This window comes from Carassius carassius, chromosome 16, assembly GCF_963082965.1.
Source record: "Carassius carassius chromosome 16, fCarCar2.1, whole genome shotgun sequence".
Classification (NCBI taxonomy): Eukaryota; Metazoa; Chordata; class Actinopteri; order Cypriniformes; family Cyprinidae; genus Carassius; species Carassius carassius.
This window is the reverse complement of record NC_081770.1, coordinates 3,881,944-4,170,301: the sequence shown is the minus strand read 5'-3', so window position 1 is coordinate 4,170,301 and position 288,358 is coordinate 3,881,944. Positions and strand designations below refer to the sequence as shown.

The window sequence follows — 288,358 nt, the reverse complement described above, 5'->3', positions numbered from 1 at the left end:
TCTTTGGAAAGGCTTGGAAAGAAAATGAGGAAAGGAGATTTGCAAACTGCGAAATATGACTAATATAGTGCCTGTTTATTAGCAAATATGAAACTGTGGTTTCCCAGGTTAAGTTACTCAGAATAAAACATATAGCCATGCTCATGATATAATATAGCAAATCAGAAAAGTTTTTACTGTAGCTACACAACACATTTCTAATAACTAAATTGAAGCTCTTTATAATAATCCCATAAAAGGGATTGGTTTGGGCCCTCCGGCTTCACTTTTTGACACACAGGATACACCTTTAGCATCATTTCTCAAAGTGCAGAGTCCTCCATTGCTTTAAATAAGAAACCCTTGGCGTCAGCGTGCAGAAGCAAAAGGGTCTGGGAATTTTAACATCATAATTAAATCAGATATTGGGTAATAATATTGCATACATGTTGGGGTGTCCCAACAGTTTTGTTTGTATTACATTATTTACACATTTATGAGCATGTAACCCAACCCCTGCCCCTAAACCTACCATTTGTCAATAAAACACAAGATATAACACCCAGATACAACCACAGTTATAATTTATAAGATTAAAATAAAAAAGGCTTGCGTCAGCCTTGGTTGTGAAATGCTTTTGGCTTTTGTGTGTCTCGTGAACGACGGAGTGGGATACTTTTCAGCATTTAAATCCTTATGTTTACTCTTTTCTTTGCATAAAGATATTGTATGGCTGTAGAAGACTTGGAATGCAAGAAGGCTTGTTTGTAATGCTTTTAAACTGCTTATTTGTTCTCAGTTTTTGCAATAAATACCTGGGACTCTACTTTTATTTGCCTGCTACAGTACGTGTTTTATATTGTTCAGAAGTGGATAGGGTAGGGGTGGGGTAAGGTGCTCTAATGAAAGTACACATTTATATAAAATTATATCTATTTTTTTACAAATGCATGAAAACCATTACGTTAAGACAGACAACTGAAAACAAAGGAGGGCTCTGCACATCGAAAATTTACACTAAAAGAATATCTCTGTTTGTCTGAAAATGATGCTATAGGGGTACCTTGAGCGTCAAAAAGCAACGCCAAGGGGTCCTGACCAAGCATCAATATGTGAGGAGTTAGGAGTGAGAACGTGTTGCTAGCAGTTTAACCCAACTGAAAATGTAGCATTAGCAGAATTTAGCTACAAAAAGGCACAACATGTCCTTACAATTAAATCAAAAGGAATCAAAAGAGTAATTTTTAACCAGTTAATTCTAAGGATTATACAAATGAAATGGCTAAAAAAGTTAATGAAAGCACTATTTGAATCCGAGATGTATTTATACCATTTTGTTGTGTGCTTGATAGCTAGTTGCGCAAAAGTTGTACTATTTTCAAATGTGATCCGCTATGCAAGTGAAAAATTTGAGTACTTTTAGAAAGTTTAACACAGGCCTGATTTAAACCTTGATATCTTACTTAGCATAGATGATTCTGTACCTGTAACAATCCAGAGACCTGAGTGGTGCATGCTTAGGTTTTGGAGCTAGCACACTTATTTTGCGTGACTAGCGAGGTCTAGCCAAGTAAATGGAGTGTTTTTGTTTTGAAGGTTGTTTGTGAGTGCGGTGGAGGAGACCCATGTTGGGGCGTGATGCTGGAGGTGGTGGGGGGGGCTGGCCTGTTTTGATAGATACAGAAAGCACGTTAGTCCCACAGCAATTAGCTGCTTTTCCGCTAGAGCCGAGCTGTCAGGCTGATGAAGTCTCTCTGGCCTCGGCTGTCAAGACGTCCTGAAGGAGTCCAAACAAATGCTTCCATCCATGTGTTTGCTTTGTGTTTGACCTGCTCTCTTGCTCCTCTTAGCTGGATTGTAACAAAATTGAATCGCACTCCTCATTAACGCTAACATCACCTGCACAACATTTACCTGCTGTTCTTTTGTAGAGACTTTTGTAGTGTTTTAATTTTCTTGAAGTCCCCTTCAAAATCAACCAGGTTCTCAAATATGTAAATTTAGGACTAAATAGTTTTTTAACTATTAGCTATAATTGTTTTTTAGGATTAGCTATAATGTTTAGGTAAGTTATCAGAAGAATAGTTATTATATATGTAATATATAATGTCAATCATAATATATTATTTAAATATCGATTTTGTGTTGAGGATATTTTCTTCGCTTTTGGGTAGTTAGTTATTTTGTGTGACTATTTTCATTACAATCTCCCCTAAATTCCCATTATCGTGCAAATAACAAGTTTATAAATATATTATTTTAAATGTAAAGTACATTACAGGAAAGTCAGTTGTATTGCTTTTAAATGTCTTTTGAAATAACTGTATTATAGTATTTTTTTATACACAAGAGTAAAATTAACATATATAATTTTTCAAATATTGAATTTTTTAACCTAATTAATCATGTATTTTTAATATAATGTGAATTTTATATACAAATATGATTTTATTGCGATAGAATCACATTAAATGATAAATTATGTGAGTAAAACATGTTCTTTCAGCCTCACCAGAACTAACTGTTCTTTTTTTCTCGCAGAAGCATCAGCTAAATCCAGCCTGCCATATTAACTGGCCGCGAGGACAAGAGAAGCACTTAATCTGCCATCCTGATCGCGTGCAGACGAGCGGATGGGTACCAGACTCCTGCCTGGAGCACAAGAGGGTGGAACGGGGCGGTCCTGGTGTCCAGCAGTGGTCGATACTCACGCCAGGAGGACTGAAGGGTGCACCGCAGGCCGGCCGGCCGGCGTTATGTGTGAATGTTTGCAGCTGACCGTAACAAACCGCTGTGGATCTTTGAGCTGTAGGTGTACTGATCTTATGTGAGGACATGGTGTTGAACAGGAGTGCAATGAAGCGTGACGACTGCCAAGAGATGTCTGGATCTCTGCTTTCTGTGCTTCAAGTATAAATGTGACTACATTTTATTCACATGTAATTCAAAATGAAAATAGAGAATAATAAATTATAATTTGCATAAAGAAAACAAAGCATGTTTTTGGCAGGAGCTTTTTTTTGTGACGTTATTTTCATGAACATTTCATGAATTACATTTTTTTCAACTTCATTAAAAAATAAAAACCGAATGAATACTATTTTTTTAAGACAAGAAATATAATGTTATGCATAAACTACAATTTTTTTTATTTTTTTTTAAAGGAAAATAAAAAAAATCTTCCATAAAAATCCTCCACCGTAACATTATTTGCATGTATTTTTCATTACAAAACAATTTAAATGTACTGTATTTATGCAAATAATATTGCATTGCAGGATATATTAATACAAAATATTTTTCTTTTTAAACTTAAAACAAATATTACAATACCATGTATATATATATATATATATACTGTATATATATATATATATTTTTTTTTTAAGTATTTTTATGTACTAATGGTAATGGTAATAATGCAGGAAATGTTTATGCAAAACATTAAATTTATGTCTTAAAAAAGCATTAATTTGTTTTTAAATAAAATACATTTTAAAGTATAAATATTTGAAATGTATAAATAATACATAAAGATCTCATAACAATTATTATTGCATGCTGTCATGTAAATGATATTTTTTCTCCACGTTTTTTTTTGTCAACATTGCCATTTCCTTGCAGTTTATTTGTCCTCTTCCTCACATCCGTTTTACCCCATCCTTCCACTATCCCGCCTTGATCTTTCTTATATTGTCATTTTTAGCCAGAGCTTAAGTTGACACATCTATTTATTGATGGGTTTAGTCGTGTAGAGTGCTGTGCAGTTGGAGCTGTTTAGGTATCGACCCGTCCGTTATGTGGCTCTCTGAAGCCTCTGCGCTCTTATCAGGGTAGTGGACACGCATTAGATAAGCGTTTATCTGATATATATCACATACCGTCCCAACAGCATATTCTGCGCTGTGCAAAATCGATGCCCGACACTGCTTTGAAGACACTCGTCATGTGAAGACAACCGTTTGCAAAACCGGTTGAGCTGAAAAATGACAGGAAGTTCTAAATGACAGCCATTTTGAAAGCTTTAAAAGTTATGCAAAGGTAATTGCATAATAACATTAATTGACATTTCGGCAAACTTCAAAACATTTTTTTTTTAATTTGTAGCTGGCATGCCATAACAAAAATGTTCTCACAATGTGACCGTTTTTCAAAAGAAATAAATAACAGTAATTGTGCACAGAAATTATTTTGTTCGGTATATTGATTTCAATTGCATTTGTTAGGATGTTGCTAAAACACTGACTCTCATAAAAATAAAAATACAGAACATAATATAGGTTTTGAGTCGATTTTTAATTATATTGTTATTATATTGTTGAAGTGCATAATGGGATTGCCTTTTTTATGAACAAGGGGTTAGTACTTTGTAATTACAATAATAGTCCCTTTGCTTCCGGAAGAAACCGTCTGTGGAGATTACGCAAAGTTCTAACAGAATTCCATTTCCTCAAAACGTTAAACCAACTTTGGCCGTATAGGCGTATGTTAATAAAATGCGATAATCAACTTTTGGCAAATTTTTCAACTTCGAAACATTTTGATTTGTTGTTGACACTTGTCATAATGCTCACAATGTGACAGTTTTTAATTAGTGGTTTTGCAAAGAAATTTTGTGCACATAATTTATGTTCTGTATTAATTTTGACTGTTTTTTTAGGGGGAAAAAATTGTTGTATTAGTTTATTAGTTTATGCACAGACTAATGCTTTTTTATTTATTTTTAGCATTGGATTTTACATTTACATTACATTTAATCATTTAACAGATGCTTTTATCCAAAGCGACTTACAAATGAGAACAATAGAAGCAGTCAGGTCAACAAGAGAACAACAACAGTATACAAGTGCCATGACAAGTCTCAGTTAGTCTAGCACAGAACACATAGCCAGGGATTTTTTTTTTTTTTAATGAAAGACAAGAAAAGAGGGAAAAGTGCTAGTGTTAGTTGGTTAAGTGCTGGCGAAAAAGATGAGTTTTTAGATGTTTCTTGAAAATGAGTAAAATGACTCAGCTGTACAAATTGAGATTGGGAGGTCATTCCACCAGCTGGGCAGTTTTTGGGCATTTTGCAGTTACAATAAGATTAAGCAAAGGAATAATAACATTCCAAAAGAAACCGTCTGTGAGAATTATGTGCAAACAAGATCGACGTTTTCTCTAAACATTAAATCACCAATGTTATGTATTTTTGATGCATAAAGGAAATGGTCTTCTTATAGACTTATGTCGAGCAATGCCTCGTTAACAGGTGTCTGTTAACCTTTTAACAACCTTTTCAACATCAAAGCAGACTTTCATTTTGTTGTCAATACATCTTAAAAATGCAGAGCTCACAATGTTAAATTTTTTTTTTTTCTCGTAAATGATATTGCAAAGAAATTTGCACAGAAAATGATTTCTGTTCTTTATTAATTTTTGATTGCTTGTTATCGACTCTCACGCAGAAAGAAGGTAAAATTTGTAATTATTTTAATCTTTTCTTTTAACTCTGTCTGCCATCTTGGATTTTTTTATTTTTTTTCAGTGCACTTGTTTTATGAGATTGCCTTCTCTGCAGAAGAAGAGTCCCCATTTTCATAGTTGGTACTTTGTGGTAGTTTATGTGCATTTAATTTTCAACTATTTTGCCATTACTATAACATTTGGATTGCTTCTGAAATTAAAATCATTTATAAATTTAAATGACTATATTTTAGATTTTATGCACGAAATGCAATTCTATTTTCTCAAATGTTAACGTTGAGTATTTAAGTATTAGTATATTTCGTCAGAAGTTCTTCTACCTACTTGTCGTACGGCATCCGTTGCGTGTCCCATAGTTGGGTGTTTCTGCCTTTGATGTTCACCTATTAGATATCTGGCTGATTGTGCGTCCCTACAATCTCATTATCACTCTTGCCAAGTTACCTTTGAAGTTGTTTTTACTTTTCTAAATTTATCCCCCCTGCCAAGGCAATTACAACAGCTCATTAAGCTACGAAAGCGCAGCATCCTGACTAAAACACTGCATAATTAAAAACAATCAAGCCGCACGTCTTTGCTTGTAGAGCTGTTTTCCTGTTGAGTTTTGACCAGACTGTGCTCGTTTTACCAATTTAACTATATTTAACCAGTCCTAATGTTCTTTTAATTCTTAGTTTTTCTCTGTACCAGTCAATTCATAAATATTTTTCCTTAAAAACTGGCTAAAATTAAGCTAAAACAAATCATTCAAACCCAAATATTGGCAGATATCAGCAGAAAGTCTGGTTATTTGTGGTGTGTGGAACTTTTAGAAGCTATTCATGCTAATCTACCGTTAGCGCGGGTGAGTGACCCAGTGCATTGTGGGCCACGGGTGGTAGTGCTGGTCTTTGCAAGCTGGTTTTATTCACTCGCTGTGAAGGAGGTCGAAACCTGAGGCCAGAGATCATCTTTTTGTTCCTGTGCCTTCTGATGAAACCCTGACCTCTTATTTCACAGCGGCATTTTAGAGCGCTTTCCTACAGAGCCAGTGCTTTTGTTGCCCTATTCACATGCATTTGATGGTTGTGTGTGTGTGTGTCTATTTCTGAAGAAAATACAGGAATGCCGGAGCTAGATGTGAGTAGTATGACCAAAATCTATATCACAGTATGAATATTTCATATCACAGCAGTGTATTTGATGAAACTGTTATTTTTGCTGGAAATTCAGTGTGGGGGGAAAAAATGGTCTTTTTCTTAGGTTATTTCTTTAATGGTGTAAATACTTCATTTTTTTTTTAAATAATAACGGTCTTTCCCAAATGTAATGAATGAAACAATGAATGCATCAAACAAGGCCGGCTTGAGACTGTCCCATGGACTGCCAAATAAAATACAGTGTCAAGGTCCAGAAAAGTATGAAAGACATCGTCAGAATACTTCATATGCCATCAGTGATTCAACTGTAACGTTATGAAGTGATGACTATACAGTTTGTACATGAATTAAACAAAAATAATGTTTTTATTCAACAATTTGTCTCCTACGGCAATGTGGAGAGACAAAGATGACACAAATTGTTAAATAAAGTTGTTATTTTTGTTTTATTAGTGTACAATATTTTTTTAATTAAGTCAAATTAATTATTTGTTTAATACAGTCAAATTAATAATAATAATAATAATAATAGTCATTATTATTATTGGTGTTGTTGTCATTTAATACTCCAATTACAGGCCTAGATATTTTGTTATAATATGTGAATATTTTATAAATAATAATAATAATTAATAAATTATTAAATAGATTAAAAATACATTATGAAAATAAATATAATATTAATATAAATATCTTTCTTTTATTCTTATTTAATGCTGTAGTTAAATATTAAAGTATTTTAATTATAATATTTTAATAATAAAATGTAAAAAATATATTTAAAAAATATATAATAATAATAAAAATATATGTCAATAAAAAATCTTTACCAGTTGGTCACATGAAGAGCTCAGGAGCTCCGTTTGCTGCTGCTCTCGTTCACAAAGGTCGAACCAGGAGCATTTGCATAATGGTCCGAAGGGAAACATTGATTTCTTTTTCTTTCAATCGCTGTAGACGTTTTGTGCCTTGGACTGGGTCTGAACACACAGACGCATGAACTAGATTAAATGCAGTCACTGATTCGATTGTGGTCAAACGTATTTCAGAGCTTCTACAGTTAAAAAAAAAATATATATATATATATATGTGACCTTGTTTCTTCAACATGCTTATGATGCATAGTGTCTGATTCAATGCTTTTGTCTGGCTGAGATTTTAAAGGCTGCTGGTTATAAATAGCATGAGACCAATCATCATTGTGAATGCAAAGACGCTTTAACATGTGCAGGAGTTGTTGAGCGCAGCCATCAAGATACTACATACAAAGTTTCATGAATGAATGAAGAGCAATTGCTCACCCAAATACACTGAACTACTTCATTATTTATATATATATATATATATATATATATATATATATATATATATATATATATATATATATATATATATATATCAATAAATAAAACATTTAAATTGTGTTAAAGGACAAAACAGACCACAATAATTGATGATTTGATACTTAAAATTGTTTGTTTGCATACAGGAGATGGTATTTAAGTTCATGTTTTTATGCAGTCTAATTAGCATGACTTAACTTATGACAATTTAATATATACATGTAATTATTAAATCATATATAAAATAGTAGTCCATTTCATATAATAAATGTAAATCAAAACATATTTATAAGATATGACCATAAACTATTATTAACTTAGAAATATATAAATCAGTATTTATTTAAAAATGTAAAATGTTTAAAGTAAAATATAAAATGTATCAATTTATGTTATAAAAATGTATATATATATATATATATGGAAAAAATTATAAATTGCAAAATTTATATTATATACATATATATATAGTTTATTTATATTTGTGTGTACACAACATTAAATGGGTTTCCATATATTATCATAAATTTGATTTTATATATATATATATAAATTTGATTACACGCACACACATATATATATATATATATATGTGTGTGTGTGTGTGTGTGTAAAAATGTGACAAATTGCTAAATTGTATATAAATTAAACGTATTAAAATATATTATACCGTGTATATATATATATATATATATATATATATATATATATATATATATTGTTTATTTATATTTGTGTGTACACAACATAATTTATTACATATAAGATACAATAATAGCTAATTAAATACACAATTAACAGTGCTGAAAGTGATAGATTCCCAAATAAAGAGCATTATGGTAAAACTTTTCTCTCTTCGTATATACCCCCATCACATGTTTGGCTGTAATGTTTAATAAGCCTGAAATTCACATTCTGTCGTTTCATTTTTTTTGAGGTGGTGTGTAATTACATTAATTTGAAATCTCTTGGCTCCTGAAGTCGACAGACTCTTTGACGACGCGCCTCTTAAAAACACTTAATTGAAGCAAAGACCGCGTGAAAGCAGCGCGCGCGCTGAGTCACCAGCATTAAGCAATTAGCCGCCTTTGAAAGACAAAACCTGCTGTAATCTCATTAGTCTTTAATAGACAAATGGCAGTGGTTTGAAAAGACTCGTAAAGTCTGCTTCTTGTACGGAGGCAGAGCGGGAAAATACAGCTCTCTAAATGAACTTTCTATGATTTATTTAGGCGTATTAGCATTATAGTGTAGGAACATGGGCCTCGGCGGCATATATGCTCCATTAATAGCGGCATAACACGGCATTAAGATGCTGAAATGTCCTGAAGCGCGGGATAATGTCAGCCTGTAGTTTGTCACATCAACACAAACCAAATAAGCAGCAGCCCCGGATCCTTGCTACAAAACATTATTGTTTTCCTCTCACCTCTAATAGGATTTCTCGGGTGTCTGCGGCGTGCTGAATTACTACCGAATAACGGCAATAAAGCAGAAACACACGGACAGGATCTCTCTCCAGCGGGCCGTCCGGTGTTATGAGCGGGCTCGTTTGAGATATTGGACCTTTCTATCATCCCGCCAGCGGAGAACGGCGGATCACGGATGAGGAGAAGAGGAGCGCCGCGTTCAGCCGTTACAGTCGTTACGTTTAAAAACTCGCGGGAAAACTGAGGTTATTAAAGCTGCATGTAGTTTTCATAATTAAAGTTTCACACTAGCACAAATAACAGTGTTTACTTAAAAGTGAAGTGTGTAATTTCTTATATGTGTGTAGTTATACATGTTTACTATCCTTTCATATTATATATACATGTTGTGTTATGAAAATATCAAATTATATTGTGTGTATCTATAGCACAGATTTCATGAAAAGACAAAATGTATCTATTCTAAAATGCATAAACTTATAATAAAAGTATTGTTTTTATTATATTAACATTAATTTAATGTTAGAATAATAAAAAATGTTATGTGTATACATTTTATTTTTATTAGTAGCTTTTTTTTTTTTATTATATACAAATTATAAAATGCATATAAACGTTATATAAATAGTTTAGAAATATAAATTATATTTTATTGATGTTTTATACATATGAAAATATAATAAAAGCATATGAAATTCCAAATTTGCCATTTTTAAGCAACAATAAAATGAAAAGAAATAAAAAAAAAACATCTTGTAAAATAATTTAAAACAGATTTTTTTAATCATTGATTAGCAATGTTTTTTTTAACATACTGTAGATTTTTGCACTTTTCTTTGAAGCACTTGTAATGTTTACATATATAAAATATACTTCGTAAGTTGTTTAATGTTTCATGCCAGGGATAATTGACTAATTTTGAGTTAGACTGAAGTTAAGTATTCCCTGCTAAAAGGTTTCGCTAGTTTTAGCTGGTTTTAGCTAGTTTACCTTAGTTGTTCTCGCAGTTTAACCAGCAGCTGAAATTTCCCATGAATGATGAAAACCGCTCAGCTAGCCCAGGCTAGGCCTGCCACTAACCACCTTTAGCTGTTTTTGTCAGCAGGGAGGTAATGCTAATGGGCGAGTGAGAGAGATTTTAATTAAAACTTTTATTCTCTTGCTTTTTTCCCACAGATATTCAAACAAGGAATAATTAACTTCACTGTGGGAGTCGTTCCAGTGAGCACAGAGTTTTATCGACACGGCCGCCGCACATCTGCGCTGTAGCACATCTGCCAATGCTAACGCTAAACTGAGCAGAATTATATTTGCACTGTAATTTTATCGTTATATATTTCAATAATGCAACTCTCTGGTGTAAAATCACGTCTGTTATGGAGACAAAATCTCGCCTGCGTTGTGTTATATTGTGAGCTGTTGAATTAAACAGTCAAATCTGGAGTGCCGCACTGCTTTCTGAGGCCCAAAGCAAAGAAAAACACAATTATGAGCGGCACAAAACACAGAAACAACAATAAAGCTCAGACAAAGAGAGCAATTTATTCTCAAATGCTCTTCTTTTTCATTTTGAGAGGTGTAAAGTGCACAAAAGTAGCTTCAGCTTTGATTTTTTTCCACTCAGAAGCATTAAAGGAGGAGAATCAAATTTAGTGCTGTACTGAACGTGACTTTGTGATGTTTTCTCTCAGGTCAGGTCAGGATTTTAATCCTCACGACTGGATCCTAATCGGTCAAATCAGGCGGGTAAAACACGCTGAATAATCACAAACCCAGTCACATGTAATTAAAATGATGTTGGATGGTCGTTCAGTCAAATTATTATCTCAAATGAGCCAAAAGGCAATGTTTAGGATTTTTCTGTTGTTCTGTTATCCAGTTCCGGTCTTACTCAGAGAATACAGTGTGATTAAATATCTTTTAAGTAGGCTGCATCCTGCTAGCACTAACAAAAAGTATATTGTTTCTCTATAATCACGAAATCTGTAACTTGTTAAGCCAGTGACAAACAGAAATCAGACCACATCAAACCTCTGACCAATGACAAATGCCCTGAATATCTTAGCAGTTTGTTGTGCCATACGCTCTTTTAAAATAACAGGGTCCCAGCTGCACAAGTGCACATCCTGTGTTCTGCAATAGAAAGAGGAACATTGGGGTTCTACCCCACTTCACTTACTGTTCTTGTGGAGGTGTGAAGTATTCGATGGACGATTTGCATATCTATGAAGGGTGCAACACCATCTGAGAAATATCTCTCACACAGGGCTGAAGGGAAATCAAAGACTGACCAGCTGCAACTGCAACAAGTCTGGACCAGAAGACTGAAGATGATTTGCACACACATGTTTGCATGGACTGTGTCACCTTTTGTCTGTTTAGGTGTGACCAGCGCTGCCAAGGGGGGAATTTGTATGGTCAAAAATAATCAAAGGCTTCTGTTTTCCTGTCCCAAACCTATCTTGAGTAACAAAAGGGCCATTTGGCATTCCTGAAGGTACAAAAGTTCTGATATCGATCAAGGCCTGTAGGCCAACATGGGTGTACACCGGGGGTCTTCTAACTGTCACACCTCTTGCACAGTGTGTGAAGCTGTAATCTGCTGATTGGTCAGTTTGAATGTCTCACATTTAGTTTTTAGTCACATGGTCAAGGAAGGGATTAAATAAGACTGTACCTATTGCTCTGTCTCTTTCTCTTTGCTGTCTCTTTTCTTTGTTGGTGCTCTCTTCTCGGGGCTCTGTCCTCTCTTCCTCTTTTTTTCTCCCTCTCTCCATCTCCCCCTTTCTCTTTCTCTCTCAGGTAATATTTTACATTCATTCTGGGTACAATTAATACTTGTTTAATATTTTTTGGAATTTTTTTGTGAATTGTGTACTTATTTTATTTATATTACTAATTTAATAAATACTTTTATAGTTGCAAAAAGCAAAAGGCATCATTTCAAAAATACAATTTAAAGTTATTAAAATTTATTATTTAACACACATACATATGCATATACATATTTAATACACATTTTTTTATTTTATGTGTGTGTTTCTTAATTAAGATTTCAAATTGCAGAGCAATGGTAAGTGAAACATTTTCTTTCTGCTAGCACAACATGATCTTATCAAACTTGGCATCAGCAGACCCACATCAATACATTTAATCTTTAATTACATGCCCAAATGCTCTATTAACGAGAAGAAAACACTGGTTTCTCTCCCTTTGTTTTGGTACTGCACTACAAACAAGCGCTAATGCTAATAACGCACGCAGAAGATTTCAAAGACGTCTTTGAACTGAAAAAAAACTGACCACTGACAAAGACACAAGCCTAGAATCCGATAACAGTCTTAATATAAAGTCTCAGACTCGTTCGACACGTGCAACATCAACATTTACCTCATAATCTGACGAATTTCCAAATGAAAAGGCCGTCAGCTTTCATACTTAATGTTAACGGATGAGTTTCTCTTGATGTTTTAGAGCTGCTTGAGTCAAGCGAATTACTTTAAAGACTAAAAAATACAACCAGACATGATGTAACCATCATTATGAGATGAAGGACGATCCTTTATTGGTTTTCAAAGCGCTTTTTTCTTGTTTCTTTTTTTTAATCAACCAGCTATCATTCTTTTTGTTAGTATCATCTTGACCTGCTTTGGTTTCTCTGAAATATCTGAGCACATCAGACGAAGTGGAGGGAAACCGTCCTTGAATTAAAACACATGATTAGGTGTGTTTTATCAAGATTTTAATGATTTGCTGGTGGATTGAAGCGGGTTTATTTCCGCTCCTCTGGGGTTCGCTGGTGTTAGCGATGTTATTTGGCCTCTGGCCCAAACAAGCTTCAGGAGCCCGAGAGACAGACCTGAACTCCACGTGAACCGTTTCCCTAATTGAGCCGTTTGATTTCACCAGCTAGAAGAAAAATGAACCATTTAAACTGATGGAGATTGTGACTGAGACTCTCCAGGACTTATTTCTGTAAACCACGCATTTGCTAATGCTGTTTGTGGTTCTTTAGTCTCACTGACGATGTGTTCAAGAGGAGCCTGAGACTGTTATCTAAACAATAAAAGCACAGCAGTGAGTAAAGAGTGTATTTATTTATTTATATAAATGAATTTGATTGGTGCAAGTCGTCACATGTTTAAATGTTATCAATTATATAGTTTGTTCATTATACTTTCACTACAACATTTTAAAAACTGCATAACAATATAAAAAAACCCTCAGAACACCTTAGCAACCACATATGTGGCCTGGCTCATTGACTTATCACTCTAATCACGTCTTCTCCGAAATGTGATTGGGGGCTGAATATTAACCTGTCTCTGATCTTGCTTCATCATATCCAGATGTTGACGAGAAGATTCATTCTTGTAATAGCAAATGTTCAGAAGTCTTGGCTCTTACTGCACCTCAAAAGCTTGTTCATCGTCGAAACAAGTCACAGCCCTGGGTCAATGATGATATCCGATCTTACTACAACAGCAATGTCGATGGCTTGAACGTAGATGGAATTTATTCAAACTATAGTCCCATCTCCAATTTGCCATTCCTATCCAAAATTCTTGAAAAAGCTGTTTTCATTCAGTTGCAAATTTATTCGCAAAGCAACTCAATCTCTGACATTTTTCCATCTGGTTTTAAAACACTGCACATAACTGAGTCTGCGCTCTTGAAAATTTTTAATGATGTTTTATTGACTGGTTATTGACTGATGATACAATGGCTTTACTGTTGTTAGACTTGAGTTCAGCCTTTGACTTTGTGGACCACAGGGTTCTTTTATCCCGACTTGAATGTTTGATCGGCTTATCTGGCACAGTTTTGAAATTGTTTCCATCCTTCCTGTCTAATAGAAGATTTTCCGTTACCCAATGTGCTTTTTCATCCTTGATGGCTCAACTTACTCGTGGTGTACCCCAGGGATCAATTTTAGCACCATTACTATTTTCGCTGTATATGCTACCTTTGGGATCTATTATTAGTAAATTTGGGGTATCGTACCACTGCTATGCAGATGATACACAACTTTACATACCCATAAAACGTAATGATAACTCAGCACTCAAAAGACTGGAAGCCTGTTTGCAAGAAATCACAGTGTGGCTCACTAATAATTTCATGTTACTTAACAATGATAAAACCCAAATCATTCACTTTGGGCAAAAAGAACATTCAGGTGGACACTACTTACACCTTGGTGCACTTACTCCATATCTTACTTCAGATGTCAAGGATCTTGGTTTCAACCTTGGTAATAGCCTCAAATTAGACAAACAAATTAAGACAATAGTACCAGTTTTTATCATCTTCGTTGGTTAGCCAAAGTCAAACCTCTCCTAACCAGGAAGGGTTTCAAAACCGCTATTCACAGTTTTATTTCTTCACGACTTGACTATTGTAACTCTTTGTATGTTGGGTTACCTCTCTCTTCCATCTCTCGTCTTCAAATGGTCCAAAAGGCTGCTGCCCACCTACTCACGGGTAGTCACAAACAAGACCATATCACACCAATTTTATGTAGATTGCACTGGCTACCAGTCCGGTATCAAATTGATTTCAGAATTCTGCTATTTGTCAACAAAGCTCTTAACAACTTAGCCCCTAGGTATCTCTCCGATGTACTCACCATTTACAATCTGGCTAGGTCACTCAGATCCCAAGATGGCCATCTTCTGCCATGGTCCCGCCTGCAACGCAGGGGAGACAGCCTTCGCAGTAGCTGGTCCTAAGCTATGGAATAGCCTGCTACTACTTGTCAGAACCACCTCCACGTTAGCCGAATTCAAATCCAGGTTAAAAACAATTTTTTCGAATGCTTTTAATTCTCCGTAATGTGTATGTGTTTACTTGCTTTTACCTTATTGTATTTTATTGTTCTACTTTGTACAGCACTTTGGCCAACAAAGCTTGAATTTAAATGTGCTTTAGAAATAAAATTGAATTGAATTGAATTGAATATGTAGGTTCAAAAACAATCTGAACACCTTGATGTTCTGTCCAAAACACCCTAGCAACCACAAAAACAACATGCAAAAACATACTCTGAATATCTAAGCCTCCATCCACTTTAGTGTCCACCCAAACAACTGCATGTCAACCATTCAGAACACCTTATCAACCAGGCAGCCTCTCAGAACACCATAGCACCCACCCAAAACACCTTAGCAACCACATAGCAACATGCAAAGTCTAACACCTTAGCAACCGTATAGCAACCAACAGGCAAAAGCCCAGAACAGTTTAGCAACCATATAGCAATACCCAGGCAACCACCCAGAATGTCGTAGCATCATAGCAACGTTTTTTTACACATAGAAGAATTATTTTCTTCAGAAAATGAAAGAAGTGTCCTGTTATTAATTATTATTCGCTCTGTTTTGTTTTTCAGAAATATGGCTGTGTCTCAGAAGCCGTCCAAAGCCTCTGATCACATGATGTGCTTTTGAATGTGAGTTCTCACCCTCTTTACCTCTGAAACGCTGCACCTGGCCCAGCTCGTTACCACCTCCTCAAATAGGTTGAAACACCTTAACAACCACATAACAAGTTAACAACTTAAAAAACACCACTCAGAATACCTTAACAACCACATATCTACTTTCCAAAAACACTCGGAACACCTTAACAACTGCATAAAAACACATAATTTTTTTAAAAACACTCGGAACGCCTTAATAACCGTATAACAACATAAGAAAAAACACTCAGAATACCTTAGCAACTGCATATCTACATCCAAAAACACTCAGAACACCCTAGCAACCGCAAAAAAAGCAACATATAAAAACACACTCAAGACACCTTAGCAAATGCATAGCAGCATACAAAAACACACTCGTGCATCTCAGCAACCACATAGCAACATGCAAAAACATACTTGTAACATCTTAGCCTCCATCCACTTTAGTGTCCACCCAAACAACTGCATGTCAACCATTCAGAACACCTTATCAACCAGGCAGCCACTCAGAACACCATAGCAACCACCCAAAACACCTTAGCAACCACATAGCAACATGCAAAGTCTTACACCTTAGCAACCGTATAGCAACCAACAGGCAAAAGCCCAGAACACTTTAGCAACCATATAGCAATACCCAGGCAACCACCCAGAATGTCCTAGCATCCTAATGCCTTTTTTTTTTTTTAGCACGTAGAAGAATAATTTTCTTCTGAAAATGAAAGAAGTGTTCTCTTATTAACATTATTATTGCTCTGTTTTGTTTTCCAGAAATGTGGCTGCATCACAGAAACCGTCCAAATGCCTGCGGATCCGAAGATGCTTCTGAATGTGAGTTCTCACCCTCTTTACCTTTGAAACACGGCACCTGGCCCAGCTCGTTACCACCTCCTCAATAATTCACACGCGCCTTTGCATCATGTATTATTAATGCGCTAAAGGAAAGCACGTTCTAATTTAGCAACAGAATCTCATCCCACCCCCCATGTCCCAAACTCCACAGCCGCTGGGCTGTGACGTCACTGCGATCCATCGTGCAGCTCAGGAAAGAGTGACAGGTGCTGACGAAAGTTTGCGATACCCCCCTGACGCATCTCAGCTCTTCACTGCTGCTTTAAAAACCATCCCATGGTTCATTTGTGTTCAGATACTGATAGATAACTAATTAGCCACTCCCGCAGGCTAACTCAGCAGCGCGTTATTATGAAAATTAATGAATGGACTCCTTGATGGATATCACTCAGTTGATTATGCACAGAGTTACTTATGACTTCTGAGTTCCAGTGCGTAGGCGTTGCGCTTTGGGTTTGTTGCTGATCTTTACATTATAAATTTAACAATCGATGACATTCAGAGCTTTGTTAGAAACGCTGCAGCAGCATTAGCCTCGCGCTCGCTGGAGTGATTCTCCTTACCCAGGCCTCTTATCTCCTCACATTTTGTGTCGCCCCACTGTTCATATTTGTTTATTTTTTAAATGACACAACCTGCTGCAACACCCAGAAAGCTGCAGCTCATTAGAGGGCCAGAAGTCGGCCAAGGGGCATCAATTACCACCGAGGGACATGGATCATATTTATAATTACACAGCATCATGAACCATGAAAATCGTAATGTGGTATAATCACCAGCTGTCTGTTCCCCAAGATCTCCACCTCTCCCTAACAAACGCCTGTTTTGATGACAAACCTATCAAAGGACGAAGTGATGGCGAGACAAACCTGAAAAGAAGGAAATAAAGAAATTTGCAGGTTAAATAAATGTTTACTGTTAAGTAGGGATGGGAATTGTGAGGAATAACGATTCTGTTTGCATTAACAGTCCTATTGGAAAGCAGAAATGTAGTTGTGTAGCCAAAAGCTGACATTTTAAACAAGAAGGAACACGAAAGACTTCATTGATTACTTTTTTCCAGAAAATATCTCTGTATCTTTAAATAACCATTATTCAATGAAGAAGTAATCATTAACTGGTGATTTATGAGTCTTATGTACAACAGATTTTGGTTCATTTGGTCTGACATGACAAAATTAATGTCTTGTGAGTCAGATTGATTGAGAAACTGCTCCATCTGATTTTTGTGATTCAGTGAAAAGAACCAGCTCATAAGTCATTCGCTCTAGAATCAGAGTTGATTTGCCTTGTCCGAATACCCACATTTGCTGTCTTTGCATTTGACTACTTCTATGACGTATTTCCTGTATTTGGCCCAAGATTGATTCACTAAAAAGAGCTAATATAATCATTAGTTTGAGAATCGGAGTAAACTGATAGCATTGTGTATTTGATTCACGAAAAAGAACTAGCTCATGTTAAGTTGTTCAAGAATCTGCTCCTGTTTACGTTTGATCTACTGACCGGATCAAATTGATTTGTTTGGAATCACAGTTCACTTTAATGCATTATGTTTTTATTCACTAAAAGAACATACGCATAGTAGTGATTCGCTTGGAAATCGGAGTTCACCTATCGTGCTTTATATTCACTAAAAAGAACCAACCCGTACAGTGATTTGTTTCTGGAATTGGATTTACCGATCGTCCTTTATAGGACTGTGTCCCAGATAGCACACGTGAGTCTGCAAGATTTTGCATCGATCTGGAAGCATCTGCTGTGTACAAACATCTGACAGACGTCTGTAAGATGTTAGTTCTACATACAATCGAAATCATAAAACATCTAAGATACATCATCTGATAGGAAATGTTCATAGACTTATCAGATGAGCAAAGACTAAAAAAAATATGTCTTTCAGAGGTCAAATAGATGTCTCTTTGATGTATGTGTGCAATCAGCCCTGTTGAAAAAAAACAGCATATGCTGGTTAGGTATATTTTGACTCTGGGATGCTGGTTTATGTTGGTCCTTTGCTGGTTTCAGATGGTCCTTTGCTGGTTTAAGATAGTCCTTTGCTGGTTTAAGATGGTCCTTTGCTGGTTTAAGCTAGTCCTTTGCTGGTATAAACTAGTTCTTTGCTGGTTTAAACTGGTCCTTTGCTGGTTTATGCTGGTTTAAGCTGGCCCTTTGCTGGTTTATGCTGGTCCGTTGCTGGTTTAAGCTGGTCCTTTGCTGGTTTAAGCTGGTCCTTTGCTGGTTTATGCTAGTTTAAGATGGCCTTTTGCTGGTTTATGCTGGTCCTTTGCTGGTTTAAGCTGGTCCTTTGGTCGTTTATGCTGGTTTAAGATGGCCCTTTGCTGGTTTAAGATGGCCCTTTGCTTGTTTAAGCTAGTCCTTTGCTGGTTTAAGATGGTCCTTTGCTGGTTTAAGCTGGTCCTTTGCCGGTTTAAGATGGTCCTTTGCTGTTTTTTGCTGGTCCTTTGGTGGTTTATGCTGGTTTAAGCTGGTCCTTTGCTGGTTTATGCTGGTTTAAGATGGCCCTTTGCTGGTTTATGCTGGTTTAAACTGGTCCTTTGCTGGTTTATGCTGGTCCATTGCTGGTTTATGCTGGTCCTTTGCTGGTTTATGCTGGTCCTTTGCTGGTTTATGCTGGTCCTTTGCTGGTTTATGCTGGTTTAAGATGGTCCTTTGCTGGTTTATGCTGGTTTAAACTGGTCCTTTGCTGGTTTATGCTGGTCCATTGCTGGTTTATGCTGGTCCTTTGCTGGTTTATGCTGGTCCTTTGCTGGTTTAAGCTGGTCCTTTGGTCGTTTATGCTGGTTTAAGATGGCCCTTTGCTTGTTTAAGCTAGTCCTTTGCTGGTTTAAGATGGTCCTTTGCTGGTTTAAGCTGGTCCTTTGCCGGTTTAAGATGGTCCTTTGCTGTTTTTTGCTGGTCCTTTGGTGGTTTATGCTGGTTTAAGCTGGTCCTTTGCTGGTTTATGCTGGTTTAAGATGGCCCTTTGCTGGTTTATGCTGGTTTAAACTGGTCCTTTGCTGGTTTATGCTGGTCCATTGCTGGTTTATGCTGGTCCTTTGCTGGTTTATGCTGGTCCTTTGCTGGTTTATGCTGGTCCTTTGCTGGTTTATGCTGGTTTAAGATGGTCCTTTGCTGGTTTATGCTGGTTTAAACTGGTCCTTTGCTGGTTTATGCTGGTCCATTGCTGGTTTATGCTGGTCCTTTGCTGGTTTATGCTGGTCCTTTGCTGGTTTATGCTGGTCCAAGCGTCAAATGGTCATTAGTTCGGGAATCGGATCAAGTTCAATGATCATGCTACGTGTGAAACACCTCATCATTAGTCCAGGATCAAAGTTCAGTTATCGTGTACGTTTGATACACTGAAACAGTACTGATCGTGCTGTATTTCATGCTAAAAAACGTTCTCATGATGCAATTCTTTTGATTGCAAATCAAACTTCATGTACAAGAATGCACGTGAGAGAACCGAGCGTCATTATTTCATAATTATTTCATGGAAGTAGTTTTGTTCCTAGTCTAACTATAAAGAAACCATTACATTGCAATACATATTAATACATATAATTTATATAACATATTTATTTTCTTTTGTGTCTTTATTTAATAGAGTGTAGGCGATTGTAATGTGATTATTAAAGGACTCATTTCTTCTGCATTCCACCCTCCAGGCCAGACTGTAAGTCCTCTTTCATTTATTCCTGTTTTTTCTTTTTTCTTTCTTTTTTTCTTTTTTTGCACAATGCCATGTGGAGTGCTACACAATAATTCCTCAGGTTATCTGCGGCACTAAGATTATCATTTTGCAAGGAGAAAGAAAAAATATCTCACGCACCTTATCTTTAATTAGATGAAATTACACTGCCAGGGGTTCAAGACGAAATGCACAGAATGGAAAAGATAATACACGTGTACATGAAAACATCCAGTCTTTAGATGGCATTAACCTGGAATAAAGACCTGAATGGAGATAAAGAACTCAGTTTATTCTCTCAAATAATTCATTATTATTGATTCATCGTAATTACGTCATTTAGGCAGCGTCTGCTGTGTGGCAAAAAGTCAATATACTCTACAAAGAATAACATACAGTCAACAATTTTTTTCAAGTGTAAATACTCGAATGACAAGTACTGTAGATGACAGTGTCATCTTCATATCCTACTGATAAAAGCTCCTCTTTATTTGTCTTTGACCGCTGCGCTTCCTTCTCATTTGGAGTTTAAACACCCTGAAATTTGAAAATTTGAACACCCCCATCAGCTTTAGAGGGGCTTTACAGACAGCCGGAGGGGCATAAATTGAACACTTCACATGGCGACTGACAGTGACATCTTCATCAAAGTGCATCCATCCGTTAACACAAGCACACTATTGAGCACTAGCGTCATGCTGAAGGAAGCTGAACTCACCAGGCTTGTCTGGGCCTGATACTCGGCCCGGTGCTAATGCTCCTCCGTGGCAGGGAACATTAGTTTTCGACTGGCGGTGCCAGACTCGCCTGGCGTCATTTCTTTGATCGTGATGTGCTTGTAAAGCTAGTAAGAGAGGAAGATGCTTTCTGAAGAAGCCACTGTTGAAAGTCGGTTCAATGTTACAGGCGACTGAAACTTGATACGTCTCAAATTTTTGTGAAAAATTTAAATTGGTTTCACTTAATATTAATTAGTCCTGTGCTTAAAAGATACATTAAGACTTAGCTACTTGGGAAAGGTCATTTAGACCGAGTGTGTGTTGAATATTTGGCTAGGGGAGATATGCAGTTTAATAGGCTATGATAGATAGATAGATAGATAGATAGATAGATAGATAGATAGATAGATAGATAGATAGATAGATGTGTAGTGGGCAGGTACGTGGCGTCAGGGACTCTGATCATGATGTTCTCTGTGTGGAAAGCTTGTCAGCGACTGAAGATCTCGCATGTGAGCTGCACAGGTGTTTGTCACCCGCTACGGTCTCCATCATGATGTAATGACTGCTGGCGGTCGGCACGTCACTGTGTTAACGTCCATGTTAACACACAGATGCTGTCTAATTCAATTAGCCGCAGGGATGAAAGGTCTGGGAGGTTTGATCCTACTGTTGTTTGACACTAGTTTGCTTCTGTAATGCAGTGCTGTCGTTGTTTCCCAGCTTTGAAGCATTTGGTAGTAACAGGGTGTTTTTTGCTTGGGTTGCAGTTTCTGGATTTGTTTATGTAAGATCACGGTAAAATTGATTAAGTTGCAACAACAATGTGTTTTAAGATCAATAAATGTCACCATCGGGCCCATTTCGATGATTACACTGATCAACTTGAGTCACAATCATCTTGATATGACTCAGAAACTCTCAATAGGTTTTTATCTTAAAGGGATAGTTCAGCCAAAAAAATAATAATTTGATGCTTATCTGCTTACCCCCAGGGCATCCAAGATGTAGGTGACTTTATTTCTTCAGTAGAACACAAATTATCAATTTTATCTTCAGTTGTTGTAGTCTCTCAGCCGTACAATGCATGGCAATTAGAAACAGTGCAGCAAACATATTGAGGCATTCTTCTTCTTCTTCTTGCATTATGGCAGATCGCAGACTTGACTACTCTATTAAAGTGCATTACCACCACCTATTATCAATCCACATGATATTTGGTAAAATTATTTTTAAAAAATCATAAAAATATTATCTATTTGTGAATATCTTGATTACATTTAAATGCTACCTGTTTAATTTTCTTTAGAGAATCAAGGCCATTTTATTCCATAAATGCTTTAATCGTCATTCCAACAGAATGAGAGGTCATTTCAGATGTTCAAATAATGCTGGTCTATAATAAATAAGAATGTAAAAAGTGCTGTTTAAGGGAGTTTAATTTTCCATCTTAAGTCCAAAAGTGCATCTTAAGCCCTTTCTGCATGCAGCAAAGCTGCGGTGGTAATGAGGGTGGCTTTTTGCCATCCAGCAGAACAAATAAAGCAAACAGGAAGAGGCCAGAGCCCCGTCCGCCAGCGAGCTCATTATGAATTCAAATATTTACACCACCGGGGACGGCGTCACTTTACATCACCTTTCCTGTATGCTAATAAGGCAGCTAGCAAAGCGCGCTGCAGCACAACCTCCATTTTTCAGCCGTGGCATTTGTCTGGAGGCTAGATTTCAACAGACACATGCACGCTTATATTTACAGCTCCGTCCAACATTAATGCATGGAGGATTACAAACCAAACATATGCTTTACACGCTCAAGATGTGCTGCCCTCTTGAAGCTTTAGGACAACTTGGTGGCAGAAAATGCCAAGTGACAGAACCTGACTGAATTCAAAACATGTCGGTCCCCTGATGTTATGCATTCGCATCAGATTCGCAGATACAAACTATAAAACTAGCATTAGCACATAAGTGTGAATTACGACAGCTATATGTGAATATAATATACGTGAATACAGGTGTTAGCTAGCATCTGTTTCGCTATGAAAGTAGGAATATTTGGTTAAAGCGTATGCTAAATTAATACATTTTATTAATGTCAATGTAAAATGTGAATGTTCAGGGATGTCAATGCTTATTTCTTGATAGGATTTTTTTTAGTTCCTTAGTATTTTTTTTATTAGTTTCTTAGAACTGATAGCATCTTGTCTTTTTGCAGTTATTTATTGATTATTTAAATGTTTATTTATTCCTTTAGCAAAATGTAGACCTAATGTAAAATGTTATTTAATAATATTTTATTAATATTCATTTCATTATTTTATTTAATAAATGTTGTAAAAAAAATTTTTACATTAAATATTCTTTTTAATGCATATTTTTATTAACTTTATGGAGTTTTTTGTTGTTGTTGTTGTTGTTGTTGTTTTTTTTTTTGCTGCAATATTGTATGTTTGATTGTTTGTCATTGAAGGAACACTTCAGATTTCAAAAATTCATGATTGTTCAAATTATTCTAGAAACCATGAGTTATTGTTTATGATTGTTCTCATTAGCATCCCCATTTCCTAATGAATTCCTCACAATGTCAGGATAATGAGTCTTGATTGGAGTGGATTCTGATTTGTTGAGATTGTTGAAAATACATTTTGAATGACAATCCCAAATCCCGCCCCCTAATTAACCTCTCATCTGAGAAGCTATGTAGCACCCTTAAAATGCTACATATGAAAACATAGAGCAACCCACCCCTCCACCCCCCATTCCTCTGTGACCTTGGGTCGCTGCTAACCAAAGAGAGGAACAAGAAATTAATGAACTCACACGGGGATATATGAATACATTAACAGGGCTCGCTGTTTTGCCCCTTTTTTTTGAGCGAATCAAAAAGCACTTTTAATTTCAGATTCAAACAGTTTAGGAGGAACCCGAAGGCCATCAAAAACAAACCAGCAACAATGATTCCAGCCATCAAGGCCTTCACAACTGGCAGAAAGTAGTTTGTTTCTTTTCTGTATTTTTATATTGAATTATAGCGTGAAACGCCACATCACTGAGAGCAGAGCCAAATTAATGCTTTGGGTTCATAACTCAAAAGTAACCACAAAAAATAAATGATGCACAGCTTGTAATGAATTTATTAAGTGATGGTTACTTGAGGATAGACTTGCATCAGTATCAACCTAGCAACCACATAACAAGACACTAAAACCACTCAAAACACCCCAGCATCTGCATAGCAATGCAGTAAACCATTAAGAAAAAACATCAACAGCATAAAACACATTAAAGCATTCAAAACAACTCAGCAACAGCATAGAAACACAAAAACCACTCAAAGCACCCCAGCAACAGCATACCAATGCACAAAAACGACTAAGAACGCCCCAGCAACAGTATAGCAACGCACTAAAACATTGTAAGAACACCAGAGCAACAGCTATGCGTCTTGAAGGTGAGTTTCTCTAAATATCTGAATGTAGTATTTTCAAGCTGTAGTATTTGCATGCTTTATGATTGGTGTCATATTATGTGATGTTTGGCCTGAGGTTGTTTTTCTTTCTCAGTCAGATACTCATTGATCAGAGATGGTGGGAAAGCAGTTTAATGTTAGCACTTCGGCCTTCCCTCTCACCAACAGCTACATCTGCAGTCCTGACACAAGTTGTGGAAATGAACTGTTCATTTTTTTTTCCCACTGTCGTGTGTGTGTGTGTGTGTGTGTGTGTGTGTGTGTGTGTGTGTGTGTGTGTGTGTGTTATACTCACAGCTACAATCGCAGGAAGACTTTTATGTTGAGTCGAATGAGTCAGGATTTGTTCTGATTTAAAAATGCTGACTATTATCAAGAGACTGGATATGCAGATGAGTATTTCATCCATGCTCACTGCTAATGAAGTTGAATGCACATTTGCATTTAGCTTCCCTTCTTGTTTAACCTAGATGCGTTTCAAAAACTGACTCACTTTACCCTCCTTTACTGCGTGCTATCTATTCAATTCACTTTTTTCAATTCAAGTTTATTTGTAAAGTACTTTTTACGATATAAACGTTTAAAGCAACTTTACAGAAAATTAAGTTTCTACAATATTTAGTAGTAGCTTATCAGTGGTAACTGATTTTTCTGTACATTTCTGCCATATGCACATAAACTGAAAATTAAAGACGTAATCAAATAGACGATGAACATTATTAATAGCAATTATTATATGATGCAGTCACACTTGTAGCAATATTTGTTAGTTGATTGACTGTTGTTGATTCAGGGTCAGCATCATCTGAGGTCCTCTGAGGGTCAGCATCATCTCTTCTCAGGTGTTCTGGATCCAGACTGGAGTTTGTGTAAATCCTCATTACCAAAACATAGAAACAGATAGAGACATCATTAGCATAGCTGCTGATCCAACAAAGTAAAATGAATTAGTTTAACCCAAGCTAAAGAATAAGAATGCACATTTGATCAGATATAACTGCAGTCCAAGATTATGAGATGCATTATTTGAATGCTTGTCCAAAGAGATGCGTTTTTAATCTAGATTTAAGCAGAGAGAGTGTGTCTGAACCCCGAACATTATCAGGAAGGCTATTCCAGAGTTTGGGAGCCAAATGTGAAAAAGCTCTACCTCCTTTAGTGGACTTTGCTATCCTAGGAACTACCAAAAGTCCAGCGTTTTGTGACCTTAGGGAGCGTGATGGGTTGTAGCGTGGTAGAAGGCTAGTTAGGTACGCAGGAGCTAAACCATTAAGGACCTTATAGGTAAGTAATAATATTTTGTGTTTGATACAGTACTTAATAGGTAGCCAGTGCAGAGACTGTAAAATTGGAGTAATATGATCATATTTTCTTGACCTCGTAAGGACTCTAGCTGCTGCATTTTGGACTACCTGTAGCTTGTTTATTGACGAAGCAGGACAACCACCTAGAAGTGCATTACAATAGTCCAGTCTAGAGGTCATGAATGCATGAACTAGCTTTTCTGCATCAGAAACAGGTAACATGTTTCGTAGCTTGGCAATGTTTCTAAGATGGAAGAATGCAGTTTTTGTAATATGGAAAATATGGTTTTCAAAAGACAAGTTGCTGTCTAATATCACTACGAGATTTTGTGTACAGTTTTTTGGTCCAATGAGTAATATCCCTGTCTTATCCGAATTAAACAGGAGAAAATGTTACACTCTGTTAGCTTAGATAATTCATCTGGTCTCGTTGAGATATACAGTTGAGTATCATCAGCATAACAGTGGAAACTAATCCCGTATTTTCTAATAATATTACCAAGGGGCAACATGTATACTGAAAATAGAAGGGGACCTAGGACGGATCCTTGTGGCACTCCATATTTTACTGGTGATAAATGAGATGACTCCCCATTTAAATAAACAAAATGGTAGCGATCGGACAGGTAGGATCTAAACCATCTTAGAGCCTGCCCTTGAATACCTGCATAGTTTTGTAATCGATCTGTGAGTATGTCATGATCTATGGTGTCGAATGCAGCACTAAGATCAAGTAAAACTGTCTGTCTGTCTTTATGTCTGTCTGTCTGTCTGTCGTTTGTGTATCAAATGAAGCCTCACCATCTGAATCTCATCATCTTCCACATATTGTCTCTCATCTGCGAGTACATACTGTGTACACAATGTGATTTGGTACATAAACACTATCAAGGGCAAAATGAAAGGCCTGTCACCGCGAGCGCACACTAGACATCTGGGCTTTGTTTCGCTCGAGTAAACAGTTGTTTGTATCTGCACTGGAGGAGGAACTCTTGACAGGCGACCGGATGTCAGTTCGAGAGAGAGAGAGATTGTAATGCTAAGGATGCTGTTTTAACCTCTCTGAGATGTGATATAAGCGGATGACAGGACCGGCCGGCTGTATACAGGAGGACAGCTGTGTCCTTGAAGATTTTCTCTCAGCCTTCAAAGCACGAGCTATAAATTTGGCTGGAGTGTTAAGCAGCAGTTATTTAATGTGAATTCTTCTCAGGTCGCTTGTAGCATTATGTTGGCATACTCAAAAAACCCAGCTATCTTTCATTCGTTGTCGGTCGTTCGCTCTGGTCGTTTATTAATTCATCTGTAGATCTATCAGTAGTGTTGGTGAACTCATCATGAGCTAGCGTCACCTTAGGCGATGTGATTTGGTCTCCGCTGGGCCTCATTTACACTTTTTCTTGGATTTCGATGCTCCCTTTCTTTCTCCTAGCCGTTTGAAATGATTTCTCAACACTTTTTTGAGAGTATTTCCTCTCGAATCCAAACCGTCATGTTTGGGGTTTATGCGAGTTACAGTCGGGAACGGCGTTCTTGCATCATTCCTGAGAAACACACCTGCCATGACAAAACTTCACATGCGAATGTATCCATCTTCTGAAAGCCACTACTTTTTCTGAGATCAGTGAACGGGTGAAGCTTTGTGTCAGGATGTCACATTCGTTCAACTATGAGGACAAAGTGCATTTTGAGTGCGAAGTGAATGCGAGAGCATTCAGGGACGTGAAAACAGATATGAATAGCTCTCACAAAACATCATGAATTATTGAGGGTCCTGTCGGAGTGTTAAACACAAGCATATTACCACAAATGAATAATTGTAGTGACTAGCAAGTGGAAACCTTATTCATTGGAGTCTTATTAAATTTCATGGAGACATTGAATAAGCTGAAGCATCTATTTAGATATGCATGTAAACATGGAGAAAATTAATGGAAAAAAGCAACCTTCTTATGTTTCTACACTAAAAAAGGTTAATGGAGTACAAGAAAATACCATATCAGTTTTACTACCTCAAATTTCCAGCTTAATTCAATGTGTTTTAGGGGAATTTGTTTTCCCAGTGTAGCATATTTAAATAATATAATATAATATAATTTATGTAATATATAATATAATAAAATATATTTACAATTAATTATAATTAGCAATTATTTATTAAATTGTTGACTTTGATGTTTTCGCGTTTACAGTCTAGCAAATCCAAATATTGTGCCTAAATATTGTGTTAGGCCTATATTTCAATAAGTAGGCATAATAAAAACAAGTGTTTGTTTTTTTATTATATTATTATTATTATATTATATTTTTTATTTTGTAATTATTATTTTTGTAGATTTTGGGTAGCACATCTTAATATGGTGCCTAGGTATTTTATTATTTTCAACTAGTAGGGAAAATAAAAACATGTTGTTGTGTTATTTTTAATTATTTTAATATTTTTTTAAATAAGAGATACACAACGAAAATAAAATAAAGTTAGCCAGACAGCTGGAATTGTTTTGATATATATGGACATTGCAAAGCATCTAAATCGCTCTTCCATTTGTGAAAACTAACTGTGACTGTTTGATTTGAAAGAGCAGTTGAGTTTCAGTTCCTCCGTGGTTTATTCGTGCCTGAATCTAATGTATTCCGCTTGTATCTGGTGACGCAACATCTCTGGAGCCTCGCGCAGGCGGACAGGGATCTCCTCGTGTTCAGAATGCAGACTGGTGAGTAGTTTCTCATTCGAGTCAGCCTCTATACGAGCAGACACAAACGCCCTTCATTTTAATGATCCTCGCTGCCTGCATTCAATTACACTCCATGAAATATTTAGCGCACTTCCGCTCGCTGCTTTGATTTATTTCACTAAATCCTCCACCATTGTTAATAGGATGAAAGCGGTGATATCCAGATATTTTGTTATGAAAGATTAATGAGTAATACCGTTAATACAAAAGACAGTGTGTGCTAATACATAAATCAAAGGAGTGAAATTAAACTTCTCATGATACAAAACCTGTGTTTTGCATTCAGAGACGGTTTCACATTTGTTTGCATGTAGGATGATTAGCTACATTAGTTGAGTAAAGATCAATCAAACGAAACTTTCTTTTCAAGGTCCGAGATAAACCTGTCATTAGAGTCGCGAAGTTCGATTCATCCTAGAGAATCGATTCGTCTCTAATGTAGCGTTGAATTCAAGTGACTCGGCTCATTCTAAACACACCTTTCTTCTCCCGTGTGTGAAACAGTTATTTTCTCATATGTAGAATCTCCGAATATTCTAGTGAATCGGTAATCGTTGCGGTACGATGCGTTCAAGTGAATCGGTTCCATATAAATGGACCTCTCAGGCATGTTGAAGAGTTCGATTCATTCTAGAGAGTCGACTCGTTTTGAATAGTTATTTCTCTCAGCGTTGAAAAGCTGATTGATACACGAAAATCTAGCTCTAAACCTCTCTTTTCTTAATTCATAGTTGATCTATAAACGAGTGGCCTATATGGAAAAAAAACATGGTTGAATGGTATCCACAATGTTTTTTCTACACTGTTAACCATGATATTTTTAGTAGCCTAAATATGTGGTTTCACACACACACACACACACACACACACACACACACAAAACAACTTAGTAACTACACTTTTACTAAATTAAAAACATTAACTAAAACTGGTTAATTTTCTTAAAGGGTGTATTTACGTATTCTTTCTTTTTTCTTTCTTTTTTAAATAACTGTATATTAATGGTGTGATTTTTGTACAGTTTAATAATAATAATAATAATAATAATAAAATAACAAAAAAAGATTTGCACTCCGAAGTTCCAATGTGAATCAAAAGTTTCACGAACCCATTTCAAAGTTCCAATATGAATCAAATGATTTGCAATACTCGCTCCGAAGCCCCAGTATGAATCAAAAGATTCAAGAAACCGCGCTCCTAAACTCTCATATAAATCAAATGGTGCTCCGATGTTCCGATCTAAATCTTATGATTAGAGCAATTTGTGAATCATTTTGCAGCAGTATGGTTTAACTGATTCTGATTGTCAAAAAGGTCTGTTTCACCAGTCACTATAAAATATTTGTAAACTCATAATAAGCGATGTCGAAATTGAAAAAAAAAAATCTGTAAACCAGTTTTTAATTTATTTATTTATTTTGCTAGTAAATCGATAGAACTAAACGATCAAAGTCAAGAGTTTGAATCAATCCTCTACTTTGCGCTTCTCAACCATTTTTACACGATACCGTCAGTACTACTAGCTTAGCTTGCTAATTATATGACATTAACTGAAAGAAGCGGGAAAAAAGTATATTTATAAATATGTTTCCATTACAAAGATAAAATCCAACACAAATGTACGAACATATTCAGATGAGCTAATCGGTTTACTGCTAACTTAAACACTCCAGTAACTAGATCACTTGACAAAATGTTCAAATTTTATTAGGGGTGTGCACGGATAGTCGAACATTCGAATATTCGTTCTGCTCTAATTATTCGATAAATAAAAATTATATTCGAATTTCGATAAAAATTCACAATAAAACCTAATTTGGTCACTTTCCATGATTCTCCACGGCATATTTGAAGATGTATGCAAGCAAAAAATAATTAATGCATGAATAAGGGGCCGTCACATTTCGCACCTAAAACGCGTGGAAAACGCTAGGCGCGCCGCTTTCTCCTTCTTTCCAAAGCGCTCGGGCAGAAGCGCTCCTGAGGCGTCTGCCGTTGCTAAGCAACAATGACGAGCTCTCTCCATGAAGACACGGAAATTTCAGCAAAGGATAAATGGATTTGCAGCACTTAAAATCGCTTGCAGTAGCTCTGCTACTAAATTTATTTCAAAATAACAATCCTACATCCTACAGCGCCTACATTGGAAATAACGAACTTGAGCGCCTAAAAGACGCGATATGTGAACGGCCCCTAAGAAGCGGTCTTCTACAGTACTTCAAATATACCGTGTAGAATCACAGAAAGTGACCGAATTCAAGAACATTGTTGTGGCATCTCTCAAGCAACGAATAAACAACTTGGAGAATGCAGGGAAAACTCCTCTTCTCGCGTCTGCCCTAGACCTTTGGCACAAACATCTCAGGTTTCTCGATGAAAACATGAGAGAAGAAAAAAAACTTTTAAAGCGGATGCAATGCCCACTCGTCGGAAAAGGCTGAGCCAGTTTTTCAGCGATGATTACAGAGAGTCCAGCCGAGACGAATGGGAACAGTTCTTGCTGGAGCCATGTATTGTGTGTATGCTTGTTCAAAATGACAGAAACAATAAATGTTGCTGAAAAATAACGTCGGTCTCATTAAACTGAATATTCGTTTTTTGTGAGCTCAAATATTCCAATGTGATATCTGCGGAAAACGCCCATCCCTAAATTTTATAATGTTACACTATGAGAAATATTCTGATTTAACTAATTTATATACAGGCTAATTATAGACCTTTATTATCATAAATTATATTCAGTTCTTTGTACACTAATAAAACTCTTCACAAACTGAAACACTGAGGGTTTTCAGACTGTATTACACATTTCTTAGCATTTCATAGCTCCAGACAGTTTCCTCTTCAGAACATGGAAGTGCTCTCCAGTCACAGCGTATTGTCTAATATTTTATTTAAGTGATGAGTTTACAGTGAATTTTAAACAGATTTTGTGAATCGCAAAGAGGCCTGACATGTCTTTATCTCGACGCTAGTGATCCCACGACGGAAACAATCTTCGTATTAAAGAAACATCACAATTCTCCAGCTCTAGTAAGATTTCTGCTCTTGTGTTTCTGAATGTTCTCATCTGAGCTGCGTTCCTTCGCAACACTTCATCATTTATCGCAGCGTTTGATGAAATCATGTGCCCGAGAGTTTTAACGATTTTAAATGAGATTTTAGATGAGAAACGCGCGGAAAGCAGAATTTAATTGGGATGTTTGTAAATGTTTATTCAGGTCAGATGTGTCAGATCCTGCTAATTTAACATACAGGCTATGCTGGGAATAACAGGTTAGCATACTGCTCTTGCTAGTCCTGCATTTCTAAATTATTAATATGCAGTATGCAACAATAATTCAGATTAATTCAGCAAGTGGTGTCCAGTATAATTTTTTATATCATATTTTACACATTGAATTGAAAGTGTAAAATAAAGGCTCATTAAAATTCATGTTAAAAGCCAGTAATTATTTTTTTTTAGAAGTCTATAAAAAGTAAACTGAAAATGGGAAAATTAAGCCATTATGATTATAAACAGTTAAATATATATTGATTCTAAGTTAATAGAGCAGCATACAGGTGCATCTCCATAAATTAGAATGTTGAGGAAAAGTTTATTTATTTCAGTAATTCAACTCAAATTGTGAAACTCGGGTATTCAATAAATTCAGTGCACACAGACTGAAGTATTTTAAGTCTTTGGTTCTTTTAATTGTGATCATCTTGGCTCACATTTAACAAAAACCCTCAAAAAATTAGAATAGGGTGACATGCCAATCAGCTAATCAACTAAAAACACCTGCAAAGGTTTCCTGAGCCTTCAAAATGGTCTCTCAGTGTAGTTCTGTAGGCTACACAATCATGGGGAAGACTGCTGATCTGACAACTGTCCAGAAGACAATCATTGACACCCTTCACAAGGAGGGTAAGACACAAACATTCATTGCCAAAGAAGCTGCCTGTTCACAGAGTACTGTATCCAAACATGTTAACAGAAAGTTGAGTGCAAGGAAAAGGATTGTCAAGCAAAATCGATTCAAGAATTTGAGTGAACTTCACAAGGAATGGACTGAGGCTGGAGTCAAGGCATCAAGAGCCACCACACACAGACGTGTCAAGGAATTTTGCTACAGTTATCGTATTCCTCTTGTTGAGCCACTCCTGAACCACAGACATCATCAGAGGTGTCTTACCTTGGCTAAGGAGAAGAAGAACTGGACTGTTGCTCAGTGGTCCAAAGTCCTCTTTTCAGATGAGAGCAAGTTTTGTATTTCATTTGGAAACCAAGATCCTAGAGTCTGGGGGAAGCTCATAGCCCAAGCTGCTTGAAGTCCAGTGTTAAGTTTCCAGAGTCTGTGATGATTTGGGGTGCAATGTCATCTGCTGGTGTTGGTCCATTGTGTTTTTTGAAAACCAAAGTCACTGCACCCATTTACCAAGAAATCTTGGAGCACTTCATGCTTCCTTCTGCTGACCAGCTTTTTGAAGATGCTGATTTCATTTTCCATCAGGATTTGGCACCTGCCCACACTGCTAAAAGCACCAAAAGTTGGTTAAATGACCATGGTGTTGGTGTGCTTGACTGGCCGGCAAACTCACCAGACCTGAACCCCAGAGAGAATCTATGGGTATTGTCAAGAGGAAGATGAGAAACAAGAGTCCAAACAATGCAGATGAGCTGAAAGCCACTGTCAAAGAAACCTGTGCTTCCAGACCACGTCAGCAGTGCCACAAACTGATCATCTCCATGCCACGGTGAATTGAGGCAGTAATTAAACCAAAAGCATTTAGTACATGTACAGCAAATTAACATTTTCTATAAGGCCAACAATTCACTAAAATGTTTTTTTTATTATTGGTCTTATGAAGTATTCTAATTTCCTGAGATATTGAATTAGTGGGTTTTTGTTAAATCATCCCATTTAAAAGAACCAAAGACTTAAAATACTTCGGTCTGTGTGCATTGAATTACATTTATAAACCATATTTTTATCCTCACTTTTACACATTTCATAATTAATAATAACCATAACTGTCATTTAAGATTATCGTTTAATCGTTTTATCAGCTGATTTATTTCTATTTCAATTTATTTATTTTTTTACATGAAACATTTGTTTTTTAACATGCAACATCTTTTAAACCTTCCTCCCAAATTAAATTAAATTAAACTGAATTAAATAAATATACAAAACAATTATACTATACAATCATAAAATACTATACTATACTATACAAATTAAAGTAAAAAAAACAAAACAATAAAAATAAATAATTAAATGCAATAAAAGTAAGCAAAATACCATATAAATTAAATATTTAATTATACAATATAAAATAATAGATATAGAGAGTAAACATAAAAAGTAAATGCAAAATAACCATATTTCCAAAATGTGTAAATAAATAAATACAAATGTATTTGTATAGGAGTTTTAATGTTTCACAATATGGAAGCACATGGGTAGCGATATTCAATTTGGAATGTAATATTTAAAATGCCAATGCATTTCTGTATTTACATTTTCATTTTCCAATACATTTGTGCAACGTTTGGTGCAAAATGAAAATGAAAATTAATTTACATAATTTTCATTTGCCATTTCATACACCAGTTTTAATATGTAAAATGAATACTAATTTTAACGCTTTATAAGTTGCAAAATTAAAATGAAAATGTATTACAGAAATGATTAGATGTGTATAACATGTTCAAGCAAAAACTGTGGCAAAATGATCATTTAAATGCTATTTTTCTTAAATGCATTAACACTCACAGTCAAGACACTTACGATTGCATTTTCATTCAGTGTCCCGCAATGAATGTAGCAAAATTCAATGTGCACATTGAAAATGCATTCCGAGCCGATCACGTCTCCGCCCCCTCCCGCCATGTCAATCACTGCGTGAACAAGGCGGAGCTTGCGGAAGGTCAAGAGACTCAAATCTCAAGAAGAGGATTCAAGTGAGAGAACATGGACAAGACCGTTGGTCCGTGTACATTTTGATAATTTCGGTTTATGGCTTCAATATTTCATTCGCACTTGTGGGCGGAGCTGAAACGCTGCTTTCATCAGATTGGTCGAATCGCTCCACCTTCAGCTCGGTCTCTTCATTCTTTCAGACAGAATAAGAGTCAGTGCGAGTGATGCACTGTAATGTCTGAAACCACCGCTCACTGTTAATTAGCATAATATTTTAATCAGATGATGCTGGCCACATAATTTGTGCTGCTGAGACCTGCAAATTATTTCTAGGTTGTAGTATTGTATGAATATTATCCCACTGATAAATACAGTGCAAAGATTTCTGTCTCTTTGGAAAAAAGTGAAGTGGAAATAAAAATCAATAATAGACTGAACAGTTCCATGTCTGTAACATTTACCACTCTCATCTTTTAAGTCATAAGGCACTAGGTATGTGTGTGTGATATTAATAAATAATTGTAAAAATTACTATTGTTACATTTCTGAAATAAAAATAGTAAAATTAGCTCTATGCTGCTCAGTGCTCCTGTAGCCTACCCCAAAGCGCCCTCTCGCGGCTGTAGACGGTAATGTTTTCTCTTGGTTCTGAATAAATGCGACTTATATATGTTTTTTTCCTCGTCATGACGTATTTTTGGACTGATGCAACTTATACCGAAAAATACGGGTAACATTATTATTATTATTTATTATGAGAGTTATTGACACAGACTAGAACTTTAATGTTTCACCAAATTCAGCTCAGATCATCAGACTCGTCTGACTCGTGTTGCTGTATAACTGGCCAGACTTACCTTGCCAAAAAATCCTATTTTATTTTATTTCATAAATTTAACTATATTTATTTCCACTTCACTGTTATCCAAGGAGACAGAACTATTTCCACTGTTTTTATCAGTGGGACAATATTTATACAATACTATAACCTAGAAATCATTTAACGGGGTCTCTTGCAGGTCGAAGCAGCACGAATTATGTGCCCAGCTACATCTGATTAAAATATTATGCTAATTAACAGTGAGCGGTGGTTTCAGACATTACAGTGCTTCACTCGCACTGACTCTTATTCTGTCTGAAAGAATGGAAAGACAGAGCTTAAGCTGGAGCGATTCGACCAATCAGATGAAAGCAGCGTTTCAGCTCCGCCTACAAGTGCAAATGAAATATTGAAGCCATAAACTGAAATGATCAAAACATACACGGACCAACGGTCTTGTCCATGTTCTCTCACTTGAATCCTCCTCTTAAGATTTGAGTCTGTGACAAGCCCCGCCTTGTTCACGCAGTGATTGACATGGTGGGAGGGGGCGGACACGTGATCGGCTCGGAATGCATTTTCAATGTGCACATTGAATTTTGCTACATTCATTGCGGGACACTGAATGAAAATGCAATCGTAAGTGTCTTGACTGTGAGTGTTAATGCATTTAAGAAAAATAGCATTTAAATGATCATTTTGCCACAGTTATTGCTTGAACATGTTATACATATCTAATCATTTCTGTAATACATTTTCATTTTAATTTTGCAACTTATAAAGCGTTAAAATTAGTATTCATTTTACATATTAAAACTGGTGTATGAAATGCCAAATGAAAATTATGTAATTTAATTTTCATTTTCATTTTGCACCAAACGTTGCACAAATGTATTGGAAAATGTAAATGTAAATACAGAAATGCATTGTCATTTTACATATTGCATTGTCATTTTGCATATTACATTCCAAATTGAATATCGCTACCCATGTGCTTCCATATCACAATATGAGACCAGTGTGGGTTATTTAGGTGTAAACAGTGTTTGTATGCTGTAAAGACTATACGTTAGTTTTTCTGTGAGTGTGAGAAAGAGAAATTCCCCCAAACAGCCGGAGATCAGTGATCTGTTCACCTGTTTATTGATCAGGCTTCACAGGCAGTAATGAGATTGCTCTCTCTCTCTCTCTGTCCGCCGGCCACTAATTAACACACAACAGTGCTATCGATTTCTCATTGGCCACAATTGCAGGTGCTGTTTATTGTGTCCGCTACACTTTTCCTCAGACAGACATCTCATTCCACCTCTGTTTCTGCTGATATCTACAGGAGCTCAGGACAGAGGAGTCCAGTCTTCACACACAACTGATCTGTGACCAGCTGAAGCGAACACACTCACAATGGAAGTATGCAGTCATCATTCAAATATATATATTTTTTTTCGAATTGTTATTTCAATATTTAGATTTCCAGTCTGACCAGTACACAGTTATTATCTTTTAACATTAGTTATTGACTTTTGAACATTGGTAACCTTTGTATGATACAAACAAGTTATCACAAAATAAATAATAATGTTATTTTTATATTTATAATTATTATTTTGTGATTACTATTACCTTTTTCATTTTATTATTAGCCTTGTTTTTTATACTTAAATTTTTTTTAACATGTATAATTATTCTTTTAATTATTATTCTTTCATATCTTATTATTATTTAATTTATTACTATTTTACTATTTTGCTATTTGTGTTAGCCTTACCAGTCTGATCTGTACAAAGTTAATTTCTGGCTTTTTAACACTGCTAACTTGATGATGCCAATGTTCAGATACCATCATGAAATCGCATGACTCATGCAAATTATATTTAAATTTTAATATTTATATTTCTACTGTCCACTCTTCCACTTTCCCAGTGCATCAGTTTCCACTGAAAGTGCGTTAGTGTTTCCGGCGGCGAGTCGCAGAAGTCACTGTAAGTTTGGCTGGAGCTGAATTCATCTGGAGGCGCTGCAGTAGGTGTTGAGCTCTGGCCGTCTGCCAGACGTTCTCATTCCTCCTGACAGCTTCAGGCGAGAGCTTGTAAAAATAGCCTTCAGCTGCAGCTCTGACGAGTCCCTGCTTCCTGTTCCTGTGCGCGGCACCCATGGGCTCCTCATAAATCAGTGGCAGCCAGCCGTCTCTGCAGTTATCGCTCACGTCATCCGTCAGGATTACCGCTAAAGAACCAGCTCTCGCTGATATTACCAAACTTACTATTTTTTTGTATAAAAGCAAAGTTTTAACTGGTTTTTCTCTCATGCAGTGGCTCAGCATTTTTTTTTTTTTCCTCTGGCTTCAAGTGCTTCACATCCGGTCAGTCGGTCCATTTCCATTCCACGGCCTTCTGGCATAATCGAACAGCAAATATTTGTTAACTGCTGTAAAACACATTAAGCGTGCGGGATAATCGCTCCTGCATTGTTTACAGTGTCCTGATGGTATCAAAAAGCATGCAGCACATGTAATGAAGCCTTTGAGTATTTATCCACAGGGATATGTTTGAATTCTCTATCGATGTCTCCCATTGTGTGTTTTTCCTTAATAGTGCATTAGACACGAAGACTAAGGGCTATTTTCATCATTCGCAGCAGCATAGAAAAGCAATTACGCTGGTAAAATCCATAGATGAATACTATCCACCCTTTCTGCCCTTAATAGTATTGAAAATTACTACTATCACATAGAATTTAGGATGGATAGTATGCACATTGGGACGCAGGCATTGTTGGCAATGAATTCTGGCAACCAAACAGGTGACGGTAGCCACTGACTTCCATTGTATTTTTCCCACATAATTATTTCCCGTATTAATTTAAAAAAACTATTAAATCAATTTTCCATATTATGGAAGTCAACGGCCGTTTGATTGCCAGATTCTTCAAAATATCTTATTTTAATGCTGATGACCAAACAGGTGACGGTAGCTATTGACTTCCATTGTATTTTTTTCCCCCTACTATGGAAGTCAATGGCTACCGTCAACTGTTTTATTACCAGCCTTGTTAAAAATATCTTATTTTTGTGTTGATAACTAAACAGTTGCGTAAGCCAATTATTTACATTGTATACTCTGTCTCTGCTATGAAAATTAATGGCTACAGTCATCTGTTTGGTTGCCAGATTCTTCAAAATATCTTATTTTAATGCTGATGACCAAACAGGTGACGGTAGCTATTGACTACCATTGTATTTTTTTCCCCCTACTATGGAAGTCAATGGCTACCGTCAACTGTTTGATTACAAACATTCTTAAAAATATCTTATTTTTGTGTTGATAACCAAACAGTTGCATAAGCCAATTATTTACATTGTATACTTTGTCTCTGCTATGAAAGTTAATGGCTACAGTCATCTGTTTTTGTTTGCCAGATTCTTCAAAATATCAAATTTTATGTTCAACAGAAGAAAGAAACTCCTACAGGTTTGGCACAACTTGAGGGTGAGTATTTAATGATAGGATTTCCATTTTTGGGTGTACTATCCCTTTAATGCCTATGAAAGGACAGTTTATCTAAGATTAGCTAACTTGTTTTACAAGCTTCTGTTTAAACTGTCACTTTGCTAATCTGAAAAGAAAAAAAAACTGTTGGCTTGACTAGAACCGTTTGTGGTCTCATACTTTTACTGCATACTAGCCACAACAATAGTTTTGCTAAATTAGCTTTTTAATGAGATTTCCTTCAAATTGTTGCTCTGCTAATCTGAAATTTGCTCTGCATTGTTACTGCAATTAGAACTGTTTGCATATAAGCTACAGCAACAGTTTAGCTAGCATGTATAGCTAAATTATCTTTAAACTTTTCCTGCGCTAGTCTGAAAAACAACTAGAAGATGGCCATTAGCATAACAAGAACTATTTGTGTTCACATGCTGTTTTGCACATTAACCACAACAACAGCTTAGCTAAGTTTTGCTATCTTTAATGAATTGCTCTGCTAAAATGACATAGAAAACTACAGAAGACGTTTTTCACTTTTTTCATCATATTAACCACAAAAACAGTTTAGCTAACTTGTGTAGTGAGATACAAACAATTGCTCTGCTAATCTGACAGAGAAAACTGAGTATAGAAGAATACCGGTAGCATAACTAGAGCAATTTGTATTCACGCACTTAGCATACAAACCACAACAACAGATTGTTGTTTTGTCGTCTTATGGTAGTTTGACTGAGTAAGATGACAGCTAAAATTATTGTGGTGCTAGCATAATATCAACCCTCGTTGCGCTATATGCTAATATGTTTACCGACGTGTCCCAATAGGCAGTTAGATCTGACGTCTACAAACATATCTATCTGTCAGTCAAGACAGAACACAGAGGGGGGAGACGAATAAACAGGATAAAAGATGTTTGACCGGTGCGGTGTTGTGTTTGTCATATCCAATGGCAGGAGAGACGATGACCTGCTGCTTGTCTCACGGTTTCCATAATGGACATTGGACACAAAGGAAATATTTAATATCCTCCAGACATCAAGCATTTGGCTGGTTTCACCTGAAGGCTCCCCGAGGACGGCCAGAAGCCGCGCTATACGTGCTGACGGATATTCAAACAGACGGGCTTCTTGCCAAACGCCTCCAATTCTTTAAACAAGGTAAACAGTGCTGATAGATTCTCCGCCCGTCAGAATCGGAGAAGTTCCACATATGGCTGACAGCCGGCTAAACGCGGGAACCGCTGAAGGTTGACAGGAAGTTGGTGCACAGAATTAGGCCGCGGCTGTGTTGAGAAAACAAAATGTCCTCATTTCTCTTCTGATTCACGTAGAATAATTCATTTTAGATAAATAAACAAATACTCATTGCTTATTAGTCTGCCTTGGGCATAACGTTTTAGTCAACAGCTGTTTTTATTGAAAAAATTTCACCAGAGTAGCACAGTTTGCACCATAATATCATTGCTAATGCAGTAATTTTTAGAATAACATTTATGCATTTAGCAGACACTTTTTATCAAAAGTGACTTACAGTGCATTCAGGCTAGCATTTCTTGACCTAACGTGTTCCCTGGGAATCAAACCCACAACCTTTTCCACTGCTAATGCAATGCTCTATCACTGAGCCATATTTCTTGCTTAATCTTTATTAATTTTAGTACTTTAGCCCAAACTAAACAAAAAAAATGAATGGAAATATTTACTAAAAGTGCTACTGAACATTTTTAGATTTCAATACTTTCAATTGTGTGTGTGTGTGATGTTCTATATGTTCAATATGTGATAGTGATACAATGAATGTGATGGTTTGTGTTTTTAGTTGTTAATTTACCAACTGATCCATGAATTTTAATTTTACAAGAATTTCTAAAAGAAGATTAAAAGTTCTTTTTAGCTAACTTCCTCTTGGAATGTTTCACACTTAAAGTTATTATTAAATTAGTACTGTTTTGATGCTGTTATTCAACCAGTGCTTGTCATTCTGAACGTTTGAAATAATGCTTTCTTGACAATCTCAGCTTTCCCAACCTCCCGCAGGCTGAAATCTGCTGACAAGAGTCAGATGTTGCTGATATTGACACATGTGCGCAGACGTTTCTCTGATTCCCCGGGGTAGCGGGAGAAAGCTAGAACCACAGCAAAAGACGTTTCTTTTCACTCTTCCATTGATTCTCAGCTCTGCTGCCACTTTTTTAACTTATTCCTCAGTCAACTTTAGGTGACCAAGGCTAACCTGACCCCATTCTATCAGTACGTCCACATGGGTTGTGCTTTTACTGTCAATGCGTTTGAAATGATGGATTGTGCATTCACACCACTCATGGCTTGTCTTTGCTTCTGAGGACCCCACATCAGAAGCCAACGCCCGCTGTCCTTGAAACTCTGGCTCGACTTCCACAAATCCTGTTATTGTCGAGTCACGATAGACTCGAACCGTGCCAAAACTTCAGCAAAGAGGCGTCGACGAGGATCTCGATACATTGTCTGTGAAAGCCGTGCTATGCTACATCTCTGGTTTTATGCTGGAGCCAAAAGAGTTTCCAGATTGAACTGGGATTTCTGGTCCCCGGGCAAATGAGCGCTGTCAAACAGCTGTTAAAAGTGTTCAATTCCTGGGAGCGAGACGGCGACAGACATGTCTATATGTTTGAATTAAATCCTGCGCCTGCCTGTTTATCTCGGCATGAAAGGGCTCGACGGGGACCTGGGGCCTGTGGATTTGAGGCTTCGGGTGGCTTTCACAAAGCCTGAACAGAAATGAAAGGCTAACAGAAGAGAAATGGAGAGAGAGTCTTCTCTAGTTGCGAGGAGCCAAAGTTGAGTCGTGCACAATGGATTCGGGTGGATTATTACTCCGGTATTGTGCTTCGATTCTGGTAGGATGGGAAGGTGAACTTCCCAGGAGGTGACTGAAAAAACTTCCCTCATTAATGCACCAACATGAATGGCGACACGTGATGCATGCTAATGATTTCTTTGTCTTCTGGATTTACTGGAAACGTGATGGTTTTCAGCTTGCAAGCACTTCCTGTATCTATAACCGACCACTTCTTAATGGACCCTTTTTTTTCAGGGTTCCCAGAAGTGGAAGTCGTCACAGTTGGGAACCTTCTATAGTGGTGTACAGTGTACAGTGCATGCTGAATTATTATGTTAGCTGATATTCTGATCATATTCTTTTCCAAGCACATTTGACCAATTCAAACCACATTAATCTTAATAACTTAACTACTTTTAATTTTATATTGAATCATTTATGAGTGATATAATTATCCATGAAGGCTGGAATTGACTCCTCCTGACTCATCCTGGGTCAGAAAAAAAGAAAAAAAGGTGACGAATTAGATGTAAAACCGTTAAGAAGAATTTGGTCTCCAGTGCCACCATTTTCCAAAACTGCAACCTGGAGTCTCCAGAAGTAGATGTTTTAGGTTTCAGGACTTGCTTGGGTAAAAAAAATTGACCTTTACTCTTTCCCTTAAAAGATCAAGAAAAAACTGTGTCACTTTCTTAAAGTTAATGCCAAGGTTAGCACTAAGAGTAATGTTATGGTATACACTAAAAAGAAGTAAAAAAATAAATGTACAATGTTAATAATTGTGGAAATGCATCATAATGGCTTTTACTAAGTCAGTTTTATAAATGGTATGTTTCCTTTGAGAAGGAAAACACGGATCTGCGGAATAACTAAAAATGATGTATAATGCATGCCTGACCAGTAGTTGGCGATGTACATGCCTGCCCACATAGCTATAAACTGAACACGTAATAAGTATGCGCATAACATCACTGCTTTCAGAAAATCATATTTTTGTAGTTAACATTTTCAAAAACCTGAACATGTCTAAAAAGTTTTTAGCTGAAAATGGTGGCTCCTTTGAAATATAATGTATGTAGCAACTGCAGTTTTGTATTTCTGAAGTGGTGTTTGCCCATGCAAAACTCAATAACATGCGTTATAAATGGTTGCTAAGGTGTTTTGAGCCATTTTTAACATGTTGTTAAAAATCCCAATCAAAAGGAGGTGTTTTAGGTGTTTTCCAAGACATGTAAGGGTGTTACTAAAATCTTCATTGTTTTTACATGTTGCTAGGGTGCTTCTTTATGGTTGCTAGGTAGCTGCTTACTCGTCCAAGTGAAAAAATCCCATTCTTCCAAACTCCCAATCAAAGGTGTTTCAGGTGGAACATGATATGTGTTACTATACTGTAGTCTTTTTTCATATATTTTTCCGAGCATGTTGCTATTTCTGTGGTGCTCTAGGTGGTTGCATACCAGTCCAAAGGAAAAATACCAATCTGTGATACTTCAGTTAACTCCTGTAAAGATATTGGATTTTTTTTTTTTTCAAATAAAGTTGTTGTCGCACAAACTACTCCATGGTTTTAATATGTTGCAAAATTAGTTTAGATGTTCCATTTCATTTGACAAAGTTGTCCAGTTGTCCATAAGATATCACAATCAACTAAAAGCTTTGATTTAAAAATCAATAAACCTTTGTGACCAGTATGATGTATAAAGAGCCAGATTAGCATCCGATTCCAAGTGAATGTAATAATCAATAGCATCCATTAAGTGACATTTCGGTTGGACATTCCCAACAGTTTCAGCCATTTGTTGTTTTAATATGCTCTTCCCTTGTACTGTAGGTTTGTCAAAGATGGACGGCAAAGGTCCAAGCAGACGAAGTGAAGATGAATTGTTTAATCTACCGTTGTACGCTACCTTCATCAGAGCGTGCGCTTGTAGTTTTGGCACCACACCTGTTCCTAGATCAGCAGTGGCCCACAAATTGATTATGGTCTGTATCACCGAGTCATTCAATCTGACCAGGGGCCAGAGAAATTGATCAGGGGCCAGGCTGTGATTGACTGCCCTCCCAGCATCCTCTGTCTCTTGGCCCGTCTCAGAAGGGCTTAATGGAACCATCACTCCAGCGATCCGCAGGCCGACTCAGCCCAGCGTGTAGCCAGCTGCGTCCTCCAGTCAAGGGCAGCTTGGACAACACTGCCCCCTCCCTCGCTGCAGGAGGGTTTAATGTACCTCACTGCCACATCATATCATATCCAGGTCATCCCTGATAAACGGCGACAGACATGAGCATTAGCTGCATGCAGAGCCTGGATATGATGTGCATGTGAGTTTGCATAGTCCAAAAAAGTTTGTTTGTGTTTTAATATAATATACTAAGTGATGAGATGTTCTTATTTCTCCAGGTGAGTGTTGAAATGGATGTGAAATGAAAAAGTTCCAAATTTGAAATGTGGGTCTCAAGTTATATCATGGCAAATGTATTTTATTTATTTATTTATTTATTTTTGCCTGTAAGCAACTACCTAACACTGGAACTGTAAATCTTAATATTATCCAACGCTTTGCAGTGCCCTAGCCACCACTCAAAACACCCTAGCAACTGTGCTAAAAAACGACTTAAAACATTAGCCAACCCAAGCTATATCTTGAGCCATATCTTTTGACGTTTGCTGGTAAGTGACCACCCAAAACACCTTAGCAGCTGCTGACACTTTGCAATGCCCAAGCAGCCACCCAAGACAACCTAACTGCTCACACTTCTCAATGCCCCAGAAACCACTCAAAACACCCTAGCAACTGCACTAAGAACTACTCAAAATAATAGCAAACCCAAACCATATCTAGAGACAGTTTTTGACTTTTGCTTGTGTCCACACAAAACACCCTAGTAACTGACAACACTTTGCAATAACCTAGCAAACACCCAAAACACCCTAGCAACTGACAACACTTTGCAATAACCTAGCAAACACCCAAAAACCCTAGCAACTGACAAAACTTTGCAATAACCTAGCAAACACTCAAGATACCCTAGCAACTGACAACACTTTGCAATAACCTAGCAAACACCCAAAAACCCTAGCAACTGACAACACTTTGCAATAACCTAGCAAACACCCAAAATACCCTAGCAACTGACAACACTTTGCAATAACCTAGCAAACACCCAAAAACCCTAGAAACTGACAAAACTTTGCAATAACCTAGCAAACACCCAAAAACCCTAGCAACTGACAAAACTTTGCAATAACCTAGCAAACACCCAAAAACCCTAGCAACTGACAAAACTTTGCAATAACCTAGCAAACACCCAAAATACCCTAGCAACTGACAACACTTTGCAATAACCTAGCAAACACCCAAAACCCCTAGCAACTGACAACACTTTGCAATAACCTAGCAAATACCCTAGCAACTGACAACACTTTGCAATAACCTAGCAAACACCCAAAAACCCTAGCAACTGACAACACTTTGCAATAACCTAGCAAACACCCAAAAACCCTAGCAACTGACAACACTTTGCAATAACCTAGCAAACACCCAAAATACCCTAACAACTGACAACACTTTGCAATAACCTAGCAAACACCCAAAAACCCTAGCAACTGACAAAACTTTGCAATAACCTAGCAAACACCCAAAATACCCTAGCAACTGACAACACTTTGCAATAACCTAGCAAACACCCAAAAACCCTAGCAACTGACAACACTTTGCAATAACCTAGCAAACACCCAAAAACCCTAGCAACTGACAAAACTTTGCAATAACCTAGCAAACACCCCAAAACCCTAGCAACTGACAAAAATTTGCAATAACCAAGCAAACACCCAAAATACCCTAGCAACTGACAACACTTTGCAATAACCTAGCAAACACCCAAAATACCCTAGCAACTGACAACACTTTGCAATAACCTAGCAAACACCCAAAAACCCTAGCAACTGACAACACTTTACAATAACCTAGCAAACACCCAAAAACCCTAGCAACTGACAACACTTTGCAATAACGGGGATTGCCGCCTCGACAGGCACCGGAAACCTTACGGCCACAGCTCCGAGCGGCGGCTTCGACAATGGAGGTGGAGAACATGGTCCACTCGGACTCAATATCTCCAGCCTCCCTCGGGATCCGGTCGAAGCTCTGCCGGAGGTGGGAGTTGAAGATCTCTCTGACAGGACACTCGGCCAAACGTTCCCAGCAGACCCTCACAGCACGTTTGGGTCTGCCGAGTCTGTCCAGCTTCCTCCCCCGCCATCGGATCCAACTCACCACCAGGTGGTGATCGGTTGACAGCTCCGCCCCTCTCTTCACAAGTCGATCATCGACCTACGGCCTAGGGTGTCCTGGTGCCACGTGTACTGATGGACACCCTTATGCTTGAACATGGTGTTCGTTATGGACAAGCTATAACTAGCACAGAAGTCCAATAACTGAACACCGCTCGGGTTCAGATCAGGGGGGCCGTTCCTCCCTATCACGCCCCTCCAGGTGTCACCCTAGCAACTGACAACACTTTGCAATAACCTAGCAAACACCCAAAATTGCTAATTGCTATGGCATTACAAACTTTGTAATGCCATAGCAAACACTCAAAACACCCAAGCAATTGCTAACACTTTGTAATGCCATAGAAACCACCCAAAACATGCTAGCAACTGTTAACACTTTGCTGTGCCCTAGCGACCACCCTAAACACCCTAGCAATTGACAAAACTTTGCAATTCCCTAGCAAACACCCAAAACACCATAGCAGCTGCTAATACTCAAAGACATAGATACCACCGAGAACAACCTTGCAATTACTAACACTTGGCAATGCCCTATAGCAACCACCTAAAACAACCTAGAAACTGCTAACAATACATACTGGTGAAAAAAAACAGCTAAAACCAGCCTATACTAGTTGGCTTATCTTAGCTGGTTTAAGATGGAAGTAGTTGATCAAGCTGGTTTTAGCTGGTTATTCCAACTGGTCTCCCAGCCTGATTAGCTAAGGAAGTGGCCAAAACCCCTCTAAAACAAGTCTGCTGACCAGCTAAGACCAGGCTGGATGACCAGCTTAGGCTGATTTAAGCAGTTTTTTTTTCTCATATACTCTGGTATCTACTCAAAACACCCTAGCAGCAGCAGAGAATGTGCTAAAAACTACTCAACGCTATAGCAACCCCTCAAAACACCTGTGCAATTGGTTAAAAATGTGTTTAAAAAATACTAAACACCATAGTGACAATCCAAAACACCTTAACAACAGAATAAAAAAGTACTTAGTAATTGGTTAAAATGTGTTTAAAAAAAAACTAAACCAAGATGACCATAGACACCACTAATAACCAATATAAATGTGCTTAAACCCACGCAGACCACCTTAGCTGATGCCTAGCAATGGCCTAGAAATCACTGACAACAGCTTAGATAATCAGCATAAAAACGGCTAGCTGTGTGCAAGTACGACCCAAGTTTTAAACTAGCAAATCCATTTGTGCAGCATTTATGTAAGATGAAAATCATAGGGGGAAAAATAAATTCAAATGTTTTCTTTTTAGCAATGTGCTAGGTTAGCAAAGAACCTGTGTCGTCGTTGACAAGCATTGAATAATCCCAAAAGTGTACTTTTTCACAAATTCAGATGCGATACAATTATCAATTAAAATATACAATATACAATATACAATTAAAATGAATGGCAATCTCTGTGCTAGTGTGGCATGAAAGATTTGATTTACCATATTTTTACCAAAGTAATACTGATTGCAGTAACTTTGCTAGTTTGTAAAATAAGAGTCAGTTTACCATATTAACATTAATTACAGAAAATATTTACTTTATAATGGTTTTACCATAGCAACTTTGATTGCAGTAACTGCCAGTTTTGCAGAAAATGCTAACTTTACAATAGTAACTATGCTAGTTTGGCGGAAAAGACTCAGTTTACCATGGTTTTACCATAGCAACACTGATTGTACAGTAGCACAGTTAAAGTAAGGTTACTAAGCAAGAACTATGGTAGAATGGCATTACAGTCAGCAATGTTGAATAAATGAGCCGACCCTGATGATGGATTGACGCGTCTCGGCTTCTGCCCCTCGTTTATATATTTGGTGCATGTAAAGGAAAGCCAAGGTCAAGTAAATTGACAATCCAAAACACCTTAACAACAGAATAAAAAAGTACTTAGTAATTGGTTAAAATGTGTTTAAAAAAAAACTAAACCAAGATGACCATAGACACCACTAATAACCAATATAAATGTGCTTAAACCCACGCAGACCACCTTAGCTGATGCCTAGCAATGGCCTAGCAATCACTGACAACAGCTTAGATAATCAGCATAAAAACGGCTAGCTGTGTGCAAGTACGACCCAAGTTTTAAACTAGCAAATCCATTTGTGCAGCATTTATGTAAGATGAAAATCATAGGGGGAAAAATAAATTCAAATGTTTTCTTTTTAGCAATGTGCTAGGTTAGCAAAGAACCTGTGTCGTCGTTGACAAGCATTGAATAATCCCAAAAGTGTACTTTTTCACAAATTCAGATGCGATACAATTATCTGCTAGTGCGTTCACACCTACATGAACATTGTTGTTGTTAGTAGGAAAGGATGTGTGTGTTTTTGTGCATGACGGAGCTCATTAGCAACAGCGACACAAACATGGACATCAGTGCTACACTGGAAGATGCAATAAACAGCTGCGGTCCATCGGTGAGAGAGGAGTTCACATCTGTCAGTCTTGCACAGCTGCTAGCATGCTACGGCCAGATCTAGTGCTCCCTCTTTCCTTGCACTCTTCAGTACACAATTCCTGACAAGCACAGAAAATGTACGAGGGAAGTCACAGGGGAGCACTAACCCCTGCTATACATTACAGCTCCAACATCTGCTGGGCCTCAGTGATTCACGTCAAGCAGCACCGCCGTCATGAACACCTCTTCCTCCGTGACTTATTTATAGAGCAGAGGTGGGCAAGCAATTAAGACTCTGAGGACCAATGAAAATAAAACTTACATTTGTCACAACACTGTACGTGCAGAAACGGCATATAAACGTAGAGAAAATGTCAGTCAGTGTTTTACAGAAAATTAATGTTCCCTTTACTGGGAACATAAAGTCTGGAACTTTAATTCTTCCGTAAATTGTTAAACTTTTTTTTTTTTTTACCATAGTACAATTAATGGCCATGTCTGTGCTAGTTTGGTATAACATAGTACCATACTACTGTGTGGTTTTTACCATATAGTAACATTTGTTGTACTAATTTGGAATAAACCATTTTTTTTACCAAATTATTACAACAGTAACACCAATAGTAATAACTGTGCTAAAAAAGATTCAGTTTACCATGTTTTACCATAGTTACGTTAATTGACGTATCAGTGCAAGTTTAGCAAAAAAGATTGTGTTTACTGTGGTTTTAAAATTAAAATGAATGGCAATCTCTGTGCTAGTGTGGCATGAAAGATTTGATTTACCATATTTTTACCAAAGTAATACTGATTGCAGTAACTTTGCTAGTTTGTAAGATAAGAGTCAGTTTACCATATTAACATTAATTACAGAAAATATTTACTTTATAATGGTTTTACCATAGCAACTTTGATTGCAGTAACTGCCAGTTTTGCAGAAAATGCTAACTTTACAATAGTAACTATGCTAGTTTGGCGGAAAAGACTCAGTTTACCATGGTTTTACCATAGCAAACCTGATTGTACAGTAGCACAGTTAAAGTAAGGTTACTAAGCAAGAACTATGGTAGAATGGCATTACAGTCAGCAATGTTGAATAAATGAGCCGACCCTGATGATGGATTGATGCGTCTCGGCTTCTGCCCCTCGTTTATATATTTGGTGCATGTAAAGGAAAGCCAAGGTCAAGTAAATTGAACCTGTCAGTCAGAAATGCACCTACACTCAAAAGACAAAAGATTGATTTATGGAGAGCATGTCCAGCGTCCTTACGCCATTTTGCATCCTGATGAGTCGATATGGAAATCGAAGGGGCCGTTCGCTCAGGACGTGTGTATTTTTGATGGTTCTCTTCTTCATTTCCGCCCGTTTTAGACAGTCTGTGTCACTGTGAATTCAATCGTTATTTTAAGGGTTATCCAGAGAGCCGCATAAATACAAATGAAACCGTCAGCCAGAGCATGGCGTTCGTGCATTTGTCAATGCCGAGCGGGAATCTCTTGGGAGCAGTGGGGGGAGAGCCGAAGTCAAACGGCTGTACAGCTGAATGTGGAGCACAGTCAGGGAGCTTTGCTGGGCAAAAGAGTCCGGTGGGAGATGCGGGTGCAGATGGAGGCCCACTGAACTCCATTCAATGTCAGCTGCACTTTTTTAAGCAACCACTGGGGACTGGAGCAGGGACGCATGGGGTCGACACAGCACATCTTCTTACAAAGAATAATTCCTGGCAAATGCAGCCTTCCTGAGGGGGATCAGATGGATGCGGAGGAGCCGCTGTTGTTTTACTGTCACTTTGGAGACTTTCGGGGTCCCTCTGTTGAATGCTGATGGTAGACGACAGATTCCCAAAGCCTGAGTCTTAAAGTTGTAGTATTTAACTTTTGCACCACTAGTGCTGATAAACAGAATTGCTAAAAGTTCTTCCGAAAGATTTCTTAGGTATTTCCCACTCCAAACTCACAAAGAGTAACATTTGTAAGAGTTTCTAGGAAATATCTGCCAGTACTACGAATCGTAGCATGCAACAGACAGCAATCGTAGCATGCAATTTAACTTCCCTAAACACCCCCCCAAAAAACCTATTAAGGCTAATTTCTTTTCATAGTAGAAAAGAAAACATCAGAAATGGTTGAGGATTGGTATGAGCTGATGTTGTTTTTTCGAGTCCGTCTGTTGAATTTTGATGGTAGACGACAGATTCCCAAAGACCAAATCTAGAGGGTGTAGTGTTTGACTTTTTAATTACTAGCACTTATAAGCAATTGCGACTAGCTCTTCCAAAAGTTTTCTTAAATCTTTCCCTAAAACTCCTACAAATGTCATTCTTCGAGAGTTTTGAGTGGGAAATAGCTGTTTACTAATAATAATCGTAGCATGCTAAACACAGTAAGCAGCTAATCTATGTAGCATACAATGAAGTACTTTACTTACTTTGTTGACAGAGTTACAATGCAATTCTCAGTGGAACAATCCAGTCTGCATCATATCATTAAAATAAATAGTGAAATACAATAAAATATAAAATGTATTAGAATAAAAATAACGCAATCCGCTATTTCTCAGTCTGTTTGTATGAGATTGTATTGTCCGATACCATCTCCCAGAATGAAGAAGGTCAAACAGAGGATATCCAGGGTGAGTAGCATCTCTCAAAATACTTATTGCTTTTTTCTCTATAGCCTGATGGTGTAGACTTGGGAGCTCACATCCAATCACTCGTTCACAACTGTTTGAGCAGAGGAATATGCCAATCATTGCAGCACATGTCTAAAAGAAAGAATTGCCATATAAATCCCTTTCATAAGTGGTTTAATACACCTTTGTGTTGAGGATTGTTGAGTCTAAACGTGGACGGCGTAGAGGATGGGTAAAGAACCGCTCAATTGCTCTCTTTCATCAGTCTGTAAATGATTGCCACCCTCTCCACTTTTCCTAATCCCAAGGTATTGTGCTCTTCCTTTATATGTTTGACTAGCACTTTATTTACCCTCTATTGGTGCGGTTAGGTGCGCTCTCAAGAAAGTCAAGCTCGCACACACGAGCGCTTCCATAATTGCCGCCGTTGTACAAAAAAAAAAAAAAAAAGCAGCCGTGTCTAAATTGTCTGAGAGAGCTGTAATTGTTTTGGAAATTATTTATTCATTTGATTGCGGGGCATTAGTATAACAGCTACGCTAACAGGATGAGAGATTCGCTTCTCTGCTGTTTTTCCCCCCTCGCAAACGTTGAATAGGAATTAAGGTTCATTGCGGTGTAAAAGATGACAGTCAAGTGCACGATAAGTACTAAAATATGATATCCATTAGAATCAAATGAGCACTAGTTTTTATTTGTTACATCCCCAGCATGTTTTGACTGAGTTTGTGGGTGTTGCTATGCTTGTTTGCCGTGTCAAACAACCACATTTGGTGCGGAAAACAACATAGTATTATTATTTATAGTGTTTATTAAATTGATTAAAAAAAAACTTTACGTAAATTATTTTTGTGTTTTATAGTGAAACGTTTTCATGTAATACTTTCAATAACAATAGAATTTTAGGGAGGAAGTGACCCAAAACCATGTTTGCGTACATTAAATACTTTATTAATATTTTGAATTAGCTTTTAATTTTTTTAGGTTTAGGTCCAGTTTTCATAATTTTATTATTCGCTTCCTCAATATTTTTATGTAACTTTATTTATATATTATATTGCTATATTATTTATTAACTTTTCAGTTTCAAATTACATTTCAGTTTTCTTTTTAGGTAAAGTGTGTGTGTATGTGTATGTATGTGTGTGTGTGTGTGTGTGTGTGTGAAATATATATATATACAGGACACACCTTCTCATTCAAAGAGTTTTCTTTATTTTCATGACTATGAAAATTGTAGATTCACACTGAAGGCATCAAAACTATGAATTAACACATGTGGAATTATATACATAACAAAAAAGTGTGAAACAACTGAAAATATGTCATATTCTAGGTTCTTCAAAGTAGCCACCTTTTGCTTTGATTACTGCTTTGCACACTCTTGGCATTCTCTTGATGAGCTTCAAGAGGTAGTCACCTGAAATGGTCTTCCAACAGTCTTGAAGGAGTTCCCCGAGAGATGCTTAGCACTTGTTGGCCCTTTTGCCTTCTGTCTGCGGTCCAGCTCACCCCTAAACCATCTCGATTGGGTTCAGGTCCGGTGATTGTGGAGGCCAGGTCATCTGGCGCAGCACCCCATCACTCTCCTTCTTGGTCAAATAGCCCTTGATGCCTTCAGTGTGACTCTACAATTTTCATAGTCATGACAATAAAGAAAACTCTTTGAATGAGAAGGTGTGTCCAAACTTTTGGTCTGTACTATATGTGTGTGTTTTATTTAGGTTTTTTATGATTATTTATATTATATATTACCATATTATTTTATTACTATTTAGATTTTTTTATAATTTTTAGAGTTTCATTTTAATTTTAGATTTCATTTTAATTGCAATTCCTTTATATCCCTTTTTTATTATTTTTATTATTATTATTTATATTTAGCCTTAATTACCTTTTCTTTCAAGTTTAGTTTTTGTCATTTTAGTTCTTATTTGCCAAGGCAACATTTATAATTCTCTTAAAAGTTTTTAGGAGTATTTGTGCACTTCAATAGCATTTATTAATATTTTGATAAATATTAATATTTAACAGTTTTAGTAATTTTCTCATTTATGTATTCAGGTTTGTTTTTGTAATTTTAGTGCTTCAATTTAAAATTAATTTACTTCAGTTAGTTTGCCATTTCTTTTTTTCATTTAAGATAGCATTTTTCACCTAATATTTTGTATTTTATTTCACCGTTGTAATAGTTTTAGATTAAGTTATTAACACCACTGGCATCAGGTGCATCGTGGTCATTGACCTTTCAGTACTTTTAGGGCTTGACCTTTCACTTCTGATCTACAGCCGAATCCAAAGACTCCAGGTTTGTCTGGTTAGATCCTCTCCTCAATGCTTTTACATCTTTAAATCAAGCATGCACAACACACTGATGAAGTAAGGTGCTTGAGTTAAGTCGTTCTGCTCTTTTATTGCTATAAAAGCATCTTTTTCCAATCTGAAAGGCGCTTTCTTTGGCCGGCGTGACTCGAGCGTCTTAACACTGTTCTAGTGAAACATCTCCAGCTCTTACAGAAAATGTAAATGTAATATGCTCATACCATATTAAGGCTAGATGTCTCTTTGATGGCTTCACCATAGCAACCGGGTAACTTTCACTTGCTGCAACATTATGCTAATGCAGAGGCACTTTCGTTCGGACGGAAAAAAGCATTATTAGGCTCTTGCAGTCGCCTTGCGAGTCTGTGAATGATGACACGCATGCCAAAGACAAGTTGTTTTATTTAGATTCACGGGTTTGGGAGAAAGTAAGCACTTAGGGCTTCAAAGCAGTCATGAAATAGTCATGAAATTTTGATTACAGTGCTTAAACTAGATTAAACATTAAACTTTTTTAAATTGAAATACACATTATAAAACATTCTGATGTTAAATTTGTAATAATAAGTTGTGATAACTAATCACAGCAATTATTTTTTAAGTGTATTATTACATTTTCACCCACTTTTCTGAATAATAGTACAGTTCTTTGTGCTATTCTAAACTATTTCAGCTCTTTTTTATTTATTTACCTATGTTTATTTGTTTTACCTTTCAAAATGTATTTAGTTTTGGAATTTGGAATTTTAGTTTGTTTTGTTTTGGAATTTGGAATTTTAGTTTGTTTTGTTTTGGGATCTAGTTTAAATGATTCGTTGAAAAGATCAAAAGAATCATTTGGTTGTTGTCTGATTTTCTGGTCAATTTCGTTTCACTCGCAACTTTGAAAGTTAATGATAACTTAACTTTATTTTTTGTCTTCGTGAGGGGAAGGTCAGTCAATACCATTTTGCGTTTTCAGTTCAAAGCACCATCAATAAAGTTCTCAACTAGCTGTAATTTCATAAACGAGAGATAAACGGCACTTGAGCACTGATATAAATAACCTCAGGCCTTTCAAGCCTTTCCTTCGTGGCTCTGGCTGAATAAGCATCATTTCTGGCCTCTTTTAATGTCGTGGAATTGGCAAAGTAAATTATAATCGAGTCCGGCGGAGCATGAACGCTTCACTCATGCGATCTGTTGACAATGTGTTATTTGTTCCTCTCCGCTCTTTGTCCTGCGTGGCACGTCGCTCCCTAAATAACCCCAAAAAGTGGCGGATGGAAGGGGAAAGTGATTATTAACTTAATGCAGCAGCTTCTGGGGTGGCGCGATCTTTACACGGTTCAGCGAGTAACGACTTCGGCCGCCGCGATGAAAACATTCGACTGCTTTCAGAGGCAATTACAGGAGCTCTCAATCACAGCCGGCGCTCTGAATGTCAAGCAAGGACCTCCGTCGCTTCAGCTGCACCAAACGGAGGCCTCTGGCCAATTTCAGCCCAATAACATCCTGGAGTGCTCTTGCCGCTCATTTTCTCCGTAGGGATTTCAAAAAGCCTTCGATCGGGAGTCGAGAACCGTGAAACGAAGCAACTGCAACATTTGATCTGAAGCAAAACTCATCTGGAGTTCAGAGAAAGGGATATGTTTATGAGGAAATGAGCTAAAGCAATGCTAATTGCACAATCAGATTTAATATCTCAAGTTTTCGAGAGCGTAAAGGCTGCAGTGAATGGGTGCCATCAAAATGAGAGTCCAAACAGTTGATAAAAACATCACATTATAACGCTTCCTCCAGTGAAAAAGTCCACATAACATCGACCCACATATGTGTTTAGAGCTGTTTTGGACTGGCGCTTGATCAGTGCAGATTTCTCTCCTGATTCAGACCAGGCCACTTTTGCACTGGACGAAGCTTTATTATGGACTCGTGATTTAGTTTAAAACATCTTTTCTCTTCTTAAGATGTTAACTGATGGAGTGGAGTGGTGTGGATTATCGTGAGGTTTCTATCAGCTGTTTGGACTCTCATTCTGACGGCACCCATTCACATCCATTGGAGAGCTAGTGATGCAATGCTACATTTTCTCCAAATTTGATGAAGAAACACACTCATCTACATTGCAGAATGCCTGAAAAAATCTGTTAAATCAGTATTGTAGTTTGTTTATTTTTCATAATTGTTCCTTGCATTTAAATAGATGTGAGCTGATGGAAAAGTGATAGACAGTGCCTGGTTTGTTTCTTTCACGTGAGGCAGGAACGGTGCACAATGTGCATTTGTTGACATGACCTCAAATGCAGCAAGTCAAGATGATCTGTTTTTGAAAGAGAGGTGGTTTTTCCTAAAAGCCTCTGAAAATGTCTGAAAACACACTACCGTGTTTCCAAATTGAACCGTTTGCCCCTTATATTTTTGAGATTGCTGCTAAGCAGACCAACACACAACCTGCAGAACCCTACAGAAGGTCAACTTTACGTCTATATATATATATATATTGGTTAATTTGATCATGATTTCAGCTAGCATACCAGAGAATCGCACTCTTAGCTTGATTTAACTCATTTTGGCAGACTCTGCAGTTTTCACTTTAGAAATGTATGATTAAAATGCTTGTGGTAACACAAAAAAATGTGAGCCATCTTAAATGAATATACTGTGTTTGAAAAAAACAAACATAATTGAAAGCATTTTTGGTTTGGTGACAGTTTGTGTGATTGAATAATTACAAAAATATATTTTTTTTTATTACAAAAATATACTATCAATTTTTTTTATAATAATTTTAAAATAATCCAATGTGTTCAATATTTTACAGTAATTTATACAATTTATAATCTACTTTTTTCCCAAATATATTTTTTGTGTGTCATATATTCTAGATATTAGTGATAATGTAAAATATGTATTACTATTACTTGTAATAGTTTATTTTTAGATTAATTAATATTGTTTATAATATTTCTATAATTAGAAACGTTTAGATAGATAGATAGATAGATAGACATAGTATTATTCTAATATATATATATATATATATATAATATATATATATATATATATATATTATTTACATTATTATTTTAAAATTATTTTGAGTTTTTTTTATTATTATTATCTTAAATTATTTTTAAACTGTAGGCCTATTTTAACATTGTGATAAATATATTTTAATAATAATTATGATTATTTATTATAACCTTTTATGAAACAAAGTGGGCTAAAATAAATAAATAATAAAACTAAATACAATTTTAATATATATCTTAATTGTGATTGAATGATGGTAACTAAGATTGAATGAGGCATATTTAACACATTTTATGATACTTTTAAGGGGGATTTGTGTGGAAAAGAGCAGCTTGGTGATTTCTCTAAACGTCCTTTTTTTCACAGATGAGGGAGCGTCAAGCAAGTTGGAAACGACATCTAATATGAAATATGGTAAATATAGTCCCTCAAGAGTCTGTTTTTATGTGAAATGCACGGTGTTTGATGGCACTTAGCTTTGTTCAGCAGCTCTTTTATTAGCAGGCAGGAGCTCAGAGATGTTTCTTTGCATCAGGAGTTGTCTGCTGGTGTTAAGAGTCGAACTGACTCACCGCTCTCCAGAACAAAAAAAGGACAGTCGAACCGCTTTGGCTCTGATTAACGGCACATTAAGAGTGGGCCGATGGGAAGTGGGCAAACACGTCTTCCCATGAGTCAGCGCTTCTCAAAACCGGAAGATTATTCCTATTCTACCTGTTCCTAATAGTTCCTGACAGTCTAGAAAAGTTATTATAAAGCCTAAAATTAATGAGAAAGAAAAGAGACGCTGATTAGAGCGCTGTGTTCTTCTCTGAGAATGGCCTTTTGTTGAGCTCCTGGGTGAGAATTAAGCCCGCTTTTAGACGAACAAGGCCTCAGAGTCGTGATTAATGGGCTTGAGATCAACCTGGTGTCACACTGAGATGCACAAATGCAGAACAAGCTTTAACGAACCTGTGAACTCGACGCTAATAAACGAGCTGCGCTCTGAAGGGGATCAAAAAAACACTTTATTATGTCGGGATTTTCCCGCTTCGTGTTACTGCTCAATGAAAATGAGATTTTCAGTGCTCTCAGATGCTAATATCTAGAGAGAAGGTTGGCTGATCGTTGATACAGTGCTGATATATATGCTATAATGCACAAAGAATTGCTAAAATGACATATTTTAAACATGGTATTTACTCAAAATGCACAAAAAATATCATATTAAATAAATAATAAATGCATTTATAATAAAATACAAATGTAATTCATATTTAACATAATTGTTTCTCATAATTCACAGAAATAAATGTATAATGTATAATAAATAAAATGAAGAAAAAATAATGTTTGGAAATGTAAACTGATATTTCCTACTGACACACTACAGCAAGAGATAGAAATATCGGACTTAAAACATTATCTTTTGTTGGTGAAAATACTAGTGGCCTAAGACTTTTGCACAGTACTGTATATAAAAAATAAAAAGTACATTTTGCATTAATTCACAAAACATTTGTCTTCTACGGAGAAATTTTACATTAATTTGGAAAACCTTTGCATTCATCTAAACTTTACATTTAATCGCAAAAAAAATGTTCTACTAAGAAACGTTATGTTCATTCACAAATCTTTTGCATTCTACAGAGAAACCTTACATTTAATCGCAAAACTTTTGCGTTCTACGAAAGAAACTTTTCATTCATTTGCAAAACTGTTGCATTCTACCGAGAAACTTTACGTTTAATGACAAAACATTATGCCTACTAATAAAAAACTTTGCGTTCATTCACAAAACCTTTGCCTTCTACTTTGAAACTTTATATTCAATAGCAAAATTTTTGCATTCTACTTTGAAACTTCACATTTAATCACATAACTTTTGCATTCGACTAAGAAACTGCGTTAATTCACAACATTTTGCACTCTACTAAGAAGCTTTGAGTTAATTTGCAAAACATTTGAATTCTACCGAGAAACTTCACATTTAATCGCAAAACATTTTATCTTCTAACAAGAAACTTTGCGTTCATTCACAAAATATTGTGTTCTACTGAAACCTTTACATTTAATCACAAAACTACTTTTAAATCACAAAACCTTTACTTTACATTCAGTAGCAAATGTTTGCACTTTAACAAGAAACTTCACATTTAATCACTAAAATTGAGTTCTACTAAAAACATTGCGTTCATTCACAACATTTTTTGCATTCTACAGAGAAACTTTACATTCGATAGCAAAACTTTTGCATTCTACCAAGAAACTTTACATTTAATCACTTTTGCATTATAGTAAAAAAAAAAACGTTGCGTTAATTTTACTAAGAAACTTTGTTTTCCTTAAAAAAAAGGTTGCATTCTACAGCGAAAGAGAAAATAACTAAATAATTGCATTCTACTAAAAAACATTGAGTTCATTCACAAAATGTTTGCGTTCTACCAAGAAAAACTTTTGTGATGGTGATAATTTTTCTCTCCCATGTCATATTTTTATGTCCCCTTGGCTGACATATCATACCTGACATATCCTTCTGTACGGATTTTGGATTTGGCTTATAGTAATGTAAACTGTAAATAAAAGAATCTAAGTGAACTCAGTTGAGATTTGAGCAAACATTTTCAGCAAATAACTTGTCTCAGTCTGTCCTGTAACAGAAATCGGCCAGTAATGACAACACTGATTGATGCACACATTCAAAACCTATATTCTGTTGCACACTTATTAACCAAGTGTTCACTGTGAAGTTCACATCTGGTGTCAGGTGGATTGGCCAGTACTGTATGTGTTTCCTGTGAAGGTCCAGCCGGGGGTAAAGCAATTATTTTTAGAAGGAGAGGTGAAAAAGTGTGTTGCGCTGTGACAGAGCAGCACATTTGTGTCGAGGAAGCAGGTTCATGAGCTCTGGATCGACTCACAGTTCCCCAGTGAAGACACTCCTCAGACAGACAGACAGACAGACGGAGTGGGAAGAGCTGGGAAAAGCTGCTCCGATAGTCATGACAGGAAACCTATGACTCACACTTCTCCGTACGTTCATCTTTCTACAGTTATTTATTTATTTGTTCTCCAGCACAATCACATTCAGCTCGGGAAAGTGAAAACCGGATCTCATTCAACTACAACTGCTTATATATGTGTATTTTATGCATTAAAATCTGGATCATTCTTAATGAGCATTGTTAGCATTCAATTAGCATAGTACATGCCCAAATCATCGCCCTATAAACAATTGCGCTCATGGATTTGACTTAAATAAGTCTTATGTATCTTAGATATTTGTATAGACTTATATGTATTATAATTTTATTAATTTATTGTTAATAGACTGTATTCAAATTAAAATGTGACTGCTATATACATGTTTATAGACTCACCGGCCGATTTATTAGGTACACCTGTTCAATTGCTTGGTAACACATATTGCTAATCAGCCAATCACATGGCAACAACTCAATGCATTTAGGCATCTAGATGTGGAGAAGACGATCTGCTGAAGTTCAAACCGAGCATCAGAATGGGGAAGAAAGAGGATTTAAGTGACTTTGAACGTGCAATGGTTGATGGTGCCAGACAGGCAACAGTAACTCAAATAACCACTCGTTACAACCAAGGTATGCAGGATACTATCTCTGAACACACACCATGTCGAACCCTGAAACAGATGAGCCACAGCAGCAGAAGACCACACCAGGTGAAGCTCCTGTCAGCTAAGAACAGGAAATGGAGGATACAATTCATACAGACTCACCAAAATTGGACAGTTGAAGACTGGAAAAACGTTGTCTGGTCTGATGAGTCTTGATTTCTGCTGCGACATACAGATAGTAGGGTCAGAATTTGGCGTAAAGCATGGATCCATTCTGCCTTGTCTCAACGGTTCAGACTGGTGGTGATGGTTTAATGGTGTGGGGGATGTTTTCTTGGCACACTTTGGGCTCCTTCGTACCAATTGGGCATTGTTTAAATGCAACAGCCTTCCTGAGTATTGTTTCTGACCATGTCCATCCCTACAGTGTACTCATCCTCTGATGACTACTTCCAGCAGGATAATGCACCATGTCACAAAGCTCAAATCATCTCAGACTGGTTTCTTGGACATGACAATGAGTTCACTGTACTCAAATGGCCCCCACAGTCACCAGATCTCAACCCAATAGAGCAGCTTTGGGATGTGGTGGAACAGAGATTCGACAAATCTGCAGCAATTCCGTGATGCTATCATGTAAATATGGACCAAAATCTCTGAGGAGTGTATCCAACACTTTGTTGATTCTATGCCACAAAGAATTAAGGCAGTTCTTACCCCTCCAACCCGGTACTAGCAAGGTGAACCTAATAAAGTGGCCAGTGAGTGTATATATAGGCTATATAAAACGGTGTGTAGTAAACCGTAAAACTGTTTGCGCTACAAACCAGTGTGTTTAATCCGTCAATACATTAAAATGATATGAAATGAAATGCCTGTTTGCAATATCAAGCGGCCTAGGGGCTTTTTTCTGGTTAAGACTAGAAGAAATACAGCAAAAACAACTGGGCATGCAAACATTAATATAGCATAATTCTTCTCACATTGTACAACATTACTGTTTTTGCATTATTGTAAGGGGTAGGTTTGGGATTGGGTTAGGTGTAGACATTAAAACACAATGTAACAGGTAAAAATCTATGAGCAGATGAGACCGGAAGCCTTGCACATTTACATTACAAAGGGCGTGCCCACTCTTACTGTATATTTAAAAAATGGCGGAAACGTAAAGTCTCGTAAATACATTAACGCAATGACTTGAAGGCAACTTGCATAATTAAACATAAATGCATATTTATAAATGCATTTTTATAAATCTGTCTTTACCTGATATCCACAGTGTGTTTGTATCAGAAACTGTCGGTTTTACTGTGCAAACATTTAACTCGAGACCCCGGAGACAGAATATTCAGGCAGAACATAATAAGGAGCGTTTACAGTCAGGGGAATGGATTAGACCAGATTATTACGGCTTGAAGGTTAGACGCGTATAAAACAAAGAAACTGAGGAGAGGCCGAGACAGGCAGCATTGGTGTGTGTACACATGAAACAGGCTTTTCTCTCATGTGAGCGTGACCTTTCCTTTCTCTAGGCGGGAGGAAGTGCACGCCACTGCGACACAAGCCTGTCTCTTCAAACAGTGTCATGCCGAAGAACAAAGATAGGTGACAAAGTCATGTAGAGGTTCACAGAGAGTCCATGTGTGAACATACAGTAGATTTATTGAGTCACTGCTGCAGAACCTGCAATTTTATTACTGTACATTTACTATATATATATATATATATATATATATATATATATTAATATAAATTTATGCATGTAAATATTTTTTAAATCTTTATTTAGTTAAGTCTTTATATATACATAATATATATACACAGTACATGCACATATATATAATATAATACAAAAACTTTTATTTTGGATGTGATTAATCGCGATTAATCGTTTGACAGCACTGATATATTAACATGATATGTATTATTTTTTTAATGCATAAGTGTGTGTCAACTGTTCTGTTGAACATCAGTCTTTGAAATATCACAAAATCATGTCTTTTTGAGATAGATGTGAAGATTTTTATGCATAATCCTGATTTTATTATTGCTCTGTTGCTCACCGCAGATATTAATGACAGGCGACTTATTTAAATGCCCTTAAAAACAATTTATCATTCACATTCATGCAAAACAAGAATTCATCAAAACCGAATTAGCATCCGATGTTAGACATTATCGTTTGACTGTGCCAGGCCATGACTAAAGAGAGCCCCCGAGACATGCTTTTAATGCGCGTGTTGAATAATAAAACACATTAGCCGTCTGTTTCGATGTCTACCACAAACATAATAACATCAGCTGTCAAGGTTGCCAGACTTTAAAGAATACAGACAAAAATGGCCAAACAGACTCACTATGTTGACAAAGATTTCACGTATCGATCACAACATACAAAAAACATCAATATTTTTCATAAAGAAGGTGTACCTGAGGAAATTACTCTCATGCCAACCGTCAGAATCTGGGGCTAATGACGTTTAGCGATCAATGCTGCGGAGAGAGACGTAGCGTAGCATGTGTACTGTATCCATGCTAGCTCTATGTTCAGATTTCTCCTTCATAACTCAACTAAAAACTCTGTAATTTAATTTAAAGTCAATTATTCTGCAGGTTTTTATACTGCAGTATCATATGCTATTGGCTAACTGGCTAGCAAAGTAGCGTCCAGTTACTGAACTTTTCAGTGCACAGGTGTGAATTAGCATAATTGGGAATTTAGTACAGACCTGCGATTATAAAATAAAAATTCAGTTTGATTGTAAATGTTCTGTTGAAATAGTAAGTTAGCCACAGTATTGTGTTAACATTATGCTAACTTTAAAGAATAGAAAGTCTTGGTTATTCAAGACCTGTTCAGTTTTTGATACATGTGTATATTGCATTAGCATTACCATTAAAAATATGAAAATAGCATTTTTAGAGCATTTTCAGGTCTGGCTCTGCGATAAAAACTAGTTTTTCTAAAATCTGTGCTAGGGCAAAATCTATAAATTTGTGTTGTTGCTAATTTGAAATGTGGAATTGAAACAATCTTGTCAAACTGCTTCAATAAATGGAATATAGTGATCCGGAAACTTCCAAGATGGCTGCCGAGTGTACTGACTTGTGGTGTTTAAAAAATACCATTATTTGAAACTGCCATAATTTGACGTTTGTATTGAAGAAATGTTTAGTTGAAATATAATCTTAATGCGTGTTTTTAAGATTTTGATATTATGAATGCTGTAATACTATCTAGAAAATAACTTTTAGATGGCGTTTTCTGAGATGGCTGCCAAGTGACCTGATAAAGGTCTTAAAGTCTTGGTTATTCAAAAGCTGTCCAGTAAAAACAACCAAATGCGTTAAGTGTTTATCAGCAGTGAGCATTGGCAAAATTTTTAAAATAGCATTTTTAGCTCAGTTTCAGATGGAGAATCAAAATGCATTGCTGATTTTAATTATGTAATTTAAACAATTTTGACAAACCATTTTTGCAGTATATTACTTTATACTACATAGAATTTAACGCCCAGTGGAAATTTCCAAGATGGCCGCAGAACAAACTGACTTGTAATTGTCTTAAAAATGTTATTTCAAAATGTCATAATTTGACCTTTTATTATTATTATTATTAAGGAAGTGTTGGTTATTCAAGAGTCGTTAAGTTAAAACAATCAACTTTGTTGTGTGTTTATATTAGCCATCAGCATTAGCACTGCAAAATAGCATTGTTAAAGGAATTTCAGGTGGATAATCAAAATGTATTGTTTATTTAAATCATTTTCATACTTCATGCTACATAGAAAGTGGCGTTCAGTGGGAATTTCCAAGATTGCTGCAGAACAAACTGACATGTGTCTTCAAAATATAATGTAAAAAATATTTTTTTAGTAGTGTTCTGATGATTGTAAAAATTTATGAAAGTTGTAATACTACATAGAAAATATCTTCCAGATGGCATTTTTCAAGATGACCACCAAGAGACTGGACTTGTGGTAAGTCTCTTAAAATATCATAAAGTCTTGTGTTATTCAGGAGTCGTCATGTGTGTATTTTAGCAGTTAGCATTAGCACCGCAAAATAACATCTGTAGTGTGATTTCAGGTGGAGAATCAAAATGTATTGTTGTTTCGAAATGTGTAATCAAATAATATTTGATTAAAAAAAAAAAAGAAGTCCCGTGGGCATTTCTAGGATGGCCGCTAAATGATCTAGCATGAGGTAAACAGCTAAAATTGTTGTTAAGTCTTGTCATTCATTTAAAACAACCAGTCATATTATGTGTGTGTTAGCAATTAGCATTAACACAGACAGAAAATTTCAAGTGGGAAATCAAAATACTCTATAACTTTTTTTTATTGTATTGCTAATTTTCTTTCAGTTTTTCACGTACTTGGAAAATAGCATTCAGTGGGCAAATTCCCCAAATGAATTTAGTTAAAAAAAAAAAAATGCATAAATGAGTGTCCGAAAATATCCCTGGACAAAAATATAACAATTTAACCTTTTCATAAAATTACGCTTGCTAGCATCCTAGCACAAAGTGTGTGGGTTAACTGATAAGTCACTGTTCACAGCTAGCCTATCGTTCACAAATGCTAATGACAAGGCAGTGAGTGAACGTAATGTTGTTGTTTCAAACTTTGCCAAAGTTATTTTGTCATTTCTCTGACAGCTCTCCGTTCCCACCGGCGTTTTCTCCTGACAGATCGGCCATGCTTCAAAAACACCTCAGTTTCTCCATAACTCACAGCCAACTGAAGTTAAAAAATAAGGCCAGCGCCGCGCTCGCACCCGCAGCTGCAACGTTTTAATAACAGCTAATGCTCTTTCACTCATTCGTCATGTCGCACCTTTTCCGAACACAAGAAAGCCCAAATGACCTGAGGCGAGATCGAAATGTAAGCACAGCATGAAAAATGAAATAATGGCTGAAGTGCCGGCGCTCCCGCTGGCTGACAGGTGTTTGTGGAAGTCACATCAGCATCAGACTTCACCTGAGCACCAGTGCCACCCGCCGAGGCACACGGGTGACGGGATTTCCCCAAAGAGCTCGTCTCGTTGAGTTCATATCTGTTTTTAATAACTAATGATGCGTTATTGCAGCTGGGAATGATTAAGGAAGCCTGGCGTAACGAGGAATGACAGGAGGGACATTATTAGTAACATCTGTTTGGAGGACAATGTTTGATTTGGTAAAAAATGATTAAGGGTTGGTGATTTTGCTTAGTCGTAGCCTATTCATGTTTCGTTTACGTTTTACATTTTCTGAATTAAAACCATATTTAGAAAGAGATCATACTTTAAACAGCTGACCTTTATTATTTCAATAATATATTTACTATAACGTAGCTTGACATTATCTTTTAATTGTTTTTAATAGTTGTTTTTTGAATTGTTTAAAAGTAGTAGTGAAGCATTTTTTTCAATATTTAGAATGTTAAAAACTTCTGAAATTGATTATATTTCTATTTATATAATTACTTTATTGTTTTGTTTTGTTTCATTTATTTGTTATTATAATTTAAAAGTAAAACAGTTTACTACCTTATTACCAACTTTTGTAATCATTATCATTAACACTTAATTATATATATATATATATATATATATATATATATATATATATATAGGTATACATGTATGTATGTATAGGTTTACTATTTAAAAAATACATTGCATTGATATATATGTATATAAACTTGTGTGTGTGATTTAATTGATTATTTTTAATTTATTCATTTATTAAAATATAAAAAAAGACTGATTATAGATCTATCTGTAGTTATATAAACACATAAAAATATATATTATTCTATGAACTTTTAGACTGGTGTGATATTCTATATATATATATATATATATATATATAATAAAAAAGAAAAAAACTTTCATGTTGTCTGTCTATCATCTTTTCTCAGGTGATGCGTGATGTAAGGCATACAGGATAAAGCAGCTTCCCTATTACTGTATTATTGTGTGTTTTTAAGCAGCTCTTGACGTGTAATCAGTGCTGATGTCGAGCGCTGATCCCTAAACTACAGGTGAACAGATAACACACCGTCAGCGCTGCTTCAGAGATTCGTGAAGCTCGTCTGAGTTTGCTGGATTCTCTTCAAATCTATTCCATCTGTCAGCGTCTCATCTGCACTGGAGTCCCTTTGGCACTGTAACAAAACAATGACTTCTGTAAAAAAATCCATTCCTGTTGCAACCTTAATTAAACATTGAATAGCTGTATGAAGCAGCAGACATGCTTTTATTCAAAACCACTCAAGCATGAAAGCCAGACTGAGAGTTTTTTTCTAGAAACATCTTCTCCAAAAAAAAAAATGGAAAAAGATGCCGCAAAGATGCCTTTTTCTTAGCTGAGGCCTTAATGTTGTTTGTTTAGGACGTGTAGTAGCACGCAGTGCGCTGACAGTCCTCAGGGAACAGCCGTCAGCGCGTGTGAACAAACTCCTCGCTGCTTTAGCTGTCATCATTTATACAGAGCGCTGTGAGCCGTTAGCTTAACAAGCACAGAGTCCAACTATTTTTAGCGCGCTTTCCCGTGCTAACTCATCACAGTGCTGTGTGTCGCTAGGGTGTCGGCGGTACTGAATAGTTGCTATGGAGTTGCTAAGGTGTTACGGTTTATTTTTTTATTTTATTTTTTAGCACAAAATGTGGTTGCTAAGATATTCAGGGTTTTTTTTACCACATTATGTGGTTGCTTAGGTGTTCAAGGTGGTTTATACCAGTTTATGTGGTTGCTAATGTGTTAAAACGTTGCTAAGGACTTATGAGTGGTTTTAACCTGGTGCTATGTGGTTGCTAAGGAGCTATAACTGTTTTTGAGATGTTGTTATGTCGTTTTTAATGAGTTATTAAAGGATTTAACCTGTTGCTATTTAGTTTTTAAGGAGTTATGAATGTTGTAACTTTTTGCTATGTTGTTGCTAAGGAGTTAGGAGTAGTTTTAACCTGTTGCTGTGTTGTTTCTAAGGTGTTAACCTGTTGCTATGTTGTTGCTAAGGAGTTATGAATGTTTTAACCTGTTGCTATGTGGTTTCTAATGATTTATGGATGGTTTAAACTTGTTGCTGTGTTGTTTCTAAGGTGTTAACCTGTTGTTGTGTAGTTGCTAAGTAATTATAAGCATGTTAACCTGTTGCTATGTAGTTGCTAAGGAGTTATGAATGTTGTAACTTGTTGCTATGTTGTTGCTAAGGGGTTATGAGTAGTTTTAACCCATTGCTGTGTTGTTTCTATGGGGTTAACCTGTTGCTATGTTGTTGCTAGGGAGTTATGAATGTTTTAACCTGTTGCTATGTGGTTTCTAATGATTTATGGATGGTTTAAACTTGTTGCTGTGTTGTTTCTAAGGTGTTAACCTGTTGCCATGTAGTTGCTAAGGAGATATTCCCACAGCTCTCGGCCCCACCCAACTCGTCACAATTGTACACATGCAGTGTTTTGAGGCTGTATTGTGACGTGGCGGATGATCAGCGTGGGCTCGTCTAATGGACTCCATGAAAGCATCTTTTATTCAGTGTGAAGATCACGCCTGTGTGCGTTTACCACACAACCGCATCTGAGAGAATAAAGGAGCTCATGAATTTATATAAGACGCTGTTAAAGTCTGGAGAGATCGGACAGAGCAGGACTGAGCTTACCAATTCATCCAGAGCTAGTGAGCTATAATGGACTTTCTGAATCCCCATTCTCCTCGTACATCCAGCTTCGCCCGCTTAGCTAGTGTGTCGTCCTGCAGTGTTTGTGACACGATTCCTCGGATCAAGTGTGTTTTATTAAGTGATCAGATGCATCATTTTCACCTGCTAAACCAGAAAATAAATGAAACTATATATATACAGTCGTGGCCAAAAGTTTTGAGAATTACATAAATATTAGTTTTCAAAAAGTTTGCTGCTAAACTGCTTTTATATCTTTGTTTCAGTTGTTTCTGTGATGTACTGAAATATAATTACAAGCACTTCATACGTTTCAAAGGCTTTTATCGACAATTACATGACATTTATGCAAAGAGTCAGTATTTGCAGTGTTGGCCCTTCTTTTTCAGGACCTCTGCAATTGGACTGGGCATGCTCTCAATCAACTTCTGGGCCAAATCCTGACTGATAGCAACCCATTCTTTCATAATCACTTCTTGGAGTTTGTCAGAATTAGTGGGTTTTTGTTTGTCCACCCGTCTCTTGAGGATTGACCACAAGTTCTCAATGGGATTAAGATCTGGGGAGTTTCCAGGCCATGGACCCAAAATTTCAACATTCTGGTCCCCGAGCCACTTAGTTATCACTTTTGCCTTATGACACGGTGCTCCATCGTGCTGGAAAATGCATTGTTCTTCACCAAACTGTTGTTGGATTGTTGGAAGAAGTTGCTGTTGGAGGGTGTTTTGGTACCATTCTTTATTCATGGCTGTGTTTTTGGGCAGAATTGTGAGTGAGCCCACTCCCTTGGATGAGAAGCAACCCCACACATGAATGGTGTCAGGATGCTTTACTGTTGGCATGACACAGGACTGATGGTAGCGCCTTTTTCCAGATGCCCCAAACAATCGGAAAGGGGCTTCATCGGAGAATATGACTTTGCCCCAGTCCTCAGCAGTCCATTCACTATACTTTCTACAGAAGATCAATCTGTCCCTGATGTTTTTTTTGGAGAGAAGTGGCTTCTTTGCTGCCCTTCTTGACACCAGGCCATCTTCCAGAAGTCTTGTCCTCACTGTGCGTGCAGATGCGCTCACACCTGCCTGATGCCATTCCTGAGCAAGCTCTCCGATCCCGCAGCTGAATCCTCTTTAGGAGACGATCCTGGCGCTTGCTGGACTTTCTTGGACGCCCTGAAGCCTTCTTTACAAGAATTGAACCTCTTTCCTTGACGTTCTTGATGATCCTATAAATTGTTGATTTAGGTGCAATCTTAGTAGCCACAATATCCTTGCCTGTGAAGCCATTTTTATGCAACGCAATGATGTCTGCACGCGTTTCTTTGCAGGTCACCATGGTTAACAATGGAAGAACAATGATTTCAAGCATCACCCTCCTTTTAACATGTCAAGTCTGCCATTCTAACCCAATCAGCCTGACATAATGATCTCCAGCCTTGTGCTCGTCAACATTCTCACCTGAGTTAACAAGACGATTACTGAAATGATCTTAGCAGATCCTTTAATGACAGCAATGAAATGCAGTGGAAAGGTTTTTTGGGATTAAGTTAATTTTCATGGCAAAGAAGGACTATGCAATTCATCTGATCAATCTTCATAACATTCTGGAGTATATGCAAATTGCTATTATAAAAACTTAAGTAGCAACTTTTCCAATTTCCAATATTTATGTAATTCTCAAAACCTTTGGCCACGACTGTATATATATATATATATATATATATATAAACCGTTTCTATTATGATAGTCCCCAGATGGCTTCATCTACGACCCGACGTCTCTAGAAATGCTGGCCTGTCAGATACTGTTCATCCAGCTCGCAGAGACTTTAGGATTTTAGCTTTGCAGTGATTTCAATAAATATAAGAAGTTGAGTTTTTCCTTCAAATTTCCACATTCATTTTTTTTATATAATTCTATTATTCGTAATTATAAATAGGCCATATAAATAGTTTACAATTATATTATTATTCATTATATAATATTTATTTTAATAAATAAACTGTTGATTTCAAACTATTATAGAATATTTATTCAGTCATTTGTACATTCATTGGTTAAACCAATATGCATATTATATTATTATAATATTTGTTATATTTATTATAGAACCCAGATGGCTTCATCCTTCACCTGATGTCTCCAGAAACAACTGTAAGTTATTTTAAAAAATATATAATTTATAATTATAAATATATAAATTTGTATTAATGTATTATTATTATTATATTATTGCTATTATTTATTTCATAATACACTCTAAAAATGCGGTCCCACTTTATATTAGGTGGCCTTAACTACTATGTACTAACATAAAAAAATAAGTACAATGTACTTATTGTGTTCATATTGTATTGTAAAACACTTTTGCTGCTATTGAGGTGGGATAGGGGTAAGGTTAGGGAGAGGGTTGGAGGTATGGGTAAGTTTAAGGGTGGGTTAAGGTGTAAAGTATGGGTCAACAGTGTAATTATAAATGTAATTACAGAAATTAAATACAGATGTAATTACCTGTAGTTTTTTTAAAAATATAAGTACAATGTAAAAACATGTATGTACACATGTACATTTGTACTAAATTATTAATTAAAATGTAAGTACATAGTAGTTAAGGCCACTTAATGTAAAGTGGGTCCAAAAATGCTGTGTTATTTCAGCCCAACTTTCATTTATTTTCATTTCCTTTATTCATTTAGCTGACGCTTTTATCCAAAGCTTAAGTGTTAACTGTCTTGCACAGGGACACATTGGTGTCTCACAGTGGATTCGAACCCAGGTCTCTCACACCAAATTTGGACTAACCCAACTTTTGGGTTAAAAATGTCATGTAAAAATGTAACCCAACGGTTGGGTTAGTCCACATTTGACCCAAAGTTGGGTTGAAATAACACAGCATTTTTAGAGTGTAGTTTAAATTTTTTAGATTTCAAAATACTATAGGTTATTTATTTATTATTTATGTATTTTATTAATTAAATAATTTGTTCGCTCATTGGTTAAACCAATATGCATAATATATTATTATAATATTTACTTTAATTTAACTTAAACTTTAATTTATTTAAAAATATAGAATTTTATAATTCATTTATATATATATATATATATATATATATATATATATATATATATATATATCATTTATATCATTATTTCATGATAGTTAAGCAGTTTTTGTAGATTTATAAATATAGGATATTTATTTTATTTCGTTGTAAACCTTTATTGCAGTTTCTTTGGCATTTAATTTCCACTACTATAACATCATTTAGTCATTTTGGACATGCATTATTCTAAACATCTTGCAATGAAGTCATGGGTTGAAATTAAAGTTCTAGTTGCAAGTGCAGTTCAATCAATATTGACCAATGGAGGATCATCATGTCTCTCTGATGAATCAGATCTCGTCGTTTGCCATCCATTAAGATGTTCAGATGAACGCGTGAACACTTCCTTGTGATCTTGGGCGATACTTTGCAGACTATTGATTGGTGTGACCTATTCCTCTGATGGAAATGCAGCACATGCGTCCGGTCGTCATTGATTTGCTGTTCAGGTCAGATGAAGTGTTGGTGTGTAGTCAGTAAAACTGTGCTTGAATCTTCATTACGCCCTTCTGTGTCTAGATTTCAGTGTTTCTCAGAATAAATAGGTTTATTGGCCTCGTGAGGATTTTTGGCTTTGCAGTGATTTCACACAATATAAACAGTTTAAGTGGATAAATATAGTTTGTGTGGACGAGTGTGAATGTGGCAGAAAAGAGACTGAAGAATTCAGGAAAGTCAGTTGCACAACACAGTTATATTAATAAGAAGTCATTTTTATACATTTTATTTAGTTAACAGCTAAGCATTTATCACAGATCCTTGACTATTTATGTCTTTTTTTAAATTCATTTTAAGCCTTTATTGCAGATTATGCACATATCCAGTTTTACTTTAATTTTAAAGAAATTAGTTGATTTATTTGTTTATTTAGGTTAAGCCTTTTTTTTGGAGATTCTGCAGATTTTAAGGAAATGCATTCATTCGTTCATTCAGGTTAATACTTTATTGCAGATTAGGATATTTATTTATTTATTTATTCAAGTTAAGCATTTATTGCAAGTTTGTTCAAAGAGATTTGCATGCCAGTTTTATTTAATTTTATTTTTGTACTTTATTTTATTCCTTGGAAGAGTTTTACCAAAACGAATGTCCAATTCCATAAAATAAATAAAAATGTGATTGATTGACTGATTGAAGAAAAAAAGTTACAATTAAATTAATTATATGTTTATTTTATTCTATTATAATTTTTGTTAAAATATGATTTATTTCTTTATTTCATGATGCTTTAAATATTTATTGCCAATTTATTTTTGGTCTATAATTGTTTTTGTTTATGCAGATATTTGTTTATATCTGCAAAATTGATCATATCGTTTTAGTAATATTTATAGTGCTTGTTCAAGTGTTTTTAATGAAATGCGTAACCATTGTAAGATGAATCGTGTGTTCTTCCGGGTGTCCGATCTCTTGGGAAGCCGTTTCCAGATGGGTGTTTTGGTCCAGATCTCCCCCACCGCGGTGGTGCAATCAGCTCTGTAATTATGGATTCAGCCCCGGCCTCCTCTGCCACTTTCAATTGGCGCCAACATGGCAGCCGAGGAGTAAATCAGGTCTGGTGGTTCAGCCCACAGACACAGACAGAAACCCAGCTATAGCTTGTCTGCTTGGGTGTAACCGCCATGATTTTGGCGGGAAGAGTTCCCGCTCCTTCATCTGATTGATTGAAAACTACTAATTGGCGCTAAATTAGCCTACTGAATCATAGAAACATCGATTCTGTGTACACTACCTGAGCACATGTGACACCAGCTATACTTACCATCATACATACATACTTAATCGCATACGTTGACAAGCGTCGACCCACAGTATCACGTTTTACTGCCAGGCGTGAATTAACAATTAACCAACGGTTGTTTCATAGCAACCGACAGTCATTAAGAAGTTCATCATTGGCTGCTATATTCAGCACACTACCCTTGAGGTGGGCGTTCATCCAGCGCAAACATCTCTGATGAAGAGATATGAAAAGATGAAGTAGAAACTAATGTTGGAAGACGTGACAACATCATAGAACAGCCAGTCCCAAAAGAGGCTCTCTCTCGTGCTTGGAGGCGGCAGGTTGAGTTTTGCATGTTTCGGAGCATCTATTATTTTTACATCCGGCCCAATTAGATGAAGTCAGCAGAGTTTCAAACCTGCAGATTATTACATGGCAAAAATATGATAATGCAGATCAGAAATACAAGGTTTGTGGTCCTTGCCAGTGTAAAACGTTCCTGAAACGTTGTCAAGTGGTTGCATAAGTGTTCTGAATAGTGGCTAAGATGGTCACCTATTGGCCCGAGTCTAAAGATGCCCTGTACCCTGTAATATTCTGTTCCGTAAATTTGGCTTGAATCCCTTCTTTGGTTGAAGCCATTGTTTGTTGTGTTTGTTTGATTTTCATCATAATTTGGACATTTTATTCTATAACTGACTTTTTATTTCATAGTTTCAAATTTTTCATAATTGTGGCTGAGTATGTCTTTTTATGTGATTTTGTCTTCATCTCATAATTATGTATTTTTTTCTCATAGTGTTGACTTTGTCATAATTGTGACTTCCAGGTGGTTATTTCGTAAGAAGTGATGTACTTGTATGTAGATATGGCTCAGATCCCTCGTGCTGTGTATGTTGTTTGTTATTTTGCGCATGATTTATGTTTTATCAAATTTTCTCAAAACCTACAAAATATCGCAGCGGCAAAACTATGAAAAATACAGAGTTCTGGGATGAAACTCTAGATGGCGCAGTCCAATAGGTCTAACTCAATCTGACCTCATGACATCATTATCACATGGCACAGTTGATTGGTTCTCTCCTGTATCAGTAGCCAATGAGTTCGCTGCTTAGCATTCAAATATAGGACTAGTGCTCTCCACTTCCCCAGCTCCACCTGTATAGGTCTCAGTGGTAGAGCATTGCGTTAATAGCGCAAAAGGTTGTGGGTTCAATTCCCAGGGAACACACATACTGCTAAAAAATAAATAAATTGTATAGCCTGAATGCAGTGTCAGTCGCTGTGGATAAAAGTGCCAAATGCATAAATGTAAAAGTAAATGCTACGAGGTGATTCATGGATGCGATATGGGGGTTATTTTATGTATGTTATATTTGCAGCAGAGGTTTCTGTGTGGTTTCTTATTGGCCTGAATCTAAAGAGGCTCTGTCATATCTTTAGATATGGCTCAAATTTCTCAAATTTTGTTGTTTGTTATTTTCGCCTGTTTAATTGTCCATGGGTGAAGAATTGTGTATGTTTGATCACTTAGAGTTTTTAAACTTGTAAAACCTATTGCATTGGCAAAACTTTTAAGATGCAAATACGAAATGCAAGATTTATGGTCTTTAGAAGTGCAAAAATCACAGCTGTGATGCCAGAGGTTTATCAAACGTTGTTAAATAAAATGTTCTCAATGGTTGCTAAGACGTTCCCGGGTGGTTTCTAGGTGGTTACTTATTGGCCTGAGTTTAACAAGGCTCTGTGATATACTTTTCTGTAGATATGGCTCAATTCCCTCGTTCTATTCACATCGTTTGTTATTTATCGTCCACCGTAAAGATTTGTGTTAGTTCGCTCCATTAAAGTTTTAAACCTACGAAATACTGAATAGGCAAAACTATTAAAACTGCAAATCAGAAATTCAAGATTTCTGTGTTTTGCAAGAGCAAAACTTGCTTCCATGATGCTAGTGGTTTATAAACCATTGTCAAATGGTTGAAAAAGAGTTGTGAATGGTTGTTAGTGTGATGCTATTTGTAGAGTAGTTTTTGTTTTTTTCTCAAACGTTTAAAGCCAAGAAAAAACAACAACAAGATACAACCCGAATTCCGGAAAAGTTGGGACGTTTTTTAAATTTTAATAAAATGAAAACTAAAGGAATTTCAAATCACATGAGCCAATATTTTATTCACAATAGAACATAGATAACGTAGCAAATGTTTAAACTGAGAAATTTTACACTTTTATCCACTTAATTAGCTCATTTAAAATTTAATGCCTGCTACAGGTCTCAAAAAAGTTGGCACGGGGGCAACAAATGGCTAAAAAAGCAAGCAGTTTTGAAAAGATTCAGCTGGGAGAACATCTAGTGATTAATTAAATTAATTGATATCAGGTCTGTAACATGATTAGCTATAAAAGCTTTGTCTTAGAGAAGCAGAGTCTCTCAGAAGTAAAGATGGGCAGAGGCTCTCCAATCTGTGAAAGACTGCGTTAAAAAGTTGTGGAAAACTTTAAAAACAATGTTCCTCAACGTCAAATTGCAAAGGCTTTGCAAATCTCATCATCTACAGTGCATAACATCATCAAAAGATTCAGAGAAACTGGAGAAATCTCTGTGCGTAAGGGACAAGGCCGGAGACCTTTATTGGATGCCCGTGGTCTTCGGGCTCTCAGACGACACAGCATCACTCATCGGCATGATTGTGTCAATGACATTACTAAATGGGCCCAGGAATACTTTCAGAAACCACTGTCGGTAAACACAATCCACCGTGCCGTCAGCAGATGCCAACTAAAGCTCTATCATGCAAAAAGGAAGCCATATGTGAACATGGTCCAGAAGCGCCGTCGTGTCCTGTGGGCCAAGGCTCATTTAAAATGGACTATTTCAAAGTGGAATAGTGTTTTATGGTCAGACGAGTCCAAATTTGACATTCTTGTTGGAAATCATGGACGCCGTGTCCTCCGGGCTAAAGAGGAGGGAGACCTTCCAGCATGTTATCAGCGTTCAGTTCAAAAGCCAGCATCTCTGATGGTATGGGGGTGCATAAGTGCATATGGTATGGGCAGCTTGCATGTTTTGGAAGGCTCTGTGAATGCTGAAAGGTATATAAAGGTTTTAGAGCAACATATGCTTCCCTCCAAACAACGTCTATTTCAGGGAAGGCCTTGTTTATTTCAGCAGGACAATGCAAAACCACATACTGCAGCTATAACAACAGCATGGCTTCGTCGTAGAAGAGTCCGGGTGCTAACCTGGCCTGCCTGCAGTCCAGATCTTTCACCTATAGAGAACATTTGGCGCATCATTAAACGAAAAATACGTCAAAGACGACCACGAACTCTTCAGCAGCTGGAAATCAATATAAGGCAAGAATGGGACCAAATTCCAACAGCAAAACTCCAGCAACTCATAGCCTCAATGCCCAGACGTCTTCAAACTGTTTTGAAAAGAAAAGCAGATGCTACACCATGGTAAACATGCCCCGTCCCAACTATTTTGAGACCTGTAGAAGAAATCAAAATTGAAATGAGCTCATTTTGTGCATAAAATTGTAAACTTTCTCAGTTTAAACATTTGCTATGTTATCTATGTTCTATTGTGAATAAAATATTGGCTCATGTGATTTGAAAGTCTTTTAGTTTTCATTTTATTAAAATTTAAAAAACGTCCCAACTTTTCCGGAATTCGGGTTGTAATAATGAACATTGGGTACTTAAATTTCACACTGTGCCTTTCTAAAAGAACATGTTTTGTGTGACAAAATATGCTCTGACCTTGCTGAAAACATGCAATTGGTAATTAAAACTCACATTTAGCACTTAAAATATTACAGGATGTTTGATGTGATAAGTTATACTTCAAAGTTAGTATTAGTGAACATCAAAAAATGTAGCTAGCAAGCTTAAAAAGTGTTTTAACCTTCATCTATTCTACTTCAGAGTTAATGGAGCTGATTATACATGGAGAAATATCTGCCGCATTGGGTGAGGTATTTATAGTATTTGTGTGGCTGTGGGGATGGAGTTTTTTTTTTTTTTTACTGTTGTGCATAAGATTGCAAGCCATCCGCCGACAGAAGGAAGTGCCTCCGTTTTCTGTCAGAGTTTAGCACCCTCGCCTACTTATGCCATCCGTTAGACAGTTGCCATAGATATCCCATAATGCCACAGGCGCAGCAATGCAGAGAAGTTAAGAGATGATAGGAAGCTTGGTCTGTCTATTAGCCCATAAATCTGCTGTTGTGTTAACAAACGGTTACTTTTATGGAAGCCCATTTCCGCTACATAAGAAAAGAAATCATAAGTTGGCAAGTCAAAGTTATAAAATGAAGGGTAGAAATTATATGACTTTAAAATTTGAAATTGGCATACCAAGTCAAAATTATGACGTAAAAAGTCATAATAACATTATCTAATCTAATAATCTAATAATAAGTTTTTTTGTGCTTTTTATCTCATAAAATCAATTAGTATATCATCATTTTGCCTATTAAAGTCAAATATTTATCATAATTGTGGCTTAGTATGTCATAATTTTGACTTTATCTCATAATTATGACTCACTGTGTCATAATTTAAATGTTTTATCTCATAATTATATCTTTTAATCTCAGGATGTTGATATTGTCATAATTATGATTTAGGATGTCATGATTTTGACTTTTTTATCTAAAGAATAAGACGTTTCATCTCATAATTTCGAATTTGTCATAATTGTGGCTATGTTATAATTTCGATTTATGTCAATTTTGATATATGTCATACTTAGTATGCCATAACTTCAAATTTTAACTTAAAATGACTTAATTATGAGATTTAAGCCAACTCTTTAAGTCAGAATTGTAAAGTTTTATCTCATAATTATGATTTTATTTTTTATCTTTGTCATAATTATGATTAGGCCTATATGTCATGATTTCAACTCGTCATTATTTTGACTTATGTCGTAATTTCGAATTTTTTCATACTTAGTAAGTGATAATTTCAACTTCATAATTATGACATTTAAGCCAACTCTTTACATAATAATTAAAATTTTTATCTCATAATTATATCTCATTATCTCACAATGTCAACTTCGTCATTTTTGGTGCTTAGTATGTCATAATTAAGACTCAACTTAAACAATATTTTTCTTACGTGGTGGAAGGATGCTTCCAACAAGGAACTGCTTGTTTTTATCTTTTATTCCTGTCACCTCAAACTCCCCGAACATTGACAGTTAAATCAGAGTGCCGACCCTACAAACCGTAGCGGCTTTGTGACAGATTAGTAAAAAGGAAGGACAAGAGATGAAGTTGTAAGGAGAAGGAAAAGCCTTCAGGGGATCCCTTTCAAAAGTCTAAATGAATCATGAAATCAGCCTAAAACGGAAGAGCGTGTTGTGTAACAGTTGGCAAAATGGCAGGTTTTTTTGTGACTGCTGTGGAGGATTCGAACTCCACGAAGATGTTTCTGGTTGCCAACGCATTCTGGTGCTGACTGGCCTCCGCTCAGGCTAAGTTTGGCTCTTACGCCAAAGACGATCAGCATGTGCGGCAGCCCACACGTGTGACATAGGTACACGGTATGTTTCAACCAGAAGAAGCAAAGGCTGAGAATATGCATGGAAGTTACTGAAAGTCAGGAGGACAAAAACTTTGTGACTCGTCCAGGCCCGTCTTCCTTTTGAATCCAGTCATGAAACAATGCGTCCTCGGACATCTGAAGCCCCTCAGCCATAAAAAAGTATATATATATACTATTAATTTGAAGTATTTAAATTAAAGTAGCATTTTTATATTCCTTTTATATTATAATCTGGATTTTTTTTTTGACTTAATTTATGTTTTTTTTATTATTATTCAAATAAATTGCATTGTTTATTGTTAAATAATTATATCATTATTTGAAATGATTTTTATTACTGCATTACAATTAATAATATGATTTACTGCAGCATTTTTAGCATTAAAAACAGCATTTGAAGTCCATTTACATTAAAATTCTATTTTTTCATTTCATTTTTTTCAAATTATTTTAAAATAACATTTTAAAAACTGCCTGTGCTGATTCTAATAATAAAAAAATAATGATTTAATTTGTGTATTATTATTACATTATTTATTTCATTAATGTATTATTTTACAGTACTTACATTAAATGTGCAGTTAAATCTATCATCATCAGTTTTGTTTACAGTAAATTTGTCAAATGTAATTAGTTGATATGATTTACTGTAGCATTACATTCCCTTTACATTATAATTCTGCTTTTATTACTTTAATCAAATCTCAGTCTCATTACTGTGATGTAAAAAAGTACATTTTAATTGTTTTTTATTATTAATATTATTTAAATGGTATATACTATTTACTATATTGTATTTACGCAGATTTTAATTAAAAATAATAAATTTCGTTACTGTACTTATAAACATTTAGTTTTATTTCATTGTATTAATGTATTAATAATTATCCAAAGACAATGCTTTTTGAGAATAATTAAATTTACAAACAAGCAAATAAAAAAAAAAATTGAGATTTCCAAATCCACGTTTCATCCCTTCAGGTGATTCTAAATAGAGGCGTGGCTTCAGCCAGCGCGTTACTGAATGGGGCGGATCCAACTCGGGGGCGGAGTCCGAGCGAGAGAGAGAGAGAAAGGGAGAGCAAGCGAGAGAGCGCGGTGGGTGGGCGTGTCCATGACGTCACCCTCGAGCTCTCCTCAGCGCGCACGGCTGTCTGTGGTTTCTCCGGAGCGGAGCTTGAAGTCAGACGCGCCGAGCGAGACGCAGCGCTATCCGGGGGATTTAAACCGCTACTCGCCGCCGTCCGTCCGCGCCCGGTGCTCTCTCTCTCTATCGCCTTGGATCTGCTCTCTCCTTGGATTATTACCGTTCTTTATTCCTCGGCGCGGCGCGCAGGAAGATGTAAGGAGGTTTTGCGCGTGCAGAATCACGGAGAACACAGAAACGCGCTCGTTTAAAACAAGGTAAGAGCAGTCAATCACTTTATTCTAATGTCCGGAACGGGTGGGGATAAAAGATGCACTCTGCGTCTGAAGACCTGCACGCGCTCTGGGAAGGTGGTGCCCTGCGCGCACTTTGCGCCCCACACGCGTTTTGCGCATTAGGAATTAACTCGTTTTTGACGCGTTTCAGTACTTTCCAGCCGGTTTTCGCGTTTTTATCCACCAGCTTCACCCGTGGGACAGTCATCCCGCCCAGAGCCCCGCTCGTGTAAAGTGAGAACTGATGCCACCGCGCGCCGTGCCAGCCTCGCATATCGGATTTCACGCGCATTTCTAATGAAAGTCTGCTTATGCATCTGATTCGTACTTGCAAACTGATGCCGGTCGGCTCTGTTTGAGCGATGCGATCTTCCGAGATCCAGTGCAGAAATATCCACCTGCTGGAAACAAGTGAGCAGTGCTCAATCACAGCAGACTCGCTTATTAAAATCAACATGTACTCTGGAGAGCTAGAGCTTTCATCCCGAAACTAAGAAAACTGCGCCTACGATTGATTGATCAACATCAGTTATTTTATAAATCAAATGCATGCTCCAAAACGGGTGCTCTCTCTAAATATGCATTTTTTTGTGTGCACTGATTTTGTAGTGGATTGGCATGTTAATGCATTGGGCTTTATTGTGAATGCACCGGATATTGGAACTGACAGATATTGATGGGAACATAGAATATGGGTTCTCATGAGCTGAACTTCTTGAATATGTGATATATGTGTATGAATCAGCGTGAGACGGGAGTTCAGGGTGTTTGTCGGGCGGCTGTTGGCTTTAATATTTCATGACGGGTGGCTTTATGTTTTTGCACAGTAATGGACATGCTGTGCTCTTCAGTGCATCCTGTGCTGGATTTGCATGAAGCGAGGCTTGACACTGGAGTAATTCAAAGCCACGCCCTCTTTATGGATTTACATCATAATCTCAAAACGGATTGGAATAAATTAGGATGATTGTTTCACGGTTTTGATCCATGAGTGTATGTCCTCAATGACTCCAAGAGGGTTTTTGACAGATTTTGCCCATTTCTATTGGCACATTTGTCCTCAAGCTACAAACTCACACGCACTGGTCAAAGATCGTCTTGTACGTGTATCAGAATTCTTCTAAAAGGAGGATTTTGTCAGATTTGATTGGCTCAGACTATGACAAATGTGCATCTTAATGTCCTCGATGTCTCCAAATGGAGGTTTTTGCTCATTTCTAGGCAAATGTGTCCTGTGTATGTGTACTAACTCACGCTAGTCAAAAATCATCAATTTTAATAAATGTACATCTGCATGGCGTCAATGGCCCAAAATGGAGTTTCTGACAGATTTTTATATTTTGGTAAATCTGACGTCATGCTCACACAAACTAGTCAAAAATCATCTCTGTTTTAATAAATATGTATTTAAACATCACAAAACCAATGTTTTTTTTCCTCCTGATTTTTTTTGGCTCAATCTAAAAGTCAAAAATCATCTTAATTTTCATAAATATATATTTGAATGTCCTCAAAGTCCCAAAAAGGAGGTTTGGTCAGATTACATTGACAAATTACCGATTACTAATGAGGAAACATTGTTTACTGTTTTGATAAATGTGTGTTTTCTTGTCTCAAAAGGTGGAGGTTTCTTTTGTTTTTATTTATTTTTTTTGCTCAAATTATTAAAAAATAATGTCTGTTTTAAGAAATGTATATCTAAATGTCTAATATCTCAAAAGTTTTTTTTTTTTTTAATTTTATTCTAATTTTTTTCAGTAAAATTTGCCTTAAAATATACATATTTGCTCACACACTAGACAAAAATCATCTTTATTTTAATATATGAATACATATATATTTTTTATATAAATAGAAATGTCTTTAAAGTCTAGAAATTGAGATTTTTGTCAGATTTTATTGGCTCAAACGATCAAAAAGTATATTTAAATGTCCTCACTGTCTCCACATGAAGTTTTTTTTGTTTGGATTACATTCAAATTACAAAATTATAAATGATTAAAAATCATCTCTATTTGAACAAACTCATATCCAAATGGCTTCTATTTTTCAAAATAGAGATTTCTTTAAGACTTCATTGGCTCAGATTATCCCAAATCATCTCTGTTTTTATAAATGCATTTCTAGATTATTGCAATCATTAGTGCTCCTGTGGCACAGAGCATTGTGCTCTAGGTCATGGGTTCAATTCCCAGGGAAAACACATACTGGGAAAATAATGTGTAGCCTTCATGCACTGTGAGTCGCTTTGGATAAAAGCCTCTACTAAATGTGTTAAAGTAAATGGCCTTGGTGTCTCCAAATGAAGGTTTTTTTGTCAGTTTTTGGTAAATTTGTCCTCAGAAATATGTATTTGCTCACAGACACTAGTCATAAACCTCTCTGTTTTAAGAAACGTGTTTCCAAATGGAGGATTTGTTGGCTCAGACTCTCTCTAAAGACGTCCCGCTGTAACTGGATTGGGCTGATGAAGCGAGCTCACCGCTCACCGCTCGCCTCCAGGACGTCTCAGTCCATCTCTAGGGTGCGGATGGGTGCCGATGGAGAATGAAGAAGTGGGATTTGTCTCTTGATCTGCGTCTCATTCTCCCGGCAGTGAAGTGGGATAAGTGCCTGTCATTCCTTATGTATGAAAGCGCTCGTGGTTGCTGCATGAATGGACATTGTGTTATTTACGCAGCGAGTCCCGCGGGCCGCGATCGCTCCAGTGCGCTGACGGATTGATCAGGCCACTTATATCTACAGCAGCCTCCGCTAGCACTGATATCTCACACTTACATCTTAACTACACTTGTTAGACATAGACTGTTGACGTAACCAGACTGACTGTAACAAGTTGTAACAGGCTGTAAATGGCATATTGTAGGCTACTCTTCTCATATTGTATTACATTTGTGTCTTTAAATTTTACTTTATTTTTTCATTTTTCCTTCAATATTTTTTTCATTTTACCTTTATATTTTTTGTAGTACGTAAAACAAGGCTGTAAATTCCACCCATAGATTTGACAGATTATACATTTCTTTGATTTTAAGAAAACTGATTAAAATGAAGATCAAAAATCTGAAAATTCAAGCATCCATCCATCCATCAATAAATAAATGTATTGTTTTTAATGTATTTGCCTTAACATTCATATTTTTTCTTTGACGTAACAAATCTGATGATTAATTTGATTTATTTAGAGTTATTTATTCAAAAAATCATTATCATTCCACAAATTAAAATGTAAACTGAAGTAGCGATTATTTATTCATTTATTCGGTCGGTCATTCATCCATCTATCCATGCTATTAAAGACAAATATTCAATATATTAATGTATATAATTAACTAGTTAGCTAGTTGTAGTTAAAGAGCAGAACCTTTACTTTATTGACAACCACAAGTCTACTTAAAGATATGTTAACTTAATTAATTAACTTATTTTTATTAATTGTTTAAAATAATTTTCAGTTAACTTCCGGGTAATTTATTTTCTAAAACTAATATTTAATTTAAAAAAATGTTAAAAAAAAAAAAAAAACATTTTATTTGTATTTTTTTAATTATAAAGTAATGATTTTTATTATCAATAAACATTTAATTTAATATTTGTATATGATTATTATTATTATTACATTAACTTATTAGGGCTATATTTATATTTACTTTTATATATTCTTATTTTCCCTTTCAACTTGTGTATCGATTTACCTAGTTAACGTTTTGCATAATTATGCTAGCATTTGCTAGCCTACCATATATTTAGCAAATAAACGCCTGACAATTAAAGTTTTGACTTTATGAGTGTATTTATGCCCATGTGTGATGATAAATGAGCCTGTTGTGTTTTCATTTACAATCTAAACTCCATGAATGATTAATTCCTCAACGAAACACTATAGTATTTATATTTATGATCTGTAAAGTAGCCGAAAATAAAAAACATATATTCAATTTAAACTGCATTCCAGTCAACAAAATCAAAGCTTTATTGGCATATCGAGCATTTACAAAAGGCTATTATTTACAAAAATGTTCAGAATGTTAAGTAAAGACATCGAAATGAAGGGAAAAATGAATAAACAAATATAAAAATATAAACAATAATAATAGGCGACTGGAAAAAGATGATCAGTTAATGGACTTATAAGACTGTAGGATGGATATCGTTTTTTTCTTGTTGGCCTATTTTATATTAAATTATGCACGTTATGTAACATTTATTCATGATAAACTTCATTTGAATGCTGACTATTGCACGTAATACAGTCTGGTAGCCAATTATTCAATTTTTAAATAATATATTACTGAATAAACATCTGATAATCCCATGTTGCTATGTTCATGCAGGTTTGTTTACACTTTAAACTGGTGGCATAAGAACATAAGAAGTTGTGGCCATGACATAATATGATGTTTCTACGAGTTATTATGTCGTGGTGACTACAAAACTAAGTGAAGCGACCATGTCCCCTCCCGGGCACCATACCACCTCTCTCTGGTATCCCAGCAGCCCTCGTTGTGTCGTGACGGATCGCGTGTCGCAGAGGAGCCCGAAGTGCTGGAGATGATGAGGATGAGCGCTTTTCACGAGCTCTTTAAGAGCCGCTCTTTCCCGCTCCAATCCCTGACAGAACCGGCTGTAAAATACACACTTAATGACCAGGCAGAGAGGATTATGGGCCGTGAAACAATACACACGCATCCACACGTGTGTGTGTTAACCCACACGCGGCTCGTTTTGTCAGGCGTAGCTATGCTAAATATTAGCATCAATGTGTTAGCACACAGCAGTATGTTTTTAAGTACTCTTCAGACCTCAAAACGTTGTATTTTCAATGTTTTACTTCCATTTAGCTAGTATTTGTACGCATTGTGTATTTTCACACATGTTAGCTTAGCATTGTGCGGAAACAGGACTCCATTGAAAGCAACTGATTTTAGTCATTTTTCTCAAACACTTCCACATCAGGTTGATTATTAATTATTATTATCAGGTTGATGGTTAGGTATATGATAACTAGTTTGCTAGTTTTAGTAAAAAAAAAAAAAAGGCAGAACTTGGACTGTATTGATGCTAACATTTTTATACTTTAGAAACATTTATTTTTATTATTGTTGTTTAACATTCGTTTGTATTTATATTTTTATACTTTAGGAACAAGAGATCAACATTTTATTTTAATTTATCTTTTATACAGTTAGAGGATCTTAAGAAATTTTATTTAATTTATATTTTTAATTTATCATGATATTATTCTATATTTATGTTCTTTAGAAACAAGTTATCTAAATTGTATCTTATTTTTGTACAGTCAGAGATTCTAAAACATTTTAAGTACATATTTTGTTGTTCATTTTATTATATTATCTTATATTTATATACTTTCGAAACAAAATATCTAGATTATTTTTAGTTTAGTTTTTATACAATTAGACAATATAAATCATTTTATTTTATTTATATTTTATTAGTTTGTTTATATTTATACCTTTTAGATTTTATTTGTTGTTTTATATTAATGTACTTTTGAAATAAGATGCAATAATTTTATTTTTATACAAGTAGAGGATCTAAATTATTATTATTATTATTCGTAGATTTATGTATTTTTTTAATGAGATTCTACATTTTATTTATTTTATTTAAAACTTTTTAGAATGCGATTAGACAATCTTAAATTATTTATATTTCGGTTTTATTTTATATTATTTTATATAGTTTGTTTTGTATTATTATTATATTATATTTTTATTTTATTTTCAGTGTTTCAGCTGCATATGTAGGCTGTGGACATCACTAGGTTTTGTAACACAGCTATTGTTCACTGTCCTAACAGCCTACAAGATGCAAATGCTTGCTTTGCTTGTTCGCTGTAAGTGTTTGAGAAGTTCTCTCATTGAAGTATACTGGCATAAGATCAGAGCGCGTTTATCAATTTTACAGCGGCCGCATTGTGTGACTATATATTTGCTTGCAGTCTATTTGCAGAGGGTGCTTTTACATTAGTAGACGCTGACAGTAGCCCACACTTGGACCTCCTGCTTGCTCGTAGCAGGATTGAGCATTTCCAGGAAAGCTTCAGCCTTTATGTGTTGGAGCTCGACACTTTAATGGGTTTGATGTGTACCTGCGCTCGCACGGCTGCGCATAAAAGAATGATGGGCCGCCGTGTCAGACGAGATGGAGAGAGAGTGTTGGGAATCTGGGAATAAAACAGCTTCAGGTGGATCCCGGTTCATCCGTAGTGTGAGGGTCAACGAGACGAGTAATCATTCTGGTGAAGTGCGCCAGCAGTTATTGAGCCAGTGTGTTGAGGGGGTGGGGCTTGTTTGGGAATCGAGAAAAGATTTTCATACTTTTAATTAGTATGTACTTCGCTGGTGGTGCTTTAAAAAGTGTATGTAAATATATGGCTTGGGGGCGGAGTCAATAATATGAGGACTTCATGATGTCATCAGAAACGGAAGGTCATTTAAGAGGCGGAGGAAGCCGCAATATTTTTTTTGTGTGTGTGTGTGGTATTTCAAATAGAATGTGGAATATGTGCTATTTATCAGAATACAACGATTTACGCACTAATGTTAAATTTGCATATTGTAACGGATGGATAGTATGTCGATTCAGATTCCCTAATGTTCACAACCTATTTTACTTTACAAAACAATATGGAGCGGGATTGGATTTAGTTTTTCTGCAGTTTTCGGATGGTGAAAAGTGTGTGTATAGTATATGGCAGGTGGTGTGTGGGGTGGAGTTAAATAAACGAGGACTTGATGATGTCATCAGAAAAGGAAATTTGTTTTAGAATGTTTTTTTGTGTTTTTTTTATGAATGGCAAACATTGTTTAAACCATTTAAAGAAGCATGTGGCACATGTACTATTTTACAATATACAATGATTAATGTACTTATATTAATTTTGCATACTGTAAAGTATGGGTAGTATGCAAATTCAGATTCCTGAATCAATGTTTGCAAACCCATCTTACTTTGTAAAATGTAATGTAAAATTATGTGTATTCATGCAACAGGATCTTCTAGATTTTACAGTTCATTGCATGGTGAAAAGTGTGTGCAAAGTGTACGTCAGATGGTTTGAGGGGCGGGGTTAAAACGAGGGCTTGATGATGTCATCAGAAATGGAATGTTGTTTTAGAGGTGGGAAAAGCTGCATTTCAAAGAAAGGCAAACATTTTGTTTTGTTTTGTACTGTTAAAAATAGTATGGTGGATACTTGCTATTTTACAGCATACAATCATTCATGCGCTAATATAAATACGTACGGATAAGTACTAAGTACTAAGTAAGATGTAATTAGTACGGATAGTATGTGAATTCAGATTCACTGATGTCCGCAACCCATTTTTCTTCGTAAAAGAGGATCTTCAGTGAGAAGAAGATTCTTAATTGTGTCTATTTGCATTTGGTTGGAGGGTGAAAAGCATATGTAAAATATATGGCAGGTGGCTTTAGGGGTGGAGTTAAAAATATATACTGGAAAGTATAGATAGTTTGTAGATTCCTTAATGTTCTAACTTTGTAAAATAGCAGGATATTTTTGTAAGAAATGATCTTCAGTGACAAAAATACTTGACTTTGTGTATCCACTGTTGATTGGATGGGGGGGGAAGTGTATGTAAAGTTTATGGCCGGTTGTTCGGAGGGCGGAGTTAAAAAAAGAGGTCTTGATGATGTCATCATAAAAGGAAACTCGTTTCAGAGGTGCATTTGGTATTATTTAATAAGGTCATATGTGTACTGTTTTACCATGTACAACGATTTATGAACTAATATTAATTTTGCATACTGAAAAGTTGGTGTAGTACGCAAATTCAGCTTCTTTAAAAAAACGTCGTTCGCTAAATATTTTACTTTTTAACATGATTTATTTTCATGAAACGGAACTTCAATGAAAAAAAGTACTTGATTTTGTTAAAAAAATACCAGGGCTTGATGATGTCATCAGAAAAGGAAAGTCGTTTTAGAGATGGAAATAGCTGCATTTTAATGAAAGGACTATAACGTACAGTAGGTGAAAGGCCGTGGGCAATAGCGATGCCAGCCAGGCATCTGCGTTTAATGAGTCTCAGTTGGACACTGGGTCAGTAGGAGACGGATAGACGGATGATACAGAGCGACCCGCGTTCGCTAAGTGCTCGGTGTAAACCTCAAAGGTCACCTCGACATTTCAGCGCTGAGATCATCCTCCCGTTGAGGTCTCCTGAGGTTAATGCATCTGGACAAACAGAGGAACACCGTGTTCATTTGTTCTCCACCGTTGTCGTCTGCAGTTTTCGTCTGCTGACATAATATCCATGAATGATTCATTGGCGCTCATATATAATTGAATGAAAGCAGACAGAATGGACTCCAGCAGATTCATGCACTCTTTACATCTTTATTGGTCTGCTGTGGGATAATCCGATCAGATGCCATATGGGATGCGGTGGGACAATGATGAAGGCTTAGGTGTCTCACTCCTTACAGGCACAAATCCCAAGTTTTTGTTGTGGGAGATATTAGATAAAGTATTATCTAACATAAGACTAACCTAGCGTGAGACGTAGCTTGTTTCTGGGCTGTCCCACCTCATAGGTTCCTTCTAATGAATTAATCTTCAACTCAGTGTATTAAAAATTGTATGTATATGATTATTTATATATAAAGTAAAACAATAACATTTTTATATTAATGTCTTATTTTATATTGTTTAAATTAAAACATGTTATATAAAATATGTATTCAATATTTAATATATTAATAAATATGTAATATATTTTAAAAATCATAGTTTTGATGAAAATAGAAAAAATGTTTTAATAAATAAAATTATATATATATATATATATATATATGTAACATTTTATATAGTTAAAATAAAAACATTAAAATAAATGTATCTATTAAATATTTAATACATTATTAAATATAATAAATATTTTATATATGTAGGAATTGCAAATACATTTTTAATTACAGTAAAAATATAAAAATTGTTTTATAACTCTATATAGAAAATTATATACATATTATAGATTTCATTTGAAAAATAATATATACATTGAATATAAATTAAACCATTTAAACATCTATGTCTAAAATATATGCAAATCTAAAACAATATTTATTAAATATTTAATATATTTATAAATAAATATAAGTAATATATAGTAAAATAATATAAGTAATATATTTATAGAATACATACAATTAAATCTTTATACATCTTAATGAAAAATATAAAAATACTTCTAGTTATTTATATACGTAAATTAATACCAATATTATTAATATTGTAGTCTTTTATATATATATAATTATGAATATCATATATAATTTTATATAATTTATTATACATTGTATAAAAGTACTAAAAACGCTATATTACTATTAACGCTATATTACTATTTAACATTTTTAGTTTCATGACAAACACGACAAATGACATGAATAATTGAGTATTAATATTATTTTAATTTGTGTTTATAATTCTTTTTATAGAAACGCTTGTATATATGTCTTTTATATATGTATGAATAAAATCCTAACAGTTGAAAGAGTTGACCTCTTTGACCTCCTGATGTTGTCCGTCATCATTTGTGAAGGTCAAGAGCTTCAGATGGGGTTTTTTGTGCTCATGTCAGGATGACAGGTGGGACGCACATTAGCTGTTATTGCTCAGGGAGATTCGTCTTCCCATAATGCTTTACACTGACGTCTCCGCTACCTAACAATCCCCGTCTGAGTCTGATCTCCAGACGTCTGTGTTCACAGACAGATGTTTAACTCAGGGTTTGACCGCCAGACTAAATTAAAATGTTAAGAGGATGAATTTCATGAAAACAGGTCCAAATCGTATCTATTTAATGTAGAAATATTACATTTATCTGTTGGTTTGTTTGTTTACTTATTTATACTTTTTCATTTTTTCTTTATTCACATATTTATTTATATTTATTATCATCTATTATTTTATTAATTTCTTTTATTTCATTTTATTGTTTAATTATTTTTGTAAAATGTCTTTTATTATTTAATTGATTTATTATTGTAACATTTTCCAAAAGAAATTTCTAAACTGTCATTGAAATTCAGAAGAAATGCATAGTGTAATAAATAAATAAATGATTAAAAAAGGCATTTGCTTAATATATTATTTAATAAACTAATTTAATATAGGTCTATATTAGTTTTTAATTCATTTTCATATTTTATTTCTCATTAATTTATATAATTTATTTGTATATTATGTATTAATATTATAGATTTATTATTTACTGTACTTACTGTTGATGCATAATATGATTAATTTGTAATATTTGATATTTATTTTTTATCTGATTTTGTGTGTGTGTGTGTGTGTGTAGACATTTTGAATTTGTATTTATTGAGTGATGATAAATAATTTTTGTATTCTTTTGTGTTTGTCATGAAATATGATCCGTACATGTTTTCACAGGTTTCTAGATTAACCCTTTGATCTACGCTTGATTCTTCCTCTGTTTCTGTTACTTCAGTTTCTGCTGTAACCGTGTTTTCTCCTTTAGCTCCTAATAAGTCAGCTCTGAGTCACAGATAAAGCACTAACAGAGACGCTTTCATTTCAACAGACATCATTGATTATGTGACTATATTGATTATCTTTCCTCTGGTTTCATTAACAAATGAATGCGAGTACAAAACCAACTCTGGATTCTCTTAAAAAACCCTAGACCAACTCGAAAGGTAAAAAGCAGTGATTTTCGTGAAGTGTGGAGGTTATCCGCAGGTTAATAGTGCTGGTTTCACTCGGGAATGTGTTTCGGGAGGAATGTGAGGAATTCGTCCGCTGGTTCAGGTTTCAGTGTTTGTGAGAGGGATTTGGGAAATGGCCAGATGAGAGTCAACGGCACACTCGTTCCTTCAGATCAGACTAAACCTCCCTGAAGAAATCACATATTTCACAACACTTACAGCTTCAAGGATATGCATTGTATATTTTTCATAAAGAAAATAAAACCTTTTTTATTTGTATTGCATCGTGTATTTTTCACCGATAGCATGTTTTTGGCAGTACAGTAATGATATGTATTATGTTAATGAGCTTTGAGTTTCAGGTCGATCGAGTGCAGAGTCATGTAAAATCTGGTTTTGCGTGACATGATCCCATTAATGAATGAGATTTGATGAATTACAGTGGGCTAAACAAAGCCTTCAGCAGCTCGTCTCACTCTGTTCTTCTGTTTAGTCGATGTGACTGTCTCAGGATGTTGAGATGATCAGATCCAGTCAAGCTAATGCGTTCGGTGGCAGAGAGGAAGTGACAAAGACACGCTGCTTGACTGCTAGCGGCTAAGTGCTGCGTGCTTCACTCCAGAGGAAACGCTGCTGTTTAATTCATGCGCTGATGCTACATTTTTGATTTTGTTAAGCAGAGCGTTCCACCAAACGTTCTTTCATCTTATTGTATGTGATTTAGCTGATTAAATTTAGCTCTACATGATGAACTTGGATGATTTTATTTTTATTCATTGTTTTTTTTTCTTTCTTAAATTTGTGCTGTAGGAGCCATATATTAACTCTGAAAACGAGGCTGTCAGTATGTCGTATTCTTCTCAACCTTAGTTTTACAAAGTTTGTTGGTGTATTTGCCTGTACGAACAACACCAAGTTACCTAAAAGTGTATCATATCAAATGTTTCGTTAACGTTTCTTTTCTGCCTAAAGTCTGTTATTGTCTTGATTTTTTTAGCATTATTTTCTCGCTGTCTTGCGCGACAGACGTCATGACTGACGCTGTAGATGTTTAATTACTGAGTGAATCCATTTCATCTGTTTTGTGCCACAGCTTCAGAGGGCAGATGTACAATTTGCACCTCCAGTCTTCTTTGGCGTATGGTTTCCTCTCATGACTTCCTCACTTCTTCTCCTTCACCTTTCATCTATTTGCAGATCTCTCTAGAGTTTGATTCTCTTTCAGGGCTCACTGGCTTGTCATCTCCCTCGCTGGAGTTCAGAAACCTTCTGGAACCTTCCTTTTTAACAAGTCCCCATCAAAAACCGGGGAAATTGGATGGTGCAACGAATCCGAAAGCGCTCTAGCAATTCCTCAGCTTCAGAAGCCTTGCAAATGCGAAATCTAAATTATGCAGTAGATGATCGCAGGTGTATTTCAGTCTGAAGTGTTTGTTTGACAGTCCCTGATTAAGAACCGGCCCGGTTTGTCTGTTCTGTTCTCCCGCTGAGCGTTCCTCTGTAAGCTAGATCTCATTCCTGCTCCCTGCTTTCACTGTTTTTATCCTCAGTTCTGGAGAGCAATTACCAACATCAGAAACCCTGCTGAATATTCATGAGGCCCCACTGTATTACACAAGAGTGACGAGAAATACGCAAAGTAGTTCTGTGGCTACTGCACAGATTCAAGTAAATCTCCAACCTCAAGTTTGTTACAGTTTTGGTGCTTTTGAGGGACTTTGGACTTGGGCTACCTAGCAACACCACAGTAACAACATAGCAACTCGTCAAACAACTAGCAACACCCTAGTAACAGTATAGAAACATTTCAAACACCTAGCAACACCGTAGTAACAGTATAGAAACACTTCAAACACCTAGCAACACCCTAGTAACAGCATAGAAGTGCTTCAAACAAACTAGTAACCACAGTAAAACTCTTAGCCACCACATACCAAGTCCCTAGTCACCACATTGTAACTCTTCAAACACCTAGCAACATCCTTGAAACTGGATTGCGACTCTCAATACACTTAAACAATTCAGCCACAGAGCAACTCTGCATAGTAATTCTTAGTACACCCTAGCAAATGCCTAGAAACTCCCTAGAAACCACATAGCAACTCTTCTAACAACTGTTACCAGAATATAAACTCATTAAGCACATAGCAACAGCATGGAAACTCTTCAAAACCTAGCAACACCCTAGTAACAGCCAGTGTTGGGAAGGTTACTTTGGAAATGTAATAGGTTACAGATTACAAGTTACCCTGTTTAAAATGTAATAGTAGTGTAACTTTTTCAATTACTTTATTAAAGTAATGTAACTAATTACTTTTGAGTACTTTTTGATTACTTTTCTAAATTTGTGAAAATTAAAGAATAATAAATAAAAGCATATACATAAACTTAAATACAGTTATCTAATAAGCATGTGACGTATTCTGTGTAATAAACTCCTGAAACATTGGTGTTTTTTGAACTGCTGTCTCTGTATATGATGATAGTTTTCTCAAAATAAGTAAAATGCACATGAAGTGACACAGAGCAGTTCTAGAAATTGTGTTTATGTGCTCGTGTACTCCTATATTGAGGCGGCAGGGGTTGAAAACACTGCGAGCTTCAGTAGGCCTATGTGTAGTAAATGAAACCATGTCTTTGGAAATAAAAACCATGGAAAAAAAACATGGAAAAAAATTCAGACTGGAAAATTCAAACTCATACAAACAAATTCATGGACCAAACTATTTTTTATTTTATCTATTTCGTCTATAATCGTTTATCTAACGATTTTTATCTATTTTAAATCTTTAATTTGGGGACATGCAAAATGCAAAATGCAAAATTTAAAGTTCTCTCCTGAACTGCACCTTCACTTCCATTTTTCTCTTAAGTTTCTTTATTTTGCCTTGTTATCCATCTCTCTCATGACTTTAATAATCAAGATTGAACACAACTATACTTTACAATACAATACTCTACAATACTACAATATCTTTATAGAAAAATCCTAATACTGTACACGAGTCATATTTTTCCCTTACAAAAATTAACCATGATTTTATTAGCCTATATAAAAGTAAAATAACCTTGTTTAATTTTTTTTTTTTTTTTTTTTTTTTTGCTAATGGATTTGTATTTATTTTTTAAATAAATGCATTTGTAAAATAATTTTAAATTTTTGGTTATCACAGTTAAACAATAGTAACCATTTTCTCTGGACTTATAGATAAATATTAAAATGTTAATTTTCGTAAGGGTTGTGTTGTTGTCTGTCGTAGCTCCCCCTAAACCTATAAAAAAATCTGATTGTTTTTCAGCTAAATTACCACTGTAACATTACAACAGATAATAATGATGTCCTTTATATAGTATTTTGAGTGATGACTGGTGAGCAACGTGCTGCTGCTTGATTAAAAAAAAAAAAAAACAAAGACAAAAAAGCATCTTTACAGATGAAACTGACCTGAAACCCTGAACAGGAGTTCTGCTTCTCTGCTCCAGCAGTCCTCTCTCTCTCTCTCTCTCCCTCTCTCTCTCTCTCTCTCTCTCTCTCTCTCTCTCTCGCGCATTGATTACTCTGAGTCTGATCCAAACCGTTTGGCGCAGGCGCGGAGAGCGCGCGAGTCATGCCTAACAATTCATGACTTATTAGAGATTTTATTATCAAATGGCGGATTCGCAAATGATCGCTTTAGTACATTCGGCAGGCAATTATACAATAATGATATTAAATAGCGGGCAAAATCGGCTGCCAGGCCACCGGGAATTGTCCCGGTTCTCCCGGTGTCCAGTCCGCGCCTGATTTCCACAGACACGGAGAATGTGCAGGAGTCATATATTGCATTTTTGTGGCTTAATATTCACAGACACTAGTCGATGTCATGTTTTGATTCAAGTGTACTGACCTACTTTTGATTTAGTCATCCAAAATGTGGCATATTCCGTCCGCGTTAGGCATTTCGTTTTTATGACTGGATTCTATGAACCAGACTGTATTTCCGCATCCCGGAAATTATTAGGGCGGTATGTCTCAGAATAGTCAGCGCAATTTGGGAAATAAATCAGTTAAATCTGTATGTGGATGTGTGTAAATATTCAAATGTAATCCCCTTTGTAATCGTTAAAAATTTCATAAGTAACTGTAATTTAATTACTCATTTTTTCGTAGTAACTGTAACTAATTACAGTTACAATAATTTTGTAATTAAATTACGTAACGCCGTTACATGTAACTAGTTACTCCCCAACACTGGTAACAGCACATAAACTCTTCAAACACCTAGCAACACCCTAGTAACAGCACATAAACTCTTCAAACCCTAGCAAAACCCTACCTAGCAACACCCTAGTAACAGCACAGAAACTCTTCCTTCACCTAGCAACACCTTGGTAAAATACAGAAACTCCTCAAAACCTAGCAACACCTTAGTAACAACACAGAAACTCTTCAAAAGTTAGCAACACTTTAGTAACAGCACAGAAACTCTTCCTTCACCTAGCAACACCTTGGTAAAATACAGAAACTCCTCAAAACCTAGCAACACTTTAGTAACAGCACAGAAACTCTTTCAACACCTAGCAACACCCTAGTAACAACACAGAAACTCTTCAAAACCTAGCAACACCCTACCTATCAACACCCAAGTGACAGCACAGAAACTCTTTAAAACCTAGCAACACCCTAGTAACAGCACAGATACTCTTAAATACCTAGCAACACCCTAGTAACAGCACATAAACTCTTCAAACCCTAGTAACACCCTACCTAGCAACACCCTAGTAACAGCACAGAAACTTTTCCTACACCTAGCAACACCCTAGTAACAGCACAGAAACTCTTCAACACCTAGCAACACCCTAGTAACAGCACATAAACTCTTCAAAACCTAGCAACACCCTAGTAACAGCACAGATACTCTTAAAAACCTAGCAACACCCTAGTAACAGCACATAAACTCTTCAAAACCTAGCAACATCCTAGTAACAACACATAAACTCTTCAAAACCAAGCAACACTCTAGTAACAGCACAGATACTCTTAAAAACCTAGCAACACCCTAGTGACCGCACATAAACTCTTCAAAACCTAGCAACACCCTAGTAACAGCACAGAAACTCTTCCTTCACCTAGCAACACCTTCGTAAAATACAGAAACTCCTCAAAACCTAGCAACACCTTAGTAACAACACAGAAACTCTTCAAAAGTTAGCAACACTTTAATAACAGCACAGAAACTCTTCCTTCACCTAGCAACACCTTGGTAAAATACAGAAACTCCTCAAAACCTAGCAACACTTCAGTAACAGCACAGAAACTCTTTCAACTCCTAGCAACACCCTAGTAACAACACAGAAACTCTTCAAAACCTAGCAACACCCTACCTATTAACACCCAAGTGACAGCACAGAAACTCTTTAAAACCTAGTAACACCCTAGTAACAGCACAGATACTCTTAAATACCTAGCAACACCCTAGTAACAGCACATAAACTCTTCAAACCCTAGTAACACCCTACCTAGCAACACCCTAGTAACAGCACAGAAACTTTTCCTACACCTAGCAACACCCTAGTAACAGCACAGAAACTCTTCAACACCTAGCAACACCCTAGTAACAGCACATAAACTCTTCAAAACCTAGCAACACCCTAGTAACAGCACAGATACTCTTAAAAACCTAGCAACACCCTAGTAACAGCACATAAACTCTTCAAAACCTAGCAACACCCTAGTAACAGCACATAAACTCTTCAAAACCTAGCAACACTCTAGTAACAGCACAGATACTCTTAAAAACCTAGCAACACCCTAGTGACCGCACATAAACTCTTCAAAACCTAGCAACACCCTAGCAACACCCCAGTAACAGCACAGAAACTCTTTAAACACCTAGCACCCACATAGTAACAAACACATAGCATAGCAACTCTTAGAGCATTTATGGAACCACTTAGCAACATAAATTCTTTAATCATATTACAATAATGAGCCACTAAACAGCTCAATGTCAACGTTACGAGGCAATTGTGACATTTCTGTCAAATCACAGAGGTTTCTCCGATGTGGAGATGTTGTTGTTTGTGTAAAGCAGGTGTTCGTCAGCAGCTCTGTAGTCACAGTAAATCAGCAGGCCTGTTATCGTCAGCCGTATATCTGCATATTGTCATGAGACGCCGCCCGTGGCGCTCGTCTGACAGCGTAATGGATGAGATGTTGTGATACGCTTTTATTTGTGCTGCTCCGAGCCTTGACTCCATACTCACTGTGTCTCTTCTCGTTTGACAAATTTGTCCTAATTTACGGTTGTTTATAAATGCCGCAAGGCAATCCATTCTGAGCTCCCCCCATCAAACGACCGGCTGTACATCAGACCCACTCTAGCGGCTTTAGCTGCTTTTAGTGTCTTCAAGCTGATCTGCCATCTCTCATGGCCCGGGAGCTTTCTAGAAGATTCCCTCAAGGTCAATGTGACCACCTGGAGGAACATTACCTTGCTCTTTCAAAGCACAGGACACTACGTTCTCATCAGGCGCCATGCAACAAGTAATTTGTCCGTTGCAAATTGTACAAATCAAAACCCATCAGAACATAATTGATGTTAGTTTCTAGCTCTTATTTCTTTTTTTAAATGTATTTATATAGTTTTAATAATTTATGTGGCTTTTACTCCTTGTTGCAAAGAAAAATCAGCATTAAATATTTTTTAAATGTTAAATGATTTAATTGATGAATTAATTTGAATATTAAATTTAAATACATTTTTATTTTACAATTTTTTTATTTTATTAAAATAGTATGTTTATCAGCAATTGCTTATTTTAAAAAATATATCTGTAAAACCCTTTAAAAAACATTGGAAATACAAAACGACACATTATGGAAGGAAATTTACTTGTGAGTGTTGACTTTAATACATTTGATATTTCTCAGTAGTTTTGTCTCAAACATTTCTCCGAAAACTCGTAGAGATAGAAATTAGTCAATTGAAATGTTTGAGTACTTTAGATTGCAGATTATTCATTGTATAGCTGAGCACTTTGTTGATGTCTCTTCTGAGATACTGATGAGATATGTGCGAGATTACTGGGGTCTTTTTTTTCTTAGGGGAGCCATCTAAGCAGGAGACATACATTTCAATTAGCTCTCCATTTAAATTTCTTAGCTGTATAGTAGAAACAATCTCATTTATGTGTTTTTAATTTTTTCTTTCCCATAGATGTGCAGCTTGCGTCTGTCCTTCAATTGACCGTTCATGTACTGTATGCAAGCGCTGCAGTTAGTAGAGTGTTGGGTTGGTCACTGTGTCGATGATCTTTGGTGTAGATCAATAATTCCATTCATGGGGCACAAGCACAAGTGCAGGGTAAAGTGCTTTTCTGATTGCTGCTGTATGACGCTCGTATCGATTCTGGGCCGGGATGTTTTAGCCACACTGATCAGAAAGAATTGCAGATTGTTCCATTTCCCTGCGAGTAATCCAAATATATTCAATTACGTCTGTGGCCTAAACATATTCTGCAGATATTGTTAAATAGACAGGAATAAATTACAAGACAAACGTCTTACCCTGATGTCAAAGCTCAGCTTGTCCATCTAACGCATGTTAAAACTGTATATTTTACAACAGAAATACATATTTTTTTACACTAATTCACTGTATCCAAGTGGCTTTTAACAATATTTGCATGTGAAAGTGGCAAACCATAGAAGAATTTTTAAATAAATGCATTCACATCATTACTTAACTTGTTATAAAAAATAAAATAAAAAAAATATTCCAAACTTGCACAAACTGGTTCAGCCTGGTCTAATTTTCTAGTTTTAGAGTGGTTTTGGGGGAGGTCAGGTTGGCAGACCAGTTGTCTGGCCAACTAAACAGCAGCTAACAAGACTTGGAGACCATTTAGAGCAGCATAAAATGGTTTACTGGTCCTTCACGCTGGTCTGGTTTGCTAGTCTTATGTGGCTTTTGGAGCAGTTTGAGTGCAAGAACATATAGACCAGTCTAAACTGGTTTGTTGACTGTTGATGCTGTTCTGATTTGCTAGTTTTAGAGGTATTTTGCAGCAATCAGGCAGAGAGACCATTTAGACCCACCTAAACTGGTTTGCTGGTCCTTCAGTCTGGTCTGTTTTGGTAATTTTATAGGTCTTTTCTAGTGATCAGGCAGAGAGACGATCTAGACCAGCCGAAACTGGTTTGATGGTCCATTTGCATGGTCTGATTTGTTAGTTTTAGCAGGAGCGACCAGGCTGGGGGACCATGTAGACTAGCCTAAATAGGTTTGCTGGTCCTTCAATTCTGGTCTGATTTTGTTAGAATGTTTTAGGAGTGATCAGGCTAGGAGACCATCTAGACGAACTGCTTTGCTGGTCCTTCAGCCTGGTTAAATTTGCTACTTTTAGAAGTGTAACAAGGCTTGGGGTCCATCTAGACCAACTTTAAATTGGCTAAGATCAGCTGACTAGTTTAGGCTGGCTTAAGACAATTATTTAGCAAGGATAAAAACTTTTTTTTCTGTAGAAGGCAAAGAATGAATTAAAAAAGGTGCTCCACCTTACAGTACTGTTGGTAGGGGACATTTTAAAAGTCATATGAATTGCCCCAGAGTCCACACATGCTTCAGGTTACACCCCCTCCCTTGTTTTAGACCAAGGTCATTGGGGGTTTAATGCTGCTGTGAAATATGCAGGTGGTGACATAGTTACCCTTGTTGTGACAGGTTTCAGGTGCACACAACGGCGCCATCCATCAGTCAGAGCGATGGATTGGACTCAATGGTGGAGTCTCTAGACGCCCACCAAACCCCCAGTAAGACGCCCCGAGCTAAGCCCAAACCTTCACAAGCAAAGCAAGCAGTGGTACGGTGCAATAAATCTTCCTCACCTTCCTCTTATCGAAGCTCGCTGTGGTCAGTGTAATTCCTGCGGTCTTAAAGGCCGATTGCACTTTTCTCTTCGTTGTGTTCCAAATGCAATGATGCCTCGAGGGGATTTTCTTAATTCAAGCCCCATTGATTTGCGGTCATAGATGTGCATTAGTGTGAAGGTGAAAGAAAACAGTTCCTGGTTCCTGAAGAGAAAAAAAACACCCTCTGACTTTGATCTGAACAGGGATAGGGTTTGCTCACTAAACTGAGCACCAGTGTTCTGAAAAGTAGCAAATTGCCTTGATTATAGTTACGAACAAGCACGGGTGCTAATGAAAGATCACACAGTACACTTTGGGATGCTTCCATATGTTGAAGTTCCTCATCAGTGGATTTCACAGCAACACAGCTGGAGCACAAGCTCAGGGATGGTGCAGTCGCATCTATTCCCCAAGTAAAAGCGGCGTGAAGTAATTACACTGTGGGTCATCCTCTAATTAACAAGCTCAAACAACATAATCAGTCATCGTGAAAAAAGAACAACCTCTTGAAATTAACAGGGAGTCGGAAGCATCGAGTTGATGCATTGTTTGTTTGAAATAACAGCTATTGGTAACTCCGTCTAGGTCTGTTGGCTCTTCCAATTGACGTTGTGTTTCCTGTTCTTGACCTCTTGTTGAGAACTTTATGGATTTGACTGACAAAACCACTGAGGTGTTTTTAGTCTATTAGGGGCTTGGTCCAGATTTTCTGGTGCGTAATGCGGGCACATTCGCTGCAACTACAAAACACTATACTGCTTTGACAGGGTGATGTTTGGTCTTTAAGAAGTGACCAGACACAGGGTCATACATCATGTTGCATTTTCGCTCGTTCTCTGTGTTGTACAATTGCAGGGTTTGATGGATAGCAGCCCTCCTGGCACTCTTAAGAGAGAGAGAGAGTGAGAAAGTCTCAGCTATTGACAATCTGTGCCTGTGAGGAAAAAGCTCATTCTTCTCTTTCGGTGTAGTTTGGAGCAGTACATCTTCTGGATGTCTTCAGGCTATATTCGAGTGTGTTTTTCACAGGGAGGTCTATAATACCTGGAGAAAGCTGTCTGTTAGCATTCCCACTCATTCAGTGGTGCAAGATGTACACAATTTGACTATCCGGGATGCAACAGACAGGATTCACTTTTAAGATCTGCCACTGGTGATTCATCTACTATAATATGATGAAGATTTATGTAGATGTTGCTTGCAAGAAATGTAATTATTTAGAATGCTCGGTTACTTTTGAACAGTTGTTGATGGAGAAAGATGCTTTATGGAACCGGGTGGTGTAGTTGGAGAATATTCCAGTATGGTCCTCGCTAACCAGTCCATATTACTTACCCTATTACGTTACTATAAGTAGGGCTGTGCAAAAAATTTAATATGATTTTCATCCCTATCTGGGTTGCGTTTCCCAAAAGCATAGTTGCTAACCTGTTAGCAACTTAGTTGGTTGGCAATGGGAAATTGTATGGCAACCAAAAAGTTGCTAACTTAGAAAATGCTCCCCTGGTCAGTAAAGCCGCTCCTGTGATAAATAGTAAATCTCCAAAATTTTCCAGATTTTCCTACTTTAACACTGTTGCCGCGGGTTGTTTTTCATGTCCACGGGTTGAAGCATCCCCAATAATGCAATATTTCCCCCCATGAACATTTAAAAAAAAAAAACTGTATGCCAACATTTAAACTGAGCATAATGCAATTTTTAGCTAAATTGGCTTCTAAATTATAACATTTCTATTTGTTGAAATTTATTTATTTAGACAATGGCTGTCATAGCTACATAACTGATTTATTTAAACATACATTACACAATTAAGACATCACTAACAGGTAAAGTAAAATATAATGTGTATGTAGTCTAATATTTCGCAAGTTTTCTACTCTACACTTAAATACACTGCTAACTAACGAGCTGTGGACACTTAATTTTTTAGCTTGTGGACTTGCCTGAAGGTAAATTAAATTCTATGTGCCATTTTGTTTTCAAGCTGTTTTATTGACATCTTTCCACAATTGAAACACAGATTGAGGGATTAAATGAGGCATGAGATGTTCCTACATGATAATTTCACGTTAAAACTACTAGTAAAGAGGAAGGAAGGATCACGTTGATGTTTAAAATGAGGCATTTATACAGCAATATGTCACAACATATCAAAGAGCATTAAAACGGCATTTATTGTTTGAATAGCCTGACAACTATTTTATTAAAATAAAAATATCAAACTGGAAGTTTCCAATGGATTTCCACTCGTGCAGTGGTTAAAACAATGCTTTATTGTATGTATAACAAACCTAAATACTATATCTATACGAATGTGTACTGTTATACCTCTTAATAGGACTAATTAGCTAAAATTAGCACAACAAAAAGGCAATTAACAAAATGTATCTACATTTTAAAGTAACATTAGTCACGTGTGGGTTTTCAAAACCATAAAATACACAGATATTAGCATTTTTTATATCTTCTATGTAGTTAGCAGATTTTTGCAGTAGCTTATAGTGTAGCTAATAACTTTTCTAAAAGGCTAGCCTGGGTTTAAATTATGAGTATGAAGAGTAGTCTCAGCAAGCTGCAGTTTCAAAGGAGCCTTCTGTTAGCTAATGGAAAGGGGTCGGGAGCATTATTTTCCCCTTTTTCTGCCATGTTTTGATGGATTTGAGGTGTTATGTTGGATGTGAGGGGCCAGAACATTCTGCCTAGCCTCACCTGATCTCAGCACTTCATCATGAGAGCGAGAAAGATGATTTGATAAAGATAAAGAAGGTGCTATGGCGAAGTGCCTAGCATTAGGTTATATTTTGCACTTAGCCTGTGGTGTATGGTTGAAGGAATCATGTTGAAGAGCCATAATTATGTTTTCAAAGTCTTTGTTTGACATTACTTCAGTGTTCGGTAGCAGGACTAGCTAAATAAAAAAAAGCTACGCAGCTAATATCGAGTTCACACTGCATGTTTTTCAAACCCGACAACTCTGTCTGGTCCGTAAACTACAGCCAAATGCACACGAGAAGTTTGCAGTTTGGGAAAATTGTATATACACAAATATGTTTATCTACTTTTTGTTAGCTCATTATACAGCTAACGACTTTTATGCGAACTGCTGTTGCTAACTTTTTTGTTACATTGTGTAACTACCTAGACAATAGCAATATTCATAATAGCTTGTTTAGCCTAATACTTCCCTTTTAGGTTGTTTCTCTTTTAATTTGCGTGATTTCTAATGACAAATAGCTGATTTTTGTAGTTTAACTTGTAGTTTAGCTAACAATTTCACCTTGTCAGGTGTTTTTCCCCTTAAATTGCATAATTGTGAATAGCATATAGCTAGCTTGATTTTAATTGGCTTAACTACTTCCCTTTTACATCTAATTTCCTCTTAAATAGCTAATAAAGAATGGTTAGCAGGTTAGCTTGTGAACCTAATTATTTCACATTTTAATTTTTTTTCTTTCTTAAATTACAGTTTCGGATTGCAAGTAGTTAGCTCTTTTGTTAGCTTGTAGTTAGCACCTTCTTGAATCTTTCTTTCTTGAAAAATGTTCTTTCTAATAGCGTATTTACCAGATTTTTGTTAGCATGTAGTTTAGGTATTTCACCTTTTCAGGTGGTTTTCCACTTGCATCGTTATATGTATGTTTTTAGCTTATAGCTAGCTGATTTTAATGCAGTTAACTACTTACCTTAGGTAGCTAATAGCAAATACTTAAATTGTTAATTAAGTTGTTAGCTTGTTGTTTAACTTACTCTTTTCCCCTTTCATTATTTTCCTCTTAAATAACGTTTTTTATGTACTTAGCTGCTTTTGTTAGCTTGTAGTTAAGCTAACAATTACACCTTTTTTCAGGTTGTTTTCCTCTTTGTAATAGCACAGTTAGCATTTATTTTAGCTTGTAGTTTATTTCCCCTTTTCAGTTTCGTTTCCTACATTTTTTCAAATAGCATATATTTAGCTGCTTTTGTTAGCTTGTGTAGCTAAACTACTTCTCCATTCCAAGCTGTTTCCCCCCTTAAATATCATTCTTTTCTAATAGCTACAAATAGCTAGTGTTTTTCTGTAAAAACAGAGTAGCTTAAGAGCAGTTTCAATCTTGGCAAGCGAGTCTCACTTCCCAAACACTGCATTAGTTCCACATCTTTGTAATCCACTGAATTCCCAGAGAAGGTTGAGCGGTTCGGATGCTTGCAGTTCGCTCTGTCAGAGAGTTCATTACATATTCCACAGAAAATCCAGTGGCTTTTGGGAGCGCTGGCTAAACATCTAAGATGTGCTGTTCATGAAGGAGGGATATTCCTCACGCTGGCGACCCGAGTCGAGAGAGAGAACACGAGACCCTGAGTCGACCTTTCCTCAGATAATCTCCACTCCTTGTTGTCTGCTAATTAATAATTCAGAGACAGCATCAATACAGTCCCTGTTCATAGTGCAAAACATTTCTTAAGATTTGGGCATCTTGGCCTCTGCCTTCCTGTCTGTCCCCTGTTTGTTTAAAAACACATTTTTGAGAAATCTGCCTAGTGTAGTGGAAATGTAGGGGACTGAATGTCTACAGTCTACATAGGCTGAACTTTTATATTACTATTCTATAATCTAACAAAAACTGTTCATTTACATATACAGTATATAAAGGATGACAGATATATCATATATATATATATATGTGTGTGTGTGTGTGTGTGTGTGTGTGTGTGTGTGTGTATAGATAGATAGATAGATAGATTTTCTGTCATCCAAAAAAATTATTTTATTGTAATTTTTATGAGGTTTTTGTAAAAAAAAAAAAAAGGAAGGGTTTTAATTTGTTATTTAATTAATTTTAAAAGTTTATTTTTACATTTTTCTTTTACAAAATGCATAAATATATATAAGCATAAAAGTACCACAACCTTCAAGTATTATTTATAAGTAAACTGTGATTTTTTTTTCTTAATTTTAAGTTGTATTTCACATTTACAATTTTTTGTTTTAATTAAATTTTTACTGTAGAAATTCCTGTTTACTGTTAATTTATATATATATATATATATATATATATATATATATATATATATATATATATATATAAAATACATTAAATTATTTTTTCTCTTGATAATCATATCTGTTCTTCACTCAAATCTTAAGTAAACACTTTTTTTTTTTTTCAATATTTTGATCAATTGCATCCGTTCTACATTCTACGTAACATTTTTACCAAAAAGAGCAGCTTAAACATTCTCCAAAATATCTTATTTGTGCTTTACAGAAGAAAGTAAACCATATGGGCTTAAAACAGTGTGGAGTGTGTAAATATGAACAGAAATGTTATTTTCAGGGCGATCGAAGTGTATTTGATGTTAATTTGGATAAAAAAAATCCACTAAATAACTGCTTTTTAATAAAAAACAAACAAAAAATGTGCTATAAAAATTATTTTTAAAAGATAATAGGAGTATTTATTTATTTTTTTACAAGAAAATGCTATTCAGGTCTTTCTACCTCAACATTTCATGTTTAATTCAAAACACTTAACATGTCTTTGTAAGCGTAGATGACATTTTATAGAGAAGCCTATTTACTAATTATTTTATTCCTGCGTTGACATTTTTGTGCTAAATTTAATGTTCCGTATTTTTTAAAAAGCACAGCTCTCATCAAGGTCACAATCTGTTTTTCTCTTGCCCTGAATGCCGTCTATATTAAACCATGAACCTTGGCGTTTTAAAGAGACTGACCTGACGATAACAAGCTAAAAGAGGCAGAGAAAAACCACAGCTAGCCGCTTAGGAAGGAGGTGAAGGATGAATGAAGAAGGACGGTGGTTTTCGACGCTCTCATTAAACGAGCGAGGGCGGGATGAGAGGTCATGACCTCTATTGTGTCTCCATATTGACAGAATGTAATTCAACGGCGTGAGCTGATACACATTCCTCCGTGTCACCAGAGCCGCTCCGAAGCCCAGCGCTGATGGCTTTCCTCGGAGAAAAACACACCAGATGGATGGTTTTTGTCAAGGGCTTGCTGTTAAAGGCCATTTTTTAAGAGGATCGACAGAGATGGAGCACAGTATTATGTTGACAAAAGACGTTTAAATGCCAAAACTGAGGTACACGGGATGTGTTTTTGATGTCTGCTGGTGTAAATCATGAATTAAACACAATTTTGAGGTAGAAACCCTTTGTTTTAAAGTGTATTTTTATTCCTTTAGCAGATTGGTAATGTTCAAATGAATGTAAATAACCCTGAAATTGATTATTTACACACTCCATACGGTTTTTGAAACCCATTTGAAACCCAACTTTCTTCTGTAAAGCACAAAACAAGATGTTTTGAAGAATGTTCAAGCTGCTCTTTTCCGTAAAATTAAGATATGATGTGTTGTTTTTTGGAAAAAAATATTAAAATTCAGAGAATTTTTGCTCAAAACAATAAAATATATCTTCTGATGGGGTCATAATACTGTTTGAATTTAAATGTATTTATCTGACCACTGGCAGATATTGTTCTTGTTTTGTATTTGTATTTGTTTGTTTTTGACCAAATTAACATCTAATACACTACAATCACCATGAAAATAACATTTATGTCATTATTTATATGCCATGTGGTTTTGAATGCTGTTTGACTGACATTTTTCTGTAAAATGCAAAATTAGATGTTTTGAAGAATGTTCCAGCTGCTTTTTTGTGTAAAATGAAGATATTTAAATTTATTCTCTGGAAAAATGTCCAAAAAATGTAGTTTATATATATATATATATATATATATATATATATATATATATATATATATATATATAAAGTAATAATGGTTACTAAAGTAATAATAAATAAAAAAATTTAATATCTGAATATGCAAGTAACGCATTTACATTTTGAAGTAAATAGACTATAAATGATATTTTATTGCTGTTTCTTGCCGCATGAAGTCTCTATTTTTTTTTTTTACCTTAAGTGCCCTGTGTTTGTCACAGGGCATCGTGGGATTCATAACCCTCAGTCGAGGGTTTATATAACTTACATTTTCATTGATTGTTTTATTGGTTTTTCTGTGGCATTGTGAATGAGATCGGCTGCTTTAGCTCATTTTCATTTGCTTGTTTCAGAAAGTGACTGTTAATCAATCAGCTGGGAATGAGGAAAGAGACCGATGCCCGGTTCTTACTCAAGAGCGTGTTACAAATATCTACATTTGAGCGTGTTTATCATGAAAAATAAGGTCTGGTATTCAGATTTCAGCTTGAGTAATGATAGTTTACATGATAGTTTTATCATAAAAATAAAATAGAATGTTATATTCGGATTCTATACAGTAAGAATTAGCTTTGTTCCAAATGGAATACTGCATGCTACAAAGTGTACACTAAATATTGCCTTCTAATTAAAAATCTGACTTTTATTAATGAACTCTTTTTCAAATATATATATTTTTGTGAGCTTTTAGCAGTCTGTTAAAATACATAAAATTTAGTTTCTAAGTAAAATTTTCTTGTTTGATGTTTATTTTTTATAACAAAAACATTATATGATGTATTGTACAATTATTATTAATTATGTACAATTATTATTGTAAATAATTTGTTAAATATTACTGTATAGTGACTAGCAATGCCTTATCTTTTTTTTTTTTTATAAATGACATTTAAATTTAATTTGTGGAAAATAAACATACTTATTTTATGATTTTTTTATTTCAGAATTGTTTAAGAAAATATATCTTGAACTAGGTCCTACCAAGTTTGTGACCTCATTTTTTTTTTAAGCATGAATCTTGAAGCAAGAGTCATTTCTTACCTAAAACGATAAAAATTGAATTTATTAATAGTAATCACAGTATACATACTTTGTGTGTATATCTGTTTAAATATTTAAGATTCTAATTAAATTTACATCGTTTAATACATTTTTTTTATTTTATTTTTTCTGGAAGAAAAATATATTAATATAAAATTCTTATATTAATTAATTCAATTATATATATATTTTTTAAGAAAATATTTTAAAACCCTTTAACCTTAATTTCACATGTCAACATATCTCGAATTAAGACTTTTTCTTGTTTTAAGTATAGATTTCCTTGTTTTTTTTTTACTAAACAATGCATACGTACTGCAAAAAATGGTAAAAGTAGAATATAATACCTAGATAATGCTTTTGCGTCGTCGGGAGATTGGCTGTTTAATTTGGTTAATTTGAGCGCCTCAGATGCTGTTTGTAGTTGTAATTTAGCCGTAAATGAGTTCACAGAACCTTCAAGGTCGGCTTGTTTGCATGCGTCGCTTCATCTCGTCTGATTTTTCTTTGTTGTAATGGCGTTATCCAAAGTTATTTACAGTTGTGTGTTTTAATGAACGAGGCGACCGGGAGCTTCTGCGTGAGATTGAGACAAATGTTTGTGTGTCGGCGCAAGCACTCGGCTGATTAACTCGCGCGGGACGCCGTTTTATCTGCCGCACCGTTTGATGTATGACATCTTTTTAAGACGCGGTCGAACGCAATCACAGGCTCTTTCATTGCCCGGGCCCTTCGTCTCAGCAGATTGCCTCCGCGTCCCCAGGGACCGGGTCTTGTGTGTGTGTGTGTGTGTGTGTGTGTTACAGGGTCAAGTATCCCCAAAAACACACGGTTTACAAAGAAAACATCACAAAAGGAAGGAAAAATCAATTTTGGCCACACAGGAGGCACTTTTGTTCGATCTTTATCTGAAATTCTGCGTCGTTTCTTGTCAATATGAATCACTTCAGCATCATTTATTTGTTAGATGTCGTGTTTCGGTTCATGTAAACTCGGTTTCAGCATCGCTCTTTGAGTTTTGTGTTGTGGTTTAAGTCATTTCTCGCTGGAGTTGTTCGTTTCACGTGTCCAGATTTCCTATGAAGCCCTGCATGTCTTTCCTTTAGCCACGTCACTGCTAGGATGCAATCAATTCTGATTTCCACATCAACCTCGTCATACACTAGATACAGTAATAAACCAATGGTTCTTATTTAAACTAAATTATTACATTTTCTTATATATCGCAATTTAGTGAACATAGAAATCTTTTTCATTTTTTTTCATTATTTTAAAATACTACAGTAGCTTGAGTGTTTTTGCTGTTGTTTTGTGTAATACATTGTATATATTTTCTATTATTTAAATATAATATATACAATTATTTTTGATTATCTCATTATTTAAAATCTTAAAAATGATTTATATACAGTATATTTATTGAAAAAAATTTTTATTGAAAAAAGTGATTATTAAATATTATTTTATTATATTTTATTGTATTATACAGTATAATAGTACATTATATTGTACATTTAAAAAATGTGTACTTTTTATATATTAATATTATAATATATTATAATTAATTAAAAGGAATATTAAGAAAAAGTATATATTTATGTGAATATTGTGTCACTTGTTTTCAGATATAAACAAGTTAAAACCAAGTGGGGGGGGAAACATGCAAAACATGCAATTTTCCTTCCGAGATTTTTATATATATTTTTAATAATTTTAACTGTTTCTTTAGATTGTCTTTTTTGCTGTCATAATGTTTCTCAAATGTACCCATTTTATTGTTTGTTTAAAAATAAATAAATAAACATAATATTAATAAAAATATAATAATACTTTTTACATAACTAAACGTTATTTTGAATCTTTTATTTTGAACCAGTCGGTGTTATAAGACCATCACAGGTTCCTCCTGGTGTGTTTTGTGATCTTTAGGCTAGTGTCCTGTAGCAGGACGTCTAGTACATACAGAGCATCACAGGGTGTTTTGTGTTGTAGATCACATCTGTGCGGCGACTCCATGCTCTCCTGCTTCCCTGATTGACAGTAATTATATGAGGAACGGCTGATTTCTCCATGAGAGACCCTCAGTGGTGTCCGTTACAGTCAGCGATCTGTTCCAGCGAAGCTCCTCATGTTCTTCTGAACGCTAATGTTCAGCCTTTGCTCTTCATTATGCTGCATTAGCTCAGGAAACGCTTCCTGTGCTCGTCAGGAAATAAAAAGCTAGAGAAATATGGCATTGTCAATCAGTGACTCACATTGTAGCATCATTTCTGGTTCGATTGCGTCATTCGCGGTGTTTATTGCTTCATTAAAGACTTCTTGTTAAAGTGTGGTTTTATGTCTTGATGCTTTATGCATTAAATCAGTGTTTGAGATGTTGTGATTCATGCAGATTCAAGGCTTATAATCATTTTGTTGAAGGATATAATTGAGAAAAAGCTATTATTGCCTGGATTCAGAGTTAAGCTGGTTAGCGTAGCATCGTTAGCTTTCGTTTTTCGTCATTTTCTGATCGACACCTACTACATTAATACCTGATCAAAAGTAGGTTTTTGTGATAGTGTGATATCTTGTTGTGGCTGATCAAAATTTCTTTAGCAGTTAGCGTTGCTATGCTAGGAGGCTAAGCTGTTAGCTCGGTAACTAAAGACTAAATGAAATAACAAAGATGAAATGTTTAATTTGATTGCTTTAGCTTCTGCAATGTAGTGTGTCATTAAAAACATACTAGTTAACATTTACTTGATTAAGAATAGATACAATCTTAGGTAATATATATATTTAAAGTTTATATTTTTAAATCAGGCATTGAATAAAGTACCTATAGAAAGCTGTTTTAGCCAATCGAATGGCTTTATTGAGGAAGAAGGATTAGATGTTAAATGGAATTGCATTGCACATCATGTTCTTGCAAGCATTTTTCTCCTCCGTTTATCTCCATTGTGTTTTATTAAAAACATCAAGCGAAGATGTCCTTGCCAATCCACATGCTAACAGGAGACGCCTTTTTAATATAGCTGTATATCATCAATATTTCGCCATATTATAGTAGTTGTTTATGGTAGTTCTGAAGTCTTTTTAAAGTATGAAATAGACTTTGAAATATTTATCATGTCTGCTGTGTTTGATGCCAAATTTAAGGAGGTTTTGGCACTTGTTATGTTATTGGTACATTAGCCAATTAGCATCATCAAGATGTCATTTATGTTAGCAGCGCTAGAGCTGCTAGTCACATGACATTTAGCGTCATCTAATTCACATCCACAACATTAGCTAAGCTAACATTAGCTAAGTCGCTGTTGATCCTCATTGAGTTTGCTTGTAAACTCCTGCGTGCTAACAGGAAATTACTTTTTGAATTAGCAGTATATCGCTAGTATTGCGCCATATTCTAGTAGATGTTTTCCCGGTGTCTGCTTTTGTTTTGAAAGCTCTCAAAGTGACTTTCATTTCTCCTGTCTGCTGTCTTAGACATCAAGGCACATGAGGGAAGTGGTTGGGACTTGCTAAATTAGCCAGGTAGCATTATCCGAACTTCGTTGATACTAGCAGCTCTAGAGTTGCTAGTCACAAGACATTTAGTTTTAGAAGATTGACATCCACAATGTTAGCTTTGTCCAGGCCCTGTTTTGTGGGTAGTCGTGGCCTAATGGTTAGAGAGTCGGACTCCCAATCGAAAGGTTGTGACTTCGAGTCCCGGGCCGGCAGGAATTGTGGGTGGGGGGAGTGCATGTACAGTGCTCTCTCCACTTTCAATACCACGACTTAGGTGCCCTTGAGAGCAAGGCATCGAACCCCCAACTGCTCCCCGGGCGCCGCAGCATAAATGGCTGCCCACTGCTCCGGGTGTGTGCTCACAGTGTGTGTGTGTGTGTTCACTGCTCTGTGTGTGTGCACTTTGGATGGGTTAAACGCAGAGCACAAATTCTGAGTATGGGTCACCATACTTGGCTGAATGTCACTTCACTCACTTCACTCACTTGATTTCCATTGCGTTTGTTTGCGTTGGTTCATATACGTCAAGTGAAGCTGCTCTCTCCGATCAGCGCGCTAACAGGAAATGACTTTAGATCTGGCCGTGGGAATTGAACTTGCCATTGAAAAAACACTATCACAGACAGACAGTACCGTCTCCTCCACATCCGCATCGCTTCTCGGAGAGAGGTGAACGAGTTAGCATGCTAGCAGCGGTTGGATGGCGGTTTTCCAAGGCTAAAGCGCATGTTCGTTTGACCCCGACCGGCCTGGTTTCCCGGCGGTGACTGCATCCATCCATTATGATGTTGTCGCTGAGGGCAAGGTCCTGCCCTGTTGAATGCTGGAGCAGGGGCTGCGCTAATGCCCTCCCGGGGCCGATAATAGGAGAATAATCCTCTTATTCATGCCTGAGGCCGTCTGTAGGAGCAGGACACCTCCTTCAGGGAGCGCCGAGACCCCACACTTGACGCCAAGCTGCCAAACCCCTATTTATTGTGTTAGCTGAGAGATGTGAAGCTGCTAGCATCCATTTAGCTATCTGAATTTCTGATGAGTGCTCTCAATGTATCAGAGCTGGTTTCTGTAAAAAGGGCTGATTGTGTTGTAATGAATGGGCTTGTGGTGATGCGAACAGCGTAGATGAAGTTCGCTGTGTGGGTTTTATGCTAATGGAGGCTTTTATACATGCTAGTTCACAGATTGGTGCTTATTCAGATCCAGATTCATTTAAAAACGCCACTGAGGAATGATTTTCAGGACATTCTGCTTGCATTAGCGGTCCTTAGATGTTGTGAGCTTGCTGATTGAATGAAATGTGATGAGAGAAAAAGACTGGGCGTTGTTAAGTGATGATTTGGACAAATTTGTCACGTCATGACACGTTGTAAATAAATTAACTTTTTTTTTTTATTAATCAAGTAAAAAGTTAATTTTATTGTTTAATAATTTTTATTTTTATTTTATAATAAAGTTTTATATTAAATATATTATTTTTAATATATTTCATTATATAATTTTTATATAATTTACGAGTGAATCAACTAAATAAAATAATAAAACTGCCTCAAATCAGTCTTGAATAGTCTTATTAAATACTAATATTTCATAACTGATTAATAGATAAATGTTAACATTAAAATAGACATTTTAATAAAAAGTGAGTATTTTTATTCAACATTTTTTAATTTTTATTAATAAAAAGTAAACATTTAATTGGTTTTTATATTATATATTTAAAGTTAATTATTAGTAATTAATCTTTTTTTAAAATATAAATGTACATAATATTATTAAAATGAACCTTTTGATAAAAAATACTTCTAATATAAAAACTAAATTGTAATATTTAATAATTATTTGTAATCTAAAATATTGTTTAAATTAAAATTTAATTAAACAATTGTTTATAATTAAACAATTACAATGTTTCATTACATTTTATTTTTTATGAATATTTTATAATTGTAAATATTACAATTTATTATTATACAAAAATAATCTTACATATTTTAATATGAAAGGGGTTTTTTTTGCTTATAAATTATGCTAAACAAGATTTTTTTGTTTACCATAGTATATGTATAATTATGCTGGAGTGCTATTTCAAAATGACTTCATTTCTGTAATCGTTTGTAATTCCCATCCTCATCCATAATACTATCATCAGACAGTTTTGTCTAGCAGAAAGTACAGCGTGTTTCAGAAGTGCAGGTCAGAAACAGAGACGGCTGGCGTCAGGAGAGTGAGGCTCTTAGCGGTGATGCTAGTCGCTACGCTAGAAAACAGGACACGGCAGGGAAAGTGAAGATCAATTCCCATAAAAGCCTGGTTTTACATGTTGGCTGTACTCGCTTTAAATCAGCCAGAAATTGAATTTGGATGAATTGCTTCCTGGTTCTGGTGATGTTTGCTGTTACCTCGCTCACACGTTTTAAGTGGTTTTTCCTTCCACTTTCTTTCGCGCCGTTTAAGTGCATGTTGAGAGTAAACAGTGATGGATACAAATCTTCAAATGGGATTTTGGGAAGGTGGAGGAAGCCGAAGCAGAAGTGAGAGAGAGTGCTTTGCTTTGATTTTTGACATTGAGAAAAAGTCGTAGGGATTGTTGACGAGCGGCAGGGTTTATCCACATCACATTATCAAGTCTTTAATTAATGCTAGATTATCACACAGCACATCCCCCTGGTTTTTTTTTTTGGTCCAGATTTACCTATCTACTGTACTTCACTGAAGAAACGGCCTTGAATATTGAAAAGGGTGTTATGTTTGCCTGCGTTCAGATTAACATTAGCATCAGAATGATGGTCTTTCTGAGACGAAACGCCACCACAGTGTCATCATTAGCAACGGGAGACTCATCATTTAAACAATCCTACTGGAAGATGTTTAGAAGACTAACTAACTAAATCTTGAAGATTGATTATGTAATGAAAGATAAGGACCAGATCAAATTATATTAAGAAATATATCAGGTATAGCCAATGTGTGTCCTCATGTTAAAACTCAAGAATAAGTTTAGACTCTTTTGCTATCAGTGTATGTGTACTCAAGGCTTATATATTAATATGCAACAATTTATTAATATTAAACATTAATATTATTAACTTTTTAATATAAAACTTTTCTATAGATTCAAAATTTCATTTGAACATTTATCATTTTAATTAAGACACATTTTTAATATTTAATTTTAATGTAATATTTTTTATATTCTTTAAACATTAAAATATTAAATGTTAAAAAAAAATATTTTTATTATAAGATGTTTTATATAGTTTTCACATTTTTGTATATAGTGAATTGAATTGAACTGAATTAAATTTTTATATTTAACAATGTTATCATTTGAAAAAAATGTTTTTAATGTAATGAAAAAATGTGCATAATTTTTCAATAAAATGTTATGTATAGATTTAAAATGTTGCATTTAATTTGAATTATATATTTAATCATATTAACATTAAAAAAAGTTAAAATAAAGTGAAAAATAAAAACAAATAATAATAATAATACAAAATATTAACTTTTAATGTTCTTTATATATATATATATATATATAGTAAACAAATTCCATTTTCCAAATTTGGTACAGTTATAGTTAAAATCCCATGAATATAATAATGATTTTCAAATGTTTTCATTCAATTTCAGTACGTATTTTCCATTATTACATTTCATTTCCATGTCAGCAATAAAATATGACAACAAATCGCTGAGAAATAGTCATCATATATGATTTGACTTTGTATAAACTGTATTTGTAATACTGTGAGATGGTTTTGCTGATTGCTGAAAGCTGATTGGCTGTCGTAACAGGTGGGCGTGGCTTCTCTCATTGGTTGGTCTGTGATTGTCTCAATGGATTGATGATGGTTTGTCTGTTTGTGCTGAACATTCCCTCACTTTTTAGGACTATTTATTTATGGTTACATTATTTTCATGACAATTAAAAAAAAATCTCATTCTTAGTTCCCATATGAAAAAATATCATATATGGTAAATGTAATTTGATGATGTTTTATTAACATATTTTTAATAATAATAATAATAAATGTTTTTTCATATTCAGTTATATTAATATATCCAATTTTGTAATGCTAATATTTTAAAAATTTGATTTTGATTTAAAAAAACATATTAATGCCATTTTTGAGGGGTTTTGTATTGTGTTGTTATTTTTATGACAACTAAGTACATTTTCTCTTCCTATTCTTACTGTAGAACTGTAATATGAACAGAATATTATTATGGCTGCTCATTAAAATAAAAAGTATTGTCCAAACGTAGTGAAATTGGTATTAAAAAAGGTTCATGGATACAACAATGAGAATGCAAAAGGATGCATTACAAACAATTGTCATGAAAGTAATCTTGCAATGGAAAAATGAAAAATGTTTGTCTTCATGCAAACAGTTCTGTTGTTGTTTTTTGTGTGTGAACGTGTTTCGGCTGTGTTTTGGTCTCTGTATCTGTGGGTTTTTTCACTCTTTCAGACTGGTTCTTTGTAGTTGGTCAAACACGATCAAAGAGAAAACGCTTGGCGTTCACATTTGGAACTGAAACGCAGTCCTCTTCAGGCCGTCCTACCTTGGGAGCAGCTCTTTCTAAATAAGTAATGGCTCTATTTGTTTGCTGTCGCAGCGGTGTATGTTCATAATAGAGGCTGAGAGGAATCTGGCAATAAAGCGGTGGTGTATAAATCAATTAGAGCTGAGGTAGATTCATATCTGGTGTCTGAGGCTGGAGTAACTCTCGCCATTACTCACAGCAGCTGATTGCATCCGGCCTTCAGAGCCACTTACTCTGGGCACCTTCCCTAAATGCCTCCAAGTTTCATTTCCACAAGAACAAAGATCACATCTGAGGAGGATCACGTGGCGCTAATTTATTTAAGGAGCTCGACGGGGTTTGCTGCTGGCCGGAAACGGGACGTCCTGAGTGATTGGGCGATTGAGCTGATCGAGATCTAGATCAGTGCTTCTCAACTGGTTTCACTTTAGGGGAAGTCGTGGCCTAATGGTCAGAGAGTTGGACTCGCAATCGAAAGGTTGTGAGTTTGAGTCCCGGGCCAGCAGGAATTGTGGGTGGGGGGAGTGCATGTACAGTTCTCTCTCCACCTTCAATACCACGACTTAGGTGCCCTTGAGCAAGGCATCGAACCCCCAACTGCTCCCTGGGCGCCGCAGCATAAATGGCTGCCCACTGCTCCAGGTGTGTGCTCACAGTGTGTGTGTGTGTGTGTGTGTGTGTGCACTTTGGATGGGTTAAATGCAGAGCACGAATTCTGAGTATGGGTCACCATACTTGGCCGTATTTCACGTCATGTCACTTTACGATACAGATTGGGTGCCAAGTGGTCCAACAGAACCAGAAAACCTCCATTTATTTATTTATATATTGTTTTAATTTGAGTAATTTAGTACACCAAGTTTTTTTAAATATTTTTAGTTTTAATTTAAATTTTAATCTTTTAGTACTTTTGTTGAGTTTTTGCCATTTTAATAAATTATTTATGTCTATTTTATTTTTACATTTTAGATATTTTAGTACAAGATTTTTTTATATTTCTTAATATTTATATATTTTTACAGATTTTAATTTAACAGTTTTTGCCATTTTAATGTACTTTTATTAACTTGTATTGTAGTTTCAATTATTGTATTACATTAAGTTTTTTTTTTTTTAGTTTACATCTTTATTTTACAATTAAATATTTAAAGACAAAAATTTTGTCCAAACTGATCCTCTCTAGAATGAGTTTTACATTTTTGAATCATATTTTTCTTCTTTCTTTCTTTTTTATTTGTTTGACATATTGACATTTCCATGACATTTTAACCACATTTTCTGTGCCTATTTTTTATTTTCAGATAGATTTCATTACTGCAATATAAAGAAAATATATATATATATTTATTTGCATAGGGAAGTACTTGCACTTTATGATATTATTAATTCTATAAAATACACTGTTAAAATACATTGTTACAAGAAGGAAAATGACACCTTTTTAAAAAATGTATGGAAAGCATTAACATTTGTGGTAATCAACAAACGATACAAGAAGGTTACTCCTTTCTTTGAACGCCATTTATATTATTTTATGATTTTATCAGTTAGCGACATATTCTCACAGCATTCGGCATAGTTTCCCCTCAGAAAGCAGCAGTGATTGAGCCCTGACCTGTTAGCTGAGATCAGCTGCTCTTGAATATCAATCTGTGAACTTCCTGACTCAATATATGTATTTCTGAAAACGGCAGGCGGGTTTATCTTCGCACCCCGCTCTCTTTCGCCGTGTTATTTGCCTCCACAATCTCCTCCGAATGATCTGAGATAGGTTCGCGCCCCGAGAGCGGGAAAAGAGCGCGCCAGAATGTCAACGGCTTCGCGCAGATTTAAACGACCGCGGGCTTTTCATTTGGATAAAAGCCTCCAGATCCCATTCAAACGGTCCCTCTTCTGCAGATAATGCAGATGTTGTCTCTGCAATCATCATTATCTCGCCGTGGCTCTCGCGGGCGGGTTATTTACAGGGCTTTTGATCCGCAGTAATGTTTTAAATTCGCCATCAAAGCCGCTATTTATCCACGGACGGCGGTATCATACGGCTCGTTTCTAATGAGGTTGGATTAGCGTGGATGATCCGGCTCTGGTCCGGCGTTCCCGAGGTCAAAGGCAGCCTGGAATTCCGCGCCACAAATCCGCCAGCGAGTAGATCGAGTCATAATAATAAACTAAATGACCCCCACCGCTCGAGCAGGATAAACACAGATTATGTGTGTCATGTATATTCATAAGAAACCTCTGATTAATTTAATGCTGGCTTGTTGATAATGCGGATTTATAATGTGTGTGTATATATATATATATATATATATATATATATATATATATATATATATATTTACATGCATCACCATTATTATTATTGTTAAAAATATCAATGATTTAAAATAATATTAAAATATCATTTAAAAGATTTAAAAATATTTATATCATTAACTGTTAAATTAAAATAATAATTATTTCAAAATGTAAAAAAAGAATAATTAAAATGTAGATTCTTCTTCTTCTTATAATTATTATTATTGTGATATTTTCCCTAACAAGCACATTTTACAGACAACATCTATTTAATAATAATAATTACAATAATATAAAAAAAAACTTTTAAACTGTTATTCAGTAATGATACATTATCCTGTTAAGACATAATGTTAAATGAAAAATTTTTCTAAAATGTACAAGATTTGTCATAATGTACTTTACAATTTTTTTTTTATTGTTCAGTTAGTTAAAAATTTGGGAGTAATTTTGACTGTATCTCGTTTTATGTAACATTTTTGAACGAAATGCTGAATTGCGTTTTTGTATCCTAAAAATTATATATGAGGTGGAAATGATATGAAAACCAAGAAAAATATAAGCAAATATTGCATTTTAAAGTCACAGTACATAAACATTTTATTTAATTGTGTGTATGAATTTAATAAATTTTTTACGTACTGTGACTTTAAAACGCGATATTTGCATATATTTTTCTTGGTTTTCTTAACATATTTCCATCTCATATCTCATTTTAAGCTCTTCGGAAGCAGTTGTTTCATTGGCAAACAAGAACAGTAACTTTTGATATATTTTTATTGGTGGCAAAATTGTTTGTTGTTGTCTAAATGACGTCACAACAGCGGGAAATATTACGTAAACATGACATAAATCCTTTTCACACCATAAATATTTACTTTTTACAATTAAATTTGTTACTTTTACAAAACAAAACGGAAAACCAATTCACAAAACAAACAAACACCTGTATGGTATTAGATTTTCCAGGTTTTCCAGGCTCTCCGGACATGAGCGATTAGGCGTTGGCCCGTAAACAGGTGTGGAGCGACTGGTTTATCGTTATTAATCCATCGTGTCCATTCCTCCGGCTGCGATGCATCTGCGGCCGAGAGCTCTTCCCAATGTCACCATGTCAGCCAAGGGCAATGAGATTACTCTGATTAAAAAACTCACAATAATTAATTTTTTTAGGGATTCCAGCTTTTGAGAGCTGGGTAATGAGGCGGATCATGAGGATGCGCTTAAGATCTGCTCATTTGGACTGCAGTCCTTGAGCTACAGCTGTCTGATTCAGCCGTCCAGATCAACAACAACAAGAACTGGCAGGCCGAGCTGTAATTATTATTTTGCAGTTATAGAAAAGCTGGCTGTTTTTAATGGAGAGCGGTGGCACTTATCTGGCCAGAACAGGCCCGCTAATAAAACTCAAGTCGAGATGGAGAGATTTATTCCTGGAGAAAACAAGAGTGCTTGAAATGAAGGAGTGAATCCGTCTAGTTGCTGTATTTACACGCTAAAGATCATCAGAATAAGTAATGTTATATTTTACTTATTTGTAGTATATTATTACATTTATATATATATATATATATATATATATATATATTTGAAGAGTTTATTTGCTAAAACAGATAACTCTTATCTAATTCGTTCTGTTTCATTTTCAAAAACTCTAGTTTTTTATTATGTAATCATGTTTTTATTGTGTTAGCTGTAATTTTTAGTTATTTTTTTAACTTAATCAAGATAACCCAACTGCAGTTGGCTGAGATTCATTGGAATACACAATGAAAAAACACAATGAATTTATCTGTTTTTGCAAATTCACTTTTCATATATATGTGTAATTGAGATTGTTTGAGGTCATATGAAGATCTGTGACATTTGACTGTAGATTTTGGTTTTTCTTGGCCAATATGAGCAAGTTGTGAGATGACTGTTGTATATGGAGGAACACAGACGTCTTCATGAATGCCGTTGCTGTATTTGAGGAGCAGTTTTTGAGGATTTCTCCTGTTCTTCAGCAGGAGCTCCAGTATCCGGATGACAGCGTCAGGCAAACGTTCCCAGGAGTGCCGATGAAAACACACGAGCCATAAGTTTTGCCTGACTTTGGAGCGAGGATCTATTTATCCGGTAACTGAATCAATTTGCTCTTCATTGTGCTGTGACCTCTGGGGCTTCGGCTCGATGCGGTCGCCACAACACTCCCAAAGTCACCCGCGCACTTACTGCAGATCTGCTTTCACATCCATCTGAGCCGCTTCACTGCCGAAAACACACATTTACACACTCTGACTTCTGTTAGCGTTATAAAAATGGATATTATATATATATATTTTTTTACAAATCAAATGAACAATTAACTGTTAATTAATATAACTATTAATATTAAATAAACTATTATTATTATTTATATTATTATTATTATTATGTATTGATATTACTATTGTTTTTAAACAATTAAGTACATTTTACACACAAATTCTCTTTTCCTTAATGCAAAAAAACAACAACAATTGTCTCATTCTTGTTACTGTAATACAATAATGAAAAATAATCACGTGTAGATACAACTTTAATTGAATTTACAAAATTCTATTTCCAAAAGATTCTAGTTACATTCTTTATTAAATAATATATATGTTTAAGAAATTAGAATTCAAGGGTAAAATGTGTTTAATTATAAATGAAAATGTGCGTTGAGATGCAAACTTTTATTATTTATTTTTATACAAAAATTTGTATATTATTTTAGGCTTGAAATCATTATTCAACAATTATTGCATTTATAATTAATAAATTGTTAATGTACATATTTCTTTATTTTTATTTTCTTGTATTAGCAAATAATCATTGTTTGTATTATGAATTATAGTCTTTATAATGCATTTTTTATTATTAAAATTTTTATTGTTAATTTGTAAAAAAAAAAAATTTGATTCATAAATTAATAAATGAAATATTTAGTGGAAAATTGACCTAATATAATAACATGAATTAATTATATTAATGTTGCTATATATATATATATATATATATATATATATATATAAAACAAAATTAATGTAATTTTAATTTTATTTTATTTTATTGTTAAATTGACCTGTGCATGTGTAGACTTTTCAGTTCAAATTTATTCTATTATTGTTGTTGTTGTTGTTATTATTAATAATAATAATAATTATTATTATTATTATTGTAATTAGGCTTATTATACTTTCATTAGCTTATAATAATTTGTTAAAACACAACCGTTTTTAGAGTTATATTTCATTTTATATATATATATATATATATATATATATATATATATATATATATATATATATATATATACATCTCCAAGCTTCAAGTTGAGTGCTGCTGACTATATACATATATATATATTTAATCCTCCTGAAGAAGAGTAAAATGGGTGCAGGATGTGTTCCTCCCTCTTTTCCCATCACGCATGTTCTTCTGAAAGCATGTGCCGTGCTCTTCCTGCGCTCCAAAGAAGCCTCTTGCACACTGTTTTTCATCACGCTTCCACCATCTCCCGATTTACCCTGCACCATGATGCTCGGCCATCTGTCGCGCAGTGACCATTTCCCATGCCAGAGTTTTAGTGGGGCCCTGAGAAAACCGGCTACATTTAGACTCTTATTAGCGCGCCCTCAAGTGCGCGACACATTGCGGTACATCACAGCCCCTCGTACGGCCCGCCGTCCTCTCCTTACACAGAGGCTAATGTACTGTCACGTCCCCCGGCAGGCTAGCGTTAGCGTTAGTTCACAGCTATGCTATATTCAGCCTGATTGATGAAGCGTCTGAGGGAGGGGGTGTCCGCTGCGAGGGAGCGCGTGTGCGCTAAATAAATCTCGTAAATTAAACAAATTCCCAGAATGGGGCACTGTCTTGTTTTGGCAGCCGAGGCTGAGAGGGTGCTGTGCGGCCCACCCTCCCTGCCCCGAGGCCTTGTGGGACATCTTGCGACACTCAGCGGTTATGATTGGGTAGTCTCGAATTAAAGCGTCCCGTCAGGACGAGGAATCATGTCCACCTGCTGGCTGGCTGGCTGCTTGTTGTGGAAACCACGTCCCGAAGGAGGCTGAGGCTCATCTATGGGCCGGGAGAGAGGGAGAATGAGCTGAGAGATAAAGGACAAAAAACTAGCTAGAGCTCGTTTCTGACAGCGCTACACGAGCGTGAAAGTCATGCATTTGCAATGAATTGAGGAGCTTAGAAGTTCATTGGACATTTTCGAAGTGAGGGCACTTGGTTTTGAGTATTTATGTAATGCTTCTGAAATCATAATATGACGAAGTTATGCATTGTAGCATGCAACAGGATTTTAGGTTTACTGTTAGTGTTGCTGTTTACTGTTGCGTATAAATTATAAGATATAAATTTGTTGGACATTTTGAAAGTGGGGACTTTTGTTGTGTTTTTGCATTTTAAAATGAGTCTACAATCCATGACATGACATATTATGACATAATATTCATAATTATACTGTAACAGGATCTCAAAGTTGCATAGCTGTCGCATTAGCGGTAAATTAGCAAAGGTAAAAAGTTAAAAAGCCACAATAGTTGACTTTGTGTGGCAAAATATGTGTAAAAATCATAATACAGAACAATTATGATTTGTAGCAAAACATAATTTCCTGTTCGTTGCTGTTAGCAGTACATTAGTGAAATTACAGATTCGTTTTAAAAGCAAGTACACTTGACTTTGTGTGTTTTTGTGTTTCAAAATATGTCTGCAATTCATAATGTTACAAGAAGTGTGCATTGTTTTGGAACAGGAGTGCAAAGCCTCATCACTGTTATACTTGCAACAGATTCTAGAAAGTGTCATTTTGATATTCATTTTAAGACACTGGAGATTCGATTTTGTGTTTGTGCTTTCTAAAATGAGTTTGCAATTCATAATATGACATTTTTGCATTGTAGCCCAACAGGAACTCAAAATTTTGTTACTGTTGTGTTTGCGATAAACTAGCAAAAACTGCATTTTGCTGAACTTTTTAAAACATTGGACACTTGATATTGTGTTCATTTGCATTCGAAAATGTGTTTGCAATTCATAACACAACACAAGTACAAATTGTAGCGCAGTAAGAGGTCAAGTTCCTGTTACTGATGTGTCTGCGGTAAACTAGTGACAATGGCAATCTGTTAAAATTTCAAAAACAAGGGCAATTGATTATGTGTTTTTGTGTGCTGAAAACAGTCTTCAATTTATATTACGATACAAGTATGCATTGTTTTACAACTGGACCTCAAAGTTTTGTTGATGATGTATTTGCGATAAGCTAGCGAAAAATGGCATTTCATTCAATGATGCTTAATTGTGTGTTTGTTTTGCGTTCAAAATGTGTCTACACAAGTATGCATTGTAGCCGCAACAGGAGCTCAAAGTCTAAATTAGCAAAATTAGCTAAATTATTCATTAACCTTTTTATTAAGTGGGGATGCTTGATTTTTTTGTGTGATTTTTGCCTGAAGTATGCGTTGAAAAGCAACCAGATCTGAGAGTTTCTTTACTGTTGTTAGCGATAAACTAGCAAAAAAATTTCATTGAATGTTTTAGAAGCAAGGAGGTGTGTATTTGTGTTACAATATGTGTCTGCAATTCATAATGTGTCACAAATATGCATTATCGCACAACAAAATTTCTAAACGTTTGAAGCTTGATTTTGTGTTGCATTATAAAAAAAGTGCATGGCACAAAATAATTATGAATTGCATGGTCAAAGTCTTGTTATTGTGTTTGCAATAAACCAGCAAAAGTGAAATTTCATTGCGCATTTTAAAACATTCAGTGATTCATTTTGTATTTTAATATGATGCTAGTATGTGTAGCACAACAGAAGTCCTTTCATTGTGGTGTTTTTGTGATAAAGTAGCGAAATTTTTTATTGAACATTTTAAAAGCAAGAACATTTGATTTGATGTTTTTTGTATTCCAGAAAGTGTTTGCAACACAACAGGGACTCAAAGTCCTGTTAACGTTGTGTTTGTGATAAATTGGCATATAATATGCCAATTTTGTTGAACATATAAAATAAGCAACAATTGGTTTTAATGTTTTTGCATTCTATAATGCGTCTGCAGCATAACAAAGTCATGTTAATGTTTATGATAACTAGTGATATTTCGATGATCTTCTTGTCCTCATTTCATGTGATCACAACTGAAAAAACTGCTGGAAATGGTGAAAGCAGTGTATCGATCTGCTCTTGTGTTGACTAGTAGATGGTCACTCTTGCACTCTTGCATCTTCAGAAAGCTGCAGTCTTTGCTCTGAACTCAGGAGGCAGAGGTTCATTTGACAGTCCTTTTCATAATCTTTCTTTCTTTCTCCTCTTTGCTCAAGGTCCTACCGAGGCAGCTGAAGAAAACGCCACTAAAAACAGCCGAAGAATGAAGCAGAAGGAATATTAAAAACAGCAGAGAGGTAAAAACCTTCATGAGATCAAACACTCTTTCAACTTATTTACTTTCTGTGAAAAAGTTTTAATTCATGGTCTAAGTATAATACATTTGTATAATATATATGTATAATATTTGTCAAATTTGTGTATGTGTGTGATTTAATATTTAACTTCATTTTAATGAATTGGCAAACATAATTTTGCTATTGTTTAATATTAATTGTCATTTTTTTTAAATAATAATTTAAACATGAAGAAAATAGGCCATTAAACAGATATTTAAAACATACCGTCTTTATGTTGTGTCTACTTTCATTTAAGGATTGAATGCAAATAATTGCAATAAAAAAAAGTATACAAATTTTAATGTTAGGTGGAATTAATCGTGATTAATCGCGATTAATTTAAGAAAATGTGCAATTAGTAAAAAATTGTAATCGATTGACAGCAATAATGTATGCATATATGTATATATATATATATATATATATATATATATATATATACTGTATATATGCTGTATATGTGTATATATATAATTACTCTGTGTAAAAAACTGACATCAGTACAGGCTTAATGTGTGTATTCATGTGCTTTTATGTGATATAATGCACTTTTATTCACTCTTTGAGGTCAATTGTTTTTGCAAGTGTTTTATTTGGATTGATTTGGTTCAGAAAGGCAGCTTTTGGCATCTGTGACACACATTAGAGGTGAAGTGTTAATTTTGAGTTGTTTCAGCTCTTCGGTGATCTGTTTTTAACAGCGGTACTCGAGTGTGTCCTTGCTGTCTGCTCTCATTGACTGGAGTTCAGCCTGGAGTCTGCGGCGTCTTACAGGCCAAACGGCCCGATTATTTGCGCTCGCCGCCGGTTTCTTTCCATCAAGCGGAGAGCAGAGCAGGTCGACGCATGCAGACTCGTATCCGCAGGCTGTTTGAGACGCTGAGAGGTGAGATACGGCAGTGAAGCTCATTTCTGCTCTCCCTCGCGCTGGGAAACAGTCTTTATCTGTACGTGTGAATCTGTACGGATGACACAGATCATTGAACTTGAAAAACGCTTCCTTTTGAGTCTCGTTTCTGTAATATGTTGTTCTCTTTCGGATGAAATTGCAGTTAAATAAAGCTATTAATCTTTGCACCGCTTTCGCATTACCTCTATGGCTTCGGCCTCGTCCTGCAACTTTAAACAACACTGCAGTAAATCAGCATGAAATAAATGTACCGTATTTTCCGGACTATAAGTCGCACTTTTTTCATAGTTTGGCTGGTCCTGCGACTTATAGTCAGGTGCGACTTATTTATCAAAATTAATTTGACATGAACTAAGAGAAATGAACTAACAGAAAACATTACCGTCTCCAGCCGCGAGAGGGCGCTCTATGCTGCTCACTGTGCTCATTGCTCCTGTAGTCTACACTAAGCAGTATAGAGCGCCCTCTCGCGGCTGTAGATGGTAATGTTTTCTCTTGGTTCTTGGTTCTAAATAAATGCGACTTATAGTCCAGTGCGACTTATATATGTTTTTTTCCTCATCATGGCGTATTTTTTGACTGATGCGACTTATACTCAGGTGCGACTTATAGTCCGAAGAATACGGTACATTTAATTATTGGATAAAAACATTTGTTACTAGTTTTTGAAAATAAAATATCAAATTATTTAATTTCAGCTAGTGGCCAAAGCTAGTTATTTTTCATTTTAATTTACTCGCTGTATTAAAATAACAAAAAATAAAAATGAAACTATGTAGATGAACTAATATTTCAATAAAAATAAATGTATTGTAAAAATAAATATCAAATGAAAACAAAAAAACAAAAAATACAAATTCAAAATATATTTTAAAATTCTAATAAAATATTTAAAAATTAAACAGAACATAAAAAGCAAACAATATAAAAATACATACTAAGAAAAACTAAGACATTTGAAAAAAACTAATATAATAATAATAATAAGCAGAAAATATAATACATGTAATAGATTGAAATAGAATCTCAGATAACGAATTATAACTAATAGTAAAATAACGGTTTATATAATTTCATGGTGTTTGCGAATCAAAGCCACATATCTTCTCACGTCTTCAGCTAATATCTTTCAGACAGAGCACCTGTCGTGTTCATGAAGAGGATCGTTTTGTATTCATGTGATGTCTATAATCAGTCTTTCTCGCCGTTATTATCACATACGCCTTTCTGTTTGTGCGTTTGCTTGTGTTCAAGCCCTTAATCAAATCTAAGCTATCAAATATCAAAATCAAATGATATATGTGATGTTGTGTAATCTAGAGACAATACTCTTTCTTCCCGTGGTCCTCTGGTTCTGCGTGCCGTTATCTGTGAGTGTGTCTGAAGTGAAGTTCTGATCATATCCGGACTGCAGGCTCTGATCCGGCTCTGAATGCTGCAGATCTGCTCTGTCAGACCGAGTTAGAGACGCTCGAGGGCCCAGTGCATTGTGGGCAAATCCTCTTGTGTCCAGGGCGGCTCTGTGCAGGCGTGGGATCCGCAGACACACGGGCCTGTTTGCTTTGACCCGCCATTGTGTTAGCCCACAGGACTTTAGTCCTAAACACACCGACACAGATTATTTGCTTAAAATGACATTATTTTATTTATTGTATATTGTGCAAAATATTCATTGATTATTTTTACTAGTTTTATATTTTACCTTTTAACTCTGTATGCAATACACATATATTTTTCTTGTATTATAAATAATAATAATAATAATAATAATAACAATAAACATTTGATACACATATGATATAATTGTACACTAATACATTTTTATATAATATTAATAATATTAACAATAATAACAATATTTATTATGATTATTGTTATAATAATATATAATAATAAATATAAGTTTTTTTAAGTATTATGATAAGTATGAAGATAAAATAATAATAATATTAGTAGTATTAATAATACAATAACAATAATAGTAATAATAATGAATATTATATTATATTGTTTTGATGTGGCTTTTGTGAATATATATGCTATTAATGAGTAAATATAAATATTAATATATTTTATAAAATAATAATAATAATATGTATTATTATTATTACTATTTTTAAATGTATCACTAACTTATAAATATCTGTATATATATATATATATATATATATATATATATATAATTTTTATGATCTGTTTTATTTTACATTCATGCATTGGCAGACACTTTTATATAAAAAAAACAACTTAAATTGCATTAATTTTATTTCCTTGTTTTTAACGATATATTTCTGCCTGTATTAAACATTACACATATATATCAAACATCAGTTGTATCGCCTAGCCTTATGTGTCTCTACGAGAGCGAGTTAGTAGCTGCCGCTCTTTATATGCTGAGTGTTTGTACGAGACGAATCTCGTGATATAGATGGTGAGTGTGCGTGTGTCAGGCTGGAGCAGATATGTGCTGATGCGTTCCTGGCGGTGTGTTTGCGCTGCAGTGCTGCGGTGTAGCAGCCCTCTGACCTGCTGGGTAAACAACCAGAGAGTCTCTGACTCCAAATAAGGCCAGCACATCCACGGCACAGAGCGGCGGCAGCCTGCCATCCTCCACACACACACACACACACACACACGTCTCCTGAGCTCCCCTTTCTTTCCGTTACTGTTTTTTTTCTGCAGCCCGCCTGCTCTCCTTGCATGGTTTATGAAATGAAAATCCTGTCATCATTCATTCACCCTCACGTCACTCCAAACCCTATGAATTCTTTCTTCTGTAAAACGCAAAATGAGATATTTGGCAGAATGTTCATGCTGCTCATTTCCAAAAAAATGTAAATAGAGACCAGTGCCGTCAAATTTCAGACAGGACCATAAAAATTTAACGTATGTGAGTTTGAAATGTAGTTCATATGAGTTATGCTCTACATTTCTGATGTCATATGAATTATATTTTAGCAATTTGCCATTTGTGCACATTCAAATCTTGAAACAGGAACATTTTACACCAACAGTGATATCAGTAATAGCTGATTACACCAAGGTCAGGGTAACAAATGTAAACTGAAACTAATTAACATTTATGTTAGTTGAAATAAAAGAAATTGTGATTATTAAATGAAAAACGTCAAAAGAGCAATTCAATTTTTTATTTCGTTTAATAAAATATAAAATAAAAATGAATGCAATCAAAATTTTTATATTTAAAACAAACAAAAACTAGTGAAATTTACAAAAGCACACACAATAACTAAAAAATATAGAAATAAAAGGCATTTAAATAATACAAAAATAACCATGAATTACACTAATTTGATTATGTAAGTGACATTTGAGAACTGATATATTCTTATAATAACTGATAGTATTTTAATGATAAGTCATTCAATATTCTAATAATAATTGATTTTGGTCTGTCCCCAAGCTTTTGTATAATGTTTGAAAGCTGGGAATATGGTTAAAATGATGTATATTTTCATTTAATATTTCATTTTTCCTTTCTTAAGATAAATACAGTTTAGTGCAGTCACTCGATGGTTGTTTTTGTGTGGAAAAGAGGGGGAAAAATCTGCTCTAAATCTTCTTTTGTGTTCCTTGGAAGATAGAAACCCGTCTGGCTTTGAAACGATGTGAGGGTGAGTGTATTTTTAGGTAAACTATTTCCAAATTCATTCTCCTCCTCTACCTGACATTCCTTTTCTTTCAGTCTCTTTGGCACCGTCTGAAACACATTGCCTTTGTGCTTCTGCACCTCATAAGATGCATGTTGTTTGGTTTTTTTGCTTTTAGTTCTGATAAATGCTTTTGCCTTTTAGTCCTTTAAGAGTCTTTCTGCTGTTATCCTGCAGAGAAACAGACCGCAGGCATCCCTGAGTGTCGTATTTCACATTGTAGACACGCCCACTTGTTCCACTGACCGTTTACTACAGAAAGCACAGTACATCTCTATCTATTTTAGCATTTGAACCTGCTTTCCCTCTGGTCCTGTGAGGGAGGAATGACCTCACCCTTGCATCTTTTGAAAAACAGTCATATTCTCTTTCATTCAAAAGCGACAAGACGGTCACGTTTAATATTTATGATAGCGAACACGAATGACCTCTCCTTTCACTGTGAATATATAGAACCCTTTGTGTGTGTGTGTGTGTGTGTGTGTGTGTGTGTGTGTGTGTGTGTGTGTGTGTGTGTGTGTGTGTGAGGACTGTCTGTAATGAATTCATAATCTCTGCAGTGGGTCTTTGTAGATTCCTATCAGGCAGCAGATAAGACAGCACAGTTGCACTCTAATAGCTGTCAGTCTGCTTTCCTTCCTTACTATGGATCAGTTCACTTTCAGTAGACAAATACACACATATACACACACACACATGAGATGGGCTGTGTATTCAGAGGCATGTTCTCCACATAGTGGATCTAAAGATAAAAGCTTCTGCATTTTCTGTCGATGGAGAGACTGCATTTCTGTAGCGTGTTGAAAGAAGGTCCCCCAAGGCTCTGTACGAGGCCCCTTAATATTGATGCGTTTTTCCCCCAAAACTCGACGAGCATCAGCCCCCATCGTTTTTCTCACTGTCAAACACGCCCAAAGTTTTGAAAGCACCTCAGAAAGGCAAAGTTTTTTTTGGTAAGTAGCTTCAAAGTTGCCTCAGAAAAACAAGCATTAAATACAGTGCAATCTTTTGTGCCCTGAAGCTACTCATGCTAGCTATTAAAAATGATTGTGACACTAAGCAGTGCTTTGTGAGTTAATGTTGTTTGTTTATTAGATCCACATATGCTTAACTGAATTAAGCTTTGTATAATGATTTGCTTATTATTTGAAAAGTTATCTTCTAAAGAAGTTCATATTATAGTTATAATAAAGCTATTTTTGCAGGTCCTTAGTTCTAATGCGCCACGTTTTGACCTAATTATATATCTGACCACATATTGGATTTAAAGAGAAATCAGCTCCATGATAACAACATAAACTTATTATATAGTTCTACATAGACATTTCTAAACCACACACTAAAAAAGTGCAGACGAACACACTTCCAGAATACAATGCTCATTATGGTCTTATGGATCGGGCTTGTCGAGTGGTAAGTAATCTTTATCATTTCCCCCAGCATCCTCAAATGGCTCTTTAGCCCGGCTGAAATTTACAATGCTAAGCTATCTGCCACCAGGAGAACGTGGGACACGCTATAGCGCTCAATTTATAAGCCTGATTAAACTAGGCAAGCGTGAGGAAGAAACATGAGGCAAATCAACATAAAAACACAGCGATGCTTTTCGCGGCGTTCCCGCTGATTGGGCCTCGGCCCTTTATGGTGGTAGAGATCACAGTAGCCCTTAAATAAAGAGAAAAATGCATGTAAACAATACTCCAGGGTGTCTGTGTAGAGTATGAGTTATTGCACTAGGCCTTTGTTCATTGTTAGGTGCTGTAATAGGTGTAGGCCTTTGAAATACAGTGTGTCAAGACAATATGTATTGTGATACTTAGTTTATTCGTTCATCATTTATTGTCATTAATAAAACCCAGGCTGACTCTGATAAACAAACATTTAATGATGTATTTTTCAGTAAGATTCAGTCAAATGCATTTAGGAGCTGTCAGTTGCATTTGACATTCATATGAATTTCAGTACACTGTACATACATAACAATACCCTTTGCTTTTTTTCGAATGCATATTACTGTTTGACATTTCTTTACTGTTTGGGTTTTCCTTAAATCATAAAATTATCTGTTCCTTACAGACTATGTAATTAATTTATTTATTCATTTTATTATTGTTATCAAGTAATAAGTAATAATGTAAAATCAGTCTGTCATTATCACAAAATAAATAATTAAATACATGGGCTAAAAAAATATTAAATATGTACGCTTGTAAAACACTTTGACTAAATGAATCTGTACAGGGGCAGTTTATTCCCTCTCGTGTCTTATTATTTTGGAGGTGGGATGGTTTTAGTGAGGGGGTTTCAAATGTCAGAGCAGCTTATCTGTGCGCGCTCATTCACTACGGATTGGTGACGTGAACGCGCAGAGGCCTCCCCCAGCCTGCTTCACTGTTTTTGGGGAGGGTGCGCGGGAGAAAAGGGGGGGCTAAAGAAAGCCCTACCAAACTGCCCCTACCCCCAGTCGAAGTCCGAGACCTGAAAGAAAAGAATCCGATCCAGCTCTGGGACGCGGTGGCTCGACCGACTTTTAAAGCACGTTTTGAAGCGCGTCCGTGGAGTCTCGTGCGCTCTTGGAGAGTTTACGCACGGACGCCGTCGACATGGCACGGAGAACTGTTTTCTCCCGTTGAAAACTTCGCGTATCCAAGGAGTTATTTGGATTTTTCCTTCTGTTTTACATGGATGCAACATAGGACGCTTTAAGAGGAACTATATGGTCGTACCGCATCTGCATCGATCCGAGATAAAGTTACTTGGACACTATTGTAAGCAAACGTTTTTTTTTATGGCCAATTTAAAACCTAAAATAATTAATGCAGACTTTTAACTTTTTTATACAATTTTTGTTCTTTAGCTATAATTATTTAGAGGTTTTATTGGTAGAAATTGTTGATTTCATTGTATCTATATAATCACATTGTGTCTATCGAGATGTTTTTGTGCGTTATGTGATTTTTTTGGCGACAGAAGTTGTAGTAATTAAGTCTAACGGTTTTGATACGGCTTTTTGGGCTTTGTATTCCTCATGTTCTACTTGGGGATTTTTGTGACAATTTCATTAGCGCAAAAACTTTTCGAGTTCATATGAGGAGTGATTATAAACAAAGTTGATGGCATAATTTTCATAGAGGACGTTTGAAATGTTGCATCTCTTCTGTTTGGGTTCCCTATGACCCACAGTTTAAAAATACGACGAAATCCGGTGAATGGACACAACGTGTCTGTTCACTTTTGGCAGTTTGGATTTGTTTTATTGTATTTTTGGGTGGGCTTGAAGCATGACCCCAATGAGTAGTTGAAGCATTTTTTGAAAAGTGTTATGCTTGCTTTGTGGTACAGTAGAGTCTTAATGCTTTATTAATATCTATATAATAATAATAAAAAATGGGATTTTGGTTGAGTTACTGGAATGCAGTGTGAGTTTCAAAAGAAAGCAAGGTTTATTTTGTAAAATGGTTACTGATGTTTTTCAAGGTTTCGAAGAAAAAGACAATAAAGTCAAAACCAGATAATGAGGAAAATTGGAAAGTAACTTTCTGGAGGTTTAAAATAATGGTCTCATTGACATTTGCTGCTAATGCTGAGTTTATAGAGTAGACAAAAAAAACACATTACACATTTTTGCATTATGGTTTTGAATAGAAAGCGTGAAAAAGTAATTACTCTAGAGAATATTGATTCTTTTCACCAAGTGTCTTTCTAGCAAAGTTTTTATATTAAGGATTTTCTCCCTTTGTTTCTGGCAGATACATGCTTGTCTATGACTTGTGCTTTCTTTCAGCTAAGTTGTGCCATGGCCTGCTGAATATAGCAGTTTACTTTCATTTGAAAGTATATGTGTTCATATAGTAAAGGTTTGAGCGAGACTGAAGCAGGAAAGCGTAATGCAGGTATTGTCTTGATTCGTTTAGTCACAGATCATGCAGGGGTCATTAATCACTTTAATGTGACTTCAGGGGCCCCGTATCAGAATGAATCCAGACTAAAGTGATCTGGTTCTACTTTTTTTTTAGAAAATGTTGGCTGAATAGTTCGCTTTGATCTCCAAGAAATTTAGATTTAGACTTTGTTGACATCTCATCTAATAAGTTTGATGGCAAAGAACTACTCTAGGAGCTATTTCGAAAAGGACAGCCATCATTAATCCTTTCATGAAATATGTAAAAGCTTTTTAAGCATTAATGGGTAAAAAGTTTTTTTTTTTCAGTCTTTATTCTGTGTTGCAACTTGCAAACTCACAAGTTTGCTTTAGTTTCTAAATGCCACTAATTGGACGATTTATCATAGCTGATCGCTGTCAGATCTTGAGAGATGCTAAGACAAATGCGTAGGAATGTAGCCAAACAGAAGCCGTTAGCCGTGACTGTGGTCTATAGACCTGTAGTTTCGCTCATTTTTCTTATGCAGGCTAAGCAATAACAAACAAGAAATCAATGAAGTCAGGTGGTGTCAGAATGAAGGAATTTTTCAACTTCGTTTGCTGAACTAACTTTGATTTCCCGTGTGCACTCCGTGTCACCTCTGGACGAAAAGTTAATTGGATTGAGCTGAGGATATGAGTTCTGGTGAAATGTCTTTTGTAAGGTGTCTTCCCCAAGGTTTTGAAATTTCATTTCTGCGAAGTTATTCCTTCTGGTGTCGTTTTTGTGTTTTCCGACACTTATCGCTGTAACCTTTTTTTCCCCCATTTTAAATAGGGATCAAAGGACAATACCTCAGAGAGATTCTGGCCACGCAATGCCAAAATAAATATTCTCCTGACATCAGCGAGAAGAGAAGGGCAGCGCTTTTGCAGTTGCTTGCGTTACAGATTTAGCCCTCTTATTTGTGTGAGCTAGAGTAGCTAATGATCACTCTAAATATAAAGTGTGCCATGCTTTAATGAGCAGTATCTCTCTTGGATTTAGTTTTCTTTCAACATTGGAGATCTTACAGCACTTGCTAAAGTACCATTTTATTGAATTATGTTCCGCACAGCCTTGTATTCAAAGGCGCCATGGATAGATTTAGTGCAGGAAATGCTAATGGAGTGGCAGAAATATCAAAACAACAATTATACAAAAAGCTCCCTCTCACGGTGGTTATTGTAACCCGTGTACACCAATGTGATCGTAGTCGCAGATAAAATTAGGCGAGTTTGTGTAACAGGGAGAGAAGTGCAATTATCAGCTTTGGTTTTGAATGGCAGATGCAGCAGTGGCGGTAATGGCAGCTGCGCTAGAGCTCCTCACATTATCAGCAGAAAAGGGAGGGGAAGAGAGATGTTCACCAGAGCCTAAGCTCTGCCAACTAATTGTGTTTATTCCTCTTAATTTGTCCCGAGTGCTAAATCGGTGCTCTTCAGCTCATGGTGGGTGCAATTTGTCTGGTGGTTATAAAAGAACGAGTGCACTGTCTTTGAAACGAACTCTTCTGGTCTTAATGTGAATGTCACATGCATCCACATGCACATCCATGCAGAAGGAGCCGAGGCCTTTCTGTTCAACCACAGTTGTTGCTTTACACCACGACCCAAGGGACAACCGGTCAGTCTGACAGAATTATCAAGCAATTGTTCGGACGAGTTCCTGAGTAAATCGCTACATTGTCCATGACAAGCCTTGTTGAAGATGAGGAATAGCCTCTGCTGGTAAATTTATATTAACTCTCCGGCCTATGTTGCCCATTCTGTCCAACAGGTTAGTGGCAAATCCAAGATAAGACGGCAAGCAAACCCACCCCTGCTGACGGGATTGATCCATCTCGTTCAAAGTTTAATTTCATCTCACGCTTGGCCAGTTGCCTACGTGACGCTGCAGGACTGATCATCCGGTCTCTGGGCTCTCAGTACTGTGGCGGTGCTGATAAAGCCAAAAGCTACTACCTTCTCCCCACGCTCCCTAAGCTTAAAGCCCTCGCTGCAAGACTGGATTTCAAACCAATGATATGCTCCGCTTGCTCTGATGCCACTGTGATAATGTGTTCATTACGGTAGGAGGGCATTATATCCACCATACACCCACCAACCAACCTCTAACCCCTCCCACTGGCCTCGATATGTTTGGCTGTTTTATTGGGGGCACACGTTGTTTACCCCCACCATGGTGATTTTTTGCTTTCTGCTTTTTAAGTATAATGACCAGCTGGCACTCCAGGTTGACGGGCGTACTGCCCAGCTTGGGACATTTAGACAATACAGATCTGTCATAAACACACCCCACCTTGGCTTCGATCTGAGTTATGACCCCTCTGAGAGTTGTGGAGACCCGTCCCCACCCTGTTCTCCATGGTTGGAGGTCAAGATGCCATCTGTGATTGGTCTACTTATTTGCCACTTTGGCTCGATAGTTAACAGACCCCAATGAACCAGATTAAAGGGTTGGATCTTTGTTTGATGGACTTGGAGTGGTTATGACCTTTCTCTGGGGCAACTCCAATTAGACTCTTTCAAAATACCTTCAAGTCATTAAGTGGAACCAAAACAATAAAGCCCATGAATCGAAGGGAGATTTATCTTGAATATCTTAGATATCCCACTTTCCAAAAGTCATGGTACTAGTTTAGTGATGTGTGCTGGTTTAAGATGGTTATCAGGGGTCTTGCTTGATGAAGCATAGGAATTTGTTGGGGCAAAGACAGGATGCTGGTTTGGTAGGTTTTGTTTGGAACCAAGTAGAGTTGAAGGGGTTTATAGTGACCCTATAGAAACCTCAGGGTCCAGTTAAGGGGACAGTTTTCAGGATTAGGGGCTTTTTCATGTGCTAAAAGCTGCTAATCTGCCGGCCTTTGTGTGGGAGCAGAAAGCTCGGGGCAAGATGGGAAAGCCATGGCTTTTTCAGAGCCCGGCCTTTTGTTGTCATTTCACCCAAATCAGGGGACATCTGTTAGGATCGGGGGTAGATTCCCAGCTGATGGTGGGGAATGAGGTTTGAGGAAGAGGCGGGGGAAGGACAAGATACGTTGGTGGGGGTGGGAATGCTTGAGGGCTGATGGATGTGTGTAATTGTTTGTAATGCAAGCATGAAAACATGGGCCTCTGGGAGCCAGAGCCATATTTGTGTGGACAGAGGGGCCTTGTAGTTCTGAAACAGTCAGTCAAGGGTATATTGGGTTAAACACGCATAAATACCTGCCTGTCAATGCAAACCATGCTCCCTTAATTAGGAATGACAAAATGGTTTGACAGCAGAGAAACGGGGAGCGCAATAGCCTCTAACTAGCACAAATGTCAACATGTGATTAAGCTCTGTTGGAAACTCATTACATTCCTGAAACGGGGATCTGTTTTTCAATAAAAATCACATCTCTTTTTGTTCTAGTCAGTGCTGAATTAGCGTGAGTGATCTCACACAAGTACGTTTTTTTTTTCGATTTGCATATGTGCATTATGAGTGCATCAAATTCAAACACTTCTAAAAGGTGAGCTTCACGAAGATGCATTGAATTTCACCCCCCCCCGCCCCCAAAAAAGAAAAATAAAGCAAAAGATTTTGCATAAAGAAATTGAAGTTTGATCATTTAAATGACAGTTATGCATATTGCCATCTGAATTCCTGTTACTATATAAGAAAATGTATTCATCTTGAGAGTGATTATTGTTGTTTCGATATTTCAGTTAATTTTTTTTTTTTATTAGAATTTTTTATTTATTTACCATGACGTATAATGTCATCTTGGCAACTAGATTAAATAAATGAATACATTTTATTTTAAATATTTTATTTGGTTTTAGTTCATGGTTATTTTAGTTAATGTTTATCAGTAATAAATTTTTTTTAATGATTTTAGATTCATTTAATATGAATAACCCTGATGAGAATTTAGGCAAATGTTCTTAACTGCCATAAAATATTGCAAATAAATAAATATTTCAGTAAATAAACAATATAAGCAAAATATGTCTACAGTATATAATGTTTTTGGACTGGTTTTGTGAGATTCATAAAATAAATATCCTTCTTCTCAAAGTGAAAGTCTGTGGTTATTAACTGTTTCAAGTAAGTATGATTTTAGATTTAGTTTAAAGCACAGAAGGTTAAAGGTGGAAAAACATTACATTCACTCCCGCGTGGCATTTCAGTTTCAAGCCTCTGTAATTATAGCTGTATTGTTTTCTTTGAGTGAACAAGGATGTGTTCAACACAACTGAGCCAGGGATGCTATGGATTCTGCGTCAATGGGGCGTAAAAGAGCGAGTGCGAGGGAGTTCACTCTCTCCGTCTCTTCAAGCGAGAGGGAAAGATGATTTGTTACACGCACAACATCCCCCAACCCTGACATTTTGATGTCTAAATGCTAGGCCTGCAGGATGCCAGCTGATAATATCATTAAATGCAGCACCTGACAATGTTTATTGTTTGTTTATGTTTTAATGATGTAAAATTTCTTATCACGATTATAGTGACAAATTTTTACAGTTATCAGTATTATCATGGTATTGTTAAAATATGCTGGAGATGTTAAAAAATACAGACGCATAAATCACTTCACCACGACAAATACAATGACTTTTTGTTTGCATAATCACTAAAACAATAACATTACCAATTTTAAATGACAACAGCTTAATAGCATGTTGAGATATGTAATGTAAATGTTCAAATAAAGCTTTCATAAAAAAGGTAAACCTCACATTTCAGCTTGCGATCTGCTTTTATTAGCTCCATTATGTCCTCCGTATGCGTCCTTGTTTCGTTTTATCTGGCCATTGGGGATGGGATGTGGCCGAATGAATGAATGAAGAGATAAATTGCGTGTTATCTTCCTCCTGTGTGACTGGGGAGGTGATAATGTGGTCAAACAGAGGGGTGTAGCCTCCGTGGTGGATTGCAGTCAACTAAACAAACCGGAGATGAATTCTGGATAAAATGTGCTAACTAGAAGCACGGCCCGTAACTGAATGGCTCTTCCACTTCTCTAGTGTCTCTCGCTTTGGGGAAATCGTGAGAGATTAAGTCCGTCTGGAGTTTCTGTGGAGGATGTTTTCACGGTGGTGGTTTGGGGACGTTTAAGATTCAGGAAGTTTTGGTTATTAAAGGCAACGAAGTTGACTTAATACATCTTCCTTCACTAATAAAAATAAAAGTTCAAAAGGAGCTTTCGTAGTGAAGCCGTAGAACAGATCTTAAGGGAAATAAATCTTTATGTGAAGAGTATTTATTAATCTAAACAATTGGTTTTTCAGTTATATGGACATTTACGGTTTCATGGACATTTACGGTTGTTCATTGAACCATTGATGATAATAAAGAAAAATAATAATTTTTGACATCACTTTACAGTAATATTTATTAACTACTTTAGTTAACATGAATTAACTATGCATAAGCGTTAATTAGTTATTAATTAATTAAATGTTGTATTTTTTAACATTAGTAATTTCAGTGTGACTTGGCATGAACAATGTACAAATGCATTATTTACTAACATTCACAAAGATTATTAATTGTGTATTAAATAATACATTAATATTAACAAATGAGATCTTATTGTAAAGTTTTATTGTACAATTATGTAATTTTTAAAAAAATATATTTTCAAAATAAAAAGAAGTAAAAATGTGTATATGTATATATACAATTTAAAATAAAATTGAAAAAATCATTTAGTGTGTTTATTAATCTGTAAAAACAATCTTTATATTTTTTTTAATTAAAAAATGTATATTCTAATTCAGCACATTTATCATATAATAAATGAGAATTTCTTATATTATCTAAATTTTTCTTATTTAAATTATTTTTTATTTGTTTTTATATATTAAGTGTCTTATATTTTAATAAATCACAGTTAATTAAGCCTTTTTTCCAATTGTTTTTTATTTGGACTTTTAGATTTTTTGGGGGGACTTTTAGTTTTTTTATTAAGCAGTTAAGCATTTGTTTTTTAAATAACTAAATAATCTTACAAACATTGTATTTAGTCTTTATAGTGTGTACATAATATCTTTTTTGTGTAAGTTTTGATTCAACTTGCTAATGTCACTTTACAAAAGTTGAAAATTAGCGTTACTAATGCCATTTTTGTGTCTTTCATCTGCCTCTTTACCTTGAGCATGAAATGCGTTCATTGCACAAACTCTATTAGCATCTAAGCATTAATATGCGGACGAGCTAATAAGCTAAGAGGCCTGTACGCTGTAAAATCACTGCACTCTTGTTCTCCAAATAGTCGGCAGAGAGACATGCTAGTCATTCGTAGCAGAGGCCAGTCTTGTTTGAGTTTAGCGCAACGGATTTTGAAAGTGATGGATGGCCGTCGTTCCCTTTGTTTATCTCTGCAGATATCTGAATCCTAAAACACATGAAGTATCTGAGAAATCGAGCTAAATGTATATACCTGAGACCCAAAGGTCAAGCTAACACATTCACGTGTGTGAGTTTGGTGCTGTGATTCAATTACTAGCTGTTTTCTGAAGGGATTTGTGTGGCTTAAATAGGCAGCCATATTGTGGAGTTAATTTCGCCTGATGAAGTGCAGAAGTATTGAGTCTTTTGATATAAATATTAATTTCATGGATCAACTAAATCACAGACTGTAGTTTTTGTAGCATTTATATCTATCAATGTAGATGGGAGCCTCATGCATCAGCTCATGCATCCATTGCTGTGGCTTTGTGTTTTGTAGCTCCGCCCACAGTGGAATCTGATTGGTCCAAAATCCTGCTACTTATAAAATATTAAAACAACACATTTTCTGATTGGTTGTGATCATGTCTCTAATCATAAATAATCTTTATTAGATTTATCAAATAATTTGTATATATATATATATATATATATAAAATGCATAATGTATAATAAATACAATTTTCTATACTGTGTATATGCTAAAAATAAGCAGTATTTTTAAATAAGTTTTTCCATTGTATTTAGTTTCTAAAATATATATTCTAAGCATATAATTTTTTCTTCATATCTTAAATAAATCAACATAGATTGATTAATACCTTAGATTTAGTTGTAGTATGTTTAAAAGTCCACTCAGTTCCAGTGTTTTGTTCCAGAAGCGGTTCTCGACTCCTGAACCCGGTGTTGTTTTGGGTGTGTTTTCCCGGTGAACCCGTTTAATGATGACTGCAATGCCTCCTGACAGGAGCTTTGAACACAAGACGAGCAAAATCAGCAAGGAATCAGAGAGCGTTTGTGTCCGAGGAGCATCCTTCGAAAAATAGCATATCGATTTCTGCACACGTGCCAAACATGCATCAGATCTAAACACACACACACTCACACACACACTCGACAGGACGCATGCGGCACCTCCAGATCACACAGACTCTTTCACTTCAGTAATAAGATGCTGGAGCTTAAGAACGCGCGGATGGGTGTTCAGAGACTCACTGTGAGCTCAATGTTGGAGGAGCGTGCTGCATTTCAGAGGTCAAGGCCTCGGGAAGGCCTATGTTTTCACTGTCTACACAGGCAGCTGCCTACTGAGATGAAAACTTTTATTAAGACTGAGCCGAAATGAACCTCTGATTTGGTACAACTTGTAGTCTTTTCAGTGCTCGTATTTATAATCAACTTATCTTCACTGTTGCTTAATAACACTTTAATAAAGCAACATTATTAATAGTACTTTATTGACTTAATGAATGTGTAAATATTTTTTAATCAATATCTAAAAGGAATACATTTATTATAAATATTTAAATATGATTTATTGTTTTAAAAGTTACATTTTGTTTAAATGTAATACTGCCAGGGTGGTTATCAGGAGTTTTGATAAATGTACACATCTCATAAATGAAATCAAAGACGTTTATTTGACCATTAGGCTATCTCCTGCAATAATTTGTTTAAAAGGTTGAAAGGTTGACAGATGCAAAAATATAGGGAAGTTTGCATGAAAATAACATTTACAATTAAAACTAGTTTAATTAAATCAATACATAAAATAATGCTATTAATCATATTATAATCATTTATTATACATATTTAAATATTATTAATCATTTAAAAATGCATTATGTTTAAATCTAATAACAATGAATACATTAGTTACGTATACAGTTGCTTTTTTATGAACTATTTGTAAAAAAAAAAAAAAAAAAACTATTTTTAAAAAAAATTTGTGTGCGATAATTGAAAGGTTGAGCTGGACAAATGCAATTTCTGCAAAGATTTGAATAAAATGATGCGTCCAAATGATGTCACAATTGCTTTTAATAGTTCCCACTGGATTTGTACCCTATTTGTGTGAAGAGCCAGCAATAATCTATGCGTCTCAATATTTAAGGGCTGTTTCAGGTGTATTAGGACGACGTGAAAGAGGGAGTGCAAATGGTCTTGCTCGACATGCTTTGCGCAGATTCTAAGATGATGAAATGATCTGTTTGCGTGTGTGCGTGTTGTTGTTCATGCGTGTGCATGTGTGTCGGCGTAGGCGACAGCGTGTGAGCTGGCGGGGAGTTCCGGTCTGTGTGGAATGAGGAGGCGAGCGTGTGACTGTATGTGATGCACTCATATCCGCTCAAAAGAACAAAAGCAAATGCAGAAAAACACATAACGAGTGAAAATAGAAATCACAGTGCATTAAGAATACAGGCAGCCACCGAATATGTGAAAATACATTTAAATAAAGGTGGAGCCAGGCACTAAATGGACGATGTCGTCTGGGTCTTGCTTGTGCCAGACAACTGAATTTGGCAGTTTAATTAATCCTAATACTCTGCTAGCTGTTACCTCAAAATGTGTGTCCCTACGTTTAGCGCCAATAAATGTATTCATTTAGGGTCGCACTGATCACCCTTATTCGTTTAACTAAAAATGTTAGCTCTACCAAAACAACAAGATCATGATGTCTTGTGACTCAAACACAGGGGCTTTGATAGCTCAGATGGTGGCATGATTGTAATTTGCTATAGCTAATATCATTAACATAAGTGTCTAGTAAACATCATCTCTGTTAGAAATGAGGACACCGCAAAGGTTCGTGGTGCTTTTTCAGACTCCGAATAAGGAAGTATCCCAAGTATGTTTCATGTTGTTCTGATGCTTTAATGTGGCTTCTTTCCATACAACCATCTGAGGCCAGCATTTGATGTCCGTTGCCATGTTGTGCGAGGCTCCATGTGGGATATCAGCAGCTTCATGCCAGAAAGTTTTAACATCTCGGGGAAGCAGCATGGTGACTTCCTAAACGTCTATGTGGGCGAAGTGAAAATTTGGGGATCATTGCACACAGCTGGTAAAGGTCAAACTAGCCAGAAAAACTAGCCAGTTTTTTTCTGGAAAAAAGTGAATTTTTTTGTTTATTATTTTTATTATTATTATTATTATTATTATTAATTATTATTATGGTTGAGAAAAGTGTGAGTTTTGGAGAGACCCAAGATCAATAGTAAAAAAAAACTATGATTAGCATAGGTGTGCCACAGGGTTCTGTCCTCTATCTTATTGTGTTTCACCTAAAATTATATTATAGTGTCTTCTACAAGTCAAGCACTTCTAGTGATATTTTATTTATCTTTGCTATGAAGTGAAATACTCTTCCAATATGTGTTCACTAAAAACATCCAGCATAACAATAATAATTGTTCATATGCTGGAGCTGCTCAAGAAGGGCTATTGATTTTCCTCCACACTCTTCGGCTTGTTTTTCTTTATTTTGCCTTTGGATTCCAGCTCAGTGCGGTTGGCTCTTGCACAACCCGTTGTGAGGTTTCCTCCTGCTTCTTGGATGCCGTTCAAGCTGGAAAATAGTAACACGAGTGAAATTCGATTACAGCGACAAATATGATGCTCATTTAAAAGGCATGAAAGTAGCTATCATCAATGCATTGCTTTGTCCTAAAAGGGGTTGCGCCTTTTAGAGATATGAGCCTCTATTGTTGAGAAGGGTGCTGCTGGCATAAACACACATACACACACGCTTGTCGCATCACGCATGGTTTCACGCTTGTATTTTCATTTATAACCAGTGCATTATTTTCCAGATTTTTTTTTTGTGAGATTAGAAATGAGCCATTTTTGCTTGTTTTTTTGTGCAGTTTGCAGTTAAATGCAATGACAAAATAAAGCATGTTAACACAGTTGCAGTAATGGTTCAATATAATCACGGAGAGCATTTCAACACAATACTAATTTGGTTTTAATTTCCCATTCGCTTTGTCATATCATAAATAGGAGATACTCAATTACTATAGAAACTTTAGCTGAGCTCCCACACTTTTTTTTTTTTTTTGAAAATTATGGGCCATTATTCGAATCATAAACCATAAGATATGTCCACCCTGTCATGGACATATATATTACTGTTGAATACATTTTTATTGCAAAATTAAGATGCAAATTATATTTTCTGAAAGGTATGATGTCCCTTTCCTAAATAGGGTTATTAAAAAAAATTATGTAATTATAATAAATAATATAATTACGTTCTCAATCGCACTGATAACAGCCACCCTCTTTCTTTTTAGTTTAGCAATATTAACTACAAATGAATGCTATGTCCACCTGACAGATCTGATATCACTAAAGGGGATGGCCTTTTCTTAAAGGGGCGGATTCTCCAATATGACATGGTGGAGAACCATTCAAAGGAATTTAAATTTTATGATTTGACAATATTCTACTATCATTCAATTGTGATGAGCAGTGCATGGAACAAAAAAAAATAGCCAAGTAATGCTTTTGTTATGAATGTAAAACTTAGCCTAATATAACATACCCTTTCATAGTCATTTTTATGTTATCATGGCAAATTAGTTATTTATGTACAGGACACCGAAAGGCACCCTATATTGACCCTAACATAACCCAATGTGTGAACAATCATTTTATTATTTTTATTATACAGCGCTTTTTGTTGTTTCATTTTTTATTTATTTTTATTTTATGTGTCTGAAATAATACTGGAAGATTGAACTCATTTTATTTTTTTAAGTCTTCTCCTACCTGGCATCAGAATTGCAGTTAGGAGCTTCATTCGGGTTTCTAGAAGATAAATATCAAAGACGGCTGACATTTGCCCTCTTAAATTCAGTTAGCAATGAGCAACAGCACGGATAAGCCCAGCAGCTGAATATTACTCTCTTTTCAGTGAATGTGATCCGAATCACTTTGCTTTTAAAATCATCAGAACATAGACACATTTTCTGGATTACTGCAAATTTAGAACTTATTATCAGAGGCATGCAAAGCAAATGTGAAATTGAAAAGTGCTAAATCCAACTATTATAGCAGGGTTTAAACCTTTGGTTAGTCCATGTATTCCTAGCATTTTGGTCTGTGGTGGTTCTGTGGAAAATATAGGTTCAGTTTAAGCCTGGTGCTTGTTTTGTTCCTCTTCCCTGGTGGATCTTTCCTGTAGTGTACTTTCACTAGTGGCAAAAGTTCAGAAATCTTTTGTCTTCTCAACAGACAAGTCAAGGTACATGGAAGTCAAGTGTGTCATGGAAATAGCTAAAGTGCCCCATGCACTCATCTAGATGGGTGTCTGAAATGCAGTTTGTGTGTGTGTGTAAGGGTTTGACCGGCTCCAGTATAGATTTCTGTCATGGTCTCCTCTGCGGATACTGTTTCTCTATAGACAGGCAAAGATTCACTGCAGCTCAGCTGACAGGAGGGGCTTAATGCTTACAGATGCATCCAGTTACCCACACAAATAACCACGTGAATTGATGCTAGTTCAAAAAGAGGCACATTTGTGGTTGTTAATCTGGATAATTTAGATGATAACTTACTCTAAAACCCCTCTTTAGTTGTCATCAACCCTTTCCCCATCACCATCTGCCTCTGTTAACAACGTTTTTCAAAATCTATTCCCAGCTGATAAAATCATGTCTGCCCTACATTTTCTTTGTTAAATGTCTAGTTCAGCTCAGAAACACATCCTGTCAAGTTGAAGGGGTTTCAAATATTGACAGTATCTTGGAGAGTTAGTACACCATTTTTTGGGTTCATTCAGATTGTATTGGAGATGCCGGGGTGTCTTAGCAAACTTGTTTACTAGCCTTCCATGTATTTGTCTCAAAACATAACCCTTTTCAGCTTCTTGTACCCCAACAAGACAATTCCCAGCTAATGTTTGTTGAGCCAGAGCCCAAGATCCAATGTTTACACAATGTTCAATTGTACCATGGAGTCATTAATCAGTTCGGGGCCTGGCTGCCTCAGAGTTATTTTTATCTCCCAGCAGGCTCTAGAGTTCTTTCAGGGCAACCCTGCTTTTTATTCTAGACGCCCCTCCAGCACTACTGCCAACTTTACCGCCAGCCCTGTCTATAAATACGTTCACCTCTTCTTGGAGGCTTTGAAGTCCCTACTCATGCTTCTTATGCACCCTTCAACTTCAGAGTCCAATGGCAGACAGGAAGTCATGTGGCCCCTTCTCTTTCCAGAGTTGTTCGGGTCACAGGGAATGTAAGGATTATTCCCATGATGGACAGTTAAAAAAGCAATTGCCAAGTTGGCGATGAGGGTAGGGTCATAAGCAGCCCTTCGGCATGGACTTTTTTCCTCCAGTTGCCATGGAGAGCGCCAACTCACCTGACCTTTGACCGAGCTCTTGACTGAAACCAGACTGCGAGTCTGAACATGTGGGTGGAGTTTCAGTGAGTTTCTAAATTATATTAGAAACATCATTCTAGTCTTAACTCTCCTATATGAAGGTGCTGCAAATTATAGAAAATATTACCCAGAATAGCTAAAACCACTCCACATCCCTGTATTCTTTTTCTACTTCCACCCCATCAGCTCAGTGTCAAACCAAGTTCTCAACAGTTACGGGGCTAAAAGTGAGTTTTCCCAGTCCCTCTATTTTTAGCCTTTCGCCTCGGGTGGAGATGAAACGGGAGCTGAAGGAATAGGAGGAATTTGGGTTTTTCAAGAGGCCATCATTTCATTTTTTTTCTCTCCCATAAACTGCCAATACATTTCTATTGTTTTCATTTTAGCCACTGCTAAAACGGCCAATTCCTTTGACCAGGGAATTCCCAGAATAAAACAACTGCTTTCTCCCTATGGCATGAACGGTCCAGCTGGAGTGTCTACCTTTTTTGGCTAAGCTGTTGTGAATTCCCATGGAGCCTTGGGGTCACATCAGGCTAGACAGTTCTGTCAAAGGTCATATCTTGTGTAGTTGAAAGTTAAACACTTGTGTGGCGTTCTTCAAAATACAAAGTTGCCCATTCTACATTGAAGTCTCTGTTCCTTGTAGCTGTTCATAAACAGCCATGTTTTGTATGTATTAATTTTGTTTTTATCAATCAATGTTGTCTCGAGTCCCGGGAGATCCTATCCACCACTCCTGTCTGCGCTGAATGCGAAGTGAGCTACTTGACTTGCAAATGGATGCAAACGTGAGTGGCATATCACGCTTGGGTAACTGAAGAAGGATCAGTGACTCTTCCCATAGGCAAAGATTTATCGGCGGCTCCCGGCTCTCCAGAGGACAAGCCAGCCTTTCCCCTCTCGTTCCTTCTGTGTGTGTAACCTGCAAACTCCCACCTCAGGATTTAATGGAACTTCCGGCAGACTTGCCATTCATGGTACAGCGACTGCTACACTGCTCTCAACAGCAGCCTTAATTGCTTTCAGCACGGTGGCCATTTAGTTAAAACAAGCTTGCTGTCAGGCAACATCCGAGTACATTCGACCCTGAAACATCTCATGCAGGCTAATCTCCGCCACCGCATTGCCACCTTCTCAAACCCACAGTAAAATCCCAAGCAAGGCGCCTTAGATTAACTTTTAGGCCCAGGGAGCCGATGATGAAATAACTGTGTTAAGCTAGCGTGAAACTTCCAAACCAAGACTCCCTGCCTCGGCAACCCGATCTAGCTTAAATGGACCCCTGCAGCTCGGACCGTCTGTTTGACATTGATACTTCTCAGTACATAATTGATATTCACCTGTCTCCTCGTAGATGAGGGTTAGATTAAGGTTAAAACTGGGGGGGTTACGAAATGTCGTCCTTAGGTTTATAGGCAGAAGGTTGAAATGGCAAATCAGCTGAGATTGTCGCCGTAATGAATTAATCGCTAGCCGTAAAACCTCTGCCCATACATTACCCTGCTCTTTAAAGGTTAGCGTACACCCTCGTTCCAAGGGTACAGAGCCACTGCAACTTAATGTTGCCACTGCTGTAGCATGCTCCAACTAGCCTGATTGTCCCCATCATATTGTGTTTATGAAACAATATTTCTCTCACAGTGGTGGCCGATTAGCTAACTAATTGTTAGCGGCGTAAAGGGAGGCCAGGCTCAGACGTTGGCATGCGGAGAGCTGCGCATAACAGTTCCACTCCCACACTCTCATTAAAATACCATTCAGAGACGGGTTATTTATTTTAGTTGTGGAATGCTGGGAAGGGGGCTGCCTAGCACTGGAAAGGTAGTTTATATTGTCCGAATGGACAGCTGACTGAGGTTATTCCACGTTGACAGGGAATGTGGGATTTGGTTTTTCGTGAAGCTTAAGATAATTATCCCCGCTGCAAGCTAATGAGAGTGGAGAGTAAACAAAAACATCATGCGTTGTCATTCACGTGAGGATGCTAATCTCTTTTCTTGTTTGTAATGGAAGCTGGTAGCCCTATGCAAATTATGAAGGTTTCAGGGGGTTCGAGTTTTCTAACACAGTGCAGTGTTTTTATCGCAAGATTTTTTAGCTAAATTTTGTGCAGATTTTCAGCTTAGTTTGAGGTTATTTTTCGTTTTTGTTTTTACCACAGATTAGCTCAGTTTGCCAATTATCTGAAATACTTAAATGTAGCTTGTTTGTGCTACATTTCCAACTTCATAATAGTGATAATGACATCACTTGTCACATTTTGTTAGTGTAAATGAAAACAGCTTGAGCTTTGTACTGTTGCCCCCCCCTCAGGAAAATATGATTTATTTTATGCTAGCTTTTATTTAGGAACAAATAAAACTGTTGTAGTTACTGAAATTGTAAAAAAAAAAATTGTGTATGTGTAGGATTATGTCGTTTTTAGACTGACATTTTGTTTTGATGTTTTTGCAGAGGGCTTACAGAAGATTCAATTCTTGGATGTTTTCCCTTGCTGTTTCTTTCTCTTTTTTTGACAGAAAATAGATTTTGTGAAACATGCACCTTTTTGTCGGTTTCCTTCAACAACCCATCAAGCTTCTTTTGTGTGGCCGCAAGCCTTCTGTTTGTTTATGTGTGCTTATAACATATTGTGTCTCTGCGACTGCCTTTCAATCGTGTGTGAGACTGAGAGCCCCCCAATTACCGAATGAAGATTGTTTTCTCTAGCCAAGTGGTGGCTGAGTGAGAAATCTAGAGAGAAAACGATGGATGAGGAATGAGAGGGAGAGTGAGTGGGAGAATGTCAGAAAGTCAGGGCAGATGGACAAAAGGCCCAGTGTTATCGGCCCCAGCACATCAACCCCCAGAATGCCACAGCTGGTTCACATTTCCACGGGGAGCAATGGCGACCGGCTGCACTCCTCTCTTACTGACCCCATCCTTTTCTCTCACACACATACTAAATCTGGCCCTTAGCACACACTTACTCAGCTACGCTGTACCACAGACCCTGACTGTGTTTTGGAATAAAATACTAGTTTACTCCTTACTACAAATTATGCAGTATGTTCAAAATTTAATTCCAGCTTATTACTTATTGAAAAAGTGCAGTATATACTGTATTCTGCACACTAGCTTTTAAAAATTGTAAGTTCAGAATGGAATACTAGCTTACTCCTTACTACAAAATACACATAATATACAGCATACTAGTTTTTAAAAACAACATATTCAAAATGGAATTCATGCTTATTCCTTACTGAAAATTATGCAGTATATACTGCATACTAGTTTTTACAAACAAAATGTTCAAAATGGAAGTCTAGCTTCATGCTTACTTATAATTGTGCAATAATATATAATGCATATTCATTTTTAAAACTGTTTGTTTGAAATCAAATTGTGAAACATATACTACATACTGCATACTAGTTTTTAAAAATTGCATGTTCGGAACGGAATACTAGCTCATTCTTTACTACAAACTTTACAGTATATACTGCATAATAGTCTTCAAAAACAAGTTCAGAATGCAATTATATCTTATTCCTTACTGATAATTTTACGAATTGGTAATTACTAGCTTAATCTTTACTGAAAAATGGTGCAGTATACACTGTATATTGCATGTAAGCGTTAAAAAAATTGCACGTTTGGAATGGAATACCTTACAAAATTATATTTTCAAGGATATATTGTATATATTGTTTAATTTTCCGTAAAATAAAATGCATAAGTGTTCTAGTATGCTACATTTTCTTCAGCAAGTGGGATCTAGAAATCATCCTGTACACACAAACCCCAAAAATATATCTAGAGATTCCTTCTGCAGTATGCATACTAAACAGTGCTGTGTTCTATTCTGTGTTCTAGTAGCTTCAAAGTTAAATTGAGCTTCAAATAGAACTTCATTTTTGAGATCTAACAGCATGCTGTGACAGTTTATTGGGCAAAATTAAAAGAAACGTTGAGTTTATTGGCTGTGCAATATGTGAATGTTGTTTTCTCCAGTGTTTTTGTTGTGGCGGTTCACATTCTTGTTTTTAAATTGACTTGAGCACACAGAAACTACCCTTAAAATGGCCCGTTCGGGCGTTACCTCTGTATTTCAAGTATATTTGTTCTAGTCCATCATTTTTATGTGACTCCAGACAGATCTGTTTTCATCCCGATCCACCATGTAGTCCCTGCATGTGTGTAAGCAACCCCCCATACGTGTGCTTCTGGGGAATATGTTGCTCTAGTAAACAGGGCTCCCTGCACAGTTTCTCTCATGTGTGTTCCATACATGAGTTTATTCAATCCCACTCTGTAATCCCTACTGCCTGGCTGTTTGGCCCCTCGGGCCTTGTTACCATTCACACTTGCTTAATCAAGCTCTTGCTCGCACAAGACTGCACAATTCTTATTGCCCCCGCTTGATCAGAAAGAGAGAGAGGGAATGTTTTCCATACAAGACTTGCGTGTCTTTTACGAGTGCATGTTTAAATATATATAGATATAGATTGCACATTTCGTAACTGACCCAAATTCAAATCCAGTGTGGGTAAATTTTGTCTTTTAATATGAATTGTCACAATTTTCACATTTTGTAAGCATAAACCTAACTTAATTTTAGATTTACTATTTTTAAACATCCATTGCCGCTGGATTTTTTAATTTTTTTCAGGTGTTGTTGCTGTTATAAAACATCAGACCTTTGTTAGATTTGGTCTGCTGAGCCTGTCTGGAACCCACATTTTCACCATGGGAATATGCTCAAGGTTGCTAGGCTTGGGAGAAAGCATCTCCCCTAGCAAGGTATGCGGTGGAAAGTTTCTCTTGGACTCGATATAATTTCTAAAGCACTCTGGAAACTCAACAATGCAGAGGTTTGCCAAGAAAATACATTTTGGGAAAGGCTTCTGCTTCTATTTTTGACAGAACTGGACAGCGGTAACAATACCCAGCTTGATATTCTGCATAAACATGAGCGTTTCAGAGTGAAACACAATCACACATTCTCTCGTTCTTCCCAAACAGGCAGGCAGGCAGCTCTTCCCTTGAGATGGCAGATCCGAGCAAGCCATATGGAGCAGGCTGTATCTTGCTGAGCATGCCTGACGACAGCCGAACAGCTTGGGCTGTACTGGAATGACAGCCTTCAGTTCCTTTACCAGGTTTTCCAAAACCTGCTTCTTTTGCTCTCTCCCACCCTCTTCGTTTTTCACTGTACTCTTCCCCCTCTTCATAATCAAACAGATGGAATGAGGGACTAGCATCACATGTTTAGCAAGCAAGCACACTTATCCGCTGACAGCTCCATCCTGGCTTAACAATCTGTCTCATTCAAGCACCTCCCTAAATGATGCCACATAACCACCCTTAGCTGTCATCCCAGAGTGCACTTGAGGGCCTAGAGCTCACACACCTCAGAGGAATAGATGATGGTAATAGTAATAACTCAAGGGTGTACCACTTGAACAGAAACTTCCCCTTTTGAGGGAGCCAAAATGATAACTATGGCAACGTAAGTTTTTTTTTTTTTCATTTCATTCCCTCCTAGCACAGTTGGTGGTTCACCACTTGATATGTTCAGCTCTTCTTTGGCACCTCCTCCTACCCGTTTCTTCGTAATCAGCAGACGTGCCCACCAGGTGGCTGGACCAGAGAGACTAGGAGAAAAGAGCGTCGTAGCTTCTTAATTTAAAGTATTCAAATTCCCCACGAGTGATTTTGATTAAGTCGGCCCACACATTCCCGTTCACGCTCAGCGGGTACTAACGAGACTTGGGCGGTGAGAAGGAGAAGGGGGTCTTCCTAGTCTGTAATGAACAGAACTGCTCTCTGCTTCCTTGTGCACACAAAGAAACTCCAGCCCAGAGTATCAATGTTAGGTTTGAAAATAAAGTAGCTGTATCTAAGATAAGAATTGTCAATTCCCTGAATTGTCTTCAGGGAAGTCGTGGTCTAATGGTTAGAGAGTCGGACTCCCAATCGAAAGGTTGTGAGTTCGAGTCCGGGGCCGGCAGGAATTGTGGGTGGGGGGAGTGCATGTACAGTTCTCTCTCCACCCTCAATATCACGACTTAGGTGCCCTTGAGCAAGGCATCGAACCCCCAACTGCTCCCCGGGCGCCGCAGCATAAATGGCTGCCCACTGCTCCGGGTGTGTGCTCACAGTGTGTGTGTGTGTGTTCACTGCTCTGTGTGTGTGCATTTCGGATGGGTTAAATGCAGAGCACAAATTCTGAGTATGGGTCACCGTACTTGGCTGAATGTCACTTCACTTCACTAAGAATTAGAGTCTATTTGTCTGCATCTGATTATGGATCTCATGAGAGCTTTGAGTGTTCCTTGGCTAATAGCAGGATCTCTAACAAGTCATTGAACCTATAGTATTGAATTAGCTTTTCCAGAATTTCACGTTGTGGGTCAGCGCTGCCAATTGTTACAGTAATGAAAAATTGATTGTTTTATAATCAGCCTGACTTGCTTGCGGGAAAATGTTCCTCTGTCAATTCCGTCTGCCCAGTCAACCAATCACCGAGATCGATTCATTGGATTGACCCAATTGTGCTCTCTCTCACTCTCTGTCCTTCCCTGAACAAGGAAAGATTTACTCATCTCATTTCCGCTCCCTTTTTTAGGCCCGTTGTTCCATGAATGCGAGTCAATTGAGCATTGTTGATGGAGAGATTCTGCGAAAGGACAGAGCGAGGCTTCTGGTGTAACGCTGTCGTCCTCTTACCTGTTCGTTCTGCCGACGTTTGTCATTTCTTTGACCGCTCGGACCCTCTGGACGAGCTGGAGGCCGTGGGGTGGCTGATGCGCCACAGCTAAGTCGAGGTACTGTCTCGCAGCTCAGAGGGCCTGTCAGATCTCTTTAGAGATAAAGAAACGAAGGCGCCTCTTGCTCTCACGCTGACTACACCTCACACCATGCAGCTCTGACTTAACGCCTGATACAGTGTTGAAAAGGGCCAGTTTCCTGACACGAATGAAGCCCTCACAGGGTTTTTAATGGCACGCAATGCTGGCATCTTTTTATGCTGCTGTTCATATTGTGTGCAAATGTAGGAGTTGAATGCAATTGTTTTTGATGATCTTGCAATACGATTGCCAACAAGTGTGGTTACAAACAGGGAGCACAAGAATGCTGCATGGTTAAAAAAGAGCTTTAACCAGCTGCTTGACCTCTCACCTTTGATCCCTCCTGCAAGTCTTCAGTTGTCTGAAGAGGTAATAAGAACTTATTTTGGGTGGCCAGGGAAGGATTTGTTTGGCATTGGTCAGGGCGTATTCTGATGCAACACAGCATCAGCGCTGAGCCTCAAAGAACACTGCATGTCCTTCATGAGGTCGAACTCTAACAATAACCTAGTGTTTCGGTGCCTGTTTATGAGTGGTACATTCATATGCGGACAGTGTAGTCTCTGTTTCCTCAGTGGCTTGTTCAGGGACACATCAGAATATCTAGCTGCCCAAATTGAGGCTAACAACCCCTCTACCCCATTCCTACAGAGCATGTGGGGTCACCTCACCTCGGATTCTACAATCTCTCCCTTATGCACCCCAGTCAGTGAGATTGGGAAAGCACAACTGTGGTAGAGCTCCCGGAACTCTATTTGCCTTACCTCCTTGCAGCTTTTATAATGGCCATAAAAAGTGGCCAGTTGTTATTTTCGAGCTGGGATGGAGGGAGGTGACAGACAGGAGACTCAAACCCAAACCTAGCCATCTGTTTTCTGTCTTCAACACGTCTCTCTCTCTCTCTCTCTGTCTCATTTTCTCGATTCAGCAGGCTGAGGGGAGGGAACTGCATCTACTCAGCCCAGTCATGAACCCGGGGACACTTACCTCACTCGCACACATTCACGTCTGCCTCAGTGTGCTTTCTCCTGAGGCTCCAGTCGCGGTCAGAATGAGATTATACACTCCTGCACCCACTCACCACAGCGCTGTCATGTAATTACAGTGGTGAAGAGTCAACATGCTTGAGCAAAATGGTTTTATTATGGTGAGTAAAGGGGCGAAAAAATCTGAATTCCCCATTTGTTGAAACAGCCACCATTACTGCAGCGCTCTTCACAAATTCGGTGCAGGTCCTGTCGAGTGGAGCATGTATAAACAAGGTGACGAATTGACCCTGAGGTTGTTAATTAGCACAATGAAGTTATTTCAGTTAATGGTACTAGGGGGGTGCTGGCGTCCTTGAGGAAAGAGCTCTTAATCTGAACAGCTCCACTTGTGTAGTTCAGGTGCAAACTGCCTCTCAGCACAGAGGAGGATATGCTAGTGCACTTAGGTTCAACAAAACTACCTGTGTTCCGTTTACTGCCCAAATACCAGAATGCATTGTATCCCACCGTCAGTAAAAGACAGGAGCTTGCATTCATGTTGGGATTCTTTGCTTCCTGCCATGAGACCAGGATGTTGTCTGCAGTGTAGAGCACTAACATCCTGCCTGCGGCAGTGTGGTTACACCTAGCCTAAATGGATGTGCAGTGCTGGAATGCTAATGCAGTCCATCCACCCCGCCTCAGGCTGCGCTGCCAATAAAAGTGAGTGGCAGCGTAATTGTCCTCCTTTGAAAGGAACCATCCCATCTTCCGGAGCAGCTGCCGAATCATAGGTTGCCAGCTTCCCAAATAACAATTTATTTACCTTGATTTGAATGATTCCATGCTGCAATCCCATAGCAACTATGTAGAGGTGCTACTTACCCAGCTAAGAAAACTATTCCAATTTCCAAGGGGCACCTATGCTTAATGTAATAGTATTCCTTGCTGGGGTCCGGAATATAAATGTGTGCTGATATTTCCGGCTCTAGGGTGGCCCTTGAAAAGCTCTTAGTTGGGTCTCTTAGTTGGGAAGGCATTGCATGTAGATGGCTTGGCGTCATTCTTCTTTTAAGGACTGCACAATCAGGAAACTTGAGGGCGAAGCTGATAGGCTAACCAACTCTTTTGGAAAATAAATGTCTTTACTAGTGCTGTTTTGACATTTATGCAGCTCAACTAGCAGAGCATTAGCAATACCAAGGTCATGGGTTTGATTCCCAATTTCCAATTTATACCTTAAAAGCAATGTAATGGAAATGTTGACACATTAGCAGTTGAAACACTCAGTTTGGGGTGTGATGCACTGAAGATGTAGAATATTAGCTCATCACAACTATTAAATATGATTTGTTGTTGCGATTTCTAGTCGGTTTAAGGTAGTAGTGGGGAATACGGACATTCTCATTATAGAGTATTTTATTGGATGAAAATGTAGGTAGGACTGTGACGTGAATATCTTCTAAAGGTTTTTCTCATCCCTGTTAAGGAGTGTGGTAGCACATAGATGTTAGCCTCAAAGCTAACAGATATGAACTAAAAGCCTCCAAGTTTTATGTGAGTGCCGTGTTTGACTGCATTGCAGCACGTCTGTTCCTCTCACAGAAGTGAAAGGACTCTTGGATTTATCTCCCTGAAAGCGCAAAGGTCAAACATGCCACCTGGTTTTCTCAGAATGACATATCAGCGTGAAGCAGCGCTCGCTTTGTTCTGACGCGTGCACACATACACTCCCTCCGTTCTGGTTGTACTCAAGACTCAGAATTATGTAACGGCTGTTTAGAGAGGATATAGGAGAAAGACGTTTTCTTGGCAAAAGCCCTCTGCCTGCTTCTCTTGCCTCTCTCTTCTCTGCCACTGTTCTGCATCTTAAGTGGAGACAGGGCGACTTGTTTTATTTTTCATCAAACATTTCATCTGGGCTCCACGGCACATCTGCAGCGCAGGGAAAGGCTGTAGATCATCTCACTGCCATTGTAAACAAACACGAAGGCAGGAGGCTTTGGTCACAGAAGACGTTGCTGTCTTCTCTCTGTGTCTCTGTGGATTGCAGCCATGATGGCGATGGCAGGTGTGTGCCTTGAAATGAGAAGCAATCACCTGATAATGCTGTGATTGTTATGCATCTGTGTGGCGCCTTAGAGGGAGAGGATAGAACTGGCAAAAAATATTTACATAGCGCTTCCACAAATGCATGCAAATGCATATGATTATTCAACATTGGCAGTATTTGTTGCTCTGTATTTAATGTTATAGTATTTAGTATATTTATAGTAATTTGATTGTTATATTTATTTTAATAATAATTTAACATAAAATAAGGGTTTTTTTTGTGACATTTACTTTGTACTAGTGATTCTTTAGGGCAGAAAGCATGGAAAGTAATTGGTAAAGTATCATTAAATGCTTCCAGTGAGGTAAGGAGGTAGGAAGTACCATCAGATCAGTATTGTTTTTGTGTCACAAGTAATGTGTGTCACTGGTGCGGCAACTCTCTGAGTTCTTGTTATTGTATTTCAGTGTTTTTTGTCTACTTGTTTTAAATGATACAAACTTGGATTTTACCATTGCCTTTAAATGTCAGCTGTACTGTCAGAACTGCAGTGGAAATGGTAGCTGAATTGTGAAAGCACCTCAGGCTGAATTTGCCGTAGGGACGAATGCTGACCTCTCTCTGTGCACTATTAAAAATGGCAGCTTGGACAGCAAAGAAAGACAAACACGCACTCTAACCACCTGGACTACACAGTCAAATCTGGTGCTGACATGAAATCCAGATGTGTGTGTGCTCGAGCTCTCTCAATTTACGGCCGTGGACAGACATAAAAGTGTGTGTGACCACAGGAGTAGTGTGTGTCCTTGATAATTGGACTGAATCAAGAGCCATTCACAAGGGCCTCTGTTGCCTGTAGCATACGGAGGGAATGGCGCCATTACGAGGGGCTCTTTAAGGGATATTACATTCGCTCGTAAATAGAAATGGCCGCGGCATTGTTTTATGATACCCCTCCGAGGTCCTTTCTCTTGAATCTGGTTTTAAACCATCTCATTATAGTGTGTGTATCTAATCAGAGGACCCAGCTAAAAATCTGGATCCCGTGTTCTTTCCCACTAAATTTTGGCGGCAGGATTGTGCATAATGAAACGCTACTCACTTCACAGCATGCATCATTTGTTTATCTAATTTAGAAGTCTAATTAGCATTCGTTAGCTTTGTGATACTGATACATCTTCTTTTTTAGCATTGGGATGTTAGCAGCCCTGCTAGCATGCTATCACCTACAATATCTTGAGTCAGAGGTGACTATAGGGGTTAAGAGAGCGTTGCAGACAAGTTGTAGCACGATGTCTTTGCGATCACGCCCGATTGCGCGGTTATCAGTGGTTTGATCTCTATGTTGAGGAACACTCTCTGGGGTGCTTAATTGGGAGTTTTAATTGGATGCTCGCCATGGTTTCTTCCCTCACACAGACTCACTGGGGACTCCGATCTGGCTTCCTCCTCTGATTATCCAGCTTTAAAAATCTCTCTCTCACACACACTATCGTCCTCCCAGTTGTTATGCAGCTGCATCTGTTTTTTTTAAGTATCTGCATGGTAGTTTCTTCATTGGCATGCGCTGCAACCAGATTTTTGCATTTCATGCATCAATCTGGTTGCACAAATTGGGACGGACTGCTTCATGTATGCACAAAACTCTTTCTGTTTTCGTCTCATAAAGTGCATTAAATGCATCATGCGCTTTCTGCAGCCACAGTATGTACTTGGCTGTTCCATATGTTTACAACTCTTCTTCAGCATTCATTTAGAAGAAGATTGTTATTTCTGTTCACGCACTACAATTCAGTTGTGTCTTGGCCCATTTTAACACTCCTATTATTTCTGCGACTGCAGGGCATGCATCTTTTCATGCGCCCCAGTTTGAAATGCCAGATCTTTCAATCTTTCACGCTCTTTTCTGTCTGTCATCATATCTCTCCATTTCAGTGGCGAATCTGACATGTTAGCCTTATTAATTCATGGAAACGTGCAGGATTAGGAAGCCAGCCAGCTCTGATTGCATCTGGCTGCTGGTGCTCTCCATTAAAAAGAAAAACACTCGTATGGCATATAGCCAGTGGCTGGAAGTAGCAAGAAAGATAGGAGATAGGAAGACCTGGAAAGATAAAAGACCTGGGCATGCATAAATGCACGTCTCGCGAGCCGCTCGACTGACTGTCAGAGGTTCAATGCTGGTATCCACAGGCATGGCGTATCCTTGGCTCATAATGGCTTGTTTAAAATAGCTTGGGTTATTTGGAGTTTTTGAGGTATGGGGTTTCGCACCAAAACTGTTTGTATGTACGGAGTGTGGCATGATTTTGCATCAGCATCAAATGCATGCAACACATTGTTAAGAATGGCATGCCGTGATGCATAAGTTGTTGTATAGTGGCTGTGCATGTAGTGTCGCTCCCGAACAAGTTCATAACATTCGCTTCTCTCTACAGCTCAATTATTTATTCACAAAGATTCTTGTGCATATTGCATGACAGTGCAGTTGAAATGTGCTTATTTACCCAGCCTTTTGGGGCTAGCCAAAGTGAGGAACATGAAGTGAAACATCTATATTCTGATGCCAGTTGGGTTCAGTAACTTTTGCACCAAAACTTTTTTGCATTCATGAAATTGAATCGTTTCACCCCAAGCGTGATTCAAATTTACTGCCTTTGATGAATTCATTGTTAGTTTGCGTTTCGTTGTAGCACACTGTTGCAGTGAAAACTTTAGGCCTTCATGTTCCAGACGTCATGAACAGGAGCTTCATTTGGAATCTGATTTGGACAGCCAGTGTAGGGGCGCGTCGTAAATCAGGGCGGACATATTCCTCCTCTTTGTCTGGGCATGCCGTGCCTGCTTTGGCCCTCTGTTTGTGGCTCTCCAGAGCCGAATCCCTCGACTGACGTTTTCAATTGTTTATGTGAGGCAGAATTTCAAGTGTCGCCATGCAGGTTGACAGGAATCCCCAAGCTGACAAGCCAGCTGTCGCTAGGTCCTCACTTGCGCATTATGACTTCCAGGCTCTCTGGAAACAGAACACACCACACTAGAGGAGCACAAACAGTGATGCAGACTGACACGCCGTGTGTGTATGTGATGGCTGTGTTAGTGTGTTGATTGCAGCAGAAGGACACTAGACGTATTATGAAAGTTTGAAGGGTTTCACGTGCCCTCCGAGGAGGAGAAGAATAGTGGACTGTTGCAGTGCATTATGTCGGCACCCACGATCATATAGATATCTTGGCTTCTTGGTGACATTTGATGGTTTAGTTTCAGCGTCGATGACTTCTCTTTATTTTTTGGTAGAATTTTTATTTTAAATTTGGGACAATATTATTGTAATATTTCATACAGTATTATTAATAGTATTTTATATATAATATTTAAAAATATTGTCAGAGTTTATTTTTTGGGAATACAATTTGGCGTTTTATTTAGACATTTATTTAGACATTTATCAAAAATAATGTTATTTATTTTTATTAAGAAGGTGTATACAGTGTGTCACTACCATGTCTTTTATTTTATTCATATTGGCTAAGGTTGTATGTTTCATTTTGCATGCTCATTTCTATTTTTCTATTTTCCAACATTTCATCTTTGACAATATATATATATATATATAAATAAATAAACAAATAAACATTTATATATATATATATATATATATATATATATATATATATATATATATATATAAATAAATAAATAAACATTTATATATATATTATATATATTTTTTTTTTTTCTAGGAAATGAAAAATATTGTTCCCCGGGGCATGACTGCAGCTTTTTTGAAGCCCCTTACTGAGTCACACAGGCCTGGAGGTTCATCAACAGATGCTGCAGTCACTCTTTACAGAGTCCCAGTGCTTCATGTCAACATCTCTTTCATTCTCGACGTGATCGAGCGCTTCCGAAAGCAGCTACACGTGTTTGCGCGTCTCTTGCCATCTTGCCATCTGATGTTCTTGCCATCTTTAATTAAATGGTGTACAAGCACGTTCACCGGGTTTCCGCCTCGCATGTGTGAGAAACACAGCAACCCGCGAGTCGACTCCCAAGGCAGAAAGCAGTGACGGGGGGATTAATAGCAATTTGGCTAAAACAAAGAGACGCGTCTAAAATATTGATGAGTGTCTTGGTAATTACAAGATGGGCGGATAAGTAAATAATGACAAGATCCAGTGATAAAGTCTGACTAATTATGAGTTGTGTGAAACTGTAATTGGCAGTCTGAGGGAATATGAACAGGCTCAAACTGAGCATTCTGCTAAAGCCTGTGAATGTACTTGATGGTTGACTGGTGCAACAATGTTAACATTTCTGTGTTTTTCTTGTCTGTGTCCGTGAGCGTCCTTACTCATCAGCATTCTCCTGTTTTCTCTTCTCCAGAGTACCAAACGTCAAGCGTGCCGACCCTTTGTCTCCAGCCTGTGGGGCCGTGGCTCTCTAGCCAGGTCAGAGGTCATCTGCGACATGATGCCAGCCAGCCACCTGCCTATCCTGCTCTCCCTGAGTGCCCTGCTGCTGTCTCCGCTGCTCACCGGCTCCTTGGCCTCATGTAAGAGCAAACCAAGATGAAACTTGAGTTTAAGTCTCAAGTGTTTTAGAACTCTAGAATAGAACTTTGTTTTCTTCTAGAATTAAGAGTTAGAGCCGTGCTAATGTTAAGACTTTTGACCTATTATTGGCTGATTCAGTGTTTAGGGTGTGGCCATTTTTGGGTCAACGCGATGTATTATCATTGCTGGCCCAATAATGGCCAAATCAGTGGTTAAAGGTGGCTGTTTTGGGTCAACACAACATATTATCATGGCAGACCCAATAATGGCCAAATCAGTGGCTAAAGGTGGCCGTTTTGGGTCAACACAACATATTATCATTGCAGACCCAATAATGGCCAAATCAGTGGTTAAAGGTGGCCGTTTTGGGTCAACACAACATATTATCATTGCAGACCAAATAATGGCCAAATCAGTGGTTAAAGGTTGGCGTTTTGGGTCAACACAACATATTATCATTGCAGACCCAATAATGGCCGAATCAGTGGTTAAAGGTGGCCGTTTTGGGTCAACACAACATATTATCATTGCAGACCAAATAATGGCCAAATCAGTGGTTAAAGGTGGCCGTTTTGGGTCAACACAACATATTATCATTGCAGACCCAATAATGGCCAAATCAGTGGTTAAAGGTGGCCGTTTTGGGTCAACACAACATATTATCATTGCAGACCCAATATTGGCCTTTGCATTTTGCATTGGTATATCTGTGTAAATTGTTTCAGAACTTTTGTTTGCAACAATTTTTAAATTAAGACTAAACTCAAGATTTACTTACCATGTAGTTGATAGGAAATTCAATGACAGTTTTTTAATGTATTGTTGTTGTGTTGATATTTTTATTGGTAATTGAATTAGTTGTATCTGTTAGAATGTTAACGATTAAATCCTCTCAAAAAATGTGTATTTTTAGGTCAATTGATCTGAAATTAAGCTATTTACACAAGATTTGTTTGAACAGATTGATCTGCTAGTCATCCAGACAAGCCACCAACTAGTAGGTTTCATAATCATCAAAACCAAATCTCTGTGGGTTTAAGGATCTCCCCGTACACGTTGAGACGTGAAGCGCGAGATCACGGTTTATCAGATTATTCCGTCTCTTTTCCGCGTGTATATCTCTTCATCAGACGGATCGGGGCCTGCGCTGTCTTTTAATTTCCAAGGCTCGAAGTCAGGATTTGTTCTGCACCATTTCTACCCTAAGATGGGTTTAGAGACGCATTAGGGAAACAAAACAAAGAGTCAAGTGAAGTAAAGAGAGGCGAGTGCGAGATGAAAGCGGAGGTAAAGCCTCCCCCTGCTGCTTCCAAGCCTAAAATAGGTGTAATTCAAGCGCTGCCCGAGAGATAACGTGAGAATGGGCCGCTGTCAGATATGCCACGTCTTTGTGTGCCCAACATTGTTCTGTCCTGCTTTATGTTGGTTTTGAAAGGTGGCCCAGAAGCAAATGCATTTCTGACGCAATGAGGGTGAAGAAAATTATAACTAGTCATGGGTTGCTTGAACGTCTACTGTATGACTTACGTTTTAAAAATGGCACGAAACTTTGTATTTATGTATTTTAGAATGCAACAAAACACAACCGAGCTATAAGCGATTGCCTTGTTTGTCAAATTCTTAAAAAAAAAAACGAGTTCGTTGATTGGGAAATTTAGGTATTTTTGTCTAAATTTCTGCTTTACTTAAGATTAGTGGTAGTTTACGATGGTCTACTAATTCACTAGCCGTTCAATAACCTGCTAGTCAATTAAGGAGTTTTTCAGTTTTCATATACTTGCATCCAACATTTTTGTGTTCATATACTTGTGTAAAATATGTTTCTAGCCTTTTGTTGGCAAATGTTAAGATTAAGACTAAACATTAGTGATGATTCACGATAGTTGACTAATTGACTATTCTTCCAATAACATCCCAGTCGATTAAGAAATTAGCAGACTTTTTCGCATTCATATACTTTCGTCCAGAATGTGGCTATTTTTTTGCGTTTGTATTCTTGCATCCCAAAAAAAAAAAGACTATTTCGTGAGTTCATATACTTCCATCCAAAATTTGGCGTTTTGTTGCTTTCGTATGCTCTGTCCCCAAAAAATCTGGTTATTTTTTGCATTCATTTACATAATTCAAAAATGTTGCTATTCTTTGCATTTGTATACTTGTTTCTCATCTAATTCTTTAAAAAGAAACCCCAAATAATCCATAAATATCATACATTTTTAATTAAAATTTTCCAAAAACAGCTATACAAATAAAGTGGATCGATATAGAAATATTTGAGTTCACATTGAGATCTCTGACAAATCTGAGCACGGTTTGAGACGACGTCGTTGTTGTTGTTGTATGTTTATGCTCAATGTAATCTAGGACAAACAATTGAGACAGTATCAAGATCACATTTTTGCTTTCTGTTTTTAATTTTTTTATGCACCACCTATGACTGTAGGATATATAATTTCTCACTATCAGTCCATCTCTGTTTTCATACTGTGACACCCTCAGAATTGCTCTGTGTGTTTGTGTCTTCAGATGTTTACTAGTCAGTGCACATCGTCCCAGAGCTCTAATCACTCCATCCCCCCAAACCCCTGGCCACCTAAACCCTCTGCACGGCGCCGTCTGATTGGCTGCGATGTCGTCCGCTGTACTCTCACAGGCTCAGCTCGCTAATTACTGTCTCGTCAGGTTGTCCTACAGCACAGCCAGCTGAACTGGGGACATTTCGTTGTTGTTCTTGTGTCATTTGAAAGTAATTTTGAAAGGTTTGCTGTGAATTATAAGACGTTATGCTCATATTTTGAGAAAATAAAGAGTTAACATTTAGATGTCAAATGATAAAAGCTAATGACAGTTACAAATAAAAGTAACAGATAAATTTAAATGAACTGTTATAGTTGTTGACTTTTAAAGCTTATGCTTTGTATGAGAGCTTGGAAACAGTCAAATAAATCTTGTTGGAAATGTGTTAGCAGTAAAAGCTAGCAGTTAGCAACAGCTGCACTTAAAGTTACCAATAAAAATAAGTTTATTTGGCTGTTTAAAATAAGTTTTAGCTAATAAATATTAGATTTTTCATATGAGTGTTTGGGATCAGTCGAGCTGCTTTTTTTGGGAAAGGAGTTAGCACTAGCATTTGGCTACAGTTGCACGTAAAACTAGAGATAAAAGTAGCTTATTTTAACAGATTTATTCAAATGAACAGTTTTAGCTATTCACTATTAGACCTCTCAATGCTTGTGAGTCTAGAAACAATCAAGCTACTTTTTTGGGAAAGAGGTTAACACTTGAATGCTAAGTGTTAGCACTAGCATCAAGTGACAGTTACACTTGAATTTACAAAACACTTTTTGTTCACTGATTTAAACTACGAAATCAGATTTCCTAATTACATTTTAGAATAGTACTATAATCATATCGGCTGGCTTGGTGTTAAAAGCTATGTGTGCAATACAACAGGACCTAAAAACTGCAAAGTAGCATGTTTTCATCAAAAAACACTGCTACTAATTGGAAACTGTTGCCTGTTTCTAGTAAAGCTAGTAGCATCACATGGATGAATCAATGATCACATTCAATTTTCTTTTCTCAGAAGTGTGCATCCAGTTGTGGATGTAAGTTGGGTTGTAATCTGTTTCTAGTGGACTTTAAATGTTTTTGTTCTTACCAACACCTGTTTTAAAGGCACTGTTTGGCCCACACAAGCCGCCCAGGTGGATTTGTGGTCGTTGTGTCGTACAGCTGCGCTGCACACGGGCCTTTACTTAGACACACACACACACACACACACACACACGAAGCGAGTGGATGTCACCTCTGTGAGAGGTTGCCAACCGCATGATGTCATCCTCACGCCCCCCTCCCTCTCGCTCACTCATGCTCTCATAAATCAACATGTGGAGGAGACGTTTTTAATCAAAAAGAAAAAAGGGCTGTGAATAAATCTGGCCTGTGGTAATAAAGCTGGGGGCTTGTTTGTGTGTGTGTGTGTGTGTGTGTGTGTGTGCGCAGAAAGTCCAGCAGCTTTATGATTAGCTTCTGAGTGTGCACACACACACAGTCTCCATCCTCACTTTAGGACTTGTTGGCGTCAGATGAATACATACTAGCATTAGATCTGGTTTAGCTTGGTGTGTGCTTATGAATGTTTACTAAATTTGTGTGTGTGTGTGTATGTGTGTGTAATATATATATATATATATATATATATATATATATATATATATATATATATATATATATATATATATATATATATATATATATATATAGTGTGTGTGCATATGTATGTTTAGATACTGTATGTGTTACTGTATGTTACTTCTTGTAATAAAAAAAAAAAACTAAACATACATTTGTGTGTTTTAGGGCTGGGACAACGCGTCGAGGTCATCGATGACGTCGACGCAAAAAATACGTCGACGCAAAATATGCGCATCGATTCGTCGACCTGTTTTTATTTCTCAAAAAAACGTTTGCAAAACGTTTACCTTATGTGCGCTGAATATACGCGATGGCCGGATCAACATTCTGTCCAACGTTATATAACCAATCCAGGGGTTTTTCTGCATTAATTTTTTTTTTTTGGCGGCTGTCAAAGCATTATTTGATCGGTGAGTGACAGTGACAGGGCGCGTCCGAGAGAGAGCCCCGGCTGCGCGCGCACTCACAGTCTTCAAACAACACAAGCGCTTCTTGCTCTCTCCCTCCCTTGTGCATATTAATCAAAATCATTAAACGAGATAGAAAAAGGGCGAAACACCAAAGTTTCACGCGCAGTTTCACTCACAGTCTTCAAACTACACGAGCGCTCTCTCTCTCTCTCTCTCTCTCTCTCTCTCTCTCTTTTCCCCCACCCCCCTCCCCTCGTGAATATTAACCAAAATCATTAGACACGATAGAAAAAGGGCGGAACGCCAAAGTTTCACGTAGAGCATTCGGAGATTTTTTTCTCTCCATGACAGGCTGCTGGCTCCCACTGTTAATATTTATTTTTTATTTTTATTTTGGAAAAGCACTCTCTGTATTAGCTTAAAGCCCTCAAGTTTACATTGGTTACTGTATTCTTTCAATTGCTCTAAACAAGTATTTTGGGTGACCTTTTTTTATTGAATGCTAGACATCAAGTTGTTGTTATTTTCATCTGAAAGAAGAACTTTTTTACAACTTTATTAACTTCTTTTTTCAGTAAGCTAGGTCCCTATGTGTTCAGTAAGCTTGTTTCAGTAAGCTATGTATTTTCAAGGCTTCAAGGTTTTATTGAATGCTATCTCTATACAAGTGCAAAGTAATGCATTCTTAGTCAGTCTTTTATTTTGTAATTTTAAGAGCAATAAACATATATTGCAATGTTAAGGAATTCATGTTTTTTTCATTCAGATATGTAAATCAACATGTATAAATTGTTAGTAGTCAATTAATGGGGAGATAATCGAAATCGAATCGGTCTGGAAAAATTAATCGTTAGATTAATCGATGCATCGAAAAAATAATCGCTAGATTAATCGTTTAAAAAATAATCGTTTATCCCAGCCCTAGTGTGTTTGTATGTATATATGGATATATATATATATATATATATATATATATATATATATATATATATATATATATATACATTTATAGATGTGTAAACATTACAATTAAATACATAAATACATTTTTGACTGAAAGACAAATGCATATAATTGTATAGTGACCAAAAAAAAAAAATACATATATTTGTTTTTATAGCTAAAATGGAAGCTTTTATAATAGCTTCCCAATATTTGTCTTTAAAATAACCGTTTATAACAATAAGCCTTTAGATTTGTCTTCAGTATAACAAGACTTTTGACCAGAAATGTTTTCTATGGTCATGCAAAAAAAGTAATTTCAGTCTAGTGTGTTTAAACTTTTGTATATATTAGCATTATTTCAACCAGACACTCTATAATTCATATCGTTCAATCTGGGATGAGGTGTTAGATGAGGGTCCATTTTCCCACAATCCTCCACACAAGCTCTAAAAAACAGTTCATTTATTAGCTTTGGTGTGCCTCTGTCTGGCCACAAAACACCCAATCAGTACCTCTCTAACCCCCTGTGAAAACCTCCAGACACCCTGTCCAGCGCCGCGCTGACCGGACCGAAATATCCTGTCGAAACTGTACACCACAACCTGCACAATGCCCACATAGCGCCATAAAACCACTTTTGTGTTTCTACAGCCTCAGAGTATTATTGCTCAATAACACATGCCTGTGTTATTTTCCATTTCGAAGCGGCGGGCCGTAGCATTTAGCAGTCTCCTTAAGTGTCCGCGTGCCGCCCGCGCCCTTGCCAGCTCCTCTCCGCTTTGACTCGGCCAGAAAGTGATACGAGCAATTTCAATAATTTATTTTTCCTTTGAAGCTTCCAAGTGAGAGATTTCAGGCCCCTAAGGGAGAGAAACCCCCACTTCGTCTTGTCTTTTTAAAGTTATCAGCTAAAAGGCCTGAATGTCCCTCATTACCTGCCTCGCTCAGTGCTGCAGTTTAACCTCCCTGACGCAGCTCGATTGCCAAAGTAAATCTCTGATGCTCTGATGTTCATGGCTCCGGCGTCATCCGTCTTCAGACCATGCACAGGCTTTTTGGGTTGCTTGTTAAAGGGCTAGTTTAAAGCCCTTCACGCTCATGATGTGTTTGTTGTTGAGCACCAAAAGAGATAGTTCGATAAATGTTCACGCTGCTCCTTTCCAAAGAACTGTGACTAGAGCATGTCAAGGTCAAGAAATGACAAAAAGCACCAGGAAAATGCACACATTTTCAAATTTGCTAAGTTTTACAACAAATAAAATCATAATTAAAAACACTGATCCGTCAAGTTTCTTAAGTACATATTAGAAAAAAAATTCAGCTTCTTCCAGTTTCTCACGCAAATATATCTTACAATTTTAGGAGACTTCGATTATAGACTTTTGTGTAGACATAAGACTTTTTCTTGTTCGTAGAGCATCAAAAGAGACATTTCTACAAATGTTCGTGTTGCTCCTTTCCAAGAATTGTGATCAGGGCAAGTCAAGGTCAAGAATCGACAAAAATACACCAGAAAAGTTGTCCGTATGATTCGAGCCATGTCTTTGCATGTAAGAAAATAATGTCGCAATTTCTTTCTTTATTATTGCAAACACCCCCGAAATTAAAAACATCTGTGATTTCAAGTTTCTTGCATCTCAAGTTAGAAATGTAAAAGTACAAATATATATTTATATGTAATAATATACAAGTTTGGGAGACTTGCAATCCTTGAATGGACTAAAGTCAGGGCACTTTTTGGGGAGCTTGACAGCCCCTGATCACTCTATGCTTTCATTATATGGATAAGAGCAGCCTATACATTCGTCAGAATATCTTCTTTTATGTTCTACAGAAGACAGTAAGTCAAACATTTTCAGAACAACACAAGTGTGAGCACATAACAGTATTTTCATCTCTTTGAAGTCCTCCAGTAGTTAATTTGACCAGCAGATGGCACCTCGGTGGGTCACCTCCACACACACACACACACAGATTAATCATGAAGCAGATTAGCAGGCTCGGATTTACTGAATGTCAAAAATGATTATTGCATGTCACCTTTATGATCCCAAATCACCGGCTGAGTCCTTTACTCAAGTCCCATCAGCCCTTGCATCGATAGATTAAAAAGACGCTTTCTTTTTTGACTCCACGATCAATTTGTGAGCAAATTCGAAACTGTATGAGAAGGAGCTAATAGTTCACAGATACCCGAGTGGGCTTTGATTACATGTATTACATGTGCCGAAGCGAATATCTGATGATTTTGTTTGTTTTTTTGATCTAGTGACGCTCGGTTTAGTTTGTTTATTGTTCTCATTTGCATAATTGATGTCACTGCTACAATTAAAAGCGGTCAGCCGTTGAATTCAAGCCTGACTGACATAATGATGTTGTTTGTGTTGTTTTTTTCTCAGCTAGCGACATGTTTCATCCGTAGTGAGATGTTTATTCACTGTCATTTGGGCTTTAGTGTATATCCAGCTTGGGTTTTTTCCTCTTCAAATCCATCTTGTACAGTTTTATCGTGATCTAATCTTTGTAAATGACTCTAAAGGCTCATTTGAGGTTCTCATGGCCCATGCCGTCCACTCTGAGGACGTTAACCCTAGAGCGATCGCAGGTGTGCGTTTTTAGGAGGCCTGTCAACAAGTACCAATCACCCGAGGACTCTGCAAATCACATGAGATTGTTGCAATTTCCTCCTCGTCTCAGAGGCCCGGCCGTTGCAAAATTGGCCTTATTGTTAAACTTAATTTCCTAAAACTCTCGGTTGACTATGACTTGCTCACCCCGCACCTGCTAAAGATTTTCTTATCCAGAAACAAGCGGCTCATTGGGGTCAGCTTGGAGTATTATAATCAGTGTAATTGTAGTAATGTTGCAGGAGGATTGTGGGAGAAATATAACCACAGTGGCTTCCTGTTGTGGATAGCTTGCACACATAAGAGTATATTTAGGAGCTTTTATCCTAAAATTCTAAATTATAAGTGGATAAGTAATTATTTTATTGTTGTAGTTTTATAAATAATTAACCAGTAGATTTTTTTGTTTTTGTTTTCTGAGACAGTTTTGATATTTGCTCTGCACGTAATCTCATTGCTGTTGCTGTCTATGAGAAATAGTTCAGATGTTAAAGAGAACTCAGTTTAAATTAACTCTATTGTAATAAATTATTACATTTAAATTTATTCATTTAGCAGATGCTTTAATCCAAAGTGACTTAAAATTGGGGTAATTTATAATTATAATATTACCACTACTACTACTTTACATTTTTATTTATTTTTATAAAAATCCATCCACTTAATTATCATTATTGTCTAGGAAAAATTTAGATGTTGAAGAGAGATTATTTTTATTCTGATAAACTGACAATAATATTAATAGTTTTTATAAATAAAAAAATCCCTCAAATATAAATGTAGTTAATATTAATCACATTCAAATATCTATTTGTTCTTTTTTTGCTGATTAAATTGTAATAAGTTAATGATAATAGTGATTTTTAACATATATGTGTGTGTGTTTGCTATATATATATATATATATATATAGATATAAAATTACATTTGCAAAACAAAACAAATGACCTCATTCAGCCTATGAGAAACAACTGAGATGTTACTTAAGCTTTATTTAATTAAATATTTATTTGATTACTTATTTTCAATCCTGAAAAATCATCATATCATAGACACTGGTGAGTTTTGCCCAGATGTGGTTGTCCTGCTCTGCAATATAAGATCTAAGTGACCCTCTTAGCGCTGATGATGACCTCACGAAAACATCTGCACAAAACCACATGTGACCTTTACCGCCATCTGTTCAGAAATCTCTTCTGAGTCGATTTAGTTGCTCACAGATGCTCCACAACTGTATTTTTGAGTTATGATTTGCATTACCCCATATAACTAGATATATAAATGTTTTTCTGTCCTTTTATCATTCCTGGATGATTGTTCACCCTTGAAGAAACCTCCAGTCCGTGTGTTTCCACAGCAATGTCCCAGTCTGAAGTCAGATCTGTTGACTGATAGGCATGTTGGTTTCATGTGGCCAGAGAGAGGGAAAAAGTCCAATTAGGAGGATGAAGAGCGGTCGGCCGAGGCCCGCTGAGACCATATGAGAACCAGTGGAGCACACGGCCACAAATCTCTGTGTTCAAGCAGCCGAAGCTAAACCCTGAGACTCAATCCTTTTCCTCTGGCCTCGGTCCCACACGCAGGACTTTCTCTTCTGCTTTTACTTGATTTGTCGTCACAAGTGTGCATCAATTAATTCTTAGGGTGCACTTATGGTGCGCACCTGGGTTCGATTGACGTCAGAGTTCAGTTCGTTTGGATGATGTGAAGCTGTTCATGTGAACGCAATCGTACCAAATCACAACGTTAACCGCTATTAATGACGTATTATTTGATAAAGCTTTCCTGACAAGCGTGACTGACCTGCTGCAGAGCTGTATATCTGATTTCTGTTCACCTTCAGTGTTCTTTAGATAATTTGCAGTACATTGGTAAGACAGACACAAGTGGCGTTATGTACCGAAGCTTTGAAAACAAAATGAACAGTTCAAAAATGTAAATATATAAAAGTGCAGAGAGCAATGTTATGCATTTGCTGCCTTCTCCTGTGCCGTCATTACTAAATAACAGGGTAAAAAGCTGCTGGCTTGATGACGCAAACGAACTGCGGTTCAGACCCAAATAAAATAATACGAATGCTGTCCAGTGGGGGCAATCAGACTCAGGTTCGGACCAGGCAAGTGTGAAAGCAACCTTAAATGCATGCTTTTTTCACCGATCATTGTTACATATTCGTGTCTTTAGCGACCCTGACATATATATCCAACACGGATGGATCTCTAACTGCTGCAATAGCAAAAAAAATAATCAATTTAGTTCACAATAAAGTTATGTTCAGTTTCTTGCACAGACTGATCGCTTCGCTTCATAAGACCTTAATATATCATCCGGAGCCATGGGATTTCATTTTGTGTTTTCTGTATACACTTTATTCACATTTCATTAAAAACAGGTAGCCATTGACTTGCATTATATGAATTACGGTATAATCACGGTATAATTGTATAATCACGGTTTCAACTAAAAATCTTCTTTACTGTTTCACAATCATCTTGTATGGTCTGAGGGTAAATGTACAGAAATGAACAGAAAATGTTGGGATTTTTGTGTAACCTATCCCTCAACATGTCCCTCTTTTGTCGTTTTGAAGTTGCTGTAAATATGAAGATGATGGTAAAGACCTCATTGGCGTATAACCTTGGTCTTGTTATCATAAGAGCAGGTGCTTGACTTGTATGTAGATATTGGTTTAGAGCATAAACGTTGCAGATTGTTTATCTGAACATGTTGCACACATTGATTTCTCCCATTACAGCCACTCAGGACATTATCCAGCACCGGGATCCCCCGTAATTGGCTCTTTCAGAGCTAAAGTGCGCGTGATACCGAAATATTCCTCTTTACCCTTTCAGATAAGCCTCAATCAGTGGTTGAAAGGTGGATATTTTAAAACAAGATGGGCGACAAGTGATGCTCTCTCCCCTTTCCTAAACGCCGCTGATGGGCTGCCATGTTTTGCCCCTGCATTTTTTCTAATTCCCATCATAATGGAGCTCTTTTTTTTAATATATATATAAGCCCCGAAAGGTTTTTTTTTCCTCCGTTGATTATGGTCTTAGTCATCTAACCGCGTCTGTCACCCCGAGCCTCCTATTATAGGAGTCTCTCCAAATGAAGGCGACAGAAACATGTTATTGGAAGCGTTTCGAAAGTCCTGCAGCTGTTAATGTGAGAAAAACTGTCTAAAAAAGAATAATGCATGTGGACAAAGACAAGGATGTTTTCCCTTCAGTTATTAAACATATCTGCCATAAGATGAATATGAATAATATATGTGTATGTATAGTATTAGTTTTGTTTATTTTTATGTTTTGTTAGATATTTAACATCGATACTCTTCTCCTAAAAATAAATCGATCAGTAAGTGGAAGTACAAAATGGAAGAAATAGTTAAAACGGCACACAATCTTGCTACTCAAGCTTGGTATGAACATATATATATTTGCTTATTTTCCATTTTCCCTAGTCATTTTCTGGTAAGATATCTGTACTTTTACGTATGACTTTCAGGTACTTTATATATTACTATTATTTAGTTTTTTTGATAGCCCTAAAATAAATAATTGCAGCTTTTAATCTGATTGTATGAGCTACTTTTGTAACCGGTCATCAGTTATTGCTTTATTGTACCATATGCATATACACACCGTTTGTTCTGTATCTGTATCCTTGTATCTGTGCATGTTTGTGCCGTCAAGAAGATGAAAAGCATGTTCATTTGGTTTTGTTTCTCCTTTATAGCGTGGTGTGTACTGTAAACACCTGCAGAAATGAGTGTCGGTGAGTGGAAAGGTTAATAGCGCGAGTGATCCTCTTTGTATCGTGAAGTAGCGCGGCTCGTCAGAGCTTTTCTATTACACTCGCGAGCTCTCGTCAGACGCGGCTGTCAGAAAATCCATATACAGGCGCACTGCAGGCCGTTGCGTGTGGCCGCTGACGGTCACGGGTGAAGCAAGATACGCTGCCGGCGGGGATGTGTGACCTCGGGATACGTACAGTACACAACAGAGGTTTAACTATAACCTTAGTCCATCACTCACAGTAGGTTTGTCTGTCCTTCGTCTTGAAGTCGATCTGTAACCCTTCACATTTTAGCTCTACTCAACTCTTCGATTCTTATTGAAATGATTGATTGAGGACTTTTGGCCTTTTGCTTGCTTTGGTCATTTAGTTCAGTGTTTACAGTGAAGATGCAAGGCCAGGGCCGAAAGAGGGAGCAATTTAGATCTATCTTTCATGCCAATAGTAGATTTGTGCATGCTGTCATACACACAGTATACTTTCTGATTCTATACAGTGAAGTTAAACTGAAAGATTAACCTCATGATTATTCATACAGACCTGCAAGAAGAAAATGCATGTCCTTAAGAACATGTTCTCGCCAAATCTATAATTAATTTGTCCTTGCACAACTACTATATACAAATAAATATATATATATACAAATAAATATATATATATATATATATATATATATATATATATATATATATATATATATATATTATTATTTTTTTTTTTTTTTTTAATTAGTAAGAAAAAAATTCATTTCAGTCACTTTTTATTATTTCTTTAATATCACACTATAGGAGTTTTGATTACCCCAATTTTTTTACATGAACAAAAAAAGTATCATAATTTTGCCAATTCCCCCCCCCCACCCTAGAAGAAAAAATCTTTATTCATGTACAGATGTTTTATTTCTGAGGATGTTTTTGTAAATATTGTATAGGCTAATTCTTAAAAGTGATTCTTCTTTCTTATGATACTGTAATGGTTGGGAAATGTCAGGAAAACAGTGTCACAATGCAGTAAATTCTTAAAATTTGAATAATAAAATGTATTAAAATAAAATTATGAAAAAAAAAAAGATATTTATATATATATATATATATATATATATATATATATATATATAATTATATATTTTTATTTTTTATTTTATTTTTTTTTTTCAATGTCAGTGTCCGTCTCCTACAGAAGGACTTGCTGAAAATCTCACCGGAGCTGTTCCACCGGGCTCACGGTTCAAAGAACCATGGTGTTTTTGATGTCTTGTTTTTGCTCTACCAAACAATTATGACTCATACTGACTAAAGTGGCGAACCTATGTGCGTCTGTGTTCAGAATGACTTCAGAATGAAGCAGAAAGTCCTCTGGCTTCATCTCCTCCACTCTCTGGAACTTCGCTTCAAGTGTGTTTATCCGCACCCGGAGATTCAGGGGCTCGCCTGCCTGCCTACGGGCAGTTAATAATTAATTTGCCGTGCTTGCCTGACCGTTTGATCATCTCCTCATATCTGTGCACTTTCTGGATTTTAGCGTGTTCCCCCTAGAGAGCCTCTTCTCATGTCTTGTTGTGTCAAGCTTGACCTACTGCCCCGCGGAGAGACAAAAGCGAGCACCAGTGGAGGCCCGCCGAGAAGAGTCGAGGTAGACAGCATGATAATTTGATGAGCCGAGAACAAACTGTGCTGGGTTCTGAGAGAAAAAAAAAGACTATTTCTTATTTTCCAAAACTAGCGTAATCCACCAAGAACAAGCAGTAACGGTAGAAAAAGATGACAGCTCCTGCTCTCCTGAAGCTGGAATAGCTTTGTCACGATCTTTCGTCAGCTACTGTCAGTCCTGCGTGTCATTAGCTTACAGCTGGCATGTCTTACGGGAAATGTTAGTAGGGTTTTGGATGCTTCACCTGACATGGGACTTTCAAATCAAGGCAGAGTAGCAGGTACTTTATTATTCATTGGCCAATACATTATGCAGGGTGGCGCCAGAGCGCACGTTGTCTGTGGTGTAATTACCGTCATGCTGAAAAACAGCCACTTTCCATTTGCGCCAACGCACGACGGCCCCTGTTTCTTGTCAACATCACTATTGTAGCAGAACGGGTCACTAGCCCACTCCAGTCGTAGTCCACTCACTCGCTATTTTATGGTTGAATGCGCTGCGAGTAACTGTTAAATTGTGTGTGTGTGTGGGTGTGTGTTCAATCACTTGGTAATTGAATTTAATTGATTTGCTGTTACAGTGGCCTTGTGATGAATTGGGTTAGCTTCACTTTACCTGCACTCACTGTTCACTATAGCTTGCTAGCAGCATGTTACTCAATTTCTGCAGTGTATATAGTGAACATTTTATGTCTAGGTTGAATGTATGATATGCTAAATTCACCAAAATGTGCAACAACAAAAAAAAAAAAAACACAGCAAGAGGCTATTTTCCCACAATGCAATGGATGTAACTTGACTTTGCATTTCCAGTCTTAACAGGAAGTGATATCAGCTGTCATTATCTCTTTCTTGACTCTTTTGTCCAGACTGTAAGAATGTAAGGCGTTTTGGTGCCAAAACAGCTAAATGCTAATCGTAATTGTTCTTTTTCTTTAGCTCCTCCCAGGTTCACAAAAGTACCTGTCGACATGATCGGCGTCTCCGGAGGTGTCGTATCCTTCGTATGCCAAGCCACAGGTGAACCCAAGCCAAGAGTAACCTGGAATAAGAAAGGAAAGAGGGTGAACTCTCAACGCATCGAGGTGAGACTTGGCAAGCTAGCATGTATTCAAAATATCAGTTGAATAATCAGCTGTTTCTGTGGTATTTCTAACAAAATGCCATCTAGAACTGTTTTTTGGTTCAATCTCAAGTGTTTACGTAGCATACATATCCTAGATTCTGTGGGTTTTAGCCCGTGTCTTATATTACTTTCTTGTTTGTTGTGTCCTTTTGTCATAACACAGCTGGCAGTTGTAGTTTTGATCAATGTTTAGTGTATCTTAATTAAGACTAGCTCCGCATTTAACCACGCTGTCACTATTCAACAAAGATGAAAAACTTCCCTCAAAAAAAAAAAAAATCAACACAAAAACACGTTGGTGGATCCGATTCATTCGTCGCGCGAACCCAAGAGTACGCTCAAATTAGCATCTTGGTTGCATTTAAAAGTCATTTCGTGAAGGGTTTGAATTAATTTGTTTCCCCTGAAGGCTTCTCTTTGATATTGATCTGCACACACTTAGGACAGTGTGCCGTCTTACTGGGCTGCTTCTCATTATCGTAGCCTTGAAAGCTCACCCCCTATAAAACGAAAGACAGTTTTGCCACTGGCTTACAAAGAGCCTCGTTCCTCTTTGTCATTCCCTATTGATTCTGTGACTGTTTCGCTACAATAACATCAAATGCGAAAGCACCGCAGGAGCCTAATTAACTCTCTTGCATAAATTGAGCTCACAGCAACATCTAGAAATTGCCTTAAAATAGGAGCACAAAATTTTTTTGCCCGAATTAATTGATGTAAACATGAGAAGGGTAAGGGTTAAGGGTCAAAAGTTGGGAATGCCAGTTGATCAATCAAAACTTTGCAGCAAGGAAGTTACAGGTCATTTACCAAAACCGTTCCCCCTTGAGCAACTAGGAATTAAGTGCCTTGTTCGAGACATTAGGGATAGGTAACTCTCAGTTCTAGGATTGAATTCACAGGCCAGATCTTTAACTACCAGGCAATTGTGTTAATGACATTTTACCATTTCAGTGTAATATACCGACTCTCTTTCCTCTTACACAGACAATAGAGTTTGACGAAGGTGCGGGGGCCGTGCTAAGGATCCAGCCTCTCCGGGCGCCTCGAGACGAGAACATCTATGAGTGTGTGGCAGAGAACACCGAAGGCGAAATCAGTGTCCAAGCTAAGCTGTCAATCATTAGAGGTAAGACTGAAGTCAAATGGGTCAACAATTTGGAACTAACCCTTAAAGTCAGTGGTTTCAAATCCTGCCCCTAGAGGGCCACTGTCCTGTAAAGTTCATCAGCCTAGAAGTTTCTACACTGCTACTACAGAGGTACCTTTTAACCAGGTACACCCTTTTACCTTACTCACCCCCCAAAAGGTGCATATTAGAACCTTAAACCTACATATTTGTATCTAAAAGCTACATACTAATACATTTTATTAGGGTACCATTCCAGTTTCAGCTTTTTAACCATTTATTCTGAGAGTTTAGTTATCCTGAATACCTTGAGCAATTGGTTTAGGTGTGTTTAATTGAATCCCATTGCTTTAAGTGTGTATCCTCCTCCAATCCTCGAGACAAACCTCCCAGAATGTTTTAGATATGTTCCCATTCAAACCGATGAGCTGAGTCAGATGTTTTAATTAGTGAGACATCTTAAAACATCCTGGGAGGTGGGTCCCCAAGACTGGAGTTGAGAATCACTGCCCTACAGGACCATTTCAGCAAACCCTTGAAGAAACTGTCCAGCGCTCTCTGGTTAACTTGAATGTGGCCCAATCTTACCGTCACAGAAACTCTAAATCTGTCCTAGCCAATTGTAGAACCTCTGTCATCCTCAGCATCAAGTTATCCATTTGTTCCCCCGTGCGCTGAGGTCTAGCCATCTGCCTTGTCAATGCCGAGCACTGGAGCAGTCAGCTTGCAGGCTTCTTCCTGGGCCCGAACCCAAGCTGAGGGTTTTTGTAGGCAGCCCAGTTTTACATGAAAATCCTGGCTTTGGCAAGACCCATGCGGCTCAGGAAGGAACACAGGCGGTAGCACTATGGGGGAAAAAAACGGCTGCTCCCCCCTCCGCTCTCTCATCCCCATCTGTTGTGGGCCCACATTTACATCGAACCTTATCAGAAGAGCAAGCCCAGCACACACACGTACAAAGAATTGCACATGTGTCTGCACGCTCCCAGAGGAGAGCGCCTTTGCTCCAGAACTTGTGCGTGGACATCAATCAAAATCAATTAAACTGTCCACCATTGCAGCTGCAATTTGTGGTCTCACTGGGCTCTTCTTTCATTTTGTCCCTGGCCAGCTTCTGAATCTGGTGACTTCATTAAGTACCCAGTCACCTTGCCGTCTTCAGGGTGTGTCTGCCCGCCGGAGGCAGTGAAAACACAGGAAGGCTTTGTTGTAAATCTCCCGGTGCTTTTTCCAGGGGCTTAGGTTTGTTTTTAGCTGCCTTCTGGCTGCCCACAAGAACAGTGAGCAGAATGCTTAAGATGTGCCATCTGCTTTTTCACCATGTCGCAGAGTCCTCTGAGAGTCCTTGGAGGAGTCTCGGAGAAAACCGAGGCGAAGACACCTGCAGCCATCGCTGCTGCTTCTCCTCTGTGCCACTACGGGCGCCCAACCCTCGCTTCCCCTCCTCCATCTTTCTTCTCTTGTAGCCTCGCTGTTTTTCTTTTCATTCTGACCCTGGCTTTCAGCCCTTCTTGGCAGTCTTGTCCACCAGCGACCCAGAGCTAGCACTTCACAGAATCCAACACCAACAACAGCCCAGGTTTCGCCATCTGCTCGCTCCCTGCAAGGTGTTAGACGCTCGCACGCTTCTTTACACATTCAGGTGTGTCTGGCCTTAGCTTGCCCCTGGACATGCTGTGAGAGCGCTGGGTTTAGAGTGCTGGCCAACAGAAGATCATAGCGGGAACGCTGGACCACACAGCCACGGGTTTGGCATCATGCAACCCGAAATCCGAAGGTGTCAGACCACCTTTCCAAAACATTAGCTCTTTTCCAATACCTTCTGTTTTTTAGACAACGTCATAGGCTAACTCCAGATGCTAAGGCTTTTGTAAAAGTTGCCTAGTTTTAGCTGTAGCACAGGCTATATTTTGTGGATAAGATGATCACAGAATGCATTGCAGCAGGCTCAGTGGAGGAAAAAAAAAGACAAGATTAATGGATCGATATAACTGAGAAAAATGCTAGGTTTAGATATACAAGTGCATTATTTTACCTAATATGTTTTTGTAGGGATTTTTAAGCTTATTACAATGTTGTGTTGTTAGCTTAGCAACATGTTGGTGAAAAACTTGTGTAATCTGTTGTGGATTGATAAAATTATTAAAAATATTTAGGTTTAAGGCTGCAAGTGCACTATTTAAGCTAATATTTGTGTGTTCTATGTATTTTGATGCTTGTTAGAGTTAGCTTAGCTTAGTTAGCCGAAAACTTGTGCCATTGTTTTGTGGATGGATAAAATTTATGCAAAGCATTAAGTTTTAGGGTAACGAGTGCAGCATTTTTGACATAATTGTGTATGCTATGTGTTTAGATGCTTATTAGAGTGTTGTGATGTTAGCTTAGCAACATGTTAGCAGGAAACTCTTTAGTCATCCTTTGTGGATAGAAAATTGATGCAAAGCAGTTAGGCCTATGGTTAGAAGTGCATTCTTGTACCTCATAATTATGTGTGCTATGTATTTTGATAATTATTAGTGTGTTGTGCTCATCTTAGTAGCATGCTGATAGAAACTCAATTGTAGTTTGGGGCTGGGAGCTGCATTTGAGTTGCTCCCTATGAAGAATGTCCTAAATCAATGTTTTATTAGAAGGTAGAAGCCTAAGTAGACAGTATTCTTATCTCTTCGTCAGTTTGCCTTGCTTTCTTCACCTCTTCTAATCTCATCCTTCGCTTCCAGAGTTGGCGCTGTGACCCTTCCTCCTTCAAACTCTGGGCGCAGGAACTCGTTAGCACTGCCGAGTGCCAGAGAGGATGATCTCACCGCAGCTCATGCCGTTTGATCAGACGCGTTTAATTGGCTGCTACCCTGCAGGACGAGCCGCGTTTGTTCAGCCGCTCCTCGCACGGTTTTAATTGGACTGTTCTGACCCCGGTGCTCGCCGCTGAACCCCTTTTATTAGCCATTTTTTTAATCACAGCTTTTGCTCTGCCATTTCTAAATTCATCCCTGTCTCGTTTATCCCACTCAAGCTCAGTTTGAGGAATCTTAATGTCACTTTTCTTTCTCTGCGTTGAAGTGTCGCTGCTTCTGATCAGATACACTCAGCACTTTGTGGATCCATACAGCCGAGTTGGATTCATGACTCATCTATTCTGAAGAAATCTCACCGTCTCGCATGTTTTTGTGGCTCACAGATTTGATACAGGCTGCTGTGCAGAAATCAGCTCAGTCTGTACCATCGTCTCTGATCCTCAGAGTAATCTTGCTGTCCATCTCTGTTCCTTTCCCTACAGCTCTTTCTTCCTTTCTGCAAGTCTCTCCCCCCCTTCGCCTTTTCCACTGACATTTAATATAACATTTTAATAATAATAATAATATAATTTAGAATAAGTGTAATTAATGTATTAAATAATGAACTAATGTATGTGTGTAGAGACAATTTAAAAATATTCTAAATATTCTAAAAAACATAATTTTTATGGTTATGGTTTTATGGTTAATAATAATGTACAATTATAAATGAATTTAATAGTAAATAATTCAACTTTCCCTTTTCCACAGACATTTAATAATAAAAATGATGATAATGATAATAATAATACTACTACATATAATGATGTAGTTTATAATTCATTAAATTCATGTATTAATTACATTTCAGTTTATTTAATTAATATAATAATCGTAATAATATAAACATATAAATCATTTATTAATAGTAATTAATATTATAATAATAGTTAATAAAAATGTAAGTAATGCATAGCAATAACAATAGTAGTAAAAAAAATATTTAATACATTAATTTTATTATGCTAAATTAAATTATTATAACAAATAAAGTACATTTATTTGCATGATTTTAATTTATATAATTTTATGTTAATACAATTATAATATTCAATTAAATTTATAGAAATAGAATTAATTAATAATTATTAATTTTAATTAATTACATAATTAATTACACTATACAATAAGCAACCCTCTATGGACACTTTGGCAAGTAAATTTTACTCGCCAGACTTAAATTAAATGTTTGATATATATATATATATATATACTCTAGATATATAGGATATCATAAAAAGTAAGCATTATATGATGATAGAACTGTAGTAATTAGAATAACCATGTATGAATGCATATTTGTCATTTTAACTGAAAAATAAAAATAATACTTATAAGATAGCAATACTACTACAAATTCTACTACTAATAACAATATAAAATGCGCTAACGATTAATGAGCCGCTGGAGTCATGAATATTAATCAAGTTGTCTGTGATTTGCTGAAATCGAAATGGATGAAGATAGGTGAGCGCCAGCCAATGAGATTGCCATTTGTGCATTAGCTCCGCCCACTCCCGGAAAACCCAACAGTTCTTAAAACCTGAAGAATTCCAAAGGAACTCTGTTATTTGATAAGAAAATAAAAATAATAAAATAATAATAAAAATTTATATATATATATATATATATATATATATATATTATTTTTCATTATTTTTTTATATACAGTTTAATTCAATGCAACTTCCGACTTGCAACTTGTCGTGTCAAAAGCAGCTTGAAATGGTATAAAGATGCAGAATCAATATACTTCAGAAATTAAATTATAGTTTTTAAACTCGTAAGACTCTTTACCATTGTATTTGTGGTCCGGTTATGAAAGGTTTCTCTCCACACACCTGATAAACCACAGCATTGGATGCCCGGCCCCAGGGGATTGTGGGTATTAGCTTCAGTGTGCTCTTAAAGCCCTGCCAAGAGTGATTTGGAGTAAAAGAGCACAGCTGATTAGCGTCCCCGCTGCTCTCCGGTAGAAACGCTGCGTCCAGCAGGGAAAGTGCGTTATAAAACATCAGTGCGCCGGAGGCCACAGCTTTCTTCAGTGTGTGTCTGCCATTGAGACGCCCAGAGTTTAAACCAGAGCTGAGCCTGCTGTTTTAGTGTCCGGTGTGTTGCGTCTTTAAGGTCCGGCGAACCCCGGCCGTCTATTGATCCTCCTCTCCGAATAATCTCTCTGTCTATGGCTGATCCGCGTTCGCTCAATATGAGCCGGTAATTAGCACTGACCCGTGTTAGCTGAGCACACAGAGTCCAGTTACACAAGTGACTGACCGCTAGCACTGTGGCACGACTGGGTTTGGAGCTGATTTTTTAACAGTATTTGTGTAATATGTATATTGTACTTTTATGTTGTAAATGAATGTTTTGTAAATACCGTATTATTAGGATGAATAGGACTAAAATAATGCATTAATGTACATTTTACTGTAAAAATGAATGTATATGACATTGAAATATTTACTTATATCAGTTTAATATTTGTCATATAAATTGTAATTGTAAATTGTACAATTATTTCCCTAAAATAAGTTGCCATTAAAAAAATATAAGGACAAAATATTGACATTTTATATGTAAAATTTTTATATTTTTTAAGTTGCATTTTTAAAAGGTTTTCATAATGTTGCACATTATTTTATCTAAACTGTAAAACTTCAGTTGTCTAAAAAAAATGTAGTCAAGGCAAAATGAGCTAAAATGTATGAATGTTTTCATGAAGATTACATTTAAGGGAAACTTTCCCGCATCTATTGGATTTTATCTGAAATTATTTTAAAAGTAGTATTCCAATGGGTGTTTACTGAATGACAGTGAGAAGCGCTTGGACTCGAGTCTTTTCTCTCTCAGTTGTGCTGTAATGAAGATCAGACGGATGACAGCGATTGGATTAGATGTGTGTTACTCGTGCACACACTGCATTATGACTCTCCTTCTCTCATAAACAAAAGCGCTTCCCATCCACGCGCTCAGCTGCGATCTGGCAAGATCTGGCAAAATGCATGGACTTTGTCGCCAGTTTATTCACGCGATCCATTATCAGTTTTCGGTGAAGACGCGTGACTGTCGTCTAGTATATGCCCTCTGTTTATAAAGCCTTCCTGCTTTGGCACTAGATCTTGCACCGTTCCTGTTATCCGCCGCTAATGATGACACACTGCGCACTTCCTGTTTAATGCTATTTAAATGCTATTTTAATTTAAATGCTATATAAAATTAAAAATGTCAAATGTTTGTTAATTTGTTTATTTAATCTCAAATTCTTTTAGAATACTGTACATGTATTTGAGAATTTTTATTTAATGAATTTTTTCATTATTTTCAGTTAAATAATGTTATTTATTCATTAATTTACTACTCATTCATTCACTAGTGATGTATGCATTTATTTATTGATGATGGACATGAAGATATATTGTAAATATGCTTTAATGTATATGTTTAAAAAATTAGAAAATACTTTATTTTGTATTCAAGCATATTTACTTTTAAGGAAGATATATCCATTTTAAAGGTACACACTTTTTACATATGCATGATAAACATGTAGGGTAAAAGCAAAAAAGTATAAACATTTATTAATTAATTAATGTATTATAAACATATAGGAAATATGTTTATAGGAAAATTATTTACAATTTACATATCTATCTAGCTATCTATTTGAAACCTCTATTATAAGAAAAATATTTATAAGTTACATATTTATTTATTTATACACATTTATAAAAACGTTTGAATTTCCCGTATATGTGTTTCTTATTTTTATTTTGGTATCTGGCATCTCTTTGTAAAGCCTCGCTGCTCTGGGACTCGATCTCGCTCTGTTCTCGTAGTCGTCTCCTGCTAATGATGACAAGCTGCTCACTTCCTGTTTGTTGCGCAGAGATAATTGACAGTGGTAGAAAAGCTTCTCCGTGCCGCTCTGAGATCACGCCGGCGTTTGATCCTCGGCGCGGCTGTCAGTCAGACGGTTGCGCGACTCGCGATTGTTTACGACGCTGATGAGGTCTCTTAAGGAGCACCTCGAGGAACCTCGTCGCTCCTCTGCTTCACCCGTGGCTTTCAGGAAGACTCCGAAAGAGGAAGCTGGAGTTTTTGCTGCTTTGATCCTGTGAACCTGTAGAGCCACAATCAGGTCTGATTGGCCACGGGGAGCAACGGGATGCAGAAGAGCACCAAACGCTCGTCTCTGGAGCACAAACGTTCAGTAATACCTCCTCGAGAACGACTCTTCGTCCTGAGAGAGATGATGGAGCGTCGCCGAGGTTGGTTTGTGTCCTTCAGGCCTTTTTCAGAGACGGAAATAATCATGTTCCTCTCAATTTCTACTTTAGGAGATCTAGTTGTTCTCCTGTTTTGTGTTTTGTTTGGCTGTAATGTGTCTATTTAGCCATTTTTATTCTATTTGATTTAAAATAAGAGTTTTTTTAAGCTGTACATTTAAAGGAATGAACTTAATTTATTTATTTTTAAGCACGTTTTTCTAAATATGTTAGAAGTGCATGTAGGAAGAAAAAATCATTTAGAATTTACGAATAAATTTACTTATTTAAAAATATATTTCATTTATTGTAATAAGACTGCATTTTTTGTTGAAAGTTAAATTTGTACATTGTACATTTGTAAATTAATGTACTATTTTTTTATTACAATTTTTTTTTTACTTAGATTTAAGGTACCTTTTAAAAATAGGCTTTATTGTGCATGTTGAAAAAACATTTCGAATTTAAAATATTTTTTAATAAAAGAGAGATTTGTATGTTAACTGCTTTTTAAAATATTAACTTTTTATAATTTAGTATTATAATATGAATAATAACCATGATTATTTATTTGCTAACTGCTCAAGAATAACATTAAACGCCCGTTTAATTGTAGAATATTAATTAGCTAAAAAGTTTTGCTTTTTTGTCTTTTATTAATAATATAATTATGCTTTTAGTCTTGATCAGCGAGTCCTAATCAGCAGTTGGTCTTCAGACCTCAGTATTTTGACTCGATTGCTGATCTACTCGAGCAGCAGCAGCTGTTAATATTTAAAGAAGAGCGCGTCTGAAAGGGCATCTCTCACCGTTCACCAAGCCAAACCAGCATCTGCTGCATCTTAAACTTCACGCCTCGCTCCGAAGCCGTCGGACGGACGGATGAGTCACAGAAATCGTCTTCTTCCTCTCTGGTGTCTGTCTGGCTCTTTGTTTGGAGTTTCACTTCCTCGAGTCCTGGCGTCTCCCGAGCTGCGTTTGCTATTAAGTGCAATAATAAAAATGGCTCCATTGAGGCGTTTTTTCATTTGCCCTCCACAAAAAAGCCTCCTGTCGAGCCTTTTAGTCTGTGGATGCTGTAATTAGATGCTCGGCTAAAAGCGCACAGAATACAAATGTTTGTGCAGAGCTTCTGTGATGCTACACTGGGTTGTCTCGTATTTACAATTATACAGCAAGTATTTCCCATATGGTTTGCTGTGGTGCATTTTCCTTTATCTGAGTTTGTTTCACAAATTCAGAGCCTAAAAACAATAGTTTGCTTTTAAGTTCAAAATTACATTCATTTATTTATTATTTACTAATCTATTTATTTGAAAAGATGAATATTTTTTTGTTAATGTTTAATTTACATGTAGAAAAAACATTTAGAATTCAAAAATAATTGTTACTTTTTAATTTATTAAGTACTTTTATTTAAATTTTAAATATGCTCGATGTGTGTTTATTTAGTGCAAATTCATAACTTAAAAACTATGGCTTGTTTTAAATTACGTTTATTTATTTAGGTATGTGCATACATATTTATTTATTTATTTATCTTTTTATTTATTTTAAAAGGTCAACACCTTTTTTGCAAATGATTAATTTAGAAAACCTTTTGAAATAAAAAATATATATATTTTTTTTAAATTAAAAATATTTTTTTTTTAATATAATTATATGTTTTTTAAATAAGTGTTTTTTTTTTAAATATGCTCAATGTACATTAATAAACATTTATAGTTATTTAAAAAAAATTATGCACTTTATAAAGTATTTTTAAATGTATTTATCTAACATACATATTTTTGTAAATGTGATTTATGTACATGTAGAAGAAAATCTAATGTAACAATAATGTTTATTTTCTTTACTTGCTGTTAAAAACTAATTTTTGTATATGTGATTAATGTACATATAATTTTTTATTTTATTTTGTGTGATGATATTTGAGGTTTTATTTAGTATTTTATGATTTTTTGGTTTTTTTGTATGAAACATGATGTTTGCCCTTATTTTTAGTATTATACATGATAATATACTTATATTTTATATTGTATATTATACTACATTATTATATTTTGTTTTGGGTTAATTTTTTAATATTATATGTGGTATATGGGTTCATATTTAGTATTTTTGGGGTTTGTGTTTTATATTATAAATAAGTGATTTGCTCTGCTTTTAGTATCATACATTATACTTCAGCTTAGATTTAGTATTGTGTGAGATATCTGGGCTTATTTAGTATTATGAATGCCATTTTGGTTTATTTTTAATATTATACATTATATGTGGCCTTATTTTCATATCTATAACATGATACATATTTTACTTATACATGCCATTTTATTTTAGTATTATTTTTTCATAATTTTAGTATTATTAATGACATTTGTATTAGTTTTTTAAATGATATGTAGTATTGTTTTCTTATTTAATATTATACATGATATTTAGACTTCTATTTGATTTTACAAGTGGTAAAGTCATGCGTTTGTGGTGTCAGGCTTTGTGTTTGATGCCTTTAGTAAAACACAAACACACCAGCAGTAGCTGTGAATCTGTTGGGTCCTATTAGAACAGAGGCGATAATTAAGACTGGGGTTGTGAATTACCATAATGTGGGTGAAATCTTGAGATTTACCAATGCTGATGGAAATCAACAGTCAACCCCACGTTTTAGGATTTGTAATGCTAATGTGAAATAGCTCTGCTCTTGAAGAGTCACTGCTGAGAGGCTTTGCCACTAAACCGTGACTTGGTCTGTTGTGGGAATATTTGTTATCATTGTATGAACACATACATTAAACGATGATATATATACATTTATTTTATATTCAATATGTCAGAATGATTTTCTCCAATGAAATGCCCAAGGCCTTACACTCATCATAGCTGCTCTAGTTTAAGAGACTTCTTGAAATTGGGATGGTCAGAGATGGCGTCCTTGATCCTGTAGCGAACTTAAGGCATACCAATTGGCGTGTAGCAGTAGGCACGGTGCCGAGCGCAGAAGCTGGGCTGTGATAGTGTATCTAGAGAGGCAGAAATGGGATTCACGCTCCTTAATGGAGCATTATGTGGTTCCACCTCCACCCTGCAGCCCTCGCTTTCTCTCTCCGCGCCCGGGCCATTATTAGTTTCCCTGCACTCGTGTCCCTGTCTCCTGTGCAGCAGCCCATGCTGACGGTGCAGTGGGTTTTTTTTTTGACGTGACAGGCCAGTCGAACCCAAAGCACCGTGACCAGTGACTCTCCCAGACTTAATCAAGTGCGTGCGCAAACTTCCATCCGCGCACTTCATGTTCTGCAAATTGGGCTGTTTTTGGAGCACAGGAAATTAAATTGAACGCCTCTCCAATCCAAACAGCTGGGGCGACAGATTAGTTAAATGTCATCTTAGTTCTGCGTTTGAAAAAGCGCGTCTTCCTCTTCCCGTTGTGTGGTTTGTAACCCATTTTGCTCTCTTTGGCTGCCCAGCCCTCGCCGAGTTCTGGGTAATATTATTGTGCTTCTAGAGCCATCTCCGGCTGTGACGAGAGCTAATCAGTTAACCTGATTAAGGAACTGATGAAATTAAATCATTTCTGTAAGTGAAAATAATAAAATAGCCAATACATGGGAGGATAGGTCTGCGGAATTTGATGCCGCCCCTGAGACCTTTATCAGCAGGAAAGTGTTTGCTGGAGAGCCGTTTTTAAAAAGGCATGCTTATCAAAGAATGCTTTATGTAATTATGAAATGTGTCTCTGGTTGATAAAGCTGTTAACAAGAATGCCACGGTCCCGGCAGAAGGCGGCAGTTGTGTGTATATTACCTATTTATTTTGATGTGCAAGCTTCAATAGCCATTTTACTTTTAATCTGTGATATGAAATATTTAACCTGCAAGGGTAATAAGCTTCAGAGATCATCATACAACTCGTTTGCTTATGGACACCCAGTGCTGAATGCTAGGTATCATACAAACCCAGTCTTAGGAGTATACATAGTAATCTGTCTTTTATTTGTCACAACGGTTGTATTCTAAGAGTAAATATATTGCCTGTATTTATTTTGGTTTAAAGGCAACGATAGTCATTTTACTTTTAATCTGCACAGATAATGAGCTTCAGAGATCATCATAAATCAGTCTAAACTCATTTGCTTATTACTACGGATGCCCATCTGCAAATCCAACTGACCGCTCAGGTTAAGAGGCTTTGCACCTGTCACTTGCGTAATGCCATTAAATCACAAGCTACAATTAAACACAATTATAGATAATAACAGAAAGCGTAAAAGCCCATGTCAAAGCTAACGGATTGAAGGTTTGGGGACGACTTCAGTGCCCTGTTGAATCGGTGAAAACGCAGCTGTTGGCTAAAGTGGCCGGCACACTCAGCCTGCTGCGCAGATCATCATAACAGCATCATTATCATTGTGCCTTAACAGCCTCTTAGTCAGGCCAGGGGCGGCCTTCAGAGCCTCCCAAATATAAACCCAGCACGAGGCCTATAATTGCATTCCAGTTCTTATTTTAATGCATTATGGGGTATAATTAGCCCTCTGCAAAGTGCAGAACAAAAAATACCTCAGCTACTATCCAGCACCTGAAATGCATGGGGGAAGCTGCATTTTTGTCTTATGGGCATCTATGTGAAAGCCTTTCAATTGTTGTTTGGGGTAAAGCATGCAAGGCTAGTGCTAGAGAGGTATAGCGAGAACCTCAGACCTCAAGCCTATTAGTGAATCGACTGGTTATGACGATATCAAAAAGATGTTGTGGAGAGAATAGCCATCTAATCATGTGATCAGATTGGTGGGGAATGCTGGAATTATAACTCCAGGGCTTTTTCACCATGAATGCAAGCCAGGCAGGACAGGGCTAAGGGCTCTTGGTGCGGATATGCCTGATTTCCTTCATATTTTACCAGAGCAACTGACCCTGAACCAATTTGTGTGTTGGAAGAGTACATCTGCAAGGCAAATTCTATTTCTAGCCCTTCTCCATTACTATTACCCGAAGAGGACATCTTTACTTTGGAGTGCTTGCGGTGAGCCTCTCCTAGTGGATGATTCTAGGTCAGTTGTTGCATCCCGGTGACAATATAGACACTGTGTCCATTTGCATTCATATGCCTGCAGTCGTTAATGCTATGTATATAAGCAGTGCTAGCACCATCACACTGGCTTTATTTCCAGCTGCTGTCTCGACCTCTTTCACTATAATGTAATTTGCATTGCTTTGACATTTCTCTCAGTGACACTGTTCACTGCTCTCACTCGCCCACCACCAGTCCAAACTCCCCAGCACTTGCTGCCTTTAATTAAGCTCAAATCAAATTACTCATCTTGTGTTAAAGGCTTAATTTGTGTGCTTTGCAGAAATCCTATTCTGGTGTCACGGCATGGATAATCCGGCCGTGGATCACAATTACAGTAAGCACAGAATGTTGCTCTCCAAAATGCTGATTTTGGAAGGACAAGTACCTGTGTGCTATCCTTTCCCCCAAGCTGGAACTTTTAAACATCCCATCTCGGCTGGTTTATAATCGATAGGCAGCTAAAATGCTTCCCCAGCCAACAATGAATAATTAAACATGGAAATGAAAGGTCACTGCACAAAACATTGGCTCAAATCCTTTCTTTTGGTGTCAAGGCCTGTGTAAAACAACAGTTTCCGGTACTAGGTGCACTACTTGGGTTTCTTGTAATGTCATGAGCCTTGGCACACCTTTGTGACACTCAGAGGGTTCGAACGATGTGACCTTCACACTTAGTGCCCAACCTGTGCCCATTGGCACAGTCTACGGTGTCTGATTTTCTCTGCCAGCATGTGAGTCACATCAGGTCAAAGAAGTGAGAGGTTTTCGCTCCGCCTTATCCATCATTGTCTTTACAGCAGATCCATTGAAGAGCGTGAAGGCTTATGTTGGCCTACAACAGCAGGCATCAGCCACACTGGATTCTGTTGAAGAGCAAGAGGGCTGAATTGTCAAAATCTATTGTGTGTTTGTGTGTCAGCTGTCTCTTCGAATTGACTCAGTGCCATAAACAACTATGGAGGAACCGGGGGTGAAATGTCACCACTGCTTGCCCCGATTAAACGGCTCTGTCGCTAGTAATGTAGACTCGGATCTGTAGGACTCGAATGATATGTATGACGATGTGAGCAACAGCTCAGTGTGCGCTTTGCTATGATAATGTTTGATTATCCCTCAGCAAGTCGCCTTGAGGGTCCATGAAGGGAAACAGGTCCTAGCCAAACCCGACATGGCTACTTACTCATTCCAGGCCAAGTTGGTTGGTTCAGAAACTTGCTTCTTAGCAACTTTTGAGTAGGTTATTAGCATCCGAATATCCAGTGCTCGTCTTTAGACTTCTATATGTACACCTCAACAGAGTACCTACTTGTTTATTCTAGGCCAAGTTAGTTCTTCCAGAAACTTGCTTCGTAGAAACTCCCGAGTAGTTTATTGCCATCTAAATATCCACTGCTTGTCTTCATATCAGGGGTCTCCAAACATGGTGCTTCAGAGTTTAGCGCCAGCCCTAATTAAACACACCCAAACCCGCTAATCAAGGTCTTACCTGGGCATGCTAGAACTCCTAAGCAGGTGTGTTGAGGCAAGTTGGAGCTAAACTCTGCTGGACACCAGCCCTCCAGGAAACACCTGTTCTATATGTTCACCCCAACAGGCCAAGTTGCTTATTCTAGGCCAAGTTGTTTCTTCCAGAATCTTGCTTGGTAGGAGTTTTCAAGTACATAACTGGTAGCTAATGGTCCACTGTTTGTCTCAAAACTCTATGTTTTCTCCCACAGAGGACCTACTTCCTGCTGGCTTCCCCAACATCGACATGGGCCCACAGCTGAAGGTAGTGGAGCGCACACGCACGGCTACCATGCTTTGCGCCGCGAGCGGTAACCCTGATCCGGAAATCACCTGGTTCAAAGACTTCCTTCCCATCGACCCCAGCACAAGTAACGGACGACTCAAACAGCTCAGATCGGGTAAGACGAACGAATGCGCTTTATGCCCTACTTCTAATGTCCTTCTGCTTCTGTATCAGTGATTGTAGGTACCCTGCGCTCTTCCAAAACAACCACCCACAGAGTTAGCGCTATAAGTTGCTATGGAAGCTGAAATGGAAAGATAATGACTTTTAATGAACTGTGTCAGAGGAGCTTAGTCCAGATTTCGTGGCAAGCGTATGATTAATGTCTGGTTTAGGCTAATGAAACTTTATCGAAAGACCCAGTAAAACAGTCTAATTATATATCTCATTAAGTCTAGCGCTCCAGTCGCCCCGAGGCCACCGTTGTGGGTCAGTGATTCGTCAGCAACAGAGAAAAGACAAATCTATCGGGTTGCATTTGTTTTGGAGCTGTTGATGTAAATCAGTATGGGCAGCAGATACTCTGCTGGCAACCCTTGACCTGAACTTGCTTACCCAGAGTTTCCCTGTTCCCATATTTTTTTCAAATAAAGTTTCAGATTCAATCAAAGTGGTTTGGTGGTGAGCGGCTACATCTGCTCTTGCTTATGCTAGACTTGAGTGCTTTGTTTTGCACCGTGTTAATGGACGACCCAGACTCGCCGAGGGGGTATCACAGGCCTCTGTGACGCCATTGGCAGTGGTACAGGAACACAAATGCCTTTGACTTCTCTAGTTGAGGACAAGAAGCCAGATTACTGTGCAGCGTGTTGGGCCTTGCCCAAACAGTCAATCCTTTTAGCTTCCATTAGCGATGTCACTTGCTGCAAGGTTAGCGTTCATAGCTCATTTAGCAAGCTTATTTCTCTGCGCTGCTGATAGACGTACAGATTAATCAGACAAATTGAAGAGACTTTGGGAATATGTATTTGTGAAAATGCTCATGTTAGCCTACAGTGTGACGAAGCAGCGCTAACAGTTTAGCGACCTGTACTCCCTCTGTCTGTGTTTTTGTCACTGTGTGAGTGGGTCATACATGTTGTTGCTGTGCCTCGCTCTCTGTTGTCTTGTTTGTGACGTCTCTGTCTCTGTTTCAACTAAAGCAGGGTTCTAGCGGCATTTCCGCATTCACATGCACATCATTGACTAGCCCTTGACGTAATTAACGTACTACTAATTAGACAAACTAAATTCAGTATGCACAGCATACAGCGTGTACAAATGAGCTTTAATCATGGTCTTAATTCAATTTGTGTGCTAGTGAGTTATCTAAATGCTTTTAGTAGTATTTGTTTGGTGAGTCTAATTGGTAATTAAATATGCCAACATTTTCTAAACCTCTCAAGATGTTAATGAATTTCTTAAGGCAGTATTTTATTTGTATTTTTTTTACCAAGGGCAATTAGTTTGACTTTTCCGACACTCTATATAAAACATAACCCTTATTCTAACTATACATAACATATTAGTATTAATCAATGTGATAAAACAAGTTTCCAAACTCTAATACTCACAAAACTTGTCAAGAACACGTTTAGGTAGTATTTCACTATAAAATAAGAGATATCTCCTAAATTATATTACTTATTACTTGTTTATAAATATTACATATTTATTTATGATGGAAGTATATATTTACTGTTCTTGCACTGATCTTTAATTTCCGCTTCTTTTAATTAAATGTTTTATTTTTAATTATTTCAATTATCTATCTTAAATTAATCAAATTGATCACTGTATTATTATGTGATTAACCATTGTAATATCATTATAAAATAAGTGTTTTTTGTTTTAAATTGAATTATAAATATTATTATTTTACGTTTAAAATATATATGTATTATGAATATATAAATACACATACATGTAAATATTTAACAAAGATTGTTTATATACTAATATATATATATATATATATATATATATATATATATATATGAAAATAAATATGTACATGTAAATGCATGTAAATTATACAAAAAATACACACACATAATAAATATACACAGTACATATGTAAACAAATATTTTATTTTGTATGCAATCAGTCACGATTAACCATTTGACAGCACTAATTAAATTATATATTTATTGTATAATTAAAATATTACTTCAAGATAAGTTTAGATTTATTGTACTTTTATTTAACTTCTTTTATTTGTGCGGGGACGGAGTGGTGCTAAATTCCCTCCTTATTCAGATGGTGTTTTAGATATTTGCTAATGTAGACACCTGGAAATGTTCTTGACCGGTTTTGTGAGATTCCCTCATAATCTAGTCTCTTAATATCATAAAACGTGCTCCTAAAACGGCTCAGAGTCTGTGTGTAACATGCCGTCCTCCAAAGGGGTCTCCGCACTAAACTCTCTTGATTTCAGGGTGCGCGACTGCTGTGAACCCCACCCTAAAGTGTGCTGTTCTGTTCTTCCTTTCTGCTTCTTTTTTCTGTGCGTTATCATTTCCAGAAGCGATTGGTAAGTGTCTCAGCGAGCGCGCAAGCTTCCTCGTGTCCCTGAAGCAGATGGCATTTTAACTTGGTTTTAAAATGCATGTCCTCCCATCTCCTTTCCCTTGAACGTCTGTCTGTACCCACCATATTTCTTTCTCTTCTCCTTGCCCACTAACATGAAACGATTCCCTGTTTCTCTCGAGCTTTAGAGGATGACACACTGCAGAAAGCGTGTGTGTGTGTGTGTGTGTGTGTGTGTGGATTTACTAGTGTTCTCTGTTCACATGCAGCTCTCGAGAGAATCCACTAGGATTCAGATGCTTATAAAACAAAAGAAGACCAGATTAGGGTTTCAGAAGCTCCAGCCAGGCGTTGGCGATTTCTCTCCATGTAATGGACTTCTGTGGTGCCCCCGAGATTGAACTCCACAGTGCAGCTTCAAACGCCTCTAAACGATCCCAGCCGAGGAAGAAGGGTCTTATCAAGACAAACCGAGCTGCAGTTCAATCTCGTGGCCACCATAGATGTCCATTAGATGGAGAAAATTCACTCAAAAAACATGATTTCTTTACATCTTGGATGAATACATAAGTATTTGAACACCGACAACAATAATAATAATTATTAAATATATTTAAATAATAGTTGTTTTATTTTATTAATAGATTTTAATAATATTAATATATTAATATTATATAAATATATTAATATTTTAAGTAAAGTATATGAGTCTATTTGGGAATATTTTTGCTAATTAATATTATTTTAATAATTGTTTAATAATTATTTATTATTTATAATCTCATCTTATTGTGCTAATTATTGTTAGAAAACGCATTGTAGAGGCTTTTACATGTTTAAGTGTAACATATATTTAATTACACATTTAAAGCAATCATTTGAATGATAATAATAGCAATATTATTATTATTATTATATTGTGTGTGTAATTCTATTTAGCACTATTAACCTATATTATTTTAAGTACATTTAAGTATATATGTGTGTGTTAGATATATTTGTCTAAATATTTCTGCTAAATAATATTATTTAAAATAGTTATATATGTTTTTGTTCATGGAGGAGGTCAAAGTGTTGACGGGATCTTTCTGGAGGGATTTACACTGATGATAAAAAGGCCTGTAGCTGAACCTCCTGGGTTCCTGTTTGTACCTCCGTCCCGAACAGAAACTGATCTCTTGAGTTTCCAAACCAGGGGCCCGGAGACATTTATCAAGATCTGACATTGTTTTGAATAAGACATTCGTCTCTGTTCTGACGCATTGATCTACTGCTGTAAGTAAAAAAATATATATAATAATAATAGTTCAGAGAGAGACTAATGCACAGCTTCAAATTATTTGATTTAAAAGACTAAATAATATTAGAATATTCATAGACAATTATAAACACACTTTATATACATTTATTTAATAAATGGGTTTGTTATATATTATATATCAGATATCAAATGGACTTTAAAATGAACTATTATAATTTTTATTGGATTTTATAAATATTAAATATTTGATTTCAATGTTATAATAAATGATCATTTTGATTTCTCATAAGCAAACATTATTGTTAAATTGTCAATATAAATGTTTTATCTATTCAAATATGGTTAATATTAATCATATTAATCAATAATTGTGTATTGTAATTGTGGATATAAAAATAAAATATTTTTAAAAAAAAATTTATATAAATGTAAATATTAAAATAATTGTGTATTATGAATATTTTAGTGCTATTATTAATTTATATTATTATTTTATATTTTTACATTATTATTATTATTATTATTATACGAATCATTAATTCTATATTTTAAATATAGGCATAAATTGGAATATTTAATTTACTAAAAGACACTTATAAAATTATATTATTGATATATTAATATTTTAAATCCAGTGTAGACGACGTGGATTTTTGACTTTGCTTCGGTTGTCGTTCACGCCTGTGTTATTTGTTCACACATTATTGAAATGATGATTACTAGTATTCTTGTTATTCCAAAGCTTTTTAATGCACATGTAGACAGTCGCATCTCATCTGTCAGTGACGGGACATCAGTGCCTCGTCAAGCCTTTTTTACTCGCTCCTTATAAACGACAACAGGCTGGGAGCTTCTTGAGGCAGTCTCCGCTTGATTTGTGACGTCTGTGTGTTTGTGAACCTTTAACCTTTAACCTCAGCTAACCAGTTCTTTCCGAAGCTAACCGTGACTTTGTCTCTAGCTGGAGCTAAACCAGCTAATTCTGCTGCCCTGATACTAACGCTCCCGATCCCTCCTCAACTCCTAAAATATACATAAACGACTCTAAACCAGGAATATTCTGCCTGCTTGTGGACGCCCCGTCGACTGTGAGCCTCAAAACACACGTGTCGCGTCAATTATTCAGCGCGATGAGGCTCGTCAGTATAAATACTAGATCAGTCCTCTTATTTACACTCGCTTTATTGTGATTTCTAAATCAAGGCACAGTGTTATTCCAAGAATTATTTTAATTCCATTTCAATTATTGTTTTTACAGCCTAGCCAAACGAAATAACATAAAAATAAAACACAAATAAATATTCGTAAATATTATTATAACAATTAATTATGTGCTAATGAATTAACTGATTCTAATTATTTTAAGTATCAGTTATATTAAATAATGAATGAAGTTATTAATAGTATATAATTTACGCAGTCAAATGAAGATAAGAAATAAAAATTACAACTAAAGAATATTGAAACGTATCATTATTTATTTAAAACGAAATATTCCGTTGTAGCATTTATGAAAAAAGTATTATTCGTATTATATAATGTTGATTTTATCGGATATAGTTGTTAGCGTGAAAACTCTTTTATTTTCACTGTTATTGTATTTCGTTCATCAAGGCACAGAATTATTGTCAAAGTGAGCGGTAAAACAGGAATACTGTGTAAACGTGCGCTTGAGGAGTTCATATGAAGCAGGCAAAATATCCTTGACGCTCAGAGATGACCTTCAAGCCGCTGCTGGACAAAGAGCTCAGCGCGAGAACGACTCCAGCGCCAGAGATAGTGAGGAAGTACAGTTTACTCAGGAAGAGATCTCTACTAGATTCACTGCGTCCAGTAGTTCAGGCTCACCTTTACTGGATATCTCAATGGGGTTTTTTCTGGTAAAATTAAATGTAAATTAAATGTAAAAATGTCATTAATAAAAATAAAACATTTTTTAAATTGTAATATATAAATTAATTTCTTTAAATTAAATTTTACAGATTATTTATATAATATAAAATGTTATCTTAAGTTATTATTATAAAGTAATTAATTGTTAAATTGTTATATTTTTATGTCATTTTTATATTAAACCATTTATATGATTGCTTATTATATTTACTTTGAATATTACGAATTTATAGATTTTTATATATAGTTTATGAAGGAACATGTATATTTATTATTACATCTTTTTCTTTGCTGTGCAGCCTCGACAATAAATGTAATATAATTTTTTGCATTTATTTATATTAATATTTATAATTTATTAACTTATTACATTTATAAATATAAATATATGAAATATATATTTATAAATAAATATATAAATGTATTTTCAATATTTATAAATACTTTTTAATATTTATAAATAAATGTATTATTATAAAATTATATTCTACTACCTAATTTAAAAAATATACTAATTTGATTTCTTTAGCTTAATATAACTACATATTATATTTTTTATCATTTTACATTTTTATATTATTTTTTACAATTATTTATAGTAATATTCATAACGTATCAATTTATTTTATTTATAAATAATGAACTGCCTTTAAATATTTATAAATAAATTATTATTTTTATTATAAAATTATAATTATTTTCAACTACCTCATTTAAAAAAAAACGAATTCGTTCATTCATTCATTAAAATTATTTTCTTTAGCATTATTTACCTTTACATTATCTTTTTTATCATTTTACATTTTTATAATTATATAATTTTTCAAAATTATTTATAGTAATATTCATAACGTATCAATTTATTTTATTCATAAACAATCAACTGCCTTTAAGTATTTATAAATAAATTATTATTATTATTAAATTAGAATTATCGTCAACTACTTCATGTTTTAAATAAATAAATAAAACTATTTTCTTTAGCGTTATTAACATTTTACAGCCTGATCGGGTTGTTTGTAAGCGTTTAGGGAATGTAAACAGGAGAAGAAAGATGAAGCTCACGTCCAGCACTGGAAGGTCTTTAACCTCTACTAAATCTGTGGTCATGATGATCTTAAACTAAACTAACCAGTACATCAGGAGACTCATAACCTGGCCTGAAATTAACCCTCAACTAAACTGATGTGTGTTTCGTTTTGTGTCTTTTTCCAGAGAGTACTCCCATCCGAGGTAAGACATCACTATAAACACAACTAACCTTAAGCTAACCGCTAACTCCAGAGCAGCTCAGACGGGACCGGCTCGTCTCGTCTCCTCTTCTTCCAGCCTTCGTTCTGTGTGTGTTTCTGTGTCTGTGTGTGTGTTTAATGTCAGTGTTGGGAGTTAGACAGGTGTCGGGTTGCTGTTTACCCTCGTGTTTGACTCAGCGCTCAGCTACACGGTTCACGCTAATGACGACGCTGCTTTCCTCTCAGTCCTGCTCTCATCTCCAATGCTAACGTTACACGGACGATAGCAGTAGCTAGTCAAATGCAGCTACTCTTTCTAGCTCAGATGTGTGGTTTGGAGGTGATATCAGGACTGATGTTCGGAGGAGCCGCTCCTGATCTAGATCCATGTTCATGTCATTATATCTGAAGACTATGTGATGTTTCTAACTTCAATAAAGTGCCTTTTTTCACAGCGAGCAGGTAGGTACACATCAAACATTTGATTTTACATTTATGTTGTGGGTGAACAAAGGGTTAACAGGTACACTTCAAATGTTAATTATCTTAATAACCATTTTTCACTACAGTCCTTTTCTTTGGTCAGATGTTGGTCAATTTTGTATGTTTACTGGTGCCTGCATTGATTGAGATTGTTCACATTCACCTAAATACGTTGATTTAGTTTGCGATATCATAAACATTGCGATAAGTGTCATGATTCAATATGTATTTCAGTATAAACATTGGATCACAAGTGAACCTAATTATGTATTTATATATAAACTTTTTTCATTATTCGTTTTGTATTTCATAAATATATATATATATATATATATATATATATATATATATATATATATATATATATATATATATATATATATATATATATATATATATATATACACACTATAATTTATTCATAATATATGCAATAATTTATTATATAATATTTATATATATACATATATATATGTGTGTGTCTATATGTTCAAATTTAATTTCTGATTTATATTGTAATTGATTTTATATGTAATATTATTTATCATTTCTATATTTTTTACATTTTCAATATGTTATATTATCAATCAGAGTAGTACTAGTACAGTAGCTAGAAAAGTTTCCAGCCTAAAAGCTGAGATTACGCACACCAACGGGAATATTTATAAAGCAAAAACGCAGCACATTAATCATATTGCTGCTCGCTAAACTGAACGTGACTTATAACGCAACATTTGCATAATGGGATTAGTGATCCAAGACCGGGCTCTCGCCCAGGGCGGCTTCTGCAAACTCAGGCCCAGTCTGGGCTAAACACTTACTCCGCGCTTTCGGGGCTAAATTACGGCATGCACGCTCTGACTGGTAAGCGACTCGGTCGCGTGTTTGCATGTGCTGCGTAAACATTATGTATTTAACTCATGCCGGTTTGGTCTACTTGAGTTTTGACCTGTGCACCACTAAATGACAGTCAGTGCGGCCCGTTCTATGTGTGCAAGCGTCAGTGACGCTACAAGCCAAACAGATGGAAACTGACAACAATTGCAATATGTATCGCTCCCGTGATGATGCTCTCGCAGTAAATGACCTTGGTGTGTGTCAGTACACAAACACACGAGTCCTGCAGTCATTGCAGACCACATTTTTTCACATTCCCTTTTTGCATATATGTAGAGGTTTGTTTGACATAGAATATGAATCAGAAATATGGGAGAAGAACCGTTTAGAATAAAAAATTTTTATTGAAAACTACACATTATACACAATATGCTTTAGTTTAAACAGTACAATATTAAGTAAAATTCTGCAGTAAAATTAAAAAGTCATTAGTCACACTGAAGAATAGAGGGTCAACTAAAAGTGCGGGATGCAGTATATCATCCGATTGTACTGTGCAAAACTAGCAGCTATCTTGATATTCTAAGCATGCAAAAAAAGTATGCATACTAAATTCTGCCAGAAGCCCAAGTCTTCACCTTTCTCTCCTAATCAGTTCTACCCATTCAAGAAAAAGAAAAGAAGAATATGGTTGATTCCACAAACAAATCAATCATGCCTTGGCATCGCCCACTAACTGAATCACCCAAATGAGACTGTAGGTGCTGGAAAACGTGTGTCTGTGTGTTGAAGATGGTCAGCTTCCTTTTGGTTGAGAGCTGTTACCGAGCCTAATCAAGTATGCTGAGAGCGGTCACGTGCACACGGCCTCTAATAGACAGCTGCATGGTAGCACTGGTCACGGTTCATGGCTCCCTACGCCTCCACACCTGGCTGCCACGCTCCACGCCCCAGCAGAGCTGCCTCCTGACACGGCCTCCACTTAACAGACAGCCCAACCTGTTTTCCCCCACGATCCGGGATCGGAGGGATGACGGGAGATGACAAGACTTCATCTCCCGAGGCCATCGCTAAAGCCCGAACCGGTCACAGGTCAGCGGTTACCCCGTGTCCGTCAGTCAAGAACACGCACCAACTCAGCTATTCGTGACAAAAACATTTAATAGCCAGTTTAAAAGACATGGGTCACATTGACACCAAAGCAGTGGAGAATTTCCGCAATCCTTGACTAGTTGGATTTGCCAGCAGAGGTCTTGGGGTCAGATTTAACTAAACAAGGCAAATAAACGCGAGAGCGCAATTCCAAAACAGCGCCGATGGGCATGGTATTTTCTGCGGGTGATTTATTAACAAAGCGCAAATTAAAGAACACAAACGCAAAATCTAATTTACATATCGACCAACGCAATCTGCCAATCACGGCACAAATTAGCATAGTCGCAATTGAAGAATAATGAAGTAAAGAAGCCACAGTATGTTGAAAATAACCAGAGGCCACAAAAATTAAGTTAAAATTAAAATATTTTTGATAGACCTGATATTGCCTGACTCCTAGATGAGGGTTCTAAGTCGTCTTTTACTTCCTGAAGAAAAAAAAAACATGGCTTAAAAATCAATATGTTCAGAAAGTGTTCTTCTGGCATTCAAAATAAATGAATACGTGTTGAAAAATCCTGAAAAAATCCTGAAAATCCTCTATCAATCTAACACTGCCTCTGTTCTCTGCGGTGCCTCCTCCAAGCAACAACAATTGCAGCCATTTCAAGCGCAAAATAGTTTAAGACATGCTTTTTGGCCATTAAAGGATTAGTTCACTTTCAAATTAAATTTTCCTGATAATTTACTCACCCTTGATGTCATCCCAGATGTTTATGTCTTTCTTTCTTCAGTCAAAAAGAAATTAAGGTTTTTGATGAAAACATTCCAGGATTATTCTCCTTATAGTGGACTCCATGTCTACCAAACAGTTGAAGGTCAAAATTACAGTTTACTATAAAGAGAATAATCCTGGAATGTTTTCATCAAAATCCTTATTTTCTTTTCAACTGAAGAAAGAAAGACATGAACATGTTGGATGACATGGGGGCGAGTAAATTATTAGGAAATTTTAATTCGAAAGTAAACAAATCCTTTAAATTATGGTGCGAATACAAGTAATTTATAACAATAACAATAAATCACGTTGCAAGATTCATAGGAATACTCTCCTCCCATACATTTTGTGTCTGAAAGGGAAACTCCTACAAATGCATATTCAATAAATGACCAGGCCTTTTCAGTGCTAATTCGTCACTGCACATCTTTAGTAAATCTTGACAGTACTATTTTAATGCCAAAAGACTGTTTGCACTAGTGCAAGCTGATAGTAAATTGGCCCTAGGTCATCAGAAATCTGTAGCTTGAGAGATTTCCATGAAAACAGAATGGCTGTCAGTCACCAGGACCTTACACATCCTTTTTTGATTATGCCAGGTTGGCTCCCCCAACAAACTCCACCAAATTGTGTAGATTTCCTCCCCCCTAAATTGGCTTACACATAGTACACTCAGAAGGCATTTGAATCCGCTATTGTTCAGCTTCAGATAATAGTTCATAGCTCAAGGGCTCATGTCAGCTAGCTGCTTGCGTCTTGGCACGGATATTCAGAAAATGATTTCTGCTTGCCTTTTATCATAAAGGGTATTGTTCGGCGTTATGGCTCTTTGAGCTTGACACTACAGGTTAAAGTAAGATAAAAGCTTGTTTTGTCGCTAGCGATGCCACTCACAAAAGGCTACACCAGCAGTCTCAAAGACGCAACGGGCAGGATGAATAATGGAAATTCAAAATGTAATTGTACATAATAGATAATAATTGAAAACCTTCTTTTTTTAGATTTGAGAGAAAAGTGAGAGAGATGTTTTCTGACAACATAGTCAGCGAATGATTTTGTTTATGCTGTTGTTGTTGCTGTTAAATGGCCTTCTTGCTTGGTGAGCTAGGGACTATTTGGGAGAAAAGCAAAAAAAACGGGATGCCAATATAGGCTAGGACAGTAAAGGTATGCTGAAACCTTAATAATGTTTATGCTAACTTTTCCTCTTTCTTCCAATGATCAGTAAAGACAAAGAGATTGATAGATTTGAGAAAGACTAGGAACACTGTAATTCCCTTCCCAGATTATAGATTCTCAGTGAGTTTATCCGAACCAAAGCGGAAATGGGGATGAGGGGGGGGAACACAGCTGGAAATATGTAATGAAGTCTGTGGGGAATCGTCAATCGGCTGAATAGCAAGCAGGAGTACCCAAATTAGTCCTGTTCAGGCAGGAAGGAGCTCTGAGAAAATTTGCTTGCTTTGGAGCCGCTGGGAATTAATTTGTATTTAATGAATTTGAATATGCTAGGTTCCTTGCTAAGATTTCCTCAATGACATTACTCAATCATTAGCTAACTGTTCATAGTAAAGGGCATCACAACCAAAGGCAAAGACAGGGAGAATTCAGAGCTCCCCGAGAGCTCGGTGCACCACTGTGGCATGGTTTATTTATCAGCCCCTGCTCCAATAACATTAAAATTCGTGCCTGTTTTCTGCAGTCAGAAGCTCAAGAATCGACTGGAGAAGGAGGCCGAATGCCTGGTGGAGATTTTCACCGGATTTTTTTGGCGTCACGTAGCACAATTTGTGCGCGAGCGGTTCCCGTTCAGCTGCGCACCTGAGGAGACTTTAGAATGCTCTCCAAGCCCACCTGCTGTCGCCTGGCCACCTGCTGCGCCAATGTGCACATCAAACGATCCGTGTACGAGTGCACACACTCTAGAAACCACCCTCCATTTCTGTCTCTCCCTGACACGCCTCTAAACTCCCTAAACCCATCATGATGTTGATCCGCCGCGAGCAGGTGTGAGTCATCGACCCAGAAGCCAGAATCTCGTTGGCACACAGAATGTTCCACAGGATGCAGACTGTGCGCTTAAACCGCAGCGTGAGTCCCTGCTGTTGATGTCCCGCCGCCGCATGTGGCGGTAGTCGAAGGTTGATGTCTTCGTTCAGCCAGAATGAATGTCTCTCCAGGAGAGAGGGCCGTATTGACGCTACCTGTCGAAATGCAGTGGTGGAGTACTGAAAGACAGATAAAGAAGAGTTGGGGTGGGGTGGCTTAGTGGATAAAGCCCCAGTGGTAATGGAATGGTTGTTGGATACAGAAACTTAGTATTCTTGGTCACCTCAGTTGAAGTTGTTCAGGTTGAACATTTAGGCCTCAATTCTGCTGCTTTTGCTTCAAGGGAACTTTATAGTCGCAATCCATCATGGAAACCATGGAAAAGTATGTATAATACTGCTAAGAGCCCTCAAAACAATTGATCACATGTAGTATAATATAATGAGAATGTTGCTTGCCTGAAATGTTTTCACAGGCAGTTAAAATACCTCTTATGAAGTTTGACCTACAAGGCTTGGGTTTAGTGATTTAGACTAGTCCCTGTTGGTAACTGTAGCTTTATAGTTTGCAAAAATCACACTTCCCCATCTGTGGCATTCAAAAGTACATCAACAAATGCAGTAGTGCCTAACTTACTAAAACTGCGATGAGCCCTCAAAACAAATGATCACATGTATTATAATGAAATGTTGCTTGCAAAAAATGTTTTAGAACTTGGGGGGTTAGTTTTGGTTATTTATCCTCAGAAATGTGCCACTGTTGGTAACTACAGCATTTTGGTGGCAATACTTGACAGTATTGAGTTTGAGACGGGGGTACCAGAACTGCAACTGATAAAATGTAGGCTGTAGCATGATACTATGATATTTCTTCAAAAGCAGATTGTGAAGACATTTTTATCATCCAAGATCAAAAATCGTCATATCGCACACCCCTACATTAAACCCAACCCCTTCTTCAAACCTTATGACCCTAACCCCTATATCCTTTATCCTTAGCCCTTACAATTTGAGTAAGACCTTTAGAAAGTTTTGAAAGATCTCAAACTTCTCAAACTGCATGTGTTTTGGAATACAGGGCAATGACCTTGGTTACGACCCAACCCTGGGGCATAATATGGAGGACTATCTAGTGTTTATCATGCACTGCAAATAGCCGATCTCAGTCCTGCGGTATGCACTGACATGAGTATTATTACTGCTCTTGGGGGACCTAAAGAAATAATTCATGGCATGCGATTTAAGTGTTGTGCTACGCTTCAGCCCTGTGCAGCACATTTCGACATGAACTAATGGATGTTCAGCTCACAGCTCACTCTTGACCCTCACCAACTTTCGCCCCTTTGAGACTGACAATGGTTTATCATATTCGACTCCTCTGATACTTCCCGGCATGCTGATTGATGCGATCCAGCACTCCTGCGAACACCATAACATTGCTGCTAGTTCTTTTCCATTTGCGTTTGACTGGATGTATTCAGACATATTTAGATCAGTTTAATTTTTCTTGCCTTGAGTGTGGAACTGCTCAATTCAACACAGTGAGTTAGTGTTAAAAGATAAAGTTGGCTTTCAAATGGGAAAGTCCTTTGAGCAATTTATGAGGAATACGATGCTGCACCAAACATACAAAAAATAAAATGGTTTCTGACAGTCTTGTTACTTTCGAACCACTAATAGTCTGCTGTCTTCTCCCCCTCTCTCTGTCTTTCATCCCTTTCTTTGGGGTGTTTTTTTTTCTCCCAGGTGCTCTGCAGATAGAAAACACTGAGGAAACCGACCAGGGGAAGTACGAGTGTGTGGCGTCTAACGTGGAAGGCGTCCGATACTCTTCCCCTGCCAACCTGTATGTGCGAGGTAGGGAGCAACCTGGCTTCGGAGACCATCGAAAACAACCAATTAGAGATGCGCGACTGGTCACATGACCTGTTGTATATTAACTAATAGAGTCTTTACACTAAAGCACATATTGCATATAATAAGATATGCTCATTTTCAATACTTAATGGGTAGTTTTTAGTCTTCTCTTTGGCGAGCAGAGCAATGGGTCGTTCAGGTATGTTGTATAATCAAGTTTTTTAGGTTGAAGAGGATAATGGTAAGTCTTGATTTTGATTGGCCAATGCTATAAACCAATCAAAATGCTAATCTTATTCCCTCCAAAAAGGTAAAAAGGTAAATTGTTGCAAGGTGAACAATATGCATGTAGCTTATTACAAGTGTATACATTCAAAATGTAACATGCTAACAAGTAATTGCTAAACCTGTCTTGGTTCAGTGATTATTATTATAATGGAACGACTGTTTTAAGGCATTGCATTAGCACAGGCGACTCTTTCTGCTAACCTTAAGAGGAGTTGAATCTCCAGGTTGACGATTTTAATAAATCTTGGCAGATGCATTTTGCACATGTATTATTTATTTAATGCATATTTTAAAAGACAGTGCATGGGATGGGTTTACCCGCTGTGTACCAAATAACTTTGTTCCGGATAAATTATTCACCGGCCATTATAAAATGGGTCAGAGAGTTGTCTTTTCATTATTATAGTTATTATTGTTCTCCAACTAGAAAAGATGCAGATGCTCCATTTAAAAATGACAGATACCGTTTTAATTAAACTTATGTCATTTACTCCCATTAATCCAAACCAGTCTGAATTTAGTTCTTCAGTAGAATGCAAATGATGAGATTTCAACCTTAGACTTTATTTACTTTCATTGAATGGACAAAAAATATCTTCTTTTGTGTTCTACAGAGGTACAAATAAGGTTGAGTAAATGACAGAGTGATTATATGAGGGAAATGATCCGTTTATTAATTAATTTACAAATTATAAATGCATAGTGATTATCATAAATGATTGACTGTTGGTGTGTTTTATCAGTTACCACCAGTTATTTAAAGAAATAAACCACAAGAGGCCTTACTTTTACAGTGACATTACCATGGTAAGGGTATTTAAGGCACATTATGCCTTATAGCACCTCATTACCGTGGTAAAGTCCGTGTAAAACTATGACCTCATTTGGATTATCTCTATTTTACTCAGTTCTGAAGTATTTTAGTCATACAACTTTAAGAGACGTTAGATGTTCAGTTGTATTTGATCTGATGTCTGGTGACATTTCAGTAATTGGCCGACTGGAGATTTCTGAAATCCATTCAAATTACCACAGCGATAGATAATTAATTCAACATAGGTATGCTAATGTCTCACTGATTATGCGCATACTGCATTAAGTATCCCGTGCCCTTTGGTTTTGTTTTCAAAGCTTAATCATTGGGTACAATCAAATGTTTTCTGTTCTAGAGTTAACTGCACTTGAAATTAGCAGCTACGATGGAGAAAACTGCTCAGCCGTTTATACAAGCAAAACTGCATTTACATGTCGCATAATAGCGCGACGCCTTTAGAATCGGTTGTCTTGATTGTAGCTGCTAACTTTAATGCTAATTATGTGGGGTTTTATTTGTATGGTCGGTTTGATTTGGTTTGCACTTTGGGTTGTTTCATTGATTTCTGTTTTTGTGTCTTTGTTTTGTTTCTGTAATTAAAGCCGCAGTGGCAGCTCTTCAGGCGGCTAAAGACCTTGTAATTTTGCATTGTTATAATATGCTTGAATAGACGCCAGTGGCTGAACGCAACCACTGGGGTGAATCAAACTGTTTGGGTCTAAGCAGGTTAACGTGGCAGACATGTCGCGTGTCACGCAATAAATAATCAGGCGACATCAGTCAGAGAAATGTAGCAGCTAAAAGCCTTGAGGTGGCCTTTTTTACTCTCTCTGTGTTTCCCCTATTTTTCTCTTCTCCTCATGTCATTGTGTTCTGCATCAACCCCTTTACATCCCTCAGAGCTTCGAGAAGGTTGGTGTGTTTTTTCTTTTTTCACTTTTTTTAACCCACATTAAAAACGCAAAATCAACATGTATTAAAACCTTAACCTTGACTGATCTATTGGAAGGATCATTGGCGATTCGGAGTTTAAAATTAAGCTGATAAATAACTTAAATTCTGAGAGATTTGATTTAATTGCATAAACTAGTACTAACTAACCCGCTAATTCGGGTTCGTTTTTCTTTTTATGTTTAAGTTTGCATTGTGGGGCCTTTTCTCTTTTGCATCCTTCAGTATTGCTTTTGCCCAAAGAAAATGCTTATGCTGTCATGGATATCTCGCATTTGAAAGTAAACCACAGCCTGATGCATGATGGGAGAATGTAACTGCGCTTGCATGCCTCGAGACGCAATTCCTTTGGCTGTCGTGTTTTGTTGCATTCCTGTGTTCTTGTGAGGTTTATTATTTTCTTTGTTTTTTCCAAAACGAGAATTCAAGCCTTTGTTGGCTACTTATTCAGTCCATTCCTTGTGTTGTGGTGTTCTTGTGATGTGCACCCTTAGTTTTGTTCATTTTCGACTCCCTTTGCGTTCTTGTTTCTGGTTTGTTAGATGTGGTTTGTGTTTCTGTGCTCTGTCGTCTCTTGTAAACTCTTTCTGCAGACAGTTTTCCCACCATCTTCTCAATTACAAAGCCGTTCTTCCACACGAAAGCTTGCAAATTCCCATTCTGCTAATTCGTTTTTTGTGCCATGTGGATCATTGGCAGATATAATGATCTCCGCACTTCATGTGGCCCCCCAGAAAATAGGCTTTATTCCAGAGCCGCAACAAGCTAGCGATATTTCCTTGTGATGACTGACTGCCTCTTGCTCTTTTGCAATCTGCAGGCTCAATCAAATTAGGATTTATCATCCGCTCGAGTCCTGGTTGCCAGTGTACATCTGAAGTGTTTTTTATATCACTGAGACATGCTTTATTAAAACCCCCAAATTGGACCAGAACAAGCAGGTGCTTTGTTTGTGAGTCTCTCTATGTTAATCCTTCGCTAATGCAACTCAGCGGAGTAATTGCACGCCTGTTTCTTATGCATATCGAAGTCCCATCGGCCTTTTGGCTTTAGGTAATTTAGCTTTACACGTTGGTTGCATGCAGAGCTGTAGGAACCACTACAATATTTACCCTTTTTATGCTCGTCCACACACTTTTGAGGAGATTTTCCAAATCTTTGTCTTTTTTTAGAAGCGAAAATATCTAAAAATACTTTTAAATTTTTTTTTTAATTTACTTGAGAGCCAAAAGTGTGTACATTAAAATTCTGTATTAGTTCAAATTGAAAAAAAAATCTTATTCATTTGGCATTTTTAAAGCAAAAAAACTTAGATTATTGGATTAATAATATCTTCAAGATTACATTCAACTCTTTTAATTTAAATTAAATGTACATTTTAAATGATATTGAAATATCTTAGTTTTTTTTCTTGAGCCTTTGCAAGAAATGTAAATCTTTCTTAAAGTTTAATTTAACTCATTAATGTTAAGTTTAAATTGCAACTACTTGTATTATAATAACAATAATATAATTATGATAATATAATATAACTTAATATTAACATCTATATTATCCATTCTTCGGTCGTTCCAATTCTTTTTTTTTTTTTTTTTTTTTTTTTTTTTTAGCTGTATAATGATAAATCAGCCGGAAAGCTTGCATTTAATCTGATAACTTTGTCTAATTGTGCGGATAGCTCATCGCTCTCCCCAGTGTAGTGATGGTTCAGATGGCCGTTTGTCTGTCTGTCAGGGATAATGACATAGAATAAGGCTCTACTTCTCTTTGCTAATGCTAACGTGTGCCGACTGTCTCGTGTTGTCTGAGACTAAATGGCTATCTGAATTATTCAGTTTTTACAGACACTGTGTTGTTGGGAGGGGGGCGACGCCACATGAATTGAGGCTATAAATAATGAACTGCGCTTTGCCGCTACTCTGTCTCTTAGGGTCTGGCATTTATTGACAGAGCTTTATTTTTCATATCCGGCTGTTCCCACTGTGATATCTGTGCCCCATTTACCCTGATAGCTTGTTACTGCTGCCTAGCATGTAGATGGTGTAACAGACTGAGCATATAAGCATATAGTATATATAGTATGTAACCTAGCTGCACACTAGCAATAACAAAAATACATTTTGAACATTAAAGAAATGCTAGTGGATAGCATACTGTAGCTTGAAAATGAGACCAGTAAAACATTTTCAGTGTAAATGTTTAATTTAAAGAGTGTGTTAGCCACTAGAATTGCATGTTTTCTAAAAAAAAAAAAAAAACTCAAATGCTGTTTTTGTGAGCTAATGTGCAGCAAAAAAAAAATATATATATAAACATTTCAATTCCATTTACAGCATTTAATGGCAAGCCACTCTTTTCAAATATTCTCAATATTTTTTGACTAGATCTTCTTGTTAGCCGTCTACCGTCTATCTGTAAGCTAGTTGCCTCCGTATGGCAAAATTCCCCCTCTGAGCCTCAACTTATCTAGTTCTCTTCTATTTCGCGTGAAAAATTAATAACAGAAATTATGATTCTTCTTGTTCCAATGAAGTCGATAATCTTTCATTGTTGCCGCCTGACAATGAAGCTCTTAACCGTTCCGCCATTTAACTCCACAAAATGCCAAAATGTTAAGGATACAAGATCCCAGAATATTTCCAGGGCATTATTAATAGCAATTAGCCCCCGAGATGAGGAAACAAGACCTAAAAGATCCACTCTGAGATGCTGGAAGACTGAGCTGTACCGAATGCCATGCTAAATGCGATGAGTATGTTCAGCGTATGCGCATGGAGATGCATGTGAACCCCACTGCCACCACTTTGGGATGTTTTGCATGTCCTTGCATGCTGTGTTGGTATTCAAATAGAAATGCAAGCTAGATCACACCCTCAACTTGTGGAAATGAAGGCTAACTTTGATCCGTAGTGTCAAAAAGTGACAGGTTTTGGTGCAAAATCTAAAATGCAGTTCAGTCTGAGGATTTAGATGAACACTTCTCATGCATTGACCAGACAATCAGGAGGTAGTGTTTTACAAATGCACCAATTTTCATTACTAGAACTGGTCCGAACCCCAACTGAGGCTGCTTTGCATTGCAGTGGCGGAGGTGTGTGTGTGTTAATACAGGGAATCCCGTATTTGCATGCAAATAGCCTCGCTACCTTCAAGTAAAATGTATTATTGTGGGTTTTGGACATCAAACAGGGTGTAATCTCAGCTTCAAGTTGACATTAAAGGCTGCGCACTATTTCAGCTTCCCTTCCTACCTTCATTTTGGGGCTGGACAGACTGTCTCACCAAAATGGCCGCTAATGTCCACCTTAGATTCTTCCTAGTCAGGAAGCACAAGGAGTGAGGCACTCTTTGGCCTTTTGATTTTGTCTTTCTCTGTGCGTTGTAAGACCTCATGAGTTGTTTTTTTTCTCCACATTGGGCTTGAAATGGGATTTCGTATCTGGACCTCAAAGAGATTGTTCTCGGCCTGCTTGATTCCTGGTCATAGTGAATGAGGAGCATGTCCATCCGATTGGACTGTTATATAATTCTCCAAATATCACAGCGGAGAGCAACATCAAACATCAGGATTTTAGCTATAGGACCATGTGTCAGGACTTAGATAAAGCACAGGATGGCTTCATGCGATGGCATTTCAAAGGCTGATACATCGATAGCAACAGCCATAAATGTCAACATGCATCTGAAAACATTAGACCTGATTATGATTCCCCCCTTTGCCACAGTTTATTTGAGTGTGATGCTTTGTTGCCTGTGACTCTGAAGTTTCCAGGCTCCTCGCGGTCTTTTCAAATGATTGTTCCATTTAGAAAATGACCCAATTACGTCTGACTTTTGATTAGAATCGGGAATGTTCAAGTGTAGATTGAGCATGTAACAATAGAATGAATAATTCACTGAATTTGATCCTAGGAAAACAAGCTGCAGTTTTTAGCCTCTTTATACTTGGTTTAATAATGGCCAAATGTTGCATCGCCCATTTTTAGGCCCACACACAATTTGTGTCAGCGCAACTCATATAGTATGTGTTTATTTAGCATTTTGGCTTATTTAAAATTTTTACCACATTTTACTATATTTATTTTCCTAAAATCAGTGCAGGAAATTCTTAAACATCAGCAAATTGCATCTGGGCCTCTCCATCATTAATTCACACTAGAAGAATCACGCTCGTCTTGTCACTATCACATTGCACTGTGTTCTGTCATTGTTAAAACAAACTTGCATTGCTATTATCTGTGTGTGCTGTGTCGAATTCACCAACTTCGACAGTTCAGTTGTGTTGATCCCTAAAATGTTGCACATGGGGAGGGTTGCATGCCTCAAATATGTGTTGACTAGCTGTAGGCCTGGTTGATAGTTTGGTGCCATTCCGTTGACGCCATTCCTGCAATCACTGTCATGCATGCACATTGTGATATGTGGGCTGCCCTTTCAACAACATTTGTTCAATATGCATTTATATGGGGGTGGGGGTCGTTTCAGTGTGTCATTGTTTATTTTAATGTTGTTTTTGTTTTCTAAACAAATAAAGAAGTATTTTTCCTGAATAAAAGGAGTGATCCAGGTTCAATGCAAATGTTGCTCTGTTGCATTTGTGGTGTGATGTTGATTACCAAAGAAAATAATTTAGGAAAAAGGATAACATTTCAGTTACGGGATTAAGGCGTGTTTTTAAAATAATAATAACAATTTTTATAGACGTTATCATCATGCCTCAAAATGCTATGGACAGAGCTTAACTACAATTGAACCTGGAAATTTCCTAGAAATAAATGACTATTTTAACTTAAAAAAAAATAACAAAAGAATCAGAAACAAAATGAATACATTTATTATAAAATGCCTTTAAAAAACTTTTAAATATTATTATAAATGAATGACAAAGTTAACTTGATCTTGTTTTACTTCATGATTATGAAATGGATTGAGTTATAATGTGTTTTTCACTCACTGGACAAGAACTGAGATTATTCGTCACACTGACTCTCTGAAACTGTGAATATATTCATGTTTAATTAGAGTAGAGCCTGTTAACTTGACTAACTATAACCATATTTCTAAATTTTAAAGTTCTTAGTAATGTTTATTTTCTAAATGTTCTAAACATTCAAACTAGATTTAAACCCACTGAACTTTAAATGGTGTTTACAAAATCAGGACTTTATGCTCTTTGGCTGCTGTTGTCCGAGGCGATGGTGAGAGTTTAATCATGTATTTCAAGCCCCATTGTGTGAGAAGTCAAACCAACATGCTTTTATATCAGTTGGCCCAGAGTTACAGTCTCCTCTTTGCCCCAGTTCCCACCTCTCACTCCCTGTGTTATTTCCCTTCTGTCTCTGTCCCAAATGTATGTCCACCATGTAGTCTTTCCCGTCTGTCTGGTTCCCGTCTGCTGTCTTGCAGCCTAGGTCTTGTTCTGCTTGTGCCCAATCTTTACCTGTTGTTCCTGTCCCCGTTGTGTCTTTGTGGGGTTGTAAATTTGGTTTAAAGTTTGGTTGTTGTTTTTTTTTAGCTAGCCCCAACACCCATTTCTGTCCCTCTGTCTTTCCTTTCTCCTCTTTCCAAATGTAAATGAGGCATGACCCCCTCACCACTCGCCATCTTAGTACACACCTAGCACCACCCTACTTCTTAATTCATTGTCATTTTACATCCACTGACATCAATAAGGCAGTTGCCTTGAAGATTCTTGGGGGACCAAACTACAAAGTTTGGTGCAATACTAAATTTTACATGTAACAGGTAGCACTTCTTTAACCTGAACGCTACTACTAGTAACATCTGTATTCTAATTATAAATGCGCTGTTCCAAAACCTTGCAAGATAACTACCTAGATGTATAAATGTACACCTAACACCCAGTGTTTCATAAACAACTTTATATTGCTTTCTAACATAGTAATATGCGAATGGCATGAATCCTTGAGGTAAAAAATCAATCCCAAAATCCACACAAAAAGTTTATGGAATCATTTCATTTAAGATATTTCAGTCTAACTAAAAAATTACCGCTTTACCCAATAAATGTGGCAGACTGAATCGGAAACAGTTGTGAGTTGGGTATTTAGAATATTTGTTGAAAGTTGCCTTAGAAGGTATCTACCTAGGCATCTTGCTAGGTTTTGGAACAGATTCTGTATTTTATAGTCTTATATGTTTCCATTTTTTCTTGACTTTGTAACGAGTCATGTCAAAATAGCAAGGTTACCAAGAATGAACATGCCAGACAGGCTATTAAAAAAGCCTGTTGTACAACCTGGCCAACTCCATATCTGCCATGACTCATATCGAACCCTTTCCCCCAACAGATCCTTCATCTTTTCTCTCGTGTGTAGGTTTGGCATCTCAGTAGTTGAGGTGCATAGCTGTCATCATTGTTGACTAGCATCTGTATAATTTTCTTTCTTTTTATTGTTTTATTGATGTGTGTGATAGTTAGTTTAGTTGAACCAACACCTAATTATTGACTGAATCCAGAACGTCCGCTGTAACTTTTGTGTTACGTCTAGCCAAGACCGTAATGTGACAATACGATCCTGTCACATTACGTCATATTGGCTGGAGACCATAAAAAAAAGCCTTTCTCTGCAATAAAGTGGGTTTCCCCCTTGTTCCTTTTCCCAACCCTTCCCTTTCTTCCTCTTTCTGGCTCTTTTGCGCATTCTTTTCTCTTATATTTCTCTTTTTTTTCCTCTCCAGTTGTCTTTTGTCCGGGCATGCTAGCGACCCTTCAGTTATATTCCTCTATGCATTTTATCTCAGATTCTTCTCTCTGGTTTTATTGTTCCCATTTACTCTTTGGTTGACCTCTACCTATTTCTGCATGATGTCTGTGAAAATGACAGCTGCATCTATCAATGGAAACGTGTCAGATCTTAAAAAGGCTTTGTCCAATTGATCTACTCTCAACCACAAAAATCTGATTAAGGTTTCTCATCTTTAGTCCCTCTTGGAGGGAATCACATTACTAGTGCATGTACGTACCAATGTGTACGTACAGTCATACATATGTAAGTTTTCCTTAGCATGGGCAGATAAAAAAAAAAATATATCAAAAAAAGTTTTGTTGTTCACACTATTTTATGCATATAGTTTTTTCAGTAAAAAAAAATCTGCTTCCTAACAGTAATTCATGCTTTTCATTTTCTTTACTGTAGTTATAAGCCACATAGAGATCTCATTTTAAAGATGAGAAACTCAATAGATTTTTGTGAAATTAATTGTGCTGTGATGGGTCAAATATTAGTCAATGGAACCTTGTTGCAATGACCTTGTTGCTTTAATGTCAATCTATATTGTTGGTGAAGCAGTTTTGTAAATTAAGTTTCTTTATCATTATTTTAATTTGTATAAACCTAAATGTTTGTGTAGTTTTAGTCTCATTTTTTTTTATAATATGTTGTAGGTTCTAAAGAAAGGCTCATTTTCATCGGCGTGTCATTACCTTTCTCTTTCTCTTTTTCTTTTTGCCATTCCTCCGCCCTTTGCAGTTCGTCGTGTGCCCCCGCGTTTCTCCATCACGCCCCCCACTACCCAAGAGATCATGCCGGGCGGTAGTGTCAACATCACTTGCGTCGCCGTCGGCTCACCCATGCCCTATGTCAAGTGGATGCTTAACTCTGAGGACCTGACACCTGAGGATGAGATGCCAGTTGGCAGGAACGTTCTAGAGTTAAACAGCATCCGTGAGTCGGCCAACTACACCTGCGTGGCCATGAGCAGCCTGGGCATCATCGAGGCTAATTCCCAGATCATTGTCAAGTGTAAGATTCCATTGAGTCCTACAAGGTCACTCGAAGGATCTCTGGTCAAAAGAAATTAAAACTAAGCCAAAGCAAGTATTTCAGATAGTGTTTAGTCCAAGTATTGAATGTTTAAGTCTATGGTATTTTCTTATCCCCCACTTGCAGCCTTGCCGAAACCTCCAGGTACTCCTGTCGTAACCGAAACTACCGCCACAAGTATCACCATCACCTGGGACAGTGGCAACCCTGAGCCTGTCTCCCATTACATCATCCAGTATCGCGCCAAATCTCCCGAAAGCAAGTTTGAGACCGTGGACTCCATCACCACCACCCGCTACAGCATCGGTGGACTTTCTCCAAACACTGATTATGAGATCCGCGTGTCAGCCTTCAACACCATTGGCCAGGGCCCACCCAGCGAACCAGTTGAGGCTAGGACTGGGGAGCAGGCTCCCGCCAGCCCACCGCGCAATATCCAGGCCCGTATCATCTCCCAGAACACCATGATGGTGCGCTGGGATGAACCCGAGGAGCCCAATGGACAGATCAAGGGTTATCGGGTCTACTACACAATGGATCCATCTCAGCCCATGAGCATGTGGCACATCCACAACGTACAGGACAGTGTGATCACCACCATTCAAAGTCTGGTGGCCTCAGAGACCTACACCATCAGAGTTCTTGCCTTCACGTCTGTAGGAGATGGACCCTTCTCGGATCCCATTCATGTAAAAGTGCTTCAAGGAGGTTAGTTTGTATTTTTTTTGTTTGTCTATCTCAAAAGGCCATTGCGCCAACAGTTTATCAATTTTAATAGTCTATTTTAAGTGCAGGGTGAGCGAAAGATGTAGAATGGCGGGTTTCGCAAATGAAGAATGTTTGTTGCAAATATTGGGTGAAGCAAATTGAATTTAGAGATTGATAAAGTTTGTTATTTTGTTTTTGGTGGCCTAACAATGTAGCAAGATGAGCTTAGTGATGGTAAAATGTCTGTTGTCACTGTTTTTTGAATGCTAAAGATGTAGCAAGCTAAGTTTCGCAATTGGAAATGTACATTGTTATTGGTTGAGCTAATGGCGTAGGAAGGAGAGTTTTCAAAATGTCTACTGCTATTATTTAGCAATTGACAAATGTCTGTTGTCAGTGTTTGGTGTGCTAACAATGTACAAAGGTGAGTTTTGCCATTGAAAATGTACATTGTATAGGTTGAGCTAATGGTGTAGAAAGATGAGTTTAACAGGTGAAAAATGTCTGTTGCCAAAATTGGGGAACTAATAGTGTTGAAAATTAAATTTTTGGTTGAGCTAATGGTGAATTTGAAACTGCAATGAAAGCAAAAAAATGTCTCTTGTCAGTTTTTGGAGGGCTAATGATATAGCAAGGTGAGTTTCACAATTGAAAATGTCCTTTGTGAACAGAGCCGATTCACCCTATACGCAAAATATGCAAGGTGCGTAGGGCCCCCAAAACACCCAGTAGTTGATTTAATTTTAGTTTAGTTTTTGAATTTGTCCAGTTCAGTTTAACAACTGAAAAATGTCTGTTGCTAAAATTTGAGGAAGCTAATAGCAAATTAAATTTAGTGAGTGCAAATATCTGTTGTCAGTGTGTGGTGGGCTAATTATGTAGCATGGTTTCGCAATCAGAAATGTCAATTTTTAGTATTAGGTCAGGTAGCAGTGTAGAAAAGATGTAGAAAAGTTACTTTAGCTTTGGAAATGTCCATTTTTATTGTTGTTGAGTCAAAAACACAGCAAGATGAGGTTAATTATTGGTTATGAGTTGGCAAGATCAAATGAGCAATTGTAAATTTCAGGGTTACAAAATTGTAAATACACTAACCTGGTAATGAGAGTATTTTTTTCAACCACATTCATTTTCAATCACATTCACTAATTTTACAGTTGTAAATCTTTTTATTTATAAAATTTCTTGTCTATTAAACTGACAACACTGGCTCCATTTGTAGTCCCTGGACAGCCGACTAACTTCCAGGTTGGTGAGGTGTCAGACACGAGCGTTGAGCTAACATGGGAACCGGCCTTTGAAAAAGAGGGAATCATCAGTTACGAACTACATTACAAAGAGGGCGGGCAAGAATCTCAGGTGCCTTCTTTACAAAAGACCTTCTCAAATACATTGTCAGGACCACTGTTGCACATGTCATTAGCAGTAACATTATTATTTTCCACCAAACAGGTAAAGAAAACATTCAGCCCAGCCTCTTCCTATGTGGTGGAGGGTCTGCGTGCAAATACAGAGTACTACTTCTCTCTGGCTGCTATCTCCAACAAAGGCATTGGGGCCTTCACCAACGAAATATCCCAAAGGACGTCCCAAGCCAGTATGTAGTCCATTTCCTTTCCTAAGGACCCGAATGTGAAGTGGTGGGGGGATCTAATATTGTATTTTCATTGAGAAAAGCCAAGACATAATGGCTATTTTGAGCTTTCAATGGGGTTGGGATACAACAACACTGTTTGAAAGGGCCACTGTAACCTTCACCCTCGCTTCCCAATCCAGGGATATTGTTTATCGACTCTGGAAATGTCAAGAGAAAATGATTGTCCGGTCCCTGGTTTATGACAGGTGCTCTGCTTTGGGATTTCTGGCAGTGGTTCTTTAAGTTGTGTTTGTTTATGCATCTAAATTGCACAAAACAGCATCACCTTCAAGCCAGAAGGGAGTTTTTCTACATGCAGGTAGCAAAGGTGATGTTGTTTTGATCAGAATTTTTTCCAAATGACTTAGCAAAGCTTTTGAAAAATTTCTTTCTGGACATGTGGAGAACTTGTTTTTAATAAGACGATAAAAACGAGCAGAACAAATTTGTGTAAATTGTTTGTGAAAACATTCTTATGTAAGTCACTGCAAACGCATCAAAGTTTATGTAAGAATGGTTGTACGTGCGATTTGCGTGCCCTCTTACTTTGATGTTTTAAACATAATTTTTTTAAAGCGTCTAAATGTTAGAGCCCAAACTTTTCAATGACCTGTGTTTAGTTTAATGGATTCCTCGCCCCTTGGATTGTGTCGCATGCACACACTTTTTCCTCTTTGTTTGGTTATTCTTTCATCTGGGTCTCTCTATGTCACAGTTATGTACTTCAGAGATTTCCTACATGTGAAACAAACAAATCAATGTGGGTTGATTGATCTGCAGCAAGCGTGCCATTCGGCTCCCCTGCGCGCTCCCTTCTTTCTTTCTGTGTTCGTATTTCTTTTTCATGTGTCAACAGCAAATGCACTTTTTTCCTCCCATGTGACTGAAGCGCACAAAATATTATTGACTCTGGGGTCTGCCATGGCTTTCCACCACATCTAGTCCCTCACTGTGTATTACTGAAAACAGCGCAGTCAGTGGCCACTGGAGCCTGCAGGTAGTCAGCATTTACACTGGGAGACTGGCTGAATTATTCAAGCCTCCGGCCCAAAAATACATCCTCGCTGAGTCGCATCATGATTCAGTGCATGAAATCATCAGTGCTTGTGGGGAACCTTGCAGCTGGCATGAGCCCTGTGCTAAAAAATTGCAGTTACTTGTCTTCAGCTTGTACAAACAAAAGGGTCCAGAAGTCTGAGAGCATGGGTGAATATGTGTCTTCTTTTTATTTTATTTTATAGTCTTTTATACCAAGCTAAGAGATATTTTAGATATTTCTCTGAGTGATTAAAATATAATTTTTTGGGGGCACAGAACACTTTCAGTTTCAGAGTAAATTAATTATGGGTAACAAATGCACTTGTGAATATGCCATTTCTACAATTCCACACGATGCTAGCTAGCTAGCTTCCAAGAAAAAATAAACAAAGACAAATGATGTGCACCTTCAAAATGATCACTATAATTGTGCTTAGATTAGTTTTTATGCTTTCATGTGTTTTAGTGTAAAGCTTAAAAAGTTAAAACTCAACATGAACTGCCATTCAGAAACGATTCTACTTCTGTAATCTGGCATGTTTCTTAGGGAAATGGGATATTGGAGGACAACTTTTTACAATCAGGAAGTGATTGGAAAATTGAAATTGAAAAATGAGACGTAAGTTGCCTTAGAGACAGTGTAACTTATTACATTTTGATGAAAGATTGCCTAGATAAACTTTTAATTCTGTGAAAAAATGTATGCATTTTCTTTTCATGATGCTCCTTTTGTTTAGAGGTTCCTTATATAAATTTGATTCTTCAGACTTGGATACACTTACAGTGAGAGGAAGATGCCAGAAAGCCATGGCAGCAGACGTGGACCATTTAAACTCATCTTCTGTTTCTACCTGTGCAGCTTGTTGGTGCAGAATGGGTGGGATGGGTTTGGTTGAGTGAGTGCTGAGATGCAGTGAACCTGCTGCATTGACACACAACGTTACACCTGGGCGTGAGAGAGCGAGCACTGAATGCATGTATTTCCTCCAATTCCCCTCGGGGGGCGCTCTGTTAATGCATCCTTTGACTTCTGGCATGTCTTACGCTGTGTGTGTCCCCTTCTGTTCCATCACTATATGTCTGTCCTGCTGTTGGTGTCTTCATATATATTATTCTGAAACAATGCAGTGCTCTTTCTACCTCCCTTTTGTTTTCTAGCTCTTCTGTTTCACTTTGTCTCCTGACATGAAACTAAAGCTCACCTGCTCCGGCTTGACGTCACCTGGTTTTAATTTATTTCCATTCAGTACACAGTTCAGTCAACTTTATTTCCTTTTGGTTTGGTTTTACTCAAACACACTTGAGGAGACAGCTCTCAGCATTTTTTTTTTTTTTTTTGCTCTTGCTATCAGGGTTAAATTTACTGTGACAAGCTCGACATGCAGCAGCAGTACTTAGCATTGCCAAAGCAAATCCATTAAACTAAAGGTGAGAGTAAGTATCCCGGTGGGATGGCCGTAGGCTTCTTGCTTGAGTTACGGGACTCCACTTTGTCCCGCAGGGTCTCACACAGATGGGAGACTTGTTTCACTACATCTGCCGACGTCTTCCCAAGAGCATAAACTAAAGTAGTGCAGATTTACCCATAACAAGGTCAGGGAGGCGACAACCTTGGACAGTTAGAAGCAATTTAGCACAAACGCCCCACAACCTAACAGATAAACAAACATTACAGTGTGGATTCCCGTGAGGTAAGTGACCGCCATTCAGTGGAAAGCCCAGTCTGCCACCTCACGTTTCAAAAGTCGGCCAACCTGACAGTCATATACTGTATGTAAGCGTATAGTGACCTTTAGATGCAGAACTGTCATATACACCAGCGAAATTGGTTCGCATCTCTTTACAACTATGCACAAGCTGGAAAGAGTACCGTGTCTTCACCAAGAGTTTCCAAGACACTAATTAGCCAGATTATACATGGATTACCTCTTCATAATATGTTTTGAACTACACCAAGTGGCAGACTGGACTTTCCCATGAAGGCGCAAAAGAAAAGTGTATCGTGTTTGTTTCTTTTTTGGTACAGTGCTGTTCATTTGATGCCCAGTCAGGTCACTGTTTGTGGGTCAGCCCACAGTTATGAGCCCCTGCAATGGTCCAGCAGAGAGTACTCACCTCACCCTCCATATCTCCCAACTCTTTGGAGGATATGTCCGAATTTCGAGGGTTAGTTGAGATAGACACTCCTGCTTCGACCAAGTGGGTGCCAGTGGGAAGTGCGCTTAAAGAGTCAATGGCTATTCAGTGATGATAAGGTTTCAAAACATGGTCATAGAGGGTCCACAAACTGGGGGCAAGGGTTTCTGCACCGATCTTCATCATGGGTTTAGTGCAAGAACATCTTTGAGGTCCACAAGTAGATTAAGTCCAGTAAGTTGCCAGCTTTTTAGCCAAGCAAATCTCTAATTACCATTATTTTTCACCTCTCATTTGGCTTATTTGAAGCAGAACAGCAATCTGGATAAAGTCAATAATTGTATAAGTAAAAATCAGTTGTTAACTCTTACTTTGAAGAGTGATTTCATTTGGAGGTCCACAGTCTTATCAATTGATGGTTACACTGATAGAAGCTAGGTAAACTAATTCCAACCTTTTTATCCAAACAAATCTGAGTTTTTCATCTCCCAATTGTCAGTGCTTCCATTTGGCATGGATCTGGATGATTAAGTCATAAATTATAAGTAAATGACTTTCAAATTTTGGTGTTGAGGCACAACTATGCGACGAGTGGGGCGGGGCAGAGAGACGTGGGAACAGGAGCGAGGCCGGTGGAGTGATTGGAGATGAGCGACACCTGCTCGACTCACCGGTCTCGAGTCCCACGGAGGAGATGGAAGGATATAAAACTGGAGCGACGACAGTGAAGGACGAGAGAGGACCAGGCCTGGGTTTTAGTTGGTGTTTGCTTTTTATTTGTGCGTGACAGTCGTCCGTGAGGGGCTGACGCGCTGTTTTGTCTTTATTTTGTAATTAAAGTTTTAGTTTGATTGTCCGCCGGTTCCCGCTTCCTCCTTCCCGAAGATTATGGAGTTTTTACTGTTACAAACTCTTTGTTTTTTTTTAATAGTCATTTCATTTTGAATGCTGACATTTGTTTGATGTATAATACACTCTCAGAATCATGAGTCTAAACCTTCAGGTAGTTCTGCAACTCTCAGATACCAAACTTTCTTGCCACACTCAAACCAGGTCAATTTATGAGCGCTAAATGCAAATACTCTACAAGAAAGGAAGTACATCTTCAGAATATATCTTCAAACGGAAGATGAAAGTCCAATAAAACTTTAATCTAATTAGTCCATTTGGTGAATAAACAAGGCTCTGAATAATGTCACTCACTGAACTCTCGGACACCTGCGATGAAAGCTGGTTGGTGACAGGACAAATCGGTAAATCATTTCTCAAACAAAAGCAGAAGTGGGCTGCTGATGTTTTGAATTGGGGAGGATTATATAACTTGGGTATGAATGTTGGGTGTCAGCGAGGTGCTAGCACCCTGATCTCAATCTTGTGGACCCTCAGGCTAGTGTAAAGAGTGAATAGTGCAGACTGATGAAAGCACTGGGAAAGCTCTCTCCATCCGACCAAAAAAAAAAAAAAAACATCCAGACATTTACATTATTGAACTAAACCAATGGAGTAGGCTAAATGAATGTGAATAGTTTGAATTTAGCTGTATTGGATGAGCTTGGCAGTAGAGGGAGAGGGCTGAACCCAACTGACTCTGGGGAAACGTAGCCTCCCTGGAATCAGGTGCTTGTGGTAAGAAAGTCTTTAAAAGTTAGTGTTTGAAGATGTCAGGTACGTATAATGTGCAGGAAAATGCTTTGTGTTTTTTGGTTTTGTTTCGTTTTTTGCCGTTTTTAATGGTCTTACTTTCTGTTCGAAGCTTGGTGGCTTTCCATGATTCTTCTGAGTTGACATTTCGGGTCCTAACATTTTCTTTCCAGCCATTATTTTGCAGAAAATTTTCCTCATTTTCCTGTAATCCGTTTTGAATGATTTTGTTTTGCTTTCCAACGATGGTGCTCATCCATTTGAATTTCAGTCACAAATATGTTTTATCCCTGTCTGTCTGTTTCCCACTCATTCATTTGTGTTACTTATGGCTTCAGGGATCAGCGAGACAGAGTAACTTTTAATGCTCGATTTTACAATGGAGATAAATGTTACGGCACTTTAAATAGCATAATGCATTCATATGCACAAGCATTTAGTGATCAGAGACCCTGTGCATTTCAAACAAGACTTTTATATTGATTTAGAACTGCACAGATGTTATTTCTGATATGTGCGAGGGAAAGTACCCAACAAAAGAAAAACTACGAAATACTGCAATGAATGGCCTTCATTCAAATGCAAATAATGTGATCTGTTTTTCCCTCATGGTGGAAATATATCCTGAGAGCCCAGGGTATTTACTGTGAAAGATGGGCTAAACCTTTGTCTTGTGTACAGCCGCTCATAGTTGGATAAACTGCTGTATCTTACGCCCAACATATGTGGTGTTACTTCTAGATCTGTGACACAGAAATCAAGCCAAAGTTAAACCTTCATGCTTCATATTTCTGCATGCATACCAAACACCCTGACCCCTTCAAAACCAAGCTCTTCTGTTTGCATTTGCCCTTTGTGTTTGTTTTCCTAGTTTGTTTTTTCTTATGTTTCAGTATGTCTCTGCTTGTTTTTTTCAGTTGGTTTTTCCCTTTTATCATTTTCTTTTTCTCTTTCCCATCTTTTCGTTCTTTGTTTTCCACCCCTCCCCCTCCCCTTTCCCAAACCTGAGCAGAGCCCTCCGCTCCCCCTCAAGACATTAAGTGCTCCAGCTACAGCTCCACCACCCTGATGGTAAGTTGGCTCCCTCCGCCAGCCGAGAGCCAGAACGGGGCACTAGCCGGGTACATAGTGCGCTACGCGGTGGTGGGGGCCGGGGCTGAGGTCAACACGGAGCCCGTGGAGGAGCCAGCGGTGTCCCCCAGCTCTAATCAGATCCAGCTGCAGCGGCTGGAGAAATGGACCTTGTACAGAGTCACCGTGGCGGCCTCCACCAGCGTAGGTCCGGGCCCCGAGAGCGAGCCGCTGATGTGCCGCACAGACGAGGATGGTAATTTTAAATTAGTCTTTTGACTTGTTTTCTAGCTGAAATAACTAAAGGTTTGCTAGAAGAGAAATTTAATTGACAAACAACACTGTATAAGATACAAATATTTGTTTTCATAGATTGAATTTGAAATCTACTCTGGAAAAAAATTAACAAAGAAATGGCTAAGTCACTAAGAAATGGCTAGTAAATTTTACAAATAAAGTAATTAACGTAATTACAAATAAATGGCCAGTAAGACATTGAATTAAACAACAAGCAATGAAAGATTGCATGCATCTTTAATCCGATGCATTTACATTGTGATTGTGCCTCAGATGCAGTCAAGAGAAACAGTCTGTAAAGGTGTGGACATAATGGTCCGTAACGTTAGAACAACAAAGGAACAGCACTCCTTAGGAACTTCTACAGAAGGTCCTATTGTTTGTCTCAAAGACAGAACTTTGGGAGAAGCTGAGATTCTTACAAGAGTTGAGATTTTTTTTTAAGACCAACAAGCTATCACCATTGTTACCTTTAATAAATTCTTCTCCTCACAAGAACTCTGGTCAAGCTTACTTATTTTATGTATTGGAGACATTGGCGAGTCACCCAAACCACTGCTAAGCCAAATTTAGATTTTAGTTGGTCAATTTACAACTTTGAAAAAACATTTTTTTTACAATATGTGAGTTCACCAAGACAAAATAAACTTTGTATTATCGTTCTCAAGTACATTGATCTTGTTTTAAATGTTTTAATTGTTTAACGTTTTATATTATTAGTTGTGTGGGTCTATTTCTTCACCTGATGTCAAGCTAAAAACAAACAAACAATTTTTCAGTTTGGTCTAATGCCATTGGCTCATTTCACTAAAAGACTGTACCTACTTTCCTACAGTCACCATATTTGATCTTATTATTTCCCCCATTCATTTTCCAGTGACCTTATTTGGTCTCTGACCAAGTTTAGTGAGAAAATAAATCCAAGATGGTGGATGAGGCGAAAGAAATGTTGATTATATGTCCATGTTGACAGCTTACTCTTTTCGGGACAAGATCTATTGACTAGCATTATGTGATAGAGGAAACATTGACTTAGCATCATTTTCATCCATCACTTCTCTCTGTAAAGCACTCGGACAGTTTATGAGCACTGAAATAAATCCAGCTAGAGTAAGAAATTGTGTCGGAAATTCCCCAGTGACAGCAGTCTTTCTCCATGACTGACAGCGCTATAGTTCAAGATACAAGCTAGTAATCAATACGGAGCACAGCCTTTCATTGGCGCTTTGGGCCGCCCTAGGATAGATGGTTTTGACAGGCCGGTCAACCACTGTTGGCGGGTCAGGAGTGAGGGAACGCTTCCCCAATACCTCTGCTGGGAAATCTTGTTTGACCAACCCACAACATGGAGATATTTGAGTAGCGATGCATTATGACAGTCACATCCTTGGAGACTTGTACTGTTATAGCATCTAATATGGAATAGTCAGGCCCCAATATACAGTGCATCCCCTTATGGCGTCTCTTATTGACCATCCAAGAAATCAGTCTCCACCTTACAGCAGTACTGAATGACCTGAGGTATTAAACATCAAGGCCTCGTATAAAAGGATTTTCATTAGCTTGCAGGTAAAAAACTCGCAAATTGATCAGTGCTCAGATAAGAAAGATAGTGAAATGGAAGGGGATGAAATGCTTGCTCGGGTATATGGGGGTGTGATATTACACTTGATTAAATGTCCCTGAAGATGGGCGCTTAATCAGCAGCCTGGTTTTCACATAATTGAATGTATGTACTAGCTGAGACGCAGGAGCTTAAGTTTCTTTTCAGCCATACAAAGTGGTGTATCGAACGTTCTTAAGGTGCTCAGTAAGGATTGGTACATTGCACTATTTTTAGATCACACAGAGAGTCTGTCCTTACCGAATCAGACGTAATTAAAGAACATTTTGTTTATATGGGACTGAAACTGAGGTCTGTAAAATATTTCATGTAGATCCTGGAATGTTGACGTTTTTAATAGCTAATAAATGTCAGGGAAGCCATGTTTACTAGTGGGTATTAGTGGATACTAGTTGAGGGTATGGTATCTCTGGAACCATGCTTGCTAGCTATGTATAAATTGGTGGATTGGTGAAAGTAATGTGCTTTCTTCAAGTCCGAGGGATTCATCAGTCTCATCAGGGTCGAAATATTTTTTTAAACTGACCTTTAATTTTGGTAAATAGTGAGTAAAAGAGTGGTAATCACAAAGTAAGTGACGAAGAAAATGGATGGACACGCACAGATATAAGCATTCATGTTGAAGTTCAAGTTTCAAGTTTAATTTTTATAATGAACTGAGGTGTGTAAAATGTTCAATGTAGTTTTTAACATTTTCATGCTTTTAAAGCCACAAAATATCTGGAAATTCATGTTTAGAGTATGAAATCTCAGGAACTATGATTTCTAGGTATGCATAAATTGGTAGATTGGTAGAAAAATTAGTTTTCTTCAAATTCATGTGGTTCAGAGTCTCATCAGGGTTGAAATATTTTTGTAACTGACCTTTAAATTTGATAAATAGTGAAAAAATTATAGACAATCGAGTGGTAATCACATAGTAAGTCATAAAGAAAATGGATGGACACGCATAGATATAAGCATTCATGTTGAAGTTCAAGTCTCATGTTAACACTTTTATTGTGTTGCAAGATTTTTATAATGAACCAAGGTGTGTAAAATATTTAATGCAAATTTGAACAATTTAGTTTTTTCAAAGCCTAAAAACATCTGGAAAGTCAGGTTTAGGTGTGATATATTAGGTGTGGTGATTGCTAGCTATTGGGGGTGGAACGGTACACAGATGTTTGGTACGTACCTCTCTTCGGGGGTACAATACAATCTCGATGCAACAAGAAAAAAATACCAATCTACTATGCTCAGTTTCTTTTCATTTATTTTGAACAGACAGTAATACAATTTACTATATTTTCCACCTAGATGTGAAGATACTAAATATTATTACATTGTTATATAAAATCTTCAGTAGGCCTACATATATACATACTCGGAATAAATTCTTGAAATATATTTGATTTAGTTCACAGGTAAACAAGGAGAAAAAACAGGGCAACACACAACGTAGCCTTTATATGCTGAGTTTCAGTTCATTTTTATGACAGGCTTAATTTGTTCACAGAAAGGAATCTCAAATGGCAGAAAGTGACATCCTATTTGTTTTCTTTTTTCACAAAAGCGCAATGTTTTGTTTTCAATGTGAGTGTACACAAATAAAAGCAGAGCTTTAAACAGTGATGCATTATTAATAAGACAATAAGTGTTTAAAGTTGATTCCGCTGGTATAAGAAAACAGTTGAAGTGATCGTGCCAGTGCACGTACAAACACACACAAAACACGTCAGTTCCAGCTTTGCTAACTTGACAGCACAGTTGGTACTTTATCAAAATAAAATACAGTGAACCAAACATAATCGCGCCCTCCTCTGTGTCACCGTTGGAACTGAAGTACACAGCCTATAATTTACATAATAAATAGTTTAGCATTCAGATATGTTACATCACAAATATGGAAATTTTATGGAATATTTGGATTTATGCCAAATGAGAGAAGTAGAATACACGGCGCAAAGCTCCATTTCACAAACAGTTGAGTGCACAACCCTTTAAAGTATACTCCATTGTCAGACTGTGAGAGACACATTCAGAGTCAGCACATGGTCACTGTCTAGTGGGCTTTGTTTTCAAGTGCGCAACTCACGGCATTCGCTGTTCTTCTGCTGGCGGTCTGTTGTCAAACAGCGTTGCATTACTGAGGGTGCCCCCTTCTGGATTGGGGCTGAATTGCCTGTATTCATTGAAAGGCCTCATGCACCGAACCGAGATGTCCGTACCATGACGGTTTGGTACAAATACATGTATCGTTCCACCCCTACTAGCTATGTATAAATTGGTGGATGGGTAGAAAAATGAATTCCCTTCAATTCCAACTGGTTCAGAGAATAAAGGTTCAGAAAAATATTTTTAAAAATTGGTAAAAAAAAAAGTGAAACATTTCTAGACGAGTGGGTTTTAATTTTGCTCATTAAAAACTAAAGATTATAATCAATGTGTTTTGATTGTAAAACATAAGCTTTAAATGACTTCTTATGTCACATTCATGATGAAAATGCTAATGCAGTCATCACTTCAACCATTACTCAAACTCATAGCATGTCATCTTTTCCCATGGCAGTTCCCGGGGCCCCTCCTCGACGCGTGGAGGTCGAGGTGCTGAACTCCACCGCCATCAAGGTAATGTGGCGCTCCCTATTGCCAGGGAAGCAGCACGGGCAAATCCGAGGATACCAGGTGCACTACGTCCGTGTCGAGAACGGTGAATCCCGTGGCCTGCCCCTCATAAAGGACGTCATGCTCGCCGATGCACAGGTATGTTAACGCAACGATGCCACTGTGCTGAAACAAAAAGGTTGTTGTTTATGATTTTTCTTGCCAATTTTCTTTTTAACTGACGTCATCAAGGGTGCGCAGACTATTGGTTAAGGTCTATTTTTAAGACACTGTTGCAGCAAATGCGAATTAACACACTCATGGCCACTGCAACAAATGTATGAAAATCCTTTCACAAATAATTTAATCTGTGAAGTTCTTTTATAGCCTCTAGAATGCTTTCCACAAGCAGTCCAAAACATCTTATCAGCCATTAGAATTGCACGGTTTTGTCAAACCTCTAATAAGTTTAACCTCTAAGGCTCTAATGTCACAGATAAAGTCAACAAAAGCTGATTATGTCTGCCGTATTGAGCGCCCCGAGAGCTCCACAGAAACATGAGGCACTTGAGCACTGCGGTCACAATTCAGACTTGATTTAAAAGCACAAGCAGCAAAAAAAAAGCAAAAGAAAGAAGAAAAAGCAAGCGAGAGCCTCTGGCTGCAACCTAAAATTATAATACAAGCTCCTGTCATGAAAACAGCAGTGAAATTACAGATAGAATGCGCCTTATTCTCCACATAGCTGCAAATATTACAGCTTTGAACAAACCGTGACGAAAGCTTTTGAATTTATCCCATTTATGTTTATGACAGAATCATTTACAGTTGTCATCTGCGTGGGAATTGGTTGATATTGTATCTATATTTGGGTCACGATACAATAATATCGATTCTGTTCTGTACAAAAGGTGTTTTTTTAATTATTTGTTTTAATCTGTTTAAATAACACAAACATGTATGTAATGATAAAACAATGAAATATTCATGTGAACATTTTTTATAAAAATAAATTTTTGCCGTTGAGGTGAGTTGTCCCAAAACTTTCGAAGACATCAAATTAATTTTGCTTCGCATAAGACTTGGAGCATTTCTTAGAAGAATAGCTGATGTGATCTGATATTAAATTCCAAAACAGCCTTTTTATACTCTTACTTAATGAAATGGTGAAGAAAAAACTGCAGGAATGACGTGCTCAGATAGTAGCGGCCACTCAATTTCCTGCCTCGTCTTCAATCTTCAACATTTTTTTCACTAATCCACACTGACCTACTTTAAAACACTCTGCCTTTCTTCCATTTCCTTGGCACTTTTACCTTGTTTCATCTTAAGCTTTCCTCTCTTTCTTTCTGTCTGTCTTTTTCATCTCTTTCAAACCGCCCTCCCTCTTTGTCCTCCTGGGTGGGGGATGTTAGTGGGAAATGGACGACACAGCTGAATACGTGAGTATGGCTGTCGGCGAGTGTTCGGTGTGATGTGAAAACCTGTGATGTTACATCAGACCCACTTTATATCTCAGTCATTGAACATGTTTATAGGCAGAAACTCAAATGCTGTTTTCTCTTTTTTTTATTGGCGAAATGTCATAAACGCTGTAGATCATATAGATTCTAGCATTTGTTTAATAGGCAAATATTTCTTCAAAAGCCATGTTCAGTGTATGATATCTCAGGAACTTGGATTGCTAGCTTTGTATAAATTGGTAGATTGGTAGAAAAATGTGTTCCCTTCAAGTCTTAGAGGTTCATAGAGTCATTGTGGTAGGAATATTTTCTAAACTGGCCTCTAAACTTGGTGAAAAAATTCTAGAAAACTGAGTGGATTCATACACCGATTTATGCATGGATGTTGAAGTCTCATGAAACCTTTTTTAACATTGCTTTACAAATTTTTTATAATGAAACTGAGGTGTGTAGATAATTCATGTAGATTTTCATTTTGTAAAGTTCAGATATTCAGAAAGCCAAGTTTAGGGCATGATATCTCAGGCTTTGCACAGTTTGGTTGATTGGAAGAAAAACATGAGCCTCATTAGGGAAGAAATATGTTTGTAACAGTCCTCTAACGTGGAGACAATCAAATAAACCCAGGTCATTAAAATAAGTCAGAAATAGTTTTGATGCATATAGATTGACACATTAGAGATAATGTGTCATGTATACCATTTTTTGTGTTGCAAGATTTTTATAATGAGCTGATTTTGGTCAGAGAGGAAACTGATGGAACCTCACGTCCAGTGTGTGTGTGTGTGTGTGTGTGTGTGTGTGTGAGATGGCGATAGAAAAATATTAATGGTGCACAGAGGGAATGATGTAACATCAGGGTTCCTTTATACCTGGCATGAAAGAGTGTGTTTTGTGCTGTGATGTTGTGCATTAAGTAAAGCAAAAGTACAAACAAAAACGAAGCTTATTTTTTGCAAAATTCAAGCAACCTTTTGAAGAAATGAGATATACATTGGTGTTATTTATTTTTATAAATAGATCATTTGTGTAACCCAGAAATTGCATGAATATCTTGAACTGGTTTGATGTGAAGCTCAATTCTCTGTAAGCCGCAGGACCCGCAGTTGATTTTTTTTCTCTACAAGCGCATGGCATTAATTTCCTCTCCGTCTTGCGCACTGATCAAAGCTCACTCGCTTTCACGTGAAATATTGGAAAATAGAAGGCCGTCAGAAGGGCGTGTGTGCTCACAGCTTACCGGCCGTCCCAAAGAGAAATTCATTATTCTGACCGTCTGTTTGCTCAGGCTCTCTGTTGAATTAATTCACAGACATGTGTCGTAGATGAGCAGGAATTGTAATCTATAACCTGGTCATGCTGGATGACATGCTAAATGCCAATAATAATGATCCACACTGCTGTAGAAATGAGGTGCACGTCTGAATATATATATATATATAGAGAGAGAGAGAGAGAGAGAACATTCTACATTAATTATTGATATACCTGTACAAATACATTTTATTTATATATATATAAACATATTGTTCTTAAATATATAAATGCATGTGTTTGTATTTAAATACATATAGTACACACACATATTTTATGTAAACAAAAACTTTTATTTTGGATGCGATTAATCGGGATTAATTGTGTGACAGCACTGATATATATTTTTTAATTTTATAATATTAGAGGTGTTGATATCAGTCATACATTCAGCATTAATGTGACAAGTTGCTAGGTTAATATACTAAAAAAAAATTTAAAAAAAAAGAGCAGAGAGCAGATTGCAGGGTGTGACATTGAAAAGATGGGAAAATGACGCGGGGTCTGTGCAGGTGACATGTAGTGAAGTCTTTAAAAAATTCAGTTCCCTAACATAGTGCTAACTTCCCTCTTTGTGTCCATTAACCACAGGAGATGGTCATCGGGGGCCTGCAGCCTGACACCACGTACTCCATCACTGTGGCAGCCTACACCACCAAAGGAGACGGAGCCCGCAGCAAACCCAAGCTGGTGGTGACTAAAGGAGCAGGTCGGTAATAATGTGGTTATCATTAGCCGAGCTCCAGAGCACCGCAGGCCAGGTGTTATGAGCTACAGGAACAAAATGAATCTTAAGGGACTTCAATCGAATAAGAAAAAACAAACATGGCCTATATAGCGTGTCTGGAGTACATAAAAGCTATAAAGGGGAACGTATAGCTGGGATCGTGCATTAGCGGTTAGTCACACATGGCCTGCTACTGCAACAAAGTTTAGTTTTCAAAAAACAAGAACTGATTTAGAGGGTTGAAGTTTGAGTTAGGCATTAGTGAGTCAGAATGATGGACTAGTTAAACACAGATTAGTAAATTAGCTTTCTAAAAATAAGCAAAACGGCATGCTAAAGTAGCATCTTTACATTTTTCCATTTTAAAGCACTGTCAAACTCAAAGTGTTCCTAGTTGTTGGTTTATGTAGATAGACTTTTTGGTTGCGTCCAAAATGTCCAAAATGTGTTGCCTTTTTAGGACTTTTAGAGTAGACTTTAGAAATGAGTCACAAAACATTAGCATTCTGTTATGCTATTTTAGCCTAATTGTACAGGGAAGTGAATTACTATTTCCATGCAAAGCTAATACCATTTTTATAAGTACCTTTTCTCTGTACACATGTAGACAAACATGTTTTAGCTGTTAGATTTTTTTTTCTTACCCATTTAGTTTGTTATGTGTCTGATGTGATGAGTGTTTTATTTTAAGGTTCAACATTAAGTAAAATGCCACTAATACTGTCTGATTATTTAATTCTACAAGCCAACTACCTGGTCTCTATTGAAAATCTGCGTTTTATACATCCCTAGTGTAAGAATGATCAGATTGGCCATACCTAAACCTACCAGAAAAGAGAAGAATACCATGCTAGTGAGTTTGGGACACTACCATCATGCTAATACCATGGTATTCTTATAAATCTCTGGACACATGTAGATGATCATGTTTTGGCTTTTACGTTCTTCTCATAGTTTTTCAAGGCGTTTGACGCCATGCGCTTTTTCTTTTAAAATACATTGTTAAGCTAAAATAGTGCTAATCCTTGCTGATGGTAAAATTTTCACCTCACAGCCTACTAACTGGTCCATTTGAAAGTATGCATTCAAAATATAAGAACAGTGGGAGTTTTGAGCAGTATAGTATATGAATAAAGCTAATAAGATATATTAGCTAGGCACATATGCATAGTCGGTTTTCCTCTGCAGTTAGCTCTTAAACTCCAGACGCTGACGAGACAGGTGTGCCAATCGCAGGTGTCAAGTGTGACACCGATGCCACATATACATGTCATTCCCGTCTCTCTTCCTCTCAGTCAAAGGAAGGATGTCCCTGTGCTTCCCGCCTCCGAAAGTGTGGCGAAACGCTTACAGCAGACAAAAGAAAGAAATAAATAAACAAGGGCAGACTCAGCCCTACTTAAAGAAGCGTCATCGCACTCTTTCATGTGCCAGAACAGAGGGGAAGCTTGACCAATGGGGCTCAGAGGAGCCACTCCGGGGCACTTTCATGCCTCATTTCTGCTACATAATGCTGTCAGACAACTTAAGCCCCTGCCTTATTGTATTGATAAGGGCCGACCCGCCCCTTTCCAACCCCGAACCTTCCACAAGGCCGCCTGTCATCTGAGAGAGCTGGCCGTCCCCGAGCTGCCATTCTGCATGTCCGAGATAAACTTCAGTGTGAAGCCCGTCAGTCAGGCTCTGCGGTCACGCCAAGACGTCATTCCAGTTACGCAACAAAATAATGTGCGCTGGAGTGAGCAGTAGTACTTTTAGTGGTAAAAATCAGGGTTGTTATCATTTAATAAAATATAAAATAAAACATATAATGAAAGGAAATAAAAAGCTAGGTGCCAAGGCAACATTTATCATTTTTAAGTACTAAAATAACGCAACTAAATTAAAAATGAATAAAAACGATAAATGTAAAAAATAAAAAATAAAAGCAAAAACGCAGGAAAATAACTAACGAATAAAAATACAATTTAATTGGAAAACCTAAACAAAATATTTTAAATATTCGGGGTTATTAGCATGAATTTAAATCATTAAAGAATATACTTATATTACTAAAATAACCATAATAAAATAAAAATGAATATAAACTATATATTTATTAGCATGAATAATAAAAAATACAGATTTATTAACTGTATGAAAATTTTTTTTTAAATTATCTAAAAATAGCACCCGTTCAAATGCATAAAAACGTAAATTTTCAACAGTTCTGGTGTTTTAAGCACACGTCAACCATATTGACAAGCATTATTAATGCTGCATTCAAAGAGCTGCGTTATCGCTTTGCTGAACCTTGATCTCAAAGCAGATGTCCTTGTATCGATCGAATTGATGCTGCCTGTTGTCCAGGAGGAATGACACAGGAATGATTGATTCTGTTCTCGTTTCAGAGACGATGGACTGGTTGATGTGCATGCTGTCAAATCCTTTGCTAATGCGCCTTATCATTCGCGATTCCACGTGCTTTAAACACAAACCATCACATCTTTAAGTTTAGGCGTCGGTAGGCCAGATTCCAATCAAGTGCGAGCCTTCCTTTTTTTAATTTCCTCCTGTCTCCTTTCATCCTTGTGGGAGATGAGCAGACTGCATGCTAATGCAGGGGCTGGAGGTGTGCTTCACGAGTGTCCGCTTGGACGGCCGCCACTGCTCAGGGAACAGAGAGTCCGGATGACTCACCGTCCTCCCAAGACTGTGGTTATTCTCTTCAATTAATTGGTCCACTTAGGGCCACATGCTCCAGTGCTGATTGTGAAGAGTGGAGCTCCTCTGTTGGTCTCTCTATCTAATGTTGTCTGATGCCAGGATACTGTAGCATTGAGTTGAACTTTCTGTAGATTGAGGTTTTTGGATTATGGGATTACAAACTGGCATTATAGGGCTCATAAATTGATTTAGTTTATTTTTATGAAACGTATAGTTCCATCTCTAGAATTAGATTTGATCAGCTGTCTTTGAAATCTTTATTGGTGAATCAAGTTTCCTGAAAAATGTAAACAAATAGCTTAGCTCTTGGTAGAATATTTAATTTAATTATATATTGAACATTTGTATCTGTTTTTACTGTTGCTCAAATTTTATAAAAGCAACAAATTTGCTTGATTCCCATTTGTCCTTTATCATGGTAAAATCATTACAAATATGTTCATTCATAAAATGTTACTTTGATTAATTTCTTCTGTATTGTAGAAAAATTAAAGACTGTTAATTACATTGATCTTTTTGTTATCCTGTGCTGAGGAAGTTTAGTAGGACAGTTACATTCAGACATATTTGGTTGGTTTTGCCCTTGTCTTCTGTATATTTGGTATCAGTTCAGCCCAGAATGCAGCGCTGCAGTTTTCTCAGGGCTAAGTCATGTCAGCTGGCAGTCGTGCTTTATACGCTTAATATAACTTACTGTAAGTCCTGTCGGCAGGTTAATTGCATGTTAGTTGAAGGTTATTTTATTTTGTTCCTCTATTCGTAGCTGCGTCTCCTCCACTGGAGATTAGAAGGACAGAGAGAGAAAGGGAAGTATGGAAGGAGGGAGGGTGTGAGTGTGAAATGCAATCCTATCTTAATCAGTGGCTGTGGGTCAACAGTGGCTGTTAATGCAAGGCCTAATGGGAAACGTGCCTGTGGTCCTGTGGCGAGGATTGTGTGTCGCCCAGTGGAGTGGACTGGAGAACCATTGGCGAGGGGAAGCGGACCACAATCACTGAGTCTCTGACCCTCGTTGTCCTCTCACTGCAGCAGATTGCGCCATTTCCCCGTCAACTTCATTTTTCTAGGAGTCATTTGTCCTCCTGTCTGTTCTCATGCTCTCCTTCTCTATCATACAGCTGTTAACCCACCATTTCTCATCCAGTGATCTGTTCAACAATCATCTAGTCACTTAAAAATTTATAGCTTTTTCAAAACAGGTTGTTCTGACTTGCAGCCTTTCTTGGTAACATTTGGAGTAAGGTGTATATGTGATGTTAGTGCCTTTATGATAGTTTGTACAAAATGTACATGCTTATATAAAAGTACTTTACAGGAACTGGGTTTGTAATAATTCCCTTTAAAGTCATTTTAGATGCTTTTTCTTTCGTAGGGAGTACCGGGATGAAAATACACCTAGTTGCGCTACAATAGACTTAAGTGAGATACAGTTCATTTGAATTGAATGTAATGTCCCTCTTTCTCTCTCTGCAGTGCCGGGGCCTCCCTTTCTCTCTGTCAACCAAAACTCAGAGACTACCGCATTAGTGCGCTGGCAACCCCCAGACTTCATCGCTCCGGGTCTCGAGGTCCAAGGTTATCGGCTACAGTTCGGCCGAAAGGATGTGAGCCCCCTGGCCACGCTGGAGTTCGGCCCTCAGGAGCTGGAATATTCCATTAGCAATATCCACCGAGGGGCAACATACGTCTTCAAAGTGTCTGCCAAGTCCAGATCAGGATTTGGTGAAGAGGCTACCCGAGAACTAAAAGTCCCCGAGGAGGTTCCTCGAGGGTATCCCCAAATAATGGAAGGGTCTAACATTACCTGCTGCTCGCTCCAATTTGCCTGGTTGCCTCCGGTGCTAGCAGAGCGCAACGGTGCTATAATAGAATACACACTGGCTTACCAAGAGGCCGGAACGGTCGGCGGACCCAAGGAACTGCGTTTGCCGGCAAGTGAGAACAGCTACACCCTCAACAGCCTAAGGCCCAACGCAGTGTACGATGTGAAAATTCGAGCGCACACCAGTGTAGGTCCAGGGCCCTACAGCCCACCGATCCAGTATCGAACAGTGGCCTACGAAGCAGGTACGGGTTGCTCATTTCCCCGCCTCAAGGGACAAACCTCTACAATGCAAGCACCTACACCCGATTATATAAAGTTCTCTGGGAGCTACATACCTCACTAACACCCTCCCCCACAACAAGGTAAAATAAGTCAGTAAGTTAAAGTCAGTCAGTTTTGAAAGGGAAGGAGCGTCAATTTTTGCGAGGTAAGTGCCGATTGGTCAGACACGCCCAGCACATTCACTCATCCAATCACAAAACTCCCCTAGTATTTATTCCAAGGTAGACGAGAGCCACGTCAAGGAGATCCCAGATCTGAAGTTGAATCAGGCACATTTGTTTACTTTGTTTGGTTTTTCTTCTGCAGTTTTCGTTGTTTGGTTTAACGGTTCCTCTTCTCTATACTCACCTTTCCCCCCTACTCCCACACTGGGATGGTTTGCAGCATGGCGTCCCATGATGCACTGCTAACAACTGTGGGCATGACAACTGTGTTTGGGGTTTGTCCTCATTTCTGTCGGGCTTTCTGCCATGGCAGTGCCTATCCAAATTTGAGAGCACGCAGCAGTGGGTTACTCAAACATAATGTGGGTTCAGCTATTCTGAAATCATTCAGGGGGGATTATGGTAGCTGCTTGCCAAATGTTCTTGTTGGAGTGGCACTGCCGGGCCAGGGCAGGCAGAGTACTGTGCAATCCTGTGGTTCTGTGTTCACCAGTCCAGTCTAGCGTGCTGTTTGTACCAACTGAGCGCCTCCCACCCCTCCCCTTCACAGCTAACGCCACACACCGCTCACTCAGAGGGACCAAAGCCCCTCTCCTTTGGGGGAAAACTGGTCGCAAGCATCGAACACTCTGTCAGCCTTCTTTCCCTTCAGTTGTTGTGCTTTTTCCATTTCTTAAGTGTCTTTCTCAATTTGTTTCCCCAATTCACCTCTGGACAGATGTTCCTAAGAACTTCACGGTGAAGCTGACCACCAAAACCACGGCACTGCTGACCTGGAAGTTTTCCGATAGCCGCTTCCCGTACCGCTGCATGGTATGCAAGCTATTGAATCCTGTTTTTTTCATTCAATATTAATCTTATTGACGGGATCTGTTATTGAACAATTTATCGATGCACATTGGTCCACAGTTGGAGTACAACCGGCAGAAGATTGATATTGATGCTAGGATGAACAAAGCTCTCATCACCAACTTGCGACCCAACAGCACCTACGAGGTCAGAATTACCTGCCAGGAGAGCAGTGATGGTGGACCCAAACACAAACTCATTGCACGAACGGCACCACATATTCTTGTCCGAAAGCCAGAGTTGGACCTGAAAAGAGAGCCAGACAGTACTCTCACCATTGTCTTACCACCGCTGGAATCCAAAGAGTTGATCAAGTAAGGAAAACCAAATTCCATTCTAGGCCCGCAACACATTATACCCAAGGATATGAATGCAGATGCAAGCAAATTGGAAATGTGGGGTCCTTTAAAAGTGGTGTCCCGATTTCAAGTTCCGAATCGTTGACCTTCCACCGCCCCCAACTTTGCTTCCTGTCAACTCACTATCCTATCAAAATAAAGGCATAGAACGGCAAAATAAAAGCACCACACCACAGTAGATGAAGTTTTTTGTTGTGTAGGAAATTTTTCATGTTTTGTTGAAAATCGTTTAGTTAGATGTTCCCAGTTTTATGGAACATGCAAATAATCACATTTAGTGGATAGGTAGTTATTTTTCTGTACAATTCTTTGACTAGCAATTTTTGTAATGGTTTTTTGCTCCATCTTTACCTCTTGCAGGGTGGTCTATGTTGTGGTGGTTCCTCTGAAGAAGGGAAGAGGACCGATCCGACACATCAAGAGCCCAGATGAATTGGACCTAGAAGAGGTGAACATACCCGCTTATTATCTTATTTTCTCAAGTTTGTCCTTGTGTCACCGACACGGTGGAGCCAAAGCCATGGAAAGTGTTCTAGCATGAGCATGGTGGGAACGTTCCCAAGGGGTTGTCAGGGAGAAGGGACAATCACACAGCTCTCATCCTTACCCACTGGATAACTGCTACGCTTGACCAAGTGACCTTGAACTGTGAATGGGTGCCTGTTTTCTTTTTATGTATTAGTTGACTTTAAAATAATAGTTTTTTGTTTTTTTAGTTAGTTTTTTGAGTAAATAACCCATTTTATTTAGCATCAGTTGCCATTTTTTTAATAGTTTTGTACCTAGAGGAATCAACCAGAATATGTTGTGTTTTAGATGCTGGTTTCAGTAGGGCTGGACGATTATGGCTTAAAATCAAAACCTTGATTAATTGAACATTTTACCTTGATTACGATTAATGAACGATTATTTTGTTTCTGTTTTTTTTTTTTTTATTCCCTCATAGTTCACTGACAAGGTTTGTACTGTAAGCAGGGCCGTAGCAGGGGTTAGCAGGGCCCCGGTACAGGTTGTACCAGTGGGCCCTGTTTGAAAGTGTTTAATTTGTATGTTCTTTCTGTTTATTTGTTTGTGCTATTTACACAGTGTTTAAGTTTTTTCAAGTTTGTAAGTGTCCAGGTACAGAAACCGAATAATTAAATGTAAAATAGCACTGTAAAAATTAAACATACAGTCAAACCAAAATTAATTCAGACACCTTCAACATTTCTCACATTATCAGTTTATTTGCTATAGTTTAGAAAATGGTAATTAAATATGACAAGAACTCAAGAGTTAAACAAATTAATCTTGATAATATCAGATAACTTTGATAGAAAGATGTGTAATGGATTACAATCAAACAAAACTTCAGACAACAGTCAATACTTTGTTGGCCAATTACCAATCAATGATTAATTGTGTTTAGTCTGTGGTGTGAAAATGTTGAATTAGCAATTCCTGAAGGAGAGCTCAGTTCAGTGTTACCGTGAGACGCACCTCTCTCTCCGCGTGCGCACCGAGCACCGCGCGCGAGTAACCAGCTGCTCAGTTCAGCTTTTCCGCGTCTTGTGTTTAAATGCTTTAAAGTTTTTTGAATGGTTAAATTGGCAAGTGGCAAGGCTTAATAACACGTGAAAATGATACGCTTTCATGACGACACGCAGCAGCTTTCTGTCAACTGTCTCAGCCAGACGGTTGAGATCGACTAGTAAAGGTGGGATATATTTTTCCTTTTGAAAGCGTGATCTGACATCATAGCTCACTATCAGCAGTTATTTTATCTATGTTCGTAACATTTCTTATAGATTATTGCTCGGTGTAAGAGATAAATAAAGATCAAATAAAGATAAATTAGCACAGTACCAGTACGAGTGATTGCGTGTGTGAATTAGTCATACTGTCTCTATATTATTGTGAAGCTGTGGGTTGTAAATAGCCTAGTTCCTTCAAAAGTAGAAAAATATGCTATAATAAGTTTTGAGATTCTAAGCTACTTTAATAATAAATCACAGGACAGCGCTGATAAATAGTTTTTGCGTTCCTCTGTGTGCGCAATCTTCAAAGCTACTGTTTATATGAGTGTTCGTGTTATCCGGCGTTCACCTCCGTGTTTTGCTTTCATGCCACTGACTGGAAAGCAGAGTCATGTGGCTACACACACGATAGTATGCTTTTAAGGGGGAAGTATTAGGATTAAAAACTGAAATAACCGACATTGGAAAATTAAGTCGGTTAGAGGTTCTGAATTTCGGTTTCGATTACTTTTCGATTAATCATCCAGCCCTAGGTTTCAGTTCTCCTCAAGCAGTCTTTTTCTCCCACAGCTGTTGGGCGACAGAAGACTCGGTCAACGTCACGCTCGAACCACCCGTCAGCTCAAGCAGGTGGACGGGAAGCGGCCCTACATTGCTGCCAGTTTCAAGCCCTCATCCATGCCGCCGTCCTTCACCCTGGGCAACCAGATGGTGTACAGCGGCTTTGAAAACAGGGCTCTGGATCCCGGGCAGGAATATGTGATCTTCATCCTTGCTGAGCTTAACACCACCGGAGGGGTGAGTGAAATTTAAGTTTTAAGACTCGTGCAAAGTGACAAATGCTATAACCTTTTTTTGCTTTTGTGCAGAAAACATTTGTGACCAGCCCCTACACGGATCCAGTCACAGCTCCAGACGTGGACCCTCAGCCCATGGAGACGGGAGGGGACGGACTCATCTGGGTGGTGGGGCCTGTTCTCGCTGTGGTCTTCATCATCTGTATTGTGATTGCTATTCTTCTCTACAAGAAGTGAGTGGACTTTTGACATGTTAATGAATATAAACTATTTCTATTTATACAATTTACAATACCAGTCAAAATGACAACTAATTTAAGCTTCTTATTATCATTAATCCTTTAATTATTATTTATTTTATATATATATATATATATATATATATATATATATATATATATATATATATATATATATATATATATATATATATATATATAACAAATCTTTACAAAACATTTTATTTAAAAACAATAATATTAAATGATTTTCTATATTATTATCTGTTGTTTTATGAAAATTTTTTTGTTAAAATAAATATATATTTTTTTAATTTATTAAAATTCTAATTAAATAATATAATAAATTACTACATTGAAAAGCTTTTAAGACATGTATAATTATAATGTATAGATTAGTTACAATTGACAAATAGTAGAATTTATTACTATATAAATTAAAATATTTTGTAAAGACATTTACAATGTTTATTAATATAATGTATTTATACATTTCAGTTTCTGACCCAATAAATTTTACTCTAATAAGACTGAAAATAAATGAATAAAAAAATATTCATCACATAGTTTTTTTTACAGGCATTTATGTATGTTTGTTTATTATACATTTCAGTTTCGCTCACAAATTTCAGTTGTTCACTTATTGAGTAGTTATAGCAGTCTTCAAACTAACCCAATGAAACTAATTTTGAGCTTCAGAAATGCTAAAAGACGTTTTTAAGCTTATTTTAGCCCTCAGCATTGGCATAGTTTGGAGAAGTTCAAAGCGGAGCTGAGGAGAGCAATCAATTCGATCGTATTAAAAATGAATAAGGTGATTGCTAAAAGCTGTTAGCTTCAGAGCACGGCCAAAGCAGACCGCTTTGACTTTTAGCATGCAAACGTGCTGAAACTCAAAGGGAAGCTATTCATCATTATCGCCCCAAGAGCCAGGTTAAAAGCGGATGACTCCTGGCTAGTATTTCCTCCCTCGGCAGGACCTTGAGTTTGACCTCTGGTGTCTGAAGATCGTATAGCCCCCCGGTGGGCGCAAACACAAATCTTTTACAGGTCTGTCCAAATGTAGATGAGCTAATCTGGCTCCGCTAGCCTGCCCTGTGAATTTAAATGCACTCTATTGATTTTTTTCCCTCTCCTCTCCCTTGTTCTCTTGTTGTGTTTTCTCCCTTTTATATATTTATTTCACTTCAATGCTTTCTTTGGAAGCAGCAAGCCTGACAGGTAAGGCTTAGCTGTACTTTATTGCTGTTTTCAAGGGGGCAAAAGAAAACAACCTGCCTCAGCATAAAAGCAACTTTTAATTAGATGGCAGAGGAAAACAGTGCAATGAAATGGCGGGTTCAACCAATGTGCCCCTCGGCTGTGGTGTTTGTGGACATAGCTTTGTGTGTGCTAGCATCTAGCTTCCTCGATTATAGACTATAAATAGTGTTTTCTGCACTGGTAAATACTGGCAAACAAAGTAGTGTGCAGACTTTTATTAATACTTGTTAAAAGTATAAGTGTAAGGCACTTATTGAATCAGTCAAACTGATTGATGAATCTATTCTAAACCATGAGTCATTGATCTGAACTGGTCAGGAAACAATGGGTGGTCATTTTGTGCACTTGTGATAAGGTGTACTTGTTTTTCAGATTTCATTGATTCCTTGCGTTTTCTTTATTTTCCTAAAGCAGCAAACGTAAAGAGTCAGAGCCACGGACGAAATGTTTGCTGAACAATGCCGATATCACCCCTCACCACCCCACAGACCCGGTGGAGATGAGACGAATCAACTTCCAGACCCCAGGTATATACACATGAACAAACCACCTTAAACACTTGAAACATGAACTTTCCTCTGAACTCATCTCGCAGATGTCAAATGTATTTCTAGTTCATATTTCACCTCAAAATCAAATCAAAAATCAAGAAGTATATATATTTAGCATGAAGAAAATAGAGCTTTCTTGCATTTCAACATTATTTTCGTATCATCTGTCAGATTCTCTTTTGCGAAAGAGTACTTTGAAGTGTGCCAGAGTGACATATATTGTCAATTAACTTTCATTTAACTGTCAATTTCAGGCGCACCTGTAGTTTTTTCTAATTAGTGTCTCTACTGATGCAGTTTATTAGCTAACATACGTGTACGGCCTGTCAGTCATGTTTATTTCATATTTGTTTCAAGGTTTGGAACGTCCAAATTAAATTGAACATCTATACAGTTTCACAGACATTTTGTCATCGCCTCCCTTGTCTCTAAACAAAATCATTCAGTTCAAAGAGCATCCTCATTTTTTCCCAGCTTTCTATGTTAAACCTGGTCTGAAATGAAAGAAAAATTGGTTTTATATTGACTTTTAAGATTTACATATATTTTGGGAGATAGAAAAGCCTAGCATTATTTTTTAAGAAAAACTCAACATGTGTACTGTATTATAAATGCTGTTTGTGCACGTATATATTATAAATAAAGTTATGCACAAATGTAGAAATTTTAAAATGTTAACGGATAACTGTCAACATTTATTTTATATTAATAACAATTTATTTTTCATTTTTTGATTGTCTTATATTTATTATAATTTTTTACTGCTGACTAACATAACAGTTTATATTAATGTTTAATATTATTATTTATCTTTGTAGACATGGATAACCGATAATGACACTTTTATAAAAAAAAAATATATATATATATATATATATATATATATATATATATTTTTTTTTTTTTTTTTTTATATATATATATATATATTTGCAAGTAATTTATTATGTGTTCTTATTTATTGTGCAAATTATAAAAATGTATTCTGAATTATAATGTTTATAATTATAGATAACTGATAAATGCAGATAACCGATAATTATCGCTATGCAGTTTATTATTTATTTATTTCATTATTTATTTATTTTAGCTTTTTATGGTCACCAGTATCTTGTGCATTCCTATTTACAATGTGTATTCTAATATTAATCCTGAATTATAATGCTTATAATATATAATATAATGCTTACATAATAATAAATGCAGATAACCGATAATTATCTCCATGCTGATTGATTGTTTATTTATTTATATAAGCTGTACATGATCGCCAATATATTGTGCATTCTAATTTAAAATGCTAATTAAAATATTAATCCTGAATTATAATTCTAATCATAATTACAGATAACCGATAATGAAAACAGAGACTGAGCATCCAGGCAGCTTCTGAAATATTTTCGTTCCAAAGCAAACGATCTTATGTCTCGTCAAAATACTCCATTTCAAAGAGCGCCCTCATTTTCTTTTTTGTGCACTAAACCTACCCCGACATTTCTCGGTGGCTCCTTGAAGTGGCACGGAGTGAATTTGTCGTCGGCGTCTCTCTCTGCTGTCCGTTGTCGGCATCTCCCCATCAAACAGCTCTCGTTTCAAAGGCGGTTATCTCAGTGCGGCCTCCCGAGGAGGTCATAACGCCGAGAGCTCTCCTTCAGCCCAGATAAAACGAGTGCCAGCTGAGAAATGGAGGTGGAGAATGTAAGAAAGCCACTATCGCCACCTCATTTCCCATAATCACCTGTCCATTGTGGGACATCTTGTCCAGCAGCCGCCTAATAACACATCAGAAATGAGCCTGGCACACTTTCATCTTATTTCTCGCCTCTTTCGTCCGCTTCAACACTATCAAGACGCTCGCCTCGTTAAAGCCATCCTCGTTGGACTTTATTAATTGAGAAGCGTTCAATTTGTGGCGCGACGTTGTTCTTTTTAAGCACGGGTGTCATTATCTCTTTGCTTGGTGTATTTTCATTTAAGTGGACATTTTAGCCCAATTAACTGGGACGGGGAAACATTTGCGACATTTCCATTAGCTAATAGGGGCCATTGTTCAAAGCAGCACACTTGAGTTCACATGGATGACTGGCACATATGGCGCACAACTTATCCTAATGAGACGAGATGCCAACATTAGGTTTGTTTCGTAACGCTTTTATGGTCAGGTTCTGCTCAGTTCCTCTGCATACCCTTCAGTCTGTTTGTATTGGTATTATGAATCATTTTTGAAAACAAACATATTTTTTTACTAGCAAACTGTTGCGACAAAACAAAATGAAACAAAATGCGACACGCTTGCAGACGCTCATGGTATTTCCAGGCCTGTGATCATCTGTGAGCATGTCTGTTAATAGAAGATTTGTAATCCTCATCCACACCCATTTTTTTAGGCAGCTTTCTAAAATCTTGCAACAATTCATTTTTATTTTGTTTTTATTTATTGATTTCTTCATTGTGTTTTACTCAGGAATATGTTATATTATGGCAGAAAATGGCTTTTATATTGTATTTTAATATTTACATAGATTTTGGAAGTAAAAAAGCCAAATCTATTTGGGAATTTTATATATCTTATAAATAAAGATATTCACCCATGCACTTTATTTTTAAATTGATAACAGATTGTTAAATTTTTAATATGTATTATAATAGTTATTTTAATCCTGTTTTTTATGTTTAATAACTTAATTTTTTTGTTGATCACTAACATAATGATTGATGTTTATGTTTAATAATATTATTTATTTTAGCAGATACAGATAACCTATTGGCTGTACATTATTATAATATTAATCCTGAATTGTAATGCTTACAATTACAAATAACCAATAATTATCTCTGTGCTATTTTCATTCATTCATTCATTCATTTTGGCTGTATATGGACACCATTATATTATGCATTCCTATTTATAATTATTCCTATAAAACATTTTTCCATTGGCTGTATATGGTCAATAGTACATTATGTACCTCTAAATATAATTAGGGCCCAAGCCCTCTCTTGTTCAAGTTTTTTTACAACTATCCGGGGCTTTTGGGGGGCCTTAACATGCTCAAAAACTCTTGAAAATTGGCACACATGTTGGAATCTGTGGTCATTATTCCCGCAGATGCTGGGACACAGGCGTGGCACAGGGGCCCTACGGCACCCCCTGGAACACAGTCAGAAAACTTGTATATCTCACACATACTTGCACGTATTGATATGCAACTCATACATCTCTTCGAGCAGAACAACTTTCGCACTCCATGTCATAGACTTCACCCAACAGGAAGTTTAATTTTTGTATACTCCTCCTAGGATTTCCAAACGATTGCCCCCAAACTAGGTCAGCATGACCTCAAGACAATAGGGATGCTAAATAGTGAAAGCATTTTTGAACGGTTTGGCCGCGGTGAGGCAACAAAATTATGGCAAGATATAAGAAAGAGGATTTGTGTAATAACTATTCCACACATTGTCTGATTTTGATGAAACGTCAGCAGTTTATTCGCTGTACGAGGCCGATCACATAGATGGGACTATTATGAGTGAAAGTTATAGCCCCACCTAGTTAATTCACACCAAACTTTGCCAACATGATTGCAAAATATTGAGGAACTTAAATAACGAATGGATTTAGAATATCTTGAACGTCGTGGCCAAAAACGGGAAATGCGTTTTGCCTGTTCGTTTACACGACAGCTGTATTTTTGAATACGGGTTTCAAAGTGCAGGTATGTAGACATGGTCAGTGAGTGTCGATTTTAAAGGCAAGCGTGAAACAAACATACACAACGATGACTGAGTACATGGTACTGTTGTTGCTGCTCACGAGTTTGCTAACGCTTCTTTCACCAATATTACTAACAACAGTTGAGACGCATCATATAAAACATATAACCCAATCATCACCCAAACACAGCACAGCAATTTTTCTACACTTCAAATGTCCTCAAAATTTTCCACCTTCTTCATAGATGGATAAAAATAAAACATAATGCCAACAAAATTATTTCACAAATGCTTATAGATCCTTAAAAATCGCTTAAACAATGCTTAAAGATAATTAAATGTTTTGGTAACACTTAAATAAGGTCTAACTTATTACCATTAGTTAATGCTTTAACTAATATGAACTAAAAATGAACTACAGTTACTAGCCATGCAGCCTTTCTCTCTGGTTTTATGGCAGCTGTACCTTTTATAGTTTGCAGAAAAGATAGCAGAACATTGGAACATTAAAATCTAGTAAAATTACTCTTTAAAGCATTAAAATAACTAATGACTAAAAATTTAAATCACTGAATTAAACATTTAAATACATATTAAAGGAAAATGACTGTTTTAACTGCTATAAGAAACAAACATTGACTCGTTTGAGCTTATAGTAATTAGTAGAGCACTATAGCTTACATTTGATTTACCCATTACAATAGTCCCTTTACAGTTACTGCTATCATAAAAATACACTTGTATGTAGGTTTAGAATTCTACAAAAGATACATTAAATGTCCAACAACAAATATTTTAGCAAAATGCATATATGACTTAGAATTATAGCGCTATTATTCTAATGCATTCCATCTGTTTAGCACACATGCGCACAGCAGCATGAATAAGCTTGCAAAAATTAGTGAGATTGTGTGAACTTATTTATGGAACCGCTTTAGCCCCGATTGATTTGTTAGGTTATTTCAAGCCAGCTTTTGGACTTTTGGACTTCCTTGGGTCGATTCGTCATATTTACGCAGCAGTGATGATGAGAGAACGTGCTTGAGAAAGAGTTTAGAGAGGAGAACTCAATCCAAATATAAAATATTGGTCACTTTCTCAATAATAAAAGCACAGTGCATCCACTAGTAATTATATATTAATAAATATTTTTTTACTGAAGCAAATATATTAGAAATTATGCATCGCGATATAAATGCCAACTTGTAGCTGATGCACACTTTTCGATGTTAACTGTATTGTTAACATTTTATGCTGATGCACCAATTGAATCAGGGAATCTTCCCATCCCTAATATATATATATATATATATATATGTGTATATGTTGACAACAGTTGTGCTGCCAAATATGATTTTGGAAACTGATACTTTTTTCAGGATTCTTTGATGAATAAAAAGTTAAAAAGAACAGCATTCATTCAAAATATCAGTCTTTTCGTACAGTATAAATCTTTGCAATCTCTTCTTATCAATGTAACACATCCTTGCTGAATAAAAGTTTTATTTTCTTTCAAAAAAAGAAAGAATAAAAATGTACTGTACCCAAACTTTTGAACTGTAGTTTATATTGTCTATATGTGTATAATATTGTGTATATTATTCTATTTTCAAATAAATGCTCTTCTTTTTAACTTTTTTTTAAACCTGAAAAAAAAGTATCACAAGTTCCAAAAAAATATTAAGCAACACAACTGTTTCCGGCACTGATAATAAATATCTAATTTATATATATATTTCAAACCTGATCTAATCTGCGCGTCTGCATAGGTGTTGTGTGCCTAAAGTCATCACAGATGGTTCAGACCTCGGCAACAGAAGCTAAAGACACTGCTCATGCACTAGCGCTCCAGACAGCTGGACAGACGTTGAGCTGCTAAACTCTGACCGTATGTCTTTTTACCGCTCGATCGACGCTGCCATCTGATGTTTTGAGGATTTATTCTTTAAAAAACTAGCGTGGAGTTTGCAGTGAAGACTCTTGGTATGAACAGTATCTGCAGCGGTTCATGTATGTCGACTGTGATGTTGGATGAAGGATGGCCAGTGTCCTACTTTCAGCGTCTGACAGACTGCTTGGCGTCAGATCCAACGGCGAGGACCCTCACGAGGATTACCGCCTTCATTCAAGGCAGGGGTGGTCCGTTCTCCTGCCTGGTTAAAAATGCACAATATAGTCTGAAAAATTAATTGGAAGGAGAAAATGCATAAAGGAGAAGTTCTGTTTCCTGCTTATTAATTTCCTTGCATTTATCTTGTTTTTCCCATTTCTTTCAGTCCATTTACAGATTTGGTTTTCAGCTAATTATCAGTACATTCAAAGAGGGATGCTTTTATTTTATTATTTGCTGTTTGCTGTTTTTCACAGATTCGGGTCTAAGCAGTCCTGTCAGTGAAGCCGGTTTTGACTATGAAAGTTAGTGCTTACATCTCGCGCTGAGCTTTAGTGGTTTCTTATCTTTTTTAATGTGTCTGCCCCACATCCGGAATAATGGGTTGTGTTTTCCGACTACATTTGCATATGACTTTTTTTTTTCTTTTTTTTTTCTCCCTCACAAACTGCTGGATTTGCACTGATTTTCACTCCCGTATCCCTGGGAAAGTTAAAAGGAGACGTAATTCAAATGAAACCTAAAATTACATCTCATTAGCAACTGCTTTTCCAATACGAGATGCATAATGTTGGATAAAATCAAGTGTATAATCTTAATTTTTTTTTTTTTTTTTTTTTTTTTTTTGCATAAAAAGGCATCATGTTAGCCAAAATATATTTATGTAAACTGACCATATTTAAATGAAACTGAAATAAAAGCATTTTATAATTACAATTAATGTATATATTAGCGCAAGTAAATCAATAATCTATTATCTAAAGTCTTATTATTAATATCTTTAATTTCTACAATATTTACCAAAGACATTACAAATTGAAGCAAACAATGCGACTGATTGTCCTAGAAATTTGTTCTTCATTATGCATCTGTGGGAAGTTAAAATGCAAATGCGGTCAACTGTTTCATCTTAATCATGACTGCTTTTAACTTTCATTCATAACACAGCTGTTAATTTTTCCTTTTAAATTAGTTTTTTCTTTATACTTCTGCTTGTCGATTGCTTTGTTCTCACAGGCTGTTGGCTGAACATTATTAAACCACAGTAAAAACCGCTGATCATATGGAGACCGCTCTGCTGTATGATTTTTACACAAGTCTCCACACATTGCAGCATCCTGTCTGTTCAGACCCCCATTCATCTCTCCACCGATGGGGTTGTTCTGCAGGCGGAGATAACGAGCCGAATTAATTAAACCCTCAGCAAACAATAGTCCAACATTTGATACATCCCTCCTGCCCCACAGTGAGCCAGAGAAAGAGAAACACGACTCCCTTTTTTCTTGTTTTTATGGGGAAATATACTAAGCACTTTTCATTTTATATGTAAATGAACAATTGCATAAAATCGTTTCGCGAACAGCGGCGGCGGATATCAAAAGGATTTGTTATTTGCATCACCTGTCAAGCACAAATAAGAGACTGAAAATATGTAATTAGACAGTTTGCATCTCTCGCGCTCACTGATCTTGGGCTTGATTGCATGGGATAAAAAGACTCTGCGGTGGAGAGAGAGAGAGACACACAGAAATCCTGGCAGAGAGAGCAGATAGGAAATGAACAGCAACAGGAATTTGTCCTTGAAAGAGTTTCCTCAACTATATTTAGTGTCTTTCGCATAAATACTTGAAATTGAATGTAGTTAATTATAAGAAACAGATAAGGTCATGCACGCAAAGCCACTTTTGTAACGTGTATTTAGTGCTTTCATCTCCTACAAAAACCTAATGTCTTCGAAAATCAGTAAATATCGGTGTCCAGTTTGAATTATTTGACAAAGTTGACTGTGAAAGTTTTAATAACCAAAAAAGTACAAGTCATCTGCAGAGGTAAATTTTTTTTATTTATTTTTTGCCCCCCGACCGGATTAAATGTAATTGTTTCTTACATCTTGTGAGGGAGATCATTCCTCAGAACAAACAAATAACAGCTTATTTATGAAATGGAAAAACAGGGCATGAGTAATTGTTGTTGACACGGAGCAAAGTTTAGGAATATGTTGACACTGGAAAGTGCTAATCTTCCAAGTTTGTTGGGTTTCGATTGGCTTTAGATGGCCTTTCTCATTGCATCAGGGAAGATGTTGGCGTTTAGCATGCAGGTCTGATCTCAGGTTGTTTGCAAAAGTTGCCCTTCGCATCTTCTTCGAGAGTGCTTTGGCATATATTACCTTGGATCCCCTTAAGGCGAGGACAGACTAAGAGCTTGGCCAGGCTGATGAGAATAACATAGAAAAGTGTTAGTGTCCAGTTAGTGGATGAGGAAAACCTGTTATTAGCATAGCTTTGTTTTGCATGAATGTCTGAAAATTAACAGCTAGAACTTTTTTTTTATAGCATCTTGATTGGCATTTGCTTCAGTTTTGTTTCTCATAATGTCCAATCAGCAAGTGACTTTCTCAATCAAACCCAAGCCATTTGCGATGTACAACATAAAAAAAACTAAAAAAACTGGAAGTGAAATTGAGGATGGCTAATGTGATTATGCAGATTATTCATGCCTAATTAAATCACAGTACTCTTCAAGGAAGATGTCAACGTTTATCCAACTTTTGACCTTGTGCTGAAGAAGTCCAACGCCTTCTTTAAAAACATTGGCGACCATTTTAGGAAAAGTTATGTCTGTTTTCTTCCATAATCCATTACTAATTCATAACTGTATTAACTTCACAGCGAGAGGCCTTGGAAGTATTCGGTCTGCGCAAACAGCAAAACTAGTGCTTGTTTGAGGAAAGGTCTTGTAGGTTGTTGCAGGGATAACATGGGAGACTGCTTCTGTGACACGCTTGCTTAGCTTTGGCTGGACTGAAGCAGAGAACATGACACTTCACTTTGCACCGGTACCATTGGGTCATCCTAACCCAGACCAGAACTCTCGAATAACCCCCTACTTTACCCTGATTACCCCCATCATCTCCCCTCCACTTCAAGAGCTTTATTTCTCATCGTAGCGAAAATGAAGGATTAAATAAGGAAATTATTGCAAGCTTCTGCCAAAAGGAAAGCTGTTAGAAATATTAAGGCTAGAGGTTTACTCCAGGGACAGGCAATATTGTGTTCTTCTACCTCTGGCTCACTCATATTTTTCGTGTTTAGTGTGGAAGCATTCCAGTTTTTCCCCCCTCAGAGCAGCAAGACAAAGAAAGCTAGAGCACTAAGTCCATATTTTGGTTACGTGCAAGACGACATGCAGATAAGTCTATTTATTAGGCCTAGCATAAAATACAGCACAGAAACTTGTGTCCTTTCATGCTCAAATCTACAGCAAACAGTCAGCGGACGGCAGAACAGGGCTACAGTTATGGCAGGAGTGTCGAGTTTAGAAGTGTCTAGTGATCCTAGAAGTTTCTAGTGGTCCTGAAGACCATGATTAGTTGGTTCAGATTAGTTAAATTTGGAATTAAGCTAGGTAGGTGGCCCTCCAGGAGCAGGGTTAGACACACTTGGTTTAGGATAACATAGGGTTAACCCTACAGGATACCAACATGGATACCATTTCCCCATTCCAGATGCAATGTACTTAGCTTCAGTCTTGTGAGCTTTTGGCCTTTTGTCTCGCCTTGGTAAAAAATAAGTTTTCAGATTTTGCATTTGATTAAATCTATTACATTTCAGCTCTGCAGACATGAAAATATTTCTCAAGGGCAGATCTTTGAGGTTGTTTCAATTTATTGTTCCTATGACTCAGTTTGAAAGGAGATTTGTTTGGTTTCACAAAGGCAATCAAGCGCATTTTTCCCCTTGTCTTAGCCTGCTGAGGACAGACGTATGGTTCAGTCTTACCAACCAAGTATGTGAAGTGTCCTCCTGCTTGTCATTTTAAGCCACAGCGTAGTGAAAAAGAAGACATTTCATACTACAAAGCTATTATGAATCATTTGACCCGCTATAATTTTTGTAATTGGTCTGGGGTTTTTGTAGCACCTTAGCAATCATCCTCAGGTCTTTTTCTTCATATTGTCTGTATAAATGCAGCAGTTTTTTCTGTATTAGGACAATCCTGATTGGCCCAATTGATGATGCAGAGCTCTGGCCTGGTCACACTGTGTCTCTAACATCACCCACTGTTCCTCACTCCAGTCGCCATCTCATTGTCTTACCTGCTTGTGTGTCTTCCCCTTCCCCAGTCCCGTTTTCTCCAACAACTTTTGGGGTTTGGCTTCTAACGGTCTTTCTTGGCCCCATTGGTCTTTCTGACCTTATCTTTCTTTCTCCTGATTGGTGCACAGGTATGATGAACCACCCTCCTATACCCATCTCTGAGCTAGCCGAGCACACGGAGCTACTGAAGGCCAACGACAACCTGAAGCTCTCCCAGGAGTACGAGGTACTGCATATTATACAATTCGGATTGTTACCCATTTCAAAAAACAGTTAATGGAGTGGGTTTTCTTGCTAAACAAATGACAGTGAATTGTTTTTTGCGTTTACATGGCAGTTACTCACGTGCCACAGGGTTTTGCAGAAGGCAGATGCCTTGGATTGAACTGCTGGGCTAGTAAATGTAGTGGTTGCTGATTAGCATTTGCTATTGCTGAATCAGCCTTCATTTGCATAGAGCAAATGTCTTCGTCCATCTTAAATTACAGCTTGCTACGGCAGCACTGCAATCAACACCCCCGGGGCTTAATGCTGTCTTAAATGGCTCCCAGCGTGAGCCAGACCTGATATCTCAGCAGGAACATGGGCACGCTTGAGTGGAGCCGACCCAACCCACTATCATTTTTGGGACATTGGTTTAGCATATAGATTAGCTTTAGCTGCATATGCTAACCAAATGACAAACGTCATTCATAAGCAACTAAGCCTGAGTAGTAGATTGTAGAATAGTTCGTTTCTGATCTCGTTGACCTGCAAAAAGGGAGTAAACAATATTATTATCGGGTAAAGTCAGCTTCTATCGGATATTAGTTGATTGTTTCAGTTACAAAAAGGAAAAGGAAAAGGAAAGTGTTTGGGAACTGCTGCTCTAGAAGAAAAAAATTTAACGAATGTATTCCTAGTGTGTTAGCATGCTAAAAGTAGGTGCTAAATCAATAGCTGCATTTCAGTTATTCTTCAAATTGTGGAAATTTAAATTGTAAGTTGAAAATACACCTAATGGAAACGCATCAATTTTGCAAAAACATTTGCCCATATATTGCAAAAAAAGTTTTTACGCTTACATGAGGTGGTTTAACTGCAATGTAAATGTTTTTCGCATGGAAAACTGGGCTAGAGAAGAGAAAAAAATGTTAGCGATTGGAAGCTGATTTGAATCAGTAAAAGATGCTTGGTGCAAAGCATTTTGTCAGATATGAGGATGTGGGTTGGTAGTTATGAAAAATATGCTGTGATTTACCAAATTCCAGATTAAGTTATCATATTTCTGTCCATACGTGATCTGTTAGATCACTGCACAGTGTGGCATTTGGCTTGGAGGAGAACCAAACCAATCCAAGCTGTGCATGTTGAAACCCACGGGCGGTTTGCTGGGTAGATGATAAGAGAGACAGGTTCGAGAGCACGGACAACCTGTGGAGGATCCATGCTCTGTTATTTGTGCCTGTAATCATCACAGGGTAAACAGCTACATCAAATCCCTCATTGTGGGTTATTTAGTCCCAGTTTCAGCATGCAGAGACGGTCTCCTAAATGAAAACATCCCTCAAGATAGAAGAGCTGGGACTGAGCCATTGCCCGAGAACAGGCTCTGAATCATAATGGAATACTAAATTACCCCGACAGGGAAATAGAATATTTATTCAGAAATTCTCATATTGGGAACGTTGCGGCATTTATCTTGCTGGCGTCAGATAATTTACCCCCTCACAGGAAGGAACAGACTCTTTTATCAGCGTTTCCTTTGCTATTATTCACTGTCCACGACAAAGCTACCTGGCCGAATGCTGGTGAATATTTAAACGATAGCAGACGGCTTTTAATTACACTTTAATGTGCGGCTGTGATTTCAGCAGGAGGACTTTTATCTTGTTGCTAATGTTTATCCAGGCTGCTTTGTGAAGGATCCTCATTTCTCTATTTTCCCTAAGTTTTAGTCCTCCCAGGCCTTGTGGCCTCACTCAACCCTGCCTTTCTGAGTGTTGAACTCTCTGTTTTTCCACCTTCTTCTGATGTTCTAGCAGATGCAAACTCGATCTCTTCTCTTATTAGTATTCATGCCAGGGATGCTGAGGGATTGGGAAAAGACCTAAGGGTTGCTTCACTCCGTTTTCTCTTTCCACAGTCCATCGATCCGGGTCAGCAGTTCACCTGGGAGCATTCCAACCTGGAGGTCAACAAACCCAAGAACCGCTACGCCAACGTCATCGCCTACGACCACTCCCGCGTAATCCTGGCACCCATCGAAGGTCGGGCAGAACTGCGCACACTCTGATTATTTGAAAGAAAAGCACTGCACCTGAATGTTCCAGAATGACTGAACTTTGTTGTTGTCCACAGAGGTGTTTGGCTATTTATTTGAGAAATGTATTTCAGTGCAAAGTCCTAAAATCATTCCAAAGAACCTGATAGGTCTAGGATGTGCATTTGGGAGATCCCCATCCATTTTAATGTCTTTATTATGTGTTTTTATAGTGTTTATCCTCAGAAATCAATTGGCTTTTTCCCTTCCCATGCAATTTTATCGTCTACACGCACAGGAAACAAGAGTTCGATAATTCACAAGCAAGCTGATATTAAACTCGAATGGTATAGTGCACCGCCATATCCCAGAGTGTCTTTGGTTGAGGTATAGAAGCTGTCAAGCTTTTGGAAGGAACAGTGGAAAATTGGCAGAGATTCTGCAGTAATGTTGGTAAAACGCCCATCTTTTTTTTTTTTTATCCGAAGCCGACTGTCAATCCTCAATGCTCCTTTGTGCTATTTACATTTATGCACCCCCACCCAGGTTTCCTTCCTCGTCATCGCTTCACCTTGATTTTCGCCACAGTTCACCACGACCCAATTTAGATGAGCAATAACGCGGCGTAACAGAATCATCACAAAGACAGCGCCCATAAATGCATAAATTAATCAAGTTCGAAATTTCCATTTTACAGTGCAGTGATTTCACCATTAGACACAGCAGTGGGACAATTCATGCAAGCAGCCGTGCTCTGTTGACTTAGCTATGACTAAAGCTAAACAATCCAGCGATCACTTTGTGAGACGGGGAAGAGGCTTTTAATGGCATTCTTTTTCCCCCTGATTGCTAATTTTGCCTTTTTCTCCAATGTAGCGGAGACTAGAAAATGAGCACGGCCAAGTGTTTAATTTTTCGTTGTTAAAGCACGTAAACAACAATTTAGCACCACGGGCCTGTGTCTGTGATTGAAGCTTTTGTGTTGGATAAACTGTACAATTAAATATGCCTCTCATAGGTTATTTGCCAAAGGTCTGAAGTGAGCGCGGACCCCGAGTGTAATTACAAGTGACTTGTTTCAGAGAATTAATGGCGCTTGCTCCTACTGGGGGGTTTGAACAAACCCCTAACCTTAAGTGTTGAACTTTGTGTCATAATTTGTCCCTCGCTGTTTGTGCTACATACACAAATGACACATGAAATTATGCAGGCATTTAGATGTGTGGTGGATGATGAAATTATATTAAATTTACTCTAGACTTATTTTGAAGGAGAATAACATGTAAAGCTATAATTTTCAGTATCATTACCTCCAGTCATCAGTGTCACATGATCCTTAAGAAATCATTCTAACATGTTGATTTATAAGCAATGTATAAGCAAAGTAATTTTTTTATTAATATTATTAATTTAAATCTTTAACAAAATTTATATTCAGTGTCTTGTAATTCATCTATACATTTCTTTTTCACTTCCTGTAACTGCCTTGTTAAATTACCTCTATTATTATGAGAATTGTGAGAATTGCATATTACCAAATTACCAAAACTAAATAGCTTTAAGGTCCAGATTCAGAACCAGTACTAACCCTAAAGACCCTAAAATTCCAATTTCAAGGGCCATGGCCATATTTATGTGGTCTTGAGAGGTCTCAAGACCTAGACCGCAAGATTATTATCTAGCAGTGGCACACAAGGGCTTTACTTCTGTTCCCGCTACCTCACCGATCCTGAGCTTAGGCAGGAGAATGTTTGGCTGCTTAATAGGAGATTTACTGCGGGCCGCCCAGAGCGATGGCAGAAAGAGAGCGAGACGGGGTCCGGCGTGGGTTCTGCTTGCTGATTTACTCCTAGTCCAGCCTAATTCCATCGTATAGCATCTGGTCCTAAATCAGCTGCAGTGGATGCTGTTGGCCGGCCCTCAGAGAGCTAGACAGGGCTGAAAAAGCTGGAAGGAAGTGAGAAAAAGCTGCGAAGGGGCTTGATGGCTTTTCTTTCATGGGGATTATTTTCTGTGATAGATATCTGTCACAAGCTCTGCAATAGCCTCTTACCAGACTGTGACTGTATATCACGTTATTGGAGCTGCAAGTTTTTCACAAGTTAAGAGACTCACACAACAACATCGTCAGCCATTTTGGAACTGTCTAGAAACAGGGGTATAAAACCACACTTTTGAAGTCGACAAGTAATGTTAGTCATGTTTTCTTGCACCAGAAACATCTGTAATGTATTTTACAAGAAGTTTGCATGTGCACTGAGGGCTGTTTTACACAATACATGTCAATTTATAAATATAAATGGTCATATGTTGATGATTTGCTGATAGTTCTGTATCATAAATGCTGCGTTAGCTTTGTGTTATGTAACATAGCATCAGTCAAAATCCTGCTTTTTCATGAAACTTCCCTTGAAAAGCAAACATGTCTGTCAATCCGGCTCTAACTTTCACAGTTATTAACCTTCTTACTTCGTTTCAAGGTATCACAGGCAGCGACTACATCAATGCTAACTACATTGATGGCTACAGGAAGCAGAACGCATACATAGCCACACAGGGACCGCTGCCAGAGACCTTCGGAGACTTTTGGAGAATGGTATGGGAGCAACGAGCCGCCACCGTGGTCATGATGACCAGACTGGAAGAGAAGTCAAGGGTGAGGCTAAACAAAAAAAATTTAGCTCTTAAATTGTACTCTTTTTAAAAGCTAATAAGCTGTATTGCTTCCTGTCTTCCAAGGTAGCAAACTATCAGATATGGGGCCTTATATTAGAATAATCTGGAATACAATACATGGGTGTCACAAACAAATCCTACATGAGAGAATGTTGAATTAGCATTTTGCTAAGCTAACAACATGATCCTCACAGGCACTCATCACAGGCTCTCACCGCCGCGGCCCGGATTTGATTCCCGGTCAGGGAACATTTGTGGGAAAGTCGTGGCCTAATGGTTAGAGAGTTGGACTTGCAATCGAAGGGTTGTGAGTTCTAGTCTTGGGCCGGCAGGAATTGTAGGTGGGGGGAGTGCATGTACAGTGCACTCTCCACCCTCAATACCACGACTTAGGTGCCCTTGAGCAAGGCATCGAACCCCCAACTGCTCCCCGGGCGCCGCAGCATAAATGGCTGCCCACTCCCCCGGGTGTGTGTTCACAGTGTGTGTGTGTGCACTGCTCTGTGTGTGTGCAGTTCGGATGGGTTAAATGCAGAGCATGAATTCTGAGTATGGGTCACCATACTTGGCTGAATGTCACGTCACTTTCACTAAAAAAAATGTGCAGTACAAAAAAATAATTGGTAAAATGGTCAATATTTAATTTTGTAACTATTGGTTTTCAGTGCATTCTGGGATTGTCTTCTCCACAGAAAAGCACATTCAGAAAAGCACATTCAAAAGAAGGTATCTTTCATTATGAAACAACCTTAACATCTGGAGCGTGCCGGTAATGTCTTAAAAAACTGTCTAGCTAGGCAGCTCACTAGGTTGTGGAAGGGACCTAATAGTCCCTAAGAAGATAATAGGCCGTCTCTTTTAGTCTTGTTAAAAAGACTGAGCTTCATACTGAACAAATTGACATTATTCCAGTTGAAATGCCATTGCCGGTTGAGTGGGTGAGCAGAAACAATGGAGAAAAATGGAGAGAAATAAGGAAAGGGCTCTCCGATAACAACCAGGAATCATCTCTCGGCTCTATCAGGGGGCAGTTCGGCCCATTTACCACAAAAAATGGAGTGTGAGACAGAAAGAGGAAGTCAAGAATCCCTCATCTTGAAGACTCCCTCATCCGTGACGTCTGGAAGTTCATCAAAGATGATTCCGTCACACCCTAGACTGTCAGGCTCAGCAAACTCCGTCAATATCTCAGGACACCCCCTCTCACTCTCTCTCACCATCTTAGCAGGCGCCACATGGCATATTAGAGCTCTGTCAGATGCGATCAGAGTGAGCAGTTCAATCTGCAGCATAAGTGCAAAAAAAGCATTAAACCTGCACATTTTTGAAGCAGGGAGCTGTCACATCACATCAGGGCACGGGGGGGCAGCCCGACAGCTCCCCATGCTCCATATTGAGTTCATCTTCACAGCAGGCCAGGGCAGGTCTGTCAATGTGCCAGGTGTCGAACGAGGGAAGAAAATTATGCCTGGGTAACTGATGTGACGTGGGTAGACGGGAAGGGTTTGAGATTCCAGGTGTGAACCCCCAGAACTGAGTCGTTATTTGTGAATCAGTTCGGAGACTGTTAGGAGTCTTTACTTCTCATGTCAAAAATCCAAGAAAATGTAATGTCTTTGTAAAAGGCTCCCAGACAATTATTTGATTCAATCTTGGTGGGATTTAGTTCAATAGCACCGTAATTCTTCAGCACACTGAAATTCAGAAGGTATTTGCATAGAGATATCCGAGTCAACGACCTCCAGAAAAGACCGCTAAACCCACAGGAGCATTGCCTTAGCAACACAAAAGGTTGTGGGTTTGATTCCCAGGGAACACATATTAGGTAAAAAAGCCTGAATGCACTGTAAGTCGCTTTGGAAAAAGCGTCTGCTAAATGCATAAATTCAATTCAATACATGAAAGATATAAGGTTTGTTAATGTTCACTCACCCTCTGCAGGTAAAGTGTGACCAGTACTGGCCGAGTAGAGGGACGGAGACCTATGGTATGATCCAAGTGACGCTCCTGGACACCATCGAACTCGCCACTTTCTGTGTGCGCACCTTCTCTCTACACAAGGTAAGACTTTTAGGTAACCTCAGTTTGAACCGTTTCAGCTACAGCAGGGGTGACTAATCCTGCTCTCAAAGGGGCCCAACATCCTACAGATTTTAGCTTCAACTACAATTAGGGATAGTTCACCCAAAAATGAAGATTACCCCATGATTTACAAGAACTTGTAGATAAAAATATTGTAGGATATAAGCCACTTTGTTCTTCTCGAGAATAACATATTCTCATCAGAGCTTGCGCTATATCTACGTCCTACGTCCTCTGCTGAATTCCCACTTTCTCATGAGCATGCATATGAAAGTTAGCGAAAACTGGAGATTACAGTTTATAAAGTTTTAAATATTGATATTTTTCTCACACAAATGCATCGATTCACTTCAGAAGGTCTTTATTAACCCCCTGAGTCATAAAGAGCATATTTTTTATAATGGATGGATGCACTTTTTTTGGGGCTTCAAAATATTGGCCCATTATTGATTTTGGATAGGCCAAATTCATATACACCTAGGATTGTTTGAAGGTGAGTAAATCATAGGTTTTTTTGTGGGGTGAATTGTTCGAAACTTCCAGGCAAATTCTACAAGACCTTGGCTTTTCAGGAGCAGGATTGGACACCCAAGTCCACAATGGGTGTTTCTGATCAAATGTACTAGTAACACTTTGCTTTAGATGTTCTCAAGAGTTTAACGTTGTGCATGGGCCTATTATTTCCCTGTGGACCCTATAGCAGACACATTACACAGTTTCGCTTTCAGACTCCGACAAACATATGCAAACCAGGATGATTGCAAACTGGAAAATTTTTCCAAAACCCTCCTAGTGTTCTCATCTCGACTGCGTACATCAACACACACGCATGTTTTTTATAATCTCCTCATTCCACATCCATCATCTTTTAATGCTACGCCTGCCAAAGAGAGCCACTTAGCTAAGTGGCCAAAGCAAAACGACTCCATGCAAAATTGGCATCCCAGACGGCGCAGCGGTCAAGTAAACATGAAGTGGTTGGGAGCGAGGGAGAAAAGTAGAGAAGGGTCAGCCAGTTGCACAGTCAGACCGTAACATGAATTAAAATGGATTGAGCTTTTACTGTAGTAAAGGGCACCCGTAAGACACAAACAGAAGCATTGATTAAAGGGAGGCTGTCGTACAGAGCATGAAAAGCATGCTTATGGTTACGGGATGAAGCTTTTGTTTAAATCCCCTGAAAAGAGAAATGAGATCTCTTCAACATCTCAATTGATTCTCCTAGACAGCACAGAGAGTTATTGGATCTTCTCAGTTTTGTCCCAGTAATCCACTAGTTTCAGAAGAGATCACCTGAGCTATGAACGAGCAATTAAATTGTCTTGCACTTCGATGATCTTCATATGACTCTTTTCTTTTTACTGGAGGGACATCTTCGAATACAGATGAGGTGTGTTTTTGTTGCACCACAGTTGTTGTATTGCATTGCTAGGCTTGAATAGTCAGAGTTTGCTTACAACCCTTACACACATACTTGCTGGAACAGCGAGGTGTATTTATGTGTGCGCATATCATGCAGTCTCGTACACACAGTCAACCCAGAGTCATGAATTCTTAAAGACAATCCTGCACAAGCCCATTCACTGCGGAGAAACAGCCTGCAGAAGACAGCCAGAGGAAAAAAAAGTATCTGGCAAAACTGGGCCAGTTTGCTCTCAATTACATTGTTTATTTATTCATTTATTCAAAAGGAGCCTCTGTTGGAACAGCAGCGACATTGAAATGCAAAACCTCCCTTTAAAGACGTCCAGGATGAGAAATAAAGGCTAGCAGCGAGAACTAGCAGGACACTGATGTCTCTCCCTCTTCTTAACGAAATCTCCTCTGTGGCAGACATTGTTCCTGGCTGCCTTGTTTTGTTGAAATACACTGTAGAAGACATTTTGGTGACACAAGGCGATTCCCGAACATAGCATATTTATGACACTGACATGTAAGGTCCTTGAACTAGTAGACAACTCCATGATCTCATGCTTACATGATTAAATCATGCATTGCTGGAACCAGGGCTAGATTTATCACCGGTAAGATTTATTACTGTGCATTCATGCAACTTCACGTCACAGCACTTGCTCTTGTTTCAGAATGGTTCCAGTGAAAAGCGAGAGGTTCGACAGTTCCAGTTCACCGCCTGGCCGGACCACGGCGTTCCCGAGTACCCCACTCCATTCCTGGCCTTCCTCAGGAGGGTGAAGACCTGCAATCCACCGGACGCTGGCCCCATCATCGCCCACTGCAGGTCTGAACCCAGCTCCTACTTGTCAAGAATCTCAAAGCCTTCTAATTTAAGAAAACTTAAAATAATCTTCAAATAAATGCATTATAATAAATGTCATATTTACCTGGCCCTTCAGCAAGTATGAAATTGAATACATTATCAAACAATAAATTCTAAATTAAATGTATTTTAATTATTAATTTCTTCTTTTTTTCTTTTGTACTTTGATGAAGAGACATCACAGCCACGGGGTTATTAGGTTATTTGGGTGCTGTTACTTTAAGAGCTGCCACTGCTGAAAGTGATGTGGATCTGGCATGCATGCTCTTAGTTTCATTTGCACATTTAATATAAGATAATATATGCTACAGCGTGCGCTGCAGTATTTGTGTGTGCAATTGAAGACCACGTGCTATATGCATAGTCTAACAGCTGACAGGACAGGATAATTCCTCTTTACTGATTTTTTTTCTCATCTGACTGTTGTTTTATTAAAGCTCCTCATCACCTGTACAGTTTCTGCTCTCATTTGACTCATGCCTGGTGCTGACGTGAAGCTGGAGCTTGCGTCTGAAGAGTCTCCCATTTGTGGTCAAAAGGCATTCTGTGTCTAAATAAATGCAGTTCTTGTCAAGAAAAAAAAATAGATAGAAGCAGCAGTTGTGAGTGAGGTGGCCAACCCTAGCTCCACCCCTGTATTAACTGGATTAAAAAATGTTAACGCTGTTAAACTGGAAAAATTAGCCATCCTAGCTCCACCCCTGTATTAACTGCAGTAAAAAAATGTAACACCATTAAACTGGAAAAATTCGGCACCTGAGAAACCAAGAAACCAAACTCTCCTGCAATTTTCATCTCTGACTTGTGTGTTTTCAGTGCTGGTGTGGGCCGCACAGGCTGCTTCATCGTGATTGACGCCATGCTAGAGCGCATCAAGCATGAGAAGACGGTGGACATCTACGGTCACGTGACCCTCATGCGCTCCCAGAGGAACTACATGGTGCAGACAGAAGACCAGTACAGCTTCATCCATGATGCCCTCCTGGAGGCCGTAGCCTGCGGGAATACAGAGGTGGCGGCACGAAGCCTCTTCTCCTACATCCAGAAGCTGGCACAGGTGGAGACCGGAGAGCACGTTAGTGGCATGGAGCTGGAGTTTAAGGTAACCGCAAGACACATGAAAAGTATGAGTATGTTTATTGTGTGCAACTAATCATCTTTAATTACATCTTGTCCGATAATCTTGAAAATGTGCCAGATAGAGCCTCTAGTAACAATCAACACCTCTTGGCAGCATGTTTTGTTACTGTAGACACAGATGTGAAAGTCTAGTTGTGACAGAGATGATGGAAAGTTGATGAGAGCCAGAGAGGGATTGTGGGAAGAGTAATTAACACCCGATGAAGGCGGATGTTGAGGAGAAGTGATGTGCTCACTAATGAGCAGAGAGGGACTCTGGTTTGTATTTGGCGACTGAAACACTCCTGCAGGTTTCTGGCCTCCAAGACCTTGTAAAGCTTTCCTTCTTTCCAGTTTTTTTGCTCTTTAGCCTGGAACAAAGTAATCCTCACCAACCCAGGGAGAAGCATTGGAAGCATTAGCAAGGTGGCAAACCAATTAGTTTAACGATGGGACCTGGCAGCATTTCTATTTTTAAAAATCGTATTAAAGTTCTTTTAGTGAGTAGCATTGTCAAACGTGCTATTTTAGAAATCGAGTTGTGCCAGAGATTGTCTTACTATAGGGAGATGAGAGGGTCTGTATTACTTAATATTGGAGAAACTGTAACTTGGATCATGTGTGCCTTTAATAACCAGTCGCATTACAGCATTGACGTCAATGAATATCAGCAACACTCAAACATCGTTTACAGATACTGTAGGAATGAATGATAATGCCATAAGCTGAATCCCATCTGTCGCAAAAAGTCAGTGACTTCTCTTATAAAACAGCTTTTTTTTTCTTGGTAAACTCTAAAAAAATAGTTCAATCCAAAACTATTGTTTAGTGTAAAACATGTTGAAGATTAGAAGATAGGCTGTCGATTCATTTAATGATAAGCCGTTTCCCCTAAAAAACTGTTTATTCGGCGTAGTGAAGCCTATCCTCCATTGACGTCCATTCTAAAAAAAAAAAAGCCATCTGGTCTCCTTTCTGTTACCATTAGCCGTTTCACTTTTTTGGCTAAAGATTGCAGGCTTACCTTTACCGTGGCTTTGGTTGTGCGTCTGGTGTTTCTAAAGCAAGGCTAGCAATGTCCAATTCATGAGTGAATTAGTACCTTCAAAAAGATCATCAAACAAGATAGCAAAGTGTTTAAATTGGTTTGCAAACTGCTCAGAAATGGTTCTTTGTGAAAAAATATGAAGTAGCATCAATATAGCAATAAAAGTTTAGCAAAGCATCAATTCTAGGCAGAAAATCAAATAGCAACGTGCTACGCTTTCGAACTAAGCAGCAAGAGGTATGATAAGATGGCAAACTAATCAATTAGTGGTGTGCTAGGTTTGTAAATTAGCAGTATGCAATAAAAGTTTTTAACTAGTTAGCTAAAGAGCTAACTGAAAAAAAAACAGAAAAGGTTGTTTTGACCATTTAGAGCTTTTGTTATCTAATCAGAAATTATAAACTAACACATAATTTATGACATTTATTTGTCACATTTACATGGTTAGCATGAGGGATAGAAACGTTCCCAACACAATGAGAGTGTAAGTGCTAATAAGGTACCCACAGGGCTAACCATGTCACAAAGCCCCGGCCTGCTAAACCAGCCAAAGTGTGTATGTGCGCATGCTTATGATTTCAACAGCTTGGTTCATTGCTGGGGCTTCCCACCGGAATGCCTCATGCCCTTCCAGGTCCCTCTTTGAAAGCTACTCAAAGGAAAGACAAACAGCCAGTGGCTGCTTCTGAAAGAAAGAGAAAAAAAAGACTAGGCCTGGAGCGGGAACTGAATGGATTTATAACCGGGCGAAGGCATTACCTGGCGAAACAGAAGAGAGAATGTGCGGCAGTTTCTAGATGTGCCAGGCTCGTCCAGTTAAAAGGAGAAAATGCTTCCAGACAACTGACCTAGAAAGCGGAGAAGAATTACGCATTCTGTGGCTCAGTTGATGTTAATTGATGGTTACAAGCTCTAATTTGGATCATGACACGAGAGTACGAGGTGTATGTGCGCGTACAAAACGGTGGTGTCCAGTCAGAATATGAATAAAAAGAGCCTTCCTAAAAGTGACAATGACCCATTACACCAAAGTTCTTTCCAATTGTTTCAGAGCAGGGTTTCATGGCACCCAATGGATGAAAAATGGGGGTTTTGGTAATTATAACAGCAACAAGCATTGACAGGTTTCCTGTGAGCACACGTAAACTGGGTCACCCAGTCTCGCCCATTTATAAACAGTCTGAGACTGAGAAAAAATGGAGGCATTACACCAAAAATAAAGGGTCAGAATGGTTAAATGACTGAGATTCCCATGCAGCAAGTAATGTCTTTCAAGCCTAAATATCCAAAGTAAACTCTATTTAAAAGATTCATTTTTCTCCATATAGTGGTTATGCGAGGCTAATTTGTCGACTTTGTACTTTGTTTCAAAAAGGTAAGGTAGGGAAAAAAACTCACTAGGTGCGTTTCCATTACAGATTTTTACAAAACCTTTGCAATATTTTATAATGCTGATTAAAAAAAACGTCAGAAATTATGGCATTTCCATTTGGTCTTTACTCCCGCCTACATCACACGTGCATGTTTGCATAATGCGTGAGGTCGAGCTAGTGCAAGACGAGCATTTGTGTTTAAAAAGTATATAAGACTAGGCTCAGCTGGGTTCATGTAGAGCCCTTTGAAGCTGCAATGAAACTGCAGTTTGGACCTTCAACCCGTTGGCCAACACTGAAGTCCACTATCTGGAGAAAAATCGTGGAATGTTTTTCTCAAAAATGTATTTTCAACTGAAGAAAGAAAGACATGAATATATTGGATGACATAGGGGTGAATAGATTATGAGGAAATGTTTATCCTTGAAGTGAACTAATCCTTTCAGCTGTAAATGTTTGGAGTTTGAGAGATTGGCTTGGATTTATCAATTGTCTTTCTCTTTCTCTTCCCACAGCGTTTGGCAAACTCCAAAGCCCATACATCCAGATTCATAAGTGCCAATCTACCATGCAACAAATTTAAAAACCGGCTAGTCAACATCATGCCCTATGAGACCACTCGAGTGTGCCTGCAGCCCATCAGAGGACTGGAGGGGTCCGACTATATCAACTCCAGCTTCATTGATGGATACAGGTACTACAACAGCAAGAAAGCGCCCCAAAGTTGTTAATTTTGTCCATTTAAGCACCTTAATTCACAGGGGACTCACTTTCTCTTTGCTGTAGACAACAGAGGGCTTATATAGCCACTCAAGGCCCATTAGCGGAGACCACTGAAGACTTCTGGAGGATGTTGTGGGAGAACAACTCCACCATTGTTGTGATGCTGACCAAACTGAGGGAGATGGGACGAGTGAGTGTCCCTCTTCTTTAAATCCAATGGCTTTCAGCCCCCATATCGTGTCATTTAATGATGTTTGTGTGTTTTCACAGGAAAAGTGTCACCAGTACTGGCCAGCGGAGCGCTCCGCTAGATATCAATACTTTGTGGTGGATCCCATGGCGGAGTACAACATGCCGCAGTATATCCTCAGAGAGTTCAAAGTGACAGATGCTCGGGTGAGTCCTGAAATACAACAAAAATATATTGGCTACTGAATGATTTCCATCTTCATTTACCTTTTGTAAGACTTTTGCATGGTACCTCGATGTGTTATTTTGGGGCGTTTCTTGGAAATACAATTGACTACCATAAAGTATTCCAGTTATTTCCAAGATTATCATGGTATTAGCATGGGATGTATCCAAAAACACAGTATTACCATGGTACCATGTATGAAATCATCAAAATACTGTAGTACTTTGATATTGTGGTATTAAACTTTACATACCCTGGTACTCCAAGGCAGAATACCACGTTTTCTTCAAAGTTTATCATGTTTTCTTGGCATCATAAGGGAAAAACATGGTAATGCCACAGTATTTTCCTGTATTTACTTGCATGTTTGCATTTATATTATTAGCATTATTACATTATATAATAGTTTTAATTTTATTATTATTTTTATTATATTTATGAGCGTCATTTTAATAGTATTTAGTAAATGTAATGATTTCTTATTAATAACAGAAAATTAATATTGATTATAAATATTGATGTATATTGTGCCATAAAAACAAGCTTATACCATGCCTCAAAAATATTTTTTTCGTAGCGTTTCAGAAGCACATCATTGCAGATTATATCATTTACAAAGTGTTTTTGGTAAAAATGATGCAATATTGTTCTTTATCTATTCTGAGCCAAAATACTGTTAGCTATCTTATAATCGTGTTTCCCATGAGTCTCAGCTGTAGGTCTTCCTCTAGACATGTCTGAATATCCCATTAAGAGAGCGAACACTAGCAGAACCGTTCACTTAACTACTTCACCCCTCATCAGTCGAGTTGCCTTTCCGGCAACACTCTGACAGTCGGCATACGAACACGAGAGGACGGGCCCAAGACAAAATGAGCATCCCGAGCGTCACTCATTCCAGCCGAGCACTTTAATTGTGATTGAATCATCCAGGCCGGCTCTCCAGTAATCAGACTGCAGCAAGAATCAAAGAGAGCTTTAATCAGAGCCGACTGGAGGAGGCGGGGCCTGGACTGAGGCATGATGGGATACCACCATGCTGGCTTTTGCAGGAAACAAGTCACGTATTTAATCACACAATTGGACACACATCACTCGGCCCTGTAGTGTGTGCGCAGAGTTCAGTCCTGGCATTTCTTTCACCCTTCTTATGTTGCAGCAAAAACGAACTGCTGTTTGCAGTTAATCAAATGCAGATGAATAAAGATTCAGCCCATGACTGCTTTCAAGTGCTGACAAGACAATATTTAATATATATATATATATATAGTATTAGTATTAATTAGTATTATGAGTTAATGATAATTATTAATTACTTTATACTTCAAAAAATTATAATAAAATATTTAATTCATTTATATTACTTATAAATTACTTATTTATTAAGTTTTTGTTTTCATAATATGTGCACGTGTACTATGTATATTTATTATGTATATATAAATGTATATATTTATAAATAACAAATTATATGAAAATACATATATGCATGTAATTTTATATATATATATATATATATATATATATATATATATATATATATAAACGCATTAATAATTACGTTTTTATTTGTATTAATTTAACTGTGTTTTGATCTCGTTCTTAACACATGCAAACAAAAACAAAAGACACCAGCATTAGGAGACAGAAATCTAGAGGAGTTTCTGTTTTTGGTCTGCTGTGTAACGGTTGTGATCCAGAAACCTCGTTGTTGGACTGTGGTTAAGTGTGTTTGATCTGCCGGACTCTGACTGTAGGGATGAGTGAATATCTCCAGCCCTTTCGGCTTTAATTGTGCCTGGTTCTGCCTGAGCTTCCCTTCGATCGCTTGTTTCTCTGTCCTGGCCGTCGCTCTCCACTTCATCCATCAGGGTTTCTCCAGCCCATCGATTAGCAGCAGAGTCACTCCGGCCTGTTAAATCCCGTATCGGCACGCCTCCGTCCAGATGAAGCCATCCATCCACTGCTGTTGTGTGCAGTGAAGGATTGTGTGAATGAAAGAGACTGACGTTTGGTGTTTGTGTTTATCTCTCAGGACGGCCAGTCCAGGACCGTTCGCCAGTTCCAGTTCACCGATTGGCCGGAGCAGGGCGTTCCTAAATCAGGAGAGGGCTTCATTGACTTCATCGGACAGGTGCATAAAACTAAGGAGCAGTTTGGACAGGACGGGCCCATTTCTGTCCACTGCAGGTGAGGAAGCATCCCGTCGCCCTTTCAGTTGAGCACATAAACACACATATACAGTGGCATGCGAAAGTTTGGGCACCCCTTGTAGAATCTGTGAAAATGTGAATACTTTCAACAAAATAAGAGAGATCATACTAAATGAATGTTATTTGTATTTAGTACTGTCATGAGTAAGATATTGTACATAAAAGATGTTTACATTTAGTCCACAACACAAAAGAAATTGCTGAAATGATTAAAATAACCCCGTTCAAAAGTTTGTGAACCCTTCGTTCTTAATACTGTGTGGTTACCTGATGATCCACGACTGTCTTTCTGTTTTGTGATGGTTATGCATGAGTCCCTTGCTTGTTCTGAACAGTTAAACTGAGAACTGTTCTTCAGGAAAATCTTTAAGGTCCTACAGATTCTTCAGTTTTCCAGCTTCTTTTGCATATTTGAACCCTTTCCAGCAGTGACTTTATGATTTTGAGATACATTAAGGCACTCAAACACAACTATTAAAAAAGGTTCAGACGTTCACTGATGCTCCAGAAGGAAACAAGATGCATTAAGAGTTGGGGTGTGAAAACCTTTGGAATTTGAAGATCAAGGTAAATTGTACTTAATTTGTGTTGCGGGAAACATACAAGTATCTTCTGTTGCTTACGAATGGTAGAACTACATGGGAAAACAAAACTATTTCAACAAAATAAGACAAATTTGGACATCTTCGTCGTGTTCAAAAGTTTTCACCCCCCAGCCCTTAATGCATCGAGTTTTCTTCTGGAGCATCAGTGAACGTTTGAACCTTTTTTAATAGTTGTGTTTGAGTCCTTCAATTGTCCTCAGTGTGAAAAGATGCATCTCAAAATCATACAGTCACTGCTGGAAAAGGTTCAAATATGCGAAAGAAGCTGAAAAACTGAAGAATCTGTAGGACCTTAAATATTTTCCTGAAGAACAGTTCTCAGTTTAACTGTTGAGAACAAACAAGGGACTCATGCACGACCATCACAAAACAGAAAGACAGTCGTGAATCATCAGGTAACAGCACACAGTATTAAGAACCAAGTTGGAGTCATTGGTTTTTTTCTTCTTTTTTGGAACTAGCAGTGCGTGAGACACACATTACACTGATAATCTTGGGTTAATGGATCTCAGTCATTCAACACCAATACAAATGTGCCTGTGAATTATATTAAATGATATCATCTTTCAGGAGATGCTGATTTTTGGGGTCAAACGCCTATTTTTGTGTTTCTGGAGCTACAGGAATTTGATGTCTTTCTCTTGTTTTTCTCTCTCATCCGTCTCTCGGCCCGCGGCTCCTTCAAAGAGACGTTTTTATGCTATCTTTGGTCTTTTTTGATCTTAACTGCATTGCATCATCTTGTTTTCCAGTAAAAAATATCCAAACATTTTAAAACCAAGATACATTTATTTGAGAAGCAAAAGTAGCACACGTATTTTCCCACACAAATGTATCAAAGCTAAGTGAGTTTTTTCTTAAAACAAGGACAAATATCAACCAATAGGGTTAGAAAATATAATCTAATTTCTCTTTTGAATTAAGTTGATTTTTCTGACTATTTGTTCTCGTTTTGAGCTTAAACTCACTTCATTTTGATCAATTCTTCAGAAAAGAGCACTTAATATCTTGCTTCTCAAGTAAATGTTGTTTGATTTATGAATGTTTAGATATTTGTACTGGACACTAAATAAATTCATTTGACAAACAAAACGGAGTTTGAGAAATAAGTGTAAATATATATTTTCTTACAGAGAAAAAACTCATCTATAGTAACATTATTAAATTATATCTTCATAATGTATCATTTAAAATATTTTTAATTTTATATATATTTTTCAACTTCTGTAAAATATATAATTAAAATAATATATTATATAAAATATTAAGAACACAGTTTTATATAGTTGTATATAATAAGGATAATATATAATCAATTTTATATGTTAAAATTATATTTAATAATATAATTATATTAATGGATTACTTGAAATATTTTATAATTTATTCTATATTCTTTTTATCATATCTATTTAATATATAATAAAAAATTGAATTATATACTAAGAATATATACAATATATACAATTTTATATAATTATATATAATGATACTTTTACTGTGTGTGTGTGTGTAGCAATAAAATAATATTAATAGTAATTGTTATTGTTATATTAATTTATTATACTGATAATAAATCTATTGTAATAAAATAAATATTTCTGAATTTATAATAAGAGAGAGAATAAAGTATTTAAAGTAAGTAATATTATTGTGTCATAACATTTTACTTCTCTAGTAAATATGATTTGATTTATGAATCTTTAAATATTTATCCTAGAAAATGACAAAAATACTGAAGAAAATCATGTTTTGCAGTAGGCCTATATGATAAAAATAAATGGATGCTTAATTAAAATTCTTAAAAAAGTGAATTTATTTTGTCTTAAGAATGTTTTTCCACTGAGTTATTGATTTTTGCAGGAACCACTCTTTTACATTTGGTTCTTCTGTCTTGGACGATGGTTGACAGTTTTCAACTCCTCCTTTAATCTTCCTCTCTCTCTCTCTCTCTCTCCATCCATCCATCTCTCCCCCAGATTTCATATCTAATAGAGCCACATGGTTTTGTCATTAATTGCATGATTACGTCGACTGAATGGAAGTGTAAATCCTCTCATTCAGCGCGTCTTCACGCCTGTCAGATCTGAAAGTCTATCTATTTAACCAGCGCTTGGGCTGAAGTCTGAGAGCGGAGCCACTTCTTTCTTTCTCCTCCTTTCTTCAGCCTCCTTTCTGGAGGATTCTGGCAGCACGGACGGACAGAAACGTCAAAAGCGTTTTGTTTTCCTGACAGTCACCGTCGTGAGACTCCCAAGTGCTTTTTCATTCGATTCCCTGACTCTCCCTGCGAGGTTACATCATTATAACGCTGCGTTGTGATTGGTTCGTTGTCTGAACCAATCAGAGGCCTCCGTTAGACGCTTTCTCAAGCTGTTTGTCACGTTTGATTCCCAAGTGGAAGCGAAGGGAGAAATAAGCCCGTTGTCATATCAATTATTGTTGGCTTGGTGAAATCGCTCGCCACCAAAGCAGCTTATGAAGCAGCCTTGAAAAATCAGACTTAAGACTCGTCTATTTCAAGCGCTGTCACGGCGAGACGAGCCTAGAGCGCACATTTGTTCAAACTGAATGAGTCTGATTTATTCTGCTGCTGTTTAGATAGATGGCTATAGCGTGAATACAGAATAGTATACTAGCCAGGGCATTTGAAATAGTGTAGTATACAGTATTTGTGTATTGTGCAAGAGCGCACTGTGTGGAAAACTGTATCCCACAATGCACTTGAGCTTCCCCTTACAGTGTGACGAATTAATGGACATAATGCAATGATTTTTTTTATGTAAATCTCCCGGAAATCTCATTATTTTATTAAACCAACCACACAAATATCTAATTCCAAAATCACATTTATTTATTTATTGTTTATAAATACTTGAATTAAACTTGTAGTATTGAGTATGAGTTTTTTTTTTTCCGTAAAATTTCAACCCTACTAATTTATTTAATATTTTATTAATCTGTAATGTTTTTATTTTATTTTATTTATCATGTATTATAAATTGATTAAACTCAGGAAAATAGTGTACCATTGAGTTTTTGATTTAATTTTTGTTATATTTATTGTTCTTTTATTATTTTTATATTTTATAATTTATTATTGGTATATTATTTTCTTAGACCAACCACAAATAACAAAATCACATTTATTATTATTATTATTTTTTTAATAGATTAAACTAGTATTTTATTAGTTGTAGTTGTTAAATATTTTATTAATGTTTTGTTTTTATTTTATTTAATATTTTACGAGTTGTAGTTTGTTTTTGTATTTGATTTTGATTTGTATTTTTTTTATTTAATTTATTATTTATTATAAATTGATTAAACTTGTGTACTAAAATTTTGTAGTTTTGAGTTGAGTTTTTTTTCAAATCCACTTATTTTTTAATTTTTCATAATTTATAATTTGTTATAAACATTAAATCAGGGTGATTGGTTTATGACCATTTATGCTAACCAACTAACTAACCCTTTTCCACTGCACCATCATCAGTTCTCAGTTTCAGAGCACTTTTTAACACAAGCTTGTGTTTTCCTCAATGCAGTGCCGGTGTGGGCCGGACCGGGGTCTTTATCACACTAAGCATCGTGCTGGAGCGGATGCGCTACGAGGGTGTGGTGGACATCTTTCAGACGGTCAAAATGCTGAGAACGCAACGGCCAGCAATGGTGCAAACAGAGGTGAGAGTCCAGAGCTTCTGTTTTACGACAGATTGTCTTGTTTACTTGCTAGGCGTTTGGCAAATTTAAGTAATAACGAACGCTGATGCCTTTGTGTTTCGCTTTACAGGACGAGTACCAGTTTAGCTATCAGGCGGCTCTGGAGTACCTTGGAAGTTTTGATCACTATGCAACGTAAAAAGCCATTTTTGTTCCCCCCTGTCCCACAAAGCCCCCTCCCCCAACAGCCTCCTGAGCCATAAAAACTTGCTTGAAAACAGGAAACGATGACAACTATACACAATTTATAAAATTTTGGGAAGAATCGTCTTTTGGAACCAATCAAAATGCATCGTGTGTATCCCTAATTGGACAAGCAACACTAGAGAAGTGCAAACGGATCCGAAACCCCTCTACACCCCAAGCTCGTGATGGAGGAACCAAATGTTTTGGCTCAGGCTGTAGGGCGGGAATAAACATCTAGGTGTCGGACCACTAACTTTACCTCAAGTGTTCGGACATGGAGGACAAGCATTGTTTCTTTTCAAACTAACTGTATGAACATATTACAAAAACATGAAGGAAAAGTCAGTGGGATACAACATGACCACAAAATTAAGTATAAATGATGATCAACTAATTGGTTGGAACTTAAAATCCTCCTTTGTTTTCTAAAATGGCAACGTTTCCATTGAAATGTCATCTGTTGGTGTAACAGTAGTCGTCTTTGCTGTCTTCAAAGGAGAAGTTGGAGCAATGGTATAGACAAGACTTCTTTTGCTGCTCTCGTCTTGGATCCAAGCCTCTCCTTGACTGACATGTTGCCATTCAGACAAAATTGGGAACCACTTAAGAAGCAATTTGAGGCAAACCATTCATCCACTTGAGAAGGTTACTCTCCTCTTGAAACCACTGGAATCGCCAAACAAGAACTCGACATGTCTTGAGCCGTTGAGGCATTCAAGGAAATTGTTGAAACCTAATTGCATTGGTTTCTTGAGGTGGGGACAGTTTTCTGTGCTTTGGAGGACGTGCTAGTGAACTTTTCTGCAAATGTAGCTCCATCTTAACTTCTCGAGAGCCAATGGGAGCATGAAATATTGTGTCAATTGAAAATCAGGACAAGAAGTTCCACCAACAAAGTCTCGAGTTTCTTTGGTGCAATTTAGCTCCATTTCTATCCTCGAGAGCCAATGGGAGCTTGACCTGTTGTATAATTGGGAGATTTGGACCAGAGGAACCAACAATGAAGTCTCACATTTCTTTGACGAAGTATGGTTCCATTTCCATCTTCAAGAGCCAATGGGAGCTAGACCTGTTGTGTAAATTGGAGATTAGGACCAGAGGATCCACTAAGTCAGTCTTATGTTTCTTGGGCGCAATGTAGATCCATCTGCACCTCTCGAGAGCCAGTGGGAGCGTGAAATGTTACGTCATTTGGAGATTAGGACCAGTGGAACCATCAACAAAGTCTCTGGTTTCTTCAGCACCTTGTAGCTCAATTTCCATCCTTGAGAGCCAATGGGAGCTTGACTTGTTGTGTCAATTGGAGATTACGACAAGAAGAGCCACCAACAAAGTCTTGCGTTTCATTGGTGACTTCATCTGATACATTGAATGGTCTCTCCATTGGCGTACACAACGCATTTGGCAGACCTGATAGGAGATGCATGGCTACGTCTTGTTTTCAGTACTTCGACGTCCCCAGTGACCAATAATCATTGCCATCGTTTAAAAAGATTTTTTCTTCTTTTTTTGGTTTTGTTTTGCTCTTGATACCAAACATGCTGCTTTTGCTCCATTATGCTGTACATGTACATGTGAAGGGTCCGATTCACCAGATGTAAGTGTGCGAGAGCATGATTACGTGTGCTGGTCCCACCAATCAATCCATTTCCTTATGCCCCAACAGTCGCCCAGGATTAAATTGCATTTTATCGTCATCAACGGCCCATTCCTGGTTACTTTTGGATTTCTTGCATTCAGTTGCTGGTTCTTTTTGAGGTGTTTCTTCAATGGATTTTGGCTAATGAAGAGCCAGAAATGGGCATATGTTTGCGCCATGAAACTGCGGTACAACTTTCTTGTGAATCTGTTGTTGTAGGTGGGACTGTTTTACACATGCATATGCGTACGAGGGGGAGGGGCCTTCGCTCGCCATTAGAGCTGACTGGCTGTACGAGGATGCTTGAACCTGGAGTGTTCTGATTGGTGAGAGAATGAAAGGAGCTGTGTGTTATCTTATTTCCAAAAAGGCCTTATTCTTGTAACATCATAGAAAAAAAAATCTAATACATTATTGTTGTATTATTTTGACTATTATCTTCTTAACAGACATTTGATTTCTTGGTTTAGTGTTTTGCGTTTTTTTTTTTTTAACAAAGATACTGTATTAATTTTTTTTTTAATTAGCAAGGAAAAATAATGCTCATTTTGCTCATATTATGTTAAAAGACATTCTATTTTTTCACTGTAGAAATTTAACATGAGATGTGCTTGTGTGCATGTATACATAGACGAATGGGACGTGAATGTATACATACACACTCACATATATGATATTTAAAAGCAGAATATAAAGATGTATCCAAATCTTCATATGCATAGCCGTTTTTGGTTTTGTTTTTGAAACGGGCACTCATTTTTATACCACCGTGAAATTATGAAATTGTTTGTATGAAATCATGAATGACTTTTTATTGTTTTTTTTTTTTTAAAGAGTCGGGGAAATGCATTATCAGAAATGCAGAAATTTCCCATAAATCATTGCAGGAAGAGCTTTGACTTCCTGTTGCCCATTTATGAAGGCTGAATTATGATTGCAATCCTGTTGTTATTCATCAATAGTGCTAGTATTAACTAAAGTATTACTTTCATAAAAGATGTAGAACTGGTTTACTAAATTGAAAAAAAAAAAAAATTATCTATACTTTCCAAATTTTACTAAAAAAAGACTAAAAAAAACTGTTACAGCCCCATATCTGTGAAAGCTTTCATTTTTTGAAACATTATTTGTCTTTTACTTTTCAAACCACCGAATGTTCAATCGTTTGTTAGATATCAACTAAGATCCTGAATATAATGCCTGTAAATAAACAAATATATATTATAAGTATTTGTATAATTGACCCACAAGATTTCTGTCTTTGAACAAAACTGAGATATCAACAACAACAAAAAACGTTTATGCTAATGGAAACCTTCCAGTTTTGAAAGAAGCTTTGTCTCATGCTAACAGCTCTGTTTATCTCTCTTCACTTCATTCCTCTTTTTTCTGATCCATTTGTTGTTGTTTTTCCCAACTCTTCACTTTTTTTTTTAATCTTAGCCAACACACTCTGCAGTCCAGTGGTGAGAGAAATCACAACACTTTTCCTTTTTCCATAAGACTTTGTGCATCACTCACTTTTTTACATTTGTAATACACTAATACATCTCCAAAATTAAAAAGTAAAAAATTCAACTGTATTTCTCATTACTCATAGTAATTTTAGTTAAAATAGCTTAAATTCAACGTGTTATTAAAATCAGTGCAACAAATTGTTTTAAATGATTATAAAGTAATGTTAAATTTTTGAGTGGATTATGGTAATGAGTATTGCTGGTAAAAATCTTGAAAATAAAATGTTGTAATGCAAAACATCTTCAAAACATACAAAAAAAAATCTTAGTTTTCTTTTTATTTTGGAGTGAACTATGACAAAGCAATGTTCTGGAAAGGTTTTATGAGATTCACCCAAAAATGATTCTCATTCTTACCCGTACCTAGCCTGAAGCACTAATCATTTTCAGTTTTTCTCATTCTGAGTCATTCTGTTGTTGGATCGGGATGAAGAAGGGCTTATAAAATGCCCAGTGCCTATTAAATGCCATAAGAACAGCGAGAGCAAATTGCCTCGAATTGATTGGACGTTTGGTGATTAGCTTCAAGTCATCCTTGCTAGTTTAAATACAAACACCTCTCTCACCACTGCTTCTGCGTGTCATCTTTTTCCTGATAAATAGTTCATCGCAAAGCTCTAGAGGTTTACCGATGCCATGTTTAGTTCACTTTTATTCTTATTTTGTTTTTACATTGGGGGACGAAGTACGAGAGAACTTGGAATCTGGAAATTCCAGTGCTGCCTTTTAAACTGTTGGGAGTTTTGTGTGTTTCTAACGAACTTTTCCTCGGACGGGAAAAAAAAACCCGCAAAGGACCCGTGGACATGTCGGACTGATCTCCAAAACCTGCGATGGCAAAGATGCTCAGAAGTCCTGTTCGTCTGCTCAACATAAGGACATCCGACAACGGGAGCTAAATGTGTGAATCGATTAGACTACAAACAATGGAGAACTAATATACAAAAGCGAACGTATTAAAACCACGGCCAACAAAAAAAAAAAAAAAGCCAAACGCACCCATGAAAATAGTTTCTCTTCGTACGAAGGCCAAGTGCTATCACTTTCAAACTGTTACTTCTGATGGACACAATAATTGGTTTGAAACCACTGTGTATGTAGATATGTTGACTTTGTATTAAAGAAATGTTGTCTGAAAATGTTGTGCCTCGTATTTGGTCTGGAAATATTCATGGACGTAGTTCATATTAAGTCTAGCATTAGATTTCCATGGCATCATTAAAATTTCATGAGCTCAGTTTGACAAGGCAGATGGAGAAATTAAATTGCTTATCGGCAGAATATACGAGGACCAATCAGCTGTCATCGCACATGGCATCTCAACAGAACAATCAGTTATTTCACAATCTGGCCAGATACCTGAATGGTAAACGCATCCATAAGCTCAACAAGCTTGTAATCTAACATCTTATCTTGATGCATTTTGCCACCCACTGCTTGCAATTTTAACATGGTGACCGAGAGACATAAATGACATGTAGATTAACCACAATTCTGTGCAAAAACCACTGGAGGAAGCAGATGTTTACATTTATGCATTTAGCAGACACTTTTATCCAAAGCGACTTACAGTGTATTCAGGCTGTACAATTTTTTACCAGTATGTGTGTTTCCTTGGAACTGAACCCACAACCTTTTGCACTACTAACACAATGCTCTACCACATTTTGATTGTTTTTACACAAAATACTATACTTATTTAATGGTCAGTTAACAAGTCAGTTGAGTGAGTGATCTATACCATTGGTTCCCAACCATGTTCCTGAAGGCCCATGTCTCCTTAATCAAACACACCTGATTCAGATCATTAGTAGAGACTCCAAGACCTGAAATGAGTGTGTTTAGACAAAGGAGAGATGAAAAATGTGCAATATTGGGAACCAGTGATCTAAACAACCAAGTTAGTACAATGTTCTAGGAAGGTTTATGTTAATATCACCTCACGGTCAGTAGATTTGCTGCAAATCTTCAACAAATGCCACTGGACTCGCCTGGAGGATTGAACCATTCACCTGATGCTATTTACTGTCAATGACAGCGTCCTGCTGAAGACGAGAGAACAAAAGGTTGGTTTATATTATATATATAATGTGAGATCTTGGTAAAAAGCCTTAAAAATCCTAATGTTTCTAGACAATGCAAAAGAGAAGGTGAAGGATCTCCAGGGCTAATTGCTTTTCTCGATCTAACTCATTAGCACTGTTCCTCGGGAGCCCATCAAAGCGATGTTTGCATCGGAGTGGCCAAAAGCCATGGAAATTTTGAATAAATGAGAACGAAGTAAATTGGACCGTCCGCCGCCCGTGGCAGAGCTGAGCTACAAATGGCACATCAATTAAATCAAGCCATGGAAAAGTAATCCAGCAGAAAGAGCCAGACATCATCTTTGAGAGATGAACAAGATAGAATGCGTTTTTCTCCGAGTAATTGCTTAGAAATTGTTCAATGCACTTGTATTTCACCACCTTGTCAATCATCTCACAAAATGTAAAGAAATTGTTTGGGATTTTTAGATAATTTCCCTTGTTTTTAACTAAAGTGATGCTGCAAAAACAAAATGGCTGCTGCTGTTCAACAGACAGACAAAATCACAATACAATACTTTAAGCTTGTTTTCTGTTTGAAATCAACTCACTCACTTAATATTTCACAAATTATGTACGGTGTTTGTCTCATATTTAATTATGCCTACAGTACTAATTCAAACATTTTGTGAGGAAAAAGCAGGTTGCACCCAAGCACAAGAATTGTTCACATGATAAATAGTTAGACATACAGTACGTGTTGTTTGTTTTATATTTTATGAAGCAGATGTTAAAAAGAAGAGTTAATTTTCGCCTGGAAGCTGAACGACCAGATCAGTTCAGTCCCATATCACCGCCATTACAGATGTTTCGCGCCTTTTCTGGAGCGGATAAATCTAGAAACATATGATCAAATGTTACTGAATTCAGCTTTAAGTACCTCAACAACTGAAAACGGAAGGTTGAAGCTTTCTGTTATGCTAATCCGAATCTTATGCGACCTTAAACCGAGACTTTTTTTGCGGAGGCAAATGAGTTCTTTCTGGAAATTCGCTTGAATACCCTTACGGTTTATCTCGACGAGAGGAGAGTGGCTGCTCTCAGAGTTTATTATGCAAATGAGACAATTTGACAGATTGCTCAACCCTTCATAATCACTGTTCACGGACGGCTGGATGCGGCACGAGCCGTTTCACTGGGCGGCGCGTACTTACACTGAGCTTTTGGGCTCTTTTAACTAAATATGCTCTCAAAACACTTTCATGGCACTTACAGAGCGTTTTACATCCCGAACACGTACGATGGGTGATACTGTATCAACAGCTTTTATTAGCCCTGAAACAACATTTATGGCAAACTGTAACCTTAATTTATTCTTTAATAATTGTTTATAGGACTGATGTTCTTGCACGACCAACAAGCTTCATTATGGTTATTATTTGCTACTGTAAATGTAGTGAATACTATATTATTATAGGCCTAGACTTGTAGGCAACTGTATCGATGCCTTTCATTGATCACATGACTTAAAATACCCGCCATTTTCTGGAATCAGAAGCACGGCTGCCAACGATGAAATAAATATTTAAATCCTTGAAGTTCTAATAGTGAATAATGGTGAATACTGAATCTTATACAAGAATTGCCAAAAAACAGATTGCAAAAAAAAAAAACATTTCTTCAAAAACATTGTGTCCTAGAACATTCAAAGTCACTGTTTTCCCTATTTGTTCATTTTGCTGTTTTCATTAGCATTATAAATACAACTGGACGTTGAGTGTCTTGCACATTTGCAATACAAGTGTTTTTGTCTGTTTTGTGCCCTCAGTTAATGAGTTGTGTGCATGTGGATGGTTGTGCTTCATTATGAGGCTAAAGTAACATTATTAAAAATCACTTGTGTCAGATGTTTTAATGTTACTCACGACATTGAACAAAACCATTCCTGCACTACAAAGGTAAGACTACTCGCTTTTGTCGGTGGGTTTTAGTTAGATTAGCATGACATCGTGCTGCCCTCTTCTGACAGAAACTGGGAGCGATTTACTTTTGCACATTATTTACTTCAATACGAAGCCCAAAGGAATATTTCCCGCCCAAATAGTCATATTGCTCATAATGGATCCTGAAGATGCTTTTTGCAATGAATAATGTGCCCGATTAGACAATAACAATCATGTGAAATGAGACGAGATCACTCATATTAATGGATTCTGTGGAAATGACAAAACAGAATCTTTTGCTGAGGAGTTTTTTCTCATTTGCTTCTGATAAAATGCTCATATATCTTAGGTTTTGACTAAATTTAAAAAAAAAAACATAGTTGCTATAGTTAAATCATGGATTAACCACGGTAATCATAGTTTAGCAATGGCGTTTGTTGTAAAACTATGGTTTTAAAAATGGTAATCAATACACCAAAAATAAAAAACGCGTTACTGCATTTTAACTACTACAAAACCATGCTTAAAGTGACTGCATAATAAACTGGTCTGAGGAGAAAGATGACAGATTAAGTTTTAGTCTCATTTTAATACAGGATAGTTACATTCTCGCCACCTGCAGTGTTTTTTTTCCTGCATTTTGACCGTGGCATTCTGGGATAGACTCTTTCACTCGCGGTTTAGAAGATGGATGGATAGTCACTTGCAGTAGGCCTATGTGTGCATGATGTGAATCACTAAGCGAAAATGTGATCAAATTAAAAATATTTTAAAGAACTGGCTGTTACAAAAGAACCATAGTGAGTGGTAGTAATGTTATCAGGATAGTAGCCTAATTTAAAATACAAAATGGTATTTTCAAGAATTGCATGTTATAGCCTACTACTTTAATCTATTTTGTGTTCAACCATGGTATTTCCACAGTACTCAAAAAACATGGTAATATGGTAAATTTCCCCGAAAAAGGTTACAAACCTTGTGATCGTAACAAAGCAGAGCGTATTCTGCTAACCTCGATAAGAACTTAATGGCGTATTTTGAGAACCTCCAGATCTTCATCAACGCAGAGTCATTTAGACCTCAGACTCAGTTGTTTTCCAAAGCATTAGTTCACAGATCTGACTTTATTGCCAGCAGCCTTATTTGGTATATCATCTTCAGTCCCGCTAGAGTTTATTGCTGAAGGCTCCTTGCAATCACTGATGGATCACTTACAAGAGATTGCTAGAACATGTCTGGATAATTACTTAAAATGGCAATCAGTGCCAGGGAATATTAGATTTGTTTGTTTTAGTTTTCACTTAGATATCTAATTATAGGCTATCTAGTTTCAGCGCTGGACCTTTGACGTTGGGCGCGACTGCTCGCGATCTACGCATGCGCACAACCATCTGCGCTCTTCGCGCCTCTAGGAAAACCGGTTTAATTAATGATCGGTTTAGTTAATGATAACGACAAAAAAAGAGAGAGAGAGAATTAAATGCATCGCTGTTGTACAGAAAACAGAAAATAATGCAGATATCGCTTACTGTAATGAAAATACATTGGTGTTTCCATCTAATACCCCTTAAAATAGTTTTAGTATTTTATAAGAATGTGTAGGCTGTTTACCATGATGAATAGGCTATAGTAGTTGGCGAATTATTAACTGATTTTTAGGTTACATATTAGCAACATATAAGGAAACATGTACATACATTTTAGGTGCTTTAACTTTTTCTTTGTATTTATTTTATTTTATTGTCAAAATTAATAGACATGTATAAAAGTGGGGAAGTTGTGGCCTGGTGGTTAAAGAGTTGGTTGTGGGTTCGAGTCATGGGCTGGCAACCATGACTGAGGAGCACTTGAGCAAGGCACTGAACCCCCAACTGTTCCCCGGGCGCCGCAGCATAAATGATGTCCACTGCTCCGGGTGTGTGTGCACTTTGCAGAGCACGAATTCTGAGTATGGGGTCACCATACGTCACTTTTTTTAATGGTTGTAGATGAATTATAACACTAGGACAGTGTTTAAAAATTTCCTGTCAACTTCCCAGTCATCCATCATGTTGATTTGGATGCTGTTAGTGTGATCCGTCTGGAATTGTGGCGTGGGATTTCTTTTTTTTCTTCCCTTAGCCAGTTCAAATAAAGGGCGTCTGTAACATACCCTCCCTCTGAGTTAAATGACTACAGCTCTCTTAAAGCAATGTGATGCGATTTCAGTTTTTCCTTTCTCTTTGAGCTCTTGGTGCATAAAGAAGATCTGTAAAGTTGCTAAACGAAAAGTTTCAAATTCAATGATATAATCTTTATACAAGTTAAGACTTGTCCACATCCACCTAAAACACCTGTTTAAACACATCTGTCTGTCACATCTGTCACATCACTGTGTGGGAGGATGCATTACACCGGCCAAATGTTCACACAAAGAAAGAAGGTGTAACTTTGATTGTCGCTGTAGTATTGTTGCTGCCACTGCCATGTTGTGGAGATGCTGTGTGTTTGGTTGTGAAAGCGAAACTACTTTGTATAGTAGTGTAGAGTCATGCTCAGGGCTTCATTTGTGGCAGAATAAGCCAGATCTGGGACATCATTTTGACAGATCCCTCTCCTCATGTGCCAATAAAAGGTGTTCGTGCTGACATATAGCATGCATATATGTGACCCTGGACCAAAAATGCAGTCTTAAGCAACTGGGGTATATTTGTAGCAATAGCCAAAAATATATTTTATGGGTCAGAATAATTGATTTTTCTTTTATGCCAAGATTCTTTAGGATATTATGTAAAGATCACATTCCATGAAGATATTTTGTAAATGTCCTACTGTAAATATATGAAAACATATTTTTTGATTAGTAATATGCATTGCTAAAAACTTAATTTGGACAACTTTTAAAGGTGATTTTTCTCAATATTTAGATTTTTTTGCTCGCTCAGATTCCTGATTTTCAAATAGATGTATCTCTGCCGAATATTATCCTATCATAACAATACGTCAGTTTATTTACTTATTTATTCAGCTTTCAGATGATGTATCTCAGTTTCGAAAAGTGGACCATTATGACTGGTTTTGTGGTCCATGGTCACATATTTCATGATGAATCTTCTATTATGAGAGCGCTTGCAGCATATCTGCATCCGAAATAACAAACTTCAAAAATCATCATGTTTCAGAAGGCAGGGCATAACGGAGCAACAATAATGTACACTATGTGGAAAATAATGTGTTTTTTGAACATTAAACTGCATAAACACTTCAATACACCAAATACAAAATATAATGTTCTTTTTTTAGCAACATCATATGATCCCTTTAAAGGCTCCTGACGTAATGCTGTTTTCTCCAGGAGCCGTGAGTGATTGTGTGTGTTCACAAAGGCGTGTTGTGAAACAGTGGGACGGCCGTGACCTTGATCTGTACCTGTGGGCATCAGGTGTTGGCATCTGCGCTGCAGGTGCCCGTGCCCAATTAAAGGGGCGGCTTGACAAGCTGCAGCAGGCCTTTAATTTAATTACATGGAAATGCACTGATTCAGGGTGAAATGAAGCAGAACGTGTCTGTTTGTTCCATGCAGATGACTGCCACTTGACTGACAGAGCGCTTGGATTCAGGTGTGCTGGCTGATGGGTTTTTTGGGCTTATTAACACTGGTTCACTGCGCTGGAGAACCTACCGCGGCGTATCATGGATCTGTCTGTCTGATGAAGCAATAAAGCTTTTCTTTGTAAAGACTTAGAATTAAAGGGAACGTTCAGTCCAAAAGATATTTTGAACCTTTCAATTGGTGTTGGTGAAAGGTATCCTTTTTTTGGGCTACCAAAGTTAATGAAATGCAGCGAGCTCCATAGCTAACAGGGAATGTTTTCAGAATGTTCTGGCAAGGTTCTCTCAAAGTTATGAACAAACGTTCTTTCAGGAACATTAATATAACATTCATTCTGAGTTATCTGGTCTTTCATAATTGTATCAATGTTAACAAAGCCAAAAATGTGGATCATTAATCATACATTTATAGAACGTTTTAGTTTGTTCTTCAAATGCTTTTTAAAAAAAATGTCATTACTTGATTCAGAACGTTCAGAAAACATTCAAAAATAAAATTTCCATAATGTGTGCATGCTTCCTACACATTCATATAACCAAAAAAGTTTAAAAACTGTAGCTTTACAAAAATTCAGAAATAATATTTTCATAATTAAACGATACATTAGCTAAATGTTCTTAAAACATACTTTTGTTGGCTGGGGTGTAAACTAGTCTTTTATAATGTTCTCAAAACAATCGCAAAAACCTTATAAATTGTTTATGGATTGTTTTATTTCTGAAATGTTTGATGTTGATTTAACGATACTATTTGTAGCCTTCTACTTGTTACAGAACTTCGAGAAAACATTTCAAAAGTAGAGTTCTCATAATGTTCGCAAAATTCTAAAATGGAACGTTCCCTTAACAGTCACATAACTAAAAAACGTTTTTAAAACATTTCAAAAACTGAATATTTTAACCGTTTACCGTTTAGAATTAACATTTTCACTTGATAAAACTTTTGTTTTTGTTAGATGGGTCTGTACTTTTAAAAATACAGATTTCTTTAGCAAGCCAGCTTTATTTCTGCAAGATTTTAAGTGATATTCATGAGCAGGTTTGTAAATGCCAGTGAAACGACAATAAGCAGTAACATTATACCCATGTCACTCAGCAGGTTTTAGTCCCAAAATTAGTAGTTATTCAGAAGCAGCACATAACATGGCAGAAAATTAAACTGTAAGACACAACTAAAGATTATTCTGGAATATATCAGACCACTCTTCCCTGGAGATGAGTTATAAACTCTTAACATCTGCTCTTATCTTGGCCAAGAGTCAGCGTCTGAAAATAACCCTGGACAAGTCATAAAAGTCGGTAGCATAAAGTAAATCAGGTCATAAGTTCAGTCAAACTTGGCAGGCCTCGCGAGGAATGCATGTGCGATGCCAATGCTGAGAAGACCATTTATCTTCAAAGACACAAGTGCAATAAACGCATGTCTTTATGTAAGAGTTTATTTACAAACCAAAACTATGCAGAGAATGTTTTTCTTGCTAATTGCATAGGCTTGCAAAATGCCAGATGTTTCACATTAATTGCGAATGTTAACTGTTGCATTGCGTTAAATGATCGATGACATCTCATTACCACTGTAAAACAGATTGTTATTGTCTCATAGATGAATAAAAAGAGAGAGGGGGGTAGTGGTGGCAGCTAACAGCTAATCGCAGCGCAACACATGTTGTTTTCTCAGTGTTGATGGATGTAATTAGCATGCTATGCTAAAATGTTTCCTTGGCTAAGTGGAAACAGACATTATGTCCTCTAAAGTTCCATAATTGTCAGAGATTCTTCACCTATCAGCTGTTTATTGCAGTTGTAAACACTGACAGGGCTTCAGCTTCACCCCACACTAGTATCTGATCTAGCGCTAATGCTTAACAGAAGGACAGACCCTTTGAAGACATTTGGTAAGTACTAGAGTGAAAAAATGGTAGAAAAAGTTTGTAGACATGAAATGTCTATTACCCAGCTACCATTTTGCTAATGTTCCTATTAAGTAATGTTCTCTGAACATTAAAAACATGTTACGTTAGCCCTGGTTTCACAGACTAGGTTTAAGGCTAGTCCGAGACTAAAATGCATGTTTAGCTGTCTCAGCTGAAAATATCTTGCTCTTACACATCTTCAAATATGTCAGTGCCATTGTTCTGTCTCAAGATAAGTTGGCCTTTTTATAAAAGCTTTTTTTTTTGGTTATGCGAATGTTTACATTCCATTTTATAATTTTATAAACATTATGATAACATTACTTTTAAATTTTCTGAATTAACATAAAAAATCCCCTCCTTGAACTGCCACCTTAACGTGGTGGAGGGGTTTGAGTACCCGAATGACCCTAGGAGCTATGTTGTCCGGGGCTATATGCCCCTGGTAGGGTCTCCCAAGGCAAACAGGTCCTAGGCGACGGGTCAGACTAAGAGCGGTTCAAAACCCCTTATGAGAAGGAACAATCAAAGGACCGTGACGTCGCCCGGTATGGCGCAGCCGGGGCCCCACCCTGGAGCCAGGCCCGGGGTTGGGGCTCGTATGCGAGCGCCTGGTGGCCGGGCCTCCCCCCACGGGGTCCGGCCGGGCTCAGCCCGAAGGAGCGACGTGGGGCCGCCTTCCCGTGGGCTCACCACCTACAGGAGGGACCGTAAGGGGCCGGTGCTTAGACAATCAGGTGGCAGTCGAAGGCGGGGGCCTCGACAGCCCGATCCCTGGACACGGAAACTAGCTCTAGGGACGTGGAACGTCACCTCACTGGCGGGGAAGGAGCCCGAGATTGTGCGTGAGGTAGAGAGGTTCCGACTAGCGATAGTCGGACTCACCTCTACGCACAGCTTGGGCTCTGGTACCACACTCCTCGAGAGAGGATGGACTCTTCACCACTCTGGAGTTGCCCAAGGTGAGAGGCGGCGGGCTGGTGTGGGTTTGCTTATAGCCCCCCAGCTCAGCTGCCATGTGTTGGAGTTTACCCCGGTGAACGAGAGGGTCGCTTCCCTGCGCCTTCGGGTCGGGGATAGGTCTCTCACTGTCGTTTGTGCCTACGGGCCGAACGGCAATGCAGAGTACCCAGCCTTCTTGGAGTCTCTGGGAGGGGTGCTGGAAAGTGCTTCGACTGGGGACTCCGTCGTTTTACTGGGGGACTTCAACGCCCACGTGGGCAACGACAGTGACACCTGGAGGGGCGTGATTGGGAGGAACGGCCCCCCTGATCTGAACCCGAGCGGTGTTCAGTTATTGGACTTCTGTGCTAGTTACAGCTTGTCCATAACGAACACCATGTTCAAGCATAAGGGTGTCCATCAGTACACGTGGCACCAGGACACCCTAGGCCGTAGGTCGATGATTGACTTTGTGGTCGTTTCATCCGACCTCCGGCCGTATGTCTTGGACACTCGGGTGAAGAGAGGGGCGGAGCTGTCAACCGATCACTACCTGGTGGTGAGTTGGATCCGATAGCGGGGGAGGAAGCTGGACAGACTCGGCAGACCCAAACGTACTGTGAGGGTCTGCTGGGAACGTTTGGCCGAGTCTCCTGTCAGAGAGATCTTCAACTCCCACCTCCGGCAGAGCTTCGACCGGATCCCGAGGGAGGCTGGAGATATTGAGTCCGAGTGGACCATGTTCTCCACCTCCATTGTCGAAGCGGCCGCTCGGAGCTGTGGCCGTAAGGTTTCCGGTGCCTGTCGAGGCGGCAATCCCCGAACCCGGTGGTGGACACCGGAAGTAAGGGATGCCGTCAAGCTGAAGAAGGAGTCCTATCGGGCCTGGTTGGCTTGTGGGACTCCAGAGGCAGCTGACAGGTACCGGCAGGCCAAGCGGACTACAGCCCGGGTGGTTGTGGAGGCAAAAACTCGGGCCTGGGAGGAGTTCGGTGAGGCCATGGAGAAGGACTATCGGTCAGCCTCGAAGAGACAGCCTCAGGAGAGGGAAGCAGTGCCCTACCAACGCTGTTTACAGTAGAGGTGGGGAGCTGTTGACCTCAACTGGGGATGTCGTTGGACGGTGGAAGGAATACTTCGAGGATCTCCTCAATCCCGCTGTCACGTCTTCCATTGAGGAAGCAGAGGCTGAGGGCTCAGATGTGGACTCGTCCATAACCCAAGCTGAAGTCACCGAGGTAGTCAAGAAACTCCTCGGTGGCAAGGCACCGGGGGTGGATGAGATCCGCCCTGAGTACCTCAAGTCTCTGGATGTTGTGGGGCTGTCTTGGCTGACACGCCTCTGCAGCATCGCGTGGCAGTCGGGGACGGTGCCTCTGGGATGGCAGACCGGGGTGGTGGTCCCTCTTTTTAAGAAGGGGGACCGGAGGGTGTGTTCCAACTACAGGGGGATCACACTTCTCAGCCTCCCTGGGAAAGTCTATGCCAGGGTACTGGAGAGGAGAATCCGGCCGATAGTAGAACCTCGGATTCAGGAGGAACAGTGTGGTTTTCGTCCAGGCCGTGGAACACTGGACCAGCTCTATACCCTCTACAGGGTGCTGGAGGGTTCATGGGAGTATGCCCAACCAGTCCACATGTGCTTTGTGGATTTGGAGAAGGCATTCGACTGTGTCCCTCGCGGCGGCCTGTGGAGGGTTCTCCGGGAGTATGGGGTCCGGGGCCCTTTGATAAGGGCTATCCAGTCCCTGTACGAACGGAGCAGGAGCTTGGTTCGTATTGCCAGCTGTAAGTCAGACTTGTTCCCGGTGCGTGTTGGACTCCGGCAGGGCTGCCCTTTGTCGCCGGTTCTGTTCATGATTTTTATGGACAGAATTTCTAGGCGCAGCCAGGGGCCGGAGGGGGTCAGGTTTGGTGACAACACGATTTCGTCTCTGCTCTTTGCGGATGATGTTGTCGTGTTGGCCTCATCAGGCCAGGACCTTCAGCATGCACTGGGACGGTTTGCAGCCGAGTGTGAAGCGGCTGGGATGAGAATCAGCACCTCCAAATCCGAGGCCATGGTCCTCAGTCGGAAAAGGGTGGCTTGCCCACTTCAGGTTGGTGGAGAGTTCCTGCCTCAAGTGGAGGAGTTTAAGTATCTTGGGGTCTTGTTCACGAGTGAGGGAAGGATGGAACGGGAGATTGACAGACGGATCGGTGCAGCTTCTGCAGTAATGCGGTCGATGTACCGGTCTGTCGTGGTGAAGAAAGAGCTGAGCCGCAAGGCGAAGCTCTCGATTTACCGGTCAATCTACGTTCCTACTCTCACCTATGGTCATGAGCTTTGGGTCATGACCGAAAGGACAAGATCCCGGATACAGGCGGCCGAAATGTGCTTTCTCCGCAGGGTGGCTGGGCGATCCCTTAGAGATAGGGTGAGAAGCTCAGTCACCCGGGAGGAGCTCAGAGTAGAGCCGCTGCTCCTCCACATCGAGAGGGGTCAGCTGAGGTGGCTCGGGCATCTGTTCCGGATGCCTCCTGGACGCCTTCCCGGGAAGGTGTTCCGGGCACATCCCACTGGGAGGAGACCCCGGGGGAGACCTAGGACACGCTGGAGAGACTATGTCTCCCGGCTGGCCTGGGAACGCCTCGGTGTCCCCCCAGAAGAGCTGGAGGAAGTGTCTAGGGAGAGGGAAGTCTGGGGTTCTCTGCTTAGACTGCTGCCCCCGCAACCCGGCCCCGGATAAGCGGTAGAAGATGGATGGATGGATGGATGGAACATAAAAAAATTAAAAAAAAACTTAGATGACCATCCAACTTCAGTGTTCTACAGTAAATGTTCATTAATTGCAATATAACGTATAACAATATAATGTATAACGTTTTTGTGATAACATTTTAGGAAAATCCAGGTAACTCTCAAGAATTATGTTCTGTGAATGTTTCAAAAACATTAAATGTTAGTTATATGAAGGTTTTAAGGGAGCATGCAAACATTATGCAAATGGTATTTCTGAATGTTCTGAAACAAGTAACATTTAATAAACATTACCCACATGGAAAGAAACCTAGATGTGGATATATGCGCATATATGAAACCTATATGCAGTGTATATGCACATATATGATAATATATATGCTGTATATATGCGCATATATGCCACATATAGGCAAAATTGAGGTGCATATATGTGCATATACAGGAAATATAGGTCTCCTGTATTGCTTCTTCATATCCACATATAAGCCCTATACATACAAGATATGTCTTCTATATAGCTAATGGCAGGATCTGTTCATTTTGTAGCTAATAATCTCATTTTTGACTGTCATACATGATGCCTATCTCATATTTTCTATTATCAAGGCAAAAACTAAGAATTAACGAAATAAATTATGCAAGAACTTATGTATGTGCGAACATGTGAAATTGGTATCACATGTAATTGGCATGTTATGGAATTTAACTATGGCAATATATAAACATGATATACAGAGCCGGACAGTAACGGAGTACATTTACTTGAGTACAGTACTTAAGTACACTTTTGAGGGATCTGTACTTTACTCGAGTATCATTTTTGGGGAGTACTCATGACTTTACTCAAGTACATTTGAGAGGCAAATATTGTACTCTTTACTCCGCTACATTTCTATCCATAACCGTAAGTACCCGTTACTTCTACGGCCCCGTCCACACGGAGACGGACCCCCGATCTTTTTTCCCTCGTCTCAAGAAATATCCGCGTCCACACGAAACCGATGTAGTAGGATTTGCTGTGTGTGGAACATGGAACAATAAATTTATTAATCCGTGTTAATGTTAGCGTTCAGTGTTTGTTCATGGTTTTGTTGCTGTTACGTGATGTAGTGGTGTTTGACTAGGGGCGAGACGTGGGCTGATGACGTCATATTTTCAGAAAATGTACGGATTCGCCGTCCAGACGAAACGCAAAGGCGGCGTTTTCAAATATATCCACTCTGAGACCCGGTTTCAAAACATCGGTTTCATTCTTCCAAAACTCCAGATCCGTGTGGACAAAAACGCCTATCCGCTAAAAAAATTTGTGCGCCGAAAAAAAAAAAGAGGAAAAAATAAAAATCTCGGACACCCTATCAAACGTCATTGGACAGTGCAGGAAGGAAGAAGAGGAGGAGGAGGCGCGTCATGATAGACCTTCAAAGAAAAATAAAGACTCTGCTCAGTTTTTTGTCTTTTTTTTGTTTTGTACTATTTGATTGTTCTTGTAAATACATAATGTACATTTCTATATTTTGGACTTTTATTTATGTTGCCTAGCAGGTTTTTTGTCTTATTTTTGTTCTTGTACTATTTTTTTTGTTTTGTGCTATTTGATTGATCTTGAGTAAATAAATAATGTACATTTCTACATTTTGGACTTTTATTTATTTTGCCTAGCTGCTATGGATTTTAATTTTACTATTATAGGTGAACATATATGTAAATATATGTGTGCATATATGTACATAT

The 288,358-nt window shown here is 37.3% G+C and overlaps 1 protein-coding gene across 19 annotated transcripts; it reads left to right on the top strand.

The window, feature by feature from the left end:
- Nucleotides 1-79,157: 79,157 nt before the first annotated feature.
- LOC132159463 (receptor-type tyrosine-protein phosphatase S-like) lies at nt 79,158-273,193 on the top strand. Of its 19 annotated transcripts, none has more exons than XM_059568965.1 (38): nt 79,158-79,309; nt 119,067-119,178; nt 123,409-123,489; nt 158,849-159,017; nt 173,587-173,732; nt 174,761-174,902; nt 188,790-188,978; nt 195,742-195,759; nt 202,746-202,856; nt 212,403-212,675; nt 212,823-213,404; nt 214,627-214,763; nt 214,857-215,001; nt 220,868-221,182; nt 225,399-225,592; nt 226,849-226,875; nt 228,802-228,919; nt 233,117-233,710; nt 234,633-234,727; nt 234,824-235,077; nt 235,483-235,570; nt 237,429-237,656; nt 237,728-237,888; nt 239,101-239,115; nt 239,569-239,684; nt 245,790-245,837; nt 249,761-249,858; nt 251,758-251,881; nt 254,355-254,530; nt 256,492-256,611; nt 258,717-258,871; nt 259,727-260,012; nt 262,966-263,144; nt 263,237-263,363; nt 263,444-263,569; nt 265,624-265,778; nt 269,955-270,090; nt 270,200-273,193. In XM_059568965.1, exons 4-38 carry the CDS (start codon nt 158,933-158,935, stop codon nt 270,266-270,268), a joined length of 5,832 nt encoding a protein of 1,943 aa, XP_059424948.1. In that variant the 5' UTR covers nt 79,158-79,309; nt 119,067-119,178; nt 123,409-123,489; nt 158,849-158,932; the 3' UTR covers nt 270,269-273,193. The 19 variants fall into 19 exon arrangements, with proteins under 19 accessions (XP_059424948.1, XP_059424952.1, XP_059424954.1 ...); XM_059568967.1 differs by having other exon boundaries at nt 79,162-79,309; nt 119,070-119,178; XM_059568969.1 differs by lacking the exon at nt 195,742-195,759.
- Nucleotides 273,194-288,358: the final 15,165 nt, after the last annotated feature.

What these genes read in the sequence shown, in the direction of transcription:
- LOC132159463 (XM_059568965.1), top strand. Translation starts at nt 158,933, where the DNA reads ATGATGCCAGCCAGCCACCTGCCTATCCTGCTCTCCCTGAGTGCCCTG. An exon ending in TTCCCAGATCATTGTCAAGT is followed by an intron (nt 212,676 to 212,822) that starts GTAAGATTCCAT and finishes CCCCACTTGCAG; the next exon opens with CCTTGCCGAAACCTCCAGGT. An exon ending in GCACCTTCTCTCTACACAAG is followed by an intron (nt 256,612 to 258,716) that starts GTAAGACTTTTA and finishes CTCTTGTTTCAG; the next exon opens with AATGGTTCCAGTGAAAAGCG.